The following is a 217,334-nucleotide window of genomic DNA, read 5'->3' as shown; positions in this document are numbered from 1 at the left end:
CACCAGTTTATCATTTTACCAGTTATTAGAGCTACTATTTTTACCAGGGAGCAAATATTTATTCCTGGTGATTGTTTTCCAGAGTTTTACTGGGCTTTTTACCGGTGATTCGCTCCCATCTCTGTGTTATAGTCATAAACATGCAAACACTGACATGGACACACACGCCCTACCATGCCTGCGGGTGCTATCTGGGGCTCATCGTGCCTGTGGCATCAAGGAAAGGAGATCTGGCACGCTCTGGGGTGCTCGGTCGGTGCGCCTGGGGGCCTGCGGGGCGATTTGCAGCATCCCCTTGGTGCTGCAAATCACCATGAATAAATAGTTGCTCCCTGGTAAAGACAGTAGCTCTAACAACTGGTAAAATGATAAGCTGGTGATATTACAGCCTGTAAATGCAGTACAGGGGACGCACTTATCCGCCTCTGGGTCCTCAGGCCAGCCGTCCGATGCAGCCTGTTCCATTTACTGTGTTTACCGAGGTCCGTGTGTGTTTAATAAGTCCGTGTGTGTCCGTGTGAAAGTCTGCATGTTTATGCCTCTGTCCATCCACTCTTTTCATTATATCCATGTCTTTTAAGGCTTTTATTACATAATGTCGGCTGTAGTCCGGGCCGCCGCTGTCTTGGATTATGTCGTCACCAGCGCGTCATCGCCGCAAGTTGCACATGCACAGAATGACTCAAATAACTGTAAAGAGGTCTTATATTAGTCTATTATCTTTTTAAAGTGGTGTTTTCTTGTGGCTTTATACTCCAATTACATTTATGTATATAATATGTCCCCTACAATATAAACAGGTTTACAATATAATTATTCTTTATAGTTTCTGTTTCTACTGTATCCAGAATAATAATAATAATTCTCAACAAGAACTATTGATTAATTTGTCACATGACTGTTCCAGGGTTTGAGTTTGTTTTATTTAGTTTCACATCTACCTGTAGCTCTATGTTTTTACACTGCTGACAACTTGTTTGTAGTTTTATTTCAGAAAGTTTCACCTTTACAGTTACAGTTGGAAACCTTTGTTAATTGAATATCCTAGTTATATTACAGCAACCAAATTAAACTATATCAACTAAGTGAATTAATAAAAAATGGCCTGTGTAAAGGTTTTTTCAAACTAAGAAATTATCTTGTGAACTCTGTGACCTGTTGACCTGCACAGCTCAAAGAATCAGAATCGAGAATCATTATTTCTTGGCAGAAATGCTTTTAAACACTTGCTGTACATTCAGCTGACATAAAAATCTTGTTTTCAAATATGTAGAATAACTGTGAATTTATCAGTAGCAGTAGTAGTCGGGCTTTGTCATAATTTTATTTATTTATATATTTTTTTTAAATTGAAAAAAAAAAAAAAGGTTTACGGTCTTGGTCTTGAATCGGTCTCGGCTCCCGAAAGTCTTGGTCTTGTCTTGGTCTCGGTGCATTCTGGTCTCGGGCAAGTCTTGGTCTCGCATAGCGTGGTCTTGAACACAACACTCGTAAATGGACTAATATGTAGACGTGGGGCAGTGAGGAGGTGACTTCATGTCATAAAGGAAACTTATCAGTTGAAACACGGACATTTCCGTGCAACCTAACTGAGTACAGCAGTTCACCTACCTGCCCTTTCTGATTGGCCAAGTTGTCTGAAGGGCACCCTCATCAGCCAATAGAGTGCGACTCTTTTTAGGCTGCGGCATTTGTGTGGATTTTTCTTATTTCTCTCTCTCTCTCTGTGTGTGTGTAACAACAAGTACCCCTGCACCAACTACATCTATATGTGCTCAGCAAGTTGGCTTTCTGGATGACACTATTCAATCTAAAATAGTTTTAAAAGGTAATCAATTGTAATAACACATGGAGACAATGCATTGTATTAAAGCACTGCAGAAACTATATAGATGTGTATTAAAAGCACTTTTAAACTAAACCCCAAACCCACATTTTTCTACTGAATATAGATTGTATTTGTGTATTAAGTAGTACTGTTTATTAATCCTAGTCCCACTCTTCATATTTTAGTAAAAGTATTTTAATTGTGCGTATTTATTTGTAAAATGTCAGAGTAACTGCCCCTCAGGGTTGAACGGCAGCTATTACAATTTAATTTTGCTTTTGGCTGAGACAGATTATCTTGACCATCAAGCGTCACCAACTTTCACTGTTGGCCCCACCTCTCCTAAAAAAGCTGAGAGGAGGGAGGAGGGTTTCCTCCAATCACAGCCCTGAGTGAGCATTCATTCACAACCCCAATGCAGAACCCCGCTGTGAAGCAGCCCGCTGCAGCGCTGATGTTTGTGACTGTGCTTCTATAAAGAACTGATTCTGCACTAATCAGAGGGTTCATCAAGCTATGTGTGTGTGTGTACAGACACATCATGTGTGTATTCCCGTCCGTCTCTGTGTGTGCGCAGACGTGCGTGTATGTCTTATCGCTATGTGCATGAGGTGGTAGAATAGTAGGGTGTTAGCCCATGAGTGGTGTCTGTAAGGTTGTGTATGAGCTTCACATCGTGATTGTGCGTGCATGTGATAGTAGTGACACATTTCATCACTGCTGCAGCCTGGGTTATCTCCTCTGCTCAACCTTCATTAAAACCTAAACTGTCAAACTCACTTCTCCATCTCTGTTCCGCTTTTGAGGCAAGATGTCAATTCTTGGTCCTGTTACCTTCTCTGGTATGTGTAATTTGTCCAAATAAAGTCTTGTTACCATCATGAATACTGAGGAGTGCTACAAAGGCTAAATTATCCTTTTACCCTTTTAGTACCTAGTATTCATATCCATTAACTTTCTCTGGCAGTGAAGAACACACACAACTCATAAAGAAGCAGACCACAAAATTAAATGGAAATGGAAATATTTTATTTCACTATTACACAATGCCAATCTCAGAAAGAAATTTTACAACAAAAGAGGAAAGGAAAGAAAATGCTACAATACACCACATAACATTGACATTTGTTAAATGTGGTAACTAAATCTTATGATAACATACTACTAACCTATAATCACTCTCATTAAGGATTTAGAAATTAGCAAAAATGTCTGAACACTGAGTAAAGTCATGCCATTATTAGTAATGTCTTAAAGATTAATTAATGGAGAGGTGAGACAGAAAGAGTCTGTGAGGTGGCTGAAGTCCTTTATCTGTTTGGTGAGATTGATGTTTGAGTTTAGTGTGAATGATTGAAGGAAACAGACGTGCAACACAGAAAATGATTTGAATGCTGTGCATGCACAGGGTACAACATGGTAAAGCTTACTTAAAAGACAATTCAACTCTATCCAAAAACCACTTCAGAAACAACCACAGGTGAAACCAAGTAATGTGCATCACAGAAAAATGTTGAAAACACAAGAAAATAAGACAAACTGTAAGAACACAATCATTACTTATTTTTAAAAGAATAAAACCAAACAAAACCGAGACTCATGTAGTATCAAAATCTAAAGAACAATTTCAACAGGGGTTTCTGATTGTACTCTTGCAGAGACTTGATCTTTTTAATAGCAATGAAAAACTCCAACGAAAATACAAATCAGTCAGCCAGACACACCAGCATCATCATGCCCATTACTTCAGCAAAAATAAAAATAACTCAGATTATCAGAGGGGAAAACGTCAGAACGTCAGGTTAGACACTCTGGAATGTTCTGAATGAAAACTCCATTCATCTGTTCAGCAGATCAAACCCATCCTGATCCACGATGAGGAGGACAGGAGGACAAGGAGGTGTGAAGATTTCTTTTTTTACTCAAGGAACACTGTACAGGTGCCTTCAGCTCCTCCAGGACTAAAGGCACATTGGATCCACTGAGCAACAGATGTGTCCATTCTGGAAAAAAGATCAGAATATTATTGTCACCTGTTGTCTCGAGGGAATTCTGCTTTGGTACCCACTGTCAGTGCACCATCCTTTCACCGGCCAGATCCTTTAAGATCCTTCCAACTCATATGCAAAAACGCGTCTTCATCTTGTTGGTGTATTTTACGGTAGTGCGTGTGTGATTTTAAAGATTAAGATTAAGATTAAATCGGGGCTTTCGCCTTTAATTGGCCATGTAATGTTAGTACATCAATGGAATTTGTCCTCTGCATTTAGCCCATCCCTGAGGAGCAGTGGGCAGCCATTTTGCGGCGCCTGGGGAGCAGTTCAGGGTTGGGGGACTTGCTCACAGTGACGGCCCAGGTGAGGCTTGAACCGGCAACCCTCCGATTACAAGCCCAGCGTCCTTAACCACTAGGCCACCACTCCCCAAGATCCCCATGGATCGGGTTAACTGTCGCCATGGCGACAGTGACTGCGCAAGCAATTGATGGTTTTGATTTTCCGTCACTTGAGTTTAGTTATATTAGGTTTGGTTTAAAAATAAGGATGAGCTTTTTTGTACAAACCTATTTTAATTTTGGCTTTTTTTAAATGATAAATGCAGATATATATATATAAAAAAAACTTAACCATGTTTGTCACTTTTTTTGAATGAGTTAAAATAACATTTGATTTGAATTCCGATTTATTTTTGTTTTTGATTGTCAATGTTGTGTATTGTGTTTTGATCCGTTTTTGTATATTTTGTTAATGTGAATAATTATTTTTTAAGATAATGTGATCTATCTTTTTTTAACTACATCATGTACATCAAATACATTAATTGACGATACAGTCCATTTTAATCTCTAGCTTTTGTGTTAGCCTGCATATATGGATTTAAGTGTCTTGTTGCAGAAATAAAGATGTAATAAAAATGGACTTGGGTGCACCATTTCAGTTTTCGTTATTATTTTATTAATATTATTGTATATGTTTTAGTCTTCGTTTATCAGCAAATTATTATCACTTTAATGTATAAGTATTTAATTAAAGTAATATTTCATTGCTACTGGTACACAGAATCTATTTTGACAAGCATGTTATTTGGTATTTTTAAATTACAGACAGGACAGATTTTATAGACAGAATTAAAATACGAAACGACTTCATCAAGTACTCAGAAAATAACAAAGCTTTCAAGACTGTTAAAAAAAATACACAAACATCCACTCAATGTGATGCCACAGGGTGGTTAGTTACACAAATCAGTACATGAAGCATTTGTGCCCCCGGGGGGAGCTATTACCCTACAACAATGCACTCGTCTTAAGGTGGTTTTCTTTTTTGTCTTTTTTAGTTAACAATTAAAAACACCACAAAAACAGTCACATATTTACATATGTACTATTAAAATATTTAACAAACATTGTATGGTTGCTTTACATTCAAATATCACATCCCAGGAGCTCCGTCGTAAGGATTGCGAGTGAAGGAAGTGACGTAGTCTACACACGTGTTGGAAGGATCTGAAAGGATCAGGCCTGTGAAAGGATCGAGCACTGGCACCCACCAACACTCCTAAAATTACATTTATTATCATTGAAGGTGAATTGGAGGTGATTGAGGAGCAAGTGCAATTCTCTATGGACTCAGATTTGTGTCAAAAAGAAACAAACAACAATTTGTGAATTCACCTTTCGCAAAAGCCCTGCACGCACACACAATTTTGGCAGAAAGGTGGTTTAGAACTTAACAAATTCTCTCAATCGAAAATTCTAGATTCATAGTCCATAATTTTCATTTTGGTAAAGTTTTATTAATTCCATTACTTTAACTTTCCATTTAACTTCTTCCTCCTCATCCTCCTCCTCAGAGCGTTAGAAAATCCCTACAAATCCCAAATTCACACAAACATCTAAAACACTCAGAATGTGTATATACCATACATCCGTGTTAAAATGTACATTTTGTGCGATACCAATGAGTCAAAATAACTGTGAAACTGCCTAATTTATCATCATGTTAATAGCCTGTAAAATAAACATGTACATATTGTAAACGCTGTGTTTTTATTGACATTTAAACTTTTATCAAACCTCTATTCTGACGTCAAGAACCCACTACTAAACAGGGAACTGTAACAATTAATTAAAATAAAGTGATCTAGGACACTCAATTATAGATGGCACCCCTGGCAACGAACATATTAATTATTTTGAATATTAATCACCCTTTGTTCCTCTACAGATGTATGAATGGACAATGACTGTTTATGGGCGGGGTTTTGCAAAATGTCAATTGCAAACAAAAAATGAGTCAAAAAAGTAATCTCATTACTTATAATGTTTCCACTTCCTGCCATTTTGCTTGTGCTTCCTTACCTTTTGTTTGTGATTCTTGAGTTTTTGCTTGTGATTCTGGACCCTAATGTCTTATGTGAGTGGAGTTTATTAGAACTCATTGGCTAGTTAGTTTTTGAGAGACAGCTCGGTGACCCTGGTGTTGATCTGTGTCTACGGTTCTTTAAGGCGGGGGCGTTAACCCAAACACAGCCTTACACCAACAGAAGAAGAAGAAATTAGCTTCCATACAGTGCAAGTACACTCCCAGGTTTTTGCTCGATTATGTGATTTGCTCCCACAGTAGTTTAGACTTGCCCAGTCGCACCAGCACCGCACCACAGCACTGCACAATTCCACATGGGTTGTGAGAGGAGAAAACCAGTCCCTTCTATCATTTTTTATAGGAGGGGCGAGGCCAACAGTGCCGGTTAGTGACGTGACATCACTGACTTTATTTCAGCCAATAGCAAAACTAAACACTAAATTGGATTACTTAGACTAAAATATGAAGAGTGGGACTAGGATCAATGAATTACATTACTTCATGCATAATCAAATAGAAAAAAATGGTTTTAGCCCATAAATCAAATGGTTTTCAGACCCAAGCATACACTGGACCAATGCCTGTCACTCTGGTGTCTCACACTTTCAAAACTGAGATGCATGTCTTACCTTGCACTGGCACAGGGTGCATTCTGTGCCGTGTTTTATCCAAGAGGAGCCGCTGAAGCGCGAGATGTTGTGCTCATCTGAGCACGTCTTGGTAATGTCATTGCGGATGGTGTCTGCTTGGCAGGGGTCAGTGACACAGCGAGGACAGCACTCGCCCTCAGGCACCACAGTAAACTCACAGTCCCCAGGTGGGCAGGACAGAGGCCAACAGTCCACCTGCCCCTGCTGAGTATGAGGAGAGAGGAGTTAGAAATGAATAGTCAGACTGACAGACAGCCTGTGGGAAAAAAACTAACACTTTAACAACTGAGAAAGAATAGTTCGTTTTGAGCCTCAATGTGTCTTTGAACCTGCAGTGTGTGTTTCATTATAAACAGACAATGGTCCTCATTTATCAACTTTGTGTGAAAATTTGAGTACACATATGCTCATACGACAGGTTTCCTGTGTGATTTATGAAACATTTATAACTGACCAATCCCAGCTTACAAATGATCTGATGTTGTTTCTCTGGGGTACACAGCAGCATTCCCACAGTCTAACACAGAGCAGTAGCAGCACTGCACTCCCTTGTGAGTGTGTGTGTGCGAGTATTTTTGAATCGCTCCTGCTCCGATGGTTTACCAGCGGGGTAATTCGGTATTCCGTGGAAGGAAATAAAGTTGTATCAGTCATAAAGTGGGCTTTTTGGAAATTAAATTTATTTTGTTGAATTTGTTTTAGTATTTGCCAGTAAATATCCTGTTTTATAATGTAGTAATAATTAAAAGATAAATAAATAAAAACATTCCTCTGAGATCGACGTAAGAGGAACGACGTAAGTCAAGACGTAAGTCACCATGAAAAATCAGCCAATCACAAGTGCCACAAATTTACAATCCTTTCAAAAAGTGTTAAAGGATGTAAGTCTGCAACAAATGAGTCATGAGTGAAAGATACAATAATACACATAATGACTCCAAAAAACATACATTACAGAAAAACAGACCAAACAACAAAAATTTAAAAATGAGTAAAAAAAAACAACAAACAATGTTTATTCAAAAATGCTAAATATGGTCAAAGCAGCATTCATTAGCATATACATTTATTTATGAGTTAGTTTATTGAATTTGTTGGACAAAGCAATGTTTTTTGTCCCTCAGTACATCATAGCGGCATGGACAGATGTGTTGAGACAGGTCCCTCATGCACTGTGGAGGAAGCTGCAGGTCTTACCAGATGGGTTATAGCAGTGGCTACACACTTTTGACTTTTTTGTTTTTATTATGATAAACCAAAGGAAATAAGTTGTATATCTATTTTCTTTTTTTGCCCTGGCATTTGTTTATTGTTCAGTTGAAGTGTTGAAGCTTTAAAAAATAATTTTGAATAAAATCTTGAGGAATACCTGACAATTGTTTGCTCATTTTAAGAGGTCTCTCATATTTCGTAACACATTATTGACATAGTTGTTTACAAACACAAAAGTGTAATTTATCCAAAAACTTGATTAATCGATGAAAAAATCGTCAGAATACTCAATTACAAAAAATTAATAGCTGCAGCACTAACCTGAACAGCATTTTGAATGTGTGATATTTAAAATCCGTAACACATCGAGCTCTAAACACAATTACTTGGAACTGAACGGAATTGTCCATTTGTTCCTTCCACATATGACACCATTATGGCCAGTTTGGTATGGCTCAACAGCATTGGTGGTTCAATAGTAATCTTAAAAAGACTCAAATAAACAAGAAAAATAAAGAACTGTTTGTGAAAACTGCTGTTAATTGTCAAGAGATGAAACCACTAAAAACCTAAAAAATGTAGTCAATAAAAATGACAATAGGCTATACAAAAAAGAGAGAGAGAATATATTGAACCAATAAAACAAACATAATTAAAGAAAATAATAAAACATGCAGTATGAATTCATTGTTGTCTTACTGTTCCAATTGATGGCAACAGGAATGACATTGTTCATGTATGGCTGGTTTGGGCATTGTGGTATTCAACTTAACTGTCTTAAAAACAAACTGATATTCACAATGAAGTGGATGTTAAAAAATCCCAGAAAATTTCTCATGAAACAGTTATTTCTCGTTATTTTACCAAAACTCTTTGCATCACTCGTTCCTCTGTGTATGGGTTCCAATCCATAAAACCAGTAAAATAATAGATACCCACACCAAACTGAAAACCAGACCAAATTCTGGTCCTGAACAATGAGTTGAGAACTACTGCCTTAACCTGCACTGACTCACCAAGCACTGGCACTGCTGACAGTTTTCCACCCAGGTGTCCCCACTGCTGTAGGTGAGCAAGCCGTTCTGGTGCAGACACTGACTGCTCAATCGTGGGTCACACTCGGGGCAGCAGTACAGGTCAGCATTAGGATTGTTGCAGTCGCACACCATTCTGCGACACATCACCTGGCCAGCCTGCACACCAAACAAATTTAAAGAGTGGATGTTACAATAAATTATTGTAAGATTACATGTTTATTACCTTTACATATACCCTATAGTAATAAACATACCTCATGTTTACGTTTTGTTCTATTCGTAGAACTGTTAGCCAGAAAGTTATGGGATTTACTAGTTCAGATTCAGTTTAAGGAACCTGCTGCATTTGGATTGGTGATGATTTGGGATGCACGTTTAGTTAGTTAACAATATAAAAAAAATCATCAGTCATTATGTTGGTGGAGGTTATCATATGTGTACATTAAATTGTCATAAGAATGGCAATTAACAAAGTGTGCTTTAAACTGTTCTGTGAAAATTCTGCAGCGTTCCAATTTTGAAAACATTTGTTTAATTTAAATATTTTTTAAAAGTCAAACATAGGTATAATAACATCTTCTGTCTTTTAATAACAGAGGAGATTTCCTTTCACTAAGGCTTTGCTGCAGCCGTACTCTCTTTGAACTCTGCCTCTCCATTTCCCAACTGCACAGACAAGGTTCTTAGACCAATGTCAACCACTCTTGCTAAAGCATTGATTTAGAATTTCAGCCCAAAGGATGAGGGTAGCATTGGCCCTTGTGTCTCACCTGAGTGCGTGGAACATAGCGCCTGCAACAGTCCCAGCTGAGGAATGAAGAAGCCCACATGGACGGATGGAGTACAATAAGTTTGGAAAAAATTACATCCATTCAAGTAACAGCATTTATTTTGGAGTCTACCTAATTTAATGAATTGTACCAAAAGAAAAAAAGAGCGTTTGTGAAGTTATCTGCTCATAGCAGAGAGAAACTGCACCTGTTGCTCCATTGCACATCACCTCTAATTCAACAGCTTGAAATGTAATCCTGCTTTTTGGCTCACTCAGCCATCCTACATTCTCTATGTTGAATACTTTAGAAAATGCTTATTTAATTAGGGCAGTCTGAACCACTCGAACATACGCACTGATGTGCACTGCAATTTCCATAGATAAGGTGCAGAACGTAAGGAAATAGTACATCCAAAGTATTTGAACACACAAACGATTTTGCACCCTTTATTTGAGATCTTAGTAAATTTGCAAATTTGCCCCTTAGACTTACAGTATGAACTATCACAAACCAAAACAACTTGAAATACTTGAAAATAAGAACAAAGCTATCTGTTCACATGATAAATGTAGAAGCCCCATCCTGGATTCCTTACCTGGCATGAGCACACTGAGCACCTATCGCTGTCCAGAATCCAGATCTGTCCGCTGTGCTTGACCTTGTTATCATGAATGCAGTCGCCGGTGCAGTTGTGTCCGTGTGGACAGCGGCAGTCGTAGCTACCCTCTAAGTTGAAGCACACTGTGTCATTGGTGCATGTGTTCCTCCCAGTTTTGCATTCATTGATATCTGAATGGAACACATAAATAAAGGTAGTGATAGTCAGAGCCTGTGGATGTAAGTGTTCTTCATGTAGATAGGGAAAAGCAGGATTATCAGCAGTGTGGCAACTTTGCTTAAAGCTGCTGGATATATATATATACACACACACACATATATATATATATATATATATATATATACAGTATATATATATATTTTTTCTGATAAAGAAATACTATAGGCCTCATAGATCAATAAATTGAATATAATAATATTATTGAGTCAGCTTGAGTCATGTTTTTACAGACTGAAAGTTGCGTAAAAACAGTGGCAGATGTTTATTTTGGGGCATACACAGAAAGATCCAACTCCAGGCGAAATTGAATGTCTCATGGTGTGAGGTAATAACACAGCAATCAAAGGGAGGCAAACTAGACCAAAAATGCTTTCAAGTGTGAATTAATATTTAGTTTCAGTCTGATTTGAGCAAAAAGAGGCCACTAAAATGTCTGTGTTCCTGTGTGTCCTGGTCAGTTTGCCTGATTATGAGCTCTCACTTCCCATGTCTGCTATCTTAGAAGGCTCCTTGCTCATCTTCTTATACAAGGTGTTTATCTGTTTACACATTCCAAATGCATGTTTGTGAACACACACAACCAAAGTGTATACTGTAAACCAGCTATTCTCAACTGGTGGGTAGGGAACCAAAAGTGGGTCGCGGACCTGTACTGGGTGGGTCGCGAACAGCTAATCAAAAATAAATAATTACTCAACATGCCTTTTATTTTTAAAGAAACTTTTCTTTTTGACGGACATGCTCTGAAATGCATGTTGCACGGGAAAATGTATAGATTTATGTTTTTAAAAATATTATATATGTGTGTTTTCAACAGCTATTTTTGAAAAACAAAATTTGGTTGGTTGAATTCTAAAAAAAAAAATTGGGCCGCGATTTAATGACCGTGGCAAAATGTGGGTCCCAGGGTGAGACCAGTTGAGAACCCCTGCTGTGAACTTCAGTAGAGAGAGGATTTGAAAACCCTAGAACAGTGGTTGACCAAGACTACAGCTACAACCCTCAGAAAGGCTGATCTCTGCTCTATCTTTTGCTTATTAGGGGGCCAAGCCTGTGGGGCCTGGGTACCGCATTCCTAGGACCAGCGATGCTAAGATCAGCGGTGCTAGGAACCCTATTGTAATCGTTCCGATTATTATTGTTACCTTTTATAGTTACGTTGTTAAAAGTAGTGCTGCAGGCTAAACTGTGCAAGGGAGGGCGGTGCCTTTTGCAGGGTTGGTTCAAACCCCCCAGCTCACCTTGGGCGCAAAAATTCACACATGTCCGCCAGCAGGTAGCACTATAACCAAGGTCAACACATTTTAGCCCATAACTCCCACACCGTATGTTGCACATTCAAAAACTTCATCCACAGATTCCCTGAATAGCAATAAATCACCTGGGCCAGGCCCATTTCCGCCTAAAGTTCTGTCGGATCAAATTTGCCAAAACTGTTAAACCTACTTTTTCTAACTCCACCTAGGGGTTTGGTCCAATCAACGTGAAACTTCGCACGTAGTCTTCAGTTGGACCTAATCTAAAGTTCAGCAAAGAATTTGGTTCGAGCAAAATATGCGCAAATTATTAACGAATACATTTTTCTAACTAGCTATAAAAAAGCAAACTGGTGCATATCTCGTTCAAAATAAATGCTAACAACAACAAATCTGAGATATTTTTTTGGCATGTGACTGTGGGGGTAGGCCACTAGGGGGCGCTGCAAATATGGGATATTTATATCTCTTAAATGGCAAGACCGATTTGTACCAAATTTGGTGAGTATGACCTTGGGTCGCTCCTGAGGCCATATCTCGAAGTTATTCGCAATTGGTCAAAGTGGACATGGCTTATTACAACATACACAACAAACATTTATTTCAGCTCAAGTATTATGTTGAGGGCTGTGAAATTCACAGGTTAGATATAGAAGAGCACACAGACCACCCATATAAAAAAGTTCTCCACTAGGTGGCGCTATAATGGGTACAAACACGTTTTGGGCTGTAACTTTTACATTTTAAATCTTCATAAACTTAATATCTACGTGTTCCCTAAATAGAGTCGCATCTTCTGACATAGGCCACGCCCACCCCTACAGCATGTTTCTCTTTGTAAGTCACTACACATCACAATCCTACTTTTTCAAACTCCTTCTAGTGTTTACACTCTATCTGCACCAAACTTTGCACATACAATCTCCAGACTTGCCTGACAAAAAATTCAGCAAAGAATTTTGTTTGGCCAAAATATGCACAAAATCATCAATGAGTAAAATTTTGTTAGCTAGCTTAAAAACACATACTGTTGCATATTTTTGTCAAAGTAAAAGCTATCAACATCAAACTAAATCAACATTGTGTCAGAGGTTAACCAGAGGCTCTGTGCCAAATTTGGCGCAAATTGGCCAATAGGGGGCGCTAAACAGAGAAACATCAAGCAAAATGAAAGTTGATCAGATTTGCACGAAATTTGGCGCATTTTGGCCTGTAACTTTTTTTTCATTTTAAATCACGTCTTCATAAACTTTATATCCACATATTCCCTAAATAAAGTCGCATCTCCTGACATAGGCCACGCCCACTCCCACGGCATATTTCTTTTTGTAGGTCACTACACATTAACAGCGACAGTGAGACCTGGAGGGGCGTGATTGGGAGGAACGGCCCCCCTGATCGGAACCCGAGCGGTGTTTTGTTGTTGGACTTCTGTGCTCATCACAGATTGTCCATAACAAACACCATGTTCAAGCAAGAACATGGTGTTTGTTAGTCGGTGCACTTGGCACCAGGACACCCTAGGCCGCAGTTCGATGATCGACTTCGTAGTCGTGTCATCGGACTTGCGGCCGCATGTCTTGAACACTCGGGTAAAGAGAGGGGCGGAGCTGTCAACTGATCACCACCTGGTGGTGAGTTGGCTCCGATGGCGGGGGAGGATGCCGGTTAGACCTGGCAGACCCAAACGTATGGTGAGGGTCTGCTGGGAACGCCTGGCAGAGTCTCCCGTCAGAAGGAGCTTCAACTCCCACCTCCGGGAAAACTTCAACCATGTCTCGGAGGAGGCGTGGGACATTGAGTCCGAGTGGGCCATGTTCCGTGCCTCTGTTGCTGAGGCAGCTGATCGGTGCTGTGGCCGCAAGGTAGTCGGTGCCTGTCGTGGCGGCAATACCCGAACCCGTTGGTGCACACCGGGGGTGAGGGATGCCGTCAAGCTGAAGAAGGAGTCCTACCGGGCCTTTTTGGCCTGTGGGACTCCGGAGGCAGCAGACAGGTACCGACGGGCCAAGCGGAGTGCAGCCACGGCGGTCGCCGAGGCAAAAGCCTGGGAGGAGTTTGGTGAGGCCATGGAGAATGACTTCCGGAAGGCTTCGAAGAGATTCCGGATCACCATCTCAGGAGGGGGAAGCAGTGCACCGTCAACACTATGTATGGTGCGGATGGTGCGCTGCTGACCTCGACTCGAGATGTTGTGGATCGGTGGGGGGAATACTTCGAAGACCTCCTCAATCCCACCGACACGCCTTCCAATCAGGAAGCAGGGCCCGGGGACCCGAGAGTGGGCTCTCCTATCTCTGGGGCTGAGGTTGCCGAGGTGGTTAAAAAGCTCCTCGGTGGCAGGACTCCGGGGGTGGATGAGATCCGCCCAGAGTTCCTCAAGGCCCTGGATGTTGTGGGGCTGTCATGGCTGACACGACTCTGCAACATCGCGTGGACATCGGGGGCAGTGCCTCTGGATTGGCAGACCGGGGTGGTGGTCCCCCTTTTTAAGAAGGGGGACCGGAGGGTGTGTTCCAATTATAGAGGGTTCACACTCCTCAGCCTCCCCGGTAAGGTCTATTCAGGGGTACTGGAAAGGAGGTCCGCCGGATAGTTGAACCTCGGATTCAGGAGGAGCAATGTGGTTTTCGTCCTGGCCGTGGAACTGTGGACCAGCTCTACACCCTCAGCAGGGTCCTTGAGGGGTCATGGGAATTTGCCCAACCAGTCCACATGTGTTTTGTGGACCTGGAAAAGGCATTTGACCGTGTCCCTCGTGGATTCCTGTGGGGGGTCCTCCGGGAGTATGGGGTATCGAACCTCCTGATAGGAGCTGTTCGTTCCCTGTATGACCGGAGTCAGAGTCTGGTCCGCATTGCCGGTAGTAAGTCAAAATCGTTTCCAGTGAGGGTTGGACTCTGCCAGGGCTGCCCTTTGTCACCGATTCTGTTCATAACTTTTATGGACAGAATTTCTAGGCGCAGTCAGGGCGTTGAGGGGGTCCGGTTCGGGGGCCTCAGTATTGCATCACTGCTTTTTGCAGATGATGTGGTCCTGTTGGCTCCAACATACCGTGACCTTCAACTCTCACTGGATCGGTTCGCAGCCGAGTGTGAAGCGGCCGGAATGAGAATCAGCACCTCCAATCCGAGTCCATGGTTCTCGACCGGAAAAAGGTGGAGTGCCTTCTCCGGGTTGGAGATGAGGTTCTGCCCCAGGTGGAGGAGTTCAAGTACCTTGGGGTCTTGTTCACGAGTGAGGGAAGGATGGAGCGAGAGATCGACAGGCGGATTTGTGCGGCGTCTGCAGTGATGCGGAGTCTGCACCGGTCCGTCATTGTAAAAAGGGAGCTGAGCCAAAAAGCGACGCTCTCGATTTACAGGTCGGTCTACGTTCCAACCCACACCTATGGTCATGAGCTTTGGGTCATGACCGAAAGAACAAGATCGCGGGTACAAGCGGCCGAAATGAGTTTCCTCCGTAGGGTGGCTGGGCTCTCCCTTAGAGATAGGGTGTGAAGCTCAGTCATTCGGGAGGGGCTCAAAGTAGAGTCGCTGCTCCTCCGCATCGAGAAGAGCCAGATGAGGTGGCTCGGGCACCTAATTAGGATGCCCTGAACGCCTCCCTAGTGAGGCGTTCAGGGCACGTCCCTCCGGAAGGAGGCCCCGGGAAGACCCAGGACACACTGGAGAGACTATGTCTCTCCGCTGGCCCGGAAACGGCTAAGCGGAAGAAGATGGATGGATGGATGGATGGACTACACATTAAAAACCTACTTTTTCGAACTCCTCCTGGTGTTAAAGCTCTATCTGCACCAGACTTTGCACATACAAAACTCCAGACACTCCTGATCGCCCCAAGCCCGTCATCCTTTGTGACATTCTTCCGTGGGCTCCGCGAAACCCTTTCATAACTGTTTGCAGTTCTAGTTTTTTTGTCCTTGCAACAGTCCATTTTATAAGTCTAACATGGGAAATCTGACACCGTGGACCCATCCAGCTGTAGAAACTCTTGACATAAGATGCTGTGGAAACTAGCTTTCTTCATAATGAGGGAAGGGGGGAGTGGAATTCTCTGCAGCCTTACTTTCCCACTGCAATGTCCCATTTTCAGCTTTGTCGGAAAACTGAACATGAAGTGCCAGAAGATTACATAGTTACAGTCTGAGTAATACAGTATGTGCAGCACACAGCCATACCCGGGGTTTCCACTGGATACGCCACGGCACCGATGCGGTATTTCACCGCTGTTCGCTGTCCAGTAATTCACACCGGTTGCGTTTTGGGTGCGCTCCGGTTGAACGACTGTGATGTCACGAGACAGAGCAGTTCTCACGATATTTATATAATCGCGTGAGAACGTAGTTAAATGTATGTGTTATAAACGCAACAATACACAGATAAACAGGTCAGTGTGCCTAACGAAGGAGAACAAGAATGTTGGACTCTGGTTTTGTCATAGCCACATTTTTTTTGCAAATTAGCCATAAAGCTGGAGTTGCTGGGCCTAAAGTGGGCGAATAACGGACAAATTCAGAGAACATTGTATTGGCAAGAGGTTCACAATAGAACTGATAACAACCCACTAAGTCATCTGCAGACTGCAAAGTTAGGAGCTGTGGAGCAGCGGTGGGTATCGGAGTTGGCTCAATTTGACTATAAGATAGTATACTGCCCTGGCCGGCAGGACAAAGCAGCTGATGCCTTGTCCTGACAACGCTTTACTCGTTCTCCAGCATATAGAGTGTAATGAACAAGCTGCAGGGCCCACCACCCAGAATGAATCCACTACTAGCTAACCTCCAACATGGTGAAATTAACAAAAAAAAAGCTTTACTGACCATTACCTGGTATTATGAGTGTGTCTTTCATCTCTCAAGTCTCTTGTTTGTTATACTTCATTTTAATTGCATCAAAGTTAAAATCTTCAATTTTGTCTTCTGTTGTGTAGAATGTAAAGGGGAGAAACCCACCTACACATGATTCTCCATTGGCTGAAAAAAACCCGTTGTCATGGTAGCCATCCCGGCACTCGCAGTGGTACCAACCGGGCAAGTTGACACAAGTGGATTTACTATCACACTCAATAAAGCCTTCTGCACACTCGTTGATATCTGGAAAATAAGAAGTGAAGAGGAACAGCAGGTCAACATGAAATAATGCTACTCAGGTTGATGAGTACCATAATCTATTATGTTTGTTCCTTTGCCTGATATATTCTCTACATTGACTGATTCATAATTAATGCATCATTATTTTTAACATGATGCATGCATAAATAGTGCATCGCAGTTTCCCCACCACAAAGCCAGTAATGGGATGAGATCTACTGGTTAATGATGCCTCAGCCTTTAAATATAATTTTAACAACAGTTTAACTGCTTTTGAAAAGTGTTGCAGATTAAGACTTCACAAGATCATACAAATTTTATCACGTGAGAGAAAATCATTTCATTTATTTTTTGGAGATGTAGAAAGATTAAAGAACATAATGAATACATAAATATAAAGAGTTATGATCAGTAACTTCTCTGTCTTTAGTTTTTTCCAGTTACTTCTTTGTTTTGTCTTTATTGGTCAATCCGGGCCCATTTGTCTTTCTGCTACTTTCTGTATTGTGTTTTTTACATGTGCTGAGTGAGGTAATTCAACCTGATCTCATGGAAAACATGACACTGTCATGAAAATGAAAGAATATATTGTTTCAAGCGTGGCAGCATGTTTCCGAAAGATTTGTCGCACTGAAAGACCATTTTTTTCATAGTAAAATGCACATATTATTGTGCTGCTTGGATGTAAATTCAAGCTAATGTCTTCATATTAGAAGTTATTGGAGAGGTGAGTGCACAGAAGCACAAAATAATGTTTGAGGAAGTTAAATTGGAGGCGGGTGGACTTCTTTGTCTGCTGCACAAACATTCAATAATGTAGAAAACAAAACAAAAAAGTGCTGTTTAATAAACTTTAAGCCCTAATTTTATTTTCCACCCTAATTTAATCTGGATGCTCTATCAGTTCCTGTAATTTTGCTCTCATCAGTCTATGGAAAACATCATCCAGCAGGTCTGAGCTCCTGAGTAGCGCTGTGTCAGGAACACACTCATATGTGAACCTTGTGCCATCGCTGTGTAAATTACTCAGCTGGTCAGCTGATTCTGGCCTGATGCTTTTTGCTATCAACGTGACATGAGAGTTTGACGGTAAAAACATGAAGAGGAAGATACAGGAGCTCACTGGAGCGGTGCGTCTGGAGCGACATCCATGAATGTCCATGAACAGCATCCTCTCTGCAACGCAGCCACACTGGACTTCAGCTGTTTCTCTCCCTCATGCACACCTTACTCTCCATTTTCTTTCAGTGGCTGTTAATATTGCCTATTGTTTTATTTAAATTGTTTTCTTAAACTAGAAAGGTTAACTGGAGCCTTTCTTTCCATCTACGCTGTGTATTGTGTCAACATTAACTGCAGATATAATCTCTGTGAGTGAGTTTGCACCTGCCTGTGGGTCGTACTTATTTCGGCGCAGAAACAGTCACCACAAACATTTGATGAATTGCATTGCGCCCACTGCATTAGTTTATTTGCATTTCCCTTTTGCGCCCCTTATGAGATCCGCCTACATTACATGTTCATCAGAGGCAAACATGCTAAATGGATTGTGGGCGCATTATGATGCGCAGTGCTGATTCCGTGGGGTTTGTAAATGGTAAATGGACTTGATTTTATATAGCGCTTTATCACCACACTGAGGCAGTCTCAAAGCACTTTACATATCAGCTCATTCACCCAATCACTCTCACATTCACACACCAGTGGGACAGGACTGCCATGCAAGGCTCTAGTCAACCACTGGGAGGAACTTAGGGCTCAGTGTCTTGCCCAAGGACACTTCGACACATAGTCAGGTACTGGGATCGAACCCCCAACCTCTCGATCAGAAGACGACCCTCTACCACCTGAGCCACGGTCGCCCATTTGTACCCCTTATTAGTGTGTGAAGTGAAGTTTTCACATTTTAATACCCTAAACCTTTAGTAAATCCGCCCCTAAGTAGGATTTTTCAGCAAGTCCGCACACATCCCATCCATCCTCCATCAGTCCTGACTCCATCCCCCCAATGGGAGGATGGAGTTACAGACAGACTACAACACATTCACCCCCCCATTGCAGCAGGAGCCTCACCACAGCTGCTCACATACCCCTTTCCCACCAAAAGCAGAGTTTCCATTTGGAGCTATTGTTGGAGCTGAAGCTAAGTTAGAGCTACTCCTGTTTAACAGGTTTGGTTTTCCACCGCTAAAGCGGCAAGTTGGAGCCACGTCCTTGCAACACCGTAAAACGTCAATACGTCACTGATTACTTAGCACTTTACCCATGAGCACTCTCGCCAGGAGGAAGCCCATGCTTTGTCGTCTTGTTGACAGTATGAATGCTACAGAAGGGATGCTGTTCTATTTAAGTAAACATACAGTATGTTCATCTATCTTATGTTCAGTGTTGGGAACGTTACTTTAAAAAAGTAATTAGTTATAGTTACTGACTACTTGTTCAAAAAAGTAACTGCGTTAGTAATTGAATTACTCTATAATAAAAGTAACTCATTACCAAGGAAAGTAACTATTTGCGTTACTATTAAAAAAAAAAAAAAAAGTTGCTATATGTCAAAGAATTCACATTTTTTAGATGCGTGTGTCGTGAGGTGCTTCATTAAATTTGAGTTGCTTACAACAGATGTGGACAAAGTCTTCACTCCTGGATATAATGAATACTTCACATACACGTTCTTGTCTTTGACCACAATTAATTTAAAGTAGTGTTTGTATCGTCACCTTAAAAATGTCAACTTTTCATCAGATTGCTCCACGCTCACCATCTCTGCTGCTTCATCCAATCTGCTCTGTGTGTGTGTGTGTGTGTGTGTGTGTGTGTCGCGGGTGCTGGCACGTCGCCTGAGCCAATCATAATCGCTCACCTTGTTTTTAACCCGCCTCCTCTTGCTGGTACATGTGTAAAAACACTGGCTCTGATTGGCTACCATGAAACATGACGCAGCCTAAGCCAATCATAATCGCTCACCTTGTTTTTAACCCACCTCCTCACAACGGTCGAGTCAGAAGCCGGGATGCTTTCGGATAACATTTTATTTAATCAATGCATGTAACGCACCGCATTTAACGTTCAGTAACGATAACGGCGTTGTAACGGCGTAAAAAGTAATTAGTTAGATTACCCCGTTACTGAAAAACCTAATGCTGTTACTTTAAACGCCGTTATTCCAAACACTGCTTATGTTGATGTTATTAATGCTCAAGGACACATGACAGCTTATTGACTCCCACATTTGTTTTATACCCATTGCTGCTGTTTGATTGGTTTCTATATATTTGATTTGAGGAAATTTCAATAGTATTGTTTTATTGATATGTCCTACTCCTTAGGTAAGTATTGCATGAACTTACATTCACATAAATGTGTCAAAAATTAAAAAAAATATAAGCCTAAAAGTTTGTGCTGTAGCAGGGCAGGTTATTTATCTATATTGGGGCAACAAAAAAAAAAAAATAACACATGCTGATGTTTGAAACTCAGAATATGTGGATGTAAAAAATTAAAGGTTTATGGCTGGTATAAATTTAAATCATCATCTAACATTAAAGGGAAAAGGTTAAAAGTTTATAATGAACTACATTTCCCTGGAGGCAAGTCATAGAGCTTATATCAATATGGCACCATAGTTGTAGTTTCTACGCTTTCCAAAAAAATGTTGGAACTTGGGGTTATAAAAATATATATATATTGAATGAGTCGGGAGATCTTGCGTTTTGCAAAGTGGGATTAGTAGGGTAATATTAAATTTCTAAAACGGTATATCTATAGATAAAATAACGTATTTGATACAGCCGATGTAGTATTCTTCAATGTATTTTGTTGGAACGTATACGATAGCCCACCCAAGTGTGCATGTGCGTCTCATTGCTTTCATAAACAAGCCAAACATCCGAAATACAAAAACACAGAAAAAGCCCCACCCATTATTTCTCCACACCTTTTAGAGTCCGATAGCATACTTATCAGTCCACTATGCCTCCCGGGACACCGGTGAGGTGGTTAGCCGTGAAGATTAGCCTTTCAGTTTGGTGTGGAAATATGGGACCTGGCAACCCCGATGCACTGACGGTCATTTTATAGATGGAAAAAAGAATAACGCGGGCGAATATAACTACGGTAAATCACTGTGTATATATAAATACTGTGTATATATATTGAAGACAACATATTGCTGCCACCAAGTCTTAAGTAGGTGGCCAGAGTGTCCCCATGATTCTAATCATTCTATCTTTACCTTTTATTAACCTTTGTACACATTTGCTTTTTGTGTGTTAGTTATACCACCCTCCCCGCAAAAATTTTTTTTTTATTTTATTTTATTTAATTTTTTCACTTTGTCTGCATATGCTGTCACAGGTCAACAGCAGCAGGGAGGAGAGATTCAAGGTAGAAAATGGAAGGGTGGGGAAGGGTTGATTATTGTAAAGTGAGAGTGAGATGTGAAGTTGTTGGCGTGAGGCTTAGGTGGGTGCCCGCCGATGGACCCAGAGCCAGCAGGGGCCGGACCCCAGGCCAGAAGGACCCGGAATAGAGGCAGCACCGGGAACAGCCCGCCCAGGGACAACAACCACACCCCCGGCCACCCTGGGCAATGAGGGGACGCTGCATGCCGCACCGCCAACACCCAGGCGCACCGACTGAGCCCCCCAGAGCGCCCCAGGTCACCTTTTTTTGTGACACCGCCAGCATGATGCGCGCTAGTTATTGCTAAAGTCAGGCCCTCCCACCTGCCACACCGGCATGCGGCGCGCGCAGACCAGAGGCTGTAAAGCTCCAGACCCAGGCCTCACAGGGCACCACCCAAGCAGGGGCCATCCCACGCCGCACCCATTGGCATGCACCCACCCCAGATGACCCCTGCCAGGACCGGCCAAGCCCGCCGGGCCCCAAGAGAACCCCTCCCGGGACCGGGAACCCCCACCCAAGCCCAGCCCACAAACCGGCTACAGTCCAGCAGGACCGCACAGCCCCAGACGGCGCAAGGACAGTAGCCCAGACCCCACCGCCAACCAAACAGCGCAAGCCACGAGGCAATGCCTCCCACTGGTGCACACACCCGATGCGGAACAGCAGTCCTCAACCAAGGGTGCCCCGGAGAGAGTCCCTGCGAAGAGAGCCCCCAGCAACACCCCCCGAGGCCCACTGCCCTGCCATGCCTGACCGCATCATCCTGATGTTTTTGTACTCTACACGGTGGCCCACCCGACAGGCCCAAATATGTCCACTGGGGAATGGAGAGGCACTTCCCTATCCCCTGTGTGAATGTGTGTGTTTAGTAAATGTATGAGGTGCATTTAAAAGAAAGGTGATGGAGGGAGCGTTGCTCCCCATCCAACCTTTGTGTATACATGTGTATGTGGTGCAATAGCTCCGGAGGGTGAAAGTGGTGGTCGCACCCTCCGGAGGGTGGTGTGTTGAGGTGCGATTAAAATTGGAGGGATTGATAGGGCAACTTGAGGTAGGAATCCCGCCCCCACGCCACTCCTCAGTAGCACAGGCAGCACCCTCCATCCCCAGCCCCACCATCCAGCCCTCCAAGGGTTGGGTATAGGTGTGTAGTGCACCAAGTGAGTGAGCCAGACCAGCTGGGAGTGAAATGAAGTGTTCATTTAGGATGCCTGTCTGGTGTGAACCCGGCCCGTCCACATGGCAAGCCATCGGAGAGGATAGATGACGCAGACGGGCACGCGGCATAGCAGATCCCAGGGATGCGCCGAGCAACACGGCCGCAACACCCCCCAAATCACGTCGGCCCCACGGAGCACGGTGGCATCCCCACCCCCCAGGCGCGTCCGGGCACCAGCCACACTCCCCAGCAGTCCGTGGGGGCGACCCCCACCACACGCCAGCCCAAAGCGTCCCCCCCCTCACCGCGACACGGAGCGGCCGGGCAGGAGAGAAGCCCACAGCAACACCCTGCCACCCAGTGACCCAGGATGTAAGCGCCGCTCCCGAGCAGTAGCCACCCCCAGAGCCACCCCACCCCGGATCCCCACGGCCAGGAGCCATGAACCCCACCACCCCAGGCCCCCCGACGGGCCCACCACCAAGCTAACCCACTCAGCGAGATAATGAGCGCACCTCCACGGCAGCTCTGACCCTGCCGTACGCACAAAATCATGAGAAATGGAAAACTCTGATCCCAAGAGGAAAAGAATGAAATTAAAGGCAGCTGAAATAATCGAACATTGCACATTTCACAACACATATACTGTAAATGAAGGATGTATTTGCAAAAATAAAGGAGGAAGAAATTATACTGGCGCCCTAGAGTGTCGTGCACGCGCCTACAAATGCAGTTTTATATCAATAATAATAATTGTAATTAAAATCACAACATCATTGCGCAAAACTGCTCAGCAATTGGTTGCAACACCTGTAGCTGTTATAAAAAGGAACGCACACACAATGCGGAAAGATGCACAATGGCTTATCTGGCACTGCTGCAGGACGAGGTGCACTGGAGACTCCAGAGGGAGCAGATCTTCATCGACCAGCGAGACCTATAGGCAGGACCGCCCCATGAGAACGAGGTGCTGCGAGAAGGTGGAAGAGACTGTGGTGGGAGGGAGGATGAGGTAAAAAATATGGTTTTACTTGAAATTAAATATTGCAATTTATGTAACGGAAACAAGTGTGGGAAGAGCGTGCAGAATTTATTTTACACTGCAACAAAATCTATTTCCAATGTATCAAAGTACTGTTTCTTGAAACAAAATTGACTGATGTAAAAGTAAAATTACAGATTTTAGAAAGTACTCAAAACTGTACACAAAAAAGCTACTCAATTATACTAACAAAAGTAAAGGTAATTCGTTACTTCCCACCCCTTGATCTCAGTAGATCATCTTCAAGTGCTGCAGACGGATTTCTCTGTTGCCGCAGAAACTCAGATCAATGGCATCAATAGGACGGTTTCTATCCAAAGATGCTTCTGTTTTCCATGGACTGATAAGAGCAAAGTTACAGGAATTGAGGGATCATCCAGATTCAATTAAGGAAAAAAATAACATTAAGTTTTAATGTTCATTAAACAAAACTTTTTGTTGTTTATTTTGTTTTCTACATTATTTAATGTTTGTGGAGCAAACCACTTGTCTCCAATTTAACTTCTTCAAATGTAATTTCGTGCTTCTGTGCCCTCACCTCTCTAATTTAAATAGGACGGTTTTGATCACGTCTACACACGTACCAATCTGCACTGCAATCTTAATGAATTCCCCACAGCAGGTGAGGAAACAGCGCCACCAAAGGATTTAGGGACGCGCATGGTTTACTACCCTTTATTTCAGTTTTTAATGAACCCCTACCTAAATGTATGAGATGAATCCTGCTTCAATTCACCACCTCACCATTGAGACCATTATTTTTCCCATGTTACAAAGTGTCCGTGCGCCAGCAGTGCCGGATATTGCTATGGGCAAAGTGAGCTGTTGCCCAGGGTGCAATCCGCGAGGGGGCGCATCTTTCACGAGAGGGGGAGGGGGAAAATATTTTCTTTACCAGAATCTAATAGAATTACCTCCGCCTCCCTCACCATGTCAGATATGGCTTTTTAGCACCCCCGTGTGGTTGTAGGGAGAACTGTAATTTGACCCAGACATTCATCGAGCCAACCCACCAGATTCAGTTTTTTCAGCCCAACGTGATCCAGAGAGGTATAATTGGGTGCTAACAAACCCAACCTGGCAACACCGTTTGAGGTCAGCTGCCACATGCACGGACTGTGTCAGAGCGGGTGGTCGCCCTTATTTGAGAAGCACGTGCTGATTCATGAATGATGGAAAATGAAAAGTCAAAATATCTATCAGGTGCCCAGTTCGGAAAGAGGAGAGAACAAAAAGAGAAAAGGTCAAAAGATAAAGGTATGCTTTCATGTCATCTTTATTGCAAATTGGTGATTATCCATACTATAATTTCAGGAAGGTCTGTGTGTGTGTGTGTGTGTGTGTGTGTGTGTGTGTGTGTGTGTGTGTGTGTGTATAACAAATATCTCCCCGACGCTGTGTGAGTTCGACCTGAAACTTAGTCAATGGCTTCCCAAGTGTGTGTATCTGTTATTTTGGAGTAATTTGGTCATTTCAAAATGTTTATTTTAATTTTATTTCACTTCTGGACGGCACGGCAAGTGAAACCTATTCAGCTTTTCACCTCAGAGTGTGAGGGGGCGCTAGCGCACCGTCTGTTGAGAGACGACTTCCGGGATCCATCTTGATGCGAAACAGATGAACTGTGATCAACTGCTATTCATCTATCGGCATCCACGTTAATCAATCGGCAGGGAATGTGGTAAGTTTGTTATAAACTTTATATCTGTATATAATAACATATCATTCACTATTTTGTTAGTATTGTTTGTTAAACTACGTGTGTTGAAGATGCAATTGTATTGTGTGTCACAGTTTTTTAGAGCAGAAAAGTGGGACGTACTATTCTGGTAAGTAAACATGCATGTTTATCCGTGAACACAGCATTATAAACACGCATATTTTCACCACGTAAGCAAAACAAAAGCATGTGAAGCTTTTACACCGTAGCAGAGCACCACACACAGGAGCCCTTTAAGTGCAAAGTCCGTGTTAACATGTACATAGTTCTAATGTCGGCAGTTAAAGGGGACATATCATGCTAAATCCACTTTTATAGCCCTTAAATGCATTTTGTTGTATATTTAGAGTGCTTAGAAGTACAGAAAAAATCAAATTAGTCTCTTCAGGTGCTCCGTAGATATCTTTATATTCTGTTTTGCTCATATTTTTCAATCTGTTTTGATTTTTCTATTCTCTATTACGTTTTTTGAACTATTACATCACAGTATTTGCAGCAGAACTGCCAAATTAGTACATCAACTCCAGGTCCAACACTTCGAGCAATCCGCCATTTTTATTTCTCGCTTTTATTTTGTAGTCCAAGCTCCAGGATGCCGAAGTTACGAGAGGATAAGTCAAAATGTTCAGTTGTTGGATGTAGTAACCCACACGCTTCATTACACCGTCTCCCAGCATCAGAACCTTTTCAAAGTGCCTGGTTGAGTTTTATTTTTCACAGAAATGTACCCACATCTGTGGGTAAGGTCATTTTTGTGTGCGCGAAGCACTTCAAGGATGACTGCTTCTGCAACCTCCACCAGTATAAAGAAGGATTTGCCGAAAGACTTTGTCTGATTGAGGGTTCAATTCCTTCTATCTTTGGAGACGACGAACAGAGCACTTCGGTAAGCTGTAAATAACGCTAAAAAGTGTGATGATAAGACGTCCCTGTCATTGTTTTGTTAGCATTAGCAGTTGCACCGTCTTCATATGTTAGCGCTGTGTGCTCGTTTTAGATCCTTGATGATATGGCCTACGTGATTTAATTTAAGTCTAAAGTTTTCATTAGTCATTTCATTTTGCCATTTTTGTCTTTGAAAAGACTGTATTAAAATGCATTTTGTGACGTTAGCTTGGCGCTAGCGTTAGCTCGGTGCTTGTGTTAGCTCACTTGTTAGGGTTCTGCAGGTTCATCATCTTCATTTTCATCTCGCTCCGCAGGGTCAGACTCTGGCTGGAACATGTAAGGCTGGATGGACAAGTATTCCGTTGTTGACATTTTGTAAATAACCTCTGAATAAAAAGTTAATGCACCGCTACATAGCCGTATCTCTTCTATCAAACTACAAAAATGGCCGAGCAGGGTGGAGTTGAACCGAGTGTCACCTGAAGAGGGGGCGGGGTATGGAGTGTCTCATTTGCATTTAAAGAGACAGCACCAAAACGAGTTGCTCTCAGAAGCACATCAGAAAAGGGGTAGAAAAGGGGCCTGTGGAGCTATAATAATGAGGAATTCAGACCCAAGCATTGCAGTTCTGCTTTATATAAACCACAACTGTATGATTTATATCTAAAAAGGAAGGATTTAAAACCATGATATGTCCCCTTTAAGAAAGCTAAGCTCAAGCTTATCACATGGTGCTCGAGGTTATACACGTAGACGCCGCATCGACCGCTGGATCCAAAGAAGATGAGATGAATGATGTGACTACATATTAGTCTTTCTTATTATTGTTTTATGTTATAGTTACTGGTATTCTGATTTTATTTTCATTATTGTATGTTATTGTAATATAGTTACTGGATTTTTATATTATTGCTATTGTTATTGTATAATTTTACTACTATTGTATTAAAGTTATTGCTATTCTTAAAATTACCATTATATTCTTTTTCATTATTAATATTTTTATTATAGTTACAGGTGTTCTCATTGTATTATTAGCATTGCTATTTTATCATTATATTACCTTATAATTATTTAAGATTGATATTATTAATATTGTTTTTAGCGTATTATATTATTTTGTTATTACAATTATTACTATTAATATCATTATAACATTACTTTTATTACTATTACTACTTTCACTATTAATATTATATCCATGTCATCATCTTTATTATTATCAGGGCTCTACACAAACTTATCCAGTGGTGGCACTGGTGTGACAAACTTTCTCAGTTAGTCGAGGGGTTGTACAACATAGACATACATGCTGATGAATAGTTGACTAAACTGGCGTACTGTCGTTTTGTATGAAGTAAAGATTGACAGAGACTCAAGATATATTTGTAAAATGTTTTAGTGTCAATATTAAGTTATAATTATTATTATATTATAATATTACTGTTATTACTTTCACTATAAATATTTCCCTATCTCATTTGACTACTACTGTATTATTGTTATTGCTATTCTTGAATTCATTTATTTTATAGTTACTCGATTGTCATATTATTTTGTTATTGCTATTATTCAGAATCAGAATCAGAATCAGAAATGTTTTATTTGCCATGTACAGTTTTGAGGACAGTACAAGGAATTTGACTTGGTGGTTGGTGCACAAAACAAGCAACAAAAAGAAATAAAAGAAATAAAAACAGAACAACAAAGCACAACCCAGCAACAATAATAATAATAATAATGATAAATATAAAGGATGAGGGATAAATAAAGGATAGATAGAGAATAAAGGATAAATAGGATAAATATAAATATAAATATATATATACAGTGCAGCAGGTATCAAGCTGGTGGAGGTGGTGATCGGGTGGGGGGGGGGGGGGGGGGGGGTTCAGTGGGTGACTTGGGGTGTGTTCATGTGGATGGTGGCAGAGGGAAAGAAGCTGTTTTTGTGTCTGGAGGTTCTGGTCCTGATGGACCGAAACCTCCTACCAGAAGGGAGAGATTGAAACAGTTTATGACCGGGGTGGGAGGGGTCGGCCACAATCTTTCCTGCACGCCTCAAAATCCTGGAGGCGTACAGGTCCTGGAGGGAGGGCAGATTGCAGCCGATGACCTTCTCTGCAGAGTGGATGATACGCTGCAGTCTGGCCTTGTCCTTGGCCGTAGCTGCAGCGTACCAGATGGTGATGGAGGAGCAGAGGATGGACTGGATGATGGAGCTGTAGAAGTTCACCATCATCTTTGTTGGCAGACTGAACTTCTTCAGCTGCCGCAAAAAGTACATCCTCTGCTGAGCTTTTTTGATAAGGGAGCTGATGTTCAGCTCCCACTTGAGGTCCTGAGTGATGATGGTCCCCAGGAAGCAGAAGTACTCTACAGAGCTCACTGTAGAGTCTCCCAGGGTGAGGGGGGTGAGGGGGGGCTGGGTTCTTCCTGAAGTCTGCTATCATCTCCACTGTCTTTAAAGCATTGAGCTCCAGGTTGTTCTGGCTATTACTATTATTATAACAATATTACTACTTTCACTAGTAATATCATATCCCTATCTAATTGTACTACTACTGTATTATTGTTTTTGATATTCTTATATTATTATTTTTAATTATTCTTTTATCTTATAGTTACTGGTGTTATAATAATAATAATAATAATAATAATAATAATAATAATTATTATTATTATTATTATTATTATTATTATTATTGCTATTACCTTCTGTTTTAGGTTGTTTATTACTGTATTATAGGTACTAGATTCTCATTATGTTATTTTATTGCCATTATTATTAATATTATTATTGTACAATTGTACAACTACTGCATTAATGTTATTGCTGTTCTTATAATTACCATTATATTCTCATATTCTTTTTTAAAATTATTTTATCCTATAGTTACTGGTATTCTCATTGTATTATTAGTATTGCTATATTATCATTATATTACTTCATCATTATTTAATATTATTTTTATTATTGCTTTTTTATCACATTATAGTTACTAGATTCTTATGTTATTTTGTTATTACTATTATTACTTATTACTACAATAACCAAACTAAAAGCACCCCATATTACATGATGACTGAAAGAAAACCTAATCTGTCTAAAATGTGGATTTTTGGATCAAACTGTTACTCATACAATGATAATCACAAGATATTAGACTCAAAAGGGGAAAGAGGAATGTTTGTAGGATACAGCAAAAACAGCCCAGCCTACCTACTGTATCACCCAAAGACAGGAAAAGTGTCCAGACAGTTCATTAAAGAAAATGGTGTTAATCAACAAACACAGACAAATGCGTGGGAATTAGAAACCCAGGAAAAACAGACAGACAAAAGACACGTTGAGACTCTGTTAATCCAAGGCATCACTGAAAACATCAATGCAGGCGAAAAAGAGGAAAACACTCTTGATGAAACAAAAAATGAGGATTTTTCTGATAACATGATAGGAAATAAAAATGAAGATGAGGAAAACAAAGCAAAACAAAATGACCGGTATCCGAAAAGAGAGAAAAGACCACCAAAATACCTTGAGGATTACATACCAGATTCCAAAATCAAAGATGTAACTCAAATAACTGCTGATTTTTGTTACAGGGCTGTGTGCGGTATCCCTCAAACATTCAGTGAGGCTCAGAAGTCAACACAGTCAGAAAGATGGAAACAAGCAATAAAGTCACTTAAAGAAAATGATACATTTGAACTGAGCATTTTACCAAAGGGTAGAAACACAGTGGGAGGAAAGTGGGTTTATACCATCAAGGAAAATGAAGAGAAAGAAACGATCTTTAAAGCTAGATATGTGGCAAAGGGCTACAGCCAAACAGAAGGTATAGATTACCACGAAACCTTTGCACCAACAGCAAACATCACATCTGTGAGAGTGTTAATGCAGTTAGCAGTTCAAAACAAGTACATCAGATGGATGTCAAAACAGCATTCTTGTATGCTCCAAGTGATGAAGAAATTTACATAGAACAGCCAGAGGGCTATGAAGAACACACAGGAACAGGAGAGAAGTATGTGTACAAATTAAAGAAATCCCTGTATGGGTTGAAACAATCAGAAAGAAACTGGTACAAACTTTTAAATGACCATCTCGAACAAAACAATTTTGAAAAGAATCCATCTGATCATTGTGTGTACAGAATACAAACAGAAAATGCCAGTGTTATTGTTCTCATTTGGGTGGATGATTTGATCATTGCTGCTTGCAGCATTGATATTTTGAACAATTTCAAAGAAAGGATGAAATCCAAATTTAACATGAAAGATTTGGGCAAAGTAATTTTTTTTTAGGTATACATTTTAAGCAAGAAGAAGATGAAATTAAAATGAGCCAAAAGAAATACGTCCTGAAAGTGTTGGAAAAATACAGAATGTCAGATTCCAAACCGAGATCCACCAGATGTGAGCAAAATGCTCATTTAAATGAAAATAATGGGGATGACAAAACAAACACTGTAAATCCTACACACTATCGTGAGATAGTAGGTATTCTGATTTATGCAATGACCTGCACCAGACCAGACATCAGTTGGATAGTGAGTAAATTGTCCCAAACATTAGCTAAACCTGCGACAGAAGACTTGGTGAATGCTGAACACGTTTTAAGATACCTCAAAGGTACATGTGACTATGAGCTAACATTGAAGAAAAACAATGAAGACTTGAACCTCATTGCATACAGTGACTCGGACTGGGCATCCTCAGTTGAGGACAGACGCAGCACCACAGGCTATTGTTTTAGCCTAACATCACAAGGTCCAGCTATTTCTTGGAAATCCAGGAAACAGCCAACTGTTGCTCTTTCCACATGTGAGGCTGAGTACATTGCTTTGACAGCCACTACTCAAGAAAGCATGTATCTAACCCAACTGTTAAATGGCATTGACAACAAAAAGTACAGCTGTACAAAAATCCATGGTGATAATCAAGGAGCAATCGCATTGTGTAAAAATCCTGTAAACAGACAGAGAACTAAACATATTGATGTAAAGTACCATTTCATACGTGATGCGTTGAAAGAAGGGAAAATCAATGTGATGTACTGTCCATCTGAAAACATGGTTGCTGACATCCTTACCAAACCTGCACCCAAAGCTAAGTTTGTTAAATTCAAAGAATGGTTCTTTGGACACTAAAATACTGTGAAGCAAGGATGATGACAACAAGGGGGAGTTTTGGAGTATGTTCTCAATCAGTCTTGTCTGTGTGATGTTAAATGTTTATTTTTTGCACTTTATTTTGATAGGCACGGAACGTGGTTCTAGATCCTGCTGAGTGTGTTTTTACTTCCTTTTGTTTGTGCGTGTTTCCGGTTCCGTTTGAGCGGGAGAGAGAGAGAAAACTTCCGGTACTGTGTTGCAGTTATGTTCTGATGAGGATGCCAGAACTAAGCTCAGAATAAAAACCACTCAAACAAGAAACATGTGGTTCATTGAGAGAATGAGCAACAAAACTGAACGCGCAACAAGCACCGTTTACTGATCTGACTCAACACTACAGTCACTACCACCCAATAGACGAGTGTCGTGACACAGACTGTAACCGGAATAAATGGTGGTTCGTTACACACACACACGTAGATGGTGATCGATAGTGAAGTGCACCTGATCGGTGTGTGTGTGTGAGACTCTCTACCTTGGACTCTCATCTCCTCCGTTGGTTCTCTCTCACACACACGCGCTGCTGAGAAATGTGCAGCTTTCAACACAGCAGCCATTGCCGTCAATAACTTCCGGGTGAGGTCTGTCCGGTCTAAATAGTGAACGGTCAAACTAACATGAAAATAAATGTTTCGAAATGTCATCACCCAATAAAGAACAGTAAAAAAGTATTTTTTCTTCAAAAGAGAAAAGAGAAGTCCATGGGAACTCATGCACGCACCAGAAGTGAGCTGTGCAGTGAAATAGATATAGATGGTGCGCTAGCGCTCCCTCACACCCTGAGGACAAAAGCTGAATAGGTTTCATTTTGGGGCCATCCAGAAGTGAAATAAAATTAAAATAAACATTTGGAAATGACCAAATTACTCCAAAATAACAGATCCACACTCGGGGTATTTGGTACTCGTCGACCGAGTTTCAGGTCGAACTCGCCCCGGGTCAGGGAGATATTTGCTTCACACACACGCACGCACACAGACCTTTCCGTCATTATTTCAATTAGATTAGATTAGATTAGATATCCATATCATTGTATTATTAGTATTGCTATATTATCATCATATTTATTATCATCATATTTATTATCATTGTATTATTAGTATTGCTATATTTATTATCATTGTATTATTAGCATTGCTATATTATCATATTACCTTATCATTATTTAATATTGTTTTTTATCGTATTATTGTTGGTGTCAATGTTAAGTTTTTCTGTAACAAGTGGCTGAAGTAATTATAATAATACATATATAATTTTAAAAGACGTAACAAAGACTTTTTATTAACAGCAAAGCATAACAACAACAAGTTAACAACAGGCCTATTATTAGGTCTCATAACATCGGTTTTGTCCGGCCTGTCAACATTTTTTTCATTACAGCTATAACAACCTACTTATCCCTTACATATCCATGCACAGCTGCCTCCACCGGCACCGTTGCAAGATGGCTGCACTGTAGATGCATCCCTCCACAGTATGCGTCTACGTATGTTATGTTCATAGTTAAGAAAGCTATGTTAAAGCTAATTGCATTGGTGCCCGAGGTAGTCTCGCAAGAATCCGCCAACAAGCTTTGCGGCATTTCCATAAAACTACGTTTTTTTCAGTAGTCTGTGTGGTTAATAAACATTGACATTTTCTATCTTTGACCTGGTTTGATTCTGGATTTTTAACAGTCGTTAAAAAAACTGTTGACAAATACTTTTGAACTTATAAACTTTTGTACTGACACTTTTTCACTTTTTAACAGAATTTTAAACAGAAATCAAGGAGTTTAACCAAGATTTAACCCCTGGAACTCCTGCGCCTGGAGCAATGGTAAGCTTTATGCATTTAACATTCAGTCTCTAACACACTCTTACACTCGCTCACTCAGTAGGAGGTGGGGGGAAGCTAGCGAACAGTTCTCTCAACCCTCACGCTACTCATAATCCAAGGGTGTGCATCCATTATTTTTGACTTTTTTGATGATTACGTTTCAAAAATTTTATTTTAAACTAAACGCGGGTTAAACCAAAAGTGACTTGCAGTACCTGACTTGCAAGGTGGGAGGAGCACACTACTATTACTATTCTACAAATCACTTTTGGTTGTACCATGCCAAAAAATCGACGTGCAGAAAAAGATTAGAAGTCCAAAATGCACGCGCTGGGCAACACGCCATGCAGCAGAAACAGGTGAAGAATGGAAAAATTGCCTGGCCAGCAACGCTGCGCGCAAGGCAACACGTCGTGCAGCTCAAACAGGTGAAGAACGGAAAAATCTCCTGGCAAGCACCGCTGCACGCAAGGCAACACGTCGTGCAGCAGAGACGAGTGAATAACGGAATAATCGCTTGGCGAGCAACGCTGCGCGTGAGGTATCACGCTGTGAAGCAGAGACGAGTGAAGAACGGAATAATCGCTTGGCGAGCAAGGCTGCACGCGAGGTAACACGCCGTGCAGCAGAGACGAGTGAAGAACAGAATATTCGCTTGGCGAGCAACGCTGCTCACAAGGTACCACGCCGTGTAGCAGAGACGAGTGAAGAACGGAATAATCGCTTGGCGATCAATGCTGCATGCGAGGTAACACGTGCAGCAGAAACACCTCAGTAGCAGGAGGACCGACAAGCAAGAGATGCCCTGTGCCATCAAGAAATGCATCGTGCACGCGTAGAACAGGCACGCAAAAACAATTGCAACTTTGCTCGGTGTGATAACGTAGACTTTTTTAAAGAGGAGATTTATGGTGATTTCACACACACACTCAGTATCACCTCACTGTTTGAGTGTCCTACATGCGTACACTGCAATGCCTATGTATGGAAAGAGGAGACGAAAGGATTCTGTTGCGTGTCTGGAAAAGTAGACCTCATATACAATCCCACTAATCCTAAACCTGGCTCAATCCCACCACAGCCTCCAAATGCTATCAAGGACCTTTTCATAATTCAAAACTTTGTTAAACAATACAACAATGCATTGGCAATGGCAAGCATTGGCATAAAAGAGATCGCTATTCCTGGTTTCAACCCAGGCATACGAATACAAGGAAAAGTTTTTCATTTCATTGCCGGCCCCCTTCCTGAACAGGGTCAAATGCCCAACTTTGCTCAGATCTGCTTTCATGATCCTTCCCATGAAGTGGAATTACGCCACACTCATGCCTCAAACAGTGATCTGAATGAAGAATTCTTGCTTAGAGCACAAGAGGCCATTCACAGGTGCAACCCATATGTACAACAGTTCAAGTCAGCAATTGAATACATGAACCAAAATGACACTGCTGATGATCTGAGAATTGTCCTAACAGCTCACTCTCGCCGTCGTGACCTTCATCGTGGCACTGGACAGCGATCTTGCAGTCATTGCTCCAGGAACCACTCCTACTGAGTAATTTGGAAAGCTGGCTGTCACTCTTCACCTCAGAGGAGGACAACTTCAGAAAATTGATGCCATTCATCCAGCATATGATCCGTTATCATATGTGCTTCTTCTGCCACAGGGCTCTCAAGGATACCACACTGAACTGATAGGTGTCACCCCAACAAACTTTTACCAATTCCACCTTCAAGTGCGCAACACTGATCATCACTTTAATTTGCTGCATCGTGGTGGAAAACTCACACAACAGTATGTATGTGACATGATGGCTAAAATTGAATCACACCGTCTGAACTGGATTCGCCACAACCAGAAATCTATCAAGGCAGAAAAATACAATGTCATTGTTGATGCCCTGAGTAGTGAGACTGAGATCATTTCGGGACGCCTAACCATACTGCCCCCCACGATTTATGGATCATCAAGATGGTACACCAAAGAATTCCAAGACGCCATGGCCTTTGTCAGAGTCAAAGGCAAACCAGACTTCTTCCTCACCTTCACTTGCAACCCCAACTGGGCTGAGATTAAAATATTGCTTTTTGAAGGTCAGCAGACCCATCATAGACCAGGCATCATTGCCAGAGTATTCCACATGAAGGTGGAAGCTCGACTCACTGACCTTCTGAAACATGACATACTGGGACATGTGGATGCATTTGTGATGGTGAAAGAAACTCAAAAAAGACATCTTCCTCATATACATATGCTCATCACCATGGTGCAACGTGACAAACCCAGGACCTCCACTGATATTGATCGCATTGTATCTGCAGAGATTCCAAACAAAGACACAAATCCACATCTACATCACATTGTCACATCATGTATGATTCCCATCTTAAAGACGATCAGAGGGGGCATAAATGTGTCCGTCAATAGAGTGGGTTGTGCCATACAATCCATACCTCCTGCTCCGATACAATGCACACATTAACCTTGAAATTGTCTGTGCTGTCTCCAGTGTCAAGTATTTGTACAAATACTTGGAGAAGGATCCAGATCAATGTCTTGTGAGGTTGGATGTTGCTGACCGTGAACAACTGAGAAACGATGAGGTGACGCGCTATGAGTTAGGTCGGTACATCACTGCATCTGAGGCCTACTGGCGAATCTATGAATTCCCCATCCAACAAAAAAAAACGCCCATAAAAAACGCTGGCAATTCATTTAGAGAATGAACAAGTCATCACGTTCAATGATGACGGCGCTGTCCACAACTTACTGGACGCAGGACCACCTGCAACTACACTGACTACCTTTTTGAAAGCAATGTCTCTACATCCACACATGCGACACATTGTATACCCAGATGTATTTCAACACTTCACATACACAGGTAAAACATTTCAATTGCGAAAAAAAAGACTAAGTTCCCACGATTATCGCATGGCCGACACCGTTGGACGCATTCCAACGATTGCCTTCAACCCACACACTGCTGAACTGTTCTATCTCCGCATCCTTTTATACCGTATCCCAGGACCTACTTCCTTCAGAGACCTCCGTAAAGTTGGAGATGTGGTCATGGACACCTATCTGGCTGCCTGCATTGCACATGGCATTGTTGACAATGACCAGGAAGTGGATTCTGTTATGGAGGAAGCAGCCAATGTGACCTTTGGCCCAGCACTACATGAAATGTTTGCCACCATGCTCATGTTTGTGCTTAGAGGAGAGCACTTGCAGTTTTGCGAAAGGCACAAACGTGTTCTTTGTGAAGACTTCATGCACAGGACTGCAATGAATGAGCCAAATGAGAACTGAATCAAATGCTACTCGACCTCAAGGACCACATTGAAAGACATGGTTTCACACTGAGTGGAAACTTTGGACTCCCTGAGCCTAATCCACTTCATGATCAAAATCAGACTCCCCACATCATCCAGCACGAGACAGAGCACAACATGGAGGAACTTCACGCTCAAATTACTCAAACAGAAAACACACTTAATGCCGAGCAGCAAAGTGTTGTCAAAACCGTGATAGAGAGCGTGGAACAGGGACTTGGAAAGATGATCGTGCTTGATGCAAGTGGTGGGACAGAAAAAACCTTTGTATTATGCCACATCCTGAACAAAGTCCGTGCAAAAGGCAAAGTGGCTCTTGCAACAGCCGCGAGTGGCATCGCAGCAACCCTATTGCCAAAAGGCACCACCTTTCACAGTGGAACAAAATGTCCTCTCATTCTCACTGATGAATCCACTTGCGCTGTCAGTGAACATGACAACACTGCCACACTCAATAGGATGGCACATCTCATGGTTGTGGATGAAGTGACGATGATGGATCGCCGTGCATTAGAAGCAGCAGACCGTATATTTCGGTGGTTTCGTAGATCAGACAAATCATTTGGTGGCATCACAATGGTCTTTGGTGGCGACTGGAGGCAAATACTGACCGTTGTGCCACAGGGTAGCCGAACCGAGATCATAGGACGGTGTTGCAAGAGCTCATACCTATGGAAAAATGTGGAAACTCTCAGTCTAACAATAAACATGAGAATCTCTCAAGCTACAGAACATCAACAAGCTGAAGAAAACTTTGCCTATTTCCTCTTAGACCTTGGCGAGGCAAAAATTCCAATAGTTCCAGAGGAAGGTGAATTCGCAATTAAACTCAACGACACACTGACAATTTCTGGTGACAAACTAAAAGACATTGTAAATTGGGAAAAGACATTGTATGAAGACATGCTGGGCAACATTTCCTGTCCAACGTGGCTATGTGAACGTGTCATATTATGCCCAACTAACTCTGAAGTCGACACAGTAAATGAGTACATGACCAAGATCTTTCCAGGAGAAGAACACGTTTGCAACAGTGTTGACACAGCAGATTCTGAGGGTCATCATATGTACCCAACTGAGTTTTTAAACACACTCTGCCCATCCGGAATGCCTCCTCATCGCATTTCTTTAAAAGTTGGAATGGTGATCATGCTACTGCGAAACTTTGACCAACAAAACGGACATTGTATTGGCTCAAGATACATTATCGAAGAACTCCTGTCACACCTCTGAGTTACAAAATCTGTAATTGGTGTAAATGCTGGACGCACATTCTTAATTCCACAAATCACACTCATACCATTTGATGACATCTTCCCATTCACCTTAAGACGCAAACAATTTCCAGTGAGACCATGCTTTGCCATGACTGTGAAAAGTCACAGGGTCAATCTTTGCAACTTGTTGGTGTTTTCAGCACAAGAGATTTCTTCAGCCATGGACAATTTTATGTTGCCGCCAGCAGAGTTGGAAGATCAAACAGACTTTGTATACTTGCTCTAGACGAAGAAACTAAGAAAAAGCGACACTTTCTAAGCAATGTTGTACATACTGAAGTACTGACTCAGTAAACCACTCTCTCATGCTCACTCAGTAGTTGAGGGGAGGCTGGAAGCAGTTGGAGGTCCATACAGACCCAGTTGTGGTGAAGCCCAAACAGGCTCCCACTTCTGACCCGGCTAACAGTTCTCTTAACCCTCATACTACATAGAATCTGAGGGTGTGCTTCCATTATTTTTTAACTTCTTTAGTAATTACGTTTAAAAACGTTTATTTTGATTTTGAAATCAACACAAATTAGACCAAACGAGACATGAGGGGGAGGAGCGTCTGAGCGGCACGCACACTGATACTACGTACTATTACTACTAAGAACTAACACACAAACAACTAACAAACTAACCTCTAACATGGTGTGGTGGTGGGAATCCAGCCACAAATGAACTCAGTGTGTTCCTTTTTTCCCAATCCCAAGCCTGGATAAATGGAGAGGGGCACCTTTACTGTAAAACCCACCAGTTTTCTGTGTCTCTTCTCTATGGTCGTATGTTGGATGTACATGACATGTTTACATGTGATTAATTATGTGTTTTTCTTTGCCGAGGTAGGGTCTAAAGACAGGGGATGCTCTGGTACATTTGTTATTCATTTACCTAAGTCCAGCAAAGATTGGTGCAACTTTTGTCTATATATCATGTTCATGTCCCATAGAATTAAAACAGGGAAATCACACGCTATTTTATTTTGCACCCTTCATAACACTACAGAGTATGTACACCTCTTTGTACATCCAACCTTCAAACACATTCTCATTTGGCCGTAATTAACTCTACTTAAGCTCCCACATCAATGCATACTTCCGACGGGCACTGTACTAGTCTATCCATAAAATAAAAAAAGGTCTATGTGTGTGTGTGCATGTGCATGTGTGTGTGTGGAGCGAATTTATCCCCGACGTGGTACAAGTTTGACCTGAAACTTAGCCAACGGGTTCCAAATACCCCAAGTGTGTGCACCTGTTATTTTGGAGTAATTTGGCGAAGCAAAACGTTCAAAATGTTAATTTTAGGGTTATGGCCCCATCAATAATGAGCGCGGTATTGAGCCCGCTACTTCCGTTTCCGGGTTCATGACGTCACTGTGTCGCAGTTTGTTTGATTTAAAAATGAAAAAAAAGTCATTATTAAAAACGTTTTTGTACTGATAAAAGTTATTTAAGTTAATATTTCATGGTTATTTAGAATTATCCCCGTGATCCCAAATTTCCTTTAAGTCAGGGGTCACAGAGTCTACTTGCTCTAAAAAAAAAAAAAAGTACACTTCCTTTTCCGTCTCCATCTCTATGCCTGCCATGCTGTCGTCGCGTCTCAAAAACGGGAGCTTTCTGAATAAGTCATTTGAAACTGTCAGCCACTGGTGAGTCTTTTACCGACAAGTTTCCCATTGTTTAAACCATATACCTGTCCTTGTAATTGTTCAATAATGTGCTGTTTCACTATAGTTGGTATTGAACTCAATACTTCAATACTCCATCTGGAAAACTGCAGATTCTTTGTGGTGCCATGCATGGTAGTTAAGCTCTGACCACTCGGTTTGAAGGTAAACAATAATTTTTGTTTTTTAAAAAAAGACAGCCGAATTGTAGATAATACTTTAATTTACTTATTCACTCATGTAGTTTGGAGCTTTACATTTTGTTTTGCGTAGTTTTGTTGTTTTTATGATTGGCGCTACAATGCCTATGAAGTTTTGTTATCAGCGTCTCAAACATTTCACGGGAACACACACACACGTTATTTATTTATAATAAAAATATACTAAATGAGTAAAATAAAACAAAAAACTAAACAATATTTATACAAAAAGTACACAAAATGACTCCAGAATCACACTACAATGGCAACAAAAACAATAATTACACAAAAAAATGCACAAAAACACAACAGAAAGATACAAAAATATACATATTGACTCCAAAAAACATACAACAAAAACAACAACAAACACATTTATCATGCACATGTCCCATAGAATTAAACCAGGAAAATTGCACCCACATTTTGCACCAGCAAATATACCCCTTTATAACACGACAGAGTACAGAGTATGTACACCTCTCTTACATACAACCTTCAAACACATACTCATTTGGCCATAACTGACAACTCTACTTATGCTCCCACATAAATGCATACTTCCGACCGGCACTGTACTAGTTATAAAAATAGCGGTTCGGTCTGTACCTGTCTATATAATAACATCTAATAATTTTGTAAGCTCTGCTCAATTTAAATATAAGACTATAAGTGATGGTGATGCACCATTAGAAATGCTGTGAATACCATGAGTGTACAGTATACTAGGCAAGGCAAGGCAAATTTATTTGTATAGCGCATTTCATACACAAGGCAACTCAATGGGCTTTACATGATAAAACATTCAATTGTTTAATATCAAAAAGAACATTGAAAATCATCAGTAAAATCCATTCAAATCATCAACAAACACATTACATCAACAACATGACCAAAAATCTCTCTCTCAATCATACGCAGTAGAGAAAAAAAGTGCCTTTAACTTTGATTTAAAAATGTTCACATGTGATGCTGACTTCAGCTCTGTTGGCAGTTTGTTCCACTTCTTTGCAGCATAACAACTAAACGCAGCATCACCATGTTTACTGTGAGCGCTAGGCTCAACTATCTGACCTGTGTCCATAGATCTGAGAGACCTGCTGGGTTCATACCTGACTAACATGTCACTGATGTATTCTGGACCAAACCCATGCACAGATTTATACACCAGCAGCAGAACTTTAAAGTCTATTCTGAGGCTGACTGGGAGCCAGTGTAAAGACTTTAAAATTGGAGTAATGTGCTCTGACCTCTTATCTGATGCAAATGAGTGACAATTGACTTTACAACAGTTTTAAAGAAGTTTGAGGGTATTGTGTCAAGGCAACACGTTGATGGATTCAGCTGCTGAACAGTCTCCTCTATTGTTTTTGGGTTCACTGTAATAAACTCTAACATTGTAGTTGACTCATCCCTCAGTGGTTGAAGCTGTTCAAGCTTTTTGTGATTTTGCTGGTTTGTTCTGATGTTTGACCTTATTGATTGTATTTTTTCATTGAAATATACAGCAAATTCATTGCATTTTCCAGCTGACAGTAATTCAGGGGATACCTGATCTGGGGGGGTTGTGAGCTTTTCAATTACAGAAAACAACATGCGAGAATTGTTGACATTTTTGGCAATTAATTCAGAAAAGTATTGCTGCCTTGCTTTGAACAAGCCATCATTGAATTTTCGCAGACTTATTTTGTATAGTTCTAGATGAGTTTTGAGTTTTGTTGATCTCCATTTAGACTCAGCTCTTCCATAGTCAGATTTCAAATTCTGCATTATCTCAGTCCTCCTCCAAGGTGTTTTCTGTGTGTTTGGTTTTCTCTTAGTTTTGATTGGTGTCACCACATCTATGACATTACAGACTTTTCTATTATACTCATCCAGTAGATCATCAACTGTCTCAGCACTCAATGTTGGTGTCATTGCTGTGGCTTCCATAAACTGTGCACTTGTGTTCTCATTTATGTACCTTTTCTTTAAACACACATAACTAGGGGGAACAGATGTTACAGTCTCTAGGTCAAAAAAGACCGAAATGATCAGATAGAGCTAAGTCTCTTACATCAACACCTTTAGAGATAACCAGATCCAAAGTGTGACCTTGAGTGTGTGTCGGACCAGTCACATGTTGTATAAGACCAAAAGTATCCATTAAAGCATACAGTTCTTTGGCAGTATTGTCCATGTTATTGTCTACATGAATATTTAAGTCCCTGTTATTATTAAAAAGTTGTATTCAGTGCATACAACTGACAGCAGTTCAGCAAACTCATCCATGAATTCTCCAGAATATTTTGGGGGTCTATAAACGACTAAAAACAGAACTCTTGAATTACCCTTCAGTAAGAATGACATATATTCAAAGGAGATAAAATCACCAAATGTTAATTCTTTGCACTGAAATATTGATTTAAAAATGGCAGCAACTCCACCACCTTTCCTGCAAGTACGACACTTATTTAAATAAATAAAGTCTTGTGGTGCACTTTCATTGAGAATAGTATTACTGATACCATCATTTAACCACGTTTCATTAAGAAATAAAAAGTCCAAGTGATGTGTCAAAATAATATCATTAATTAGTAGTGACTTGTTAACAAGAGATCTAACATTAAGAAGAGCTAATTTTAAAGACTTTACTGGAGACACTGGTGGACTTTTTGGATGACATGTTATAGGAGTCAAATTTTTATCTCTATAAAGCTTTTTGCTTTTCTTTAATTTCACAATTTTACCGGTGTTACCTGTCACCACAGGAATTAAAGAAGCTGCATTAACTCCATAAGGCCCTGACTTTTTCTGGTTGTTCCTAAAAATAGAGCTATTGCAGTCTGGACCCAGCACACATCAGACCTGTGTCGCTCTAAGATGAACACAGCTGGCCTGAGGAGAAGAGTGATCCTGGGCCTGGTATCGTCGAGGAGGGATGGGTGGTGCAGATTGGTTCTTTAGAGGAGATAAGATGGGACCATGGTGGGGTAAAGGGTGGGGTGTCAGTCTTGTACCAGCCAGAACCAGCTCATTCATCTGGGCAGTTAAATCCAAGAAGGCAGGGGTAGGAGAGAAGCTGGATGAGGTGGAAGTAGGTGAATTCTGGGGTGAAGCAGGTGGGTCCTGAGATGTGGGGGTTGGGTTGACCTCTTCATTTTGGCGATTTTTATTTCTTGCTGGAAGCTCATCGACTCCATGTTCTTTCCTTGTTGTTTTGTTCTCCAATGGTACATGTTGTCCTCTGTCTTTATCAGAACTGATAGCAGTGTGACTGGTGAAGTCAAACAAGTTGGATGTGAAGAGTTTTACTCCAGCCATGTTTAGACACAGTCCATCTGCTCTAAAAAGATGACGACGCTCCCAAAAAATAGGAAAATTTTCGATAAAATTTAGTGAAAGGGCAGCACAAGCCGAAGACAAAAATTTATTCAAAGAGTAAATCCTTGAGAATTTCAGATCTCCTTTGCGGACTGGAGGTATCGGGCCACTGATGAACACTTTAGGCTGCAAACAGCTCACAGTTTTTAGCAGATGGGTGAAATCCTGCTTTAACACCGCAGACTCCTCCTTGGCTAAATCATTTAACCCAAAATGAATCACAACATTTTTCAAATGTGGGTAATCTGCAACATAATGCAAGATTTTGTCAGCCAGGTCTGATACTGTGTCATTAGGTAAGCAGATCACTTTCACGTTGCTGCTAAACATCTTCTGAGCATCTTTAACAGAAACGTCTTCCACTATCAGTGTGTGAGGTTGTTGCTTTGGCCTACCATGTCGCTTTTGTTTTCCTGAAACACTTTCAGTCTTCACAGTTCCAGAAGGTTGTGTGTTGACCTCTTTAGAGCAAGATCCTAGGTCATTCAGCAGTGGGGCGAATCGATTACCCAGTCCTACATGAAACTGGGTTTGTGACTTGGTGATACTCCTGCCTGTAACAGATGTCCACTTTTGTGCCTGGGCAGACAAGGGAGTTGATGTTGAGGCTGCAGTCTGCGAAGGCAGTGCAGGCCAGTCCATCTCATTATTGATATCAGGGCACTTTGCTCGGCCCGTTAGCCTTTGATGAAGTGGATATGACTTTTTCTCAGGCTTAGCTCCCAGAGTATTCCAGGGAGGACTCGCACCTGTTGGCTTATCAACGGGAACAGGATCCTCCCTAGGCCTGATAGCTTTGTTAGCACGGGCCGGTAGCGAGTTTGCTGTATCCACTCCGCTGTTTTGAAACAGCGGCACAGTCGTATCTTTATCATATCCACAGTGTCCATTAACCTCAATGTTTACTTGTATTCCTCGCACTGTAGTCTTCAGTTCAGTAATCTTTTGGAGAAGACTGCTGTATTCTGTTGTGGAAAGAGCCATTCTTTTGCTAGTTAGCTTGCTACTTGTAGCTAGCTAGCTTGCTACTTAGCTTTCCAGTTGAGCCAGCAAATAAAAAAGCAGTAGATGATTACCTCAGAGCCAGAGTCAGATGGTAAATGATAGAGTTTGATGTTGAAGTATCGTATCATTTCTCAGAAGAAAAAGTTCATGTTTAGTAAATAAATTCCTCTGTGAGCTCCACTCTTCTCTTTTGCTGCTGTCAGCTCAGCTGCCGGAAATGTATCCTAATTACAATGTACTCTTCTTTTCATTTATAATGCCTGAAACTGAATCCCAACCAGTGACGTGCAGTTAGGGTAGGCAAGGTAGGTAGTGCCTATCCAAGGGTGAATTGATATTTTGATTATTTGTTTTAATTATAATATAATTATAAATTATTTATTTGTCAATTTCCAATAACCTACAGTACCTATAAGTTTTAAAGTGTCAGCATTTTGTGCTTTTCATAGCCCAAATCGCTAAACATTGCAATTTCCTAACCGCTGTAAGGCAGCAGGAGGCCACACCTCTTCTCAAAGGCACGTTGCTGCTCTGCCTCTGTTCCCATAGCATGTTTTTATGTTTACGCCTGCGCAGTCAGTTCCCCAAGATGACAACCATTTACGTAAAAAGGCAGCTCTCTACGCTGCCTTTGGACGTAACCGCGCTATACTAAATGCTATGCGTAAGTTCATAGTGCATTAGTGAATTGATATCACGTGGCCGCTGCTGCTACGTTCTCTAGCGAGTGGACGGGATAACACTACAGTCAGAATGACAGCGCTAGAGACAATAAAGAAACTTTTTTTGAGGAAAAATGACTTTTGAAAGGTGGGAGACAAACACCTGAGCTACCAGACCTTCAGCAAAGGTAAGGTCAACAAATTGTTCGTATTTTCCACAGTGAATGGTACAAATGGTAGGATTGACTTTGTGGATATGCCTCACTGAGGCTGTTCCGAGTTGTTGTTGTTGACATTTTCTCTGTGTTTCTGTGTTTCCAACACGAACAACGGATACGCTGTCATGTCATGACATATATCTTGTTGGGAGAGTATAGAGGCTATATTAAATAATTGTTTATGTTTCTTTATGGTGTTTTTTCTTTCTTATTATGAATTTTATATTTTGAAAAGCGCATTGAGATAACTTTGTTGTAAATTGCGCTATACAAATAAAGTTGACTTTAATTGAACTGAATTGAATTAACACTTGCCAGCAGAAACATATGAAATTGTCATTGGTGTTGACATTGGTGATCTCAATTTGGAACGCCCTGCCTACCCTACCCTAGTGCTCACGGCACGTCACTGAACCTTACCAAATCCTACTCCTGAGGATGAGCCTCTCTCTACCGACCCTGCTAATTGGCCTTCAATTCTGACTGACAGAATTCGCACGCAGCTGGTTTGCAGAGGAACAAGTGAAGTACCGCCTGACTTTGTTTTCACAAGGAATTAGGGTGATGGACAGGCCCGGAGTGGCTGCGAGGATCCGTGTCATGAACTTAGTTTACCTCGTACTGAAATCAATTATGAGCATATATGGGCATGCAACTCTAACCCTAACCTAATCCAATAAACTAATAAAACACGTGTTCTTTTACTTTGAAAACAAAATGGTAAATGGACTTGATTTTATATAGCGCTTTATCACCACACTGAAGCAGTCTCAAAGCGCTTTACACATCAGCTCATTCACCCAATCACTCTCACATTCACACACACCAGTGGGACAGGACTGCCATGCAAGGTGCTAGTCGACCACTGGGAGCAACTTAGGGTTCAGTGTCTTGCCCAAGGACACTTCGACACATAGTCAGGTACTGGGATCGAACCCCCAACCTCTTGATCAGAAGACGACCCACTACCACCTGAGCCACGGTCGCCCCAAAAATAAACAAAAATAAACAAAACTAAATTGTTATTGTTTTATTTTTATTTTTTTTAGCAAAAAAAATTAAATTCTGGTAGTACGCATGCGCACGCATCCGCATATATGCTCATCATCGATCTCAGTATGAGGTAAACTCAGTCCGTGACACCGGTGTTTACGCACGATCCTCAATCAGAACACTCTGTAGATCACACTACAGAAGTCACTGCTCCTCCACTGACAGCGCTTTCCTTTTTCTGCTGACTCATTCCGTCCATGCACTCTGTCAGTTTCAGGAGTGTCCAAACTTGGTCCTGGAGGGCTGGTGGTCCAACAGGTTTTTAACGTGTCCCTGCTCCAACACAGCTGGGAGACTCGTTAGGGACACATTGACACCCCTGGTATAGACATAGGAACTACAGATACATGAGGTGTGGCCACATCCACTCCCATTTGCACCCCCACAGCCCATCAGCCTTGAATCCCTACTTAATTACATTCATTCTCGTTCTCTTATAAGTGATGCTGATATCAAATACATTTAATGAATTATGAAAAATAGAAAATGTTTTTTCTTTGCAATGTATTATATTAGAGCTGTATTACTGTTCTAAACTATGTGATTGCAAATTGTACATTATTTTCTACAAGTTTTGAAAACTAGTCCAATTATTTTTGTTTGATTGTTTTCAAAAAAAGGTTACACCTTTTTTTTTTTTTTTTAGAATTTAGAACATGTATGGTTAGAACATGATTATTATATTAATATATTTCGATCGTGGGCCGGTCTGAGGTATGAAGCTCCAGGGCTGACAATGAGTCCTACTCCGGCCCTGGTGATGGAAGGAATTGCCAATACTAGTATTTCAAGAAAACATTGTTTAGTGGTAAAAAAAAAATCCCAGGAGTTGGTTAATCTTTTCGGAGAATAACAACAGCCTTTTCTGTTTCTCCTGCAGTGCAATAAATATATTAGGTGTGAATGAGTGTATTTGCATGAGGGAGGTTAAATTATTTGTCTCTATGTCTGTTATCCTTTTGTATATATATGTATTTTATTTATATATTTGCACGCACTGTTTATCTTGTTCAATAAACAGGTAATTTGTGCAGAAGGATGTAGTGTTTTCTTGTTTGTGCATGGTGGTGTAGTTGGAGAATGACAATGTTAGCATATGCTTGTTTTGCTGGATTTGTTGGTTTGCCCGCCCCCTCACCAAAATGGGGACGTTGGGGGTGTTTAGGTGGGTGCTCGCCCAGAGCACAAAACTAGACAGGTCTGCCACCGTGCACCAGGTTCAGAGTTAGAGCATCAGTGTGCATATTCTCAAGCTATGTTTATTTTTTAGAAATCACAAGCTCTGCGTGAAAACTGTCATGCATATCTTTCAGGCCCCGTTTTGGGTGTATGCCACGGTTCTAAATGAGGCCCTTGGTCTTTAACCAGCCCAAAATAGCATGTCACCCTGCTGTTCATTTCTCTTCACTGGGTGCCAGTAGCAGCTTAAATAAAACAGTTACAAGAGCTTGATGTCTTACCAGTTTCACACCTCTTCCCAGTAAATCCTTGCTGGCATATGCAGTTGTTTGGCGAAGCACAGGTTCCTCCATTCTGGCACAGTCCATCACACAATGCTGCAGACAGATCAAGGTAGAAGAGCCATGACTTACTGAGCCCTAGAAAGGTAATTAATGTGTACCAAAACATGGAGGAGGTATTTGATTGAAATCCATAGAAATTGAAATAAATGTTACGTGCAAAACATTTGCACAATACCACCAGAAGGAAGAGCAAGAAGTTCTGGGAACAAAAGGAGTGTTCCCATATTTTTTACTGACTGAAATAAGTAATCAGTGTTGGGGGTAACCCACAATTTCTACTAGTTGTGTAGCTGCTGCCTAACAGCAATGGAGCTGATATGTTTTCTTTCTAGTCAATGCGTCACTATCGACTGCATTGCATATACTGCTGCATAACTACTTTGTCAGTGCCCTCCACAACAGATTCGCAGACCTTCTACCTCTTCCTGTCCGAACAAAGGAACAGAAGAATCCAAGAACAGTTTTTATCACCTCTCTGCTACATTACAATCAAAAGGAAACAATCAGTCAATGTATACATGCTAAGTTTTCAAACTCTGGACTCCGACCCCCTGCAGATGTTGTCACCTCCAGAACCCAATCCACTGGTCACACAGGACGTTGGAATAACACTAGCTCTCCTGCTCAAATGAGAACAAAGAACATGTGCTTGTTTGGAAAGTCACAAAAGAAAGGATTATTGTTACAGGTTCCTGCAGAAATTGAAATTGCAAATATTGTCTGTCCGATGCCACTCTTTTCATGTAATTCAATAACCAACAGAATGCTATTTTAAAATGTTTATCATTTAAAAGGTGCTTGAAATACTAGAAAACATCACAAAGCTTAGTTCAAGGTACTGAATGTTAACCATACGATAAAGAAAATTCCTTAACCCGAATTTTGACATTCAGGTTTATTAAGTACTAACTATGCTATATTTCAGCCGTGTCTGGTATCTAACTGTTTCATTATAGATGATATATTAAGATATGATGTTGAAAAGATGTTTTGAAATATGTGGAATTAATTATTAGGCATTCTTTTATGTTTAGGAACTCCCTCTGTTGTCTACTTCATTCCATTTCACACCCACACTTGAGACACACCCACAAGCTGAAGGCAGAGACATTGACCAATCACCGATATGATCTCAAAATGATCAACCAAGACATCTCCTCCAAAAGGCGTCTCCAAATTCTTTTAAAAAAAGACGCGCTGCCCGAAACTTTAGTTTGGGACGCGGGCGTTCAAGCTCACACGTGTTCCCTCATGTTTCCAGTCTTTCATTTCATTTTTCTTTTATTTGTAGTTGCATCAGTTAGACTTTTTAAGAACCTTGCTTGCAGTGAAAGCCTAAGACGCAAAAGAACGTGCCTGAAAGCCGACCTTCCAACATCTGAATCGTGGACCAAACCGTGGTCCCTCTTAGTCTGAAACCGGCTGCGATCATCTCCAAAGGGGTTGTGGATCGGCCAATAGAATCACTGCTGTTTAACGAAACAGAACTCAACGGCGGCACGCCAGCGCAGCTATACTGCTACACAGACGTTGTTCCTGCAAACCCAGAACGTCTCCAGGTCCAACCAGACCGCATCTCAAGGTATGGACCAGTGAACAATGGACCAGCAGAACTGACTAACTCAAACTACAATACAACCCCATACTTACACTCCACTCACAATCCACCACATACTGTATATGTTCGTCCATCTCCCCTGTCTGTCTTCCCTCTTTGTTATGATTTTATTCTTTGATTTTACAATAGTTAGTCTAGATTAGTTTAGAATAGTGATTCACTTTACTACATGTAATACTCACTTTTATTAGCTTAGAAATGCATTTCATCATGGTTTAATCACCGCATTGTTCTCGTTTCCTACTGGATTATGCAAATAAAAGGTTAAACGTAATCTTTGATTCCTCTGATTCATTAAAGCTGTGATGATGGTGTAGATTTGCTGTTAGAATTCACTTCTCTGATTTAATACTTTGTTTAGTCTAAACAAAAACTTAGACATATTTCCTCTTTTTAAGAGGTGGCACCCAGTAATTCGTAATCATAATAATCATAATTATTATCCTCATTCATACAACCCATTATTAACTACCCTTATCCTCCTACAATGGGGTCTCCTAACCCTCTTCCCCGGGACAGGGGTCTCCAACCTTTACAACAAGGAGCCATTTTGCCTCATCTCACTTGGATTAATGTCCTTCCGGAAAAAAATACCTTTTCATTGAAGACAATACAGTGTAATACATTTTATACAGTTAAAATTATATAAAATAATGTTTGATTTAATTTGATTTGATTTATATTGATCATGTAAATGGAAACTTAAAAACAGTTTAAAATAAAACAAAATAAATTGAAGAAATAAAAGAAATAAAACAGTATCTTGCATCTTCAAATTCTTACGCATCTCAGTTTATATCAGAATCAGAATCAGAATCAGAATCATCTTTATTGGCCAAGTGTATGTTGTACACACGAGGAATTTGACTCGGTCAACTGTGCTCTCTCCAATAGTGAAACATTCAATAATAAACAATCAACTAGAAGAGATGATAATAAGTATAAACATAAGTATAAATATAAACAGTAGTTAGACTAGAATGTGCAAATAACAAGATGATAATAATAATAATAATAATAATAATAATAATAATAATAATAATAATAATAATAATAATAATAATAATAATAGTATAAAAAAAATAAACAAATACAAAATAAAAATTAAAAAAAATAAGATAAAAAGAAGGAAAAAAATAATAGAAAAGAAAGATAATAATAAAATATAATAATAATAAAAGGAAAATAGTGCAGTAGAGCATTGATAAGTAGTGCAGGAGAACATTTAAATTAAAGGTATGTACATGAACATTCTCAGTGTCAGATTGATCCAGGGTTGTTATGTTTGGTTCCAGGGTTTTTCCACAGAAACAGGACTGACACTCTTTGACTGTTTAGTGTTGATCAGAGTGACAGCCTGGGGGAAGAAACTGTTTTTATGGCGGGTTGTTTTGGCGTACAGTGATCTGTAGCGTCTGCCAGAGGGGAGGAGTTTAAACAGATTGTGTGCAGGGTGTGAGGGGTCTGCAGTGATGCTACCTGCCCGTTTCCTGACCCTGGACAGGTATAAGTCTTGGATGGAGGGCAGATCAACACCAATGATCTTTTCTGCAGTCCTGACTATCCTTTGTAGTCTGTGTCTGTCTAGTTTGGTTGAAGATCCAAACCAGACAGTGATGGAGGTGCACAGAACAGATTGAATGATGGAGGTGTAGAACATGATCAGCAGCTCCTGGGGCAGGTTGAACTTCCTCAGCTGACGCAGGAAGTACATCCTCTGCTGTGCCTTTTTCCTGGTTGAGTCTATGTGGGAGGTCCACTTCAGGTCCTGTGAGATTGTGGATCCCAAGAACCTGAAGGAGTCCACGGTAGCCAATTCCCTATTTAAAATGGTAAGGGGGGGGAGTGGGGGGGGATTTCTTCTGAAGTCCACTGACATCTCCACGGTCTTGAACGGGTTCAGTTCCAGGTGGTTCTGACTGCACCAAAGAGCCAGCTGTTCCACCTCCCGTCTGAAGGCAGACTCGTCCCCGTCCCGGATGAGACCGATGACGGTGGTGTCATCTGCAAACTTCAGGAGTTTCACAGAGGGGTCCCCTGAGGTGCAGTCATTGGTGTAGAGGGAGTTGGCAGTGGGGAGAGAACACACCCCTGGGGGGCGCCAGTGCTGAGTGACCGGGTGCCAGATGTGATGCTTCCCAGCCTTACTTGCTGCTTCCTGTCAGTCAGGAAGTTGGTGATCCACTGACAGGTGGAGGCCGGCACTGTGAGCTGGGTGAGTTTCTGGTGAAGGATGTCCGGGATGATGGTGTTGAATGCAGAGCTGAAATCCACAAACAGGATCCTAGCGTAGGTCCCTGGGGAGTCGAGGTGGTGCAGGATGTAGTTCAGACCAATGTTGACTGCATCCTCGACAGACCTGTTTGCCCGATAGGCAAACTGCAGGGGGTCCAGTAGGGGTCCTGTGATCTTTTTCAGGTGGCTCAGAACCAGCCTCTCAAAGGACTTCATGACTACAGACGTCAGAGCAATGGGTCGATAGTCATTAAGTCCTGTGATGGCAGGTTTCTTGGGGACTGGGATGATGCTGGAACTTTTGAAGCAGGAAGGTACTTCACACAGCTCCAGCGATGTGTTGAAGATCCGTGTGAAGATGGGAGCCAGCTGCTCAGCACAGGCTTTCAGGCAGGAGGGAGATACTCCGTCTGGTCCTGGAGCCTTTTTGATCTTTTGTTTTTTGAAAAGCTGGCACACATCTCTTTCATTGATCTTCAGGGCAGGTGGGGGGACAGAGGGAGAGGTAGGGGGGGAAGTAGGGGGAGCAGGAAGGGCAGAGTCTAGGTGATGGGCTGATGCTAATGAGCTGGGGGGTGGGTGTGAAAACCTGCAGTAGAAGCTGTTCAGGTCTCTAGCTAGTCTTTTGTTACCAGTAGGGTGGGGGGAGGGTTTCCTATAGTTGGTAACTTCATGCAGGCTTTTCCACACTGCAGAGGGATCTTTGTTTGAGAAGCTTTGTTTTAGCTTCTCAGTGTAGCACCTCTTGGCTACTTTGATCTCCCTGGATAGTGTGTACTTGGCTTGCCTGAACAGGTCCCTATCCCCACTCCTGTAGGCTTCCTCCTTAGCCTGACGTAGCATCCTAAGTTGAGGTGTGAACCAGGGTTTGTTGTTGTTGTATGTGCAGAAAGTCTTGGTCTGCACACACATGTCCTCACAGAAGCTGATGTAAGATGTCACAGTGTCAGTCAGTTCATCTAGGTTGTCTGATGCAGCTTCAAAAACACTCCAATCAGTGCAGTCAAAGCAGTCCTGTAACTCCTGCTTTGACTCCTCTGTCCATTTCTTTACAGTCCTTACTACAGGTTTAGCAGATTTAAACTTCTGCCTGTAGGTGGGGATGAGGTGAATCAGACAGTGATCAGAGAGCCCCAAAGCTGCACGGGGAACATAGTGATATGAATCCTTTATTACAGTGTAGCAGTGATCCAGTGTGTTAGCACCCCTGGTGGGACACTTTATATGCTGTCTGTATTTAGGGAGTTCGTGGGTTAGATTTGCTCTGTTAAAATCCCCGAGAATGATTAGCAAAGAGTCGGGATGTTTTTTCTCCACGTCTGCTATCTGGTCGGCCAGGTGCTGTAACGCCTCTGTTACGCAAGCCTGAGGTGGGATGTAAACACCGACCATAACAAACGAGGAGAACTCCCGTGGAGAATAAAACGGTTTACAGTTTATAAAAAAACTCTCCAGATTAGGGCTACACGTCTGTTTCAACACTGTGACATCTGTACACCAACCTTGGTTAATGTAAAAGCATATTCCACCGCCCCTCGTCTTCCCACAGAGCTCTTTTACGCGGTCCGCTCTGAGGAGCTGAAAGTCCGGTAGATGTAGAGAGCTGTCCGGGATGAGTTCACTGAGCCAGGTTTCAGTAAAACACAGGGCGGCGGATCTGCAAAAGTCCGAGTTTCTGGTGTTTAGGAGCAGCAGTTCGTCCATTTTATTTGCCAGTGAGCGGACATTCGCCAGGTGAATGGATGGAAGCGCAGTGCGTAATCCCCGCTGCCTCAGTTTGACGAGCGCGCCTGCTCGTTTACCCCGTCTGCGACGTCTCCTGCAAATTCCATAGAGAGCTGCTGCTCCTCCGGTGAGAATCTCTGCATAACTTTCTGGTTCAATGAGAACCGGTGAAAAAAGATCAGCAGAGGACTGTCCAACTTGTAATAGTTCTTCTCTGGTGAAAGAGACCAGAGAAGGGGAGCAATAAACTACAAAAATAAAGAAAAACACAACAACTACGAGAGAGCGCAGTACCGAGGCGACCATCCGCGGCGCACCAATGTTATATAAAGATTTTTTTACGTTAATGTATTTGAAAGACTACAAAAAGTAATTTGAATTTGATATCGCATGATCATGTTGGTCAACCCATGCTAATTGCTAATTTCATGCCACACATAAAGCATGCATATTTAACTGGCACATTGGCAATAAAACGAATCTGTCCCAACACAATTAAAATCTCTATTTTCTTCCAGAATAGTGTTTTTGTTTGTTTAGTCATCTTACCAGGGATTTAAAACTTAAGGTTAGCCACAGGTGAAAGGAAAGTTAATGGTCTGTAGATGTTGCATATTTTTAGGTTAACAAATTGTTATATCTTGATTTTATTTGTCATTAATCAATAATAGCCTCTGTATAAAAAGAACTCTTTATTTAAATAGTTGCAGACCCCTGCCTTGGGAGAACCACAGCTGAACATTTGGCCTGGCATCATAGTCCCTCAGTTCTGGCCCCTCGATGTTGATTCTGATGAGCGTGTATGCTCTATCACTCTTCCTTTTTACTGCTGCTCAGTGCATTGGTGTTTATACTCGGTGTAATCACCTTCTCCTCACCCGCAGCGCGGAGCGAGAGAGAGACAGAGAAGTGCACTCTGTGGAATGTGACGAGGTGCTCACAAAATAAGGTCACCCTATGTACTTGCACAGATGCAACCAGATGAAATTTTCACTCGCTCACACTGAAAAAATACTTGCATATGCGACCAATTTGGTCGCAGTCTTGAGCACTGCTTTGTAGTTCACTTAGTTTTGACTACAACTCCCTATATTGTTCAATTACACGCAAGTTAGCTAGATTTCCTGAGTTATGCATCACAGATGGAATGGGTGGTGATTGACGCACAGCGGAGTACAAAGCAGTTACGCATCCAGTGGAGCAGAGGTGAGCACACAGAGGAAATATTTTTTTTTTGACTTCAACTCCCTTGTCTGTCCAGGAACAAAAGTGGACATCATTTAGAGTCATGAGTATCACCAAATAAAAAAACCCAGTTTCATGTAGAAGTGGTCAATCAACTTGCCCCACTGCTGAATGACCTAGGATCCTGCTTTAATGAGTGCAGCACACAACCTTCTGGAACTGTGAGGACTAAAAATGCTTCAGGAAAACAAAAGCAACATGGTAGGCCAAAGCAACAACCTCACACACTGATAGTGGGAGACATTTCTGTTAAAGATTATCAGAAGATGTTTGGGAGTAATGTGAAAGTGATCTGTTAACCTAATGGCACAGTTTCAGACCTGGCTGTCAAAATCTTGCATATTATGGCTGATTACCCACATTTGAACAATGTTGTGATTAATTTTGAATGAGATATTTAGCCAAGGAGGAGTCTGAGGTGTTAAGGCAGGAGTTCATCCATCTGCTAAAAACTGTGAGGTGTTTACAGCCTAAAGTGTTCGTCAGTGGCCCGATACCTCCAGTCCGCAAAGGAGATCTGAAATTCTCAAGGATTTACTCTCTCAATAAACTGACTTTTTTGGAACGTCGTCATCTTTTTAGAGCAGATGGACTGTGTCTAAACAAGGCTGGAGTGAAACTTTTCACATCCAACTTGTTTTTCTTCACCAGTCACACTGCTATCAGTCCTGATAAAGACAAAGAACAACATGTGCCATCGGAGAACAAAACAGCAAGGAAAGTACATGGAGTTGATGAGCTTCCATCAAGAAATGAAATTCAAAATCGCCAAAATGAAGACGTAAACCCACAACTCAGGACCCACCTACTTCACCCCAAAATTCACCAACTTTTACCTTATCCAGATTTTCTCCTACCCCTGCCTTCCTAGATTGAACTGCCCAAATTAATGAGCTGGTTTTTGATGGCACAAGACTGACCCCCACCTTTCCCTCACCAATGTCCCATCTTCTCTACCCTAAAGAACCAATCAGCACCACCCATCCCTCCTCGACAATACCAGGCCCAGGATCACTCTTCTCCTCAAGCTGCTAAGAGCATGATCCAAACAGGCTGCTGTGTTCAACTTAGAGTGACACATGTCTGATGTGTGATGGGTCTGGACTGCAAAACCTATATTCGTAAGAACAACCAAAAAAAAAGTATTCCTGTTAAGTATCCTGTTTTGGCCGGCAAACTCCCGTATTTTACCCCTATTTCCCGCCATCTTCCCGTATTAGTATTTTCCTGTAAATATCCCGTATTTTAATGTAATAATTATTAAAAGATGCCTTACTAAACTGAACGCCGTCACTAGCCTCGCGAGAACTGCCACCTAAAATGGCCTGAGTGGCAGTTCTCGCGAGATTGGTGCCGACAGCGGCAACAAACCCGGAAACAACTCAGAAAAGAGATGATGAATGAAGAAAAAAAAAAATAGTCACCATGAAAAATCAACCAATCACAAGCGCCACAAATATACACTTCTTTCAAAAAGTGTTTAAGAATATAAAGTCGGCAACAAATGTGTCTAATAAGTCATTAGTTAATACCAGAGAACCACATGACTGAGCATGAGAAATTAAAAGAAAAAATATAATGAAAATAAAATGTTAATGTCTAACTTAAAGAAAAGCAATGTGAAATTAACAGTAAATATACAATGTGTTGACTTGTATATGAACTGTAAGTATATTAAATAAACACGTGCTTCATATACACATTAATGTTTTTATTTTGGCTGTTTTATAATTTAGGAATTAAAAGATGTATCGAGTTTTCTATTTTAGCGATATAGAAAACTACAATATTTCATATATCATATGAAACAAAATACTAGTTTTAGGAGTCGCTGCTTTTACTTCTCAGAACAACATGTAAAGCTCAGTTAAATGGATTTCTGAGTGCACATATTGTGCAGCTGTTTGTTAATAAATGTCCCTTTGTAGCATTTTGCATCAGCAAATTTAACCCAGAATTGTTTTTCTGGTCAGACTTTATTTGATAAAATTATCAAGATTTGTATCATATATCACCATTTTGAGAAAATATATTAAGATATGAGTTTTGGTCCATATTGTTCAGCCCTAGTAGGAATGTTCACAGCTTTTCAATGTTAATAAAGGTTGACCTACCAGATTCTAATCACATAATTGTATTTAGTAAGTGGTTGACAAGTGGGTATTTTAGATTTCTTGGACACCTATCTTAAATTATAAGGGATACTGGAGCTTGGTTCAGCCGGCAGGACGACTCGTAGTGGGCTTATTTTGAAATCCAAAACTTGACAGGTATGGTTAATGCAACTTATTTAATTCTTGTGGTGAAATTGTTAAATTGAAGAGAAACAAAAAGCTTAACAGAGATAATAATTTGACTACTATAACATGTCATCCAAAGAGTCCACCAGTGTCTCCAGTAAAGTCTTTAAAATTATCTCTTCTTAACAGATTATCTCTGGTCTTTGGAGAGAGCAGACGTGTTTTCATTCGCTCCGATAACACAACCTTGGCTACAGCTGGCTACAGCTGAACAGCCTGAAAAATTGGGCCCAAGACTGAAGGAAAATGGTGAAAAAACCGCAGGGAGGCCCTTCAGAACCCAATTCGGGTTTGGAAGAGGTCAAGGAGATGATACGCGAGGGTCTACGAAACCTATCTGCCGAGATAAAGTCGTTGGAAAAGACGCTTGAAAACTCACTGGAAAACTTACAAAGCGAAGCAAAGGTACTGAAAGAAAAGAATGAAAGAAATGCTGAAGAGATAAAATTGTTGAACGCCAGGGTTGAACAGCTGGAACAAAAGGAAAGAGAGAAAGATGTCATCATCACAGGCCTAAAGATAAAACCCAGGAGTTACGCGAGTGACGAAGAAACAAAATCGATTGAACAACAGGTCATTGACTACCTGGAGTCGAGGGACATTGTCCTGAACCCTGACAACATCAACTCCTGCCATCTCCTGCCAAAGAAAAATGACAACAGAGCTGTAAAAATAACCTTCAAGACTATGAAATTCAAAGGAGAACTACTCAAGCAAGGAAATAAACTGAAGGGAATGAAGGTGTACATCAATGAAAACCTGACGAAACAAAATGCAAGCATCGCATGGAAGGCACGCCAAATAAAAAAAGGAGGAAAGATTGTGAAGACGTGGTCAAAAAACTGCAGGATTTATATCCTGGAAGAAGAGGACGGAAAACCAGTTCTTATCAAAACGATGGACGACTTGGGAAAATACGAAGGATCCACCTAAACAACAACATTGATGATGGTAATCATGGATATGGACCCAGATCTATATAAACACTGGAAACAAAACTCAGACTGTGATTATTTTACGGAGACTGAATTAAATGTGGAAACCAAGAGTAAAAAAGGTCTGTCATTTATTCATTTCAATTGCTAGGTGGTGGGGTGATTAAGGATTACATTAAATTTAAATTCAAAGTGTTTATTGTCATATGTACAGTTAGAAACACGTTTTCCTGTACAATGAAATTACTACCTTGCTTGTGAACTAAGATATAATAATGTGTTTATACAAGTTAAATCTAACAGTGGAAAATACAACACTGCCAATAAAACTAACAACAGCAGTTAGAAACATGCTTATGAACTAAGATATATTACATTAAAATACTACCTTGCTTGTGAACTAGGATATAATAATGTGTTTATACAAGTTAGATCTGATCCCATCATCAGACAGTGGAAAATACAACACTGCCAATAGAACTAACAACAGCTGGATTACCCTTGATGTAGAGACAAAACAAGCTGCAAACTTGTATGTCCAAAAGAGACATTCCCGAGTGGTGACATTATGGATGAAAAGGGAAAAACCTTCCAAACACCTTCGAAAGAGGAACTATTCTTGAACTGGAGGAATGCTAACAACGTCTGGCAGGGAACAAGGCCAACACGAACAAAGATAGAGGAGGAGGACAACACTGACTACAGATGAGAATACACAAAAAAAGGACGGTTCAGAAGAACTCAAGAATGTTTGACCAGAGAGACATGTAAACCCATGTAAATTTGCGATAAAACAGGGGACGGGACCCGGATAAGCAAACTGCTTCTCTCGTCTCCTTTTTCGGCATGTACATAAATGAAAAAAAAATGTAAAAAAAAAAAAAAAAAGTGAATGTAACCATGTCGGAAATAAACTGAATAAATGAAAATAAATAAAAAATAAAAAAAACATTATATCTCTTGTTAACAAATCACTGTTAATGATATTATTTTGACACATCACTTGGACTTTTTATTTCTTAATGAAACGTGGTTGAATGATGGTATCAGTAATACTATTCTCAATGAAAGTGCACCACAAGACATTATTTATTTCCATAAGTGTCGTACTTGCAGGAAAGGTGGTGGAGTTGCTGCCATTTTTAAATCAATATTTCAGTGCAAAGAAATAACATTTGGTGATTTTATCTCCTTTGAATATATGTCGTCCTTAATGAAGGGTGATTCAAGAGTTCTGTTTTTAGTCGTTTATAGACCCCCAAAATATTCTGGATGAGTTTGCTGAACTGCCGTCAGTTGTATGCACTGAATACAACTTTTTTTAATAATAACAGGTTACTTTAATATTCATGTAGACAATAACATGGACAACAATTCCAAATAACTGTATGCTTTAATGAACAAATTTGGTCTTATATAACATGTGCCTGGTCCGACACACACTCAAGGTCACACTTTGGATGTGATTATCTCTAAAGGTGTTGATATCTCTGCTGTTATTGTAAGAGACTTAGCTCTATCTGATCATTTCTGTCTTTTTTGACTTCGAGACTGTAACATTTGTTCCGTCTACTTCTGTGTGTTTTAAGAAAAAGTACATAAATGACAACACAAGTGCACAGTTTATGGAAGTCATAGCAATGACACCAAACTTGAGTGCTGAGACAGTTAATTACAAAAATTGTAACGTCATCGATGTGGTGACACCAATTAAAACTAAGGGAAAACCAAACACACAGAAAATACCTTGGAGGAGGACTGAGATAATGCAGAATTTGAAATCTGACTGTGGAAGAGCTGAGTCTAAATGGGGATCAGCAAAACTCAAAATTAATCTAGAACTATACAAAATAAGTCTGCATAACTTCAATGATGGCTTTTTCAAAGCGAGGCAGCAATACTTTTCTGAAATTATTGCTTAAAATGTCAACAACTCTCGCACATTGTTTTCTGTAATTGAAAAGCTCACAACCCCCCCAGATCAGGTATCCCCTGAATTACTGTCAGCTGGAAAATGCAATGAATTTGCTGTATATTTCAATGAAAAAATACAATCAATAAGGTCAAACATCAGAATAAACCAGCAAAACAACAAAAAGCTTGAACAGCTTCAACCACTGAGGGATGAGTCAACTACAATGTTAGAGTTTATTACAGTGAACCCAAAAACAATAGAGGAGACTGTTCAGCAGCTGAATCCATCAACATGTTGCCTTGACACAATACCCTCAAACTTCTTTAAAACTGTTGTAAAGTCAATTTTCACTAATTTGTGTCAAATAATTAACTGCTCATTCCAATCAGGCACCATACCAAAATTCCTGAAAGTAGCTGCTGTGAAACCTCTGTTAAAAAAGAGAACACTGGATGTCTCTATACTGGCTAACTATAGACCAATCAGCAACCTTCCATTCATGGCCAAGATCATTGAGAAGGTGGTCTTCAACCAACTGAGTCAATTCTTAACATTCAACAAAATATTTTTTAAATTTCAGTCAGGTTTTCATTCTCATCACAGCACAAAAACTGCTCTTATCAAAGCGATCAATGACATAAGGTTGAACACTGATTCAGTGTCTGTTATTATTCTATTGGATCTAAGTGCTGCGTTTTACATTGTAGATCATACAATTTTGTTGCACAGATTGCAAACATGGGTTGGACTAAATGGAAAAGTAATGCAATGGTTTAAGTCATACTTGGAGGAGCGAAGCTATTTTGTAAGCATTGGAAACTTTGAATCTGACAGATTACCAATGTACTGTCTTAACCAGAACAAAGAGGTCAGAGCACATTACTCCAGTTGTAAAGTATTTACACAGGCTGCCAGTCAGCCTCAGAATAGACTTTAAAGTTCTACTGCTGGTGTATTACACAGGTCAAATAGTGGCAAACATGGTGACGCTGCTTTTAGTTGGTAAATGGTAAATGGACTTGATTTTATATAGCGCTTTATCACCACACTCAAGCAGTCTCAAAGCGCTTTACATATCAGCTCATTCACCCAGTCACTCTCACATGCATTCACTGCCATGCAAGGCGCTAGTTGACCACTGGGAGCAACTTAGGGTTCAGTGTCTTGCCCAAGGACACTTCGACACATAGTCAGGTACTGGGATCGAACCCCCAACCTCTCGATCAGAAGACGACCCACTACCACCTGAGCCACGGTCGCCCGTAGTTGTTATGCTGCAAAGAAGTAGCCTGGTGATAAGCCACACCCACTTCCTTACTTTTTGTAAGAAAGTGAGCGTGGTAATGCTGCAGTTTCTGCTCACTTTCCCAGCTCGAAAAACACCCGAACCAATTAGAGCCGTGCAGAAAAAATGTCAAAAAACAAACATGGCACCCACCACAAAGAAGACGTTCGGAGCTGCGCTCTACTGTGTTTTGAGAGACAAACAAAGCAGCTCCTGTAATTACCCCAACATACAGCTTTTTTTTTTACAAATAGTTTCACTCCAATTGGTCTATCTGAACTGAGGACCTGTCTTTTAGATTCAATTCCAACTCTACTATTTACAGATGTTCTTCCACTAATTATCACTAATATGGTGAAATGGATTAACACATACGTATCTAGCAACAGGTTATATACCACAGGCCTTTAAAACTGCTATATTCAAACCTCTCCTTAAAAAACCTACCCTCGATTCAAGTGACTTGTCCAATTATAGGCCAATATACAATCTCCCTTTTGTTTCCAAAATTCTTGAAAAAGTCATTGCAGGTCAACTATGTGATCACCTACTTAGGAACAATTTATATGAGAGCTTTCAGTCTGGCTTTAGAGTCCATCACAGCAGAGACTGCTTTAGTAAAAGTGACCAATGATCTCCTCTTAGCCTCAGACAGAGAGTTGATCTTGTTTCTGGTGATCTTGGATCTTAGTGCAGCTTTCAAAACAGTGGATCATCATTTATTGCTGCAGATACTGGAAAGTGTTTTTGGGATTGAAGAAACAGTGCTACATGGTTGGTTTAAATCCTACCTATCAGACAAAACCCACTTTGTTCATGTTTAACACACTCAAATAAGTGAATTATTAAAAATGGCCTGTGTAAGACTTTTTCAAATGAAAAAAATATCCTGTGAAATCTGTGACCTGTTGACCTGCACAATTCAAAGAATTGGAATTGAGAATCGTTTAGGACAGGAATCGAAATTGAAAATCAGAGTCAGAATCGCTAAAATCCAAACGATGCCCAACCCTAGTTATAGACCTCTGCCAGTCTATCAAATGTGGTAAGGAAGTATTCAATGTCATCTGAGTCAACCAGATTTTGTAGCTTAGGCTCGGCATTCCACCATGTGGGGTTTCTGATCTACCTCTTGAAATCTCTATGTTAAAAACCATTTTAAGAGTGGATATATAGAAAAAATATTACATCTTATAGTGGTAATCTTGTAACGATTCACCTGTCTCTTCCAAGGTGATAAAGCTACAACGCACTCTTAGGTAACCGTCTACCAGCACATATACAAATGAACAAAAATAGCTTGACTTTAGTTATTAGCTGTGTATTTCAGTTCAGACAGTTTAAAGCATAACCCACCCCAAACGCTCGAGCGTAAACCCCACGTACAAACAAACTCAAAACTATGCACTAAGGCACGAGGAAAACTATAGTTTGGCAATTCGTGAACCTGGAGTCCAAACCCCGAAGCCTTGTTCCCATCGCAGGCTGCCATCGGCAGCCTGTTTACTCACAAACACCAAGCGGCTGCCCTCCCGTGCCTGCTGGACCAGACGATCCCAGCCACTACGGTATTAACCTGGTTTACCCAAACCGTCCGTAACCATGCTGGCTTTTCCTATTTCATCAAACTCTTCTCAGCTTGAACTTCCCCAGCTGAGTTTTCATAAGACCCACAAGATCGATCACAGATTTAATGATTAGAGACGTGAGGGTTTATGCGCTGCAGCTATTACTCTGATTAAACAGCCAATATAAACTAATGTTGAGACCAACAGGACATGACATCATCTGTTACTGATCAGTGAGAATAAAGGACAGACACAACTAAGAAGATTCTGTGGTTTGAACATTTAAAATGTAGTAAAGACTTAAATGAGACATATCATGCCTTTAAATCCTTCCTTTTTACATATAAATCATACAGTTGTGGTCTATATAAAGCGGAACTGCAATGCTTGGGTCTGAATTCCTCATTATTATAGCTCCACAGGCCCCTTTTCTCCCCCTTTTCTGATGTGCTTCTAAGAGCAACTCGTTTTGGTGCGGTTTCTTTAAATGCAAATGAGACACTTCATACCCCGCCCCCTCTCCAGGTTACAGAGGTGACGCTCGGTTCAACTCCACCCTGTTCGGCCATTTTTGTAGTTTGATATAAGAGATACGATTATTTAGCGGCGCAGAAACTTTTTATTCAGAGGTTATTTACAAAATGTCAACAACAGAAGACTTGTCCATCCAGCTTTACATGTTACAGCCAGAGTCTGACCCTGCGGAGCGAGATGAAAATGAAGATGATGAACCTGCAGAACCCTAACAAGTGAGCTAACACAAGCACCGAGCTAACGCTAGCGCCAAGCTAACGTCACAAAATGCATCTTAATACAGTCTTTTCGGAGACAAAAACGGCAAAAATAAAATGACTAATGAAAACTTCAGACTTAAATTAAATCACGTAGGCCATATCATCAAGGATCTAAAATGAGCACACAGCGCTAACATATGAAGACGGTGCAACTGCTAATGCTAACAAAACAATGACAGGGACGTCTTATCATCACACTTTTTAGCGTTATTTACAGCTTACCGAAGTGCTCTGTTCGTTGTCTCCAAAAATAGAAGGAATTGAATCCTCAATCAAAGTCTTTCGGTAAATCCTTCTTTATACTGGCGGAGGTTGCAGAAGCGGTCATCCTTGAAGTGCTTCGCGCACACAAAAATGACCTTACCCACAGATGTGGGTACATTTCTGTGAAAAATAAAACTCAACCAGGCACTTTGAAAAGGTTCTGATGCTGGGAGATGGTGTAATGAAGCGTGTGGGTTACTACATCCAACAACCGAACATTTTGACTTATCCTCTCGTAACTTCGGCATCCTTGAGCTTGGACTACAAAATAAAAGCGAGAAATAAAAATGGCCGATTGCTCAAAGTTTTGGGCCTGGAGTCAATGTCCTAATTTGGCAGTCGCGCTGCAAATACTGTAACGTCATTGTTCAAAAAAACGTAATAGAGAATAGAAAAATCAAAACAGATTGAAAAATATGACCAAAACAGAATATAAAGATATCAACGGAGCAACTGAAGAGACTAATTTGAACTTTCCTGTACTTCTAAACACTCTAAATGAGTAAAATAAAACTTAAAACTAAACAATATTTATACAAAAAGTACACAAAATGACAACAGAAATGCATTAAAATATACAAAAAGACTCCAAAAACACACAAAATTACTCCAAAAAACATACATTACAGAAAAATACACCAAACAACAACAAACATATGAAAATGACGCAAAATACATAAAACTAATAATTTATACAAAAATACACAAAATAACAACAGAAATGCACAAAACTACAATGAAAAAAGATTAAAAAAATACACAAAAAGATTCCAGAATCACACTGCAATGGCAACAAGAAACAATAATTATACAAAAAATGCACAAAAAGACAACAGAAACATACAAAAATACACATAATGACTCCAAAAATTCCGACTATACTTTACAGAAAAATACATCAAACAAAAAAATATAAAAATGAGTAACAAAAACAATAATTATACAAAAAATGCACAAAAACACAATCGAAAGATACAAAAATATGCAATTATACCCCTTATGCTCCCACATGTATGCATTCTTCCGACGGGCACTATAAATGGAATGGTAAATGGACTTGATTTATATAGAGCTTTATCACCACACTGAAGCAGTCTCAAAGCGCTTTACATATCAGCTCATTCACCCAATCACTCTCACATTCACACACCAGTGGGACAGGACTGCCATGTGTAACGCGTGGTGATGTATCTTGCCGTGGACGTGTGCTGCTGGATAGCAAAATGAGCAAGACTTCTTGATTTCCACACGGTCTTGTTTATTCTAAAGAAATATGAGGGCTTCACCACTCGTCACATTGCACATCGGCCTGAGTACACGCGGCCGATGTCCACGACATTAAAAGTAAAAAAGAAAAGAGGAAGTAAACGAAGAAGAGTGACCTAATAAACATACCGAAATAAAAGAGGCGCCACCTTGGGGCGATATACATTCAAAAGTGACTGTTACATAGTCCCCCCTGGTGAGAAAAAGGCTGTCCCCAGCCGTACACAGCTGAAGATGACACAACCACACAAAACAGCATCCTATACATAGAACACAGTTAAGGTAGGCAGAATCACAGGGCAAAGACCATACAAAAATAAAAATCCGACCCAAACACTTGGCAAGACAAATAAATCAGTGGATTATTTTTTTTTTTTTTTTTTTTTTTTTTTTTTACAACAGAAATGCAAACTTCAATCAGCAAATAGCACCAAACATGGCTGAGTATAACGTATAAAAACATCTACAACGTCATAACATAAAAATGTAGTGCAACATAGTCATATGAAGCCGTTTCAACCGAAAGCAGCTCACTTCAGATCAAGTCTATCAGTGTGAAAAACATTTGTCCACTTCTTGTCACACCAACCAGATGTAACCCTGGGGCAACGACGGGGCCTAAGGTCATAACGTCCAGTAGAAACAGTGTCAACATCAGCAACAGAGCCATTGTCTGGTGAACCAAAGGGAAAAGGATCATTGCCAAAATCAGTGTCTGTAAGTGGGGCAAGAGGGGCAACATCATTGTCCAAAACCTCAGAGGTCCCACTGTCAGCAGGACAGGAAAATGAGTGTCCATTGGAAGTCAGAGAGTCCCAAGTATGGAAAGGTTGCATATTAACGACATGAAAAACACCGGCATCAGCACCAGAGTCTACCCAAGAGAGTCTGTAGTTTACATCACTGAGCCTCTGAGTCACACGCAGCGGACCCTCAAACAGAGGTGCAAGCTTAGCTGTGAAGTTAGACTGGGCGTCAGACCTTGGGTGTGTCTTAACTCTAACAAGGTCACCAACACTAAACGTGGCATGCCGACGTCTCAAGTCATAGTAGCGCTTTTGTCTGTCGTGACTATAGTCAAGTGCTGCTCTGGCATGGTCATGAGCTTCCTGTAAGGAGGCTCTAAGAGTCTCAGGGTAAGGTACACCCGGCTCATCAATACCATCACTGGGTGGTTGCGTGATAAGGTCAAGCGGAGTGTCCAACTCACGACCATAAAGCATCATGGAAGGACTCAGTCCAGTACTGTCATGTGGGGCAGTACGGAGAGCAAAGCAAATCTGAGGAAGATACTTGTCCCATGAAGTGTGTTTGTCGCCTACGTAAGCTCGGATGGCAGTTTTCAGAGTGCGGTTGACACGTTCAGTGGCGTTAGTCTGCGGGTGGTATGCTGTAGTGAGTCTGTGTACAGAGCCTAAGGCAGAAACAACATGTTCAAACAGTTCACTCACAAAAGGAGACCCTCTATCAGAAATCAGGTAAGTGGGGGCACCATGTCTAGCAAAAATGTCAGTAACAAATTTACCAGCCGCTACCTGAGATGTAGCTTCTCTAACAGCACTCGCTTCTACCCACTTAGTCAAATAATCAACGAACACAATCAAGTACGCATTCCCAGCTGGGCTGCGAGGCAGCGGGCCAACAAAATCCACACCTACATACTCCCAGGGTTTTTGAGGCACAATGGGAACCATAAAACCTGCAGGTTTCTTCTGACATGGCTTAGTGAACTGGCAGACTGTGCACGATGTTACATAGCGCTTTACGTCAGCGGCCATTTTGGGCCAGAAAAACCTGAAACGCAGTCTTGCCAAAGTCTTAGAAACACCAAGGTGACCTGCAGTGGGGTGGTCATGGTAATAGTCCAGCAAGGTACTTCTAATAGAAGTAGGGGCAAACAGTTTTAGCTCTTTCAAAGGGTGCAAAGCACATTTGGACTTAGAGTCTTTGTAATACAGAAGAGAATCATACACAACATACAGTAACACATTGTCATTGTCTGAGCAGTTCTGTGAGTCTGCTTCAATGTCCCTGAGTAGCGGACCTGCGACTGGATCATCCAACTGTAGCTGTCTCAATTGCGGACGATCAGCTAGCAAGACAGGGGGCAGGGCACGAATGTCCAAACTGCCAATGACCGCGTGTTCTGGTAAGAGGTTTGTTGGACTGCCACAAGACAGCGGTAAGGGGTTTCGAGACAGCGCATCAGGCACTTTGTTGTGTATGCCAGCCTTGTGCACTATTGTGAAGTCAAAGTCCTGTAGACGAAGTGACCAGCGGGCAAGCCGGCCAGTGGGGTTTTGACGGGACATAAGCCATTTGAGACTGCTGTGGTCAGTAAAGATAGTGACATGTACACCTTCAACATATGGGCGAAAGTGCTCCAGGGCCCATATCACAGCAAGGCACTCCTTCTCCGAAGTGCAGTATGGAAGTTCAGCCTTATGAAGGGAGCGACTAGCAAAAGCCACAACATACTCACGACCCATGTCATCCTTTTGCATTAAAGCTGCACCTAGACCAACGTCACATGCGTCAGTGTGGATGGAAAAAGGGCGCTTGAAGTCGGGAAATGACAGGACAGGGGCCGACGTGATATGGTTTTTCAAAATGTCCATGGCTCTTTGGCAATTGTCGTCCCAGTGAAATGCGATGTCTTTCTTCATGAGAGCGTGAAGAGGTTCAGCATGGCGGGCGTAATCCTGAATGAAGCGGCGATAATATCCAGTCAGGCCAAGGAACTGTCGAACGTGTTTCACCGTGGAGGGGGTGTTAAACTCCTGGACCGCCTTAACCTTGTTCAGATCCGGTTTAACACCTGACGACGTGATGCGGTAGCCGAGGAAGGTGAACTCTTTGAGGCAGAACTGACACTTTTTGAGTTTTAAAGACAGGCCAGCAGCTTTAAGTCTGTGTAGCACCTCCCCAAGATCCACCAAGTGCTGTTCAAAGGTAGGTGAGGCAATAACAATGTCATCAAGGTAGACTGCACACGACTTGTAAATGAGGCCAGCAAGTACAGAATTCATGAGTCTTTGAAAAGTTGCGGGCGCGTTGCAAAGCCCAAAGGGGAGCACCCTAAACTGGAAGAGTCCGCAGTGTGAGATGAAGGCAGTTTTTGGTCTTGAGTCCTCTGACACAGCAACCTGCCAATAACCTCGCGCCAAGTCCAACGTTGAGACAAATTTACCCCTTGCCAAAAAGTCTAAAGACTCATCGACTCGAGGTAAGGGATAAGAGTCTTTTCGAGTCACTTGGTTGAGACCCCGAAAGTCTATACAGAACCTTGGGTCAGAGGCTGCTCTGTTGACAATGACTACAGGCGCGGCCCAAGGACTTGTGGAAGGTTCAATGATATTGTCCATCAGCATTTGCTGTACTTGTTCCTCAATCACACGTTTCTTAGCAGGTGACGTGCGATAGGGTGGAAGATTCACAGGTTTCGCATCACCGGTCTCAATGACATGTTCGGTGAGAGCTGTTCGACCAAGATGACCATCAAACATGGGGCCAAACTTGGAGAGCAACCCAACCAAAGCGTCTTTGTCGTTCCCAGAGAGGCTTGCTTCCGACACTTTTGCTGTGAGATCCGAGTTAAGCGATTCAATTGACATTATTGTTCCAGTCGAATGTAGGTATTCATTATCACAGTCTTCCTCCTCCCCATCCACAAGAGGGCATGGGACATCATCCATGTAAACTGTTCTTGTGGGAATGTGAATTGATACAGAAGCTCTCGCCATAAAATCCATTCCCAGAATGAAAGGAGAAGACAGCTTTGGGATTACTGCAAAACGCTGGTAGAAGGTCTTGTTCATGAATCCAATATTGAGCCAAGTGACACCTTCGGGGAAACAAGGAGCATTATTGGCAAGGTTAACTGCAGGTCCAATCCACTCACTTGTTTTGCTGGGGTAGGCGCCATTAAACTGAATAAGATCTGCTCTCACAGCTGATAGAGAAGCACCCGTGTCAAGAGTGGCATCCACAGCAGTAGCATTAAAGTTCACTTTTGCTCTCAGAGGAGTATTCCAGTGGACGTCTGAAAAATTGTCTTCCAAGTGTCCGAGAATCAGTCCATTTTGAGGTGAAGGAGGTGAGCGAGGCTCAGTTAGCGACTGGAGGGAGGTTGGCCTCGGCGAAATGTCCTCCCCCCTCTGTAGTTTCCCGACTGCCTGTTGTGCGGCAGACCCGCGGTGCTGTCATTACCAGTCCTTTGTAGTTCTGAGTTCGGAGGACCTGGCACTGGAGAAGCATTAACACGGCTAGGCCCCACAGCATCAGCACCAATTTGCGCTGAATAAGGTTGGCTGTTACAGTCCGGGCAGGTGCGAGAGGTAAACCCAGGCCGAGAGCATTTAAAGCAGTAAGGCTCAGGTTTACGCTGCTCTTTGTAACGTGAAAAAGTCTGTGACCTACTCGGTCCGAGCACTGAGTGGAGCTCATGAGCGCACAGCAAAAGTTCCATCACAGAAACGATGTTGGCGCCATACAATGCAACTCTGTATTTCTCAAGAGAGTGTTTACTAATAAGCTCAATTTGCTCTTCCTCCGGAGGTGGGCTTTTTAGTTTTTTAAACTCACCCAACATGTGGGCAACAAAGGTTGGGAGTGGCTCATCCTGAGCCTGAACACGATCCAAAAGTCCCCTCAGAACGCGTTCTTGGTTGTCGGAGGGCAGAAAAACAGTCTTGAACAGCTGACAGAACCGAGCCCACGATGTGATGTGGGTGCTCAGAGCCATGAACCATTTCCTGGGTTCTCTTGAAAGAAAACGTGGCAATTCACTCAGTAACTGTTCATCGGTCAGGTTCAAAGAGAATTTGTATGCACTAACAGCCTGTAACCAGTCCTCAGGTAGCACTCTGTCGTCCCCAGCGTACACAGGGGGCTCCAGTTTGGCGTGATGCAACGCTGCCGCGATCACCCTGGAAGTGCTTCCGAGCTCCAGTGAGTGAGGTGGATGGAATGGATTAGTAGTCAGGAATGGATTAGTAATGTTCATATTGACTGTTGACTCCGCTCTGTTTGTAGTAGGGACGTGGGGCGTGGACGTAGCCATTGGGAAAACAGGAGACTGTAGGACTGCAGGAGGAACAGGGTTCTCTTTGCTGAGACGATCCCACTGCTCGAGCATACTCCGCTGCATGTTCAGTGAGTCACGTAAACAGTCACTAAGTCGGCCTACTTCTGCCCTCAGGTCAACTACTTCCTGTCTAAGGTCAGGATTTGTATCATCAACAATACCCTGCTCTGGTACTGAGATAAACTCCATGCCAGAGTCAAATTTCGGGTAGTATGCCATTGTACTTTTCAAAAAGGTTACACTAAAACACAGTATGGTCCTTCTAAAGTAATAAAAGAGTCAGCCAGATTAAACTTTGTTGACATACTTTTTTTTTTTATTTTCTTTTTTAATTTCTTTTTTTTTTTTTATTATTATTATCTTTTTTTTTTTTTTTTCTTTTTTTTTTTAAACCGCACAAAAATGACAAAAATCCGAAAAGGCCGTTAGCAAAATATCCCCCAAAACTAAAAGGAGACTAAAGTGACCATAATCACATCAGACGTAGCTGACACAATGAGTGGCTAATGCGAAATCTATAATAGTGTTGTATTTTATCCCTAGTACATAACTAGCACTCACATTTACAGTCACTATAGTCATTACTCACACAGTCAACGGTCCTTCCAGTCCCAGCAGAGGGAAAAAAACCCATGCAATCCAGCGAGGGATTTCCGTGTTCAAAACCGGCTTTAAAAGTTCAATTTAAAGTTCCATATGGCAGAAGACATTAGCAGAAGAAGAATCCGAAGTAGTCAAGTCCAAAAAGTAGGTCCGTGGTCTGAATCCGTGCCGTGGAGTCGGTATTTATTAATCCAAGGAGACCGATGCAGCACTCACCAGCATCCAGGAATTAGACGGGTCCCGCTCATAACGAGGCTGTGGCGATGTCCGGGAAAAGCTGTCCGGGCGTCCACCAAGGCACGGGAATCACCGAAAAACACCCAGGTGAGGCAGATTAATTCTTAGTGGGCTCCAAAAGCTTGACTGTGGTCCAGAGAAAAATGTTCGGGCGCCATTTGTAACGCGTGGTGATGTATCTTGCCGTGGACGTGTGCTGCTGGATAGCAAAATGAGCAAGACTTCTTGATTTCCACACGGTCTTGTTTATTCTAAAGAAATATGAGGGCTTCACCACTCGTCACATTGCACATCGGCCTGAGTACACGCGGCCGATGTCCACGACATTAAAAGTAAAAAAGAAAAGAGGAAGTAAACGAAGAAGAGTGACCTAATAAACATACCGAAATAAAAGAGGCGCCACCTTGGGGCGATATACATTCAAAAGTGACTGTTACACATGCAAGGCGCTAGTCGACCACTGGGAGCAACTTAGGGTTCAGTGTCTTGCCCAAGGACACTTCGACACATAGTTTCTGGGATCAAACCCCCAAACTCTCGATCAGAAGACGACCCTCTACCACCTGAGCCACGGTATACTAGTTTAATAAAAGATGATGCTGTAACTCACAATTCAATTATTTGTAATTTATATTTGTGATTGTTTGATGAATAGTTTGTTGAACTTAGCACTAAACATTAAATTCAAATAAACGGAGGGAGCAGCTGTGCTGTGTGATGTTGTTGGATGTAACGCCCAACACTGCTCCCAGTGCAGGTTAACTGTGCACGGGAGGTGTGTGCACTGCGCGCACATCCGGAAGTGATACTGTTCATGGACTTTGGAATTGGGGAGCCTTTGTTCTGCCCTGTGGCTGTCCCTGAACAGCCTCTCCTTCTCTGTATTCAGAGCTTTCTTTTTATGAATCTTTGGATCCTCAATGAATGAACTTTATATAGACATATTACCAATGTTTTAAACACATGGAGACTGTGAAAATTTCATTAAAACACGGTAAACATTAAACACGTAATAAGACGATGATTCTATCATCATTTGTATCAATTTAAAATCATTTCATTTCCTCCGCTTCAATACGGTATTTTAAAAAAAAAAGTATAACAACACTTTTTGACTCCTTTTTTCATTTGTAGACATTTGTTGAGTTTTTTAAAGCATCACTAAATTACTTTAAAAATTATGACAAGGTTTCATATGAGTGCATTTGCAGGTTATACCTGGTCAGGACCAGGCTTTACCCACAGACTGTGTTGCTATGGTAACTAAGATGTTTTCTCTTTGAAGAAACCGCCTTTCCAGTTAAAACCTGGCTTAACAGAGCCAGACTCTGCAGTTAAACCTGGACTTAACTCTGAGCTGGGTTTGATGACATACGCCCTAGGTCTAGAGTGTGTCTCCTGTTGTAAATTGATAATACTGCATGATGTGCTGGATAAAATCCATAAAATTAAGAAAATTAAAAAGTCCTCAATCTACGTGTAGATTGAAATCATAGATTAAAAAGGTATTATCATATGTATTAAATAATTGATAAAAACTGAAAACTAATCAATAAAAACAGTGCATGGTTTTGGGGATCTTAACATCTTAATTTTGCCAATAAATTTAAGATTTTTAATTTGTTAAAAAAACATTTGCGCAATTCTGGCATTTACTGACCCCAACCTTCGGTGTGCAGCTCGTGCAGACAAACCCAGAGACATAGAGCAGTCAGATAACTCGCAATGATGGGAGACAGAATATTAGGTGGAAAGATTCACTTTAAAATGTCACCTGACAGCTTGTTGGAGAAAGTAAAAGTTATTTGCACACTTTGAAAAGCCAAATTGAACGACTAAAGAAGTAATTTGTTCTGTGGCATATAATCTCAGAGCAAAAGACCAGTTTGTGCCAGTTGATTATACAGTATATCACTGAACCTTCATTCATGTAACAAGTTTACAACTTATTTTCTTGTATTTATTCTTAAAGTGGTGAGCCTGCACTTTAACTAATTCAGTGCCAGCCATTTTCAAAATTTCTACCCCCTCAGTGCCAGCCATCTTAAAGCATTTTGACTAATTTTTAAAGACCCACAGAATATGTTGTCCTATGACAATCTAAATTGTGAGATTCTGAAAGATTAAAGTATCTAAGAATTTTGTTTCTTGATTCTTTCGTTCTTCTGTAATTCGCTGTTGAATAGATGCAAGTTTCACACAAATTGCCAGTTTGTGATAAAAAGCTGAGAAAAATGGCTTTTACTGAAAAAACTTATTAGTGACTTTGAAGCAATTTTTCATTGCTTTAGGGACACCTCAACATTGGTTTAATTCTATAAAACTACAAAAACAACACTGAGACTGGGCTTTTTATGGCAACATTATTATTATTTTGCTATCTATGTCAGAGTTGAATTAATTTCTTACTGTATTTTGGCCGTCCTCCAACACACGCAACTTTCTCCTCATCCCGGACATGCCGAGTGTCACCGCTTGCCTCGTTTTTTTTTTTTTATCATTTTATCTCACCATCGCGACACTATCAGTAGTTCACCTAGGTTTCACACATGCTCTGGTCGAGTGTGCGTTGCTGTGAGCTGCTGGGAACTTCAGCATTAACTATCGTTGCACCATTTTCTGTCTTGTAAACTCCTTTCCTCTCCCTCTGAGATCTGCCCATAACCAATTGGTCACTTCACCATTGTACGAGTTAGATATTCATCGGAGAGCTTTGTCACACTGTCTCCTAGCAACCCCAGCCGAAAAACACAATTCTATAGACGTGAATGGCACTCCACATTACTAAACCAATTCACGTCTATAGACGTGGATGGCACTCAATGAGTTAATATTTTACTGTTGTGGCGATTTTGATAAACAAGATGGAGTCAAGTTTTGGGGTAGCTGGTCAGATGCAAACACAGGGTTTATTAACTCAAGCGGTTTGGGGCAAACAGACCAGTCTGAGATTCGATGGTTAACTAGCTTTGAGTGTGTGCCTCGGTGACTTTGTCTGATGTTCAGTGCTCTCCCTGCTATGTATGTTGCTGATGGTAGTTAAAACATGACAGTTAAAACATGACAGGCAGAAACCTTGGTGTGTGCGATGGTATCTAGCCTGATTAGGTGGAGTGAAGCCAGGTGTTGATGCTTAGAAGACGACTGAAACACTTGATGCTGGGGGACGGCATAGGACTGCTAATCTACACTGAAAGTCCACATGTTTGTGAAAGATTAAAAGGTTGTTGGATGTAGAAGGTAGCTTGTTGTCAATCATTTTGCAGTACATGTCGATTAGTTTCAGTGGGACATCTACAAATTGCTGGAAAGGAGCTCTCCAGTACCAGAATTGAAAAATACTGAAACGTATTTGTTAATGGAGGTTAGAGCATTCATCCATGCAGCCTTATGTCAAGCATGCAAAACTGTGGGCCTACAGCCCTACTGTAGCCCCCCACCACCCCCTTGTGTAGTGGGTTAAAGAAACCTAGTGCTAATGGGCTTACCTTTGCAGACTGTCCCGTTGCCCATGTATCCCGGCTTACACGAACAGCTGTGACCTCCAACTATGTTTAAGCATAAAGCGTTTTCATCGCAGTTGTGAAGTCCGCTCAGGCAGACGTCATGCTCTGCAAACAACAAAACAGCCATCAGACCACTAAAAACCACTTTAACTAAAATGAGAGGTGCTGAGAGCTAAATAAGAATTTAATTTTCCTCGCAACAGGCTTGTATTTTTTTTACCCTCCAATAAGTAAAACAAAAAGACCTAAATCAAACACTTTAAACAAGTAGTGAGAATACACAGTCTGAAGGTATGAAAGCACCCACCTCACATTACTGTAAAATATCAGGTTCTACCATGACGACACTACAGGGTGGAACTTGCTAAAAATTGATCTGCCAACCCATTACACATCAAGCAATCAATTTGAAACCGAACAGTATTGTCCATTGGTTCATTCCTCATAGGACACAATTATAGCCAATTTGATATGGCTTAATAGCATTGGTGCAGAACATGCAGACAGGAGAGTTTATTGTTGCTTACGGGCTGGTAGAGTTCCGTAATACTTTCAGAATCGATACATCAAGGTTTGCCCCAGAAAACTTGCTAAGCTTGGTGGTAGAAAAGGCCACTGGCTCACCGTGTTTATTTTTGTTTTAAATGTTAAAGTTGAGAGAAATGGTATCAAGTTTGTCAAGACGTCTCTGGAAACCCAAACTACAGTATTTGAAGTATAAAGGGTTTGAATTAATAGACCTCCCTGTCGGGGAATTGAACCCCAGTCTTCTGCGTGACAAGCAGAGATACTGGCCACTATACTAACAGGGACAGTGTCAACAAGTTTGAGGACACGCTATTGTTGTTCACGGTGCCTGCAGAGTGCCGTAATACTTTTAGAATAGATGGATGGATGAATGGATAGAAAAAAAAGATAGATAGATGGATGGATGGTTAGACAAAACAGATAGATGGATGGATGGAAGGATGAGATTAAAGTGTGATGGTATATTCAAAGGTAAACTCGCTACAACCTTTCAAAACACTACTTTAAACCTTTGAGGTATACACTATAAGCAGCTGCTCAGTTCAAAACCTTCCTTGACCGAGAATTGAACCCGGGCATTGGCGGTGAGAGCCCCAAATCCTAACCACTAGACCATCAGGAACGCAAACTGCAGCTTGAATGTGTGAAATTTAAAATCCAGAAAATATCAAGTTCTGAACACAGTTTTTTGGAACCAAACGGAATTTTGCAAATGTTGCTTCCACGTATGACAACATTATGGCGAGTTTGGAACAGCATTGGTGGTTCAATGGTAGAATTCTCGCTTCCCATGATAGAGATCTGGGTCTGATTCCTGGCCATGCAGAGATGCCATTGTTTAATCTTACTATTAAATATTGGTAACTTGTTTTGCCCTAGAATGTAATATTTCAAACTGTAGCAATATTACAACAGATGAAATGTGTACCTCCTAAAGATTGGAGTTGAGTAATTCTGGGAATACAACTCAAATGCCTTTTGCGCAGAACTGGTAGTCAACTCATGGTCGACACAGTCCAGTTTATGCACTTCTCCAAATTAGAGGTATCAAGTTACTCGAGATGGCTCTGGAAAACCAAACTATGGCCTTTGAAGTATAAAGGGTTTGAAATTATAGATCTCCCTGTCGGGGAATGGAACCCCGGTCTTCTGCGTGACAAGCAGAGATACTGGCCACTATACTAACAGGGACAGTGTCGACGAGTTTGAGGACACACTATTGTTGCTCACGGTGCCTGCAGTGTGCCGTAATACTTTTAGAATAGATGGATGGATGAATGGATAGAAAAAAAAGATAGATGGATGGATGAATGGATAGACAAAACAGATAGATAGATGGATGGATGGATGAGATTAAAGTGTGATGGTATATTCAAAAGTAAACTCGCTACAACCTTTCAAAACACTACTTTAAACCTTTGCGGTATACACTATAAGCAGCTGCTCAGTTCAAAACCTTCCCTGACCAGGAATTGAACCCGGGCATTGGCGGTAAGAGCGCCAAATCCTAACCACTAGACCATCAGGGACTTAAACTGCTTCTTGAATGTGTGAAATTTAAAATCCAGAACATATCAAGTTCTGAACACAGTTATTTGGAACCAAACGGAATTGTGCAAATGTTGCTTCCACGTATGACACCATTATGGCCAGTTTGGAACAGCATTGGTGGTTCAATGGTAGAATTCTTGCTTCCCATGATAGAGATCTGGGTCTAATTCCTGGCCATGCAGAAATGCCATTCTTTAATCTTACTATTAAATATTGGTAACTTGTTTTGCCCTAGAATGTAATATTTCAAACTGTAGCAATATTACAACAGATGAAAAGTGTACCTCCTAAATCTTGGAGTTGAGTAATTCTGGGAATACAACTCATATGCCTTTTGCGCAGAACTGGTAGTCAACTCATGGTCGACACAGTCCAGTTTATGCACTTCTCCAAGTTAGAGGTATTAAGTTAGTCTAGATGGCTCTGGAAAACCAAACTATGGTATTTGAAGTAGAAAGGGTTTGAAATTATAGATCTCCCTGTTGGGGAATTGAACCCCAGTCTTCTGCGTGACAAGCAGAGATACTGGCCACTATACTAACAGGGACAGTGTCCACAAGTTTGAGGACACGCTATTGTTGCTCACGGTGCCTGCAGAGTGCCGTAATATGTTTCACAATTCTAAACCTCTATGCCCCCAATAACGACAACCCTGAATTCTTCCATAGAGTTTTTTCGGAGCTATCGGACCTATCTGTAGATTCATCTGTAATCATCGGAGGTGACTTCAATCTGACACTCAACACATCATTAGACAGATCCAGTAAGTGCCCAAATACAAAACCGTCTCGATCTGCTAAATTATTAATGAATTACATGGATGATCTTGGAATAGGTGACGTATGGAGACTGAACAATCCAACTAAAAAAGAATACACCTTCTTCTCCCCTGTGCATAAATCCTTCTCCCGAATTGACTTTTTTCTCTCAAATAAATCCATTGCACATAAGATTTCCTCTAAAATACATCCTATAATCATTAGCGATCATGCCCCGATATCCCTCACCCTGAAGTGTGACTCTAATCAGAAATTATCCTCTCTGTGGCGCTTTAATACTTCATTACTTAATGACGGTGAATTTGGTAAAATGATAAGAAAAGAATGGGAAGACTTTCTATTAACAAACGATTCTCTGGAAGTGTCACCGTCCTTACTCTGGGAAACCGGCAAGGCTGTCATCAGAATCAGAATCAGAATCAGAATCAGAATCAGAATCAGATTCAGAATCAGAATCAGAATCAGAATCATCTTTATTCGCCAAGTGTATGTTGTACACACGAGGAATTTGACTCGGTCAACTGTGCTCTCTCCAATAGTGAAAACATTCAATAATAAACAATCAACTAGAAAAGATGATAATAAGTATAAACATAAGTATAAATATAAACAGTAGTTAGACTAGAATGTGCAAATAACAAGATGATAATAATAATAATAATAATAATAATAGTATAAAAAAATAAATAAATACAAAATAAAAATTAAAAAAAATAAGATAAAAAGAAGGAAAATAATAGAAAAGAAAGATAATAATAAATATAATAATAATAAAAGGAAAATAGTGCAGTAGAGCATTGATAGGTAGTGCAGGAGAACATTTAAATTAAAGGTATGTACATGAACATTCTCAGTGTCAGATTGATCCAGGGTTGTTATGTTTGGTTCCAGGGTTTTTTCACAGAAACAGGACTGACACTCTTTGACTGTTTAGTGTTGATCAGAGTGACAGCCTGGGGGAAGAAACTGTTTTTATGGCGGGTTGTTTTGGCGTACAGTGATCTGTCTGCCAGAGGGGAGGAGTTTAAACAGATTGTGTGCAGGGTGAGAGGGGTCTGCAGTGTTGCTACCTGCCCGTTTCCTGACCCTGGACAGGTATAAGTCTTGGATGGAGGGCAGATCGACACCAATGATCTTTTCTGCAGTCCTGACTATCCTTTGTAGTCTGTGTCTGTCTAGTTTGGTTGAAGATCCAAACCAGACAGTGATGGAGGTGCACAGAACAGATTGAATGATGGAGGTGTAGAACATGATCAGCAGCTCCTGGGGCAGGTTGAACTTCCTCAGCTGACGCAGGAAGTACATCCTCTGCTGTGCCTTTTTCCTGGTTGAGTCTATGTGGGAGGTCCACTTCAGATCCTGTGAGATTGTGGATCCCAAGAACCTGAAGGAGTCCACGGTAGCCAATTCCCTATTTAAAATGCTAAGGGGGGGGAGTGGGGGGGGATTTCTTCTGAAGTCCACTGTCATCTCCACAGTCTTGAACGGGTTCAGTTCCAGATGGTTCTGACTGCACCAAAGAGCCAGCTGTTCCACCTCCCGTCTGAAGGCAGACTCGTCCCCGTCCCGGATGAGACCGATGACGGTGGTGTCATCTGTAAACTTCAGGAGTTTCACAGAGGGGTCCCCTGAGGTGCAGTCATTGGTGTAGAGGGAGAATAGCAGTGGGGAGAGAACACACCCCTGGGGGGCGCCAGTGCTGAGTGACCGGGTGCCAGATGTGATGCTTCCCAGCCTTACTTGCTGCTTCCTGTCAGTCAGGAAGTTGGTGATCCACTGACAGGTGGAGGCCGGCACTGTGAGCTGGGTGAGTTTCTGGTGAAGGATGTCCGGGATGATGGTGTTGAATGCAGAGCTGAAATCCACAAACAGGATCCTAGCGTAGGTCCCTGGGGAGTCGAGGTGGTGCAGGATGTAGTTCAGACCAATGTTGACTGCATCCTCGACAGACCTGTTTGCCCAATAGGCAAACTGCAGGGGGTCCAGCAGGGGTCCTGTGATCTTTTTCAGGTGGCTCAGAACCAGCCTCTCAAAGGACTTCATGACTACAGACGTCAGAGCAATGGGTCGATAGTCATTGAGTCCTGTGATGGCAGGTTTCTTGGGGACTGGGATGATGCTGGAACTTTTGAAGCAGGAAGGTACTTCACACAGCTCCAGTGATGTGTTGAAGATCCGTGTGAAGATGGGAGCCAGCTGCTCAGCACAGGCTTTCAGGCAGGAAGGAGACACTCCGTCTGGTCCTGGAGCCTTTTTGATCTTTTGTTTTTTGAAAAGCTGGCACACATCTCTTTCATTGATCTTCAGGGCAGGTGGGGGGACAGAGGGCGAGGTAGGGGGGGGAGTAGGGGGAGCAGGAAGGGCAGAGTTCAGGTGATGGGCTGATGCTAATGAGCTGGGGGGTGGGTGTGAAAACCTGCAGTAGAAGCTGTTCAGGTCTCTAGCTAGTCTTTTGTTACCAGTAGGGTGGGGGGAGGGTTTCCTGTAGTTGGTAACTTCATGCAGGCTTTTCCACACTGCAGAAGGATCTTTGTTTGAGAAGCTTTGTTTTAGCTTCTCAGTGTAGCACCTCTTGGCTACTTTGATCTCCCTGGATAGTGTGTACTTGGCTTGCCTGAACAGGTCCCTATCCCCACTCCTGTAGGCTTCCTCCTTAGCCTGACGTAGCATCCTAAGTTGAGGTGTGAACCAGGGTTTGTTGTTGTTGTATGTGCAGAAAGTCTTGGTCTGCACACACATGTCCTCACAGAAGCTGATGTAGGATGTCACAGTATCAGTCAGTTCATCCAGGTTGTCCAGGTTGTCATCCAGGTTGTCCAGGTTGTCAGAGGGAAGATTATATCATACTCTTCTTACAAAAAAAAACAGGAACAGATAGCAGAAAAAACGATTGAAGAAAAAATTAAGAAACTTACGGAAGAATACGCAGCTAACCCGTCTGAACTCTTATGGAAAAAACTCCAAAATACAAAACTTAATCTGGACATAATTTTATCTAAAAAAACGGATTTTATTTTACAGCAATTACGGTACAAAAACTTTGACTACAATAATAAATCAGGCAAATATTTAGCAAATCAGCTTAAACACAACAAAGAAAACTATTTCATAGCGGCAATTTCTGATAATTCAGGTCAAACTTTAAACTTACCTCAGGACATTAATAAGGTTTTTCATGATTACTATCAAAACCTATACTCATCAAACTTAAACCCTGACCCTGAAGATATGAAAACCTTCCTCAATAACTTAAACCTACCACAGCTCACCATAGAGCAGAAAACCACCTTAGACTCACCATTAACCTTACAAGAACTACAAAATGCTTTGGATAGCATGTCAACAGGCAAAGCACCAGGTCCAGATGGGTTCCCTGCTGAATTCCTAAAACACTTCTGGTCAATGCTGGCTCCGCTCTTTTTCAGAGTAGTAACAGAGATTAAAAATAAAGGTTATGTAGGAGGTCACATGAATACAGCAAACATTAAATTACTACTTAAACCAGACAAAAACCCTCAAGTTACCGTCCCATCTCACTTATTAACACAGACATAAACATTATTTCCAAAGCACTCACTTCCAGGTTAGAGAAAGTCGTACAGTCAATTATATACCAAGACCAGACAGGATTTATTAAAAATAGACACTCCACAGACAATGTTAGAAGGCTGTTTAATTTGATCAACATGGCACAGAACTCTAAAAAGAAAACAATAATCTTGTCACTAGACGCAGAAAAAGCATTCGATAGAGTCAACTGGTCATTCCTCCTTGCTGTTCTTGGCAAATTTGGCTTTGGAGATTCATTCATACAATGGATCTCCACCCTGTACTCTAAACCTAAGGCCTCAGTAACCACAAACAAAATAACATCCCAAAGCTTCACACTGCAGAGGGGAACGAGACAAGGTTGCCCACTATCACCTTTGCTTTTTGCAATATTTGTTGAACCTCTCGCAGCAGCTGTTCGTCAGAACTCTGTTATTAAAGGAATCTACTCATCCATCTCAGAACACAAAATTAATCTTTATGCGGATGATATTTTACTCTATTTGGAAGAACCCCAATCCTCAATAGAAGAATTATTTAAACTAATAAACAGCTTCTCTAAATTATCAGACTATTCCATTAACTGGTCAAAATCATCAATCCTTCCTTTAACAAAAAATTCATGGAACCCAGCAACCCAAAACCCACAATACCCCTCCCCCACAAATATAATTAAATATCTAGGCTTAAATATATCACCAAACCTAAATGAATTAATTAAACTGAACCTAGACCCTCTGTTGGATAAAGTCACAGAAGACCTGCAGAGATGGAACAATCTCCCCATCTCACTCCTTGGCAGAATAGCCTCAGTTAAAATGAAAATCTTACCTAAAATAAACTCTCTGTTTTCTATGATCCCACTGAAACCACCAACGCAATGGTTCAAAAGATTAGATTCTGCAATTACAAAATTCTATGCTAGGAATAAAAAACCCAAAATAAGCCTTTCAACTCTTCAAAAAAATAAAAGCGAGGGAGGGTTGGAAGCCCCTAATTTCACGCATTATTACCTAGCAAACCAAATTCTATATTTAACAGAATGGCTAAAACCAAAAGAATACCATAACACCTGGCTAGAAATAGAACAGCTAGACTGCAAACATATTAAACTCTCTGATCTCCCTTTTATCACTGTGACCCTCAAACATCATAACTGCTTTAAAAACCCACTGATTGCCTCCACCCTGACTGCGTGGTGGAAAACCCTGGACATTACAAATGTTCAATTAAAAACTAACATGCTGTCTCCAATCTGGCACAACCCTGACTTTAGAAACAGAAAAACACCGCTCTATCTAAAAACATGGGAAGATAGCGGAATTATTCATCTCCAAGACCTCTTCGAAAATGATAAGCTCAGGACATATAACAATCGAACCCAAACATTTAATATAAATAAAAGTAATTTTCTTCAATACCTACAAGTAACAGAGACAATTAAGAAAAATACGGCAATAGATTTAATCACCTTGCAACCTCCAGAACTGGCCACATATATGAAAAATATCTCAACAAAAACAAAAAAAATCTCAAAAATATACAGAGTACTCTTGAACACTAACTCTAATCACTTACCAATCGCTAAATGGGAAGCTGAACTCTGAATCACCACGAACACCGATTTCTGGACAGAAATTTGTTGCAATACCTTTAAGATGACTAAAAACACAAATCTTCAGCTAATTCAATACAAGGTCCTCCACAGATCCCACATTACCCAACAGAAAATGTATAAAATGGGCTTCTCCCCAACAGACATCTGCTCTCAGTGCACCCAGGGAACAGCTGATTCATATTTACATGCCGTATGGCTTTGTTCGCCAGTTCAACAGTTTTGGTTTCTAATCACTGAAAAACTGTCCTCCATTTTGAACTCCAGGATTCCTCTATCTCCAAATCTATGTCTGTTAGGAGACCTGACTATGCTTGATATTCCAGCAAACCAATCACAATCCATCCTTGCGGCACTTGCCATAGCAAAAAAAACAATATTAGTGAATTGGAAAGATAAAAAATCCTTAAACATAAACCAATGGCGAAATCTCCTCATAGAATTTATTTCCATGGAAAAGATGTCTGCTCTCAGAAAAAATAAAATAACCTGCTTTGAGGAGCGTTGGACTCCTTTTCAAACTGCATTGAATCTTGATTTTTCTTTCTTAGCCTGATGATCTAGCCTGCAAGCAACTGCCAGCACCACTCTTTACTAACACATTGATCTAACTGTAGTCCTGGACCTCCATGGGCTTGTGGGGTGGCCTTGACCTGGGTGGTTTGAGTGGGTTGCTGGGGTGTTTTGGGTGCCTCTGTGGGGGCGTGCGTCTCTTTCGGGTGCTCTTGTGGTTCCTGGGCGGTTTGGTGTTGCTCTCCTGCCTTCTTCGTGCACATCTGGGTGGCCCTTGGTGCCGGGGGCCTGCGTGTCTCTCTGCCACTCTTTCCTCTTGCTCTCTGTCCCCCTGTCTCGTCCTCCCCCCCTCCTCCGCCTTCGCTCGGCGCCGGCTCTCCCGTTGGGTTTGGCGTGGGGGGCTCCTGTCGGCCCGGGGTGCTGGTGGGGGGGCTGTGGCCTTCGCTTGGGGGGCGGGCATTGCTGCGCTGGGTGGGTGGCTCAGGGGTTGGCTCGTCTGGGGGCCTGGGGTGGTGGGGTTTGTGGCTTCGGGACGGGGGGGTTCGGGATGGGGGTGGCGCTGGGGGCGGCTGCTCTTGGGGGCGGCACTTGCATCCTGGGTTGTTGGGTGGCGGGGTGGTGCTGTGGGTTGCTCCGCCGGCCGGTCTGGGAGCCTTGGCCTGGTTCCCTGGGGTGCGCCTTCGCTGAGCGTGCCGCTGGCGCGGTGGGCCGGGCTGCCCCCTCCCCCTCCTCCTCGGGGGCTCACTTGGGGGACCGCAGGGGCTGGCTTGTGTAGCTTCGGGGGGAGGGTAGGGTGAGTTGTGGGGCCTCACCCACGCTGGGGCCTCCCCTGGGCTGTGCTAGGTGGGTGTGTGTGGTGGCGCGGCCGGTGGCTCCTGTCCTGGCGGATCCGCGTCGGGGTGGTTGGTCTGCTGGCTGGGGGCGCCGGGCCCCGTGGGTGCCGTGTCTGGGCAGGGGTGCCCCGGGGGTGGGTCTCTGGGTTCGGCGTCTCGGGGTGCGCCCTCCCACCGTCTGCCAGGGGACGGGCTGCGGCTCGGCGAGGTGCCGCGCCGCCTTGGGCGGGGTGGGGCTGTTGGCTGGGGCCTGCTGTCCTCCGGGCTGTGCTGGCGTCGAGGGTGTCTCATGTCGGCGCGGGGGTGATTGGGGGTGGTCTCCGTGGGTGGGGGGGGCTCTGCTGGCGACATTGATGTGGGGTTGCGGTGCCTGGCTGGGGGAGCATGGGTTCGCCTACCTATCGGTCCGTGGCTGGCGGGGTGGCCCTGCTTGGGTGGTTGGTGGCGTCCTCTCTCGTCGGGGGGGCCGGGGCCGCCCACCTGTGGAGGGTGCTATGTCGTGGTGTCGTGCGGGCCTGTGCTGGCCCTGGTGTGGGAGCTGGCCTCTCTCCTGCGCGGTCGCCGCCTGCTTTGGCGGGGCGTGCCGCTCTGGGCCGGCTGGCGGCGGGGGTCGCCTCCTGGACTGCTGGGGGGATGTGGCTGGTGCCTGGCTCCGCCTGGGGGGGCGGTCCCGCCGTGCTCCGTATGGCCGTTGCGGTTCGGGGGGTGCCGCGGGGGGTCTCCGGCTGTGCTGCTCGGTGCGTCTCTGGGGCCCGCGGTGCCGTGTGCCCGTCTGCGCCGTCTGCCCTCTCCGGTGGCCCGCCGTGCGGACGGGCCGGGCTCCTACCAGACAGGCCTCCTACATGGACACTTCACATCACTCACTCCCAGCTGGTCTGGCTCACCCACTTGTTGCACCACACTCACATACCCAACCCTTGGGGGGCTGGATGGTGGGGCTGGGGGTGGAGGGGGCCGCCGCCTGCGCTACTAAGTAGTGGCGCGGGGGCGGCACTCCCACCTCTGGCTGCCCTACTAATCCCTCCAATTTTAATTACACCTCAACACACCACCCCCCGGAGGGTGAGACCACCACTTCCACCCTCCGGAGCTATACACCACATACACATATATACACATAGGCTGGATGGGGAGCACCGCTCCCCTCCATCCACCCTTTTTTAATAGCACTTCATACATTCACTAAACACATACATTCACTCAGGGGATAGGGAAGTGCCTCTCCATTGGAGAATGGAGTGCCTCTCCATTCTCCATTGGAGAATGGAGAGGCACCATAACAGGGTGGTGGGTAAATTAACACATCTGGGCCTGTCGGGTGGGGGCCCGGCCCGTCTGTTGATGGCTGGGCTACCATGTGGGGATCGGGGGGTGCGGTCGGGCATGGCGGGGCGGTGGGTCTCTGGGGGGTATTGCTGGGGGCTCCCTTTGCGGGGTCTCTCCGGGCGGTGCCGGCATGGTGGGGCGTGGGGGTGCCCCTTCCCTGCGGGTGGGGCTTGGCGCTTGTCTTGTTTCCTGGTTTCCTTGGGGGCGTGCCTCGCGGCGTGTGGGTCCGGGGTGGCTTGCCGTGCCGGTGTGGGGGGTGGGCGCGCTGGGGGGTGCCGACGTTTGGGGCGGGGTTGCTTGGCGCTCCGGGGTGGTGCTCTTTGCTGGAGGGCGGCTCTAACTGTTCCGGGGGGTTGAGGTCGATATCGGCCACTTGGTAGGTCTGTCCTGCTATTTGCGGGCTGGAGGATGGGTGGGTTCTGCGCCTTTGGCTGGGGGCTGCTGCTCCGCATCGATTGTGTACCTTTGGGGTCCCTCTCTCCTGTGGAGGCGCCCGCCGGTCGCTTTTGCGCCGGGGGGGGGCATTGCCCCGTGGCCTGCGCTGTCCGGTGGGGGGCGGGACCTGGGCATCTGTCTTTGTGCCGTCTGGGGCTGCGCTGGGTTGTGGCCTGTTCGTGGGCTGGGGGGTGCCCCCCACGGAGGTCTGGCCCGGGGGCTCGCCCTTGGGGATTCCCTGTCCTGCGGTGGTGCCCTTTGGGTCCGGCGGGTCTGGCCGGCTGGCTGGGCCGGTCCTGGCGTGGGTCTGCCGGGGCGGGTGGTACGGGCCGCGCCCTGCCATACCTGCGGGTGCGGCCCCGGCTTGGGCGGCACCCTGTGAGCCGGGCTCTGCGGTGAGGCTGGGGCCTTTGGTGGGGGGAACTGGTAGTCAACTCATGGTCGACACAGTCCAGTTTATGCACTTCTCCAAATTGGAGGTATAAAGTCAGTCTAGATGGCTCTGGAAAACCAAACTATGGTATTTGAAGTATAAAGGGTTTTGAAGTTATAGATCTCCCTGTCGGGGAATTGAACCCCGGTCTTCTGCGTGACAAGCAGAGATACTGGCCACTATACTAACAGGGACAGTGTCCCTAAGTTTGAGGACACGCTATTGTTGCTCACGGTGCCTGCAGAGTGCCGTAATACTTTTAGAATAGATGGATGGATATATGGATAGAAAAAAAAGATAGATAGATGGATGGATGGATAGACAAAACAGATAGATAGATAGATGGATGGAAGGATGAGATTAAAGTGTGATGGTATATTCAAAGGTAAACTCGCTACAACCTTTCAAAACACTACTTTAAACCTTTGCGGTATACACTATAAGCAGCTGCTCAGTTCAAAACATTCCCTGACCGGGAATTGAACCCGGGCATTGGCGGTGAGAGCGCCAAATCCTAACCACTAGACCATCAGGGACTTAATCTGCTCATTGAATGTGTGAAATTTAAATTCCAGAACATATCAAGCGCTGAACACAATTTGGAACCAAACGGAATTGTGCAAATGTTGCTTCCACGTATGACACCATTATGGCCAGTTTGGAACAGCATTGGTGGTTCAATGGTAGAATTCTCGCTTCCCATGATAGAGATCTGGGTCTGATTCCTGGCCATGCAGAGATGCCATTCTTTAATCTTACTATTAAATATTGGTAACTTGTTTTGCCCTAGAATGTAATATTTCAAACTGTAGCAATATTACAACAGATGAAAAGTGTACCTCCTAAATCTTGGAGTTGAGTAATTCTGGGAATACAACTCAAATGCCTTTTGCGCAGAACTGGTAGTCAACTCATGGTCGACATAGTCCAGTTTATCCACTTCTACAAATTGGAAGTATCAAGTCAGCCTAGATGGCTCTGGAAAACCAAACTATGGTATTTGAAGTATAAAGGGTTTTGAAATTATAGATCTCCCTGTCGGGGAATTGAACCCCGGTCTTCTGCGTGACAAGCAGAGATACTGGCCACTATACTAACAGGGACAGTGTCCCCAAGTTTGAGGACACGCTATTGTTGCTCACGGTGCCTGCAGAGTGCCGTAATACTTTTAGAATAGATGGATGGATGAATGGATAGAAAAAAAAGATAGATAAATGGATGGATGGATAGACAAAACAGATAGATAGATGGATGAGATTAAAGTGTGATGGTATATTCAAAGGTAAACTCGCTACAACCTTTCAAAACACTACTTTAAACCTTTGCGGTATACACTATAAGCAGCTGCTCAGTTCAAAACATTCCCTGACTGGGAATTGAACCCGGGCATTGGCGGTGAGAGCGCCAAATCCTAACCACTAGACCATCAGGGACTTAATCTGTTCATTGAATGTGTGAAATTTAAATTCCAGAACATATCAAGCGCTGAACACAATTTGGAACCAAACGGAATTGTGCAAATGTTGCTTCCACGTCTGACACCATTATGGCCAGTTTGGAACAGCATTGGTGGTTCAATGGTAGAATTCTCGCTTCCCATGATAGAGATCTGGGTCTGATTCCTGGCCATGCAGAGATGCCATTCTTTAATCTTACTATTAAATATTGGTAACTTGTTTTGCCCTAGAATGTAATATTTCAAACTGTAGCAATATTACAACAGATGAAAAGTGTACCTCCTAATCTTGGAGTTGAGTAATTCTGGGAATACAACTCAAATGCCTTTTGCGCAGAACTGGTAGTCAACTCATGGTCGACACAGTCCAGTTTATGCACTTCTCCAAATTGGAGGTATAAAGTCAGTCTAGATGGCTCTGGAAAACCAAACTATGGTATTTGAAGTATAAAGGGTTTTGAAGTTATAGATCTCCCTGTCGGGGAATTGAACCCCGGTCTTCTGCGTGACAAGCAGAGATACTGGCCACTATACTAACAGGGACAGTGTCCCCAAGTTTGAGGACACGCTATTGTTGCTCACGGTGCCTGCAGAGTGCCGTAATACTTTTAGAATAGATGGATGGATGAATGGATAGAAAAAAAAGATAGATAGATGGATGGATGACTGATGGATAGACAAAACAGATAGATGGATGAGATTAAAGTGTGATGGTATATTCAAAGGTAAACTCGCTACAACCTTTCAAAACACTACTTTAAACCTTTGCGGTATACACTATAAGCAGCTGCTCAGTTCAAAACATTCCCTGACCGGGAATTGAACCCGGGCATTGGCGGTGAGAGCGCCAAATCCTAACCACTAGACCATCAGGGACTTAATCTGCTCATTGAATGTGTGAAATTTAAATTCCAGAACATATCAAGCGCTGAACACAATTTGGAACCAAACGGAATTATGCAAATGTTGCTTCCACGTATGACACCATTATGGCCAGTTTGGAACAGCATTGGTGGTTCAATGGTAGAATTCTCGCTTCCCATGATAGAGATCTGGGTCTGATTCCTGGCCATGCAGAGATGCCATTGTTTAATCTTACTATTAAATATTGGTAACTTGTTTTGCCCTAGAATGTAATATTTCAAACTGTAGCAATATTACAACAGATGAAAAGTGTACCTCCTAAATCTTGGAGTTGAATAATTCTGGGAATACAACTCAAATGCCTTTTGCGCAGAACTGGTAGTCAACTCATGGTCGACACAGTCCAGTTTATGCACTTCTCCAAATTGGAGGTATAAAGTCAGTCTAGATGGCTCTGGAAAACCAAACTATGGTATTTGAAGTAATAGATCTCCCTGTCGGGGAATTGAACCCCGGTCTTCTGCGTGACAAGCAGAGATACTGGCCACTATACTAACAGGGACAGTGTCCCCAAGTTTGAGGACACGCTATTGTTGCTCACGGTGCCTGCAGAGTGCCGTAATACTTTTAGAATAGATGGATGGATGAATGGATAGAAAAAAAAGATAGATAGATGGATGGATGAATGGATAGACAATACAGATTGATAGATGGATGAGATTAAAGTGTGATGGTATATTCAAAGATAAACTCGCTACAACCTTTCAAAACACTACTTTAAACCTTTGCGGTATACACTATAAGCAGCTGCTCAGTTCAAAACATTCCCTGACCGGGAATTGAACCCGGGCATTGGCGGTGAGAGCGCCAAATCCTAACCACTAGACCATCAGGGACTTCATCTGCTCATTGAATGTGTGAAATTTAAATTCCAGAACATATCAAGCGCTGAACACAATTTGGAACCAAACGGAATTGTGCAAATGTTGCTTCCACGTATGACACCATTATGGCCAGTTTGGAACAGCATTGGTGGTTCAATGGTAGAATTCTCGCTTCCCATGATAGAGATCTGGGTCTGATTCCTGGCCATGCAGAGATGCCATTCTTTAATCTTACTATTAAATATTGGTAACTTGTTTTGCCCTAGAATGTAATATTTCAAACTGTAGCAATAATACAACAGATGAAAAGTGTACCTCCTAATTCTTGGAGTTGAGTAATTCTGGGAATACAACTCAAATGCCTTTTGCGCAGAACTGGTAGGCAACTCATGGTCGACACAGTCCAGTTTATGCACTTCTCCAAATTGGAGGTATCAAGTCAGTCTAGATGGCTCTGGAAAACCAAACTATGGTATTTGAAGTATAAAGGGTTTTGAAGTTATAGATCTCCCTGTCGGGGAATTGAACCCCGGTCTTCTGCGTGACAAGCAGAGATACTGGCCACTATACTAACAGGGACAGTGTCCCCAAGTTTGAGGACACGCTATTGTTGCTCACGGTGCCTGCAGAGTGCCGTAATACTTTTAGAATAGATGGATGGATGAATGGATAGAAAAAAAAGATAGATAGATGGATGGATGGATAGACAAAACAGATAGATAGATGGATGAGATTAAAGTGTGATGGTATATTCAAAGGTAAACTCGCTACAACCTTTCAAAACACTACTTTAAACCTTTGCGGTATACACTATAAGCAGCTGCTCAGTTCAAAACATTCCCTGACCGGGAATTGAACCCGGGCATTGGCGGTGAGAGCGCCAAATCCTAACCACTAGACCATCAGGGACTTAATCTGCTCATTGAATGTGTGAAATTTAAATTCCAGAACATATCAAGCGCTGAACACAATTTGGAACCAAACGGAATTGTGCAAATGTTGCTTCCACGTATGACACCATTATGGCCAGTTTGGAACAGCATTGGTGGTTCAATGGTAGAATTCTCGCTTCCCATGATAGAGATCTGGGTCTGATTCCTGGCCATGCAGAGATGCCATTCTTTAATCTTACTATTAAATATTGGTAACTTGTTTTGCCCTAGAATGTAATATTTCAAACTGTAGCAATATTACAACAGATGAAAAGTGTACCTCCTAAATCTTGGAGTTGAGTAATTCTGGGAATACAACTCAAATGCCTTTTGCGCAGAACTGGTAGTCAACTCATGGTCGACACAGTCCAGTTTATGCACTTCTCCAAATTGGAGGTATCAAGTCAGTCTAGATGGCTCTGGAAAACCAAACTATGGTATTTGAACTATAAAGGGTTTTGAAGTTATAGATCTCCCTGTCGGGGAATTGAACCCCGGTCTTCTGCGTGACAAGCAGAGATACTGGCCACTATACTAACAGGGACAGTGTCCCCAAGTTTGAGGACACGCTATTGTTGCTCACGGTGCCTGCAGAGTGCCGTAATACTTTTAGAATAGATGGATGGATGAATGGATAGAAAAAAAAGATAGATGGATGGATGGATGAATGAATGGATAGACAAAACAGATAGATAGATGGATGAGATTAAAGTGTGATGGTATATTCAAAGGTAAACTCGCTACAACCTTTCAAAACACTACTTTAAACCTTTGCGGTATACACTATAAGCAGCTGCTCAGTTCAAAACATTCCCTGACCGGGAATTGAACCCGGGCATTGGCGGTGAGAGCGCCAAATCCTAACCACTAGACCATCAGGGACTTATTTTGCTCATTGAATGTGTGAAATTTAAATTCCAGAACATATCAAGCGCTGAACACAATTTGGAACCAAACGGAATTGTGCAAATGTTGCTTCCACGTCTGACACCATTATGGCCAGTTTGGAACAGCATTGGTGGTTCAATGGTAGAATTCTCGCTTCCCATGATAGAGATCTGGGTCTGATTCCTGGCCATGCAGAGATGCCATTCTTTAATCTTACTATTAAATATTGGTAACTTGTTTTGCCCTAGAATGTAATATTTCAAACTGTAGCAATATTACAACAGATGAAAAGTGTACCTCCTAAATCTTGGAGTTGAATAATTCTGGGAATACAACTCAAATGCCTTTTGCGCAGAACTGGAAGTCAACTCATGGTCGACACAGTCCAGTTTATGCACTTCTCCAAATTGGAGGTATCAAGTCAGTCTAGATGGCTCTGGAAAACCAAACTATGGTATTTGAAGTATAAAGGGTTTTGAAGTTATAGATCTCCCTGTCGGGGAATTGAACCCCGGTCTTCTGCGTGACAAGCAGAGATACTGGCCACTATACTAACAGGGACAGTGTCCCCAAGTTTGAGGACACGCTATTGTTGCTCACGGTGCCTGCAGAGTGCCGTAATACTTTTAGAATAGATGGATGGATGAATGGATAGAAAAAAAAAGATAGATAGATGGATGGATGAATGATGGATAGACAAAACAGATAGATGGATGAGATTAAAGTGTGATGGTATATTCAAAGGTAAACTCGCTACAACCTTTCAAAACACTACTTTAAACCTTTGCGGTATACACTATAAGCAGCTGCTCAGTTCAAAACATTCCCTGACCGGGAATTGAACCCGGGCATTGGCGGTGAGAGCGCCAAATCCTAACCACTAGACCATCAGGGACTTAATCTGCTCATTGAATGTGTGAAATTTAAATTCCAGAACATATCAAGCGCTGAACACAATTTGGAACCAAACGGAATTGTGCAAATGTTGCTTCCACGTATGACACCATTATGGCCAGTTTGGAACAGCATTGGTGGTTCAATGGTAGAATTCTCGCTTCCCATGATAGAGATCTGGGTCTGATTCCTGGCCATGCAGAGATGCCATTCTTTAATCTTACTATTAAATATTGGTAACTTGTTTTGCCCTAGAATGTAATATTTCAACTGTAGCAATATTACAACAGATGAAAAGTGTACCTCCTAAATCTTGGAGTTGAATAATTCTGGGAATACAACTCAAATGCCTTTTGCGCAGAACTGGTAGTCAACTCATGGTCGACACAGTCCAGTTTATGCACTTCTCCAAATTGGAGGTATAAAGTCAGTCTAGATGGCTCTGGAAAACCAAACTATGGTATTTGAAGTATAAAGGGTTTTGAAGTTATAGATCTCCCTGTCGGGGAATTGAACCCCGGTCTTCTGCGTGACAAGCAGAGATACTGGCCACTATACTAACAGGGACAGTGTCCCCAAGTTTGAGGACACGCTATTGTTGCTCACGGTGCCTGCAGAGTGCCGTAATACTTTTAGAATAGATGGATGGATGAATGGATAGAAAAAAAGATAGATAGATGGATGGATGAATGATGGATAGACAAAACAGATAGATGGATGAGATTAAAGTGTGATGGTATATTCAAAGGTAAACTCGCTACAACCTTTCAAAACACTACTTTAAACCTTTGCGGTATACACTATAAGCAGCTGCTCAGTTCAAAACATTCCCTGACCGGGAATTGAACCCGGGCATTGGCGGTGAGAGCGCCAAATCCTAACCACTAGACCATCAGGGACTTCATCTGCTCATTGAATGTGTGAAATTTAAATTCCAGAACATATCAAGCGCTGAACACAATTTGGAACCAAACGGAATTGTGCAAATGTTGCTTCCACGTATGACACCATTATGGCCAGTTTGGAACAGCATTGGTGGTTCAATGGTAGAATTCTCGCTTCCCATGATAGAGATCTGGGTCTGATTCCTGGCCATGCAGAGATGCCATTCTTTAATCTTACTATTAAATATTGGTAACTTGTTTTGCCCTAGAACTGTAGCAATATTACAACAGATGAAAAGTGTACCTCCTAAATCTTGGAGTTGAATAATTCTGGGAATACAACTCAAATGCCTTTTGCGCAGAACTGGTAGTCAACTCATGGTCGACACAGTCCAGTTTATGCACTTCTCCAAATTGGAGGTATCAAGTCAGTCTAGATGGCTCTGGAAAACCAAACTATGGTATTTGAAGTATAAAGGGTTTTGAAGTTATAGATCTCCCTGTCGGGGAATTGAACCCCGGTCTTCTGCGTGACAAGCAGAGATACTGGCCACTATACTAACAGGGACAGTGTCCCCAAGTTTGAGGACACGCTATTGTTGCTCACGGTGCCTGCAGAGTGCCGTAATACTTTTAGAATAGATGGATGGATGAATGGATAGAAAAAAAAGATAGATAGATGGATGGATGAATGAATGGATAGACAAAACAGATAGATAGATGGATGGAAGGATGAGATTAAAGTGTGATGGTATATTCAAAGGTAAACTCGCTACAACCTTTCAAAACACTACTTTAAACCTTTGCGGTATACACTATAAGCAGCTGCTCAGTTCAAAACATTCCCTGACCGGGAATTGAACCCGGGCATTGGCGGTGAGAGCGCCAAATCCTAACCACTAGACCATCAGGGACTTAATCTGCTCATTGAATGTGTGAAATTTAAATTCCAGAACATATCAAGCGCTGAACACAATTTGGAACCAAACGGAATTGTGCAAATGTTGCTTCCACGTCTGACACCATTATGGCCAGTTTGGAACAGCATTGGTGGTTCAATGGTAGAATTCTCGCTTCCCATGATAGAGATCTGGGTCTGATTCCTGGCCATGCAGAGATGCCATTGTTTAATCTTACTATTAAATATTGGTAACTTGTTTTGCCCTAGAATGTAATATTTCAAACTGTAGCAATATTACAACAGATGAAAAGTGTACCTCCTAAATCTTGGAGTTGAATAATTCTGGGAATACAACTCAAATGCCTTTTGCGCAGAACTGGAAGTCAACTCATGGTCGACACAGTCCAGTTTATGCACTTCTCCAAATTGGAGGTATCAAGTCAGTCTAGATGGCTCTGGAAAACCAAACTATGGTATTTGAAGTATAAAGGGTTTTGAAGTTATAGATCTCCCTGTCGGGGAATTGAACCCCGGTCTTCTGCGTGACAAGCAGAGATACTGGCCACTATACTAACAGGGACAGTGTCCCCAAGTTTGAGGACACGCTATTGTTGCTCACGGTGCCTGCAGAGTGCCGTAATACTTTTAGAATAGATGGATGGATGAATGGATAGAAAAAAAAGATAGATGGATGGATGGATGAATGAATGGATAGACAAAACAGATAGATAGATGGATGAGATTAAAGTGTGATGGTATATTCAAAGGTAAACTCGCTACAATCTTTCAAAACACTACTTTAAACCTTTGCGGTATACACTATAAGCAGCTGCTCAGTTCAAAACATTCCCTGACCGGGAATTGAACCCGGGCATTGGCGGTGAGAGCGCCAAATCCTAACCACTAGACCATCAGGGACTTAATCTGCTCATTGAATGTGTGAAATTTAAATTCCAGAACATATCAAGCGCTGAACACAATTTGGAACCAAACGGAATTGTGCAAATGTTGCTTCCACGTATGACACCATTATGGCCAGTTTGGAACAGCATTGGTGGTTCAATGGTAGAATTCTCGCTTCCCATGATAGAGATCTGGGTCTGATTCCTGGCCATGCAGAGATGCCATTCTTTAATCTTACTATTAAATATTGGTAACTTGTTTTGCCCTAGAACTGTAGCAATATTACAACAGATGAAAAGTGTACCTCCTAAATCTTGGAGTTGAATAATTCTGGGAATACAACTCAAATGCCTTCTGCGCAGAACTGGTAGTCAACTCAGTCCAGTTTATGCACTTCTCCAAATTGGAGGTATCAAGTCAGTCTAGATGGCTCTGGAAAACCAAACAATGGTATTTGAAGTATAAAGGGTTTTGAAGTTATAGATCTCCCTGTCGGGGAATTGAACCCCGGTCTTCTGCGTGACAAGCAGAGATACTGGCCACTATACTAACAGGGACAGTGTCCCCAAGTTTGAGGACACGCTATTGTTGCTCACGGTGCCTGCAGAGTGCCGTAATACTTTTAGAATAGATGGATGGATGAATGGATAGAAAAAAAGATAGATAGATGGATGGATGAATGAATGGATAGACAAAACAGATAGATAGATGGATGAGATTAAAGTGTGATGGTATATTCAAAGGTAAACTCGCTACAATCTTTCAAAACACTACTTTAAACCTTTGCGGTATACACTATAAGCAGCTGCTCAGTTCAAAACATTCCCTGACCGGGAATTGAACCCGGGCATTGGCGGTGAGAGCGCCAAATCCTAACCACTAGACCATCAGGGACTTAATCTGCTCATTGAATGTGTGAAATTTAAATTACAGAACATATCAAGCGCTGAACACAATTTGGAACCAAACGGAATTGTGCAAATGTTGCTTCCACGTATGACACCATTATGGCCAGTTTGGAACAGCATTGGTGGTTCAATGGTAGAATTCTCGCTTCCCATGATAGAGATCTGGGTCTGATTCCTGGCCATGCAGAGATGCCATTGTTTAATCTTACTATTAAATATTGGTAACTTGTTTTGCCCTAGAATGTAATATTTCAAACTGTAGCAATATTACAACAGATGAAAAGTGTACCTCCTAAATCTTGGAGTTGAGTAATTCTGGGAATACAACTCAAATGCCTTTTGCGCAGAACTGGTAGTCAACTCATGGTCGACACAGTCCAGTTTATGCACTTCTCCAAATTGGAGGTATCAAGTCAGTCTAGATGGCTCTGGAAAACCAAACTATGGTATTTGAAGTATAAAGGGTTTTGAAATTATAGATCTCCCTGTCGGGGAATTGAACCCCGGTCTTCTGCGTGACAAGCAGAGATACTGGCCACTATACTAACAGGGACAGTGTCCCCAAGTTTGAGGACACGCTATTGTTGCTCACGGTGCCTGCAGAGTGCCGTAATACTTTTAGAATAGATGGATGGATGAATGGATAGAAAAAAAAGATAGATGGATGGATGGATGAATGGATAGACAAAACAGATAGATAGATGGATGAGATTAAAGTGTGATGGTATATTCAAAGGTAAACTCGCTACAATCTTTCAAAACACTACTTTAAACCTTTGCGGTATACACTATAAGCAGCTGCTCAGTTCAAAACATTCCCTGACCGGGAATTGAACCCGGGCATTGGCGGTGAGAGCGCCAAATCCTAACCACTAGACCATCAGGGACTTAATCTGCTCATTGAATGTGTGAAATTTAAATTCCAGAACATATCAAGCGCTGAACACAATTTGGAACCAAACGGAATTGTGCAAATGTTGCTTCCACGTATGACACCATTATGGCCAGTTTGGAACAGCATTGGTGGTTCAATGGTAGAATTCTCGCTTCCCATGATAGAGATCTGGGTCTGATTCCTGGCCATGCAGAGATGCCATTGTTTAATCTTACTATTAAATATTGGTAACTTGTTTTGCCCTAGAATGTAATATTTCAAACTGTAGCAATATTACAACAGATGAAAAGTGTACCTCCTAAATCTTGGAGTTGAATAATTCTGGGAATACAACTCAAATGCCTTTTGCGCAGAACTGGAAGTCAACTCATGGTCGACACAGTCCAGTTTATGCACTTCTCCAAATTGGAGGTATCAAGTCAGTCTAGATGGCTCTGGAAAACCAAACTATGGTATTTGAAGTATAAAGGGTTTTGAAGTTATAGATCTCCCTGTCGGGGAATTGAACCCCGGTCTTCTGCGTGACAAGCAGAGATACTGGCCACTATACTAACAGGGACAGTGTCCCCAAGTTTGAGGACACGCTATTGTTGCTCACGGTGCCTGCAGAGTGCCGTAATACTTTTAGAATAGATGGATGGATGAATGGATAGAAAAAAAAGATAGATAGATGGATGGATGAATGAATGGATAGACAAAACAGATAGATAGATGGATGGAAGGATGAGATTAAAGTGTGATGGTATATTCAAAGGTAAACTCGCTACAACCTTTCAAAACACTACTTTAAACCTTTGCGGTATACACTATAAGCAGCTGCTCAGTTCAAAACATTCCCTGACCGGGAATTGAACCCGGGCATTGGCGGTGAGAGCGCCAAATCCTAACCACTAGACCATCAGGGACTTAATCTGCTCATTGAATGTGTGAAATTTAAATTCCAGAACATATCAAGCGCTGAACACAATTTGGAACCAAACGGAATTATGCAAATGTTGCTTCCACGTATGACACCATTATGGCCAGTTTGGAACAGCATTGGTGGTTCAATGGTAGAATTCTCGCTTCCCATGATAGAGATCTGGGTCTGATTCCTGGCCATGCAGAGATGCCATTCTTTAATCTTACTATTAAATATTGGTAACTTGTTTTGCCCTAGAACTGTAGCAATATTACAACAGATGAAAAGTGTACCTCCTAAATCTTGGAGTTGAATAATTCTGGGAATACAACTCAAATGCCTTCTGCGCAGAACTGGTAGTCAACTCAGTCCAGTTTATGCACTTCTCCAAATTGGGGGTATCAAGTCAGTCTAGATGGCTCTGGAAAACCAAACTATGGTATTTGAAGTATAAAGGGTTTTGAAGTTATAGATCTCCCTGTCGGGGAATTGAACCCCGGTCTTCTGCGTGACAAGCAGAGATACTGGCCACTATACTAACAGGGACAGTGTCCCCAAGTTTGAGGACACGCTATTGTTGCTCACGGTGCCTGCAGAGTGCCGTAATACTTTTAGAATAGATGGATGGATGAATGGATAGAAAAAAAAGATAGATGGATGGATGGATGAATGGATAGACAAAACAGATAGATAGATGGATGAGATTAAAGTGTGATGGTATATTCAAAGGTAAACTCGCTACAATCTTTCAAAACACTACTTTAAACCTTTGCGGTATACACTATAAGCAGCTGCTCAGTTCAAAACATTCCCTGACCGGGAATTGAACCCGGGCATTGGCGGTGAGAGCGCCAAATCCTAACCACTAGACCATCAGGGACTTAATCTACTCTTTGAATGTGTGAAATTTAAATTCCAGAACATATCAAGCGCTGAACACAATTTGGAACCAAACGGAATTGTGCAAATGTTGCTTCCACGTATGACACCATTATGGCCAGTTTGGAACAGCATTGGTGGTTCAATGGTAGAATTCTCGCTTCCCATGATAGAGATCTGGGTCTGATTCCTGGCCATGCAGAGATGCCATTCTTTAATCTTACTATTAAATATTGGTAACTTGTTTTGCCCTAGAATGTAATATTTCAAACTGTAGCAATATTACAACAGATGAAAAGTGTACCTCCTAATTCTTGGAGTTGAGTAATTCTGGGAATACAACTCAAATGCCTTTTGCGCAGAACTGGTAGTCAACTCATGGTCGACACAGTCCAGTTTATGCACTTCTACAAATTGGAGGTATCAAGTCAGTCTAGATGGCTCTGGAAAACCAAACTATGGTATTTGAAGTATAAAGGGTTCTGAAATTATAGATCTCCCTGTCGGGGAATTGAACCCCGGTCTTCTGCGTGACAAGCAGAGATACTGGCCACTATACTAACAGGGACAGTGTCCCCAAGTTTGAGGACACGCTATTGTTGCTCACGGTGCCTGCAGAGTGCCGTAATACTTTTAGAATAGATGGATGGATGAATGGATAGAAAAAAAAGATAGATAGATGGATGGATGAATGAATGGATAGACAAAACAGATAGATAGATGGATGGAAGGATGAGATTAAAGTGTGATGGTATAGTCAAAGGTAAACTCGCTACAACCTTTCAAAACACTACTTTAAACCTTTGCGGTATACACTATAAGCAGCTGCTCAGTTCAAAACATTCCCTGACCGGGAATTGAACCCGGGCATTGGCGGTGAGAGCGCCAAATCCTAACCACTAGACCATCAGGGACTTAATCTGCTCATTGAATGTGTGAAATTTAAATTCCAGAACATATCAAGCGCTGAACACAATTTGGAACCAAACGGAATTGTGCAAATGTTGCTTCCACGTATGACACCATTATGGCCAGTTTGGAACAGCATTGGTGGTTCAATGGTAGAATTCTCGCTTCCCATGATAGAGATCTGGGTCTGATTCCTGGCCATGCAGAGATGCCATTTTTTAATCTTACTATTAAATATTGGTAACTTGTTTTGCCCTAGAATGTAATATTTCAAACTGTAGCAATATTACAACAGATGAAAAGTGTACCTCCTAATTCTTGGAGTTGAGTAATTCTGGGAATACAACTCAAATGCCTTTTGCGCAGAACTGGAAGTCAACTCATGGTCGACACAGTCCAGTTTATGCACTTCTCCAAATTGGAGGTATCAAGTCAGTCTAGATGGCTCTGGAAAACCAAACTATGGTATTTGAAGTATAAAGGGTTTTGAAGTTATAGATCTCCCTGTCGGGGAATTGAACCCCGGTCTTCTGCGTGACAAGCAGAGATACTGGCCACTATACTAACAGGGACAGTGTCCCCAAGTTTGAGGACACGCTATTGTTGCTCACGGTGCCTGCAGAGTGCCGTAATACTTTTAGAATAGATGGATGGATGAATGGATAGAAAAAAAAGATAGATAGATGATGGATGAATGAATGGATAGACAAAACAGATAGATAGATGGATGGAAGGATGAGATTAAAGTGTACTGGTATAGTCAAAGGTAAACTCGCTACAACCTTTCAAAACACTACTTTAAACCTTTGCGGTATACACTATAAGCAGCTGCTCAGTTCAAAACATTCCCTGACCGGGAATTGAACCCGGGCATTGGCGGTGAGAGCGCCAAATCCTAACCACTAGACCATCAGGGACTTAATCTGCTCATTGAATGTGTGAAATTTAAATTCCAGAACATATCAAGCGCTGAACACAATTTGGAACCAAACGGAATTGTGCAAATGTTGCTTCCACGTATGACACCATTATGGCCAGTTTGGAACAGCATTGGTGGTTCAATGGTAGAATTCTCGCTTCCCATGATAGAGATCTGGGTCTGATTCCTGGCCATGCAGAGATGCCATTGTTTAATCTTACTATTAAATATTGGTAACTTGTTTTGCCCTAGAATGTAATATTTCAAACTGTAGCAATATTACAACAGATGAAAAGTGTACCTCCTAATTCTTGGAGTTGAGTAATTCTGGGAATACAACTCAAATGCCTTCTGCGCAGAACTGGTAGTCAACTCATGGTCGACACAGTCCAGTTTATGCACTTCTCCAAATTGGAGGTATCAAGTCAGTCTAGATGGCTCTGGAAAACCAAACTATGGTATTTGAAGTATAAAGGGTTTTGAAGTTATAGATCTCCCTGTCGGGGAATTGAACCCCGGTCTTCTGCGTGACAAGCAGAGATACTGGCCACTATACTAACAGGGACAGTGTCCCCAAGTTTGAGGACACGCTATTGTTGCTCACGGTGCCTGCAGAGTGCCGTAATACTTTTAGAATAGATGGATGGATGAATGGATAGAAAAAAAAGATAGATAGATGGATGGATGAATGGATAGACAAAACAAATAGATAGATGGATGAGATTAAAGTGTGATGGTATATTCAAAGGTAAACTCGCTACAACCTTTCAAAACACTACTTTAAACCTTTGCGGTATACACTATAAGCAGCTGCTCAGTTCAAAACATTCCCTGACCGGGAATTGAACCCGGGCATTGGCGGTGAGAGCGCCAAATCCTAACCACTAGACCATCAGGGACTTCATCTGCTCATTGAATGTGTGAAATTTAAATTCCAGAACATATCAAGCGCTGAACACAATTTGGAACCAAACGGAATTGTGCAAATGTTGCTTCCACGTCTGACACCATTATGGCCAGTTTGGAACAGCATTGGTGGTTCAATGGTAGAATTCTCGCTTCCCATGATAGAGATCTGGGTCTGATTCCTGGCCATGCAGAGATGCCATTCTTTAATCTTACTATTAAATATTGGTAACTTGTTTTGCCCTAGAATGTAATATTTCAAACTGTAGCAATAATACAACAGATGAAAAGTGTACCTCCTAATTCTTGGAGTTGAGTAATTCTGGGAATACAACTCAAATGCCTTTTGCGCAGAACTGGTAGGCAACTCATGGTCGACACAGTCCAGTTTATGCACTTCTCCAAATTGGAGGTATCAAGTCAGTCTAGATGGCTCTGGAAAACCAAACTATGGTATTTGAAGTATAAAGGGTTTTGAAGTTATAGATCTCCCTGTCGGGGAATTGAACCCCGGTCTTCTGCGTGACAAGCAGAGATACTGGCCACTATACTAACAGGGACAGTGTCCCCAAGTTTGAGGACACGCTATTGTTGCTCACGGTGCCTGCAGAGTGCCGTAATACTTTTAGAATAGATGGATGGATGAATGGATAGAAAAAAAAGATAGATGGATGAGTGAATGGATAGACAAAACAGATAGATAGATGGATGGAAGGATGAGATTAAAGTGTGATGGTATATTCAAAGGTAAACTCGCTACAACCTTTCAAAACACTACTTTAAACCTTTGCGGTATACACTATAAGCAGCTGCTCAGTTCAAAACATTCCCTGACCGGGAATTGAACCCGGGCATTGGCGGTGAGAGCGCCAAATCCTAACCACTAGACCATCAGGGACTTAATCTACTCTTTGAATGTGTGAAATTTAAATTCCAGAACATATCAAGCGCTGAACACAATTTGGAACCAAACGGAATTGTGCAAATGTTGCTTCCACGTATGACACCATTATGTCCAGTTTGGAACAGCATTGGTGGTTCAATGGTAGAATTCTCGCTTCCCATGATAGAGATCTGGGTCTGATTCCTGGCCATGCAGAGATGCCATTCTTTAATCTTACTATTAAATATTGGTAACTTGTTTTGCCCTAGAATGTAATATTTCAAACTGTAGCAATATTACAACAGATGAAAAGTGTACCTCCTAAATCTTGGAGTTGAGTAATTCTGGGAATACAACTCAAATGCCTTTTGCGCAGAACTGGTAGTCAACTCATGGTCACATGCCAGACAGTCCAGTTTATATAATTCTCCAAATTAGAGGTATCAAGTTTGTTTAGATGTCTCTGGACATAATTGGAAAACCAAACTCTGGTATTTGAAGTATAAAGTTTTTGAAATTTAAGGTCTTCTACTTGCACAATTTCAAACAGAATCAGTATTACAACAGATTAAATGGCTACCTTCTAAAAGAAACAGGTTGCCACTTCTGGGTGTACAACTCAGATGCCCTTAGTGCTTCAAGACTCATATTCAACTCATGCCTGGAAATCATGATCACTTGCCAGACTAGTGTCCAGTTCATATCATTCTTCAAATTAGAGGATTAGGGTTGCCAAGTTTGTGTATGACAAGAAACATAACACGTGAGCTAGACATTGATGCTATGGCATTTAAAGTACCAAGTGCTCCCAATTTCAAGTATGGGATCTCCCTGTAGGCTGGGGCGGATCTACTGGGGTGGCATTGGGTGGCAGATGCCACCCCACAACAAAGCCTTGCCATCCCTGCTGCCACCCTAATTTGTACACATGGGCACGGAACAATGCGGCGGGGTCCACTGGCTGGTAATGGCCCGCTGCCGCTTCCTGATTGCGGAGTCAATGTTCCAAAACACCAACAAAGAAGACGCGGAAGAATCGCGAGAGCGGCACGGAAGTGCGTTGTTTACATTGGCGCACGAGAGGAAACAGGTAAAAACATAGCTGCCAACCCTTACGCATTTGTCGTGAGCAGTAAGCACACATTTGTATCAGAAAAAAAGTCGTTACAAAACAGAGTAACGGCCCCGTACTCTCTCTCCCCTCCCTCCTTCCGTGACTGACGTTCCACTGCATTCAGACATTGGTGAGTGTTTGTGCTCAGGTTTTGCTCATTTGAGTGTGTTTTCTGCGCTGCAGCTTGTGTGTTCACGGATTGTGTGGGTTTGAGTGTGTGTGACGCAATGTGCACGGACGTCAGTGTGTGATGAATGTGCACACGTTTGGGGAGCATATGTATATGTCGCATCATAATCCGTGTACCCTTCGGTCTTTGGTTATTTCGTTTTAAAACTAAATCAAAATAACAAATAAACGGTGTGGTTATTTTTGTTTTACAGAAATTCATCATATGCCCCTTAAACTAAGTTTTTATACAGTGTGGCATCATAATAATAATAATAACAACATGCCAGTGACACATTTTCCCCCATGTGCTTACAGTTTATTACAGTGAAAACAACTGTTTTAAAGACATATTTTTGTAAAATTAAAAATATATTGCACCACAGTAATTTAAATAAAACTACTACACTTTCTTATCACTCTCACTATTCTAAGTCTTGCACTTTGTGAAAAGTTACAGAATGGTTCTTCAATGTGATGGATGCGACAATTGTCCTGTTTATTTTCATGGACAGAAGCTGTTTTTCTGTGTGGATGTTAGTCTCCACTCCAGTAAATATTAACAGTGTCAAGCTATTGGCTAGGACATGGGTCTGCAACCTGCCTATAGTTTTCAAAAATATATTAAAGTAAGGAATTGTTATTTCTTACAGTGGGTATTGATGATTATTGACATTCACTTCAAATATAATTATGATAAAACCATTTGTTAACCTAAAAATAAATTATATTGTGCAATGACTCAGCACCTTCCTACTTCACCTCCTGCAAAATCTACAGACCAACTTTCCTTGCACCTGTGGCAAACCTTAAGTTTTAAATCCCTTGTAACATAACTAAACTAACAAAAAGGCTATTCTGGAAGAAAATAGATTTTATGTGTGTGTGAAAAGTTTTATTTACAGTAACTGCCAACATGTCGTCTTTATATGCATGCTTGATATGTTGCAATAAATTAGCAATTAGCATGTGTTGACCGACACGATCATGTGTTATCTAATTCAAGTTATTTTTTGTAGCCCTTCAAATACATTAACTGAAAAAAATTTTGTTCATGTAACATTATTCAATATAATTGTAACTGTATAGAATTTTACACACACTATTGTTTTAATTGAGAAGGTATTTTTTTCGTTTCCGGAAGGACTTTAATCCAGGTGAGATTAGACAAAATGGCTCCTTTAAGAGTAAAGGTTGCAGACTGCTGGGCTATAGGAGGTTCATGTCCATTCACTTCTGTGCGTCTATAAATAAATCAATCAGGCTCATTTTAACTATGCCATAAAACTGCATTCAGACTTCTTATACTTGTCATGAGTGTGCTTATTTAGTCACTCCCTGTTCCTTGATTTTGCCTGTTCCTGTCCGTGTTTTCCTGCCTGCCCAGTTTTCCTGCTCTCCACAGCTGCTCCTCATTCCCTCGTCAAGTCGGAGGAGGTTATATATACTCCCTCAGTTCAGTCAGTCTCTTGTTAGATTGTCAACCTGTGAAGAGAGACTTTCAAGCTCTTTGAAATTATTGAGAGTTCCTGATTCTGATTGTAAAGTGTGGAATTTGTGTTCCTTACTAATAAACAAATCCGATTGGGGAATATTTCAGTTATCCTCCTTGTTTTGTTTGGGGCCCGTTTATTAAAGTGTGGAATCTGTGTTCCTTATTAATAAACAAATCCGATTGGGGAATATTTCAGTTATCCTCCTTGTTTTGTTTGGGGTCCGTTTATTCAATCTTTTAGATATTTCAGTTTCTTCCTACTCCTTCAGGCGTTGCATTTGAGTTTTTCTGTATACCCGTGATAATACTTTGCTATTTACACTTGGCTGTCATTCAAGTTAGATTGATTGACAATGTTTTTTAATTCCTGTGAAATGGATTCAGTGCAGTAGATAAATTCTGAATTTCTTCAGTGACAGTTATCATGATGTATTGTGGATTAATTTTCCTGCAATATATTGATTATCGCGACAATATCGTTATCACAGGCAAAAAAAATATTGTGATACATCGCATTGCGAGGTACCTGGCAATACCCGGTCCTATAATTCAGTATGCTTTATGTACGTCTGCTATTTGTTGCCACCTCTAAAAATTCCTGCCCCCCTCTTGCCACCCCATTGAATTTTTTCTAGATTCGCCCCTGTCCGTAGGGGAATTAAACCACGGTTTTCGGTGTGTCAAGCAGAGATACTGGTCACTATACTAACAGGGACAGAACACGGAAGTAATTGTGAAGGCAAATTGAAAATTTTAGTTTTAGTAATAAAAATGAAATGAATAAAAAGTGGAAAAAGAGAGAAAGAATGAATTGGAACAAAAAAAATGGCAAACAAGCACAGTCACAACCGTGAGTACAGACTGGTTTTAATAGACCAATAGGATGACATGACAGCTCCTCCAAGGCCAGGACCTTCAGTAAGTGAAGATCAAGACGTCTCGTTAGATAACTTTTCAAAACAAATCGCTGGACTTCAATTTACCCCTTCAGCTCCTCTAACTTCAATGTCTGCCACCCCAAAATTACTCACTCTAGTTCCATCACTTTATAAGAATCCACGCAGACTGTCACAAAACTTTCCAAAAGTCAATCAACACGTCACATCAGAAACTTATGGAAAGGTGAAAAGGTTGTCTGAAACACTGGAGTATGATAATGATGAAACACCAGAAACATTAGGTGCCTCATTCAAAAAACTGATGCCCTTAATTAACATCCCTGGGGTAAATAATCAGACATGTTTTTAGACTATAGACTCAGCCGGACGTACTTAAAGCATTTGAAGGGATCCCGCATCCTCCTGATGACACTGACAAATACCTAGAACAAATGGTCAAAGTATCTAGTAATGATTGATCAATTCTTAAAATGGTTTGAGTCATTCCCTACATCTTCACCAGTTGCTTAGACAGTAGCAAAAGCATTGGTTAAAGAAATAATACTCCATTTTGGTGTTACTGGGAAGATCTATAGTGACGACGGTACACACTTTGTCAATGAAATAGTACGTAACATTGGTGCCCACTTCTACATAGATTTGAAATATTGTGGAGCCGAAGAAAGGGAGTCGGAGGTGGAGTGTTCAGCATAGAACTCCAATCTTTATTTTCCATTAGAACAGCTCTTATTCACCACACTAACACACAGGGCAGAGCATGTGTAGCACCAAAAATACTTCCTCGTGGAAACACCCTTCTCAACACCAGAAGTTCCCCCCTGGAACTCCTCAGTTACTGGGTGAATTATGAACCTGAAAACATGAGCACCAGATGAGCCCCCCCAGAATTCACCCATACACAAAATCACTATGTCGAGGAGGCACAACGAGCCGGCCTCTACGACTCCGCACACCGAGGGAAGGGGGAAGTGATGCCGCCGAGTCCAACTCAGCAGCCACAGGGCTGCGGGGGGGTGCGTCAGGGAAAACTGCAGGGTGATCAGACAAACGAGACCCCTCGGGAGGGCTGCGCCAACTCCACCGGGAGGCTTAAGTCCAGGTGAGCAGGCTTAACGCGGTCCAACGAAACACGATCCGGCCTACCACCTACATCCACCACCGAATGCTTAACCCCGTAATCCAGGACCCGGAAGGGGCCGTCGTACGGGGGCTGAAACGGAGCACGATGCGCGTCATGTCGAATGAACACATGACTCGCCGAACGCAGCTCCGCCGAGACCCTAGACACTGGCGTGCAGTGCTGAGAAGTAGGCACTGGGGCGAAAGTCTTAGCAATACCCTGCAGAGAGGCACGTTGGACCGACGCCGACCAGGGAGCGGTAGCGCTAGGCAAGAAATCCCCCGGAACCCGCAACGGCTGCCCGTACACCAACTCAGCCGACGAGGACCGGAGATCTTCCTTGTGCGCAGTTCTGAGGCCCAGCATGACCCACGGAAGCCTATCAACCCACCCACAGTCCGTGTAGCTCTGTTGGGGGTGGAGAGGCTGAATGCCGGGGCCAGTGTGTCAGGGAAAGGTTGCTGCATGGCCAGGAAAAAAACGGTCAGCCTCTGTAGCCAGTGCACGTGGCTCTGTAATGCTGGTATTGGCTAAGGCAGTCTGAACACGAGGAGGCATGTGGCGTAGGAACATTTCTATAAAAAGAAAATTGGATTACTCCCCTCCAAGCAGATTTAACATCCTTTCCATTAATTGTGACGGTTTGCTGTCCCTTGAATGGCGAACAACTGACGTGCTCTCTCGTTGAGGGACAGTTCAAAAGTCTTAATGAGATGGGCTTTGAACGTCACGTACTTGTCTTTGGCGGGATGATTAGAGATGAAATCCACCAACCAGGAGGTTGTGGAGCTTCCGAGCGCCGCCACCACATGGTAGTATTTCCTCTCATCCTCTGCGATGCCACGGCAGGCAAATTGAGCCTCCATGTGGGCGAACCACGCTCTAGCGTTGCACTCCCAGAACTCCGGCAATCTCACGAAACTATCGTTGTTATTCATGTTCGCTACGGTCCCGGAAACTTCTTCAGGACCTGGAACGTCGGGGTCACCAGTGTGGAGCCGAAGAAGGGAGTCGGAGGTGGAGTGTTCAGCATAGAACTCCAATCTTTATTTTCCATTAGAACAGCTCTTATTCACCACACTAACACACAGGGGAGAGCATGTGTAGCACCAAAAATACTTCCCCGTGGAAACACCCTTCTCAACACTATAAGTTCCCCCCCGGAACTCCTCAGTTATTGGGTGGATTATGAACCTGAAAACATGAGCAACACAATATCATTATTCTTACCACCCACAGTCAGCAGATTTAATTGAATATTGTAACAGCAGATTATAATAACAATCTAAAGTAAACAATGGCTGAAACAGGCAACATTGATGTTGAGGGTATAGCAGCGTCACTGGCATAGATGTTAAGCACTTGTGACGTAATCTTGCGAGATTTCAGTGTAAGCCTTCTGTTTTTTGTGAATATTTTGAAGCATATAAAATGTCAAATTATTATTTTAATTTGACTCCATAAACCTTATTTAGGATATTTGGAAAGTGTAATAGACATCGAAGTCATCTAAATAGGGAAATATCATGAAATTGAAACAAAACACTAATGGGTAAACCTTGAAATGGAATATGGGGAAATTATGAAACAGAAAAATTTGAGCGCCTACTTGACTGTTACATTACATAAAGCAAAGCAACATTCTTGGCTGTCCAAAGGCTGTCAGAAGAACTCACCAGTGCAGGAATAGTCATCAATCCTAATGTAGCCCGTGAGGCAGATGCACATAAAGGAGCCGGGAGTGTTCACACACATGGTATTCTCCCTACAGTAGTGTTTTCCTTCAGCACACTCATCGATATCTGAGGATGGGGAGTAGAAGGCTATGTTAGATGTAGAAGGCTATGTTAGATGTAAAAGTCTGTCAGTTGTCAAAAAGATGGATGGAAAAACTATCAGAGACCATTGTAATCATAATTGAATTGTAATTGAGTTCAGCAATTGTCATTCTACCTATAAGAGCAAGGAATGTCTGTGTGCATGTGTGGATGTGTGTGGAGCAAATATCTCCCCGAAGCGGTGTGAGTTCGACCTGAAACTTAGTCGACGGCTTCCAAATACCCCGAGTGTGTGCATCTGTTATTTTGGAGTAATGTGGTGTAGCAAAACGGTCAAAATATTAATTTTATAATTACAGCTCCCTCGGTAAGAGCGCGGTATTGAGCGCGCTGCTTCCGGTTCCGGGTTCATGACGTCACCGTGTCGCAGTTTGTTTGGGTTAAAAAAAGTCGTTTTTGTACCGCTAAAAGTCATTTAAGATAATATTTCATGGTTATTTAATATTATTCCCGTGATTCCAAACTTCCTTTAAATCTTCGGTCAAGGACTTCACTTCCTCCTTCGTTTCATGACTGTGAGCAGTGGCTGTGCTGACGGACAAAAGTCGACCTTGTCACAAACTATCTGGTTATTCAGACAGAGGAATGTAACGTTTTTGTGGGTCCACAACACGGCTCTACTTTGATTATTGTTTGTTCTGCGCAAGGGTAAGTGTTTTTATATTATTCTATGTGCTAAGAAAGATGCTAGCAGCTACAATGTAAACACGCACATATGCATGCACGCACGCACACACACGCACACTGCTGATGCGGATCACACAGAGCCGTTTAGAGAGAGTTGCGACTTTGGTGTTGCAAAACGTTTATTTTATATATAAAATAAAAAATGATGACTTCAAAAACATACATTACAGAAAAATACAACAAAAATATGAAAATGGCTCAAAATACACAAAACTAAATATTTATACAAAAAATACACAAAACTAAATATATACACAAAAAATACACAAAATGACTCCTGAATCACACTACAATGGCAACAAAAACAATAATTATACAAAAAATGCACAAAAACACAACAGAAAGATACAAAAATACACATGACTCCAAAAACATACATTACAGAAAAATACACCAAACAAAAAAATATAAAAGTGAGAAAAAACAAAACAACAAACACATTTATCATGTACATGTCCCATAGAATTAAACCAGGAAAATTGCACCCATATTTTGCACCCGCAATTATACCTCTTACGCTTCCACATGAATGCATATTTCCGAGAAGCACTGTATTAGTTATAATTTAATTACACCCAAAACTGGGGGACCACGCTACAGTTCTATGGCTAACACATATGAAGTTAACTATTTTTAAAATATGTTTCATATCAATGTCCCACTACCTGTCAGTGAATCTTCACACCCATACAGGTGGAAAGGATAAGGGTTTGAAGGGTTAGTGTAGGTAAATATATCATTTCTTTTTAGTTGAAATTTGTTTTTACCACTTTTGAAATGTTCTTTGTGTTTATCAAATATAAGTTGTGGGTCTATATTTATCCCCAGAAACTTAAAGTCACTGACATTTTGTATGTATTATTATTATTTTTTTTTTAATGACTCTAAATTGCTCTAATACACTTTCTTTTCTGATTGAGAAAACAAGTCTTAACAAACAGCTGCATAATATGTGCACTCAGAAATCCATCTAACTGAGCTTTACCTGCTGATCTGAGAAGTAAAAGCAGCGACTCCTAAAACTATTTTGATACATAATAAGCTATATATACAGTATATATATATATATATATATATATATATATATATATATAGCACATTGCATTGTAAACTTTCCATCCCAATTCACAACGTATTTACACGAGTCTTCATTCAATATCTCTTTTCTGAGTTGTTTCCGGGTTTGTTGCCGCTGTCGGCACTAATCTCACGAGAACCGCCACTCAGGCCATTTCAGGTGGCAATCTCGCCAGGCAGTTTAGTAAGGCATCTTCTAATTATTACTATATTAAAATATGGGACATTTACGGGGAAAACACTAATAGGGAAAGATAGCGGGAAAGAGGGGTAAAATACCGGTGTTTCTCGGCCACAACGGGACATGTGACAGGTATGGGCTGGGGTAGCAACGGCCACCTCTGGAGCCTGATTAGACCCAGGTGATTGACAGTAGTGGTATGCTGATCGATCTAGTTTCTCCTTTGTATGGCCATGTTTCCATGAAAGCTAAAATTCCCCTTTAATTCAGAATAAAAATTAAATCCTCTTCAAACAGACCTTGTAAACACATAATTCTGAATGAAAATGGGCATTCTGAGTTAAATGGCTGGTTTGTTCTGATTTTAATTCCAAATTGAATAGTTCCTCGATCTTGCATACGTTTAATTCCTGTTGTTCTGTGCATGCTCGTTCTGTCGCGATGATGCACTGGTGATGACATAATCTTTAATATTAAAAGCGCTTTTAAAACACATCTATATAAAGTCTGCCATACTTAAATGCGTTATTTCCTTGTATCAACAGAATCGATTAATTACCTTTTAAATTTTTTTAGATAGATTAATGTCATCTGGATGAGGAATAAAAAGATGTTGCATGTAGACTAGAACAACAGTTATTACGGTAGCCAGGTAGGAACTGCGAGTTAGCATGTTGCGTGCAGAATAGAACAACAGTTATTACGGTAGCCGGTAGGATTGTGGAATCACAGTGCCAGCCCTGAACCCTTTATTTCTCTCAATCTCACACCCTCTCCGTGAATGTCTTCAGACACAATGGTGAGTTGACCTATGTATGTGTGCAGGTGTTACTGGTTGCGCACAATTGTGTGTGTTTTGTGACTGGACATGTGTGAGTGTTTTGTGCACTGGTGCTTATGACTTCACTTGTGGTGCTGTGACCAGTTAGTTGAGTGCTTGGTTGTGTAGGAATTGTGTCTGTTCTTTTCAGCTTAGATAATGTTTCTCTTTGGTTTACAAACAATTGATCCCGCTTGTTATCGCTCTCTCTCTGACTCAGTATATGGGGCAGACTGCTCACGGACTGAAAGCAGATTGCGCGCAGTCCGCCGCACTCACCGAGTCAGAGGAAACTCTGCAGAGTCTGTTCCTTCTGAACACATTTGTGACTTTATTCTGTTGCTTCCCCACCTTAGTCTTCCTTTTTTCTTTTGATTTGCCATGTATCTGCGGTGTCAAAATTCGTGTTAGAGACTTCTGCTAGAATATAAAGCCATGGGACTGTCCCTACTCTCAGATCGTGAACGCGCATAGACTTTCGACGAGCAGCCAATAGTAACACTTAAAACAGCTCATGGGATCACCATGTTGGTAGAAAGATCTCTGATTGGCTGAAGTCCAGTGTCAAGCTCCTGTATTTCTAATGCTCATTTACAGGGCCAGAAGAAAGAGAAGAGATTCACTGTCCACTCAGAACACTTTGGATTACAATTCGCTCACAAATCATTATGGATTTTTGACTAAATAACACCAAAAAAAAAAAAGTTACATACTGCAGCTTTAAGCATCAGTTTGTCAGCTTTGTGATCTTGAGTTAGTTGTGTTATTCTGTCAGCCTGTGCACCTTTTCTGTCCCGAGGTCGGGCAGTTTTATTAATAAACTTTATATATAAAAATGTATTAAAAAAAAAAAAAAAAAAGAATAGTGCAATTTTTTGGCTTTTGGATAGTTTTTATTAGCCAGTATAAGGGTCTATTGACAGCAGCCCAAGGATCCACATGCATGTACTCTCTCTACCGAGGGTCCCAAATCCCCGGGCAGTGAACCGATACCTGTCCGTGAGGCATTTGTTACCGGGCCGGACAGCAAGAAAAAATAATTTCAATAATTTCCGTTGTATTGATTATTAGAGTTTTCTCCAACTTAACTTTTGCCTTTGTCTCTTGCCACATATCACGATGAGCAAAAAACATCCATCTTTGGAGAGCTTCTTAAGCTTCTTTTAGCCAACAATACCAGGAGTACTACTTAGAATACAGGTTTATCGCGACAGGTGACTGTCACGCGCCAAGTCCACTCTGCATAATATGCGGTGACAAGCTGGCAAACGAGGCAATGAAGTCTTCAAAACTGTTTCAGCACATGGAGACTAAACACCCCAGATTAAAAGGTAAGTGTGAGCAAGAAGGACAGAAGCAGTTAATGAGGGCCACCACATAATTAACTGCAAGTGCACTGAGAGCATCCTACTTAGTGCCTAACTGCATTTTCTGTGCAACAAGAGGATCAGCTGCTGGAGAGCAGAAATGGCGGTGACCTTAAAAGGGACATATTATGAAAAATCCACTTTCGCAGTCTTTTTGAACACAAATGAGGAAACTTGAGTGTCCATCTCCAATTGTTGAGGCACAAAATACATTTTCAGTTGCACTTTTAAAAAGAAAAGGAACTATTATGTAGTTTTGCATTGTTTACTATAGAACCAGAATTTAAATGAACTCACTCAATGGCATTGACGATATAACTTGGTACAAAATACCCCCAACCTGTGAGCCAGATAGTAAAATAATAGGTGACATGTAGGAGGTAGCTGTGCACCTTTGGATGAGAGATCATCCATGCTCAGCAGAGCTCAGAGGAAGATGTGGAAAGGCGTTTACGAGACAGAAAATGGCACTACGTACAGAGTTGACGTTCCCAGCAGCGCATACTCGACCAGAACATGTGTGGAACTCATGGATAGTGTGGCGATTGTGAGATAAAACAATAAAAAAATGGGGAACGCAGTGACACTCTGCATGTCCGGAGGAAGAGGAAGTTGCGTGTGTGCAGACTGACGGGAGAGAAAGTGGGAGGAACACCAAAATACAGTAAGAAATCCATTCAACTCTGAACCAGATAGCAAAATAATAATAGCTTTGCCATCAAAAGCCCGGTCTCAGTTTTTTTTTGTTTTGTTTTATACTAAAGCAAAAAAAAAAATAGCTTTAAAGGCACCGACAGGGTTTTTTTTAGAAAAAGCCTGTTTTCTCAGCTTTTTGCTCTGAAACTGAAGATTTGTGTAAAACTTGCTCTATTCAACGGCTGATTACAAAAGAATGAAACAATCCAGAAACAAATTATTTTTTTTGATGAAAGTAGAGGCTTCAATTTCAGAATCCGGTGTCAGATTTCAGATAGTCATAGTAGAAAATATTCTGTTGGTCTTTAAAATCAGTCAAAAATGCTCAAACACGGCTGGCACTGAGGTGGGTAGAAAATCTGAAAATGGCTGGCACTGAATGAGTTAACGATTACCACGTTTTTTAATACATCTTTTTTCCCTCACTTTGTGGCTACTTGAAACTTTTAAACAAGGAATATTTGTTGGTATCCATCAATTAAAGAAACCAAACAAATGTGTGTCCATTATATTATGTCAAATCACCAAATCAAACAGGAGCCAATATTCAATCTTATCTAACACAAAAGCTTATTCAGTAAAAATAAATAATGATTTCCAAACAAAATACTCAATGAGCAGCATTCATCTCACAAGAAACTAAACATTTTGTGAAACACAATCAAAGCAGCTATAAAAACATAAAACCTGACAATATCAGCTCCCATAACACTTGGTTTTTAAACAAAAAGTGGATTGATAAAAGAACACAATGAATTATTAAATCAAGCCAGAGCATTTGAATGCAGAGGCAAACATGCAGCTACTCATCACCGTTGCTGTCTTCAGTCTCAGGATTGTAATTCTGTGTTATATTGTCTGTGTTATATATATATGTAATATTCTGTGGGTCTTTAAAAATCAGTCAAAATGCTCAAAAACGGCTGGCACTGAGGGGGGTAGAAAATCTAAAAATGGCTGGCACTGAATGAGTTAATAGGCTTCTTCTTCATCTGTATTATTCCTTTATTTATTTTATTCAAGATTTATTTTTAGTTAAATTGCATTGTTTGGAATACTTTATCAAGGGATTCTTTTGACAATGAAATATAAAAGGAAAACAGTACAGTCTTTTCTAGTTTTTTTCCCCCAAAAAAATAAAGGAATATTTTTCAGTCATTATTTGTCTACAGTCCCATTGTGTAAAATAAATCGTGAGAGAATCGTATTGTGAACCCAGTATCGTGAATCGAATCATATCGGGAGTTGAGTGAATCGTTACATCCCTATTATTAACTCCTTCAGTGCCATTGACGTACTTTTACATCATTTCAAATCCATACGCTCAGTGTCATTGACATACTTTTACGTCAATTACGTTTTTTCACGGGGATTACTAGAAAACACCCTGGCGGGGGGCGATGGTTGCCTCTCGGTTTGGGATCTTGGGGGCGTTCGGGGGGCTGCTTGGCCGTGTGGTGGTCGCCGGGGGCCCCCGGATTGCCCGCTCTTGCTGCTGGCCTGGCTGCTTCCGGGGCCCGGGGGCGGCTCGTGGGTTTTGCAGTGGCGGTTCTTGGAAATACATTTGTCATGGATGCACTGGCCTTGGGCTGTGGGATAACACTCATACTGGGCTCAACCACAGACACGTTGTTCCCAAATACCTGTTTTATGGAATTTCCACTCACTTCTTCCTCTGCTCACAGCCACCACCATTATTCCTAAGCCGCACACTGGTCACCAAACTGGCTTGATAACTCAACAATAAGCACAATATACACAACCACAATTTCACATCGCATCACTTGAAATCTATCGACTACTCCCCACCCATTCCATTTCCTATCTTGTATTCCTCTTCCCTGTTAACTTCCCCACCCCTCTCCAACCCCTCACCTTGGTGTAACACTGCCCTCTCTTTTTTTACATCCTCCCTTTAATAAAGTATTTCTTACCCTTCCCTAGGGAGGGCTGGTGATGGTCACAATTATGCAATGAAATAAATAAATTTATTTAATTGCAATAACAAAATATGCATTGCTGTTAAAAGATTGCACTTCTTGTAGTGTTAACCTTCGACAGAATGTGCAGACAAGAGAAAAAAAAAAAAAAAAAAAAAAAGAAAACACCCTGGCGGAGGTCCCTCATCAATATCTAAGCTGTAGGGTGATGTAGTAACCAACTGTGCCCTGAAGGTGGCAGCAGTGCACCTTTAGATGTGAATTTAGCCACTGATGCTTCCATTAGCTATGGAGAAAGAAGCAGGGACGACGGAGATTATGGTGCTATGAAGTGATATTGTTAAGTATTCAGCTGCTCACAGAACCACATACTAGCAGAGAACATGTGTGGACCTGAGTGGATTATTCATAATGTTGCGATCGTGAGATAAAACCATCAACTAACCAGGCCAAGCAGGTCATCACTGCGTGTCGGGAAGAAGAGGAAGTTACATCTGTGTGACTGACAGGGGGAGGCAGTCAGCAAAACATTCAACTGTGAGCCACATAACAGCATACGTTTGGATAAGAGATCATCTGTGATGGACAGAGGTCCGAGGCAGAGGAAATGAGTTCACAAGACATAAAATGGCGCTACGAGAGTTTATGCTGAAGTTCCCAGCAGCTCACACTTGACCAGAGCATGTGCGGATCTCAGTCGACTATTGGAGAGTATGGCGATGGTGAGCAAAAACGATCAAAAAACGGGAGCGAGCAGTGAGAAAGTTGCTAAGAGCCGTCCCACCACCCCAACTAAGCTCCAGTATCCCTTATATAGACAAGTGTACAGTAAATCTAAAATAGCCACTTGTCAAGCACTTACTAAGTAGGCAGTGGCTATCCGTACGGTTGTCGTATCAATATACCGACATTCTATTCGTACGCAGCACCCCTTACTGGCCAGTTTAAGTTACGTAATAGGTCAGTCATTGGCCAGTTAAGGTCACATGACTAAGACTAAACCTAAGTGTAACCCGAACCGTAAAAGTTGTTGCGATATAGGGTTATAACCTACACTCAACCATAAACCCAACCCGAACCCTAAGATGCCACGTACGTGTACTTTGGTAAACGTAACAATAGCATCGGGGGTTCTCTAAACGGCAACCGTAGAATAGACACTTTCTACTAAATACAATTAATGACTGAGAGGATGATTTTTGATCATGTTGTTGTTGATGTAATGTGTTTGTTGATGATTTTAAATGTTTTTGCTGCTGATTTTAATGTTTTCATTGATTTTAAGCTGTTGAATGTTTTCTGTTGCACTTTTTGATCATGTAAAGTAAATAAGTAAAAAAGGATATTTATATAGCACCTTTCAAGAGGTTAGTACACATTTATACCATAAATGCAATGATACTAATATTTTGAATAATAATTTATTCCGCCGTGGCTCTTTTTCATTTCGGTGCATTCCTAGTATGTAGTGATGCACCATAAAAACAACCCAGCTGAAACAGGGAGAGCAAACAGATTAACGCATGCTTTTCTGGAATTGGGCCAAAGTGTCCGTGGAGTGGCTGTATTTCAACACATCTGAATACTAAAATGTCTTCTAAGCAGAGATTGAGCTGGATCATAGTGAAAACAGTGAAATGTTCACTCTCAGGTGTGATTCATGTTTCTGTCACATCTACAGTACGTGCAGCCCTCGTGTAGACACAAGGATCCCTACACAGCAGCACACGTTTCACAGAGATCCTCTGCACTTCATTGCGAATCTACTTGTGCCACTTAAGTAAAAGACACTATGGCATACTTGCCAACCCTCCCGATTTTCCCGGGAGAATCCCAAATTTCAGTGTACCTCCCGAAAATCTCCCGGGACAACCATTTTCTCCCCATTTCCGCCCTGACATTGTCCGGGCGGACCATCCTTCACTGAGCGTCATTTACGGCCGGACAATAATAACGATTACACCGCATAAGAAGAGGAAGAAGAGACGTGGCGGCATGTAAGAAGAAGAAATATGCCTGCAAATTCCAAAATGACTGGAAAAAAACAATTTAACTTCATTCAGGACAGCTCAAAAGGGAAGGGTTATGCGGCCTGCAATGTGTGTAGGTCAGACTTCTCGATTGAACATGGTGGCCGAGCGGACATCACCAGTCATCAACGGTCAGAGAAGCACAAGGCTTCTGCAACGCAGCACCGTTCACAGCCCAGTATTTCCAGCCATCTGGCCAAATGGAGAGCTGAGGGAGTTACTTTTGCTGAGACAAAGATGGCTATGCTGTTAGCTACAAGTAACATCCCATTTACGTTTGCGGATGTTTTCAACAAATCCGTGAAGGATCTTTTCCCGGATTCAGAGATCGCTCGCCAGTACGCAAATGGCAGAACAAAAGCTACTCAAATAGTGAAAGGTAAGTGTATATAAAATAATATTGTTTTTTAAGAGTTAGCATTTTGAGATTAAATTGTTAAATAAATATATATATATATATATTGTATGTGTGTGTGTAAGCAGAATGTACAGTTAGTAGAAAAACAGTTTTTACATTATTATGTACTTTGATAGGTGCCATTGCCCCGGAATTAGACAAGGGAGTGATCGAACTGTGCCAAAACCAACCCTTTGGTTTGATGTGTGATGAAAGCACAAGCCGAAACATGGATAAAGTATGTATTATTACACTTCTGCTGCGAAGCATTGCACCTTCAAATACAACCATGTGTAGGGAAGTTTTTGTTATGGTTATAGCCGTTGTTGTATAGGCTATGTTTAATTTTCCTTTTGTTGATTATTTTTATTTTTATTTATTTTGATGGATAATTTATGCAATGTATGCCTTTTTTGTTTAATTTTACGTTATTTATTTTATTTATTCTACTACTACCACCATTTACCATTTGCACTGGTACTGTGGAATTTGTTCTTTACTTTAAATGTGTTTTTCAAATAAAAGAACACTGAAATTGAATTATTTCATTTTCTCTTTCAAAAGCAAACTACCCCCCCCCGGTCTTTTGAAAATCTCCCTAGTTTTGAGGTCTCAAGGTTGGCAAGTGTGCATAATGGAGAAGGCTGAGAGAGTAGCAATGTCTACAGACAGCTGCAAATTGCGTGCTACTCAAGAGTTATAGCCACACCATTGAGCCGATGATTGGGAAATTAAAAGCTACGTGTTCCAAACACAGGCCAAAACATTGGTGCAGTACTGAAAGAAAAGTTAATGAATGGAAAGTCCAAAGTATTTCAAAACTTTTGTTACAGAAATGAGAAATAAAAAAAGCAAAAATTGGTAAATTTGTTTTAATTCTTTATTTGTGAAACAATACACTCCCACACTCTGTATCCAACTTTTGCAATCAAACAGTTTTTTTGTTTTTATGTTACACATTTGTTTCTCTTCATTGCAAATTATTTAAATTTTTACATCATAGTGTGTGTATTTTGTATCATGAGCTCTATATTGTGTTTCATATTGTATTGTGAGTTGAAAATTTAATTACACAACTAGTTGTTTCTAATCATTTTAAGTTGAAATTTAAGTCAAATGATGTTATCTACACATCTCTGTGTTCCATTCTCTCAATGTTTTTCAACTGTAAAAACCTCTGAAGTTCCCAAGTTTCCTTAGTTTTCAGGAGAAGAACAGAGAAGAATAGAACAGAAAGAGATGAGCAAAGCTTAAGGCTCAAACATACTCGGGCAGACCACGCGTACAACGGACTCAGCATGGACTGTCCGCTCTCCTCTGGGGGTTTCCACTGGATACGTCTCAGCTGCGCCATGGCCCCAATCCGGTATTGCTCCGCTGTCCGGTAATTCCCACCGGTTGCTTTATGAGTGCGCCACTGTGCGCTCCGGTTGGACGACTGTGACGTCACGAGATAGAGGAGTTCTCACGATATTTATACAATAAAGAAGGCAGTTAAAAGTATGTGTTATAAACGCAACAATGAACAAATAAACAGGTCAGTGTTCCTAACGAAGGATTACAAGAAGGTTGTACTCTTTGGATTTGTCATACCCACATTTTTAGCAACAGCCAACAGAGAAGAGATAAAACTGCACCAGTAAAAGATGAACTCAATCAAAGTAGCTGCAGTTTACAGTGCAGTTACAGTATGAGAGGAAACAATATAGTGAATATGATTTTGTTTTTACACATTATGACGTTTTGGTGATGTAGTTACTTAAAATATAATCTGAAGTGTTTTATTTTAAAAAGTAACAGGATATTTTATTGTGGAGTACATGCTTAATTTCCTGCTTGGCTTCATTTGCTCTGTGCTGATTGATGCGTCGTGCTGCGGTGTCCACCAGAAATAGAAGCCCTGCGTATATATCTGGCGGAGGGCACAGGACTGTCGCAGCTGGGAAGGAGCAGACACGCAGGGCAGAAGACCCGGTGGAAATGAATACATGACTAAAGTGGAAACCTATCAGCTCCGGTGGCGCGGCGGAGACATAACGCAGTGGAGCCGCTTCCAGAGGGAATTGGGGGTTAGGCGCACTGCCACGTAGTAGTTTCTATTGAAGTCCCATAATTCTTAGCGCTTCTCTGTAGTCTTTGTACTCCTCGGACGTGTTTTAAAAGTGTTGCTACTGTCGTAGTTTGTCTGCCAGTCTCTCCTCTAAGCTCATGTTCATCTCTCCTGCTCTGTTTCATCGGGCGGTAAAATGCAGGTTTGTGTTGCATTGAATGCGGGTCAATACAATGCCAAGCAGTGTTTTGTGTGACACCAACTCCGCAGAGAAGTCAGCGAGGTCATAAAATCTAAGCTTTGCATTTATTTGGCCCTGCGTAGTCCAAGGATGTCATTTATGGGTGTACCCCCGACTATGTTGAGCCATTAATCTCAAAATTAAAATTATGAAATTTCAAACATTATTTAATTGAGGTAGGGTGTCTCCAGATTTTTACCAAATGTAACTTTACTTCATTTATTTTTGAGCAACTTTTATTTTGAAATTGATGCTTAAAGCGACTTTTTCATCTTTTTATAACCAGAACTTTTTATAACTTTTGCAATCTTTAACTTTAGAGCAACATTTTTTTTGCCTGATCAAGAGTCCAGTTTGAAAGAATGACCATCACTGCCGAAAGCTGCTAATACCAGACCCATAGACCCAGAACAAGTTCAGGTATCCTACGACTCATCAGAGTGAATTAACTCCTCCAACTGTGTGGAAGTGGACAGAACTACCCCTTCGCCGACTACGCACCTGGAGTCATTGTCACTGCTTTCAGGATGAGAAACTCATGCATAGCACATTCGGCAAAAGGTGGCTTCAATCAAAAATAACAGTCTTGATCAACTCCCCAGAATTATAGCCAACCTAACTTCAAATTTTTCAACATTTATTTTTTCACTTCTTTTCCCTTTGTTATGGCAATTTTTATATTCATCATAATATCGTCAAATGTGTGTTCATGTGTACAATTTGTCATGTTTTAATACATGATGACTCCATTACTCTTTGCACTTTTGAACAGCTGAATCATGTTAGATTAAACAGTACAGATTGTATTGTACTCAGTGCAACACAGAGTCTCTGCTGAAGGCCAAAACTCAAACTCACGTGCAGATATGCACGCACACACACACTATCAAGGATAGATAAGAGTGGCGCCCAATCTTCCTCATAATATACACGTCTTCATCATCCTCAAATGTTTCCACTGTTGGGCATCTGACTCCCTCCTTCTCCTCACCTCAGGGTGGAACTTCTTATGTTATCTGTATAAAAGCTATAGCTGTGAAACTGTTAGTTAGAGTGGGTCTTGCCTTTTTGCTCTGCCACGAGCCTTTTGCCTTTCATTCTTTCAGGATGGAAGCTTCTTTTTTTACTCCTTTTTATTTTATAATAAATCTTTTTTATAAAATCATCAATGCTCCGACTGGACTCCATCATTCAACCAGAGCAATAAATCATGCCTCCAAATGAGGTCAACCGCAAATTTGCCGTAACTCCTTTCACAGCACACTTACACACATTAACATACATACACCAAACTTCATACATTTCATTCATAACTAGAGCACTCAGAGGGCGCAGACCCCCGCCAAGTACAGCACGAGTACGAGGCGGGACATACACACAATGTGTTCCCCTATGACGACTGCATTACCCATAAGCTACCACGTTTAAAGGTTCAGGCTCAGGCACAGCTCCTATTTTCCTATTTTTTGGTATTTTCTCATTTTTGGTAATCAGGAACATCATCACCGAATGTAATCACCTGTTCCTTGTCCCGTTATCAACATTTCCTGAAAATGTAATCCAAATTTGTTATTAACCTTTTAAGTTATCTTGCTAACAGACAAACAGATAAACACAGGGTAAAACACAACCTTCTGCTCTGCACTTTGCGGAGGTAATGATGTACTGTATATACAGTAGCTGTGCACAAAATGTATATGTTATACCAGTAATATTATTTTAGTAAACATTGTTTTTCACTTTGCTTATTATTATTATTATACATGTGCATTATCAATATTTCCATTTTGTTAAAATAAATGCATTAATCCTACCTGCTGTGTTATTAATATTATTACTCATAAGGCCTATATTAAATGTCAAGAACCCACCTGAGGGTAAAAGTTTATTAATCTAAGGCACTTCAACTCAACCTTAGATGGCATTACATTGACACTCTTTGTGTTAATATTAATAATAGTTAATATTATTATTTATAAAAAAAACCCTACACACCAGACTGAAAAAATTATGTGCAACCCTGTTTATTACTGTGGAAACAATGCTACAAGTTTGGATTGTAACTCAGTCCAGCTATTTATACAAGCTGCAGCATTAAAGAGAAGACAACTGAATGTAATATTTGCAGTGGGTCAAGCTGATCTCTAAAGATTTCCAAAATAAAAAAAAGCTAAGAGCAAACCTTTACACTGCTATGTTTGGTCATCTGCTTTGTTTTGTCCCTGTTTCTGTTAAGCGGAAATAGTATGCAGTATGTGTGGCACTCTCAGCAATAGGTCGGCCAGAATTGAGATTTAAAACTGAATGTACTGTAATAATGCAATACATATGGTAATAATTTAGCTGCATGGAAACTCTGGCATAATTTATTATTTACCGGCAAATCTGAAAAAGAAAACAATATCACAGTACAATGTGAATGATGACTGTCTGCTGTTTAAATGTTGTTGTCATCCAGGGATTTGACGTCCAATCTAAAGAAACATCTACAGGTAGATTTGCCCAAACACACAGAAATACAGTAAGATAAAGTGAAGCTTTTTCAGCTTGCTTACCTGTCGGTACTTCTACGACGTTGTAAATTAGCTGGACCGATTTATAAACTCAAGCGCTTTATCAACTGGTCACTGTTGGCCGTGATCACGCCAAATAAAAAAACGGAGGAGTGAATTACAAGGATGAATCCCAACTTCTGAGCTCTGAAAAACCCTCACCACTCACTCAAACTCCTCCGCCCCAGTCAGTTAGTGAAGGAATTAGAAATATCTACAACAAACACATTCAACAAACAGCAGAACTGTTACAATATATACCTATTATCGTAACAGCTAATTTGGATCATAGTGTGAAGTAATATAATGGCTGTATATGTGTTTGGTGTGTCATTTTTGCTTATACTTGTTTTATTTTATCTGCACTGTGCTATAAATTATAACCATTCGGTCTTTTAAAAACTCTACTTTGGGAGGTTTAAAGAGGTAAAACAAATCATGTTTTAGTTAAACAACTGATCTGTGATCTATAACTCTGATTAAACTGAATTCTTCATAATTAATGAGTAAACTCATTGATACTGTAATGCTGGACCTCTGTGTTAAAGGGGACATATCATGGTTTTAAATCCTTCCTTTTTACGTATAAATCATACAGTTGTGGTCTATATAATGCGGAACTGCAATGCTTGGGTCTGAATTCCTCATTATTATAGCTCCACAGGCCCCTTTTCTACCCCTTTTCTGACATGCTTCTGAGAGCAACTCGTTTTGGTGCGGTCTCTTTAAATGCAAATGAGACACTCCATACCCCGCCCCCTCTTCAGGTGACACTCGGTTCAACTCCACCCTGCTCGGCCATTTTTGCAGTTTGATAGAAGAGATATGGCTATGTAGCGGTGCAGAAAAAGTTTATTCACACGTTATTTACAAAATGTCAACAACAGAAGACTTGTTCATCCAGTCTTACATGTTCCAGCCAGAGTCTGACCCAGCGGAGCGAGATGAAAATGAAGATGATGAACCTGCAGAACCCTAACAAGTGATCTAACACAAGCATCAAGCTAACGCTAGCGCCAAGCTAATGTCACGAAATTCATTTTAATACAGTCTTTTCAAAGACAAAAACGGCAAAATAAAATGACTAATGAAAACTTTAGACTTAAATGAAATCATTATTTACAGCTTACTGAAGTGCTCTGTTCATCGTCTCCAAAGATAGAAGGAATTGAACCCTCAATCAGACAAAGTCTTTCGGCAAATCCTTCTTTATACTGGTGGAGGTTGCAGAAGCAGTCATTTTTGTTTGCTTCGCACACACAAAAATGACCTTACCCACAGATGTGGGTACATTTCCATGAAAAATAAAACTCAACCAGGCACTTCGAAAAGGTTCTGATGCTGGGAGACGGTGTAATGAAGCGTGTGGGTTACTACATCCAACAACCGAACATTTTGACTTATCCTCTCGTAAATTCGGCATCCTGGAGCTTGGACTACAAAATAAAAGCGAGAAATAAAAATGGCGGATTGCTCGAAGTGTTGGACCTGGAGTTGATGTCCTAATTTGGCAGTTCCGCTGCAAATACTGTGATGTAATAGTTAAAAAAACGTAATAGAGAATAGAAATATCGAAACAGATTGAAAAATATGAGCAAAACAGAATATAAAGATATCTACGGAGCACCTGAAGAGACTAATTTGATTTTTTCTGTACTTCTAAGCACTCTAAATATACAACAAAATGCATTTAAGGGCTAAAAAAGTGGATTTAGCATGATATGTCCCCTTTAAACTAAAATTGCATTACCTTTAATACAGTGTGACTGTAAAAGGTGATTTTATGTTTATCTAAAATATTACAATGAGCAGGTTACACATATTCTATTCTCTTGTGCCTTTATTGGCATGTTTGTAATCCAAACTAAGGTAGCTAAAAATTTAATTAAATTGGGGCTTAGGCCTTTATTTATCATCATATATGTTTTTACACATATGTGAACATTTTTCTGTGCATTTGACCCATTCCTGAGGAGCAGCGCTGCCAGGAGAGCAGTTGAGGGTTAAGGTATTTGCTCAGCCTCCCACAGTGATGGCGCGGGTGAGATTCAAACCGGTGACGCTCCAATTGCAAGCCCATATCCTTAACCACTAATCCACCCATTCCCACTCCCTTTAGTATTGCGATATTTAGAGTAAGTTACTGATTCCATTTTTTTTAACGGGTAACTTGTAGGTAACTTGTAATTGTACTGGATTACATTACAGCTGCTTTTGCCTGGTATGGAACATTCACGCCACAAGTCAGGAAATGGTAGGATGCAGGGACGTTAAATGTTGCGTTAAATGTAGGAAAATGTGCTAAATATGAGAAAAGTGAGATAATAAATTAAAATGTGTTAGCTACAACTGTTATACAAAATTTATACTTAAGTCAAAGTAAAATTACACATTTTTGAAAGTACTCCAAAAAGTAGAAGTACACAAAAACGCTACTCAATTACAGTGAGAGAGTAAATGCAATTCGTTATTTTCCACCGCTGCATTTGTGATGTTAAAATGGGGTCATGACCCAAAAAAGATTGGAAACTTCTGGGTTAATGTGAAAAAAGAAAGCTAGATAATACTAGTAACTAGAACAAGTCAAGAGAGGTTAAACTGCCGGCAATAACTGGCTGTGCTCACTACCTATAGAGTGAGCGTCACGGCTCACTCCTTGGCACATTGGATGAGGAGGTTTGTTTTGAGTACATTTGCTGTTTTAAGACCAGCTAACCCTTACTATATAGTGTGAGGATGAAGGTATGGCTGAGTTACTAAAGCTGAAAGCCGTTGTTGATACAACCACACAAGGTCATGTGTCTGATTCACTAATGTGTAACATTACGGATGTGCCATCTAAGGATCCTCACAATTCAATTTGATTATGATTCAGGGTGCTATGATTCGATTATTCAACAATTCTCTCGATATTAACTCACTCAGTGCTATTGACGACATAACTCGTCATTTGCGTTTATTCAAGGGGATTACTAGAAAACACCATGGCGGAGGTCCTTCATCCATATCTAAGCTGTAGGGTGTTGTAGTGACCAACTGTGCCCTGAAGACGGCAGCAGAGCACCTTTAGATGAGAGATTAGCCACTGATGCTACCCAGCAAAGGAGGAAAGAAGCAGGAACGAGTGAGATTATGGCACTACAGAGTGATATTGTGACCTATCCAGCAGCTCACAGCTCCACATACTAACACAGAACAAGTGTGGACCTGAGTGGATTATTGATAATATTGCGACGGTGAGATAAAACCATCAACTAACCGGGTCAAACGGGTCATCGATGCATGTCCGGAGGAGGGGGGAGGGTACAAAATACCCCCAGCCTGTGAGACAGATAGCAAAATAATAGGTGACGTGTAGGAGGTAGCAGCGCACCTTTGGATGAGAGATCATCCGTGCTCAGCAGAGCTAAGAGGGAGAGGAGGAAAGGCGTTTACGAGACAGAAAATGGCGCTACAGTGAGAGTTGACGTTCCCAGCAGCGCACAGCAGCTTACACCCGACCAAATCACGTGTGGAACTCATCGATAGTGTGGCGATGGTGAGATAAAACCATAAAAAACAAAGGGGGAACGCAGTGACACTCTGCATGTCCGGGAGGAAGAGGAAGTTGCGTGTGTGCAGACTGACGGGAGAGAAACTTGGAGGAACGCCAAAATACAGTAAGAAATATATTCAACTCTGAACCAGATAGATAAATAATAATAATTTTGCCATCAAAAGCCGGGTCTCAGTGTTTTTTTGGTTTGTTTTATATAAGGAAACAATGTTTAGATGATAGAGTTGTCACTAAAGCAAAAAAAAAAAAAGCTTTAAAGTCACTGACAGAGTTTGTTTTAGAAAAAGGCTTTTTTCTCAACTTTTTGCTCTAAAACTGAAGATTTGTTTAAAACTTGCTCTATTCAGCGGCTGATTGCAAAAGAACAAAACAAGCTAGAAACATTTTTTTTTGTTTTTTGATGAAAGTATAGGCTTCAATCTTTCAGAATCAGATAGTCATATAGATAGTGAGATAGTCATAGTAGAAAATATTCTGTGGGTCTTTAAAATCAGTCAAAAATGCTCATAAACGGCTGGCGTTACCACGGATTACCACGTTTTTTAATGCATCTTTTTTCCCTCACTTTGTGGCTACTTGAAACTTTCAAACAAGGAATATTTGTTGGTATCATCAATTAAAGAAACCAAACAAATGTATCTCCATTATATTTTATTTATGTCAAATCACCAAATCCAACAGCAATCTGATCTAACACAGCTTATTCGGTAAAAATAAATAAATAAAAATCCTCAATGAGCAGCATTAATCCCACAAGAAACTAAACATTTTGTGAAGCACAATCAAAGCAGCTATAAAAACATAAAACCTGACAATATCAGCTCTCATAACACTTGACAAAAAGTGGGTGGATAAAAGAAAACAATGAATTATTAAATCAAGCCAGAGCATTTGAATGCAGAGGCAAACATGCAGCTACTCATCATCATTGCTGCCTTCAGTCTCAGGATTGTAAACTTTCAAGTCCTTTTGTGAGAAAAGTTGCTGGTCAACATACTCCGTTGTACAGTTACTGAGTATCCTGCGGTAGAGAAGCACAGATACCTCTCGGCCAACTTTGAAATCATAGGATCCATCACTTGATTCTTTCAAACGCTAGTGTTTAATCCGGATGAGTGACTCTCACGCTCAGTAACTGTTGCCAAAGGCTTGCTCAAACATACTCGGGTAGACATCTGTGGGGCGGACGCCATAAGAGTTAGCTGCCACCATCGCCGTTTCACCCAGTACTGGTGTCCAAGCGGCATTCGTGACTTTAACTTTCATTCCGCGAGCAGCGGTCATGTTCCTGTCATTTAGTTATTATGAAAAACAATCATTTTTGAACATTTATAAATCGTTATTGAATCGTTACGTATTGCATTACGATTAATCTCACAATTGATGTATTTGCACATTTCTATGTAACATGTAATGTGTTCTCACAAGTCTTAACATTGGATTCAAAAGCTTCCAGCATGTTGATATAATTCTCTCCCCCACACCTCAAGGATGAAAGTCATCCTTTAAACTGCACCTAAATCCCCTTTTTATCTACCATCTTTATCAAGAATATGTCCGCAGACTTTTTGGCTCCTGCGACGAAGCAGTTTGTGTGCCTTACTCTTTGGAATTTAACTGAACCTCTCCAACAAAGTTTTGATTTTCTTCTCCATCACTTGGATCAGCTGAGACGTGTTCCATGCCTGCACCAGATTCTGATGACAATCACAGTGCTGCACTCCTACTTAGAGCTATTTTCCTGAACCCAGGTTCTGGCTTAATTTCTATCTTTTTAACACGGACTCTGGTTGGACTCAGACACTGCACAGTAAATAAACAGGCAGGAGATTTCTTTTGATTTGCACGAGAAATATGCACAAATCTATTTTGAGGGGGAGAATGGATGGCTGTCCTTTGGAACAGGAATAAATCAGAATCAGAAACCAGAAAAGATCAGTGGGGGACCAGGGCTAATGAAGCTGGTGGCAGAAGGAAAGAAACTGTTCTTGTGTCATGAGGTTCTGGTCCTGATGGACCGAAACTTTCTGCTAGAGGGGAGAGTTGGTGTCTGGGGTTGGAGGAGTCAGCCACAATCTTCCCTGAAGGGAGAGCAGATTGCAGCCAATGATCCTCTCTGCGGAGTGGATGATACGCCGCAGTCTGACCATGTCCTTGGCAGTAGCTGCAGCATCAGATAGTGATGGAGGAGCAGAGGATGGACTGGATGATGGCGCTGTAGAAGTTCACCATAATCTTTGTTGGCAGATTGAACTTCTTCGGCTGCCGCAGGAAGTACAATATCTGCAGAGCTTTTTTGATGATGTAACTAATGTTCAGCGCCCACTTGAGGTCCTGGGTGATGATGGTCCCCAGGAAGCAGAAGGACTCCACAAAGCTCACTGCAGAGTCTCCCAGGGTGAGGGGGGCTGGGTTCTTCCTGACGTCTGCTATCATCTCCACTGTTTTTAGAGCATTGAGCTCCAGGTTGTTCCGGCTGCACCAGGACACAAGCCGGTCCGGTATCGCTCCGCACAGCCACGTCTCTGTGAAACACAGAACAGAGGATGAAGAGAAGTCTCTGTTTTTACCCAACAGCAGCTGGAGTTTGTCCAGTTTATTTCCCAGTGAGCACACATTGGAGAAAAATATCCCTGGTAACGGTGTGCGGCGACCACGTATAAGGTGACACACAAGCGCACCGGCTCATTTCTCTCTCCTCCGGTTAAAGGTGAGCGCATCTTTAACCAAAATGTCCAGTAACTCCACGGTAGAAGCAATGAATGTGGGAGATAAGTCCTCTGGGATTGTAGCCCTGATGTTCAAGAGCTCTTCTCTGGTGCAGGAAAACCCAGTAGTGGAATTTACAACAAAAAAAGACAAAACAGTGTGCACCAACACACCGAAGTAGCCATACATGGCGCCATCTTGTCAGGAGAATGTTGAAAAAATTCATAATTGACTATGGAGCTGTCACATATGCAGAGAGCAGTTCTCTGAGCTGTGTGTTACAGTAGTGTTACCACATGATTTACAGCAGCAGTAAACTGTTGCATAACGTGTAGCGGCACATGAAGCTGCTTGTCATGTTTATAGTTAAATGCAGAACGAATGGCTACTAAATAAAGCTGAGTTATTAAAGAAACTCACCTTGGATCCTTCTACATGTGCACGCTGTGCCCAAATTTGAATAGCGTCAGCTACATTAAAGTGTCAATTTAATTGTTGATCTCTATAGGTATACAGTAAATGCTATCAAAGGAATAAATCATAAATATAAGTAATACTTATAATTATAATAAGTATTCACTTGCTATAAACTGTAATTAGTCAAAATTTATTTACCATAATTTCTGGGCTATAAAGCGCATCGCTGTATTGGCAGCATTCCAATAATTTAGCAATTTTCCAAGAAAAATCCACATAAAGGATGCATCATCACATAGGCCGAACCCTATTGGCTGATGAGGGTGCTCTTCAGACGACTCGGCCAATCAGAACAGGCAGGACAGGCGGGCTGCTGTACTCCTGTTCGCTTTAACGGAGATTTATGTGTATTTCCATATATTCTGATGAGTTTCAACTGATAAGTTTTGTTCTCCACATGCAGTCACCCTCACTGCTCCACGTCTACATCAGTCAATGTATAGCTTTTTATGGTCACTTTTTACTAGAACCAGACTGATACACACTTTGTCCATTGTTCTTACTGTGAACTACCGCAGAGCGATCTCATTGATTTCGGACTGTCAGTCAGAAATTCAACGTGGTGATTGTGCAACTTTATGCAATTTATTGCGTTACGCTGGCGGCTCAAGCAACACAATATAAATGGGAGACCACACACAGAAGTTTAAATGAGAAATACATTTATTGAATGAAATATTTGATGAAGAGGAAGAAAGAACCAAATAAAGCTACTGACCAAAACCAGGGGTGTATTTCATTAAACTCAGCTCAGGTTTAAGTCTAGGTTTAACATGAGCTCCATTAAGCTGGGTTCATCAAAGATAAAACACCTTAGTTACCATAGTAACACAGTCCTTTAAGCAGCAGGCTTAGTTTTAACCTGCATACTCACTCATATGAAACCACGTCATCATTTTGAAAAAAATTATTTTGTGATGCTTTAAAACACACAACAAAGATCAAAGATTAATATGATATTTTAAAAAGAAATATCATGGTAAAAGTTTAAATGATTTTAAATTGATACAAATGATAGAATCATTGTCTTATTACGTGTTTATTGTGTCCCGTATTTTTAATGAAATGATCACAGTCTCCATGTATTTAAACCATCAGTAATAATATATCTATATAAGGATATGTGTGTATCCATCGCCTTCGTTTACCACACGGTATAAATGTCCATTAATTGATCAGAGATTAATAATGAGAAAGCTCTGAAAATAAAGAGAGAGGGAGGTGCTGTTCAGGGACAGTCACAGGGCAGAGTGAAGGCTCACCAATGCCAAAGATACACAATTGTTTTTCGGGAGGTGTGCGCACTTCCATGCACTGCTCACCTGCACCTGGAGTGTCTGCAGTGTTGGACGTGACATCCAGCGACGCACAGCACTGCTGCTTCCTCTCCATTTGAATTTAATGTTTAATGCTTAGTTCATCAAACACTCACAAGTCTCATAAATTACATATTTAAATGTGAGTTACAACATATTTTTTGTTAAACACTGACAGGTGTAAAAAAATCTTATCAAACTCACATGATCAGTGTGTGATCACATGCTTCAGTTGTTTTCTGTGATACATTGAATAAATACCATCTTTAACTCTTCACTACTTTTAAAATGCTCAAAGCAATTCGATTCAAATGTGTGTCAGAGTAAACAGGTCACTCCTGTTGGTATTGCAGGTCAAATGTCTCTGAGACAGCTTTATGTTCCCTGAAATGGCTGATTTAATACCAATTTACTTTGTTTAGAAGGCGCAGTAGCACAAGAGCACATTAATCTAATGTTTTCTATGTCGGATGCTTTAACTTACTGTAAGCATGTCCAACTGAAATTGATAAAATTGCATCAACGTATTGCATAGGCATGTCCTTGGTTGGAGCACCGTCTACACACCCCTGCAAGCTTAGAGCTGCAGACCAGCTTGCAGTAGTTGTATTATTTTCCTTCATCTTTGTTCTTACACAGCTCAATCAGCACTAACTGCCTCAAGCCATTCAATAGCTGTGAGAATAAATAAAACACACAGACAATCGCTGGCCACCGATGAAAATTCAAGTGTCCTTCAAAGAGAGAATGAAGACAAATTCAAAGTAATGGTAGCTGTGGAAGAGAAGAAAACTAGAAGGTAAAAAAGTAAGAGGACTGAATGCACAAGTTTCAAAGAAAAAGTGATGATGAGATTGGAGGGCAGAAACATCTGGATTATGAATATAAGGTGCAGAAACTGTGAGAGTGTGTGTAGGAAAGTGAAGGATTTTATCTAATTTAATTTGGTTGGTGGAAGAAAGAGCTGTGAAAGAACTGTTCTAAAGATTTAGAGGTCTGCTATCACTGACCTTGAGCAAGGATTTCAGGTGACATTCAGCAGCCATCCATGACAAAGCTTTGATTTAAATCCTATTAACTACCACCATCCATCCCGCATCTGGTGACAGCAGTCCCATATATTAGAATAATATGTTAGAAGTTAAGATGATGAGGAGCACAGGGGGAGTACACTCCATTAACACACTCCATTTTGTTGATTGGCCTGTCACGCGCACATGTGATGTGCCAAGCAAATGTGCCTGTCATTGCTGGATGGATAGCTCGAGGGGTCAGTCACTCTGTTGTTACAAAGCACACAAATGGATGTTTGGTGTGTTTTTTCCTACCATTGTGCATCTACGCATAGCTGTTGAATCCATAATAGTGATGTCTGACAGTGGGAATCACTTTATATTAATGTTTGGACCTTACTTTGCTTTTAGACCAGGGATCTCAAACTCAAATTACCTGGGGGCCACAGTAGGCACAGTCTGGGTGAGGCTGGGCCGCATCAAGTATTCCACAAAAAAACTTTGATAAAAAAAAATAGATCTTCATAAACATCATTACTAACAGTTCTTCAAAGGAAGGGTAGGCGATTTTCGAAAGCTAGCATGATTTTGAATGTGGCCTCCCCGACGGCTCTGCCCTTACCACCCTCCCCCCGCCCCTCTGTTCTGCACGAGCACAGCTGCTGCAGAAGAGAAGCTCATTGCTTGTATTGTGTAGAAACGTTGTCTCATGTCTCATTCAGCATGAAGTAGACACTAAACTTTACAATTATAAATGTTAAAAAACGTAACCAAAAACTCTGTTTTAACTCTGTCAGTGATGACGCGCTTTTAGTGTGAGCTCGTGCATGTAAGGGGTCAAGAACGAGCAGGGAGACGTGATTTGTTAAAAAAAAAAAAAAAACGGTTAATTTTTTTCCATTGGTTTACAGCTGCTACAGATGATGGATTTTCATTATTCCTTTTTCAGAGCACATAAGATCTTAATTTCTGTCAGGACATAAAGACAATTCCAACCAAAAACTTAAAAAGTGTATTTGGAGAAAATCGCCAACCCCTAGCTTTAATTTCAGGTATTCCACAAAAAACTTCGGTAAAAAAAATTAAATCTAAATAAACGTCATTACTAACAATTCTTTAATTTCAATGGGTTCTTCTGAACATGAACTGTCCTGAACATGAATGCAACATTGACAAAAATGAACATTTATTCTGAACATGGCTTCTCTTGCCTACTTCCTGCTGCTAGCAGCAGCACCTGGCAGCACTTCCTCTCACATTTGGCGTGAGGGAAGAAATTGTCTGTGCTCATAACCAACCTTTCTCTTCACTGCAGGCTTTGAACATGACATGATGTCGGCTAATTGCTTTCGTTCTCCTAATAAAGTTTTTTTTTTTCAAGCAATAAAATTAAATTGTAAATGGACTAGATTTATATAGCACCTTATCACCACACTGAAGTAGTCCCAAAGCGCTTTACATATCAGCTCATTCACCCAATCACTCTCACATTCGCATACCAATGGGACAGGACTGCCATGCAAGGCGGTAGTCGACCATTGGGAGCAACTTAGGGTTCAGTGTCTTGCCCAAGGACACTTCAACACATAGTCAGGTACTTTTATTTTCTATAATGACCCAACCCCATGAAATCAGCTGTACGTTCCAGCCAACACCGATGTTTCGTAGACTATAACTGAGGCGGGTAGGTCCCCTATGAGCCCCCAGCCTCAGAAGCAGGGCGGCGGGTGCGAGCTGACTGGGTTGGGTGGCTCCATTGGAGGTGTGCTTCCCTTGGTGACATCGTCAATGCACAATGCTGTAAAGTGCCATTCATATTGTAACAGACTGGGTCCTATTTAACTGAGTTATGTTCTACGTCTAGTTTATTCAATGTTTAACAGGTGCTGTGGTTTCCTATGGCATTTGAAGCATCGTTGTTGCGTCTAGCTTTCTTTGCCAATGTTCGTCTTTGTTTACATGTGTTCTGCATGTTGATTGGCTGGGAGGCTGGGGAAGGGCAGGCGTAAGCGAAGAATGAGGGGTACATAATGTTTTAAAGGCTTCCATTAAAGGCTGATAAACCTTTGATAACGGCTCGAGTCACGTCATTACAATACAGTATAAAACACACGGGTTGCACTGACGTTACATTTTCACATTGTCCTGCGGGCCACAAATTATCGTCCTGCGTTCCGCGAGAATGAGACGTCTGTTTTAGAGGAACTTAATTTGATTCCTGGTATCAGTACCTTTTCATATTAAAGAAAGGAATGCCAGTTTTAAACAGGGTATGTAGAACAGTTTGTCCTTCAAATTCAGTATTGTTACTATTGCTCCCTATTTTTCTTGTATAACTACAACGTCTGTCCCCTGTCAAATAGGTGGTGCATATGCCCCTACAAGTAGTTAAAGAAGAAGAAAAAATATGGTATTCATGTTTCCATTATTGCATTTATATATTTTTTGTTTAAATAATTCAAGAAGATTAAATCACGTGTTAATATATGATAAGTTTATTTTGTTTGCAAATTTGTTTTATTTTAGTAGTCATTCATCTGATGATGTCACATTCTGTTTACTTCCACTTCCTTGTTCTTCAGACAGCAACCAGAGATGTGAGAATGGTCTGCATGTAATCCACTACCACTGCAAAAGAACACTACTACAGTATTCTTTTTGTTTTTTCTCCGTTTAAAGTGTTTCTCTATATCAAAGGGTAAAAACAGAGTAATAATTAATATGATGGTCTAAACTAATCCAAAACACAAAGTGAGAAAGTTGCATCTTTTCACTGAACATGTTGCAGGTTAAATCTGGAACTCTGATTTCCTCCCACAGACTAAAAACAACCAGGTTAATTTGCTCTAAACTCTAAACCATGAGAGTGAATGTGTGTCTGTGAATGTTTGTCTCTGTTTGGTATTTATGTAATGGACTACTCTTGTGTCCAGCTTGTACGTTCACCAAAGTAAATTGGTAAAGGCTCTTGAACCAGATGAACTGATAGACCTTATATATAATCATAATATAACCTTTATTAATCACTGTAGTGAAATGTGTTGTCTGCCTTTAATACATTTTCCCTTAGGGGTAGCAGTGGGCTGCCAATTTGAGGTGCCTGGGGAGCAGTTAGGGTTATGGGACTTGCTCAACATCCCACAGTGATGGCCCTCATCAGATTTGAATTGGTGACCCTCCAATTAGAAGCCCGCTTTCTTAACCACAGCAGTACTCGATAGAAGTTTCTCATAGCAATACAAGGTTATCTGAAACTACCACTGCATTAGCAAACATTGCATTGTGTGCTTCTTTTTGTGTTGTGGGAGTGACACAATGTGAACTAGAAAATATTTTGTGGTGTGCTAACCTGAAGGCTGTTTTGGGGTAACTGTGCCCCAAGTGAAGGACTTGTGATTGTCATGCTGGACCAAACAAGACTTACCAACAAAATCTAAATCTGACAAGCTTCTGGAAAAAAGAATAATTGCTCAAATGTGTGATGAGATAACAGGTTAACCTAACAACCACCATGCTCACAAATAGTGATTGGAGCTGTGTCAGGATGATAGAGTGGAAAACACTCATCAAGAGGAAACCGGGAAACATAATCTTCAGAGCTTCTAGCAGCAGCTGAGCACACAGCCTTTACACTGTGATGTAAATGTTCTCATACTCAAAAAACTACCACAAAACATCCAACAATGAACATCAAAATGAGGAAAAGACAGACAAGGGGGGAAACGTGTGTCTGACAATTTCCCTCCCAAACTCAAACACACATTGGCTGCATTTACATGAGAACTTTAATTACCCTTTAATTCAGAATAGAAATTAAATATCTTTGAAAAATAAAAAAAAGATGAAATGACCTTGTAAATACTAATTCTGAATGAAAATGATGCATTTTCACCGATTCCACAACAAAGGGAGAAGAGTGTCTGTGCAGTGTGCAGTCTACCTTGCTCCCAAACTACATCCATGGCAGAGAAGTCACCATGCGGCTATGATTTGACATTTTACTGCTAGGTAATTAGCCAAGTGTTTCACTTTCACATGCATTTTTTTTGGCCAAACTAATAAAAATAGCACGTCAATAGCCAAAGAAAGCTGGTATGTTAATCAGCTATGGTTTTTCCGAAGCACGTAATCAGCTATGTTGGTCTTTTAGGTTGTTTAGGGGAAGGTCTGGTTTAGGATTTTCATGCTGTTCTGAGAAAGAACGGAAGCAGCGACTCCTAAAACGTGTATCCTAATACAAAATAAGAGCTATGAAAATATGTATCTCAGAAATATGTAAAAATTGTAAAGAATGACACTGACTGCACTCTATGAATAATATTAAAAACATGTATGATGTGATTTGTACTGTGTGATTGCATAAATAAAAACTAGTTAAAAAAATATAGATATATCTCAATATAGTTGATATTGTCATTTTCTTTAACGCCAAAATAGAAAAGTCGATATATCTTGAATCACTAAAGAATTCTTGTGTTCTCCCAGATTATTAATATATATATAAGGTAATGGTGATACATCTGTTTGGTTACTTTAATTAATGGATACTAGCACATATACCTTTTTGAAAAGTATGAAATAGACACAAAGTGAGGAGAAGAGAAACCCTGAAATCGTTGATTAATCAAATCGTAGCACCCTGAACCGTTATTGAATTGAATCGTGAGGTCCCTGAGATGGAACACCCCTAGTATTTACAGTGAAATAACTCCTTGAAATCCTACCCCTATACCTACGCAGGATTAGCCTGTTTTTTAGGATAACATTTTTCAAACCCACTTGATTGGATTGGATTACTTGATCTGGATCCATTTTGAACAACCCATTGTCCACATTAGATCCAATCCTGCAACCAAAATCCAATCAAAACCTCTTTGAACAATTTGCCCCGAAACTGAGTAGCGTATTTGGATTACAATGATCCAATTAAATGTTGCTTTGAAAAAACAGTAAAACAGATTTCTTGATCACAAGAAAAAAAAAAGGCATTTAACCACTTCTCTGGTGGCAGGTTTAGTAGTTTATGCACCCACAAAACCAAAAACAGGGAAAATATAGATTGTGTGAAAAGCATGCTCCACATGGCATTTTAGTACCTGCAGGAATGTTTACACCCAGAGCCCATTTTCTGCCTTTTTGCACCAATTGAACACATATGCCAACAACTCAATATACTGTAGTTTTCATTTGAAAAATAAAGACACTGTCAAGTTCAATGAGAATATTTTTCATATAGCTCAATGTGTATGTAAGAATGTTATACCTATTATAATCAGGTCATTGTCAATTTGTGATGGTAAAGTTGTGGGATAAATCATTGTTCAAATCTTAGTTTCTCATGTCAGAACATGGAAGAATCCACTCTTAAAAACAAGTGGTCAGAGCTTTCCTACCAAAAATAAAACTGTTATTAAATCATTCCAGTCCATCCCATAAGTACAACGAAAACTTCACATCTCTTCTTGAAACTCAAGCAAACTGCTGTTTAAAGTCAAGGTTTGATATTCGGCACCATGCATTACCTTCACAGTAGGCATTATCTTCTCGCAGTGGGCGAAAACCGTCCTTACAGACGCAGCAGTCTCCTGCCTCTAGATTCACACAGTCAGAGTGCTCCACACAGCCATGGCCTTCAGAGCAGAAGTCATGACCTGCAGGAAGCACAAGAGGAAACGGTTAAAACCCAGGGAAGCATGTATCATGGTGTTTAGTTTGAAAGTGTCTGAGCATTTTTATGGGCTTTAAACTCTCATGTGAAAAAAGCCCTTTGTGGTCTTCTCCTCCTCCGCCTTCTCCCCCGCGCCTGAAGTTGAGGGCCTCTCACCCAGAGGCACAGAGGAGAGGGAGGTGGTAGTAGAGATGAACCATTGCAGGACCTTGGAAAGGAGTGCCACAGCCCCGGGGCCGTACATTTCGATAGCTCCCACGCCCCCCTGCGGAGAAGGAAGGGAAGGAAGGGTACCCGGGGCACGCGCCAGACAGGGGCAACGGCCAGGACGAGACCACTGCGCTGGCCGGCTCAGAGTGGGGTGTCGGTTCCGAGCGATAAACACCAAGCCGGCCCGCAGTCTGGGGTATACAATTAGAAAAGCACTTCTTAAACACTAAATGTTTACGGTCTCTTTAATTAGAAGGTAAGATAATAAGGAAGAGTAACTGCAACTTATAAAAGTTAGGGAATGTGTAAGTTTCAACATGCAACACTTTATTTCTCCTAATTCATGCAATTGTTTCATTTTCATTACATTTCATAGAAAATAATAATTTTCCTATTTTACTATCTAACATCCACCTTGCGTTTTTAAAGATATATATATACACTACCGGTCAAAGTTTTAGATCACCTTAATTTTTTCCAGTTATTTATTGTACTTCAAGTTGTGCAAGTCCAATAAACAGCTTGAAATGGTTCAAAAGTACTGGTTAAAAAAAGTACATCTCAAAATTATAATACTTAATAATTAATTAATACGGTAGCACTTTAGGGAGCATCTATTAATTAGTTGCTTATTAGCATTAGTAACATATTGGCTCTTAATTTGTAATTATTAAGTACTTATTAATGCCTTATTATACACTTAATGGCAATCTCGCAGTCCAAAGAGGGTTAGGGTTAGGATTAGGATTAGGGTTAGGGTTTGGGTTAACCTTAATCCTAACCCTAGCATGTTAAGATTGTAATCCATATACAACAACTTCCTTACTTAATACCAATAAGTAATAATTCTGAGGTTATTGAGGGAAAACTCTTAGTTAATTGCTTACTGGTTGTATATTAAGGCCATGCAGAACAAAGGCATTAATAAGTACTTAATAATGACTAATTAAGAGTCAATATGTTACAAATATGCATGCTAATAAGCAACTAATTAATGGTTAATAGGTGTTCCCTAAACTAAAGTGTTAACATTAATACTGTAACTGTGTTGTTATAGATTGATTTTGATATAGTCAAAATTTGTGCCAAACATTTTAAACCGGCACATTCTTGAGGTAAGAAGCTTTAATTTAAAACACGAGTACAGTGCCCGTCGGATGTATGCATTCATGTGGGAGCTTAAGTAGAGTTAATTATGGCCAAGTGAGTATGTGTTTGAAGGTTGGATGTACAAAGAGGTGTACAGTACATACTCTGTAGTATTATAAAGGGGATTATTATTAATTACAGCATGTGCGATTTCCCTGGTTTAATTCTATGGGACATGAACATCATAAATGTGTCTGTTGTTTTGTTTTTTTTTACTCATTTTTTGGTTTGGTGTATTTTTCTGTAATGTATGTTTTTAGTCATTATGTGTATTTTTGTCTCTTTCTATGACGTTTTTGTATAATTATAGTTTTTTGTTGCCATTGTAGTGTGATTCTGGAGTCATTTTGTGTATTTTTGTGCATTTCTTTTGTCATTTTGTGTATTTTTTGTATAAATATTTAGTTTTGTGTATTTTGAGTCATTTTCAAATTTTTGTTGTATTTTTCTGTAATGTATGTTTTTTGGAGTCGTGTAATTTTTTTTATCTTTCAGTTGTCTTTTTGTACATTTTTTTTTTAAGTGTTTTTGGTTGCTAGTAAAGTGCCCGTCGAAAGTATGTATTCATATAGTGGGAGCTTAAGTAGAGTTGTCAATTATGGTCAAAGGCCAAATGAGTATGTGTTTGAAGGTTGGATGTACAAAAAGGTGTACATACTCTGTGCTCTGTTGTGTTATAAATGGGTTTCTTTGTGGGTGTAAAGTAAAATAGTGTGTGTGATTTACCTGGTTTAATTCTATGAGACATGAACATGATAAATGTGTTTGTTGTTGTTTGTTTTTTTACTCACTTTTGTATTTTTTTGCTTGGTGTATTTTTCTGTAATGTATGTTTTTTGGAGTCATTTTGTGTCTTTTTGTATGTTTCTGTTGTCTTTTTGTAAACTTTTTGTATAAGTGTTTTTAGTTGCCATAATAGAGTGATTCTGGAGTCAATTTGTGTACTTTTTGTATAAATATTGTTTAGTTTTTTGTTTTATTTCACTCATTTAGTATATTTTTTTTATAAATAAATAAATAAATACCTTGTGTGTGTGTTTCCTGGAAATGTTTGAGACGCTGATAACCAAACTCCATAGACATTGTAGCGCCAATCAGAAAAGTAACAAAACTGCGCAAAACAAAATGTAAAGCTCCAAACTACATGAGTGAGTGAGTAATCTAAAGTATTATCTACAATTCAGCTGTCTTTTTTTTTTAAAAAACAAAAATAATTTGCAGTTTTCCAGATGGAGTAATGAACGGGTTAGGAAACGTGTCTGCAAAAGACTCACCAGTGGCTGATGGTTTCAAATGATCTAGTCAGAGAGCTCCAGTGTTTTGGTCTAAACTATCTTCTCCTCTATCGCTCGTGTGTTTACAGTCCGTGTCTGCTTGGCTGTGTGCGCAGCGATTGGCTCTGGCCGCACACATGACTCTTGCTCGGGTGAGGAGCTGTGTAATGAAATAGATATAGATGGTGCGCTAGCGCCCCCTCACACCCTGAGGTCAAAAGTTGAGTAGGTTTCATTTCGGGGCCGTCCAGAAGTGAAAGAAAATTAAAATAAACATTTTGAAATGACCAAATTACTCCAAAATAACACATACACACACTTGGGGTATTTGGAACCCGTTGACCAAGTTTCAGGTCGAACTTGCACCGCGTCGGGGAGATATTTGCTCCACACACAGACACACACACTCACGCACACAGATGTTCCTTGCTTTTTAGATAGATAACAATCAGGATCTGGGCTGCTGGCCTAAATCCTCAATAGCTTCGCTCCCAGCACACTATCATCCAATCTGACCGGCCGGAAATGCTTCAAGGCCTATCACGCCACATATCAGATACCTCTTCCCTCCTTGGAGGTCATGTTTGTTTGCAATTTCATCACCCAGGCTGACTTCTTCGGCTTCCTCTGGTGATGTGAATTCACCCCCACTTCACCTACTTCAATCCTCATTACCATCCAAAGCTGAACATCGATATCACCATCCATACTCCCGACTCTCTAACATATATGCTTCGTCGCAGTAGAACAGACCGGCTCGGAGCTTCCTCCCTCATTTATGTATTACACCTCAACTCATACCTTAGGTGCTATGTACCTCTAGTTAAATCTAGTCCAGATACTCAGTGTGTGCGCTACCAAACCATTCACTTTTCTTTGACGAAATCAGGAAAAAAACGGCTATACTGGTTTCAAAAACACCTACAACAAACCCTCTAAATCTTAGGCTTTACCTCAGATCATTACTCAACCCATTAATTTCTCATCTCGGCACAGCCTCCACCACCGTTTGAGAAAGGAATCCCAGAACAGACCATACAGGTACCGGGACACTAAGGTCCTCGCAGGCCTATCTCTCCTACATCTATAATAACCTCCAGGATTCGCGACAAGCGCATTTTCATCTCAGCTCAGTCTATTATTCCTTTTTCTTTGGGTGCTGAAGTGCAGCTCAGACAGAGAACGCTCGAGACGGAACCCCCATTCTGAGACTCCCTCCATTACTCTCCGGAGATTCCTCCTTCTCGAATCTGATGATCCTCCCCATTTTACATTTTCGCACTGCTGTCTTTCAGTCAGCATTACATCACAGGGTTTGAAATGCACAGAGTTTGCTTATCTACTTAACTATTTACAGCTAAAAAGGAACATTGGTTGTGACTATACTGGTATGTTTCTAGAAGATGAGCAGTTACTGCGCAATAAACTGGCTTAACATCCATGTTCTGTTGCCACAATCAATGTGTTTCAATTATATTGTTATTTCATCTATCACGTTAACCCACAACAGAAGCCATTTTCATTATAAGGCCGGCTACCTTTACAGGGAGACTACAGGTTAATCGCTGGCCACCTCACGTAAAGTGGTTGGGTTAATGCCATGCAGTGTTTAAAATACTTTAATTTACAGAACATATTTACAGATCCATTGTAATTATACAGCTCTTCTATGTTGTTGATACATTATGATTTACGAGTCTGTCTTGGCAATATTTTCCTGCTATACCTTGAATAAGATTTGTCTACATCAGAAGTTGTTACCCATAAACAGTTTGAGAGCTCTCCATTTGTGCTTTTTAATTAATGCCAATTGTTTTGAAGAGTTCCATCGATTCACACCTATAACAATTGGTGGTGATAATTTGGTGTTTTATGTGAAACAAACCTTTCCAAGTGTTTGCGATACTTGCCAATCAGGTAATAATATAAAGGTTTCTCACAGTGTGGCTATAGATGCACCTTTTGAACACAAAGGAAGCTGATTAAAAGAAAAATAATGTTTTCCTTTTTAGCACCCTCACCTGATATATTGTTGTTTTCCATTTATGTAAACTCATTTTATAGCTTCATAATAACTCCAGAATGTTAAGAAGGCCAGTTAACCTGACTTTGTTACAGGTTTTACATTCTTTCCTACAAGGTACCCTAGATACACACATACCTCCTCATTGAATCAAGGCTGGTGTCATTTATCATAAACTGATAACAAATCACTGTAGTTGCATTGTTTAGTTACTGAAATAATGCTCAATAATTAGCGCTATCAATAGACTAAAAATATTGTGTGATAAATTAATTATGCTCTGTGATTAACTAATCTAAGTAATCTCTTTTAATCTCACCTAAAAATTGCTGAGAAACGCTCTCAACTTGAGTTATTTTCATTTAAATCACATTATTGAGGCAGATCAAAACATTGATGTATAACAAAGTGGCTTTATGAAGTCATTCATTGTTTTTAACAGACTTGAACAGAGGCAGGCGTAGCATTGCCATTCCTCTATATTTGAGACTCATCCCAAGGGCTGTCTGTCACCTTTAGTTTTGACCATTAGGGGGAAATATTGATGTGTACTTTTGACAATCTCCAAATAATAGAAAAAACACCAGGTCCATATGTATTCCTAGAAATTAGCACATCATAAACAGCAAGAATACTTTTCTGAGCAACACAATTATTGAATTAACATGCATGACGCATGTTGTATCCGGGAACGCGTACAATGAGAAAGATTCCCTGCTGTTTGCGGTGCACAAAAAAAAGCCATTAACGGCGTGAATTTTTTTAGTGCGTTATTTGTTCCTATAATGAATTAGTCACAATTAACGCGTCAAAGTGACAGCCCTATCATTAATACCAAAGACATTTGAGCATCTCTAATTGTACTATTATAATTATAATTGTGTTGGGAGTTTAAAGCAAAAACATGAAAAAATGTTAAAATAAAGCTAGAAAAAAAGTTTTGACAGAAACAAATAAGGTCTGAATGTATCAGTCTGGCCAAGTGATGTCAAACACTAATGTGAAAATGTGTCAGATTGTTAAGGAAGCAGAATGAGGCCAATTAGTGCATGTACAGTATGTTAGTTACATTACATCCAGGGCTTGACATTTTTATTTTTCTGCTCAGTGACCACTGTGGCTAGTGGATTCCCAGATTTATTTGCCACTTGGCATTTTCACAAGCCACAATTTTGTTGTTGGATAATTATGATTAATATGGCTAAAGATGCGTATGACACGATAAAGTTTACTAGATAGATAAACTAGATTTACTACCTTTTTACAAGTGGTGAAGGGGTATAGAGGACTAATTGAAAAGATAAAAACTAAACTGGACAAACCTAGAAAGAGACACTGTCTGTATAATATTTATTAACAACATTATATTACATTTCCTCAGACCTTTCGTCATCACTCTGCTTGTCTATCTGCTCCATGAACACTGGCCTGCAAGACCGGAGGCTTCCAATATCCCACAAATTGATGGCTGGTGCTGGATCAAACTAAAATTGAAAATAATTTTATTTTTCGTCTCCTCTTTCTTCGTCTCATCACCTTTTCTCTCATTTCTGTTCTCTTATGCCTTCAAAATGACGCCACATCGCTCCACTGCTTCTCTTCTGTACTCCTCACAGACCCGAGTCCGACCTCTGTTAGCAGTGACGTCAGCAAAATGCTTCACAACTCAACCAATGAGCAAACACTGTGTGCAGGTAGTGCTCATGGGATAGTATGGTAGTCATGTTGCATTTGGTTTATTATTTCAGATGCCGTTTGAGAAAACTGCAATCAAATATATAAAAAACAACCCAATATAGTGGCAAGTGGGAGTGGCAATCTTAACGGCTCACTACTGCTGAAATTCACTGGCATTTGGCCGGTTGCTGGTGTTAATGTCAAGCCCTGATTACAGTTTTCTTTAGGTGCTCTGTTTTTATTCATCTGCAAACAGTTTAAGGATGGAATCAAATATACAATATCCATATATGACTCGATAAAGAAATTGGCACATAGACACATTTCCAAGACAGAAATGGTTGCTACAACAGTGATGCAGTGTAGAGTGATGTGTCCATGATACCTTGACAGATTTTGCAGCATCTGTCACTGAGCGTGATCTGCTCTGCCTCTGGACAGTTGAGTTCAGGACAGGGTTCACTGGAGACAATTTGATGCATTGTTCTGTCCTGTGATGGACACAGACAAAAAATCCTCTTAGATAAACTCTGCAACCCTCTTCCACTCTTAGCATTATTAGGAAAGCAGTTATTCATCGGACTAGGTACCTCTCTACAGAATGTTGAATCATCGTTCATAATATAAAGACATTTCTGCATAATTTCAAATACTTTTTTCTCTTAACTTCTAGGATTTTACTTCACAATTCATGAACCTCTTTTATTGTGAAATAAAAAAAAAAAACATCCTTGGATTATCCCTGCATTTGTGTTTCCAGTCGCTGCAGTCTTGATTAACTGGGGTTTCCACTGGATACGTCTCCGCTGCGCCACGTCACCGATTACTTTTTTCCCCGCTGTCTAGTAATCCACACCGGTTGCGAAGGACTGTGACATCACGAGACAGAGTAGTTCTCAGGCTATTTATATAATCGTGCGAGAATGCAGTTAAAAGTATGTGTTATAAAGACAACAATGAACAGATAAACAGGTCAGTGTTCCTTACGAAGGAGAACAAGAATGTTGGACTCTCTGGATTTGTCATAGCCACATTTTTTAACAACAGCCAACAGAGAAGAGATAAAACTGCACCATTAAAACATGAACTAAATCAAAGTTGCTGCAGTTTACAGTGTAGTTACAGTATGAGAGGAAACGATATAGTGAATGGGATTTTGTTTTTACACATTATGACATTTTGATGATGTAGTTACTTGAAATATAATCTGAAGTGTTTTATTTTGAAAACTAACCCAAAATTCAATGCAGAGTACGTGTTTAATTTCCTGTTTAGCTTCATTTGCTCGGTGCTGATTGATGCGTCGTGCTGCGGTGTCCACCAGAAATAGAAGCCCTGCGTATATCTGGCAGAGGGCACCGGACTACCGCATCTGGGAAGGAGCAGACACGCACAGCAGCGCACCCAGTGGAAATTAATACATAGACTAAAGTAGAAACCTATCAGCTATGGCACGGCAGTGACGTAACACATCGGAGCATTATCCAGTGGACATTAGGGATTGGGCGATATTGACCAAAAAGAATTATCCCGATAATTTCTGGTATTTATCACGATAACAATAAAAATCACGATAAATAAAAACTATAAATAAAATAAATAAATAAATTCACAATTTAGTGTAAACAGGTTCTTTACAGACACAAATAAATGTGAATACATCAACTGTAGACACATTTAAAAGGGCTACAATAACTGCTGACTCAAAGAGTTCATGAGCTGATATTTTATGGAATATATTAGTGCATTTGGATTATTATTATTATTATTGTATGTAATAAATTTATTTCCTCACTTAAAATAAAATTATTTTCTAAAAATAAAAGCACATGAAAAGCAAAAATAACTCCATTAGTGTTTTTACTGCTGCTGAATCCTGTTTCACTTATCTGATAATGAGTTACATAAAGTTATGATTGTTACATATATCTCTGATTTCCTATAATGAAACCAGATCAAGCTGATGATTTAATCATTGAGTATATTAAGGTGTAATAATCTCTATATTTACATTAGTCTAATGGGACCAGCTTTGCCTGTGAACACATGAAATGTAATTAAAAAATATTTTTTCACAAATTGGGACGGATTATTAGTGACATTTATGTTAACATTTATTTCACACAACGTGTGACATGTTTAGCTTTTATTCTTCCATACAAGTGTTAAATCTGACCATAAACAAATCGATGGCTCTCTGTGGTTTTATGACAGTAAGACGTGTTGTTTTTACTTAGTCTATTCCTTATTTGTAGTGGTTAGCATTAGCTCTTAGCCCAGTCTGTGTGTCGGTGGGTTAGCTTAGCATAGTTAGCTTTAGTTGAGTTTCCAGTTCATAATCGTTGCTACAGGTTCATCTCTGTTCCCGTGTTTGTGGAACTTTGGGTGGATCTGATGGAGGAACTTGAATCGGTTCACTTTGTTGAATGGTTGTCTGGTTTTAACCAAGTAGCGTTCCATGATGTATCACAGCACGGCAGTTTCAGAAAGCTGAGATGAGCACCTCACACACACAGATGGTGGTGTGTGAAAGGGGCAGTGGCGGTGCACGTCAGAGCTTCCGTAAACAGCGTTCCACTCCAGAGAATAAGTTGTTGACAACAAACGAGTAGTTTTGGCCTGTGGAACACTTTTTTTTTGGGGGCATTCTTAGCTAAATTGAGGTACAAAAGGCCCGTGGCCCTCGCTAATTTCCGACATGGGAATTTATCGTTTATATTTGCTGGATGACATATTCCTACTGGTGAGAATGTTTTTACGATAAATCATAAACGATAAAATATCGCACATTGCTCGTTGACATTGGGGGTAAGAAACCAGTAACAACTTTAACTTTGTCTGGTCTCATCTTCTATACCTGCTTTTTCCTGTACAGACCCTGTACATGGACGCTGGAGCCTATCCCAGCAGACAAAGAACATAAGGCAGTGAAACTTAAAATTGGCCATTTTAATTTTATTTTCTAATGATGTTCAACGCCAAAGACCAATGCTCATCAAACTTTTTTTGTGTTCCAATGATTTAGTGTAAAGTAGTTCCATATATTCAAATGAACAGAAGTAAAAGTGCCCAAAATCTGGCAGTTATACTGCTGACCTCTGTTTTCATTCATCAAATATTGCTACAATAAAAGTCAGCCAGTACTAGGTTTTTTTTTTTTATTTTTTATTTTTTAAAGGAATAACCTGCCACTGTGATCATTTTCTGTGAAGACAATGTCAAATTATTTGCAGCCTCAGCCACAGCTTTCACTCCATCTCCCTTTCCAACATTGAGAAACACTGGAAGTACTGTGTTGCATTGCTCCCTTGCAACATGTTTATCTTACACAACTTACCCTGCATTCAAACAGCAGGCAGCGACCAGTGGAGTCACGCACTGCCTTCATGTCCCCATCCACTACCTCTCTTCCTCCAAAGAGGCAGACAGCTGGAAAAAAACATGTCATACATTTATGGATAAAATACATTCATATATCCACAATTTAATTTTTGCCTCCGTAATCATCCACACAAATTATCCAAGCAGTTAAACAGTTGTAAAAACTCCACAACAAACGAGATGCCTTTGATGATGGTTACTGTAAAATCCTACAAATAGAATAAAAAAAAACTTTCTAAATTATATAACAAGCACAACACATTTAATATTTCCGATAGAGCAGGTGCATGTCGCGCAAGTCAATTGACGTAGCTAGTGAGCTCAAGGACTATTTACAAAATATGTAATTGTAAATAATTAGATTACAATATTTACACCATTACAACTATTATCATTATATTATTATTACTATTACAAATGTTAAATAATTATTCAATATTTGTATAATATTAGGGTAAGGCAAATTTATTAGTATAGCGCATTTCATACACAAGGAAATTCAATGTGCTTTCCATGATCAAAAAGTGCATCAGAAAAGATTCAACAGTTAATTTAAATTAGAACATTAAATTGCAGTAAAGACATTAAAAATCTCCCTCTCAGTCATACACAATAGAGAAAAAGAAAGGCCTTTAACTTGGATTTAAAAATGTCTTAAAGAGCTGACTTCAGCTCTGCTGCAGTTTGTTTCACTTCATTGTATTAAAAATAAAATAATTTTGAAACAGTAACACTTAAAAGAAAAAAATATTTTGAAAATGCAAAGCACCAAACACAGTTGCTCACTTCATCAAAGACACACAATAAAAAGCACATTTAGTGGGTCCAGTCAGTAGCACACAGAGCGTTTCAGCATTTGTAGCTCACTTTGTTCTTTAGAACAGTGGTTCTCGGGGTCCCGACCTCCTGGGGGGTTGCGAACCACCGACTGGTGTTCGTGAGATGATTTCAAGAATGCTCCTCAGGAGGCGATAGCGAAAGATGTACGGCACTCACATTTGCACGTCATTTTACTGCACCGCAAGTGCGCCATTGCGTTGTCCGATGCGGAACCTGTCTTGCGTTACCCTAATCTTGAGGGCAAAGAGAAACCAGCCAGTGCCTGGTTTGTGGCCTAAATATTCTGATAATGTAAATAATTTTAATGGATGTCATGCTGTTCTTCTCTGTTGTGCTGCTGTCAACCCCGTGTTTGAGGCAATAAATGCACAAGTCCTGTGTGCACGTTTTCAATCACCACCTGAGATAGTGGAGGTCGCCAGTCTCTGTCACCGTTATTTTGGGGCTGAAAAGTTTGGGAACCCCTGCTTTAGATGGGCCGGTGTGAATGGGTGTGGAGAAGGGTCTTCTTCTACCAATTATTGGAGGTTGTAAATGAACAGATTAGTGCACTAGCGCCCCCTCAAATTGAGGTCAAAAGCTGAAAAGGTTTCATTTCTTAGGTTTCATTTGTGGTAAACATGACTGTGCAGTTCTCATTGATTTATGAGGTCTTGGGGCCCACGTACACGACACAAAATGCCTCCGCGATCAACTGGTAGATCGCGACTGACGTATTGTGCACCCCTGATAAAGCAACTGAACTGAATCTGTGCATAGTGAACAAATAATGTTTTGAAATGTATTGCCAAAGCCAAAAAGATTTAGACATTGAAGATTAAAAGGGTGTTCAATTGAATCAAAGGCTTTGTAAAAATCTAGAAACAAAATAAAACATTGTCCTTGATCAGTTCACTGTAGTCCAAAATATCATTCAGAAACATAAATCTTTGGTTAAGTGAGAGGAGGACAAGAGTTCATTACTTTTCTGAAAGTGTTTTGGAAAGCAGACCCTCAGTGCATAAATGTAATGAATATGAAATATTTATTCAGTCTGAACAAATCAGCAAAAATGGCATAAAGATGAGTGAATGTCTATCGTTTCAATTGGAAAATAGGTTCCCAGATTCACAGAACTCATGCCAGCAGTCAACGAATGAATAATTGATCCATATGCAAAAGGAAGGACTCATCACCACAGACATGTTTAGAGGTAACATAGCAACACAACATGGCCTTGGCCAATAGGCAGCACAGATAGATCAGTTATGTTTGTATATATGTGTGTGGAGCTGGAGAGGGTGTTTGACTTACGCTGGCACTCTTTACAGCAGACCCCCTTCACATATGTTGGTGTGGTGCCAGCAGGGCACTGAGCAGGCGGACAGGAAATGGTTTCACAATGCACTGAACCATTCTACAGGAAGAGGAGAAAAACGCAGCATGTAAAAATCCAGAAAAATCATTGTAATTCAACTTTAGCATGTTATGCACAAGTAAAAACACGCTCACACAAACACATGTTTAAGATGTAAATACTGAGGAAACGCTGTCCCTCACTCAGCAATTACAGTAAAAATAATATAGCTAATCCTCTGTGTGGTCAATGACAAGAATACTTTGTAGTAGTAGTAGTACTGGTAAATGTGATTAATTTTATGGATTCTAGTTAATAAGAGGCACTCACTAAAGTGATCCTGGTCATTTGAATTGCCTTATGAACAGTGTTGGGAACGTGACTTTAAAAAAGTAATTAGTTATAGTTACTCACTACTTGTTCAAAAAAGTAACTGCCTTAGTAACTAAATTACTCTATAATAAAAGTAACTCATTACCAAGGAAAGTAACTATTTGCGTTACTATTAAAAAAAAAAAAAGTTGCTATATGTCATATAATTCAGATTTTTTAGATGCGTGTATCGTGAGGTGCTTGATTCATTTTGAGTTGCTTACAACAGATGTGGACACAGTCTTCTCTCCTGGATATAATGAACACTTCACATGCACGTTCTTGTCTTTGACCACAATTAATTTAAAGTAGTGTTTGTATCGTCACCTTAAAAATGTCAGCTTTTCATCAGATTGCTCCACGCTCGCTTTCTGCTGCTTCATCCAATCTGTAGTGTGTGTGTGTGTGTGTGTGTGTGTGTGTGTGTGTGTGTGTGTGTGTGTGTGTGTGTGTGTGTGTGTGTGTGTGTGTGTGTGTGTGTGTGTGTGTGTGTGTGTGTGTGTGTGTGTGTGTGTGTGTGTGTGTGTGTGTGTGTGTGTGTCGCATGTGCTGGCACGTCGCCTTAGCCAATCATAATCGTTCACCTTGTTTTTAACCCGCCTCCTCTTGCTGGCACATGTGTAAAAACAGTTTATTCAATCAATGCATGTAACGCACCGCATTTAACGTTCAGTAACGATAACGGTGTTGTAACGGCGTAAAAAGTAATTAGTTAGATTACCCCGTTACTGAAAAACAAACATAACGCCGTTATTTTAAACGCCGTTATTCCAAACACTGCTTATGAATCAGTACAAAATGTTTGACTCTTCAACAACCAGCTGTACTCTGTAGTGCATACAGAAGAGGAGATAGTCAAAGTTAAGACAGATACTGTATATAATTGCAAAATATAAACAAAAAACTGAGAGAAATAGACAAAAAGGTGAGACAAAGCTGAAAGAGAGCTAAAAGGAATGGAAATGCAAAGACAAGGAAGAAAATACCAGTGAGATAAAGGCACTGTGTCTCTGTGGCATTTTTAAAAAGTCAAAAACAAATGTCACTATGAGACCAATCATAAAGGTTTTGATCAAACATACCAGTCAAATCTGAAGTACGTTCACGTGTGTGTGTCTATGTTAGTGATAAAATGTAATACTGCCGATCAGTGAGAACAACAAGTTGATCCATAGTACAACAACAGTAATCCTAGATAGAAGTTAATGAACAGGCACTAAGGAAGAGCATTAGCCTCTCCATTCCTGAGGTTCTCAAAACTGCAAATGCCTCTGACCATGCAAATGAAGAGCTGCACCAAATAAATTGAGGCCTGGATAAAATACAGGATGTTCTTCACTGAACCAGCCAAGGTGCTCTATCAGCAACAGGGGGATAGCAGGTTGGACCCAGTATGAGCTGAGATGAAAACATAGTGGAAAGGTATATGGGAGAAAAAAGCATCAGCTCTTAGAGAGCAGTCAGAACAAAGTCAGAGCCATCAACATGAAAGCATCGATGAGGAGACACACCACCAACGGTGATTAAAAACAAGAAGGCCAAAATACTGTCAGACTTTAGCTTCTAAACTGAAAACAGCTGCTGGCTAACTAACCGGACAAAATAATGGTTGACAAGCACTATATGTGGGTAGTGGTCATGGCTGGATTATACCAGCTGAATGCAACAGATCAGAAATATGGAGCTCCAGAAAGTGGTAAAATACCACCAGTTGAATAAGCAACCGGCACAGATGTAGGGCAGTGGCCTCTGAATCGGGACTGTGGCTACAGCAGATTCCAAGGAACAAAAACAAAAGCCTTAATCCAGATGTAAGCTTAACTAGGAACGGCTAAGACACTGCACAAAACCCTCAAACTTCCAGGCATCTGGTAGAAGAACCGGGCTTAATGGTAACAAACATACCACCCTGAGAGGACTTTTGTTAACACTTTACATGAAGCTTTATTTGCCATGAGCATGAATAAGATGTCATAAAGGTTGTCATTGGCCACGTTTACTTGGGAGCTTCAATTCCTCTTTAAAGTTGAATAAAAGTCAATTCCTCTTTAACCTGACCTTGTAAACACTTTATTCCTAATGCTAATTTAATTCCAAATTAAACTTAATTCGGAATTAGGTGGCTGGTTTATTCCATTTTTAATTCAAAATTAAATAATTCCTCTTTCTTGTAAACAGTTAACAACACTTAATTGCACTTTAAGTTAATTCCAGTTGTTCTGCGCATGTGCAACTTGCGGAGATGACGCGCTGGATGACGACATAATCCAACATGGCGGCCCGGAATAGAGCCAACACTATTTAATTAGAGCCTTAAAAGACACAGACATAAGAAATAAAGGGGATGGACAGAGGCTTAAACATGCCGACATTAGCAGGAACACATGGACTTATCACACACAAGGCGATCAGCAAACCGAACAGGCTTCATCGGACGGGCGATACTAAGACCCGGAGACGGAGTAAATGCATCCCCATACTGCTGTACAGACTGTAATATCACCAACTATATCATTGTAACGGTAGTTAGAGCTACTATCTTTACCAGGGAGCAACTATTTATTTCTGGTTACTGTTTTCCGGAGTTTTACTGGGCTCTATTTACTGGTTATTAGTTCCTATCTCTCTTCCGCTCTGCGGACCAAAGTGTGTTGTTGTTCAACGGCTGCTTCAAAACTGAAATCAAAATAAAGGTGAAAACAGTTCTCATGTGTGATCTTCTGTGTGACAGTCAACAATGAAAGGTTTGTTGTGTGTTTTTCTCGATAAACGTGATCGACATGATACGTCATGTTCGGCCCCTGTCCAATCAGAGCCTTCCCAACCCCCAGACCTAAAGCGGATTTACCTAAAGCTGAATAAACCGGTTTTCCATGTAAACCTCAGTTCTGGAATTACAGAACACTTTAATTCCGAATGATTTATTTCAGAATATCTAATTCCAAATTAAAAAACATCATGTAACCGTGGCCATTGGCCAAGTTTACATGGGAGCTTTAATTCCTCTTTAATTCAGAATAAAAGTTAATTACTCTTTAAACTGACCTTGCAGACACTAAATTCCAAATGCTAATTTTATTCCGAATTAAACTTAAATTTGAATTAGGTGGCTGGTTTATTCCGATTTTAATTCTGAATTAAATAGTTCCTCTTTCTTGTAAACACTTAATTCCACTTTAAATTAATTCCGGTCATTCTGAGCATAGTCCAGGATGGCCGCCCGGACTCCAGCCGAGACTAATTATTTAATGAGAGACTTAAAAGACATGGATATAATGAAAAGAGTGGATGGATGGAAGCGTAAACATGTAGATATTCACAAAGACACACGGACTTATTATACGCACGGACCTCGGCAAACGGAACAGCTTCATCGGGCCATGATGTACCAGAGCTTCACTAATGATGCGCGGATCATTATAAAGTTATTTTTTCCTGTTGTAGTCGAAAAGAAAAAGTTTGTTGTGTGTTTTTCCCGATAGACGTGATACATCACGTTCGCCCCCCCTGTCCAATCTGAGGCTTTCCAAACCCTGAGACCTAAATTGAATAAAGCCAAATAAAACATTTTTTTTATGTAAACCTCAATTCGGAATTACTATTTTCATGTAAACACAAAGCAGAACAGAGCTGACATTACAGTAATCACATTTCATGGAAATCAAAATAAGTACATGAAACTTTCTTAACGTATTCAAACATATTTTAATTGTCATCCATGGCTCATGGTGGGGGTTGCTCTATGATGCACTAGTGAACAATGCTGCTTCTCAGTGCAGAAAATGTAGGTTCAAGTGCCATTAGTTGCCCCCCAAATATAGTTGTCATGCTCTGCAATATATGTGATGCGCCATAAGAAATCCAGGAACATGGGAGTTCTGAGTGTTAGGTTCTATTACGTTGTGTGTATGTAGCCCTTGTGGTCCTCTTTGTGTTTTTCTGAGAGTCTTTGTTTATTCTGTGTCGAGTCTGGCCTCTTGTGTTAATTCTTGTCTTTGTGTTTCCAGTTATTCCTGCTCATGTCTCCACCTCCCAGTGATGTCAGTGTGTTTTGGTTGTGAGTGATTAGCTGAATAAAAGATGGACTACTATTACCAACGTTCTCGCTGCCTGCTGCCTCCACCTGTCTCTGCATTTGGGAAAACACATCCACACATCCTGACAGTAACAACCAGCCAAGCGTGGACTCAGTGGAGATGAACTTTGAGGAGCGAATTGCCTATTGGCAGAGCTTCCTCAATGAGGCCAGATCGGGCAGGAATCAGATGGAGGAAGTTCCAGTTAGAGACCCCTACCTGGGCACTCGCTGGCCTTTGGAGGACCCCAGGGCCTCCAAGGTAAATGCTTGTCTGAGAAGGCAGCCCAGCCTTATCAGGTCCAGGCTAGTTTTCCTGAGTCCCTTAACTTTCAGACTAGATTTCCTGAGTCCCCTAGCTTCCAGGCTAGCATTCCTGAGTCCCCTAGCTTCTAGGCTAGGCCAAGGTTGCTGCCAGTGCCGGCTCCCTGCACCAGGCTGCCAATGTCTCTGCCAGAGCCCTCTTCGTCCGTCTTGCCAGAGCCCTCTTTGTCTGGCCAGGCAGAGGTGCCCTCGTCTGTTTTGCCAGAGCCCTCGTCATCTGGTCCACCAGAGCCCTCTTCTTCTGTCTCGCCAGAGCCAGAAGATAGTTGACGCAGTACAGAGAGGCACGGACTGAGCCTGCACCAGCCCAGCCCACACCAGTTGAGACATCAATGTGAGAAAATGTAATTTGCAAACAAATCTCTCCAAACCAAGGAAACTCAAGCAGAATGGACCGGCACCTGCTCAAGGACCTCTTAGTGAGGAACACGACCTTCTCCATTTCTGCTTCTTCAGGTAGGTTAATATTACTGAACCACGCTCCTGAATAATAAGGAAGTTTGATCCACCTGAATGAGGTTAGCTCAATTCTGAGGGAAAAACACACCTTATGTCCACACAGCTTAATTACACAACTCAGCCTCTAGGTGTGCCATGAAGCTGCACTGTGATGCTCAAAATTGGGACAATAAAGAAAGGTGATAGATCACCTTAATCATCATATTGTATATGTACAGATGAATGCGCAAAATATGTTCCTCGCTTTTAATGCATCAGTGAGGAGTAGTGGGCAGCCACATTATAGCTCCTGTGGAGCAGTTAAGGTTAAGGGACTTGCTCAACATCTCACAGTGATGGGAAACAGTGTATTTGAACCAGTGGTCCTGCAGTTATAAGCTAGTTCCTTAACCATTAGGCCACCATAGCTTAAGCAGTAACCTGTCTGACCAGCCAATCAGAGAGCAGGAGGACGATCATGTTTTTGGTGAGATTTCTCAAAACCTGACTGTAGCAAAAGGCTCATTGTGGTTGTTTTTATCCTGAAAAAAAAAGCCAGATATTTGTGACTCTAGCAAGAGATCATAACTAAAACATGATTGGATGAGAGCCGCTTTATGAATATATACCACCCAAAGCAGAACAGCCAAGATATAAGCTATGAGATGAAAATAACACACTATTTTAAAAGATGCACACACGCGCGCGCACACACACACCCACAAAATTGAAATGGACACAGTCCAAAAGTGTGTTTGAGGCTCACCGTGCATGTGCAGTTCATGCAGCCATCTGTCCAGCCCTCATCTTCTCTGTAGACCACTCCACTGATATTGCAGGTTCTCTCACAATAGCAGCCATCGAGCGCATTCATCTTCTCCTCAGCTCTGGAGAGCTGCTCACAACATCATCCCAAATAAAAGCACAAAGCACAGAAAACCTCATGATACCAGTTTTCTTCTCTCCATGTTATTACTACAAACTGTTGACATCTTGTGACTAGGGGTGTAACAAATTAATCAACTCAAAAACTAAAAACTGAAACTGAAATGATACAATATGAAATACAATATAGGGCTCACGATACAATATAAAACATAAAAAAATTCCCAATGAGTAGTAACAAATGATCTAATGAAAAATCTTTGATGTAAAACAATTTGACTGCAAAAGTTGGAGACAGTGTGTGGGATTGTTTTGCTTCACAAATAAAGAATAAAACCAAATATACCAATCTAACAGTATTTTTTTAACTATTTATCAATTCTGTAAGATAAAAGTTTAGAAAGCTTTTGTCTTAAGGCCTTTATACTTTGGACTTTCCAGTCATGAACTCCTCTTTCAGTACTACACCAATGTTTTGGCCTGTGTGTGATTCAAATTGCTCGTGTTTGGAACACATAGCTTTTCATTTCTCAATCATCGTCTCCATGGTGTGGCTGTAACTGTTTTGTAGCTTAGAGTAGCATGTGATGAGATGACCAGCCGTCTGTAGTTTTTTATTTTAGCGGAACAAATACAGTCGCAATGAAGTGCAGAGAATTTCTGTGAAGCGTGTGCTGACAGACTCTAAAGCCAAATGAGAGTGAACATTTCACTGTTTTCACTGTGATCCGTCTCAATCTCTGCTTAGAAGATGCTTTAATGCTCAGATGTGTTGAAATACGGCCGGTCTGCGGACAAGTACGAGCTGACCGCTGTGTTTGCTTGCTCGCTTTTTCTGCCGGGTGGTTTTTTCGGTTCATTAAATGCAACTGACAACTTATGAGTTGACGGTGTCATCCCACCTTTTGCATTCTTGAAAATGTTTTTACTTGATTTTATTTAGTGCACCTTTGAATTGTATATTACCGTTTTTTTATGTCGTGAAATTTTCACAAAGTGCCACAAATATTAGTTACATTCTTACCTGTGACTGAATTAGGCAGAAACAGCAGCATGTGGCATTTATAGATTTCTGACTACCTCCGGTAAAAACAAATAATGCCTACGAGGATACTTTTGACAGCATCATTCCATTATTTAACTCAAAGCCATATTGACAGTCTGGATTTTTTTAATAACCTGTCAACTCATGAAATCTTACAACTGACACATTATTTCAGTTTTTGTCACCTTCCTTGATGTTTTTGCAAGAACATCCTGCAGTTCCATGATTTTCTGCACAAGTCCATGGAAATCATTGCAGGTTGGACATGCTGAGGAAGGAAGAAAACATGCGTAAATTTGCATTAACTGTAGAAACGTCACTGGCATATAAAAGCTGATACAGTCTTAAAAAATTACAAAGTGAATCAAGCTGGGATAGTCTTATGCACACCTAATAGTATCCCCTCTTCTTTCCTATGCAACAAAAAGTACCTCTTATTTATAGTCAGTGAAGCTAGTAGCAGTGTGCTACTGCATCTTTGACAGGGTGAAGTTTGTCTACTGCGATAGACTGGTATAAATAAGACAAAACTTTAGAGACAGTGAACGGACAAAAACTCGAAAAAGCAACCTTTCCACTTTCAATACATGCCAGAGAGTCAGTAGAATGGAAATCCATTCAAACCAGTCATTCAACAAACACCAAAGGCAAACAACTCCATGATTTGGCAAATCGTTGAGCTTTGAAGCACAAATTTATACATATAAAAATCAGGGTTTAGTCTTTAACAAGTGAAATGGATTCTCAACTGGGTTGAGATCAGGTGACTGACTTGGCAATTCAAGACTATTCGACTTGCACATTTAAACTCCTGGGTTGCTTTAGCTTTATGTTTTAGGCTATTGTCCATCTGTATTAAGAAACACTGCCCAATTAACTTGGCTTGGATTTGAGCAGAGAGTATGTCTAAAGACCTCAGAATTAATTCGGCTGCTTCTATCCTGTGTCACCTCATTAATAAACACTCGTGACCCAGTGCCGCTGGCAGCCATGAATACCTAAACCTCATGTTTTACAGATGATGTGGTATGGTTGTTCCACGCCTTCCCCATACTTTTTTGTTGCTATCATTCTGGAAGGTTGATCTTGGTTTCATTGGTCTAAAGAATGTTCTTCCAAAACTTTGCAGTTTTTTTTAGATGTTTTGTTATTATTATTATTATTATTATTATTATTATTATTATTATTATTATCATTATTATTATTATTATTATTATTATTATTTTTATCATCATCAAATTCCAATTTAGTCTTTCTATTTGTGGGGCTTATGAGTGACTTGCCCTCTGTATTTACTTCATGCAGTCTCTTTATGGTGGACTTGGATATTGATACAGTATGTCTAACTCCTGGAGAGTGTTGTTCACTTGGGTGGTTGAAGGGGTTTCCCAACACAATGGAAATTATTTTGCAATCATTTACCACTGTTGTCTTCTGTGAACTAATAGGAAAAATGTATAATGTCATAACAAAAAACATACTCACACCTGCACATGAAAAAGCCTTTGAGGCAATTGTCCAATTACCTTTGGTTGCTTCAAAACTCCTAAACCCTTCATCTAAATTGAATGAGAGCATTCCTAAATGAAAGCTAAAAGTCTGGACTTCATGTCCATCTCCATATAACTAGAATTGGAATATGATTCAGTAAACAGGTATATAAAAAAAGAAAACTTATGTCAGTGTCCAAATATGAATGGCCCTAATTGTACATTCGTCACTTATATGGGATACTTTTTTTCCTAAATAGATTAAATTTTTTGTACTTTGTGTTACTCAACTTAGTTAATTTTGGATTGAATTTGAAATTAAAATAGGCCTATAGCACCAATAACGCATGATATGAACGAGTACCTGACTGAACAAATGTATTACAGTATTTAATAAAAGGCTTATTTCAAACAGATGAGCCACTTACTTCTGTTCAGATCTGGACACTGTGAAATGTAACCCTGTGGCATCACAAGGATCTCCACATCCTGCATCACTCCCTGCAAAGACAGGGAAGCATTTTGGGAAATGTCTGAGACACTGAAAGCCTCATCATTGTTACATTGTTAATGCGTGTAATGTTCAAGGAATGTCAGTCTGTAAGGTTTTGCAATGTGTGCAATTATAAAAACAAAACTGTCAAGAGGCGTGGTTTGTGTGTTATTCATTTTGTATGGTTTGGTTTCTCCCACCACTGATATGCTGATGACACACAGCTTTTCCTGTCTTTTTCACCTGATGACACAACTGTCTTAACTCGGATATCAGTGTCTGGCTAATAACTCCACATGGGCGAAGAAATGCCACCTTCAACCAAATTGTCTTTTTAGCTTGAACCCAATCTACTCATGCCCACAAACTCTGGCGAAAAACAAGGTGTCATGATTGATGGCTTGCTGACCTTTAAGGTTCATGTGGACTAAATTTCTTGGTCTTGTCGAAATGCCCTCTATAACATGAGGAGGATCAGATTCTACCTGACACAATAGGCCACAAAGCTTCTGGTGTAGGCCCTTGTGATTTCATGTATCATGATCATGCCACTCACTTCTGGCAAAGATGCTGAGATTAAAAAAAATAAAAATTAAAATTAAAAGGAAGAGATCTTGTAATAAAGCGACAAGCTGTGAGAAAGACCTGAAATAAATATATATAACATTGAATTGCATGCCTTTCCCATGGCTCATCATCAACCCCAACTATCAATGTGTAGTTCAAACCTTTTCATTGAGTCACTGAGTTCGGGCAACTGTGGCTCAGGTGGTAGAGGGGCCTTTTTCTGATTGAGAGGTTGGACGTTCAATCCCAGGGATGTAGCTGTCTGTGTGTCATTGGGCAAGACACTGAACCATAAGTTGCTCCCAATTGTTGACCAATGCCTTGCATGGCAGCTCTGTCCCATTGAAGGGTGAATGAGCTGATGCTGTAAAGCACTTTTGAACTACTTTGGTGGCTAAAAAAGCAGTATATAAATCAAAGTTTACATTTTTCTTCCAAGTCCAGAAATCTGACCATAAAACACTCTTGTGAGGCACTAAATTACAACCAGTAGTCACAGAGGGCCATGAGATGATCCTGGACATCCCGATTGCTACAAATTGTCTTTTACATTATTCAAAATATCTGTAAGTGTATTGAGTGTATGACAGTTGACTAAGAGAAAAGTGATAACCTTGAATAAGCCATGAGCACTGTTTCTCTGTCCGAGCCAAAACAAGGTGTCTCCTGGTATGTCCATGTAGGGGGCCTCCACCACCCGCTCATAGATCCTAAAAAAACACCAAAATCATAGTCGACTAAACAGCAGGTAAAAGACAAGACAATGAGAAGCAGGTATAACTTAATAAAACTAATTTGCTTTTGTAAAAACTGTATAAGTGGCAGACACACCTAAGAAACACACACACTTCCTTTTGCTACCATCATTCTTTGTTAATTGTGCAAAAAAATAACAGCAGAGAGAGGCCTATGTGATCTAGATTCAACTGTGTTTGACTTACTGTGCTCCTGGTTTGAATTTTTCAGGTCTCACCTGTTGCAGTCTACATGTAGGATAACATGTGAAGCACTGACAGCCACAGACACCTTGTGCCACTGGTTGTCAGCCAGGCTATAGGGAAACACCTCAGTGTGATCTTGTTGGCCTTTGGTGCGATAATGAAGACGCACCTCATTCCGCTGGCCACTGCTTTCCAGCTCCAAGAACCTGCAGAGAAACAGCAGTAGCTAGAAAACAGATATATGGCCTCTGAATGGATTCACAGTCTTTCTTTTCTCCACAAAGAAAGGTTCTCTGAATGTATAACAAATGTGTGTAAAGTTAGCTTAATCACACTGAGCTACAAGAACTTCAATCAACGACGACAGTGGTTGTTGTTTCTGAGTCAATTTCATGAGGATACAAAGGCACGTAGTGGCTCCTCTGTACTCCTTTTACACCTCCTCGATGAGTGCATTCACAGTTATCTATATCTGTGACTCAATTTTAGATTTAATCTCACTACATAAATGCGGCAGTGAGGAGGTCCTGTCCTTTCATGCAATTCCCCCAAAACATCAAACATTTGTCAAATATAATTCTTGTTTAAGTGTGTGTTGTGTGTGTTAACGGGAGGGGAAGGGCAGAGGGAATGGTTCCGGGGAATGTCTCTAATGAAAGGTTAGGGGCATGTGTGGTGGGGCATTTGATCAATCCTCCCTGTTATATATTGACAAAAACATTATTCATTGTAGTTCTCATGTTTCCAGTTAAAAGCTGTATGTCAAATGTACCTTAATGAATTATTTAGATGAAGTTTGTGCATTGTTCATAAAAAAAACCAGATCTATTGTTTATCTGTCCGTCTGAAGTTTCTGTACTAGGAAGGGGAGCAGGTTCATATGCATATTCGGCAGGAAAGAGGTAAATAAAAAACACAACAAGGTTTAAAATGTAAGATGATTGTTTATAATAGTAGGAAATAATAAAAGGCATAGAGTTGGTAAATCACCACATTAGGACATTGAGGTTGAAGAGTGCACAGTGAAGGAGCGCTTACGAATGAGAGAACGGAGCATCCGAGTAGTGGCCTGGTTACAGTTAAAGCTGACAATAAAAAGCTGTAAATGGACTGATAGGCAGATGTGGGGCAGTGAAGAGGTGATTTCATGTGTAGATGGAAACTCATAAATTGAAACTCATCAGAATACCTGTGAATCTCTGTTAATCCGTAACAGAATAGCAGCTGGCTTACCTGTATGTTCTGATTGACTAAGTAAATTGAAGAGCCTCATCATCAGCCAATAGACTTTTGTGACAGAGCGTCTTCTTTCTGGATTTTTCTAGGAATAGTTACAATTTCTTGGAAAGTGGCCAATACAGCTGTGCGCTCTTAAAAGAAAATATGGTACTACAGTTTTAAATAAAATGAATGCACATTTTATGTTATTTTATCAAGTTTTGAAGAAGAAAAATCACAATTTTTACCTTTTTCAATCAAGAATACATTTTTACCCATTTTGTTGAAATTTTGTCGCAAGGATGGGGGGCGGGGATGGCACAACAGAAGAAGTTTGAGAACCACTGGATTAGTTAATTCATGCATTTGAGCATTAAAGTGAGCATCTTGTACCTATGTTCAGAGTGATGAATTGAAAAGATGACCCCCGAGTTTAGGTAATCCTGTTTGAGGGTCACCAGCACCGTAAATTCATTCTTTCCTCTGAGCTTCTGGACCATTCGCTTTGCGACCTCAGCAGCTGCTTTGACATCTCTGGAGGACCCTAAAAAAATAAACCATAAGATCAGAAAATGTTTTGATAGATCACATTTTTTATTATTTTTTTATTTACAAAAGTAATTTATGCACTAAAGAAAAAATGAAAAAAATGTCTACACTTATCTAAAAACTAGATCAGAACGAAATGGAGAACGAACTGGAAAGTAGTATAGCGTTATACACTGTGAAGGAACAATAACACAGAGCCTGATATATACATGCTCTAATGAGTCAATAGTTAAACAGAGTGTATAGTGCAGCTCATTCTCATGGCAATAATTATTTCCAGGCTCCATTCATTTCCCTATCCTCAGTCATATTAGGTGTTAACAATTAAATTTAATTCAAAGGGGTGGGACAGGACAATAGACAGAGTTCATGATACAATAGATGATAATGGGACAGTAAAATATTTTGGAAAGGGAAATTTAAAAAAATAATGAATAAATAATATATATATATATATATATATATATATATATATATATATATATATATATATATATTATATAAAACCATGCTTTTATTTTACCTTAAAGCTGGGCATACTTACATACTTACTCTGGGTATAGCCTCTTCAACTCAATAAGAATTTTTTTTTTTTTTCTTTTTAATTAACTACAATGTCAGGTTCTGTTTAGTTTTTGTTTGTGTGTAGCCCTTGTGGTTCTCTTTTGGTTTTTCTGAGTGTTTCTGGGTTTCTTGTGTCTTTTGAGTTTGGCATCTTCTGTTAACTCTTGTCTTTGTGTTTCCAGGGATTCCTGCTCGTGGCTCCACCTCCCAGTGATTTGTCTGTGTTTGGGTTGTGACTGATTAGCTGCCTTACGTTTTGCACTCAGGTGTGGCCCATTCCCAATCAAGCTTGCTACACTATTTAGCTGAGTGGGTGGACACAGTGTGATTGCTGAATCATTGTTCATTTTCTTATGTCAACCTCCTTGTGCCCTGTGGTGTTTTGGTTCCTGCTCCCAGTTTTCCCTGTGCTTCCTTGTGTCTTTTGGGGTTTTGTTATTAAAATGGGCTACTACCAATGCTACCCCTGCCTGCTGTCACCTGAATGTTGGGTTTGCGATATTGATCCGGACCATCCCCAAAATCTATTAACTTGTTTCATATCCTATTTTGGATATTTCCAGAAAATTTCATTCTTCAGTTCTTCTCCATAGGTGGCATTTCTTGTGTATGGTTGAGTCGGTGTTCGGAAGAGGATGTGTTCTGCCTCTATTATTCAGATTACCTGATTTAGTGAGTGTTTGTTTCTGAGTTAATTCAGTTGTTTCTGATAAGAAAGCTGTACCTTTAAAAACATGCAGAGTAGGTCACGTGACTTAGACTCAGGAAGTAATGCAGTCTGGTGAACAATGCTTCGTTTCAATCCTCGTGTGTTCTTGGCAAAACAACTACCACATCTTGTACTGTTCATGGCATTGTTGGTATGTATTCTTATTTGATGTTTAAAGTGCTCATAGCATCACATTTAGTTGTGAAATGTGTATGTTTTATGTTAGACAATCTCTGATTACATCTTCAGTTCATGTCCACTAGCTGTTTGTTTGTGGTCATCTGTCGCCATCTAGTGGTGTTTTTGTGTCATGTTTGCTGTGCTGTTATATAAGGCCATTTCAGATACAAAAGGCTGATTTGTTAGTAATATAAATAATAAATACAGTGGCATGTGACAGAGTGAATTAGACTGTTATAGTTAATTCATAATTCATGCTTGATAATTAAACCTATCTTTGTTTAGCGATATAACATTATTAAGGTCATGTAATTAGTTAATTCATGCAGCTAAATTTACAAATGTCTTGTGTCCCTCAGTTTCACCCGTTCACCTGTCAATAAACCTGGGCTCAGTCGGTCAACCTGGTGTCCAGAGTCTTGATGTGTGGAAGGTGTTGAGCTTACTGCCTTCGTGCACAGTGTGTATAAGGAAGGCAGGATAGTGAAACAACATCTTCATCGCACAAGATAACACAGTTATACGCTGGAGACACATCATGATTCAAAGGAGCAGTTACTGAAGTCTCGATCCTACACATCAGGCTCCACAAAATTATCTGCTGGGAATGCTCCAGCTTTAGCCAGTGCCAAAGCGGAGGCAGCAAAAGCATGATTGACCTTTGCAGAAAAAGACATGATCCTAACAATAAAAACAATAAAAAGCACAATTAGAAGCACAAATGCTGAAGCTGCCACTAGAAAGAGAAGCAGCTGTAGCTGAAGCAGAAGTCCTAGAAGCAGCTGTCAGTATTGATGACAGTGTGAGAAGTAGCAAGAGGCTCCAACTTCACGAGATTCTCTGTAACCCCTTACAGTGCACCAGAGAATATGTCACTGAACAGTCAAAAGAATATTCATTTGTAGCATTGGAAGAACACGCTCAGGACGGTGCTGATCAGCTAGACACACGGTCCAACCCGCCTCTTCACCCTCTCATTCAGGACAGTTTTGGTCAGCTACACACACATTTAACCCCTGCACTGCATCCACATCCTCATCTTCCTTCTCAAGATGAAACCAGCTACCTACATGAAGACCCAGCACTTGGAAATTCAACCCACGCTCTACGGTTCATAGCAGTAGATAGTCTGGCTGGCACCAACGTCACACATACAACCGCAAGCAGAGTAACTGTGCATCAGCCACAACGCGCTCTGACCACGCCTTTATCCCTCAGGAATACTCACGCCTATCATAGCGTGGAGCAAGGCACAGTCACAACGGTGTTCTGCATCCTGCCATGTCCAGTCACGCTCCTCAAAACGCTCATCATGACAGATCAAGTATGAATGACGTCATCAGATATTTTGCCCGACGTGAGCTGGTTACTACATGTATGACCCAATTCAACGACCAGCCGGAGAGTTACAGCACTTGGCAACAGTCCTTTCAAAATGCAGTGAGAGGACTTGATCTGACATACAGCGAGGAAATGGATTTACTAGTAAAGTGGCTTGGGAAAGAGTCTGCGGAACATGCAAAACGTATTCGGGCTGTCAACGCTAGCCATCCCCAAAAAGGACTACAGATGAAATGGGACAGACTGAACGCATGCTGCGGAGCCCCTGAAGTAGTTGAAGAAGCACTCTTTCAATGCATCAGCAACTTCCCCAAAATCACCTACAGACTATGCAAAACTTCACAAACTCAGTGACCTCCTGATGGAACTGCAAGCGGCCAAAGCAGACGGAACTCTTTCAGGCCTTCATTACCTCGACACAGCGAGAGGAATCAGTCCTCTGGTTCAGAAGTTGCCCCCTCGTCTTCTGTTGGGTCCAACTACAAAGAACGCTTTCAAGTCTCATTCCCTCCCTTTGAAGTTTTTGTAGACTTTATCTTCCATCAGGCTAAAATCAGTAATGACCCTAGTTTCGACTTTGCTGGTCAAACTGATGTTCCAAAGACAGACAAGACATTTAGAACAATCAGACCAAAAGAAATCTCTGTCCTCAAGACAGAAGTCTCTCCTACAAAACACAGTGCTGAATATGAGAACCCCGATGGTTAGTGTCCCATTCATAAAAGACGTCACCTTCTGCGGAAATGTCGAGCTTTCCGAGAGAAACCCATAGAAGACAGGAAAGCATTCCTTAAAGAGCACAAGATCTGCTTTAAATGTTGCACCTCTACAAGACACATGGCTAGAGACTGCAAGTATACAGCCACATGCATTGAATGTGGGAGTGACAAACATAACTCTGCTCTTCATCCAGGACCAGCACCACAGACCGAGGAGCCATTCTCCTCCACAAAGCATGGTGGGGAGCAAACATCTTCAGAAGTTGCAAGCAGCTGCACTACAGTCTGTGGTGGCGATCAGAGCAACAGATCATGCTCTGAAATCTGTTTGGTTAGAATCTACCCTGTCAACCGTCGTGAGAAGGCAACAAAGGTCTACGCAATCATCAACAAACACAACAACAGATCTTTAGCTTGGTCTGAGTTTTTAACACCTTCAATGTCCAAGGACCCCCCTCTCCATACTCTCTCCGTACCTGTTCGGGCGTAACAGAGACCATGGGGAGAAGAGCTTCAGGATACCAGATTGAATCTATGGACGGTAAAGTCAGTCTTCCATTACCGAGTCTGGTTGAATGCAACGACATCCCTAACAATAGATCAGAGATCCCAACTCCCAATGTGGCATCCAACCCCCCTCACCTGAAGTCTATAGCTCATCTCATTCCAGAGCTCGAACAGAGTACACTCATCATGCTTCTCCTAGGGCGAGACATCATAGCAGCTCACAAGGTTCATAAACAGTTAAATGGCCCTCGAGATGCTCCTTATGGGCAGAAACTCGACCTGGGGTGGGTGATAGTTGGAAATGTCTGCTTGGGAGGTATTCACAAGCCTGATAATGTAAACGCCCTGTATACCAGGACAACAAAACAGAAACGCCGCTCCATCTTCGAACCTTGCCCAAACATCCTGCAGGTGAAAGAGAGGTACAGTCAGTTTCAGTGCACCGACTATCCTAAGCTACAGACAACAGGGAATCTCACCTGCAGTGGAGAAGCCGAGCAGTTGGGGTCCACAATGTTTCAACAAACAAGGGACGATAACAAGGTGGCCCAATCAATCGAATACATCTCATTCATGAAAATCATGAAAGAGCCCTTGAAAGTCCAGCCTGAAGAAGACAACTTTGAGCTGGTGGACCCTGCATTGGATTCAGAAGTCCGTCCGCTAATGTCTACAATGAGCACAACCATGTCAAGCAAGCTACTCGGGTCTCATCGCTTCTCAAGCTGGAAATTGTTGATCCGCGCAGTTGCTCGCCTTATTCATGGTGCTTGCCACTTTCAGAAGAATCCTGCAACCAAAGTTTGAGTGAAATGTGTACGTATCACGCAGTGGACAAGAATAGGTACTACACGCTTTGGAGTAAGACTGGGTTGTGAAAAGCCATGTGTGGTCGCTCTTATCAGGCATCAGCATTCCCAAAGATCAAGCAGAAAGATCAAAGCTCCTGATCTAGGTCTGTGTATGCAGAATCTGGGAGCAGTGCAAGAGATAATGGTGGTATGAGGGCATTTTCTAGGTGTGCTGTGAAGTTGGCACTGCGCTTCACCCGTGTACTCCATTCCTCTGCCTCCTCTTACTCCTTGTTTTCTTTCACAAATATCTATGCCATTTCAATGGAAACATCAATAAGTGATAGTGTTTCTCAGACTCAATCACATCAAAGTGTTCACTTCTTGGCACACTTAAGCACACCAGCAGATTGTGTGATGGCTGTCCTCAGTGTACTTGCATTACTTCCAGCTGGTGGTAGTGGCCAATTAAGTAACACAATTATCATGTGAAACACCACTATAGCTGAGGAAAAATATTGATTTAATCGATTTCAATTTATAAATATTGATCCAAAGTTGCTGACGTCAATATATATATACAGTATATATTATTATTATTATTAATATTTTTTTTCTTTTTACCTAAACCCTAGTAATCTAGTGCTGAGTGGATTCAGTGCAAACAGGACTGACGCAGACAGTGCTCCACTGGGTAAGCCGCCCCAGATAAATCAGAAATTTTGAACTATTTTGGCTTTAAAATAATGAAAACACAAGCAAGCTTGATAAAAGTAAAGCTATTTGCAAGCTCTGGCAAGCAGAAGTGAGGTACTGTAGAAATACCAAAATTCTAAAAAAAAAAAGGGCCTAGGCAGACCCCAGGATGAACATAGAGTCCCACCTGTCGAGCAACAACATACGGGAAGTGTGGCTGTGATGTGTCTATTGAAGACCTGAGCATGGCACTGGCTGAGGAGTTAAACTGCTTCTTTGCTCGCTTTGAAAAACCTCAACAGTACTAATCTGCCGCAGCCCTGCCCCCACCCCTATATGGCTCCTGCACCACTCCATTCACTGTACAGGAGCACAATATCAGGCGGGTGCTCCTGGCAGTGAACCCCAAGAAAGCTGCTGGCCCAGACGGAGAACCTGGCAAGATGCTCAGAGCATGTGCCTACCAGCTCGTCCCACCTTTCCCAGGATCTTCAAGCTCTCCTTGGCCCAGGCAGTCATCCCGCCGTGCCTAAAATCAGCTACAATAATCCCAGTGCCAAAGGTGGCCCTTACTCTGGTAATCATGAAGTGCTTCGAGAGACTGGTCCTTCAGCATATTAAGGACTATCTCCCCCCAGACTTCGACCCACACCAGTTTGCATATCGTGTGAACAGATCCACAGAGGATTTCTGTAGCTCTGCCGCTGCTCCAGGTGGTTCAGTGCAGTACGTTTGGATGCTCTTTGTGGATTACAGTTGCAGACAGACTCATCACTAAACTGAACATTCTCGACCTTCCCCCTCTCACATGTGCCTGGATGAAGGACTTTTTAACCAACCAACCCCGGATTTTGTGAGACTTTTGTGAGACTACATGTGCAGCCCGTGTATGTCATGGCTAACGCTAGTGAGAAACCAGAGCTAGAGGACCCTCCCCTGTCCCTAAAGTCTCCTGCTTGGGAACACTTTGGCTTCCGGGTGAAATACTGCAACGAAGAAAGACAATTGGATAAAACAAGGGCAGTATGCCGACATTGTTCAGCTGAGATCAGGTATGTTTCCAGGAACACGACGAACATGCTAACTCACTTGAAACGGCACCACCCAAGTGCGAATATCAATGCAACAAGAAAGAAAATATCCTTAATGCAAACGCAGCTGACTTCGACATTCAAGAAACCTCTGCCTCGCAATTCAGATCTGGTCAAAGCTGTAACAACTGCCATCAGAGTCTTTAAAGCAGCGGATGAAAGCTGAAGAGCTTTTTTTTTATAACATTTTACGTATTTTTTGTTTGAGAATATTATTACAACCAGGCAGCACTTTATTTTCATATTCTGTAAAAATTTTTTGGTTTACTAACGTTTTGAATGAACAAGCAAATGTATGTTTTGTGTTTGTAACTGCCAGCAGATCTGCACTTCCTGCAGACAATGTGGACAAGTACATTTTTCTGGCCAAAAATACGAAGGTCTAAACCAAGGGCTACATGCTGGAACTGTGCTGTACTTTTTGTTTGTTAAAAGCTGTTAACAAGCTGTGAGCTTATTTCTATAATATTTAATGTATTTTTTGTTTGAGAATATTATTACGAGGCAGCTTTTTTTCATATTCTGTATAATGTTAAATACATTGTTGGTTTACTAAAGTTTCGAATAAACAACAAGCAAATTTAAGTTTTGCATTTTGTTCCATACTGTACCAAAAATGAACTGAACCGTGACCTCAGAACCGAGGTACTGAGGTGTATCGTTGCACCCCTACAATGTAGTAATTTATTTTTTATGCAAAATGTACATACTTCTATGACTGTTCACTTTACCTCCTTCCCTGTGCTATTTATGTCCTATGTTTATATTGTATATATTGTTTTTCTTGCACTGTTGCTGGAGTTGTTTTTTTTTAATCTCATCGTACATGGGTACAGTGACAATAAAGGCCTTCTACTCTATTCACCGACAAAGTCGTAAATATGGTCCTTGATGTGGAGTTAATAGAGACAATGCACAGCTGTTTTGTGCATACACTAAATTCACATGCAAGTCTTAAACTGCATGTCTGCTTGACCGAGTGACGTGCATAGCTACAGTCTTTCACCGTAGTACAACGGCAAACCACATCCTTAAAGGAAAACAGAAGCTGCTTCAGCTACCAGTGCACAAGCTAAAGCTTGACATCATAACAAGGTGGAATAGTGTGCTCCATATGCTGGCGCTCTTCTGGAACAGCAGCCGGCAAATTCTGCCACTCTCCTCTCACAAGAGGTGCGCAGGAATTAAAAAGATCTCTGCACCTTAACAGAGGAGGTTGTCACAGTGGCTGAGAATTTGGTTAGGATTCTGAAACCAATGAAAGAAGCCACACTCATGTCAGAGGATAAGTTACCAACTCTGTCCATCATCGCTCTGCTTCTCACTCAGCTGCTGGAGGCTATGACCCCCAAACCTGAAGACTCTACTGTGGTGAAGGATGTAAAGACTGCTGTGAAGAACAATTTGAGTAGAAGGTATGCTATTCTCTTCATATGTAAAAGCCAATAATATTCAAATCAAAATTAGTAAGCAAAGTTTGTTTAGTATTTTCTGTGTCCACTTTCATCTGACTCACTAGTTCAGAGTTCTTGTAGTTAAATTTAAACGCACTGCACTTTGTGTGTATAAATGAGATAATTTGTATATCCTCCCTCTGTGATGACATCAGTGATTTGAAATTATTAAACATCTTTCATGGCCCAAAAGAACATGCTGTATGTATCATGAGCAGTGGATCATAGTTTTAAGGCCCTGCCTTCCTTATCTGATGAGGAGCGTAACAACACCTTCTCCAGGCTGCAGACCAAAGCTGTCACTGCACTAGGTGAGGCGATGGACATACCTGATATAAGTGTAAATTCAAATATGAAAACTACTTGAATTTAAATTAAAGATGTTTTCATTCAGAATTTAATGTGAAACACTTAGGAGTTCTTAAAATTTCAAATGTATTTATTCCATATTTTTTAACAACATGATTGTGATGAATCGGATACAGGAGCTGAGAATGTGGGGGATGGCCGTCCACCCAAGAAGATGAAAGAATCCAGTGCCTTGGGGCAGTCTTCTCACCAAAAGAATAGACAGACACACACAAAACATCAGCAGAGAGAGCTGCAGATGAAACCAGAAGGTACAGGGCGATGAAACCTGCTGAGCTGAAGGACAATCCTTGCACCTGTGGAAGTCACATGAAAGCGAGGATCCTCTTTTGGCTCCTCTAGCGAAGCGATACCTTAGTGTCTCAGGGATCAAAATTTTTTCAACAGTTGGTGATATTGTCACCACACAAAGGAGCTGCCTTACTGCAGATCACCTCAATTAGCTCTCTTTCCTCAACAATAATCTCACAATTCCTTACTAAGTCATACTGACTGTCCGAACTTTAAGTTACAAAATTTAAGTGTACTTGTAGTACCATTATTTTTTCTCTTTTAAGAGGCAATGAGTTTTTATTTTATGTGCACTTTGCAGCAAAGCCAGTGTTATTGATTGTTTTTATTTTTTTCACACAGCATTACAAGGCATTAAACTATAGACAGTTGAGTTCACAGTTCAAACTGTCAAAGTTTGCACTTTTTTTTACCTCAGTGTTCCGGGAACTCTGTTCCCTTAGATGTTTGTTTACATAAATTGAAGTAATACTCAACACTTCAATAATTAACTATAACCAGTAAGGATTCACCAAAATGAAAATTTGTGGCCAAAGCCGAAGCCGAATAAAATATAAACGCTTGGCCAAATACCAAATATCGAATGCGGTTAAGTTTTTCACTATTTTTCTTAAGTGCATAAAAATCTAAAATACATTTTTAGACATGTTTTTTTTTAAAGAAAGTAAATGTTTATTGAAGATTATTGAAGACATTTTTTAAATATTCCAGGAGCCTTTGCTTTTCAAAAATAAGTTTTTCATTTATATTAGTCCTTCAAATAAAACAAAACATGCATTCAAAAAAAAAAAACTAAAGTGCATGAAAGCCGAGGTATGATGAAAAAAAAAATCACTTTATAATGGTTTTGCTACAACACTTGCACCAGTAGCGCTTGCTGGCACGCCTGCAGCATATGCCATTTATGGTGAGGACTCTGCACAAATTCTTCATCCCTTGGCTGACTTTATGAACCTGAACTGTCACAACAGTGTCACCATTGTTATACCTTTTCACACACTAATTTCCCATCTTTCAAGAAACATTATCTCCCTTCTACTTTCTAAATGACAGACAAATGTGTAACTTTGTACCTGACTCATGTTCACTTTTGAAATGAATATTTTCTAATTTCTCAGCAGAGCCGGTGACTAAAAGCGGCATCACAGCTATCCAATTAGGAGATCCTGGTGTGAATAATGAGGACTTAGCACCTTCTAAATCTTCCTAACAACTTTCCCACAACACTACAGACTGTCTGCAGTGTGTCTGCAGAAAATCAATCTTTCTACAAACCTTTTAGAACAAGAGTGCCCAACCACTTGATCGCGAAGTCGACTGTGAGGGTTGTTCAAAGAAAGGAAAAAAGTATTTTGTGTAGTACACTACAGCCTGTGCACCCTATCAGACTCTTAATCAAGTCCACAAAAGAAATTTAAAAAAAAAGAAAAATGTCACATGTAACCTGGCAGGAAGTTGACAGCTGTCGACAATAGCCAGCAGCTAGAGATCAGAGTCTATTATCAGAGCAGTCAAGAGCGCACTCCAAAACTTTAACATGTCTGAGGGGAAACAAACCAAGACCTACGGTTTTCACCGTGAATGGGAGAAAGATCATTTTTTGGTTTTTCTCATTCAAAGACTGTTTGTTTAATCTGCAATGCAATGGTGGTGGTGGAAAAGAAATGGAATATGGAGCGGTATTTTAAAATGGTACACAAAATGTACGTGAAGGATTTCCCTGCAAAAATGCCATCCCACTCCACAAAAGTGCAGGATTTGAAATCACAGCTTGCAGCACAGCAGTCAATTTTCACCAAACCAAAGACCCAGGGTAAGCCCGTGACGAAGGTTGCCTTTCTCGAGGCAGCCCTTTCTTAAATGGAGATTTGAATATTGGTCCATATGACCCAGGCCTAATGTAGGCAGTAATGGTGGCCATACCAGCCTGTCATTGCCCGATCTCAATAGATCTTGCAAGCTAAGCAGGTCTGGGCCTGGTTAGTAGTTGGATGGGAGACCACTGAGAATTCCAGGTGTCACAGTGGGGGACAGTCGCTCCAGTGGTATCTGACATTGTGTCCTTGGGCAAGACAATTCACCCACATTGCCTAGTATGAATGTAGTGGTGGTCGAAGGAGCCGATGGCACACTATGGAAGCCTCGCCTCCATCAGTCTGCCCCATGGCAGCTGTGGCTACAATAGTAGCTTACCATCACTAAGTGTGGGGTGAAAGAATAATGCCTTAATTCTGTAAAGCACTTTGAGTGTCTATGATAAAGTGCTATATAAAATTAAATGCATTATTATTATGTTGTAATGGTTATCATTATCCAGACTGTGGGAAATGAGGGGTTCATTCTTATCGTAGGAGTGTGTTACCTCAAAAACAAATCTAAATCAGTAGACTGATATGCTGCCTTTCTGTAGCAAGTGTTGCTACACCACTTTTGTTAAACAAAGTAAAAAACTGTGTGACTAAAATAACTTGTCATCCTTTTTATTTGATGTTAATTGTACTTGGAACCAGTTTTTAAAATTACTTAAAGAAAAATGTTTGAAAAGTACCCTGACTTAAATTATCTTTTATCCCTTTTTTCCATTCAGGTTGATGATTTTAAGTAGGTGAATTGGTTTGTTTGACTGGTGAATAACTTGAAAATTGTCAAAATTAAATCGCGATTTTACAAACAAAAAATTGTGATATGATTTTTTTTTTCCATATCGCCCACCCCCAGATAGAATAGATAAAAAGGAGGAGGAGTGGCACTTTATATTGACGAAAACCTGAACTTTACTCAAGTTGAAAAGATGACAACTACGACTGAGCAAATAATGGAATGTATAACGGTAGAGATCAGCAGGGAAAGAAAGAAAAATATCCATGTTAGTTGTATATATAGAAGTAAATACAGCTTATGAAGAATGTTTAATTCCATTTAAAATGCTGTATATGTCACAGGTCTGGTTGTGTCTGTCATGTTCAAGTCTTGTGTAGTCACTCAGTTACCTGCCTGCACACCTGTTATGTTTTCCTCTGATTCCCTCCCCTACTAATTAGCCTGCCCTGGTCACTCTCTGTCAGTCGTGTCATGTCATGTCTCCAAGCCACCGTCAAGTCCTTTATTTCCTGCGTTCCAAGGATTGGAGATCTTGCCAGGAGCTCTGTGCTGACCTGTGTGGAGTATGAAGACTCCAGCTTTTTGTAGGGTCATGGACAATAAACAGTCACTGTAAACTCTGCACCTGAGTCCTGTGCTTGCACCAGTGACAGTATGATGAACATTGTCCAGTAGTAAAACATAAAAAGTAAAAGTACTGTGAAAAACCGTGTATAACATAAGGGTTTCAGATTGCCTGTTTTAAAAAAAAAAAAAAACTTCACATTTACAATTTATGAAATATAAAAATAAAATAGAACTAGAAATGGAAAACAAATATAAACATTGTAAAAATTACCTCATTAACTTAATCAGTAATAAAAAAAAAAAAAACATCCATCTATGAAGCAAGGAATCTCTCTCTGTCTGTCTTTTCCTCATATGGACGGGTGTCGTGACACAGACTGTAACCGGACTAAATGGCGGTCCATTATACACTTTCATACCTGCACACATGCACACCCATGCACGCACGTCACGTAGACGATGATCGACATTTGTGTGACCTTCGACCTGGGACTCTCATCTCCTCCGTTGGTTCTCTGACACACGCGCCACGAAGAAATGTGCAGCTTTCAACTGAGCCGTGGCCATTCCCCATCAATAACTTCCAGGTGAAGTCTGTCCGGTCTAAATAGCAAACGGTCAAACTAACATGAAAATAAATATCACATCATCACCAAAAAAGGAATGGTAAACACATATTTTTCCTCAAATGAGAAGTTCACAGGAGCTCTGGAACGCACCGGAGGTGAGCTGTGTAATGAAATAGCGCCACCTCACACTCTGAGGTCAAAAGCTGAATAGGTTTAACTTCTGACCAAACTTGAATGTGCCGTCCGGGCAAAAAAGAATTAAAATACATGTTTTGAAATCACCAAATAAGTCCAAAATAACGAATGCACACATTTGGGCTATGTGGAAGCTGTTAAAAAAAGTTTCAGATCGAACAGACACCGCATCGGGGAGAAATTTGCTTCACAAACACACTCACACACATACACACACAGACCATTCTTGCATTATAGTATAGACTAGTAAAGTGCCCGTTGGAAGTATGCATTCATGTGGGAGCATAAGTAGAGCTGTCAATTATGGCCAAATGAGTATGTGTTTGAATGTTGGATGTACAAAGAGGTGTACATACTTTGTACTCTGTCGTGTTATAAAGGGGTTTATTTTGCAAAATGTGGGGAGATTTCCCTGGTTTAATTCTATCGGACATGTCCATGATAAAAGCTTTTTTTTTTTTTACTCACTTACATTTTTTTGTTTGGTGTATTTTTCGGTAATGTACGTTTTTTGGAGTCATTTTGTGTAAATTTGCTCCACACACTCGCACACTAACGCACACACACACAGTCCACAGTGCCCGTCGGAAGTATGCATTCATATAGTGGGAGGAGCTTAAGTAGAGTTGTCAATTATGGCCAAATGAGTATGTGTTTGAATGTTGGATGTACAGAGAGGTGTACATACTCTGTACTCCGTAGTGTTATAAAAGGGTTTATTTGCAGGTGAAAAATAAAATAGTGTGTGCGATTTACCTGGTTTAATTCTATGGGACATATGCATGATAAATGTTTTTTCATTTGGTGTATTTTGTACATGTATAAATATATTTTTTTGTGTATTTTGAGTCATGTTCATATTTTTTGTTGTTTGGTGTATTTTTTGATGTAGTTTTGTGCATTTATGTTGTCATTTTGTGTATTTTGTGTATAAATATATTTTTTTGTGTATTTTGAGTCATGTTCATATTTTTTGTTGTTTGGTGTATTTTTTTTATATTTTGTATTTGGAGTAATTTTGTGTGTTTTTGGAGCCTTTTTATATATTTTTGTGCAATTCGGTTTTTGTTTTGTGTGCTTTTGGATAAATATTGTTTACTTTTTTTGTTTTATTTTACTCATTGAGTATATTTTTGTTATAAATACTGTGTGTGTGTGTGTGTGTGTGTGTGTGTGTGTGTGTGTGTGTGTGTGTGTGTGTGTGTGTGTGTGTGTGTGTGTGTGTGTGTGTGTGTGTGTGTGTGTGTGTGTGTGTGTGTGTGTGTGGATGCACACACTTGGGGTATTTGGAACCCGCTGAAGTTTCATATTACTTAAATAAGGTAGAATTTAAGTAGATATTCGGTCCACACACACGCACACTCGCACCCTCACACACACACACACAGACCTTTCTTGCTTTTATCAGTAGATAGAAGATTGTTTTGTGTTGCCATTGTAGTGTGATTCTGGATTCATTTTGTGTATTTTTTGCTAGTTCCAAATGAGTCTGAATAATCTAAATGGAAAAAATTAATGATTATGATTTGCAAGAAAAAAGTGATTTTTTTTCCATATCGCCCACCCCAAGGGTCAAGTGGAATAGCAGTGGTTGGCTGGGTATAAAACACATATCTCCAGCGCTGTTGAGTGTAGGGGCCTCCTACAATGTATTTTTGCTCCCCTATGGACGGATGTCACCCCCTACGGTGTGTTTCGACCAGCATAGGGGCCTTTTCTGTTGTTTTTTCCTTTTTTAATCAGTACCATCGTAATAATTGTTGCACGCTTGGACTTCCAGCCATACAGATGTTGTTTAAAGTCTATTTTTAATCTGTATAACCAAGAAACACACACATCAGACTGTTTAATACAGGCCATTTGCTTGGATTCTCCCATCTTTACCTAAGGACCCCGAGGACCCCTGAAGCCACTTAGCTGCCCCCAATGTTGCCTGTGTGCATCCTGCGTAACTGTAATCACCATCCAATATAAACAGTGTGCTTCAACCAGACATAGTGTTAGCAGCACATAAATCTGCTTGTCATGTTCATAACCTGCAACAAATCATTCTACGTGTGCGTGCATGTATGTGAATACCAAGCATGTGGAGATTAATTAATCAAATCAAACTTTATTTATATAGCACATTTCATGTACGAAGCAACACAATATTGTCACGTTCAGAAGGTTATGTTAAGTTATGTTTAGTTTTTTGTCTTTGTTTTGTCATCCACTTCCTGTTTTATTTTGATACTCATCTCTTCCCTCTCATTTCAGATCCTGACTTCTGTGATTTCCCTCCAGTGTGATTGTTAACTCCGCCCCTGATTGGTTCCACCTGTGTTCCCCTACCTCATGTATAAATAGTTTGTGTCTCCCTTTGTCCGGTGCCAGTTCGTCTTGTTGTGTGCAGCCAGAGAACCAGCGTTTATTCCAGGTTTCATGTTCTTCATCAGGTCAGGTTTTGTATTCCTTTGATACTTTGCTTCATTTTGCCATGGTTTTGTCTAATATTATTTGATACTTTGCCCTTGCCTTTGTTAGGGCTGTTTTTCCTCTGTGAGAGTAATTTTACATTGTTACCTGGTTTATTAAAAGATTCTTTATTTGAACTTTGACTCCTGAGTTGTGCATTTGGGTCCTAGTCCATGCTCGAGCGTGACAAATATGCTTCACAGACAAAAACAAGTCTTCTAAACAATGACTTGCAAATTAAAAATACAATATACAAATTCAGAATAAAAGCTCAACATGTACATAAAAAATATCCACAAAGTAGATCACACAACACAAGCATCAACATCTAACCATAAAACGTTGCAAAAAGTAAATTTTCATCTGCTTTTAAAAGTGTTTAATGTAGGAGCCCCTCTCAGATCTGCAGGCAGATCGTTCCATTTACTAGGGGCGTAAAAAAAGAAAGCAGCCTCCCCTGCCTTGGAACGTATATGTGGAACAGTTAAAAGGCCACTTTCTGTAGACCTGCGAGTTCTATTTGGTACATAACTCATTTACATGTCTCTCATGTCTTGAGGAACAAGACCATTCAGTGCAATAATTAATATTAAAATCAGTCCTACTTTGTACTGTAAGCCATGTGGAGGATCTGAGGAGAGGAGTGATGTGTTCGAACTTTTTACTTCTAGTCAGGACTCTAGCAGCAGCATTCTGAATAAGCTGTAATCGTTCAACAGATTTATCAGTTTCTGGATACAAACATACGCGATGTGAGTGTATCGATTATTCAGTGTGCATCAATACAATTGATGGGTGAAATTGAGATACATCGGTCACTGCGTGCCTGCAGCTGTAAAATCCATGGTTGCATCGATTTTTTTTTTTTTTTTTTTTTTATCCATCCAATTTTTCCATGTTGTATTTCGTTAAATTCTGTGTTTCCAAGGCACATCGAATACACATCACTGCTTCACGTTTGGTTTTGAACACGTACTGAAGCCAGGAAGTACATTTCTACCTCAACAAAGGAACAATAACATGGAGGTCCGCAAGAGCAGCAACAAGCAGCTATAGATGAGATTTATAACGCACCTAAAAACTTCAAATCAGGCATAGAAAGATGGTAAACTTGACAAGACGCAGGTGGTTTGTAAAGAATGCCGTGCTGCTAAACCTTACACTGACAGTACGACAAACTTAGGGGCTCACTTGAAAAGAAAGCATGGTATCAATACAGCCACCGCTGCTCCCCCTAACTTGAATTCCTCCGAGGCAGATTGTACACAGAGCTCCCACAAAAATGGTGAGAAACATATCTCAAATTACTTTGGCCAAGGCGGTACATCATGCATTCATATTATAAATGTTAATGCTTTCTGATCCTCACTACTGTATTAGCCTAATAAATCCGTGTACCCTTCGTTCTTTGGGTATTCCGTTTAAAAACCAAATCATAACAAATAAACACTGTGGTTTTTTTTTTTTTCTTTTAGTGATTTAAAACCAAAACAGAAATACAGATAATTAAAAAAATTAGATAAGCAGCTTGTTTCTGTTTTTTTCTGCTCACGTTTGTTTTGTTTCGCGGTGTTACGATCCAAATAGTATCTATATAGTAAATTATCGACTGTGAGGCTGGTGTGATGAACAATAGATGTTAGAACATCTACGATTGGACACTTTTGCAAAAACAATTACAGCTTTTTTGAGGGCAGTGAAAATGTTTATTTTGCACATTATAAATACCGCTAACAGCAGCCATCAACACACACGGAAGTTGATCACAAGAAACGAAGATCATCAGTTGATTCATTACACCACTCGTTTTACGTAACAACCATTTTTTGGTTTTGATTTTGTTTCAATTCATCAGTAATGGGACTTATGGTTGCTTCTTTTTATGTGCGGTACCGGAAGCAAAATTCTGTTCGGTAAAGTTGGCAGATATTCACAGATTCGGACTTGCATCAATAACTCTTTAAGAAAATGTCCTCGACACACAAATTACACCTCTGCCATCAGTGTGAGGTGGACAACATGATACAAGATCATTTTTATCAAACAGCAGAGTAAAAGTCAGTCTGTCGGTTGTTTTGTGTGGTGAGATTAAAACATGAATCTGTTGTCCTAGTTCCCAGATTTAATTTTAAAACAGAAAAACGCTGCTTGTTTGGTTTTTGATTTTTCCATTTTCCTGTTTCTGGTTTTAAATGAATAAAACAAAAAAAACAATCAGTTTTTTCTATTTTTTAATTTGGTTTTGAAACGAAATAACCAAAGAACGAAGGGTACACAGATTCTAATACCTGCTGAAGAGTTCATTTTAGTATATGTCTAGCAGACGGGAATATGGACATTGCACTATTGAACGTGTCAATTTAAGTCACTCATAGAGAGGGATGTTGTCTTGCTCTTTACTATTTAAGTTCTGAAAGTGTGATAAAACAGGTTCCAAATGTGAGGGAACCAATTCCTGTTCCTGTTTAATCTGGTTCTAAATCCCAACCCCACTTGTGAAAAGGCCTGTTTTGTTGGGCTTTTTAAGAGGCCAAAAAGAAATTGCATGAAGTGATGCATAGCACTATTAGAGAGTGTCCTTTTTTTGTTGAATTTGCTGCTTATAAACAATACAACAAATCCTCAGCAACTAGAACCATACTGCATTGCAGCTTCTTGTTTTCTTCTTACATTTTTGGTATGATTTCTTTGCATAATGTTAGAATACATTGTATCGCACCAAATCGCATAGAATCTGGAACAAAGGTGAATCGTATCTCATCATATCGCTAGGGGCTTCAATGTATCGCTAATGTATCGAAGTGCGTATGGTATCGTTGTCAGTGATGGAGATTCACATGCTTAGTGAATACAGTCGGGTTGAAACTAGTTCGGGCTTAAAGAGACATCGGCTTCATTCAGGTCAGATGGGTTTGGGCCATGTCAGCTCTACTGTGTGCATCCTCTGCTTTGTATCCCATAATCACCATCCAATATAAACAGTGTGCTTCATAATCTTAAAATAATTAGTTGGGGGGGGGCGTCCCCATAACAGTCCCAGTATTACCGCGCCGTAATTCTCTGTACCTAATACCACATAATACCAATTTAAATTTGAAAAGCGCATAATCGAATCAGTCTTTTTAATAAAATATTATTTCTTGTTTATACAGTGTCTCTGATTATTTATTAGTGGAGGACCTATACCAAGCATGAGTAACTCTCTAACGCTATTCATCAGGACCTTCACCAATTAAACAAATAAAAAACTGCCTTTTTAAATACTTCATTATTCCAGCTCAGAGTACACATTATTCAGGCACTTCCAGCTGTTGGAAATTTCGGACAGTTCAAATTGAAATCTACAAAATCTAATCTAATTTTAAATCTCCAAACAACTTTAAACTAGGACAAACTACTATTTGTATTCTATTGATGCAGATAAAGAGACAAAATGTCTGCTTGGTATGCTAGGTTTAGCAGCACGAAAATCGATTACAAAAAGATGGTTAAATTCTTTATCCCCGAACTTGGATGATTGGTGTAATTTGGTATATGCAATTTTTGTTTTGGAATAAATTACATTTCATAAAAGACTTCAAATAAACACGTTTGACAAAATCTGCGAGAAATGTAAAACTTACAGGTATATCTTGCCCCAGAGGCCTGAGTATGTATGATCCTCTGTATTACAAGTATAAGTAACACAATCATATCATTTTTTTGTTTTGTTTTGTTTTTCTTTTTGTGCTTCTGTATGGAAAATCTTGGAAAAAATAAATAAATAAAAAAAAATGTAAACAAAAAAAAAATGAAAACCTTGGCTTTACTTCACAAAATTTGGCCGTATGATGGTTATACATCTCTGTGACACCACACAACCCCCTGCTCTGTGAAAAATTCCTGGCGAGAACCCTGCCTACAGATTACCTCAAACGTTCTACCAGTCAACACAAAGTAGAACAGAGATCAGTGAGGTAAAATTATTAGCACACGTCAAGAAATACACAATCATTTCCAGAAGCTCCTGTATATTCCACTGCTCTCAAGAAATTCAGTATTCACCTCCTGCTGTGTCTCTTCTCTCCTGAAACACTAAACTCAGCCAAGGGCACCTCCAGGACTGCTTTGACCAGCAATGTCTCCCCAATTTTAAGATAACCTTCTCCGTGTGTGCATTTGTGTGTGTATGACGACTGCAGACTGAAACCAACAGGATGATGTTCACACCTGCTTATCGTGATCAACTGAAGGGGCACCCCCAGGGCTCTATTTTCAAAGGTCACTCGTCATGTAGGGCTGGTAGGGCATCAAATTGACTTGTCACAGAGCAATTTAAGATTTTTTTTTCAAATGTGAACTATAGGAAAAGGCTAACCATTTAGTTATCTATCAGTAAGTGCATGACGAGCAGTGTTTGGAATAACGGCGTTTAAAATAACGGCGTTATGTAACGGCGTTTGTTTTTCAGTAACGGGGTAATATAACTAATTACTTTTTACGCCGTTACAACACGGTTATCGTTACTGAACTTAAATGCGGTGCGTTACATGCATTGATTGAATAAAATGTTTTCCGAAAGCAACCCTGGCTTCTTACTCAGCTGTAGTGAGGAGGTGGGTTAAAAACAAGGTGAGCAATTATGATTGGCTAAGGCGACGTCATGTTTCATGGTAGCCAATCAGAGCCAGTGTTTTTACACATGTGCCAGCAAGAGGAGGCGGGTTAAAAACAAGGTGAGTGATTATGATTGGCTAAGGCGACGTGCCAGCACCCGCGACACACACACACACACACACACACACACACACACACACACACACACACACACACACACTACAGATTGGATGAAGCAGCAGAGATGGTGAGCGTGGAGCAATCTGATGAAAAGTTGACATTTTTAAGGTGACGATACAAACACTACTTTAAATTAATTGTGGTCAAAGGCAAAAACGTGTATGTGAAGTGTTCATTATATCCAGGAGAGAAGACTGTGTCCACGTCTGTTGTAAGCAACTCAAATTTAATGAAGCACCTCACGATACACGCATCTAAAAAATGTGAATTATTTGACATAGAGCAACTTTTTTTTTTTTTTTTTTTAATAGTAACGCAAATAGTTACTTTCCTTGGTAATGAGTTACTTTTATTATAGAGTAATTCAATTACTAACGCAGGTACTTTTTTGAACAAGTAGTGAGTAACTATAACTAATTACTTTTTTAAAGTAACGTTCCCAACACTGATGACGGGTACTTGTGTACAGCACCACTGCCTTGGAAAAATGTAAACAGGTTATGTCTGGTAAAGTTCATGCATGGTACAAAAAAAAAAGATATTAAATCTTTGTTTCATACATTTCCATCCATCCATCCATCTTCTTCCGCTTTTATCCAGGGCCGGGTCGCGGAGGCAGCAGTCTCAGCAGAGATGCCCAGACCTCTCGATCCACGCACACCTCCTCCAGCTGTTCTGGGGGGACCCCGAGGCAACACCTGGCCAGCTCAGAGACATAGTCCCTCCAGCGTGTCCTGGTCCTTCCACGCGGCCTCTTCCCAATAGGACATGCCTGAAACACCTCCCGAGGGAGGCTACCAGGAGGCATCCGAAACAGATGCCCCAGCCACCTCAGCTGGCTCCTTTCGACGTGAAGGAGCAGCGACTCTACTCCGAGCTCCTCCCGAGTGACTGAGCTTCTCACCCTATCTCGAAGGGTGCGCCCAGCCACCCTGCGAAGGAAACTCATTTCGGCCGCCTGTATCCGTGATCTTGTCCTTTCGGTCATTACACAAATTTCATGACCATAGGTGAGGGTAGGAACGTAGATCGATCAGTAAATGGAGAGCTTTGCCCCCGGCTCAGCTCCCTCTTCACCACAACAGTCCGATACAGCGACCGCATCACTGCTGACGCCGCACCGATCTGTCTATCGATCTCACGCTCCATCCTACCCTCACTCGTGAACAAGACCCCGAGATACTTGAACTCCTCCACTTGAGGCAAGGACTCTCCACCGACCCAGAGAGGGGAAGCCACCATTTTCCGGTGGAGAACCATGGCCTCAGATTTGGAGGTGCTGATCCTCATCCCGGCCGCTTCACACTCAGCTGCAAACCGCCCCAGTGCACGCTGAAGGTCCTGATTTGAGGAAGCCAACAGACCAACATCATCTGCAAACAGCAGAGATGAAATCCTGAGGTTCCCAAATCGGACCCCCTCCGATCCCTGGCTGCGCCTAGAAATTCTGTCCATAAAAATAATCAACAGAACTGGTGACAAAGGGCAGCCCTGGCAGAGACCAACATGCACTGGGAACAGGTCTGACTTACTGCCGGCAATGCAAACCAGGCTCCTGCTGCGGTCATACAGGCAGCCCTTAGCAAAGGGCCCCGGACCCCATACTCCCGCAGCACCCCCCACAGGGCACCACGAGGGACACGGTCGAACACCTTCTCCAGATCCACAAAGCACATGTGGACTGGTTGGGCGAACTCCCACGAATCCTCAAGCACCCGATGAAGGGTATAGAGCTGGTCCAGTGTGCCGCGACCGCGACGAAAACCGCATTGTTCCTCCTGAATCCGAGGTTCGACTATCGGCCAGATCCTCCTCTCCAGCACCCTGGAGTAGACCTTGCCGGGGAGGCCTCCGATCCCCCTTCTTAAAGAGAGGGACCACCACCCCGGTCTGCCAATCCAGAGGCACTGTCCCCAACTGCCACGCGATGTTGCAGAGATGTGTCAACCAAGACAGTCCTACATGTTGTCTTACTCTTTACTATTTAAGTTCTGAAAGTGTGATAAAACAGGTTCCAAATATGAGGGAACCAATTACTGTTGGTTCCCTCACATTAAATGTCAAAGGCTTACCTCTGCTCTTTTTTGTGTCCAAAGCAACCAAAAACATTTTCTGGACATTTTGGCTTTAAATGTAAAATAATATTGTCTTATTCTTCAGAAATTGATTAGAAAATGTAGCCAAATAAGCAAATAAATGATCTACTAATTCAGGAGTGTCCAAATGCGGTCCTGGAGAGCCAGTAGTCCACCAGCTTTACAATGTCTACCTGCTCCAACACTCATGAACTCCTGAAGCACCTTTGAAAAAAGTCTGCTAACAAGCCACTCAGCTGTGTTTGTGCAGAGGCACATCAAAATGCTGGTGTACTACTAAGTCCCTCCAGGATTTCGCGATGTTGCGATCGCAACTATTAATGCAAAATCAAGCAAACTCTGCAAAATCAGTGCGGCATTGCAATTTTTTCAAAAGCCAGTAACTTTCCCGCAACTTCCCTGAAAAAAAAACATAAATATGCGGCCGCTTATCGTTATTTTTGTAGTTGCTACGGAAGTAGCGGAGGATGTACTATGGGCATTGCGCATAATACCTCGCATTTGCTTACAAAAATATCGGCTAAGGACCGTGCAAAACAGTACCCAACGTTGCTTCATAAGAATGAAGGTAAACTTTTTTTGTTCAAAATGCAATGTTATCATCGAGCAAAAGCGGAAGTCGTCTATGGACAAGCATTTTGCTTCTGCAAAGCACGTCAAGAGAATGCAAGGCAGTGCACAGCCCCATGTGGGAGAACAAACAGGAAGCACACAATATAATTACATACAGTATGTTTGTTAATGCTTTGTATTTTTATTTATTTTTATTTTTTGTTATGCCTAAAGAAATATGTCTTCGTGACAGGTTCATGTTATGCACTTTAATATTCCTTAAGTTCAATATTATTTACTGACTTGCACTTCTGATGATCATTTTGATTAAAAACTGTTGCACCTTTTGCATTCATGGTATGTTCAGTATATAAGCTAAAAAAAAAAAAAAAGTGTTTGCACATTTTGCAAAATTGCGTTTGCTTTACAACGATAAAGCATATTTTTTCGAGAACATCTCTGGTCAATATGTATTAATAATTGGTTGGGAAAAAAATACACAAAGATGTACAACATACAATACGAGAAGTTAGGGTTAAGGGACTAGCTCAACATCCTACAGTGATGGCCCAGGTCAGATTTGAATAAATAACTTTCTGATTACAAGCCTGCTTCCTTAACCATTAGGTCACTACCACCTATTTAAGAACTGAGTAGGCAGTTACAGTCTACAAAGTGTAACACCCACAGGAAATTTCAACAATAATGAATGATATTGCTCTGGAAAGGCCTAAACAAGGGCCTAAACATGGCATATAAAAGACCATGCTAATCATACCACAATATTCAAACAATTTAAATCTGGATTCCGCACCAAACACAGCACTGAAACCATCCTCCTCAAATTCACTAAATACCTCCTCCCATCTAGCTCTGGCCTACTCTATATTGTTGTTCTTCTCAATCATACTTCTGCCTTTGACACCATCAACCACTCCATCCTACTTTCCCACTTGCAATCCCTCTTCAATATCACTGTAAATTCCCTCAACTGGTTCCACTCATATCTCATTGACAGAAAACACTTTATCTTTATCAACAACTGCTCCTCCTCCACTGCCTCCCTGTCCCAAGGCATACCCCAGGGCTCTGTGCTTGGTCCTCTACTCTTCATCATCTACCTCTTCTCCCTCTGTCAAATCATTCGTCAACATGTGCTCCGTTTTCACTGTTATGCTGATGATTTCCAAATATACATTTTCACCAAATCTATCACCCCTGAAACCCACTCCACTCTGTCAAACTGTCTCTGTGACATCAAAGCATGGCTCCAAGAAAACTTCCTCATTCTCAACTGACATGCTCTTTATTGACCCAAACTCCATCACCAAACAGCCTCAGAATTCCATCAACGTTCCCCAACGCATCAAATTCAAAATCCTCCTTCTCACCCATAAAGCCGTTCACAACCAGGCCTCCTTCTACCTCACACACCTACTCCCTCCCATAGCCTCAGTTCCGCTGATAGATACCTCCTCACTGTCCAAGCACAAAACCTAAGGGGACAGAGCTTTCTCTGTCATAGCCTGTACCCTCCGACCTCCCATCTTTCAAATCACTTCTCAAAACACAACTGTTTCACTCTGCTTTTAACATATAACCATCCATTCGTTCATGCCTGTTTCTTGCGGCTTTTTTTTACTGATGTTCTTTCTTTTTTCTGATTTTAATTTCTATGTTGTCATCACTGTATTACTGTTGTTATTTTAACATGCCTGTAAAGTGTCTTTGAGTGTCTGGAAAAGCAGTTTAAAATAAAATGTATTATTATTATTATTATTATTATTATTATTATTATTATTAACTATTCTCAAAATAAATGCTTTTGTAAAACCTAATAAATATTTATCTGTATACAATCGTCACTATTAGAGTCCGACCGACCACACAATGACAAAGGATGGTGCACTGTAGCTGAGAGAGTGGATACATTTTCTGTGTATGTGTTGGGGGATGGGAGTCGTCAGGGTGTGGCTTCTGTTTGTATATGTTCAGACTCTTTGCTGGGTGTGTTGATATTAAAACTGGTGGGATAGTGTTAATGATGCAGTCGTATGGCATTCATCACATAGTATGCTAGACATAGCCTGAGGGTTTCTGTCCCTGAGGTCCACCTTTGCTAAGTCACGTAACTCAGCTCTGACAGCCATCTTCACAAACAGCAGCCGGGGGATCCAAACAGCAGCCTTATATGTTCCCATCCCATAATTTCTCAGACAGGGAGAAAAACTGTCCAGATGTACAAATGTACAGCCAAGACAATAGCATTGTGCACATGCATCCAATGCTCAATAATAAATGACACTGTTCCCCTGAGAATACCCTCACAGCAGATCCCCCTTCTTTCACCTCCATCCACAGATAACAGCCATCTGAGAAGGCAGCAGAAATGTGTTCCGCCTGCAATCTAATGAGCATAGAAATGCCTTCTGGTCCCAGGCAGCTGACATGGAATCAAACATCTCTATTTTTTTTTTCAACTCCAGCTTCGTTCTCTCACCTTAGCATTCCTTTCAGCCAATTCCCAAATATCGACCCTCCCTTATTGAGCGTCATTGACTGAAACAACGATAAACAGTTCAGTAGGTTTTAATGGTGCGACTCCATTAAAAAAAATAAATCTAATTAATAGGAGACTTTGTAATTTATTAAACTAAATTAATCGCATCACAATATTTGACACGAGAAGCGATCTTTTTCCAATTTAAATCTATTTTGGTATATGACTGAATCAACGAAAACAACAAAGCACAAACTTAAATGCAAGTAAGCTATAGTAAGGATTTTATGGATTTTTTGTAAACTTTCTAAAATAAATGTGTCTTTCTATATTAAAATAAAAAACAGAACATTCCAGAGAAGTGGAAACTGAACATTGCAAAACACTTTGAAATTGTCTTCCATCATAGCAGTTTATAAATTAAGTCAGATGACACTATCTGCAGCACAGCTTCTAGCCCCACATCCTCTACTACCAAGAGTGGTCGACTGTCCACGACAATCATTTTTAGCTAGTGAGTTTGTTTATTGACTGAGAAAGTTAGTCGCACCAGTGCCACCACTGGAAAAGTTAGTGTAGAGTCCTGCTTTCTGTAATTAGTCTCAGCCTCAGTGAAAATAGAATAAAAACATCAACACAGTATATAAACATTTTTAGAAAGAAAAAAAATAGAAAGTGGCTATTAGGTTAGCAGATAATATATATATTAGCAGAATATAGTCAGCAGGCACTGCTTGCCCCTCAAAATGGTAATCGGAGGTGTGGTCACGTGTGTGGTGAATACTATCTATACTAGGATTTTGGGGCTGATGTAGTATATGGTAATAGGAAGCCAGTGAGTAATTCCGTGGTTCCAATTTGGGATTATTCATTGTCAAAAAAGTATGATTTGACACCAAGATCTTTCACATAGGACAATTATCTGCAATATCAATATATAATAAGTAATATAATGGGTTTTTAATTAAAAGAGCAATCCCAAAGAAGTATGTTGGTGCTTACATCTGGAAATTAACAATTTTCTGGAAATCTGCAATTATCTGCTCCACTAATGACACCAGTTTTCAAGTAAATGTAAAATGTTTTTGTTTATGATCATATATATATATATATATGATTATAAACAAAAAAATATATTGTTTTTACAGATAATGTATTATTAATCGATGTAAGCAAAATGAATATAGAGGAGCTGAAAGACCCAGTTCATAGTAGCACTGATAGAACAGTAGATAGAGGCCAGACTAAAAATCATTGTTTTTAAAATGTGGTCAAAATGTTAAAGTAGCTCCATTAAGTATTACTTTAGCGTTTTGCAGCAGCAAACTCAGGAAAGTAGCGCAAAAAGGTTAAACAGCTAACCACAGGTTGTTGAAACATGTAGGAAGAAGTAGGCTTTGTACATCTGCATCTACTGTATACTGTTTTGGAAATATAGGAAGACAGTCAGAAAGACTGATGATGATGATGATGATGATGATGATGATGATGATGATGATGACATGCAACAGGATATCAGAACATGTTTTAAATAGTATTATTGTAAGTGCATTAAAAGCTGAGATTTCATTTTGGTTTTTTTAGATGTTTGTACATTTAGTTTTCCGTCATTTTATTAAAAAGCTTTACAGACAATGAAGCTTTAAAGAACAGACATTTTGTTCAGCTGCTTCTCTTCATTTTCAGTTTAAATGATTGTACAACTCTTGTTTTTCATGGGTCCCTTTACAAGTATTATGTTCCTCCTTGGTCAAAGTAATGAAAAAACAATATTTAAAAGAATGAGGAACCAAGCAACCTGAGGTGCTTCTCTGAGCATAAGACCAAATAATTTGTGCACCCCTAGTTATGTTGTTGCTTTTGGCCAAAAACTGTGGCTTTGGTTTGGTTTGTGATCTGTCATTACATCCATAATCTCGTCCAGGGTTATTCAACCTTGGGGTCGTGACCCCATGTGGGTCTCCTGAAATGTCTAGTAATTGATGAAATAAAATATGAATATATAAAACAATATTTTTTAATGATTATTTTCAAAATCTCAATTTCAACATCTTAAAAAACTGCATTCTATATTTTCACTTACGCAAATATAGATTTAAAATATAATATTTAATATAATATAAAAAAGAATAATCATATGATAAGTAATATATAATATTATAAGAAATAAATATTATATATATATATATATATATATATATATATATATATATATATATATATATATATATATATATATATATATATATATAATTAATTAACCCTGTGTGTTTGTAACAGTATAACAAACATGCCAGAACTTTCTATTCATAGGTGAGTGTGATTCACTTTCCAACAAAGTGACCTAATGTTGCTGACTATTGTTCTCTGAATAACATCATTTGATCAAGACTTTCCTAACATTCCACACTACAAAATAAGTAATAAAAGTATGAATTATTCATGCTGACATCGTATCGGTGAATATGCATGGCTGCAATATCAGTATCATATCGGAAGTTAAACATTTGTATCGGGACAGCCCTAGTTGAATTATCAGATTGTAACCATTGTGTGGCTTTCAACGACAAACCATGTCTGTGGATTATTCTTGGTTAAACGAGTTACGCAGTCAAGAGGATCAATAGTGGATAATCTCAAAGCAGGGCTCAGTAATCTGATTAGGCTCAATCTGTTTGGGACTAATCTGATTAGGATCAGTCTTTCAACGACTCTTTAAAAAGATCAACTCTTCCTGCTTCATTTCTTAGGGTTAGTGTTATTGTTAGTAGGGCTCATTGTTCTGTCCATAATCCATAGTTCACTGCACCGGCCCGTGCTGTGAAACATGTGGACGACCCGTAAAATAAGACATGTTCGTGCTGTAAACTACAGTACCTTGGAAGAGGAAAGCTCTGGACTGGCCGTGGAAGCCTTGGACCTGAGTAACTCCATCAAAGCTCTGCGGGAGCATGAGCTCATCAAGGATGCTGATGCGGAGGGTAGGGTCCACTCCGAAACCTACACACACACACACACACACACCAGTGATCATCACGAAAGGTGTGGCGGGGTAAAGACACCCTGAGGCGGAGGATTTGTGCTGTGGTCCGCAGACTAAGCAAAAAATCCTCCAACAAACATGAAATCAGCCTCAGCTCATTTTCAGGAGGTAAACGCGGGGATATCATACCTGAGGCGGGGCAGAGCACACAGAAAGCCAGCAAACACCGTAATAATCCCATTGTTAGAGTGAACAGAAGGAAATTAGTCCATGTTTTATCCAAAGCTGAGAAATAGGGTTTATCAATCCAACGATGTGATCCTCCTCAGAAACAGAGAAGCTGTCAGTAATCCCAAATGCTGAGCGGAGGCTCCATCACAACTTCAGATGCTCAGAGATAGCAGAGATGAGGATGAGGAGGAGGAAGAGGAGGAGGAAGAGGAAGTATATCCGCAGGAGGAGGACCTGCGACAAGAACGATGAGGGATGCAGAGATCAGTCCGAGCTGCTCGCCGTGCGTTCCATCAGCATCAGCGGTGTGACTGTCCACAGTGCACAGGTAGAGGAAACAGCAGCAGCTCCACACACTCACTGAGGGCTGCAGCTGAGGGAGGACAGAGGAGGACAGAGGAGGAGGAGGAGGAGGAGGACAGAGGAGGACAGAGGAGGAGGAGGGGGAGAACAGAGGAGGAGGAGGAGGAGGAGGAGGACAGAGGAGGAGAAGGACAGAGGAGGAGGAGGAGGAGGAGGGGAACAGCGTCTCCGGACGGTCAGAGAGGAGATAACCGTGCACTGATCTATTGATCAGTTCATGACTGTTGCTTCATGCCCTATACTTTACTTTAATGATCTGTAGTGATTTGCTTATTTCAAATGATGAAGATGAAACGTGGACAAGAACATTTGGCCATTAAAACTTAATGGAGCATATGGGGATTTTTGAAAAAAATAAACATTAATTTTTCATTTTAAGTCTTTTAATGCTAATGGCAGATGAAGCGTTCAAAACCAAAAAGAAAGAGAATGAGCCCACACATTTCTCTCTATTGCCTTGAACAGGCTATGTGATGCATTTTGTACTGCAATTCTGGGGCAGAATTTTCCCGCGCAATTCTGCAGGTGTGACGTCAAATGACGCTAATGGTGCGCATTTTCAACGGCTTGAATCGGCAGCCCACCCACTCTGCCAGAAATAAAGAAGAAGAAGACGCTTGGGGATTGGAAAGAAAAATCCTACTGTTTGGTTCCAAGGATGCATGCAGAGGCTTGTATTCAGGCCTTGCAGTCACATGAATGGCGAGTAAATAAATAACTGTCACAGGTGGATTAGGCCACATTTCCTCGTCCGAGTCCGACCTGACAGTGAAAACCATTTTTTTCCCGCATACAAATGACATATTCACGATTGTTTTAGTGGTAGGCACCGCTTTTATTAACAAACAACTGTTAATGTCAACATCAGATCAGCGCACAGGTAACAAGTGAACGTTAAACACAAACAGGGGCTCAATGCGTGACAGAGACCCAGTGGATCTATTTACATATCCATGTATCGAAGATAAGGATAAATCATGTTCTTGTAAAGAAAAATGATTGTTTCACTGGTGGATGCCTTCATAGTTGTTCTCTGCTCCATGCTCCTGCCTGCAGCGCTGATCCAGTGCTCACAGCAGCAGCAGGAATGCCAAGAACACTGCGCGCAAAGGACACTGTGACAAAACCCCAACACCAGTTCTAAATATCTGTCCGAATCCGACCCGTCCGGTCTCGTCAGGCTTCAGTCGGGTCTCCATCCTCTAGTCAATCAGCTGTGGTGCTAAAGAGTTCATGGCAGCTTGGTTGATGACTGCAGTTACACTAACCACCATGGTGTCACTATGGAGCCTATTTTCGTGATCCTGCCCTATTCTCCTTTAAGGTGGTGCAATGAACCTGTTGTCCTGCGGAACTATGAAAAGGGTCATGACTGTTTGCTCAATCAGTCTACCTGTGCATGTGTTTAGTGTATTTGGAGAAGGATTATTACTGTGCCCCAAAGGCATTTTGTGGGAGAAATAGGGAGCATTCAGCAGGGCCGGTCCTATGAAATTCTGGGCCGGGGAGCAAAACCATTGCGTAGGGGCCCCCACCCTGACTAGCGACATCCACCACCTAGGGCTGGGCGATATGGCCTTTTTGTATTTTCTCAATATCTTCAAGCTATCCAGTATATCGCAATATACGATAAATATCTCAATATTTTTCCCTTGCCTTGAGGTGAAGCTTTGATCTTCCTCTGCTTACAATAAACATGCAGTGTGACGGTAACAAGTTGTTTTGAGTTCTTTTTACAACGTTATCGACCCGCAGACAACTCTGGATCTCTACAGCGCACACACACACACTCACGCACAGTGACACTCTGAAGCCAAACCATTTCCAAATTTAACCATTATTCTTTTTTTTTTTTTTTTTTTTTTTTTTTTTTTTTTACTAACTCTTCATTTGACTCTGTCTTAATATTGTCACTGTGGCTGCTGAAGTGAGTGAGTGTAGGAGGAGGGGGTTTGGTTCGCGTGTGCGTTGAGTTTCATTCAGAGGGACATCCACAGTGTCTTCTTGTTCTTCTGCTGCGGCTGCCCGAACGTTAAACCACGAACTGTAAACCTTTTTAGCATTTTCTGCCTCCTTTTTTGTACTTTCTACTTTTACTTCTCTCCGTTTCTGGCAACCCAATTTTAATCTATTTACCGACATGTTGGCAAGTCACAGTCTGAATGTCTATTGACTTAAGTCTCTCTTGCGCTTGTGGCATGGGCAATACTAACTAAAGGTGGAGGGGGGGTGTGACGACACACATTTTGACACATTTTTTTAAAATAACTCGTCATGGGGGGAAAAAGTAAGAGCAACATAAAGAGCCTCTTGTACTTTATTTTTTGGGAGGATTGGGGAGGAGGAGACGAGATGCCTCCATATTTACTTCTGTAAATAGTCCATGCCTGCCACGTTGTACCTCAGGACCTCTTTTGTGCATGTGGGTCACTTCAGAGTCACATTTCGTTCATATTCTAAACTTATAGAAGACGCATTTAATGTGTAATATGAACGAGCACACAAAAAAATCAGATTTTTCATCTAAATTCAGCATTAAGACCTACCATGTGAACGTTGCCTAAGTGTCTGGTTGGTATTGCTGGCTAAAAATCTGACGTGTTCACAGTGTTGTTTATTTTTGCCTCCTGGCTTTTTGATCTTGCTGTTAATTGTTGTTTGAATGCTCACCTATGGTAATGATTTGCATCAATTTTCAACTGTGCTAGATTTCTCTAGCTGGTGGAAATGGTTGGGGTGAAGGTTGCCTGAGTTTTCTCTGCTACGGACGGTGTTTCTACCCAACCAATGAGCAGGACATGATAAAAGGGATCGATAAAACCTATTAAGAAATTAGATGCCATTTTGGGTATTTCAATTTGTTGGCTTTTGTATTAGTTTCAGTCAACCCTACTTTTTGAAAATAAACTGACCTGTAAACAAAGTTACAGAAATGCATTTTTCAGCAATTTCAAGAAAAAATAAAAGATGCATTCAAACTTATTTCATCTGGTCAGGGGCTAATTTTGGTTTGGCTGTATCTGTGACTTTCTCAGTCTCAGGGACACAGATGTTTTTGGTTTTTGTGTTTGCAGAGATGTTCTTCATCTACATGACCAAGTAGGCTACCATTTTGAAGAATAACTGCTGTATCCTCAGCCTTGCCAATACTGGAATGACTCATTATTGGATAAGCGGATACTTTCTCATTAAATCCAAATGCATTGTTTGCCAAATGAATGTGAATTGAAGTTGTTCCAAGTCTTGTTCAGAAGCAAATCCCAAGCCTAGAACAAACCATAGCTCAGAATCAAAATGAGATTCTTTGCTGGCTGATTTTACATTTGCTGCACAAGTAGCACTAACTTATAGATATAATGGAAATCTCAAAATCCTGAGATCCATCTATCCAGAAGAGCTTAGATTCACGTGCTAAAGACTTAATGACCGTCACACACTGCTAGCAATGAAAGCTGTTTTTTCCTCTTTAAAAAGATGACTCATAGGAACTACCGTCGTCCGTATTACTCAAGTGGAATGTGATAAATGCTGATTTGGGGTTTTTTTTTATATTTTCAGGAATAAAACACATTATTATCATATGTAAACTTCCTTCAAATTGTGGGAATTCTACTAATTTGCGACACAAAACATTTTTTTTTATAAAAAACATGATAATCAACCTAATGGAAATACAAAGAAATCCTTTGCACATTGAACAGTTCTTCAACTGGATTAAAAAAAAAAAAAAAAAAAAGAAACTTGCATTCAGGAATGAAGAAATATTGCAAAGATTGAAGAGGGATTGCAAAATGTGCTTGCATAATTTCTTAGATACTGAACGGGGCAGGTTTGAACACATGTCACGGGTGACTTAAGACTGTATGGGTGTGACGAAAGGGTGTGTGGGAGTGTGTGCGACAGTGACCCAGCCCACGACATCAGGGATGAATATTAGGCAGAGGCATTGCAACAGGGTAGGCAACACAAGCAATTGCCTAGGGCCTCGAGTTGAAGGGGGGCCCTGAGGGATGGCTGACAGTCAATTTCAATGACAAAATAATGAAACTGCTTTGAGATGCTGCAGCAACAGCGCATCAAAAATCCCCTGCACGGGGCCCTTTCTGAGTAGTCTGGTTAGTTACTAGTCGGGGGTCCCGACAGACAGCAGATATCAGTAACACAACTTGAAACCCCCCGGACACATTACAGTGATATGTTGGGAACCTCCCTAATGGGGCCCCACTACTACCGGCCCCTGCATCAACGTGCTGTTGTTATCAAACACACACCGATAAAATGAAGCGGACATATCCCACAGGGCTCATGAAAGAAGAAAAAAAACAAGAAGAGGATGAAAAGAAAAACGTGATAGTGGTAAGTGAGAATGTGAAAAGATATGTGTGTTAATTGTAAAAAAGTTTGTCCCAGTTAGTTCAGGCATTTTGTCCCAAATTTCCAGTCATCCACCCAGCACCAGAGAAGTTAACTGTACATTTAAGTCCGTGTAAAGTGAATTCAGCCATTTTCTTCTAAACACATTGATAAAGTGTGTTTATATGTTTATATTAATCATTCAAATTTGACAGTGTGGTTAACAACAAAGTTCTGTGGTATGACAAACTTAGAACACATTTATTCTTACTTTACACTAATTTTAACAATTTTACATTAAGAAGTAGTACAGCTTTGCTTACACATCATAAGTCTTGTTGCCAATGGCTGTGTACATACTGTACATTTATAGCTACACAATAAGTCAGTCCTTTGCTGCCAATGATATTTTCTCGCAGAATAAAGTGTTTGTTGTCAAATGGTAAAACTGATACATCCATAAATGTTCTGCTATAGCCTAAATGTTACATTAAATAAAATGTTAACATGAAGCATTAAAGTTGTTACTGCAAATTAATGTTCAATAATTATTCCATACATATCTCAAATGTTTAGTGTTTGTGTAGCATGTACATTTCTTTACTTTACTTTATGTAAGACAAACAAATACATTGTGCTCTTTTCTTTTTTCTTCCTCGAGGTGCTTTGTTGAAGTTTTTTGGACCATCACCACAACAACAACATCAGCAGCAGCAGAAACAGCAGACCTCTCTACATGACAGTAGGAACTTATTTAGTTTAACTTTTTAAAATACATTTTAAACTTTAAAATATATAATGGGAGCTATCTGATTTAATATGACAACACAAATATTTGTCTTAAACAATTGCTTCTTATACTATTTTCTTTCTAGCAATATCAACCTCAGATCATGAGTAGGGTCTTGAGGAAAAAGAGTAGGACATGATGGCACCTTCATGCATCAAATTGTGAGAAAAGAATCACTCCAAATAACAGACATGGACTTCCCCAAAGTTCAGAAAACCCACCTCGGGAGATTCACCAAAGAAAATTACTAAATGACAATGAGAAATGGTTAGAAAATACAATGAGAAATGGTTAGTGTACTCTTACTTTCCACTTCAATTCCTTGTTTTTTTGCTTGGTAGCCTTTTTATCATACTTAAAATTTTGCACATTTCAGTTGTGTTTGTTTTTCTGGCATTTACTGTATATATTGTGTGTAAAGTTTGCATTTAGTTTAAAAAGCTATGTTAATTATTTTACATGTTAATTATTTAATAAAGTATTTATTTACTGATCCGTCGTCCTGGACTTCATTTATCATCATTCTGGGACCGGGACGCCCCGTAGTCCTTCTTGCCTAGGGCCCCCAAGGGGTCTAGAAACGCCCCTGGTGACAGGTGTGTGTAACTGGATAAAGGAGCGTGACAGGTCTGGAGACGGGAGGCAGCGAACGATCAAACACGAGTGACTCTGTGGGGCAGCTTGGACAAGGCGTGAGGAGATCGAGCAGGACGGGGACCAGGAGAACACGCTCCGGAACAACGGAGCAGCGGCCAAGTGACAGGACGCTTCGTGGGAACAGTGGAGGGGGAACGTACGGCAATCCCCTTCCTTCCAGCTAAGTGCCTGTTTTATTGAGCTGCGCATGCAGGGCGACTGCTTGGGCTTTGTGTGTGTGTGATTTGCTGTGAAGTGTGGATCCAAATAGCCCTTGCCTGCTCAGCTAATTAGCCCATTAGTTAGCGAGCCTTTACTGTTCGCTGGCCGTGGGACTGACGGCCTGTCCCGTTACACCAAATTCTGACCATCAAAATCTGTGACCACTGGCGGCGCTGTGGCCACTGGGCTGCTTCAACTCGCTCACACAGACAAGAGAAATAGAAAGGGCTGCGCTTAAAATGACTTTCTTACATAAATAGTGTAAACTCGCGGAGGTCAATGTAGTGGGAGGGGTTTGTTCACAAATGTTGATAATTTGCCATAGACTATAGGGTTAATGTTGTTCACGCCAACCTTTTTAACATTTGGTAATCTGCTTTCAGCTATTATACTCCAAGCTACTGGAGCAGAGGATGTGAGAAGAGCTGAAAAAAGAATTGATATTTTTAACTTAAAACCCATGTATTTATTAATGCCTTCATGTTATCTACTGTTACATATTTGTATGGTTTCAGTTTTTATAGATTTCTTCATTACTTCACATCTCACTCTCACTTTACTCACTTTTTTTTTCTTGTCTGCACATGCTGTCAAAGGTCAACACTACAAGAAGTGCAATCTTCTTTTAGACAGCAATGCATTTTATTTTATTTTTTTTGTTATTGCAATTAAATAAATTGCATTATTTTATTGCATAATTGTGACCATCACCAGCTCACCCTAAGGAAGGGTAAGAAACACTTTATTAAAGGGAGAATATAAAAAGAGAGGGCAGTGTTACACCTAGGTGAGGGGGGGGGGGGGTGGGGGGGGGGGGGGGGGGGTGAAAGGGGAAGAGAGCAGGGTGGAGCAATTCAAGGAAGAGAAATGGAAGGGTGGGGAAGAGTTGATTACTGTAAAGTGAGATGTGAAGTTGTAGGCGTGAGGCTTAACTATAATGGTGGTGTCTGTGGGCAGAGGGAAGGAGTGAGTGGTAGTACCTGAAACAGGTATTTGGGATCAACGTGTCTAAAGTTAAGCCCACTACAAGTTTTATCCCACAGTCCAAGGCATGCTAGTGCATCATAGACTGATGTATGTGCAAGAAACTGCCACTGTAAACCCAAGCGCTGCCCCGGACTCGAGGACGCAGCCAGAATGGCAGAAAGAGCGGGGGCCAGCGAGCCCAGGCAACCCCCCCCGGTCGAGCAGCCCCCTAGACGCCCCCAAGACACCAAGCCGAGAGGCAGCCACCACCCCCCCACGTACACACCCGAGAAAGCATCTAGAAGCCGAGGAGCCAGTGCACTCCCCACCGCCCCCAACCCCCAACCCCAAGGCCCCCAACGACATCCACCTCACCACCCCCATCCCCACCCCCGCACCCAATCCCCCGAGGGGAGGGCCCAGAGAGCCCCCCGCCCGAGATCCCAGCAGAGGGGCCAAGGCCCACGCCCAGCAGATGGCCAGAGCCGCGACGAACGGGCAGCCGGCGGGTACCCGTCAATGGGCCCAGAGCCAGCAGGGACCGGATCCCAGGCCAGAAGGACTCGGAATAGAAGCATCACGGGGAGCGGCACGCCCGAGGACAACGACCACACCCCCGGCCGCCCTGAGCAACGAGGGGACGCTACACGCCGCACTGCCAGCCCCCAGGCGTACTGACCCAGCCCCCCGGAGCGCCCCAGGTCACCCTTTTTTGACACCGCCAGTGCGATGCTCCTCAGTTATTGCTATAGTCCCCCCGCCTCCCCATCCACCCCCAGGGGCCCAGCCAGACTGCCACACCTGCATGCGGCGTGCGCAAACCAGAGGTGGCACTTTAGGGACTGCCCCTTCTTCGCGGGGTCTCTCCAGGCAGTGTCGGCCCAGCGGGGTGTGGGGTGCCTCTTCCCTATGGGTGTGGCTTGGTCCATGTCTCGTCTCCTGGTCGCCTTGGGGGCTGTCCTTGGTGTGTGCCTTGCCGGTGTGGGGGGTTGGGCGCACTGGGGGGTGCTGGCGTCTGTATCGGGGGTTGGGGCGGGGGGTTGCTTGGCGCTTTGAGATGATGCTGTTTGCTGGGGGGCAGCGCTAGCTGTTCCGGTGGTTGCGATTGCCGTCGGCTGCCTGGTAGGTCTGTTCTACTATCTGCGTATCGGTGGGTGGGTCTGGGGCGCCATTAGTTGGGGACTGCTGTTCCGCACTGAGTGGGGTGCCGTCGGGTCGCCTCTTCCTGCGGTGGTGGCCGCCGGTCGCTCACGTGCCGGTGGGTGGCATTGCCTGGTGGCTTGCGCTGTCCGGTGGGCGGCAGGGCCTGGGCTGCTGTCCTTGCGACGTCTGGGGCTGTGCGGTCCTGCCGATTGTGGCGGTTCATGGGCTGGGTTGAGGGCCCTCCACATAACATTCAAGTACACTTACAGATTCAAGCCAGGACGACACAGTTTAAGTATAAGGTTCATCAGTATAAAACTTAATCAGAATAAAAGTGCATTGGTATAAAAAGTTCATCAATATAAAAGTGCATGAGGTATAAAACATTACAAAAAACACACAGTTCAGAAGAGACAGTATGTAATTTCTTATTATACATTATAAGTAGTGATGCTGGTGTCTAAGGTGTGTGGTTATTATTTAGAGAGTGGATGGCTTTTGAGAAGAAACTATTGATGAGTCTAGTGGTGTGTGATCTGATTGTCCTCTATCGCCTCCCTGAGGGCAGGAGGTGAACATGTGATGACGGGGTGAGAAGTGTCTGTGACGATGTTTTTTCCTGTGGTATTGGTTGTTTGTGATGTGTTGAAGTGATGGAAGAGGGCAGCCAATGATGTTTCCTGCTGTTCTTCTGTAGTGATTTGTCTGCAGCTAAGCAGGCTGCACACCATGTTGGTGATATATGTTAAGAGGCTCTCGATGGCAGAGCGGTAGAACGCTACCAGCAGGTCTTTACAGATGTTGTCTTTTCAGGATTACGGAGGAAATGTAGGCGTTGCTCAGCCTTTTTTGACGGTGGATGTAGTGTTTGTGGTCCAGGAGAGGGTGTCCATGATGTGTGTGCCTAGTAATTTGTAGCTGTGCACAACACAGTCACCATTTATGGAAATGGGTAGATGGTCGGCTCTGCTTTTCCTGAAATCTATAATGAGTTCTTTGGTTTTGTTTGTGTTGAGAGTAAAATTAGCTACGGTAGAAAGGTGTGACATACCAAACAAACCTATTCAGGTGAACAAATTGACTCTTCACATGTATAACCACAAACAGGGGACACATAAAATATGTAATATGTAAAATATGAAACTCAGGAATACTAGTCTGGAAACAAGGAAACTCAGGGACGCTAGTCTGGAAACAAGGAAACTCAGGGACGCTAGTCTGGAAACAAGAAAACTCAAGAACACTAGTCTGGAAACAAGGAAACTCAGGGACGCTAGTCTGGAAACAAGGAAACTCAGGGACGCTAGTCTGGAAACAAGAAAACTCAAGAACACTAGTCTGGAAACAAGGAAACTCAGGGACGCTAGTCTGGAAACAAGGAAACTCAAGGGACGCTAGTCTGGAAACAAGGAAACTCAGGGATACTAGTCTGGAAACTAGGAAACTCAGGAACACTAGTCTGGAAACGAGGAAACTCAGGAACACTAGTCTGGAAACAAGGAAACTCAGGAACACTAGTCTGGAAACAAGGAAACTCAGGAACACTAGTCTGAAAACTAGGAAACTCAGGGACGCTAGTCTGGAAACAAGGAAACTCAGGAACGCTAGTCTGGAAACAAGGAAACTCAGGGACGCTAGTCTGGAAATAAGGAAACACTAGTCTGGAAACAAGGAAACTCAGGGACGCTAGTCTGGAAACAAGGAAACTCAGGGACGCTAGTCTGGAAACAAGAAAACTCAAGAACACTAGTCTGGAAACAAGGAAACTCAGGGACGCTAGTCTGGAAACAAGGAAACTCAGGGACGCTAGTCTGGAAACAAGGAAACTCAGGGATACTAGTCTGGAAACTAGGAAACTCAGGAACACTAGTCTGGAAACAAGGAAACTCAGGAACACTAGTCTGAAAACTAGGAAACTCAGGGACGCTAGTCTGGAAACAAGGAAACTCAGGGACGCTAGTCTGGAAACAAGGAAACTCAGGAACGCTAGTCTGGAAACAAGGAAACTCAGGGACGCTAGTCTGGAAATAAGGAAACACTAGTCTGGAAACAAGGAAACTCAGGGACGCTAGTCTGGAAACAAGGAAACTCAGGAACACTCGTCTGGAAACAAGGAAACTCAAGAACACTAGTCTGGAAACAAGGAAACTCAGGGACGCTAGTCTGGAAACAAGGAAAATCAGGAACGCTAGTCTGGAACAAGGAAACTCAGGGACGCTAGTCTGGAAACAAGGAAACTCAGGGACGCTAGTCTGGAAACAAGGAAACTCAGGAACGCTAGTCTGGAAACAAGGAAAATCAGGAACGCTAGTCTGGAAACAAGGAAACTCAGGAACGCTAGTCTGGAACAAGGAAACTCAGGAACACTAGTCTGGAAACGAGGGAAACTCAGGGAACACTAGTCTGGAAAACAAGGAAACTCAGGAACACTAGTCTGAAAACTAGGAAACTCAGGGACGCTAGTCTGGAAACAAGGAAACTCAGGAACGCTAGTCTGGAAACAAGGAAACTCAGGACGCTTAGTCTGAAATAAGGAAACACTAGTCTGGAAACAAGGAAACTCAGGGACCCTAGTCTGGAAACAAGGAAACTCAGGGACGCTAGTCTGGAAACAAGGAAACTCAGGGATGCTAGTCTGGAAACTAGAAAACTCAGGAACGCTAGTCTGGAAACTAGGAAACTCAGGAACGCTAGTCTGGAAACAAGGAAACTCAGGAACACTAGTCTGGAAACATGGAAACTCAGGAACACTAGTCTGAAAACTAGGAAACTCAGGGACGCTAGTCTGAAACAAGGAATCTCAGGGACGCTAGTCTGGAAACAAGGGAAACTCAGGAACGCTAGTCTGGAAACAAGAGGAAACTCAGGGACGCTAGTCTGGAAATAAGGAAACACTAGTCTGGAAACAAGGAAACTCAGGAACGCTAGTCTGGAAACAAGGAAACTCAGGGACGCTAGTCTGGAAACAAGGAAACTCAAGAACACTAGTCTGGAAACAAGGAAACTCAGGGACGCTAGTCTGGAAACAAGGAAAATCAGGAACGCTAGTCTGGAAACAAGGAAACTCAGGGACGCTAGTCTGGAAACAAGGAAACTCAGGGACGCTAGTCTGGAAACAAGGAAACTCAGGAACGCTAGTCTGGAAACAAGGAAAATCAGGAACGCTAGTCTGGAAACAAGGAAACTCAGGGACGCTAGTCTGGAAACAAGGAAACTCAGGAACGCTAGTCTGGAAACAAGGAAACTCAGTAACGCTAGTCTGGAAACAAGGAAACTCAGGGACGCTAGTCTAGAAGCAAGGAAACTCAGGGGACGCTAGTCTGGAAACAAGGAAACTCAGGAACACTAGTCTGGAAACTCAGGAACGCTAGTCTGGAAACAAGGAAACTCAAGGACACTAGTCTAGAAACAAGGAAACTCAGGAACACTAGTCTGGAAACAAGGAAACTCAGGAACGCTAGTCTGGAAACAAGGAAACTCAGGAACACTGGTCTGGAAACTAGGAAACTCAGGAACGCTGGTTTGGAAACTAGGAACTCAGGAACGCTAGTCGGGAAACTAGGAAACTCAGGAACACTAGTCTGGAAACAAGGGAAACTCAGGAACACTAGTCTGGAACAAGAAAACTCAGGAACTCTAGTCTGGAAACAAGGAAACTCAGGAACACTAGTCTGGAAACTACGAAACTCAGGAACACTAGTCTGGAAACAAGGAAACTCAGGAACGGTAGTCTGGAAACAAGGAAACTCAGGGACGCTAGTCTGGAAACAAGGAAACTCAGGAACACTAGTCTGGAAACTCAGGAACTCTAGTCTGGAAACAAGGAAACTCAGGAACACTAGTCTGGAAACAAGAAAACTCAGGAATGCTAGTCTGGAAACAAGGAAACTCAGGAATGCTCGTCTGGAAACAAGGAAACTCAGGAACGCTAGTCTGGAAACAAGGAAACTCAGGAACGCTAGTCTGGAAACAAGGAATCTCAGGAACGCTAGTCTGGAAACAGGAAAATCAGGAACGCTAGTCTGGAACAAGTTAACTCAGGGACGCTAGTCTGGAAACAAGGAAACTCAGGAACGCTAGTCTGGAAACAAGGAAACTCAGGAACACTAGTCTGGAAACAAGGAAACGCAGGAACACTAGTCTGAAACTACAAAACTCAGGAACACTAGTCTGGAAACAAGGAAACTCAGGGACGCTTGTCTGGAAACAAGGAAACTCAGGAACGGTAGTCTGGAAACAAGGACACTCAGGAACACTAGTCTGGAAACTCAGGAACGCTAGTCTGGAAACAAGGAAACTCAGGGACACTAGTCTTGAAACAAGGAAACTCAGGAATGCTAGTCTGGAAACAAGGAAACTCAGGAATGCTAGACTGGAAACAAGGAAACTCAGGAACGCTAGTCTGGAAACAAGGAAACTTCGGAGATCATACTCAAAAATAAGAATAAACTAAGGGCTAAACACAAACCAAACTAAACAGAACCTGACACTATGTACAGCTTAAAATGCACATACTGCACAGCTGTAGCTCTTCATGGGGTCAGGCTTTTGCACAAACTCAGCATGGTACCACCGGTCACACATGTCACATTGGATCTGTAACAGCAATAAAGGAACATTTTCAGAGTATATACCTGAGATATAGAACATATAGCTGTAATATGTAAAGTACTTTATATATGCTAATCGAAAAAAAAAGGTAGTCCATGCAGAGGTCCTTCAGAATTATCAAAACGCAGTGAAGAACCATGTTATTTTAAAAAAAAAAAAATTACCCAAAGAGTCATTTGTGGTTTCTTTTGTTTTTTTCCCACTGTCCTTTCTTGCTTTTGCAAAGTTTTCTTCTCCCCACAATGGTGGCACAGGTCACTAATATCATCAATTCAGCATTGAGAACATTATGACTTTTTGTATCAATGTGTTAATCATTTAAGAAATGTACACAATCATGTGGCACAGAATTAAACTAAAGTACCAGTCTCATTTAGCAGAGTAGTGGCCACCTCTCTTCTGTAGCCAGTAACTGCTTCAATTGAATTTGGAATGGTCATTGGCTCCTCCACCAGTATTTTCTCTGTATACTGAGATTAATTTTAAACAACTGACGGGTCTGTGCATAGGAAATCACTTCTAGCATATTCTTTAAACTATTTAATTGAGAGGAAAGGAATTCACATTGTTTTTAAATACTTTACAGGTATAATGTCGACATACAGTGTAAAATGACACAAAACTTACTTTCAGGACAAATATTCCATATGAGGTGGCATCCTTTTGCAGACTGTGCGGGGCGGTGTCTGCTGGATACCGGAATACCTCATGTTTGAATGAAGGCCCTGATAGACATACAAAAAAAAACATGACTGACATTTTTCAAATATTTTTGTTTGACTTTTAAAAAGGAGCACTTTTTGTATCATGTTTCAGTCATTACCTCGTGGACTCCAAACACTTTGTGATCTTGCGGGAATCATTTCCCATGGGATCCACCACAAGGCTCCTTTTCTTATTGGGGAAGATTGCCTGTTGTATTTGTCACACATTCTTACACTGATACAAAATATTGTAACTCTCAATGAAGGTCAGTAATTCACAGGGCAAGGTATTTGCTCTTACCACCAGTATCCAGTGACCAGGCCCATGTACAGAACCCAGAATGGTGTGAAACTTTGTTGGATCACAATAAAGAAATGTCCACAAGTATGTACAAAATCACTTAAACAAAATCTTTAAAGTGAAATTCACAAAAAAATCTTAAGAAAATTAAACTTCTCTCCTATGACTACCTTCAGTCTTGAGCCCCTTCCTTCCCATATCCGGGTCATTTCAAAGGAACCAATGTTTCTCCTTTACGTTGTTATTTTTTTTTATGCTGTTGGCAATGTATGCATTGATCACCTGATGGACAGGTTAAAAATGTATATGAATGTTTCGCTTTTTCGTGGATGAAATTTAGATACAATTCAAGTACACTAATGTGTCATTATATTCCATTTTTCACCTTACCTCACTCTCAAGCTCTTGATTGGGAGCTGTCCTGGCAATGTCCCAGTAAAAAAGTTTATAGGGCCCCATTACTGACAGAAGGACATGGGAATTATTTCCTGCCAATATAATAAGATTATTCACTAGAACACTGATTAAAACATAAATGAACAGTTAATTTTATTAAAACAGAAATTAATTTCAGAGTTCATCAAAATGACTTACAGTTTTTGTAAAAGGGGGCTATAACAAGATATGATTCCCCAGCAGGAGGTAGAGAGGAGGTGGCATCAAGCGGCTGAGAGGGGTCAACAGCGTTAGCTGGAGACGGATCCGCAAGGGAGGGCTCCACAGCGACAGCTGGAAACGGGTCCGCAGCGTTAGCTGGAGAGGGGTCCGCAACAGCAGCTGGAGGCAGAGAGAAGGTGGCGGCAGGTGGCTGCAAGCTAGGGGTGAACTCTTGAAGCTTCCTCAGCTTGTGTGGGATCCTAGGGGTTTCCTCGTGATGGTACTTGAGGTGGTCAATGTTCACCTTGTGTAATGACTGACCCTTCAAATCCACAAGATGAATACATTTCCTTCTATTTTTTTCACCATAAAGGGACCAAAATAATCAGGGTGCAGTTTTCCCCCTTTCCGCTGCTGGCTGCGGATTTTTTTCTCCACACCATATCTCCAACCTGAAGGTTTTGTTGTTTCTCTGTCTTTTTTAAGAGCCTTCCCCTTGTTCTTAAATGTGTTTTCTCCACATAGTCCTTTACAATGTTCATGATTTTGTCATGACGGTCAATGTCAATGCCCACCTATTCTTTGTTGTAATCCTCCTCAAAGGAACCATCAAGTTATTGAAACATTTTAGTAATCGCTTTATCTACACAGCATAACCATTTAATATAACATTTTTCAAGTACCAAAATATGTATAAAAAGTATATCGCGCTTCTCTCCCAAAAATGAGATAAAACGGTGAGAACTGCATAGTGAGCTGCTTCTTTGTCCGTAGCCCAAACATGACAGCGTCCAAATATTGGTCCCAGGTATTGGGCTTGTCCTCCACCAGTTTTGCAAGGCTCTAAAAGAAAATGTCATAAAAATACAAATGGGAAGGCTTACAAAAACAGACTGAACTCCTTCAATAGAAAGATAGATTAGATAGATCTATCTATCTATATCCATATCTTTATATATTCACCTCTGTATTGTCCCGTTCAGGCGCTCCACTAATCCATTGGTCTGGGGGTAGTATGGTGCACAAAGGCTTCTTTTGATGCCAAGAACCTTGCAGACCTCAGTGTTGATCTGTAGGAGTAAAGTAAAAATATTTTTCTAAATACATTAAAATAATAACATAGTTTTGTGTCACTGTACATCAAACCATTTACGCAGCAATTAGCATTAGGAAATACATGTAGGTGTAGTGGATATGAAAATACTTACAGTATTTACAAACTCTTTGCCTTCATCAGTTAGAATACGCTTTGGCACTTCAAATTGATAGACAATTTTTAATATGCACTGTGTGATCTCCGCAGCTGCCTTGGTTTTTAATGGACAGGCCTGTGCCCATTTAGTGCAGTAGTCAATAATTGCACATACTGGTTTAGTTGGTCAGATTTGACTAACTTCCCAATGAGATCCATCCCAACGAGTTCCCATGAAACCTTGGTCTGTCAAAACAAACAAGAATAGTGTCAAGGTTACAGAATGTAGGACCCAAATGCAGGAGGTAAAAGGTGAATCAAAAAGTGAGCTTTGCTAACTGATATTACACTAACAAAAACTGCAGGGAAACAAAAACTTGTTACAAATAGAACACAATAAACTAACCAAGTACAAACCCAAACAGAGGGAAGAATGGATGGAGATGGAGGAGACCAACGAGCTGTTTTATGGGTAACAGGAGGAAACAGTGGAAGGGAACAGAGAAACTGACAAAGGAACACTGAGAGACGAGAAAAGACTATACAGGTGAAACTCATAAAATTAGAATATCGTTGAAAAGTTCATTTAAATTTCATTAAATTTAATAGGTGATGATAATATATTAAGTAGAGTACATATGCATGATTATATTTTTCAGAGGGCTTTCATTTCTGTATTTAAAATCTTTTTTTTCTTGATTTCATGACATATTCTAACTTCCGAAGATTTTCATTTTGGGGTTTACATAAGCTGTAAGCCATTATCATCACAATTATAACAAATAAAGGCTTTAAATGTCTCACTTTGCATTTTCCTGTCTTTTCAACACCAATCAGCTAAACAGCACTGTTTCACTTATCGGCCTGTCCATATTGTGCATTTCCTTCAAATTTGTAAATTGAATTAAAATAATAGGCTAATAAAAAATAATCATGGAGTTGGTTAGTGAATGATGGACCTCGTAAATTTACCTTTCCAAAGTGAGAACTCACTCTGAAAGGTAAATGATCAACAATAATACATTTTATTTATAAGCACTCAAACTCAAAGACACTTTACAGTTGTTAAAACAACTACAAAAGGCAAAACAATAAAAAAAACTCCCAACAATAAAAGTAAATACAGAAAATACAGCAGTACGGAACAAAAGAGATCTGTCGTTTTAATACTTCTTATCCCATCGGTTTTACAAAGTGCTTGGATATGTGCATCATTCCCGGGTAGAGTCCAAATGTTGACCTGCTCGAGACCCAGGTAGTCTGTGTTTTCGTGCACCAGGGGTAACCTGCATGGAAACAAGAGGACTTCCCCACTGCTGCTGAGCTGCTTCCATCGGTTTTTAAAAGTGCTCAGATCAGCCAAAAGTGACATCAGCGGAAACCCCTGGTCACCTGCTCGACTCTGAATATGTGTAATATTAATAATATGAACACTATTAAAACACTACAGATCTCTGGAGTAAAACTTCAAACTCAATTAAGATGGAAATATTAACAGAGTGAACAAGCTTGTTAACATTTTTATCTCTCTCGATCTATGACCCCCCCAGGTCATGCATGCACAGTTCCAGAGTGTGAAAAGGCTTATTAGCTGGCGTCAATGTCCAAAAAGACTTTCTGGAACACTTTGGTGCATGTACGAAGTATTGTTCATGTGCAGTGGTTCATGTTGTATAACAAAACATGCCAGTGGGTGGGGATTGGATATTGATGCTTCTGTGTCTCATGTGGATAAATGATGATCCACTCTAATAAACACCTCCTTGGCCCTCCAGTGTACAGCTCCATCTTTTCCTAAACATCTCACTGTCCTACAGTTACAAACAGTATGCACTGACACATGTTCTCTCCATCAAGTCAGGTCCATTGGGATTCCATTCTGTAGTGAAGATAGAGACAAACACAGCTGACTCATGGGAATGACGTTCAAGTCATATGGCAAGGTAAATGTTCCCGAGCATTTCTTTCATTGGAGCATTGATGAGTTCTTACAGCTTCCAAGCTGACCTCTTCACATGAACACATTGATCACACATACCGCTGTGCTTCATGTTCGAATGAGCCAAAATCACTCAGCTGCATTCACACTGCAGGCAAATCTGGCCCAAATCTGATATTTTCAAAACAAATTTGGGCCAATTTCATATGTGGTCCTGAATCAGATACAGATCTGATTTTTTCAATGTGACCTCATAGATTCACTGCCTCACATGCGCGCACTGCGCACCTGTGTGTGTTTGACGTGGGCTGATCTGTTCTGTGACATTAACAGTTGTTTGTTAATAAAAGCAATGTTAACCACTAAAACAAGCGTAAATATGTCATTTGTATGTGGAGAAAAATAGGTTTTAACTGTCGGTTTCAGGTCGGACTCTGATATAAATATCTAATGTCTGTCAGGGCCAAAATTGTTAGTTAATGTTTATTAACATATTTACTCATAGACCTTATTCTTTTTAAGGCTTTAAGTTGAGACTTTTCATTTCTGCTGTCTCATGTTTTCTGCTCTCTTCTCGAGGTCAGCTTCCAAAAACACATCTTATCCCTCAGACACAGAGGCATGACACACTCACATGCCTGCACTCACATAGTCACACATACACACCCAATACACATCCATTCATACACACAAACACCATGCACGCACACACCTCCAACACTCACGACCATCAGGAGATACCAGAGAACTGGTTGTTTTGACCTAAAGAAGAAACTGTCTCTTTTCACCCTCTTCTTTCACCTCCTCTCTGTCCTTTTTTTCTCCTGGGGGGGAGGAGGGAGGGGGACTGAGGGGGAATATACGTGATGAGTTAGAACTGTGCCATTCTGTCATCGGACGTCCGCCCGGGGCGGTCACTAATTTTGTCCATCTTTGTACTCCTTTTTATTTAGTTGTATAATAAACCTTTTTTTATAAAATCATCAATGCCTCGCTTGGACTCCATCATTCAACCAGAGCAATAAATCATGTCTCCAAATGAGGTCAACCGCAAATTTGCCGTGACATGTCTGCCAGTCCATCACAGGGCAACACAGACAGACAGACAACCACTCACTCTCATTCACTATACGGGCAATTTAGAGACTCCAATGAACCTAACAGTCATGTTTTTGGATTGTGGGAGGAAGCCGGAGTACCCGGAAGAAACCCACGCAGCACTGGGAGAAAAGGACCCAGGTGTCCACCCCAGGGCCTTCTTGCTCTGAGGCTGAATTAACATTCGGAATAAATTTTGACTATATCTGCTTTACAAAAACTGCTATAAAACAACCATGAATGATGTGCATATAAAGCACAAAACAGCTGCTCCAAAATTAAAACAGTAATTTTTCAGCCTTAGCACAGTAATGTAAAGTAATCTGTGCATATTCCAGGAGCACATTCTGCTGTTGAAAATGCTTGTAAAAATAAATTTGGAAAAACAAATTCACAGCATTTTTCTCAGCTACACAATGCTAAATATATAAGTCTAACGAGCTGCTGTTAGCGCTGACTCAGCAGTAGTGACAGGCTTCTTATTTACAACAACATACCGTGCAATAGTTTGGCTGACCTGTCCCTGGATAACAGTCACAGTCCGTTAAAATCCATATACTGTTGTTTTGGTGCAGAGGCTTCCATCACGTCCATCAATGCAGCGTTAGCTTAGCTTCACCGATGCATCTTTTGGAGACAAATGAGTAGAATAATATGCGTATTTCCACTCTGAGAAGCCCGTCCTACTCTTGCATTTACTCGCCATGATTGGTACACGTGATGTAAACAGAGACACGCTGATAATGCTTCTTCTTCTTCTGTTTTACCGTGTTTGGCACGGCGTCCCACAAAAAAATGTAGTTCCACTGTAAACAGGAAGTACACTGCAAGTAACGCGTTACCGCCCAACACTGCTTAATACATAATGTGATGTCAGTTTTGGAATAGACATACGGGCTCATTTTATTTTGTCCCAAATAATATCAAATATACAGTAGCTAATTACACTTGTATGCTGCACTATAATTTTTAAAGAGGGAATTTTGAATGAAATGTGTTTTTTAAGAAGAGATGCATTTAGTGCAGACTCATTTACCATTATGTTTCTCTGCATTTGATTCACACCTGTTCACCTCTTGTCTTAATTGAATAAATCCATAGTGATTGTATATAGATAGGATGTTGAGTCATCAGTTAAAATTGTGGAATCCATATAAAATCAATGACTAAAACGGAAGCAGGAGCGGACAGTTAAAATCTCTCTCCTTGATTATCATCATCATCATCATCTTCGCTGTAAAGCGTGACCATGTTAGAAGCGCTGGAGATATGAGGAAATAACTCGGCCACAGAGCGTCCTGCTTTATTACAGAGGAATGTTTGCAGTGAAACAGAACTATTGGCTTCCATAATACGCAGTTTTTAAAAATAAATTTCTGGTTCATCCTCATCTGCACATGACAGCTTGTTTCACTCTGTAGTGGATCAAACTGTGACTTTTCGTTGGACAGAGTATGAAAATAATTGAATCACTGTGACCAACGTGGACAGAAGTCTGCATCTTTCAGAGTTTTAATTAATTGCGCAGCAGCAGCTGAGTGATCACGGCTGCTGCTGCATAACGTACGAGTCCATCTGGCTTCAAATGTAACTAAGTCCATAATTCTAGTGCAATATAATGTTTCACCTTATCGGGGGGCTGCACTTATTCCAGGGTTAGAAGGGCAAAAGAGGAAAAGAACTTATGCACACTGGAGAATGCGGGTATAGCCAGATTTGAATAGGAACACCCACATTTCAGTGCTGCCCTACTCAAAGTGCGTAACTGGGATAAAGGCACGCAGCGACTGACTTAAGTACAGGGGGAGAATAGCACACAGCCAAAAACAGTGCTGCTGAACGGCATGGGAGAATAGAGGTCATAGTAATCATTAACTTGGAATCTAAAGTAGCCTAGAGTAAAATAATTACAGCAGTAAAGTGATTTTATAGCATGTAGTGATTTTAATGCAAACAGGTCATTGATACAATAAAATTTGGCTGACCCACCACCCCAACCAAGCTCCAGAATCCCTTATAATTTAAGATAGGTGTACAAGAAATCTAAAATACCCACTTGTCAACCACTTACTAAATACAACTATGTGATTAGAATCTGGTAGGTCGACCTTTATTAAGATTGAAATGCTGTGAACATTTCTACTCGGGCTGGACAATATGGACCAAAACTCATATCTCAATATATTTTCTCACTGAGCTTTACATGTTGTTCTGAGAAGTAAAATCAGCGACTCCTAAAACTAGTATTTTGTTTCATATGATATATGAAATATTATAGTTTTCTATATCGCCAAAATAGAAAACTCGATACATCTTGAATCTCGATCTATCGCCCAGCCGTAATTCCTAAATTATAAAACAGCCTAAATAAAAACATAAACAGGTATATGAAGCATGTGTGTTTATTTAATATATATACAAGTCAACACATTGCAAATTTACTGTTATTTTCACATTGCTTGTCTTTAAGTTAGACATTTACATTTTAGTTTCATTATATATTTTCTTATAATTTCTCATGCTCACTCGTGGTTCTCTGGTATTCACTAATGACTTATTAGACACATTTGTTGCAGACTTTACATTCTTTAACACTTTTTTAAAGCAGTGTATATTTGTGGAGTTTGTGAATGGCTGGTTTTTCATGATGACTTACATGTTCCTTTCTCTGTGGGAGACGTTAAAATCTCAGATACTAATCAAACAGAACGTGTAACTGTGTCCCATTCTGCTGCTTTTTCGGAAGGTAAACTATCTGTCACATTTCACAACATATTTACACCAGTTCTTTGTTTTTTAGCTATAATGGTGGTGGCTGTGAACAGGGGGAATGAGTGAGTGGTAGTACCTAAAGCAGGTATTTGGGATTAACGTGTCTAAGGTTAAGCCAGTGCTGCAAGAGTCTGCGGTTTGCTTCCCAGAAATAAAACTTGAAATTTGGTAGAGCAAGGCCTCCTTAAAATTTTGGTCTCTGCAGTAAGACTCTGCCAAGTCTAGGAACTTTCCTGTTCCAGATGAACTCCGACACTAGATTATCAATTTTATGAAAAAATGATTGAGACAGGAATAAGAATTTTGGTAAGTTCATCTTGACTGAATTTATGTGTGCGGTTAAGGACAAGGGTAGTGAGGACCAACTATCAAAGTCTTTGCATATTTGATCTAGTAGTGATAAGAAGTTTAATTTAAACAGATACTCAAATTTATCTGTGAAGTAAACAACAAGATATATGAAGCCAAGAAGTGCAACTTTGATTGGTAAATGGACTTGATTTATATAGCGCTTTATCCCCACACTGAAGCAGTCTCAAAGCGCTTTACATAACAGCTCATTCACCCAATCACTCTCACATTCACACACCAGTGGGACAGGACTGCCATGCAAGGCGCTAGTCAACCACTGGGAGCAACTTAGGGTTCAGTGTCTTGCCCACCTGAGCCACGGTCACCCCGGAGGCTGAGAATGGCAAGGTGTGTATGGGGAATTTAATTTTAGGAGTTTAATTGGTTTGCTTTTTTCCAAATTAAGTTTAGAGTCTGAGATCTTTCCAAAAGACCTGAAGATCTGGAACAGAAACGGACAAGTTACATATAAAAACAAATGATCTGCATATAAAAAGGGTCTTTGCTCAACAGCAAACCTATAAACACCAGTTATGTAAGAGCTGGATCTAGTATTTGGAGCAGGGTTGGGGAACTCCAGTCCTCGAGGGCCAGATTCCTGAGACTTTTAGGCTACATTCACACTGCAAGCCTTAATGCTCAATTCAGATTTTTTTGCTCAGATCCAATTTTTTGTTTGTCTGTTCACATTACCATTTAAAATGTGACCTGTATCAGACTTCAGTGTGAACGGTTTGTAACTCCAATCTGACCCGCATGCGCATTGTCACGTTTGCCTCAAAGTTTTTATGCAGAGGAGCCAGAGAATGAATGAGCAGGTGCAGAGGAGGACGATGATAAAGAAAAATAGAGCAATTATTTAGTTTTGGCTTTTTGTGGTGCTGATTTGCTTTTAAACACAGATCATTTATGATATGAGCCTTCAAGCTTTGACCCGAACACAACAGAGCAAAAGCAAAACCAACAGGTCCGACAGCCATTGAGTATTTATATCCGAGCCATACCCAAAACAGACATTTTTTTTTTACAAATAACATACTGTATGGATGCTTATTTTAGTGGTCATCCCTCTTTTATTAACAAACAACATGTTAATGTCAACATCAAATCAGCTCACGGGTAAACAAGCGTAAGTCAAACACACAGATGAGCAGTGTGCGCAAGAGACCGTCAGAAAGTCTTTTATGTTTAGTTTTTTTATTCTGAAACTGCTTGGCAGTCACGTCTTGGGGTGTAATGGGGCGGTAATGCGTTACCCAACGTTACTTTTGACAGTAACTAGTACTCTAACGCAATATTTTTTAAAGAAATAACGCAGTTACCATTACAATATTGTGCTTTATCCATTACTTTATTAGCTGTAGTATACTTCCTGTTTACAGTGGCGCTAAATTTTTTTGCGGGATGCCATTCTAACCTCCTTAAAACAGAAGAAGAAGAATTTCTCTGCCTCCAAATGATACATGCATTGGTGAAGCTCTAAGCTAATGCTAAGCTAATGCTGCATTAGTGGACTGGAGGGAGGGAAGCCTCTGCACCTGGATTTTAACGAACCGTTACTGTTATCCAGGGACAGATCAGCAAAGCTATTGCACGGTATGTTGTTGTAAATAAGAAGCCTGTCACTACTGCTGAGTCACCGCTAACAGCAGCTCGTTAGCCTGATACGTTTTGCAATGTGTAGCTGAGAAAAATGCTGTGAATTTGTTTTTCTACATTTATTTTTATGAGCATTTTCAACAGCAGAATGTGCACTTGGAATACGCACAGCTTACTTTACATTACTGTGCTAAGGATGAAAAATGACTGTTTTAATTTTTGAACAGCGATTTTGTTATATGCACATCATTTATGGTTGTTTTATAGCAGTTTTTTGTAAAGCAGAGTTGGTCAAAATGTATTCCAAATTTTAATTCAGATTGCTTTCATTTATTTATTATAGAAGGTTTTTGTGTTTATGTTGTACGTTGGTGCTAGTTTTTGGTAAGAGAACATTCTAAGGGCTAAACATAACTGTTTTTATGATGCTGAAGCCACTTTAAGTTTTGATCGTTGATTCTGAATAATATTCAGGTTGTTATTTATTTCACAATTACTTGTCACATTTTCAGTTTCTGCTGGTCTCAGTTATATAAACTGGTTGGAAAGAATACTTAATGTTTCAGTCAGATTGGTGTTTGTAAAGAATAATACTGAGCAGTTACTGTGAATGTAAATGATTAGAAACTTTAGGGCTGGACACAAGAACATTTAATTTAGCAGAGGCTTTTATCCAAAGCAATGTTAACACAGGAGCAGTAGGGGTAGGTGGGATTCAAACCACTGACCCTCTGATTACAAGCCAGCTTCCTTAACCTCTATTCCTTCACTGCAAAATTGATCAACAGTGGATTTTTTTCTGATACAGCACTGATATGAATCAAAATGGTAACTAAGTTATTTTGTGAATGAAGTAATTAGTATTGGTAACTAGTTACTTTTTTCAGTAACTAGCACAACACTGGTTATATTGAGGTTTAACACTAGAAGTCCCACAGAGGTGTCAAATGAACTTTTTACCTATAAAACCCAGAGAGGTGTCATTTGACCCAAGAGAACACAAAAATTATTTATTTTTAATGACAGTGTGGTGTGAGAAATGTGCAAAAGAACAACTGTGATTTGTTTTCAATGGTTTTTATTTGTGTAAAAAAAAAAACAAATAAATAAAAATAATGATAATAACAAAGCAACTGTGCACATATTTAGAAGAATCTCCTTCATCCTCTTATTGAGACTCGTGACATACTTGGCACTGCCACGGTATCTCTCTCCTACATTTGCCACATGTGTATTTGTGGCAATGAACACATCGCACAGTTGCGCAATTGCTCTTGCAGCAATGGTTGATCTGACACTTAGCCCTTTTCCCAGGGCCAGGTGTAGGCGGTTGTTGTTGGCGCAGTTGCTCTTTGAGTGCCTTCTTTTCACTCACATGAGAGTTAGCCAACTCTCTTGCTAGCTGAACCAGGAAGTCCACCCGTCTCTCCTGCACCCCGGTGCATGCTTGATAAAGCAGATGTGCATTGAGTGCCGCCATGTCGATCATGTTGTAGAACACGGCGACTGGCCATCGCCGTGTTCCTGTGCGCACACTGTACTCCCGCACCATCTGGTCCATCACATCCACTCCGCACTTTGTGGTGTTGTATTGGGTGATGGTGTTTGGCTTCCTTTTGATGGTTTCCTCAGTCTCAACCACGCTGTGCATGCTGCTGAGAATGTAGACGGTCTTTTTTCGTTTGGGCGCATACACCGTCAGCGTGGCACCAGTGGTGGAAAACACCTAAAAAAGAAGAAATTGTTGTTATTATAGCGGTTTTAAACACAATGACACACTCAGAGGTGTTGATGGAATAAAAAGACCAACAACATACCTGAGTGGTGAATTCCTTGCGGTCCATCTTTCTAGTTGACTGAGGAATTTCCCGGCGAATCTTGTTGACTGTCCCGAGGATGGTGGTTTTCCGGCTGAGCAGTCGTCGTGCAAGTGTCAGTGATGTAAAGAAATTGTCCGTGGTGACCGTCCTGCCTTTGTCCATAAATGGTTCCATCAGCTTCATCACCACACTCTCAGAAAGTCTCTCCTCACTGGGACGACTGGGGTCCTTTCCAAGATATGGGAGGACATTGCAGATGTACTTTGTTTTCAAATCACAAGCCACCCAAAACTTTATGCCAAATTTGTCGGGTTTTGTTGCAATGTACTGCAGGAAACAGCAGCGAGTCTTCGATGGGAAAAGCTGTTCATCAATTGTGATGTGTCGACCAGGGTTGTAGCATGTGATGCAGTTGGTAACAAACGATCCCCACACATCCGAAATTGCAGCAAACTTATCTGTCTGCACTCGCTCACTGCGCGTAAACATGTCATCAAATCGTAGGTGACGCATGATGTCTTGGAAACGGTTTCGTGACATAATTCCAGTGATAAGTGTGTTTCCCAGGCATGCTGACCAGCTGTCACGCAGAGATGGAACCTTGGTCACCCCCCTCAAAATAATAACAGAAATAAATGCCATTAGTTCATGGAGGATCATGAACCAGTCCGTCTGCTCCGTTTGCCTTGCATGCTGAATAGTCCATTCTTGAATGGTACGAAGCATGCCAACAGTAATGAAACAGAGGAAGCTCTGAAGGCGACTCCTGATTCTTCTTCTGGCCTTTGCTGTTGGCTCTCCATTGGCAGCGTACGGTTCCATTGGAGTGAAACGGAGAATTGTACCCACATGTTCTTCATGCCACACTGTGCCCTCTTTCGCCGTCTCTGTTGGCTCACTCTCCAACCAAGCTCTCTTTTCCAGATGAGGAGCAGTCTCGTCATCTGCAATGTGAACAAATTCAAATTATTCTTTTGTTTGGTTTTAAATAAAAATAAAGTCAGGAAATGAAAATAGGATGTTTGGGAAATCTAACCTGAAGACAGCTCAGAGTCCGAATCCGAATTTGGCTGAAGGTTTATGTCCTCTCCATCTGAGTCACAAGGGTTTGTCTTGTTCAGGATCAATTCCAACGCTTCTTGAGTGGTAAGTCTTCTCTGCATTTTGAGTAGAATAAGTGTGGAGTGTCAGCAGGTGGAAGCAGCCAGCTATTTATTCCCCACAGCACAAAAGGCTGCATAACAATAGGCTATTCCAGGGGTGTCCAATTCCGGTCCTCGAGGGCCACTAATCAGCATGTTTTAGATGTTTCCCTCTTTCAACACACCTTATTCAAATGATCAATGATCATCCAGCTCTGCAGAAGCCTGATAATCATTTGAATCAGGTGTGTTGGAAGAGGTGACTCTGTTTCTTTCAATGTTTGTAGTCTGTGCTTGTTCTCCCCCAGCATCAAGCAGAACGAGTTAATAAACGGGGCATTGTGACTTTAGCTTCCAGGGCACTTCCCCCTAACATTCCAGACTTCCATTGTTAGAGTCAGGCTCTCCCCCCTGCTGATTTCTCAGGTGATTCATTTACAAATGAATAGATGCAAATTGTAGCCATCAGAGTCATCAGTTTGGTCCTAGATTTCATTTGACCCTGCTCTGGGACTTCTGGGGGGATATAGAAATCCCTGGGACTTCTAGTGTTAAACATCTTTTATTAGTACTGCTAGATTTCATTCAGCTTCTGCATCGCGTCAGACGCACCTAGATTTGATACTCTCTGCTCATGCGCACTTCAGGTGATTGGTTGATTGGCTAATGCGGTGCAGTCACGCCTGCCTCCACTAGATGGAGACAAAGACAACCGAATCCTTCTAAAATTCTCACATTAGTCCAATGACCCTTTGCATGCCTGCACATAGGTTGTTTTGCTGCTTATTTGGGTTATTTGACAGAGTTAGTATGTTTTGGGGGTTTGATTCAATGTTTATTCTTGAATTACATATTTTTATACATCTGTACATTACTAATGGTGTTGGTAATATTACTATTTGTTAAGGGTGTAACAATACATCTATTTGTATTGAACCGAACCATGACCTCAAAACCGAAGTACGTATTGAACCGTAATATTTGTGCATCGTTACACCCCTACTATTTGTACATGATTGGTGATATTAAAAGTATTATGATTTGTATATTATTAATAACGTTAGCTTATTCTTTGTTTCTTTTAAACAACCACACACATACCCACAATTATTTTCGCCCTCACCATCATCCCTGCCTGTACACTAACTTCAATAATAAATACGCTGGTAACAACTTCTCTGTGCCCTAGTCTCTGACCGGAGCCCTGTCAAAGGAAACTGTCAGACCAGTATAATCCCCTTCAGAGTGTCTTGCTCAATCACAGAGACAGTAGATCTATTTACATAATCC

At 41.0% G+C, this 217,334-nt stretch overlaps 1 protein-coding gene, 40 non-coding genes and 1 pseudogene across 45 annotated transcripts; 1 reads left to right on the top strand and 41 right to left on the bottom strand.

The window, feature by feature from the left end:
• Positions 1-2,969: 2,969 nt before the first annotated feature.
• On the bottom strand, positions 2,970-189,919 carry nell2a (neural EGFL like 2a). 5 transcript variants are annotated; one of them, XM_028449513.1, is made up of 20 exons: positions 189,404-189,918; positions 189,109-189,231; positions 161,051-161,201; positions 159,472-159,645; positions 159,112-159,208; positions 157,867-157,927; positions 156,134-156,216; positions 154,785-154,913; positions 148,767-148,869; positions 146,590-146,681; positions 143,638-143,743; positions 136,774-136,902; positions 107,981-108,106; positions 74,123-74,245; positions 47,496-47,591; positions 16,913-17,053; positions 10,460-10,653; positions 9,071-9,247; positions 6,822-7,046; positions 2,970-3,831 (listed from the first exon to the last, which is right to left on the bottom strand). In XM_028449513.1, the coding sequence occupies exons 1-20, from the start codon at positions 189,453-189,455 to the stop codon at positions 3,790-3,792; spliced, it is 2,424 nt and encodes an 807-aa protein (XP_028305314.1). In that variant the 5' UTR covers positions 189,456-189,918; the 3' UTR covers positions 2,970-3,789. The 5 variants fall into 5 exon arrangements, with proteins under 5 accessions (XP_028305314.1, XP_028305313.1, XP_028305317.1 ...); XM_028449512.1 differs by having other exon boundaries at positions 157,867-157,939; positions 189,404-189,916; XM_028449516.1 differs by lacking the exon at positions 16,913-17,053 and having other exon boundaries at positions 157,867-157,939; positions 189,404-189,919.
• On the bottom strand, positions 74,881-74,952 carry trnad-guc (transfer RNA aspartic acid (anticodon GUC)). The gene has a single exon. It is a non-coding gene; the product is annotated as a tRNA-Asp (tRNA).
• Positions 75,788-75,859, bottom strand: trnad-guc (transfer RNA aspartic acid (anticodon GUC)). The gene has a single exon. It is a non-coding gene; the product is annotated as a tRNA-Asp (tRNA).
• Positions 76,126-76,197, bottom strand: trnak-cuu (transfer RNA lysine (anticodon CUU)). The gene has a single exon. It is a non-coding gene; the product is annotated as a tRNA-Lys (tRNA).
• Positions 76,695-76,766, bottom strand: trnad-guc (transfer RNA aspartic acid (anticodon GUC)). Its single transcript has one exon. It is a non-coding gene; the product is annotated as a tRNA-Asp (tRNA).
• trnad-guc (transfer RNA aspartic acid (anticodon GUC)) lies at positions 85,825-85,896 on the bottom strand. The gene has a single exon. It is a non-coding gene; the product is annotated as a tRNA-Asp (tRNA).
• Positions 86,167-86,238, bottom strand: trnae-cuc (transfer RNA glutamic acid (anticodon CUC)). The gene has a single exon. It is a non-coding gene; the product is annotated as a tRNA-Glu (tRNA).
• On the bottom strand, positions 86,734-86,805 carry trnad-guc (transfer RNA aspartic acid (anticodon GUC)). Its single transcript has one exon. It is a non-coding gene; the product is annotated as a tRNA-Asp (tRNA).
• On the bottom strand, positions 87,064-87,135 carry trnae-cuc (transfer RNA glutamic acid (anticodon CUC)). The gene has a single exon. It is a non-coding gene; the product is annotated as a tRNA-Glu (tRNA).
• Positions 87,630-87,701, bottom strand: trnad-guc (transfer RNA aspartic acid (anticodon GUC)). The gene has a single exon. It is a non-coding gene; the product is annotated as a tRNA-Asp (tRNA).
• trnae-cuc (transfer RNA glutamic acid (anticodon CUC)) lies at positions 87,963-88,034 on the bottom strand. The gene has a single exon. It is a non-coding gene; the product is annotated as a tRNA-Glu (tRNA).
• Positions 88,513-88,584, bottom strand: trnad-guc (transfer RNA aspartic acid (anticodon GUC)). Its single transcript has one exon. It is a non-coding gene; the product is annotated as a tRNA-Asp (tRNA).
• On the bottom strand, positions 88,847-88,918 carry trnae-cuc (transfer RNA glutamic acid (anticodon CUC)). The gene has a single exon. It is a non-coding gene; the product is annotated as a tRNA-Glu (tRNA).
• trnad-guc (transfer RNA aspartic acid (anticodon GUC)) lies at positions 89,414-89,485 on the bottom strand. Its single transcript has one exon. It is a non-coding gene; the product is annotated as a tRNA-Asp (tRNA).
• trnae-cuc (transfer RNA glutamic acid (anticodon CUC)) lies at positions 89,744-89,815 on the bottom strand. Its single transcript has one exon. It is a non-coding gene; the product is annotated as a tRNA-Glu (tRNA).
• Positions 90,311-90,382, bottom strand: trnad-guc (transfer RNA aspartic acid (anticodon GUC)). The gene has a single exon. It is a non-coding gene; the product is annotated as a tRNA-Asp (tRNA).
• trnae-cuc (transfer RNA glutamic acid (anticodon CUC)) lies at positions 90,649-90,720 on the bottom strand. Its single transcript has one exon. It is a non-coding gene; the product is annotated as a tRNA-Glu (tRNA).
• Positions 91,216-91,287, bottom strand: trnad-guc (transfer RNA aspartic acid (anticodon GUC)). Its single transcript has one exon. It is a non-coding gene; the product is annotated as a tRNA-Asp (tRNA).
• On the bottom strand, positions 91,550-91,621 carry trnae-cuc (transfer RNA glutamic acid (anticodon CUC)). Its single transcript has one exon. It is a non-coding gene; the product is annotated as a tRNA-Glu (tRNA).
• On the bottom strand, positions 92,116-92,187 carry trnad-guc (transfer RNA aspartic acid (anticodon GUC)). Its single transcript has one exon. It is a non-coding gene; the product is annotated as a tRNA-Asp (tRNA).
• Positions 92,448-92,519, bottom strand: trnae-cuc (transfer RNA glutamic acid (anticodon CUC)). Its single transcript has one exon. It is a non-coding gene; the product is annotated as a tRNA-Glu (tRNA).
• On the bottom strand, positions 93,001-93,072 carry trnad-guc (transfer RNA aspartic acid (anticodon GUC)). The gene has a single exon. It is a non-coding gene; the product is annotated as a tRNA-Asp (tRNA).
• trnae-cuc (transfer RNA glutamic acid (anticodon CUC)) lies at positions 93,347-93,418 on the bottom strand. Its single transcript has one exon. It is a non-coding gene; the product is annotated as a tRNA-Glu (tRNA).
• On the bottom strand, positions 93,914-93,985 carry trnad-guc (transfer RNA aspartic acid (anticodon GUC)). Its single transcript has one exon. It is a non-coding gene; the product is annotated as a tRNA-Asp (tRNA).
• trnae-cuc (transfer RNA glutamic acid (anticodon CUC)) lies at positions 94,252-94,323 on the bottom strand. Its single transcript has one exon. It is a non-coding gene; the product is annotated as a tRNA-Glu (tRNA).
• trnad-guc (transfer RNA aspartic acid (anticodon GUC)) lies at positions 94,794-94,865 on the bottom strand. Its single transcript has one exon. It is a non-coding gene; the product is annotated as a tRNA-Asp (tRNA).
• trnae-cuc (transfer RNA glutamic acid (anticodon CUC)) lies at positions 95,131-95,202 on the bottom strand. The gene has a single exon. It is a non-coding gene; the product is annotated as a tRNA-Glu (tRNA).
• On the bottom strand, positions 95,698-95,769 carry trnad-guc (transfer RNA aspartic acid (anticodon GUC)). The gene has a single exon. It is a non-coding gene; the product is annotated as a tRNA-Asp (tRNA).
• Positions 96,032-96,103, bottom strand: trnae-cuc (transfer RNA glutamic acid (anticodon CUC)). The gene has a single exon. It is a non-coding gene; the product is annotated as a tRNA-Glu (tRNA).
• trnad-guc (transfer RNA aspartic acid (anticodon GUC)) lies at positions 96,599-96,670 on the bottom strand. Its single transcript has one exon. It is a non-coding gene; the product is annotated as a tRNA-Asp (tRNA).
• trnae-cuc (transfer RNA glutamic acid (anticodon CUC)) lies at positions 96,945-97,016 on the bottom strand. The gene has a single exon. It is a non-coding gene; the product is annotated as a tRNA-Glu (tRNA).
• On the bottom strand, positions 97,487-97,558 carry trnad-guc (transfer RNA aspartic acid (anticodon GUC)). The gene has a single exon. It is a non-coding gene; the product is annotated as a tRNA-Asp (tRNA).
• trnae-cuc (transfer RNA glutamic acid (anticodon CUC)) lies at positions 97,821-97,892 on the bottom strand. Its single transcript has one exon. It is a non-coding gene; the product is annotated as a tRNA-Glu (tRNA).
• trnad-guc (transfer RNA aspartic acid (anticodon GUC)) lies at positions 98,388-98,459 on the bottom strand. Its single transcript has one exon. It is a non-coding gene; the product is annotated as a tRNA-Asp (tRNA).
• Positions 98,734-98,805, bottom strand: trnae-cuc (transfer RNA glutamic acid (anticodon CUC)). Its single transcript has one exon. It is a non-coding gene; the product is annotated as a tRNA-Glu (tRNA).
• trnad-guc (transfer RNA aspartic acid (anticodon GUC)) lies at positions 99,301-99,372 on the bottom strand. Its single transcript has one exon. It is a non-coding gene; the product is annotated as a tRNA-Asp (tRNA).
• On the bottom strand, positions 99,646-99,717 carry trnae-cuc (transfer RNA glutamic acid (anticodon CUC)). The gene has a single exon. It is a non-coding gene; the product is annotated as a tRNA-Glu (tRNA).
• Positions 100,213-100,284, bottom strand: trnad-guc (transfer RNA aspartic acid (anticodon GUC)). The gene has a single exon. It is a non-coding gene; the product is annotated as a tRNA-Asp (tRNA).
• On the bottom strand, positions 100,547-100,618 carry trnae-cuc (transfer RNA glutamic acid (anticodon CUC)). Its single transcript has one exon. It is a non-coding gene; the product is annotated as a tRNA-Glu (tRNA).
• Positions 101,114-101,185, bottom strand: trnad-guc (transfer RNA aspartic acid (anticodon GUC)). Its single transcript has one exon. It is a non-coding gene; the product is annotated as a tRNA-Asp (tRNA).
• On the bottom strand, positions 101,452-101,523 carry trnae-cuc (transfer RNA glutamic acid (anticodon CUC)). The gene has a single exon. It is a non-coding gene; the product is annotated as a tRNA-Glu (tRNA).
• LOC114466302 (uncharacterized) lies at positions 171,828-171,945 on the top strand (annotated as a pseudogene).
• Positions 189,920-217,334: the final 27,415 nt, after the last annotated feature.

Source organism: Gouania willdenowi, chromosome 6 (assembly GCF_900634775.1).
Source record: "Gouania willdenowi chromosome 6, fGouWil2.1, whole genome shotgun sequence".
In the NCBI taxonomy this organism is placed as follows: domain Eukaryota; kingdom Metazoa; phylum Chordata; class Actinopteri; order Blenniiformes; family Gobiesocidae; genus Gouania; species Gouania willdenowi.
The sequence above is the reverse complement of the archived record's forward strand: the minus strand, read 5'-3'. Positions and strand labels throughout refer to the sequence as shown.

Coding starts and splice junctions, on each gene's coding strand:
- nell2a (XM_028449512.1), bottom strand. CDS start 189,455: ATGGGATTATTACGGTGTTTGCTGGCTTTCTGTGTGCTCTGCCCCGCC. Junction 161,202..189,108: donor CAGAGCTTTCCTCTTCCAAG/GTACTGTAGTTT, acceptor TTATTTTTTTAG/GGTCCTCCAGAGATGTCAAA. Junction 17,054..47,495: donor TGGGAAGAGGTGTGAAACTG/GTAAGACATCAA, acceptor CTTATTTTCCAG/ATATCAACGAGTGTGCAGAA.